Raw genomic sequence first — 288358 nt, 5'->3', positions numbered from 1 at the left:
TTGAGAAGTGGATAATGTTAGCTAACTTTGCTAGGTAGGCCTACGTTGGTTGGAGAAAGAAGTACAGTAGGTCTATTTACCTCTGTTTAGCCTGTAACAAGTTTATACCGGTAGCTTGTAAATATTATCAGCTAACTACATTGGTAAAATGAGCCCTTCTGCTGCTTGACAGGAAGAGCCCACAAAGGACAGGAAATGAACCTAAACCACTCATTCTTGTCGGGTATAGTTTACTTTTATATCACTCAAATATCCAATCAATGGTGGCCAATATTGAGAGAGATCGTCAGGCTACGTATCTGAAATGGCCATGAACAGCATGCAGTTACTGCTGTATAACTGATACAGCAGAATGTGGAAATATCTGACATTTGTATTTCTATGCTCTTCCAGAGGTGACGACACCAAACGCTCTGCACCTTATTGTGACGTTTTACTGATAACCTATTCTAAACATTCTAGCCAGTCCAAGGGTCGTTCCATGAAATGAGTGCCCTATGATTATTTTAAGTAGAAATAGTGTGCAAATATTGAATTTTAAAAGCCTGTTATATTAAATGAAATGCCCTTTAAAACCCACTGGGCACAGACGTCCATTCAATGTCTATTCCACATTAGTAACCCATACATGACTTCTCTATGGAAAGGGGAGACCCTGAAGGTAACCCATACATGACTTCTCTATGGAAGGGGAGACCCTGAAGGTAACCCATACATGACTTCTCTATGGAAGGGGAGACCCTGAAGGTAACCCATACATGACTTCTCTATGGAAGGGGAGACCCTGAAGGTAACCCATACATGACTTCTCTATGGAAAGGGGAGACCCTGAAGGTAACCCATACATGACTTCTCTATGGAAAGGGGAGACCCTGAAGGTAACCCATACATGACTTCTCTATGGAAAGGGGAGACCCTGAAGGTAACCCATACATGACTTCTCTATGGAAGGGGAGACCCTGAAGGTAACCCATACATGACTTCTCTATGGAAGGGGAGACCCTGAAGGTAACCCATACATGACTTCTCTATGGAAGGGGAGACCCTGAAGGTAACCCATACATGACTTCTCTATGGAAGGGGAGACCCTGAAGGTAACCCATACATGACTTCTCTATGGAAGGGGAGACCCTGAAGGTAACCCATACATGACTTCTCTATGGAAGGGGAGACCCTGAAGGTAACCCATACATGACTTCTCTATGGAAAGGGGAGACCCTGAAGGTAACCCATACATGACTTCTCTATGGAAAGGGGAGACCCTGAAGGTAACCCATACATGACTTCTCTATGGAAAGGGGAGACCCTGAAGGTAACCCATACATGACTTCTCTATGGAAAGGGGAGACCCTGAAGGTAACCCATACATGACTTCTCTATGGAAAGGGGAGACCCTGAAGGTAACCCATACATGACTTCTCTATGGAAAGGGGAGACCCTGAAGGTAACCCATACATGACTTCTCTATGGAAGGGGAGACCCTGAAGGTAACCCATACATGACTTCTCTATGGAAAGGGGAGACCCTGAAGGTAACCCATACATGACTTCTCTATGGAAGGGGAGACCCTGAAGGTAACCCATACATGACTTCTCTATGGAAGGGGAGACCCTGAAGGTAACCCATACATGACTTCTCTATGGAAGGGGAGACCCTGAAGGTAACCCATACATGACTTCTCTATGGAAGGGGAGACCCTGAAGGTAACCCATACATGACTTCTCTATGGAAAGGGGAGACCCTGAAGGTAACCCATACATGACTTCTCTATGGAAGGGGAGACCCTGAAGGTAACCCATACATGACTTCTCTATGGAAGGGGAGACCCTGAAGGTAACCCATACATGACTTCTCTATGGAAGGGGAGACTCTAAAGGTAACCCATACAAACCAATGGAAGTATGGAGATAGTTTTGTGCCAACAAAAGTAAGGGGTTAAATATGTCCTGAGCTTTCTTATATCTCCTAGACATGGGACAGACACTTCAAAACCTTATTCCTTATGATTTATTTTTGGACTGTCTTTTTTTCCATTTATGAATGCGTAATTCAATACATTTCTATGGGCTATAGTAGTAAATATTTCATTTCGATACCTAAAGGGGTCCTAAAATTCAAATTGAAATAGCTAAATCATCCATTGTATGAACATCTTAAAACAATTCCATATGTTAGCTTAGTTTTTTTTTCTTTAACCTCTTGAGATGGGTTAATGTGTTTTTATTTTAATTTTTTTATTAACAGAATGTTAATGAATGACAGAATGTTAAAATTAGGTGAAACAATTATTTATTTATTTTACACTTTTCAAAAGGAACCCAATTCGTCGAACGACCCCTAAACTTTCTAAACGTTCTAAATGATCTAAACATCCACTAAAAAACCAAAACACTTTGGAACGGTCTGAATTGTCAGCCAAATATTCAGGAGAGACTTGGTGCTTTTGTTTTTGTCAGATGGGTTACAAGAGCGAGGATCTGTCTTTGATTATTTTCAGTGTGTTTTGAGTTTGGAGAATTACCTGTCAAGTGCATGTGTGTCCTTAAGAGCAGCAGTTTAACATCAGCACTACCCCACACAACTCCTGTAACATCTCACAATATCTCCAGTTTATCTCTGCTCCATGATCACTAGCATGTTATCATTCCAGAAGAGGAGACTTTTTAACTTTGAGCATTTTAGTTTTCTCTGTCACATGGAGTAAATTATAATTCCCCTCTCTAATTAATGTTAATGGAAGCCATGAAGATTCAGGCTGAGTGTCAGGAAGAGCCAGGAGGTGTCCGGACCGTGACAAAGTGATGTTAACAGCCTGCCAGTTTCACTAAACACTCCTGTTATATATCTGTCCTGTATCTTCTATTGTTATCAGACACACTACAGCCTTCCCTGTAGCTCAGTTGGTAGAGCATGGTGTGTGCAACACCAGGGTTGTGGGTTCGATTCCCACGGGGGGCCTGCACACAAAAAAAAAAAAAGAAAAAAAAAAGGATGAAATGTATGTATTCACTACTGTAAGTTGCTCTGGATAAGAGCGTCTGCTAAATGACTAAAATAAACCTCTCCTTTAACTCCTGTTGTATATATCTGTCCTGTATCTTCTATTGTTATCAGACACCTCTCCTTTAACTCCTGTTATATATCTGTCCTGTACCTTCTATTGTTATCAGACACCTCTCCTTTAACTCCTGTTATATATCTGTCCTGTATCTTCTATTGTTATCAGACACCTCTCCTTTAACTCCTGTTATATATCTGTCCTGTATCTTCTATTGTTATCAGACACCTCTCCTTTAACTCCTGTTATATATCTGTCCTGTATCTTCTATTGTTATCAGACACCTCTCCTTTAACTCCTGTTATATATCTGTCCTGTATCTTCTATTGTTATCAGACACCTCTCCTTTAACTCCTGTTATATATCTGTCCTGTATCTTCTATTGTTATCAGACACCTCTCCTTTAACTCCTGTTATATATCTGTCCTGTACCTTCTATTGTTATCAGACACCTCTCCTTTAACTCCTGTTATATATCTGTCCTGTATCTTCTATTGTTATCAGACACCTCTCCTTTAACTCCTGTTATATATCTGTCCTGTACCTTCTATTGTTATCAGACACCTCTCCTTTAACTCCTGTTATATATCTGTCCTGTACCTTCTATTGTTATCAGACACCTCTCCTTTAACTCCTGTTATATATCTGTCCTGTATCTTCTATTGTTATCAGACACCTCTCCTTTAACTCCTGTTATATATCTGTCCTGTACCTTCTATTGTTATCAGACACCTCTCCTTTAACTCCTGTTATATATCTGTCCTGTATCTTCTATTGTTATCAGACACCTCTCCTTTAACTCCTGTTATATATCTGTCCTGTATCTTCTATTGTTATCAGACACCTCTCCTTTAACTCCTGTTATATATCTGTCCTGTACCTTCTATTGTTATCAGACACCTCTCCTTTAACTCCTGTTATATATCTGTCCTGTATCTTCTATTGTTATCAGACACCTCTCCTTTAACTCCTGTTATATATCTGTCCTGTATCTTCTATTGTTATCAGACACCTCTCCTTTAACTCCTGTTATATATCTGTCCTGTACCTTCTATTGTTATCAGACACCTCTCCTTTAACTCCTGTTATATATCTGTCCTGTATCTTCTATTGTTATCAGACACCTCTCCTTTAACTCCTGTTATATATCTGTCCTGTATCTTCTATTGTTATCAGACACCTCTCCTTTAACTCCTGTTATATATCTGTCCTGTATCTTCTATTGTTATCAGACACCTCTCCTTTAACTCCTGTTATATATCTGTCCTGTACCTTCTATTGTTATCAGACACCTCTCCTTTAACTCCTGTTATATATCTGTCCTGTACCTTCTATTGTTATCAGACACCTCTCCTTTAACTCCTGTTATATATCTGTCCTGTATCTTCTATTGTTATCAGACACCTCTCCTTTAACTCCTGTTATATATCTGTCCTGTATCTTCTATTGTTATCAGACACCTCTCCTTTAACTCCTGTTGTTATATACACTACCGTTCAATAGTTTTGGGGTCACTTAGAAATGTCCTTGTTTTTGAAAGAAAAGCAAAAAAATGTGCCCATTAAAATAACATCAAATTGATCAGAAATACAGTGCAGAAATTGTTAATGTCGTAAATGACTATTGTATCTGGAAACGGCAGATTTAAAAAAAAAATGGAATATCTACATAGGCGTACAGAGGCCCATTATCAGCAACCATCACTCCTGTGTTCCAATGGCACGTTGTGTTAGCTAATCCAAGTTTATCATTTTAAAAGGTTAATTGATCATTAGAAAACCCTTTTGCAATTATGTTACAGTAGCACGGCTGAAATCTGTTGTTTTGATTAAAGAAGCAATAAAACTGTCCTTCTTTAGACTAGTTGAGTATCTAGAGCATCAGCATTTGTGGGTTCAATTACAGGCTCAAAATGGCCAGAAACAAAGTCCTTTCTTCTGAAACTCATCAGTCTACTCTTGTTCTGAGAAATGAAGGCGAGAAATTGCCAAGAAACTGAAGATCTCGTACAACGCTGTGTACTACTCCCGTCACAGCACAGCGCAAACTGGCTCTAACCAGAATAGAAAGAGGAGTGGGAGGCCCCGGTGCACAACTGAGCAAGAGGACCAGTACATTAGAGTGTCTAGTTTGAGAAACAGACGCCTCACAAGTCCTCAACTGGCAGCTTCATTAAATAGGACCCGCAGAACACCAGCCTCAACGTCAACAGTGAAGAGGCGACTCCGGGATGCTGGCCTTATGGATTATCTACAGTGAGCTCCAAAAGTATTGGGACAGTGACACGTTTCGTTGTTTTGGCTCTGTACTCCAGCAGTTTGGATTTGAAATGATACAATGACTATGAGGTTAAAGTGCAGACTGTAGAAATTAATGGTAAATAATGTATTGTGTTATTTTGGAGTAACTTTTATTGTAAAGAAGAATAGAATATGTTTCTAAACGCCTACGTTAATGTGGACGATACCATGATAACGAATAATCCTGATAGAATCGTGATTCATGAGGAGTAAGAAAGTTACAGACGTACAAATATCATACCCCCAAGATATGCTAACCTCTCACCATTACAACAACAGGGGAGGTTAGCATTTTATATCATACCCCCAAGACATGCTAACCTCTCACCATTACAATAACAGGGGAGGTTAGCATTTTATATCATACCCCCAAGACATGCTAACCTCTCACCATTACAATAACAGGGGAGGTTAGCATTTTATACCATACCCCCAAGACATGCTAACCTCTCACCATTACAATAACAGGGGAGGTTAGCATTTTATATCATACCCCCCAAGACATGCTAACCTCTCACCATTATAATAACAGGGGAGGTTAGCATTTTATATCATACCCCCAAGACATGCTAACCTCTCACCATTACAATAACAGGGGAGGTTAGCATTTTATATCATACCCCCAAGACATGCTAACCTCTCACCATTACAATAACAGGGGAGGTTAGCATTTTATATCATACCCCCAAGACATGCTAACCTCTCACCATTACAATAACAGGGGAGGTTAGCATTTTTTGTGGGTATTCTTTTTATGCCTCTAACTTTCTCACTCATCATTGCCAAGTGTTTGTCAAGTAAACTGGTCATCTCTGTATACCCGTTGCAAGACCCACTGGTTGATGCTTATTTATAAAACCCTGTTAGGCCTCACTCCCCCCTATCTGAGATGCCTACTACCAGCCCTCATCCTCCACATACAACACCCGTTCTGCCAGTCACATTCTGTTAAAGGTCCCCAAAACACACACATCCCTGGGTCGCACCTCTTTTCAGTTTGCTGCAGCTAGCAACTTTAACGAGCTGCAACAAACACTCAAACTGGACAGTTTTATCTCAATCTCTTCATTCAAAGACTTAATTCAAAGAAACCATGGACCCTCTTACTGACAGTTGTGGCTGCTTCGCGCGATGTATTGTTGTCTCTACCTTCTTGCCCTTTGTGCTGTTGTATGTGTCCAATAGTGTTTGTACCATGTTTTGTGCTGCTACCACGTTGTGCTGCAGCCATGTTGTTTTTCTACCATGTTGTTGTCATGTTGTGTTGCTACCATGCTGTGTTATTTGTTGCTGCCATGCTATGTGGTTGTCTTGGGTTTCTCTTTATGTAGTGTTGTGTTGTTTCTCGTCGTGATGTGTGTTTTGACTATGTACAAAAAGTGCACTAATTGCTAAAAGATTCAACCAATATGGATGACAATAAACTCAAATTAAAGCTGATAGTCTGTACTTTAACATCATAGTCATTGTATCATTTCAAATCCAAAGTCCTGGAGCACAGAGCCAAAACGACATCACTGTCCCAACACTTTTGGAGCTCACTGTATCTGTCCTGTACCTTCTGTTGTTAGCAGGCACCTGTCCAGGTTTCATACAATGGTATAATTTTACCCAAACAGTCAGCATGTTGTATTAAAGTAAGAAATAGGAACAAAAAACTAGCAAATGTTTGCTTGAACTTGAAATTCTCCTAAGAGAATCAAAATTCCCTTTTTTTGAATGCCTTCGAGATGATCGAATATTTAGATATTTAACAAGCCTAGGAAGTGATTTGATGTTAGCATAGTTGTATAGGTCTGCAGGGTGTCATGTGGTAGTGAGAGCCTGTGGTCTACCCCAATACCACACATCTGGACTGTTCTAATTGGCTGGGATTTACTGAGAACACATGGAGGTGATGAGGAGGAGGAACACAGGGGTCGTCATGTGGTCAACCTGAGCTGGTCGTCATAACAGAACCTGAGCTGGTCGTCATAACAGAACCTGAGCTGGTCGTCATAACAGAACCAGGGTTGGTCGTCATAACAGAACCAGGTTTGGTCATACTAACAGAACCAGGGTTGGTCGTCATAACAGAACCTGAGCTGGTCGTCATAACAGAACAAGGTTAGGCATACAAACAGAACCAGGGTTGGTCATACTAACAGAACCAGGGTTGATCATACTAACAGAACTAGGGTTGGTCATACTAACAGAACCAGGGTTGATCATACTAACAGAACTAGGGTTGGTCATACTAACAGAACCAGGAAGGGGATACCTAGTCAGTTGTCCAACTGAATGCATTCAACTGAAATGTGTCTTCCACATTTAACCCTCTGAATCAGAGAGGTGGGGGGGGGGGGCTGCCTTACAATTGACATCCACATCAACGGCGCCCGGGGAACAGTGGGTTAACTGCCTCGCTCAGGGCCCGGGGAACAGTGGGTTAACTGCCTTGCTCAGGGCCCGGGGAACAGTGGGTTAACTGCCTTGCTCAGGGCCCGGGGAACAGTGGGTTAACTGCCTTGCTCAGGGCCCGGGGAACAGTGGGTTAACTGCCTTGCTCAGGGCCCGGGGAACAGTGAGTTAACTGCCTTGCTCAGGGCCCGGGGAACAGTGGGTTAACTGCCTTGCTCAGGGCCCGGGGAACAGTGGGTTAACTGCCTTGCTCTGGTGCAGAACGACAGATTTGTACCTTGTCAGCTCGGGGGTTCGATCTAGCAACCTTTCGGTTACTGGCCCAACGCTCCTACCCCGTTGGTCATATTGTGGTTATTCTAACAGAACCAGGGTTGACCCAAGGTTGACCCAACGTTGAATAAGGGTTCATCATGTTGTGGTCATACTAACAGAATTTTCCACTAGGATTGAACCAAGGTTGGTGGTGATATTGTAACTAGGGCTGGTGGTGATATTGTAACCAGGGCTGGTGGTGATATTGTAACCAGGGTTGGTGGTGATATTGTAACCAGGGTTGGTGATATTGTAACCATGGCTGGTGGTGATATTGTAACCAGGGTGGTGATATTGTAACCAGGGGCTGGTGATATTGTAACCAGGGTTGGTGGTGATATTGTAACCAGGGTGGTGGTGATATTGTAACCAGGGTTGGTGGTGATATTGTAACCAGGGCTGGTGGTGATATTGTAACCAGGGTTGGTGGTGATATTGTAACCAGGGCTGGTGGTGATATTGTAACCAGGGTTGGTGGTGATATTGTAACCAGGGTTGGTGGTGATATTGTAACCAGGGCTGGTGGTGATATTGTAACCAGGGTTGGTGGTGATATTGTAACCAGGGTTGGTGGTGATATTGTAACCAGGGTTGGTGGTGATATTGTAACCAGGGTGGTGATATTGTAACCAGGGTTGGTGGTGATATTGTAACCAGGGTTGGTGGTGATATTGTAACCAGGGTGGTGATATTGTAACCAGGGTTGGTTGTGATATTGTAACCAGGGTGGTGTTATTGTAAGCAGGGCTGGTGGTGATATTGTAACCAGGGCTGGTGGTGATATTGTAACCAGGGTTGGTGATATTGTAACCAGGGTTGGTGGTGATATTGTAACTAGGGCTGGTGGTGATATTGTAACCAGGGTTGGTGGTGATATTGTAACCAGGGTGGTGATATTGTAACCAGGGTTGGTGGTGATATTGTAACCAGGGCTGGTGATATTGTAACCAGGGTTGGTGGTGATATTGTAACCAGGGCTGGTGATATTGTAACCAGGGTGGTGATATTGTAACCAGGGTGGTGATATTGTAACCAGGGCTGGTGGTGATATTGTAACCAGGGCTGGTGATATTGTAACCAGGGTTGGTGGTGATATTGTAACCAGGGTTGGTGGTGATATTGTAACCAGGGCTGGTGGTTATATTGTAACCAGGGTTGGTGGTGATATTGTAACCAGGGTTGGTGGTGATATTGTAACCAGGGTTGGTGGTGATATTGTAACCAGGGATGGTGGTGATATTGTAACCAGGGTTGGTGGTGATATTGTAACCATGGCTGGTGGTGATATTGTAACCAGGGCTGGTGGTGATATTGTAACCAGGGTGGTGATATTGTAACCAGGGTTGGTGGTGATATTGTAACCAGGGTTGGTGGTGATATTGTAACCAGGGTTGGTGGTGATATTGTAACCAGGGCTGGTGGTGATATTGTAACCAGGGTTGGTGGTGATATTGTAACCAGGGCTGGTGGTGATATTGTAACCAGGGTTGGTGGTGATATTGTAACCAGGGTTGGTGGTGATATTGTAACCAGGGTTGGTGGTGATATTGTAACCAGGGCTGGTGATATTGTAACCAGGGCTGGTGGTGATATTGTTACCAGGGTTGGTGGTGATATTGTAACCAGGGTGGTGATATTGTAACCAGGGTGGTGATATTGTAACCAGGGCTGGTGATATTGTAACCAGGGTTGGTGGTGATATTGTAACCAGGGTTGGTGGTGATATTGTAACCAGGGCTGGTGGTGATATTGTAACCAGGGTTGGTGGTGATATTGTAACCAGGGCTGGTGATATTGTAACCAGGGTTGGTGGTGATATTGTAACCAGGGTTGGTGGTGATATTGTAACCAGGGCTGGTGATATTGTAACCAGGGCTGGTGGTGATATTGTAACCAGGGTTGGTGGTGATATTGTAACCAGGGGCTGGTGATATTGTAACCAGGGCTGGTGGTGATATTGTAACCAGGGTGGTGATATTGTAACCAGGGTTGGTGGTGATATTGTAACCAGGGCTGGTGGTGATATTGTAACCAGGGTTGGTGGTGATATTGTAACCAGGGCTGGTGGTGATATTGTAACCAGGGTTGGTGGTGATATTGTAACCAGGGCTGGTGATATTGTAACCAGGGTTGGTGGTGATATTGTAACCAGGGTTGGTGGTGATATTGTAACCAGGGCTGGTGATATTGTAACCAGGGCTGGTGGTGATATTGTAACCAGGGTTGGTGGTGATATTGTAACCAGGGCTGGTGATATTGTAACCAGGGCTGGTGGTGATATTGTAACCAGGGTTGGTGGTGATATTGTAACCAGGGCTGGTGATATTGTAACCAGGGCTGGTGGTGATATTGTAACCAGGGTTGGTGGTGATATTGTAACCAGGGTGGTGATATTGTAACCAGGGGTGGTGATATTGTAACCAGGGTGGTGTTATTGTAACCAGGGTGGTGGTGATATTGTAACCAGGGCTGGTGGTGATATTGTAACCAGGGCTGGTGGTGATATTGTAACCAGGGTTGGTAGTGATATTGTAACCAGGGTGGTGATATTGTAACCAGGGTGGTGATATTGTAACCAGGGTTGGTGATATTGTAACCAGGGTGGTGGTGATATTGTAACCAGGGCTGGTGGTGATATTGTAACCAGGGTGGTGATATTGTAACCAGGGTGGTGATATTATGATCATACTAACTCTAAGGGAGATCCAGGTACGTGCTTACTGACTGGAACAGCCAGTGGAGGAGTAGGGAGTGTCATTATGGTAGTTGTAGTCCGGGGCAGACCTTCAGCCAGTGGAGGAGTAGGGAGTGTCATTATGGTAGTTGTAGTCCGGGCAGACCTTCAGCCAGTGGAGGAGTAGGGAGTGTCATTATGGTAGTTGTAGTCCGGGCAGACCTTCAGCCAGTGGAGGAGTAGGGAGTGTCATTATGGTAGTTGTAGTCCGGGCAGACCTTCAGCCAGTGGAGGAGTAGGGAGTGTCATTATGGTAGTTGTAGTCCGGGCAGACCTTCAGCCAGTGGAGGAGGAGTATGGAGTGTCATTATGGTAGTTGTAGTCCGGGGCAGACCTTCAGCCAGTGGAGGAATAGGGAGTGTCATTATGGTAGTTGTAGTCCGGGGCAGACCTTCAGCCAGTGGAGGAGTAGGGAGTGGCATTATGGTAGTTGTAGTCCGCCAGACCTTCAGCCAGTGGAGGAGTAGGGAGTGTCATTATGGTAGTTGTAGTCCGCCAGACCTTCAGCCAGTGGAGGAGTAGGGAGTGGCATTATGGTAATTGTAGTCCGGGCAGACCTTCTGCCAGTGGAGGAGTATGGAGTGTCATTATGGTAGTTGTAGTCCGGGCAGACCTTCAGCCAGTGGAGGAGGAGTATGGAGTGTCATTATGGTAGTTGTAGTCCGGGGCAGACCTTCAGCCAGTGGAGGAGTAGGGAGTGTCACTATGGTAGTTGTAGTCCGGGCAGACCTTCTGCACCAGTTTGTAGTCCACGCTGTAGAAGGCGATGTAGATGCAGATTACTTTAAAGGGCTTAGAGCAGAGCCAGGAGACGTGACTCTGCGTCTGTTCCTGGTAACACACCTTGGAGGAGTCGAAGCTGCACAGAGCCGTCTTCTTGTTGCGGTCCGTCTTCTCATACTCGATGCGACAGTTGAAAGCTTTAGAGTCTTTGGTCTCCAGTGTGGACTGCTGAGCCATCTCAAACTCCACCACTTTAGACGGCGGCACCAGACTCACCGAAACGTTCCCCAGGCCAGTGGAGTTATGGCGGAAGTAGACACTGAACGTTCCGTTACCGTGGTCCACGATCTTCCCGGTGATCAGCAGGTTGAGTTTGACGGTCTTAATGTTGGAGTGGAAGTCTCCCCAGCCAAACATCTTCTTGAACTTGCCTGTCTTGACGATGGGTCGTCGCTTTGCTCTGACCTGGCTGGCCTGAACATCTGTCTGGTTGGATAACCAATCCCAGAAGTCCTCCATGTTCTCTAGGTATGTCATGTCCCTGATGGGGTTGTGTTTAAGGCTGGGGGGCCCGACGGCTCCAGGAACCCCCCTAGCGAATAGCCTCAGGGGGTTGAGGACTCTGGGACTGGCCCCGGCTCCACTGGGGGAGAATTTCTCCTCATGGTCCCTCTCCTCCCACTCTATCAGCTCTGTCTCTGGGAACTGCAGCTGGACCTTCCTGCACCACACCTACAGAGGAAACGCAGAGAGATACAGGAAGAGAAAGTTAGAGGACATGAACTATACAATGCACTATACCACAACTGTAATATTCAAACAGCAGAGCGACTGGATGCATAAAATAATATAAAACACATTAAAGCCACATTCTGTAATTTCTTCAGTTATTTAAAATAGGGACACAATCTGCATACACCGAAAGGATGCAATTATGTGGATGTTTGTCTATTGTTCCACTACTATTCCACTTTATGACCTACTATATCACCACTTACAAAAAAAATGAACAAAATCCACTATAATATGTCCTCCTATACATGATTGGATTTTAAGTGTTCAGCTGTAAGTATTCGTGGTAATCTAGACACTCTACTCAGCAGTGATCCTCTCTACCTCACAGCCTCTGCTTCAGGAGTGGTTCCTGGGCCAGTCTAGATACAGTTTAATCATAATACATGGTAATAAGCTGTTAGGTGTTAGCGGTAATTAGCTTGCAGGGACCGGAGGCCTGGACTCACTGGCTGGTTACACCAGATGTGAAGCTTTAAAAAAGGCTGTTTCAAATCTAACACGAGCTCTACTGTATTTCAACCTAATTATAACTTCAGCTGTAAGCTTAATTGGAGCATATGTCTTCACAGCGAACAAACTAGACATGTTTGTCTACGACCATTACACAGTGTTAGAATGTTGTCTGGTTATCTTTCAGAAAATAAAATATATACAATGATATTGTACAACGTTTAATATAATATATAGCAGCAGGAGAATATTTATTGTTTTGCCTCTTTTTATTGAACATATTGTACTCTGACTTGAGAGGAAACTAAATGTATTCCGCATGTTCAGTAAGATGCTCAGGTGAGGATTGGACAAGATCCCGCATCATGGAAATGAGAGAAACATCTAAGGCTGATGAACAACTGGGGAAATTGCTGTGACAACAAGGATGGCAAATACAGAGAGAAATGTGAACTTGAAAGCCTGAGTTGACAATCTATCTCCCTCTCCTCTCTCTCTCCCTTCTCTCTCTCCCTCTCCTCGCTCCCTCTCCCTTCTCTCTCTCCCTTCTTTCTCTCCCTTTTCTCTCTCCCTTCTTTCTCTCCCTCTCCTCTCCCTCTCCCTTTTCTCTCTCCCTTCTTTCTCTCCCTCTCCTCACCCTCTCCCTTCTCTCTCTCCCTTCTTTGTCTCCCTTCTTTCTCTCCCTCTCCTCGCTCCCTCCCTCTCCCTTCTTTCTCTCCCTTCTTTCTCTCCCTCTCTCTCTCCCTCTCCTCTCTTTCTCCCCCTTCTCTCCCTCTCCTCACCCTCTCCCTCTCTCTCTCCCTCTCTCTCTCGCTCTCCTCTCTTTCTCCCCCTTCTCTCCCTCTCCTCACCCTCTCCCTTTTCTCTCTCCCTTCTTTCTCTCCCTCTCTCTCTCCCTCTCCTCTCTTTCTCCCCCTTCTCTCCCTCTCCTCACCCTCTCCCTCTCTCTCTCCCACTCTCTCTCGCTCTCCTCTCTTTCTCCCCCTTCTCTCCCTCTCCTCACCCTCTCCCTTCTCTCTCTCCCTTCTTTGTCTCCCTTCTTTCTCTCCCTCTCCTCGCTCCCTCCCTCTCCCTTCTTTCTCTCCCTTCTTTCTCTCCCTCTCCTCGCTCCCTCTCCCTTCTCCCTCTCCCTTCTCTCCCTCTCCTCTCTCTCTCCCTCCTTCTCCCTTCTCTCTCTCTCCCTCTCCTCTCTTTCTCTCCTCCCTCTTTCTCCCTCTCCCTTCGCTCTCTCCCTTATTTCTCTCCCTCCTCTCTCCCTCTCTTTCTCCCCCTTCTCTCTCTCCCTCTCCTCTCTCTCTCCCTTCTCTTGGCGCTGTATGAGACACAACATGCTGCTGTATAATGTGTTGGTGAAGCCCTGAACAGTCACATGAAAAGAAGAGGCAATAATTTAGACTTCAAAACTGAGAAAGAAAAAAAAAACAGCCAGGCAAGGTCTGATGAAGGAGAAACACAAAAGCTTCTTAATTAAGATTGGTTAATCGGAGCTGCTATGCTGATTGGTTAAGCGGAGGAAGTCGCTATGCTCCAGGCATTCCAGGGCGACGTGGCTTAAAACAGACACTATTATCGTAATAAGCCCCGATTTATGAAGTTGAAAACACAAGACCTCATTCCAAGTGTTCAAAGCTCAGAGATTAACTGCCAGGGTTGGGATGTGCCTGTGGAAGAGACCATGGAAACACAAGACCTCATTCCAAGTGTTCAAAGCTATGAGATGAACTGCCAGCGTTGGGAAGTGCATGTGGAAGAGACCATGGAAATGTGACTGACTTTCTTCTCACTTTTCTCTTTATATGTTCCTATAAGTATCTAATGTCACACAACCTACATCACACAATCTATACCACACCATCTATACCACACCATCTATACCACACCACCTATACCACAACATCTACACCAAGCCATCTATACCACACCATCTATACCACACCATATATACCACACCATCTACACCACGCCATCTATACCACACCACCTATACCACACAATCTATACCACACAATCTATACCACACAATCTATACCACACCACCTATACCACACTATCTATACCACACCATCTATACCACACCATCTACACCACACCATCTATATCACACCACCTATAACACACAATCTATACCACACAATCTATACCACACCATCTATACCACACCACCTATACCACACCATCTATACCACACCACCTATACCACACAATCTATACCACACCACCTACACCAGACCACATACACCACACCATCTATACCACACCATCTATACCACACCACCTATACCACACCACCTACACCACACCACATACACCACACCACATACACCACACAATCTATACGACACAATCTATACCACACCACCTATACCACACCATCTATACCACACCATCTATACCACACCATCTATACCACACCACCTATGTAACAAAATCTATACCTCACCATCTATACCACACCACCTACACCACACCACCTATACCACACCACCTATATCACACAATCTATACCACACCACCTATACCAAACCATCTATACCACATCACCTATACCACACCACCTATACCACACCACCTATATTACACAATCTATACCACACCACCTATACCACACATCCTATACCACACCACCTATACCACACCACCTATATTACACCACCTATACCACACCACCTATATAACAAAATCTATACCACACCACCTATATCACACAACCTACACCACACCACCTATACCACACCACCTATACCACACCACCTATATCACACAACCTACACCACACCACCTATACCACACCACCTATTCCACACCACCTATACCACACCACCTATATCACACAACCTACACCACACCACCTATACCACACCACCTATATCACACAATCTATACCACACCATCTATACCACACCACCTATACCACACCATCTATATCACACCATCTATACCACACCATCTATACCACACCATCTATACCACACCATCTATAACACAACATCTATACCACACCATCTATATCACACCATCTACACCACAGCATCTATACCACACCATCTATACCACACCATCTATATCACACCATCTATACCACACCATCTATACCACACCATCTATATCACACCACCTATACCACACTATCTATACCACACCATCTATACCACACCACCTATACCACACAATCTATACCACACCACCTACACCAGACCACATACACCACACCATCTATACCACACCATCTATACCACACCACCTATACCACACCACCTACACCACACCACATACACCACACCACATACACCACACCATCTATACCACACCACCTATACCACACCACCTATACCACACAATCTATACCACACAATCTATACCACACCACCTATACCACACCATCTATACCACACCATCTATACCACACCATCTATACCACACCACCTATATAACAAAATCTATACCACACAACCTACACCACACCATCTATACCACACCACCTATACCACACCATCTATACCACACCATCTATACCACACCACCTATGTAACAAAATCTATACCACACCATCTATACCACACCACCTACACCACACCAGCTATACCACACCACCTATATCACACAATCTATACCACACCAACTATACCAAACCATCTATACCACATCACCTATACCACACCACCTATACCACACCACCTATATTACACAATCTATACCACACCACCTATACCACACATCCTATACCACACCACCTATACCACACCACCTATATTACACCACCTATACCACACCACCTATATAACAAAATCTATACCACACCACCTATATCACACAACCTACACCACACCACCTATACCACACCACCTATACCACACCACCTATATCACACAACCTACACCACACCACCTATACCACACCACCTATTCCACACCACCTATACCACACCACCTATATCACACAACCTACACCACACCACCTATACCACACCACCTATATCACACAATCTATACCACACCATCTATACCACACCACCTATACCACACCATCTATATCACACCATCTATACCACACCATCTATACCACACCATCTATACCACACCATCTATAACACAACATCTATACCACACCATCTATATCACACCATCTACACCACAGCATCTATACCACACCATCTATACCACACCATCTATATCACACCATCTATACCACACCATCTATACCACACCATCTATATCACATCATCTATACCACACCATCTATACCACACCATCTATACCACAACCATCTATACCTCACCATCTATACCACACCATCTATACCACACCATCTATACCACACCATCTACACCACACCATCTATACCTCACCATCTATACCACACCATCTATACCACACCACCTATACCACACAATCTATACCACACAATCTATACCACACAATCTACACCACACCATCTATACCACACCATCTATACCACACCACCTATACCACACCATCTATACCACACAATCTATACCACACAATCTATACCACACCATCTATACCACACCACCTATACCAAACCATCTATACCACACCACCTATACCACACCATCTATACCACACCACCTACACCACACCACATACACCACACCATCTATACCACACCATCTATACCACACCACCTATACCACACCACCTATACCACACAATCTATACCACACCACCTATACCACACCATCTATACCACACCATCTATACCACACCATCTATACCACACCACCTATATAACAAAATCTATACCACACCATCTACACCACACCATCTATACCTCACCATCTATACCACACCATCTATACCACACCATCTATACCACACCACCTATACCACACAATCTATACCACACAATCTACACCACACCATCTATACCACACCATCTATACCACACCACCTATACCACACCACCTATACCACACAATCTATACCACACAATCTATACCACACCACCTATACCACACCATCTATACCACACCATCTATACCACACCATCTATACCACACCACCTATATAACAAAATCTATACCACACCACCTATATCACACAACCTACACCACACCATCTATACCACACCACCTATACCACACCATCTATACCACACCACCTATATAACAAAATCTATACCACACCACCCATACCACACCACCTATACCACACCACCTATACCACACCACCTATACCACACCACCTATATCACACAATCTATACCACACCACCTATACCACACCACCTATACCACACCACCTATATCACACAATCTATACCACACAATCTATACCACACCACGTATATCACACAACCTACACCACACCACCTTTACCACACCATCTATACCACACCACCTATACCACACCACCTCTACCACACCACCTATACCACACCACCTATATTACACCACCTATACCACACCACCTATACCACACCACCTATACCACACCACCTATATCACACCACCTATACCACACCACCTATACCACACCACCTATACCACAACACCTATACCACACCACCTATACCACACCATCTATACCACACCACCTATACCACACAATCTATACCACACAATCTATACCACACAATCTACACCACACCATCTATACCACACCATCTATACCACACCACCTATACCACACCATCTATACCACACAATCTATACCACACCACCTATACCACACCACCTATACCACACCACCTATTCCACACCACCTATACCACACCACCTATATCACACCACCTATATCACACAACCTACACCACACCACCTATACCACACCACCTATATCACACAATCTATACCACACAATCTATACCACACCACTTATACCACACCATCTATATCACACAACCTATACCACACCATCTATACCACACCACCTATACCACACCATCTATACCACACCACCCATATCACACCACCTATACCACACCACCTATACCACACCACTTATACCACACCTTCTATATCACACAACCTATACCCCACAATCTATACCACACAACCTATACCACACTTCCTATACAACACCATCTATACCACACCATCTATACCACACCATCTATACCACAACCATCTATACCTCACCATCTATACCACACCATCTATACCACACCATCTATACCACACCATCTACACCACACCATCTACACCTCACCATCTATACCACACCATCTATACCACACCATCTATACCACACCACCTATACCACACAATCTATACCACACAATCCATAGCACACAATCTACACAACACCATCTATACCACACCATCTATACAACACCACCTATACCACACCATCTATACCACACAATCTATACCACACAATCTATAGCACACTATCTATACCACACTATCTATACCACACCACCTATACCAAACCATCTATACCACACCACCTATACCACACCATCTATACCACACCATCTATACCACACCATCTACACCACACCATCTATACCTCACCATCTATACCACACCATCTATACCACACCATCTATACCACACCACCTATACCACACAATCTATACCACACAATCTATACCACACAATCTACACCACACCATCTATACCACACCATCTATACCACACCACCTATACCACACCATCTATACCACACAATCTATACCACACAATCTATACCTCACTATCTATACCACACTATCTATACCACACCACCTATACCAAACCATCTATACCACACCATCTATACCACACCACATACACCACACCACATACACCACACCATCTATACCACACCATCTATACCACACCACCTATACCACACCACCTACACCACACCACATACACCACACCATCTATACCACACCATCTATACCACACCACCTATACCACACCACCTATACCACACAATCTATACCACACAATCTATAACACACCACCTATACCACACCATCTATACCACACCATCTATACCACACCATCTATACCACACCACCTATACCACACCATCTATACCACACCACCTATATAACAAAATCTATACCACACCACCTATATCACACAACCTACACCACACCATCTATACCACACCACCTATACCACACCATCTATACCACACCATCTATACCACAACACCTATATAACAAAATCTATACCACACCACCCATACCACACCACCTATACCACACCACCTATACCACACCACCTATATCACACAATCTATACCACACCACCTATACCACACCACCTATACCACACCACCTATACCACACCACCTATATCACACAATCTATACCACACAATCTATACCACACCACGTATATCACACAACCTACACCACACCACCTTTACCACACCATCTATACCACACCACCTATACCACACCACCTCTACCACACCACCTATACCACACCACCTATATTACACCACCTATACCACACCACCTATACCACACCACCTATACCACACAACCTATACCACACCACCTATACCACACCACTTATACCACACCATCTATACCACACCATCTATACCACACCACCTATACCACACCACCTATACCACACCACCTATACCACACCACCTATATAACAAAATCTATACCACACCGCCTATATCACACAACCTACACCACACCACCTATACCACACCACCTATATCACACAACCTACACCACACCACCTATACCACACCACCTATACCACACCACCTATACCACACCACCTATATCACACAACCTACACCACACCACCTATACCACACCACCTATATCACACAATCTATACCACACAATCTATACCACACCACTTATACCACACCATCTATATCACACAACCTATACCACACCATCTATACCACACCACCTATACCACACCATCTATACCACACCACCCATACCACACCACCTATACCACACCACCTATACCACACCACCTATACCACACCACTTATACCACACCATCTATATCACACAACCTATACCCCACAATCTATACCACACAATCTATACCACACTTTCTATACCACACCATCTATACCACAACATCTATACCACACAATCTATACCACACCATCTATACCACACAAACTATACCATACCATCTATACCCCACAATCTATACCACACCACCCATACCACACAATCTATACCACACCATCTATACCACACCATCTATACCACACCATCTATACCACACCATCTATACCACACAATCTATACCACACCATCTATACCACACCACCTATACCACACAATCAATACCACACAATCTATACCACACCATCTATACCACACCACCTATACCACACCACCTATACCACACCACCTATATAACAAAATCTATACCACACCAGCTATATCACACAACCTACACCACACCACCTATACCACACCACCTATATCACACAACCTACACCACACCACCTATACCACACCACCTATACCACACCACCTATTCCACACCACCTATACCACACCACCTATATCACACAACCTACACCACACCACCTATACCACACCACCTATATCACACAATCTATACCACACAATCTATACCACACCACTTATACCACACCATCTATATCACACAACCTATACCACACCATCTATACCACTCCACCTATACCACACCATCTATACCACACCACCCATACCACACCACCTATACCACACCACCTATACCACACCACTTATACCACACAATCTATATCACACAACCTATACCCCACAATCTATACCACACAATCTATACCACACTTTCTATACCACACCATCTATACCACAACATCTATACCACACCATCTATACCACACCATCTATACCACACAATCTATACCATACCATCTATACCCCACAATCTATACCACACCACTTATACCACACAATCTATACCACACCATCTATACCACACCATCTATACCACACCATCTATACCACACCATCTATACCACACAATCTATACCACACCATCTATACCACACCACCTATACCACACAATCAATACCACACAATCTATACCACACCATCTATACCACACCAGCTATACCACCCATCTATACCACACAATCTATACCACACCACCTATACCACACCATCTATACCACACCACCTATACCACAACACCTATACCACACCACCTATACCACACCATCTATACCACACCACCTATACCACACCATCTATACCACACCACCTATACCACACCACCTATATAACAAAATCTATACCACACCATCTATACCACACCACCTATATAACAAAATCTATACCACACAACCTACACCACACCATCTATACCACACCACCTATACCACACCATCTATACCACACCATCTATACCACACCACCTATGTAACAAAATCTATACCACACCATCTATACCACACCACCTACACCACACCAGCTATACCACACCACCTATATCACACAATCTATACCACACCAACTATACCAAACCATCTATACCACATCACCTATACCACACCACCTATACCACACCACCTATATTACACAATCTATACCACACCACCTATACCACACATCCTATACCACACCACCTATACCACACCACCTATATTACACCACCTATACCACACCACCTATATAACAAAATCTATACCACACCACCTATATCACACAACCTACACCACACCACCTATACCACACCACCTATACCACACCACCTATATCACACAACCTACACCACACCACCTATACCACACCACCTATTCCACACCACCTATACCACACCACCTATATCACACAACCTACACCACACCACCTATACCACACCACCTATATCACACAATCTATACCACACCACCTATATCACACAACCTACACCACACCATCTATACCACACCACCTATACCACACCATCTATACCACACCATCTATACCACACTACCTATATAACAAAATCTATACCACACCACCCATACCACACCACCTATACCACACCACCTATACCACACCACCTATATCACACAATCTATACCACACCACCTATACCACACCACCTATACCACACCACCTATACCACACCACCTATACCACACCACCTATATCACACCACCTATACCACACCACCTATACCACACCACCTATATCACACCACCTATACCACACCACCTATACCACACCACCTATACCACAACACCTATACCACACCACCTATACCACACCATCTATACCACACCACCTATACCACACCACCTATACCACACAATCTATACCACACCACCTATACCACACCATCTATACCACACCACCTATACCGCAACACCTATACCACACCACCTATACCACACCATCTATACCACACCACCTATACCACACCACCTATATAACAAAATCTATACCACACCGCCTATATCACACAACCTACACCACACCACCTATACCACACCACCTATATCACACAACCTACACCACACCATCTATACCACACCACCTATACCACACCATCTATACCACACCATCTATACCACACTACCTATATAACAAAATCTATACCACACCACCCATACCACACCACCTATACCACACCACCTATACCACACCACCTATATCACACAATCTATACCACACCACCTATACCACACCACCTATACCACACCACCTATACCACACCACCTATATCACACCACCTATACCACACTACCTATATCACACCACCTATACCACAACACCTATACCACACCACCTATACCACAACACCTATACCACACCACCTATACCACACCATCTATACCACACCACCTATACCACACCACCTATACCACACAATCTATACCACACAATCTATACCACACCACCTATACCACACCATCTATACCACACCACCTATACCACAACACCTATACCACACCACCTATACCACACCATCTATACCACACCACCTATACCACACCACCTATATAACAAAATCTATACCACACCGCCTATATCACACAACCTACACCACACCACCTATACCACACCACCTATATCACACAACCTACACCACACCACCTATACCACACCACCTATACCACACCACCTATTCCACACCACCTATACCACACCACCTATATCACACAACCTACACCACACCACCTATACCACATCACCTATATCACACAATCTATACCACACAATCTATACCACACCACTTATACCACACCATCTATATCACACCACCTATACCACACAACCTATACCCCACAATCTATACCACACCACCTATACCACACCATCTATATCACACAACCTATAACCCACAATCTATACCACACCATCTATACCACACCATCTATACCACACAATCTATACCACACCATCTATACCACACCATCTATGCAACACCATCTATACCACACAATCTATACCACACCATCTATACCACACCACCTATACCACACAATCAATACCACACAATCTATACCACACCATCTATACCACACCACCTATACCACCCATCTATACCACACCATCTATACCCCACAATCTATACCACACCACCTACACCACACCACCTATACCACACCACCTATACCACACCACCTATATCACACAACCTATACCACACCACCTATACCACACCATCTATACCACACCATCTATACCACACAATCTATACAACACAATCTATACCACACAACCTATACCACACAATCTAAACCACACCATCTATACCACACCACCTATACCACACCATCTATACCACACTATCTATACCACACCATCTATACCACACTATCTATACCACACCATCTATACCACACCACCTATACCACACCATCTATACCACACCATCTATAACACACAACCTATACCACACCATCTATACCACACCATCTATAACACACCATCTATACCACACCACCTATATCACACCACCTATACCACACCACCTATACCACACAATCTATACCACACCATCTATATCACACCACCTATATAACACAACCTATACCACACCACCTATATCACAAAATCTATACCACACCATCTTTACCACACCTTCTATACCACACCATCTATACCACACAACCTATACCACACCACCTATATCACAAAATCTATACCACACCATCTTTACCACACAATCTATACCTCACCATCTATACCACACCATCTATGCAACACCATCTATACCACACAATCTATACCACACAATCTATACCACACCATCTATACCACACCACCTATACCACACAATCAATACCACACAATCTATACCACACCATCTATACCACACCACCTATACCACCCATCTATACCACACCATCTATACCCCACAATCTATACCACACCACCTACACCACACCACCTATACCACACCACCTATACCACACCACCTATATCACACAACCTATACCACACCACCTATACCACACCACCTATACCACACAATCTATACCACACCACCCATACCACACAATCTATACCACACCATCTATACCACACCATCTATACCACACAATCTATACCACACAATCTATACCACACAACCTATACCACACCATCTAAACCACACCATCTATACCACACCACCTATACCACACCATCTATACCCCACTATCTATACCACACCATCTATACCACACTATCTATACCACACCATCTATACCACACCACCTATACCACACCATCTATACCACACAACCTATACCACACCATCTAAACCACACCATCTATACCACACCACCTATACCACACCATCTATACCACACTATCTATACCACACCATCTATACCACACTATCTATACCACACCATCTATACCACACCACCTATACCACACCATCTATACCACACCATCTATACCACACAACCTATACCACACCATCTATACCACACCATCTATACCACACCATCTATACCACACCACCTGTATCACACCACCTATACCACACCACCTATACCACACAATCTATACCACACCATCTATATCACACCACCTATATAACACAACCTATACCACACCACCTATATCACAAAATCTATACCACACCATCTTTACCACACCATCTATACCACACAACCTATTCCACACCACCTATATCACAAAATCTATACCACACCATCTTTACCACACCATCTATACCACACAATCTATACCACACCATCTATACCACACCATCTATGCAACACCATCTATACCACACAATCTATACCACACCATCTATACCACACCACCTATACCACACAATCAATACCACACAATCTATACCACACCATCTATACCACACCACCTATACCACCCATCTATACCACACCATCTATACCCCACAATCTATACCACACCACCTACACCACACAACCTATACCACACCACCTATACCACACCACCTATATCACACAACCTATACCACACCACCTATACCACACCACCTATACCACACAATCTATACCACACCACCCATACCACACAATCTATACCACACCATCTATACCACACCATCTATACCACACCATCTATACCACACAATCTATACCACACAATCTATACCACACAACCTATACCACACAATCTATACCACACAACCTATACCACACCATCTAAACCACACCATCTATACCACACCACCTATACCACACCATCTATACCCCACTATCTATACCACACCATCTATACCACACTATCTATACCACACCATCTATACCACACCACCTATACCACACCATCTATACCACACAACCTATACCACACCATCTATACCACACCATCTATACCACACCATCTATACCACACCACCTATATCACACCACCTATACCACACCACCTATACCACACAATCTATACCACACCATCTATATCACACCACCTATATAACACAACCTATACCACACCACCTATATCACAAAATCTATACCACACCATCTTTACCACACCTTCTATACCACACCATCTATACCACACCACCTATATCACACAACCTATACCACACCACCTATATCACAAAATCTATACCACACCATCTTTACCACACCATCTTTACCACACAACCTATACCACACCATCTATACCACACCATCTATACCACACCACCTATACCACACAATCTATATCACACAATCTATACCTCACCATCTATACCACACCACCTATACCACACCACCTATACAACACCACCTATACCACAACATCTATACCACACCACCTATACCATACCATCTATACCACACCATCTATACCACACCACCTATACCACACAACCTATATCACACAACCTATACCACACCAGCTATATCACACAACCTATACCACACCACCTATACCACATCATCTATACCACACCACCTATACCACACCACCTATACCACACCATCTATACCACACCATCTATACCACACTACCTATATAACAAAATCTATACCACACCACCCATACCACCCATCTATACCACACCACCTATACCACACCACCTATATCACACAATCTATACCACATCATCTTTACCACACCTTCTATACCACACCATCTATACCACACAACCTATACCACACCACCTATATCACAAAATCTATACCACACCATCTTTACCACACCATCTATACCACACAATCTATACCACACCATCTATACCACACCATATATGCAACACCATCGATACCACACAATCTATACCACACCATCTATACCACACCACCTATACCACACAATCAATACCACACAATCTATACCACACCATCTATACCACACCACCTATACCACCCATCTATACCACACCATCTATACCCCACAATCTATACCACACCACCTACACCACACCACCTATACCACACCACCTATACCACACCACCTATATCACACAACCTATACCACACCACCTATACCACACCACCTATACCACACAATCTATACCACACCACCCATACCACACAATCTATACCACACCATCTATACCACACCATCTATACCACACCATCTATACCACACAACCTATACCACACCATCTATACCACACCATCTATACCACACCATCTATACCACACCACCTATATCACACCACCTATACCACACCACCTATACCACACAATCTATACCACACCATCTATATCACACCACCTATATAACACAACCTATACCACACCACCTATATCACAAAATCTATACCACACCATCTTTACCACACCTTCTATACCACACCATCTATACCACACCACCTATATCACACAACCTATACCACACCACCTATATCACAAAATCTATACCACACCATCTTTACCACACCATCTTTACCACACAACCTATACCACACCATCTATACCACACCATCTATACCACACCACCTATACCACACAATCTATATCACACAATCTATACCTCACCATCTATACCACACCACCTATACCACACCACCTATACAACACCACCTATACCACAACATCTATACCACACCACCTATACCATACCATCTATACCACACCATCTATACCACACCACCTATACCACACAACCTATATCACACAACCTATACCACACCAGCTATATCACACAACCTATACCACACCACCTATACCACATCATCTATACCACACCACCTATACCACACCACCTATACCACACCATCTATACCACACCATCTATACCACACTACCTATATAACAAAATCTATACCACACCACCCATACCACCCATCTATACCACACCACCTATACCACACCACCTATATCACACAATCTATACCACACCACCTATACCACACCACCTATACCACACCACCTATATCACACCACCTATACCACACCACCTATACCACACCACCTATATCACACCACCTATACCACACCACCTATACCACACCACCTATACCACAACACCTATACCACACCACCTATACCACACCATCTATACCACACCACCTATACCACACCACCTATACCACACAATCTATACCACACAATCTATACCACACCACCTATACCACACCATCTATACCACACCACCTATACCACAACACCTATACCACACCATCTATACCACACCATCTATACCACACCACCTATACCACACCACCTATGTAACAAAATCTATACCACACCGCCTATATCACACAACCTACACCACACCACCTATACCACACCACCTATATCACACAACCTACACCACACCACCTATACCACACCACCTATACCACACCACCTATTCCACACCACCTATACCACACCACCTATATCACACAACCTACACCACACCACCTATACCACATCACCTATATCACACAATCTATACCACACAATCTATACCACACCACTTATACCACACCATCTATATCACACCACCTATACCACACAACCTATACCCCACAATCTATACCACACCACCTATACCACACCATCTATATCACACAACCTATACCCCACAATCTATACCACACCATCTATACCACACAATCTATACCACACAATCTATACCACACCACCTATACCACACCATCTATACCACACCACCTATACCACAACACCTATACCACACCACCTATACCACACCATCTATACCACACCACCTATACCACACCACCTATATAACAAAATCTATACCACACCGCCTATATCACACAACCTACACCACACCACCTATACCACACCACCTATATCACACAACCTACACCACACCACCTATACCACACCACCTATACCACACCACCTATTCCACACCACCTATACCACACCACCTATATCACACAACCTACACCACACCACCTATACCACATCACCTATATCACACAATCTATACCACACAATCTATACCACACCACTTATACCACACCATCTATATCACACCACCTATACCACACAACCTATACCCCACAATCTATATCACACCACCTATACCACACCATCTATATCACACAATCTATACCACACAATCTATACCACACCACTTATACCACACCATCTATATCACACCACCTATACCACACAACCTATACCCCCCATCTATATCACACCACCTATACCACACCATCTATATCACACAACCTATAACCCACAATCTATACCACACCATCTATACCACACCATCTATACCACACAATCTATACCACACCATCTATACCACACCATCTATGCAACACCATCTATACCACACAATCTATACCACACCATCTATACCACACCACCTATACCACACAATCAATACCACACAATCTATACCACACCATCTATACCACACCACCTATACCACCCATCTATACCACACCATCTATACCACACCACCTATACCACACCACCTATATCACACAATCTATACCACCCATCTATACCACACCATCTATACCCCACAATCTATACCACACCACCTACACCACACCACCTATACCACACCACCTATACCACACCACCTATATCACACAACCTATACCACACCACCTATATCACACAACCTATACCACACCATCTAAACCACACCATCTATACCACACCACCTATACCACACCATCTATACCACACTATCTATACCACACCATCTATACCACACTATCTATACCACACCATCTATACCACACCACCTATACCACACCATCTATACCACACCATCTATAACACACAACCTATACCACACCATCTATACCACACCATCTATACCACACCATCTATACCACACCACCTATATCACACCACCTATACCACACCACCTATACCAGACAATCTATACCACACCATCTATATCACACCACCTATATAACACAACCTATACCACACCACCTATATCACAAAATCTATACCACACCATCTTTACCACACCTTCTATACCACACCATCTATACCACACAACCTATACCACACCACCTATATCACAAAATCTATACCACACCATCTTTACCACACCATCTATACCACACAATCTATACCACACCATCTATACCACACCATCTATGCAACACCATCTATACCACACAATCTATACCACACCATCTATACCACACCACCTATACCACACAATCAATACCACACAATCTATACCACACCATCTATACCACACCACCTATACCACCCATCTATACCACACCATCTATACCACACCACCTATACCACACCACCTATATCACACAATCTATACCACCCATCTATACCACACCATCTATACCCCACAATCTATACCACACCACCTACACCACACCACCTATACCACACCACCTATACCACACCACCTATATCACACAACCTATACCACACCACCTATATCACACAACCTATACCACACCATCTAAACCACACCATCTATACCACACCACCTATACCACACCATCTATACCACACTATCTATACCACACCATCTATACCACACTATCTATACCACACCATCTATACCACACCACCTATACCACACCATCTATACCACACCATCTATAACACACAACCTATACCACACCATCTATACCACACCATCTATACCACACCATCTATACCACACCACCTATATCACACCACCTATACCACACCACCTATACCAGACAATCTATACCACACCATCTATATCACACCACCTATATAACACAACCTATACCACACCACCTATATCACAAAATCTATACCACACCATCTTTACCACACCTTCTATACCACACCATCTATACCACACAACCTATACCACACCACCTATATCACAAAATCTATACCACACCATCTTTACCACACCATCTATACCACACAATCTATACCACACCATCTATACCACACCATCTATGCAACACCATCTATACCACACAATCTATACCACACCATCTATACCACACCACCTATACCACACAATCAATACCACACAATCTATACCACACCATCTATACCACACCACCTATACCACCCATCTATACCACACCATCTATACCCCACAATCTATACCACACCACCTACACCACACCACCTACACCACACCACCTATACCACACCACCTATACCACACCACCTATATCACACAACCTATACCACACCACCTATACCACACCACCTATACCACACAATCTATACCACACCACCCATACCACACAATCTATACCACACCATCTATACCACACCATCTATACCACACCATCTATACCACACAATCTATACCACACAATCTATACCACACAACCTATACCACACCATCTAAACCACACCATCTATACCACACCACCTATACCACACCATCTATACCCCACTATCTATACCACACCATCTATACCACACTATCTATACCACACCATCTATACCACACCACCTATACCACACCATCTATACCACACAACCTATACCACACCATCTATACCACACCATCTATACCACACCATCTATACCACACCACCTATATCACACCACCTATACCACACCACCTATACCACACAATCTATACCACACCATCTATATCACACCACCTATATAACACAACCTATACCACACCACCTATATCACAAAATCTATACCACACCATCTTTACCACACCTTCTATACCACACCATCTATACCACACCACCTATATCACACAACCTATACCACACCACCTATATCACAAAATCTATACCACACCATCTTTACCACACCATCTTTACCACACAACCTATACCACACCATCTATACCACACCATCTATACCACACCACCTATACCACACAATCTATATCACACAATCTATACCTCACCATCTATACCACACCACCTATACCACACCACCTATACCACACCACCTATACCACAACATCTATACCACACCACCTATACCATACCATCTATACCACACCATCTATACCACACCACCTATACCACACAACCTATATCACACAACCTATACCACACCAGCTATATCACACAACCTATAGCACACCACCTATACCACATCATCTATACCACACCACCTATACCACACCACCTATATAACAAAATCTATACCACACCGCCTATATCACACAACCTACACCACACCACCTATACCACACCACCTATATCACACAACCTACACCACACCACCTATACCACACCATCTATACCCCACAATCTATACCACACCACCTACACCACACCACCTATACCACACCACCTATACCACACCACCTATATCACACAACCTATACCACACCACCTATACCACACCATCTATACCACACCATCTATACCACACAATCTATACAACACAATCTATACCACACAACCTATACCACACCATCTAAACCACACCATCTATACCACACCACCTATACCACACCATCTATACCACACTATCTATACCACACCATCTATACCACACTATCTATACCACACCATCTATACCACACCACCTATACCACACCATCTATACCACACCACCTATACCACACCATCTATACCACACTATCTATACCACACCATCTATACCACACTATCTATACCACACCATCTATACCACACCACCTATACCACACCATCTATACCACACCATCTATAACACACAACCTATACCACACCATCTATACCACACCATCTATACCACACCATCTATACCACACCACCTATATCACACCACCTATACCACACCACCTATACCACACAATCTATACCACACCATCTATATCACACCACCTATATAACACAACCTATACCACACCACCTATATCACAAAATCTATACCACACCATCTTTACCACACCTTCTATACCACACCATCTATACCACACAACCTATACCACACCACCTATATCACAAAATCTATACCACACCATCTTTACCACACCATCTATACCACACAATCTATACCACACCATCTATACCACACCATCTATGCAACACCATCTATACCACACAATCTATACCACACCATCTATACCACACCACCTATACCACACAATCAATACCACACAATCTATACCACACCATCTATACCACACCACCTATACCACCCATCTATACCACACAATCTATACCCGACAATCTATACCACACCACCTACACCACACCACCTATACCACACCACCTATACCACACCACCTATATCACACAACCTATACCACACCACCTATACCACACCACCTATACCACACAATCTATACCACACCACCCATACCACACAATCTATACCACACCATCTATACCACACCATCTATACCACACCATCTATACCACACAATCTATACCACACAATCTATACCACACAACCTATACCACACCATCTAAACGACACCATCTATACCACACCACCTATACCACACCATCTATACCCCACTATCTATACCACACCATCTATACCACACTATCTATACCACACCATCTATACCACACCACCTATACCACACCATCTATACCACACAACCTATACCACACCATCTATACCACACCATCTATACCACACCATCTATACCACACCACCTATATCACACCACCTATACCACACCACCTATACCACACAATCTATACCACACCATCTATATCACACCACCTATATAACACAACCTATACCACACCACCTATATCACAAAATCTATACCACACCATCTTTACCACACCTTCTATACCACACCATCTATACCACACCACCTATATCACACAACCTATACCACACCACCTATATCACAAAATCTATACCACACCATCTTTACCACACCATCTTTACCACACAACCTATACCACACCATCTATACCACACCATCTATACCACACCACCTATACCACACAATCTATATCACACAATCTATACCTCACCATCTATACCACACCACCTATACCACACCACCTATACCACACCACCTATACCACAACATCTATACCACACCACCTATACCACACCATCTATACCACACCATCTATACCACACCACCTATACCACACAACCTATATCACACCACCTATACCACATCATCTATACCACACCACCTATACCACACCACCTATATAACAAAATCTATACCACACCGCCTATATCACACAACCTACACCACACCACCTATACCACACCACCTATATCACACAACCTACACCACACCACCTATACCACACCACCTATACCACACCACCTATTCCACACCACCTATACCACACCACCTATATCACACAACCTACACCACACCACCTATACCACATCACCTATATCACACAATCTATACCACACAATCTATGCCACACCACTTATACCACACCATCTATATCACACCACCTATACCACACAACCTTTACCCCACAATCTATACCACACCACCTATACCACACCATCTATATCACACAACCTATACCACACAATCTATACCACACCACTTATACCACACCATCTATATCACACCACCTATACCACACAACCTTTACCCCACAATCTATACCACACCACCTATACCACACCATCTATATCACACAACCTATACCACACAATCTATACCACACCATCTATACCACACCATCTATACCCCACAATCTATACCACACCACCTACACCACACCACCTATACCACACCACCTATACCACACCACCTATATCACACAACCTATACCACACCACCTATACCACACCATCTATACCACACCATCTATACCACACAATCTATACAACACAATCTATACCACACAACCTATACCACACCATCTAAACCACACCATCTATACCACACCACCTATACCACACCATCTATACCACACTATCTATACCACACCATCTATACCACACTATCTATACCACACCATCTATACCACACCACCTATACCACACCATCTATACCACACCACCTATACCACACTATCTATACCACACCATCTATACCACACTATCTATACCACACCATCTATACCACACCACCTATACCACACCATCTATACCACACCATCTATAACACACAACCTATACCACACCATCTATACCACACCATCTATACCACACCATCTATACCACACCACCTATATCACACCACCTATACCACACCACCTATACCACACAATCTATACCACACCATCTATATCACACCACCTATATAACACAACCTATACCACACCACCTATATCACAAAATCTATACCACACCATCTTTACCACACCTTCTATACCACACCATCTATACCACACAACCTATACCACACCACCTATATCACAAAATCTATACCACACCATCTTTACCACACCATCTATACCACACAATCTATACCACACCATCTATACCACACCATCTATGCAACACCATCTATACCACACAATCTATACCACACCATCTATACCACACCACCTATACCACACAATCAATACCACACAATCTATACCACACCATCTATACCACACCACCTATACCACCCATCTATACCACACCATCTATACCCCACAATCTATACCACACCACCTACACCACACCACCTATACCACACCACCTATACCACACCACCTATATCACACAACCTATACCACACCACCTATACCACACCACCTATACCACACAATCTATACCACACCACCCATACCACACAATCTATACCACACCATCTATACCACACCATCTATACCACACCATCTATACCACACAATCTATACCACACAATCTATACCACACAACCTATACCACACCATCTAAACGACACCATCTATACCACACCACCTATACCACACCATCTATACCCCACTATCTATACCACACCATCTATACCACACTATCTATACCACACCATCTATACCACACCACCTATACCACACCATCTATACCACACAACCTATACCACACCATCTATACCACACCATCTATACCACACCATCTATACCACACCACCTATATCACACCACCTATACCACACCACCTATACCACACAATCTATACCACACCATCTATATCACACCACCTATATAACACAACCTATACCACACCACCTATATCACAAAATCTATACCACACCATCTTTACCACACCTTCTATACCACACCATCTATACCACACCACCTATATCACACAACCTATACCACACCACCTATATCACAAAATCTATACCACACCATCTTTACCACACCATCTTTACCACACAACCTATACCACACCATCTATACCACACCATCTATACCACACCACCTATACCACACAATCTATATCACACAATCTATACCTCACCATCTATACCACACCACCTATACCACACCACCTATACCACACCACCTATACCACAACATCTATACCACACCACCTATACCATACCATCTATACCACACCATCTATACCACACCACCTATACCACACAACCTATATCACACAACCTATACCACACCAGCTATATCACACAACCTATACCACACCACCTATACCACATCATCTATACCACACCACCTATACCACACCACCTATATAACAAAATCTATACCACACCGCCTATATCACACAACCTACACCACACCACCTATACCACACCACCTATATCACACAACCTACACCACACCACCTATACCACACCACCTATACCACACCACCTATTCCACACCACCTATACCACACCACCTATATCACACAACCTACACCACACCACCTATACCACATCACCTATATCACACAATCTATACCACACAATCTATGCCACACCACTTATACCACACCATCTATATCACACCACCTATACCACACAACCTTTACCCCACAATCTATACCACACCACCTATACCACACCATCTATATCACACAACCTATACCCCACAATCTATACCACACCATCTATACCACACCATCTATACCACACCATCTATACCACACAATCTATACCACACCATCTATACCACACCATCTATGCAACACCATCTATACCACACAATCTATACCACACCATCTATACCACACCACCTATACCACACAATCAATACCACACAATCTATACCACACCATCTATACCACACCACCTATACCACCCATCTATACCACACCATCTATACCCCACAATCTATACCACACCACCTACACCACACCACCTATACCACACCACCTATACCACACCACCTATATCACACAACCTATACCACACCACCTATACCACACCATCTATAACACACCATCTATACCACACAATCTATACCACACAATCTATACCACACAACCTATACCCCACCATCTAAACCACACCATCTATACCACACTACCTATACCACACCATCTATACCACACTATCTATACCACACCATCTATACCACACTATCTATACCACACCATCTATACCACACCATCTATACCACACCACCTATACCACACCATCTATACCACACCATCTATACCACACAACCTATACCACACCATCTATACCACACCATCTATACCACACCATCTATACCACACCACCTATATCACACCACCTATACCACACCACCTATACCACACAATCTATACCACACCATCTATATCACACCACCTATATAACACAACCTATACCACACCACCTATATCACAAAATCTATACCACACCATCTTTACCACACCTTCTATACCACACCACCTATACCACCCATCTATACCACACCATCTATACCCCACAATCTATACCACACCACCTACACCACACCACCTATACCACACCACCTATACCACACCACCTATATCACACAACCTATACCACACCACCTATACCACACCACCTATACCACACAATCTATACCACACCACCCATACCACACCATCTATACCACACCATCTATACCACACCATCTATACCACACCATCTATACCACACAATCTATACCACACAATCTATACCACACCATCTATACCACACCATCTATACCACACCACCTTTATCACACAACCTATACCACACCACCTATACCACACAATCTATACCACACCACCCATACCACACAATCTATACCACACCATCTATACCACACCATCTATACCACACCATCTATACCACACCATCTATACCACACAATCTATACCACACAACCTATACCACACCATCTAAACCACACCATCTATACCACACCACCTATACCACACCATCTATACCCCACTATCTATACTACACCATCTATACCACACTATCTATACCACACCATCTATACCACACCACCTATACCACACCATCTATACCACACCATCTATACCACACAACCTATACCACACCATCTATACCACACCATCTATACCACACCATCTATACCACACCACCTATATCACACCACCTATACCACACCACCTATACCACACAATCTATACCACACCATCTATATCACACCACCTATATAACACAACCTATACCACACCACCTATATCACAAAATCTATACCACACCATCTTTACCACACCTTCTATACCACACCATCTATACCACACCACCTATATCACACAACCTATACCACACCACCTATATAACAAAATCTATACCACACCATCTTTACCACACCATCTTTACCACACAACCTATACCACACCATCTATACCACACCATCTATACCACACCACCTATACCACACAATCTATATCACACAATCTATACCTCACCATCTATACCACACCACCTATACCACACCACCTATACCACACCACCTATACCACAACATCTATACCACACCACCTATACCATACCATCTATACCACACCATCTATACCACACCACCTATACCACACAACCTATATCACACAACCTATACCACACCAGCTATATCACACAACCTATACCACACCACCTATACCACATCATCTATACCACACCACCTATACCACACCATCTATACCACACCATCTATACCACAAAATCTATACCACACCACCTATACCACACCACCTATACCACATCATCTATACCACACCACCTATACCACACCACCTATACCACACCACCTATACCACACCATCTATACCACACCACCTATACCACACCACCTATATAACAAAATCTATACCACACCACCTATACCACACCATCTATACCACACCACCTATACCACACCACCTATACCACACCACCTATGTAACAAAATCTATACCACACCACCTATATCACACAACCTACACCACACCACCTATACCACACCACCTATACCACACCACCTATACCACACAATCTATGCCACACCATCTATACCAATACCATCTATACCACACCACCTATACCACACCACCTATACCACACCACCTATATAACAAAATCTATACCACACCACCTATATCACACAACCTACACCACACCACCTATACCACACCACCTATACCACTCCACCTATACCACACAATCTATACCACACCACCTATACCACACAATCTATACCACACCACCTATACCACACCACCTATACCACACAACCTACACCACACCACCTATACCACACCACCTATACCACACCAACTATATCACACCACCTACACCACACCACCTATACCACACCACCTATACCACACCACCTATATCACACAACCTACACCACACCACCTATACCACACCATCTATACCACACCATCTATACCACACAATCTATACCACACCATCTATACCACACCATCTATGCAACACCATCTATACCACACAATCTATACCACACCATCTATACCACACCACCTATACGACACAATCAATACCACACAATCTATACCACACCATCTATACCACACCACCTATACCACCCATCTATACCACACCATCTATACCCCACAATCTATACCACACCACCTACACCACACCACCTATACCACACCACCTATACCACACCACCTATATCACACAACCTATACCACACCACCTATACCACACCATCTATACCACACCATCTATACCACACAATCTATACCACTCAATCTATACCACACAACCTATACCACACCATCTAAACCACACCATCTATACCACACCACCTATACCACACCATCTATACCACACTATCTATACCACACCATCTATACCACACCACCTATACCACACCATCTATACCCCACTATCTATACCACACCATCTATACCACACCACCTATACCACACCATCTATACCACACCATCTATACCACACAACCTATACCACACCATCTATACCACACCATCTATACCACACCATCTATACCACACCACCTATATCACACCACCTATACCACACCACCTATACCACACAATCTATACCACACCATCTATATCACACCACCTATATAACACAACCTATACCACACCACCTATATCACAAAATCTATACCACACCATCTTTACCACACCTTCTATACCACACCATCTATACCACACCACCTATATCACACAACCTATACCACACCACCTATATCACAAAATCTTTACCACACCATCTTTACCACACCATCTTTACCACACAACCTATACCACACCATCTATACCACACCATCTATACCACACCACCTATACCACACAATCTATATCACACAATCTATACCTCACCATCTATACCACACCACCTATACCACACCACCTATACCACACAATCTATACCACACCATCTATATCACACCACCTATATAACACAACCTATACCACACCACCTATATCACAAAATCTATACCACACCATCTTTACCACACCTTCTATACCACACCATCTATACCACACCACCTATATCACACAACCTATACCACACCACCTATATCACAAAATCTATACCACACCATCTTTACCACACCATCTTTACCACACAACCTATACCACACCATCTATACCACACCATCTATACCACACCACCTATACCACACAATCTATATCACACAATCTATACCTCACCATCTATACCACACCACCTATACCATACCACCTATACCACACCACCTATACCACAACATCTATACCACACCACCTATACCATACCATCTATACCACACCATCTATACCACACCACCTATACCACACAACCTATAACACACAACCTATACCACACCAGCTATATCACACAACCTATACCACACCACCTATACCACATCATCTATACCACACCACCTATACCACACCATCTATACCACACCACCTATACCACACCACCTATACCACACCACCTATATAACAAAATCTATACCACACCACCTATATCACACAACCTACACCACACCACCTATACCACACCACCTATACCACACCACCTATACCACACAATCTATACCACACCATCTATACCACACCATCTATACCACACCACCTATACCACACCACCTATACCACACCACCTATACCACACCATCTATACCACACCACCTATACCACACCACCTATACCACACCACCTATATAACAAAATCTATACCACACCACCTATACCACACCATCTATACCACACCACCTATACCACACCACCTATACCACACCACCTATGTAACAAAATCTATACCACACCACCTATATCACACAACCTACACCACACCACCTATACCACACCACCTATACCACACCACCTATACCACACCACCTATACCACACCACCTATATAACAAAATCTATACCACACCACCTATATCACACAACCTACACCACACCACCTATACCACACCACCTATACCACACCACCTATACCACACCACCTATACCACACAATCTATACCACACCACCTATACCACACAATCTATACCACACCACCTATACCACACCACCTATACCACACAACCTACACCACACCACCTATACCACACCACCTATACCACACCAACTATATCACACCAACTATATCACACCACCTACACCACACCACCTATACCACACCACCTATACCACACCACCTATATCACACAACCTACACCACACCACCTATACCACACCACCTATACCACACCACCTATACCACACAATCTATACCACACCACCTATACCACACCACCTATACCACACCACCTATACCACACCACCTATACCACACCACCTATACCACACCACCTATACCACACCACCTATATCACACAATCCATACCACACTATCTATACCACACCATCTATACCACACCATCTATACCACACCATCTATACCACACCATCTATACCACACAACCTATACCACACCACCTATACCACACAATCTATACCACACCATCTATACCACACCATCTATACCACACCATCTATACCACACTATCTATACCACACCATCTATACCACACCACCTATACCACACAATCTATACCACACCATCTATACCACACCACCTATACCACCCATCTATACCACACCATCTATACCCCACAATCTATACCACACCACCTACACCACACCACCTATACCACACCACCTATACCACACCACCTATATCACACAACCTATACCACACCACCTATACCACACCATCTATACCACACCATCTATACCACACAATCTATACCACTCAATCTATACCACACAACCTATACCACACCATCTAAACCACACCATCTATACCACACCACCTATACCACACCATCTATACCACACTATCTATACCACACCATCTATACCACACCACCTATACCACACCATCTATACCCCACTATCTATACCACACCATCTATACCACACCACCTATACCACACCATCTATACCACACCATCTATACCACACAACCTATACCACACCATCTATACCACACCATCTATACCACACCATCTATACCACACCACCTATATCACACCACCTATACCACACCACCTATACCACACAATCTATACCACACCATCTATATCACACCACCTATATAACACAACCTATACCACACCACCTATATCACAAAATCTATACCACACCATCTTTACCACACCTTCTATACCACACCATCTATACCACACCACCTATATCACACAACCTATACCACACCACCTATATCACAAAATCTTTACCACACCATCTTTACCACACCATCTTTACCACACAACCTATACCACACCATCTATACCACACCATCTATACCACACCACCTATACCACACAATCTATATCACACAATCTATACCTCACCATCTATACCACACCACCTATACCACACCACCTATACCACACAATCTATACCACACCATCTATATCACACCACCTATATAACACAACCTATACCACACCACCTATATCACAAAATCTATACCACACCATCTTTACCACACCTTCTATACCACACCATCTATACCACACCACCTATATCACACAACCTATACCACACCACCTATATCACAAAATCTATACCACACCATCTTTACCACACCATCTTTACCACACAACCTATACCACACCATCTATACCACACCATCTATACCACACCACCTATACCACACAATCTATATCACACAATCTATACCTCACCATCTATACCACACCACCTATACCATACCACCTATACCACACCACCTATACCACAACATCTATACCACACCACCTATACCATACCATCTATACCACACCATCTATACCACACCACCTATACCACACAACCTATAACACACAACCTATACCACACCAGCTATATCACACAACCTATACCACACCACCTATACCACATCATCTATACCACACCACCTATACCACACCATCTATACCACACCACCTATACCACACCACCTATACCACACCACCTATATAACAAAATCTATACCACACCACCTATATCACACAACCTACACCACACCACCTATACCACACCACCTATACCACACCACCTATACCACACAATCTATACCACACCATCTATACCACACCATCTATACCACACCACCTATACCACACCACCTATACCACACCACCTATACCACACCACCCCCCCCTATACCACACCACCTATACCACACCACCTATATAACAAAATCTATACCACACCACCTATACCACACCATCTATACCACACCACCTATACCACACCACCTATACCACACCACCTATGTAACAAAATCTATACCACACCACCTATATCACACAACCTACACCACACCACCTATACCACACCACCTATACCACACCACCTATACCACACCACCTATACCACACCACCTATATAACAAAATCTATACCACACCACCTATATCACACAACCTACACCACACCACCTATACCACACCACCTATACCACACCACCTATACCACACCACCTATACCACACAATCTATACCACACCACCTATACCACACAATCTATACCACACCACCTATACCACACCACCTATACCACACAACCTACACCACACCACCTATACCACACCACCTATACCACACCAACTATATCACACCAACTATATCACACCACCTACACCACACCACCTATACCACACCACCTATACCACACCACCTATATCACACAACCTACACCACACCACCTATACCACACCACCTATACCACACCACCTATACCACACAATCTATACCACACCACCTATACCACACCACCTATACCACACCACCTATATCACACAACCTATACCACACCACCTATACCACACCACCTATACCACACCACCTATACCACACCACCTATATCACACAATCCATACCACACTATCTATACCACACCATCTATACCACACCATCTATACCACACCATCTATACCACACCATCTATACCACACAACCTATACCACACCACCTATACCACACAATCTATACCACACCATCTATACCACACCATCTATACCACACCATCTATACCACACTATCTATACCACACCATCTATACCACACCACCTATACCACACTATCTATACCACACCATCTATACCAGAAACTCCCTAAATACAGATGTACCAAGCTTGTAACGTCATACCCAAGAAGACTCGAGGCTGTAAACGCTGTCAAAGCTGCTTCAACAAAGTACTGAGTAAAGGGTCTGAATACTTATGTAAATAAGGTATTATTCTTTTTATTTTTAATACATTTGCAAACAGTTCTAAAAACTTGTTTTTGCTTTGTAATTCTGGGATATTTTGTGTAGATTGATGAGGAAAAAATTATATTTAATCCATTTTAGAATAAGGCTTTAACGTAACAAAATGTGGAAAAAAGGAAACGGTCTGAATACTTTCCGAATGCACTGTATATCACACCACCTAGTCACTGCTAAATACATGGGATCCTAATATCACATGTTTAATAGCAAGGTATATGTCAGTATTTGTTAATATTGACAGAGGGATAGGAGGGGTGTTAATGTTGCCAGATATATGAGGGGTGTTAATGTTGCCATAGAGATGTGAGGGGTGTTAGTGTTGCCAGAGATATGAGGGGTGTTAGTGTTGCCAGAGATATGAGGGGTGTTAGTGTTGCCAGAGAGATATGAGGGGTGTTAGTGTTGCCAGAGATATGAGGGGTGTTAGTGTTGCCAGAGATATGAGGGGTGTTAATGTTGCCATAGAGATATGAGGGGTGTTGTTGTTGCCAGAGTGATATGAGGGGTGTTAGTGTTGCCATAGAGATATGAGGGGTGTTAATGTTGCCATGGAGATATGAGGGGTGTTAGTAAGTGTTGCCAGAGATATGAGGGGTGTTAATGTTGCCATGGAGATATGAGGGGTGTTGTTGTTGCCAGAGATATGAGGGGTGTTAGTGTTGCCAGAGATATGAGGGGTGTTAGTGTTGCCAGAGATATGAGGGGTGTTAGTGTTGCCAGATATATGAGGGGTGTTAATGTTGCCAGAGATATGAGGGGTGTTAATGTTGCCAGAGATATATGAGGGGTGTTAGTGTTGCCAGAGATATGAGGGGTGTTAGTGTTGCCAGAGATATGAGGGGTGTTAATGTTGCCAGAGATATGAGGGGTGTTAGTGTTGCCAGAGATATGAGGGGTGTTAATGTTGCCAGAGATATGAGGGGTGTTAGTGTTGCCAGAGATATGAGGGGTGTTAATGTTGCCAGAGATATGAGGGGTGTTAATGTTGCCAGAGATATGAGGGGTGTTAATGTTGCCAGAGATATGAGGGGTGTTAATGTTGCCAGAGATATGAGGGGTGTTAGTAAGTGTTGCCAGAGTTATGAGGGGTGTTAGTGTTGCCAGAGTTATGAGGGGTGTTGTTGTTGCCAGAGATATGAGGGGTGTTAGTAAGTGTTGCCAGAGATATGAGGGGTGTTAGTGTTGCCATAGAGACATGAGGGGTGTTAGTGTTGCCATAGAGACATGAGGGGTGTTAGTGTTGCCATAGAGACATGAGGGGTGCCTAGACAGTCCTCCCAGTAGCAGCAGGATGAACCAGACGAGACGTTTCCCTGTAATGAGCATTATCTGCTGTGTCCCGTGGGGAGACATATCTTTTACAGGCTGACATAATTGTAATTACCACAGTGACCAGAAGTAGCCTCTAGAAAGTTATTAAGAAGCTGTGAGATCATCTGGCCGCTAGATCATGTGAGAGAAGCAGGGTGGTGAGCGGTGCCACAGCGATGGTCCCCTGCCGCAGGCTGCCCGCTCTCCTGTCAGGATGGAATCGATTTCATTCCATTTTGTTCTCTTTTCTTCAACTCCCTCTCCTCTATTTTCTCTACCTCCGTCCCTCGCTTCTGTCATTTTGTTGGCCTCCCTCCCTCTTTTCACTGACTAATAGTGTTCTAGAGACAGCATGGCACCTGCTTATTGTCCGATTTTTTTAATATATTTTTTCAGACCAGGCTGTGACAGGGTTTGCATCCTTACACACTCTAGCTAACATAAAAGCTGTTGCTGTATTGCCACAGTGTAACACTGTTTCCAGATAGTTGTGTTTCTGTAGATGATTTGTTCAGTAGCTCCAGATCTATTTTCTCTCTACAATATAACGACTAATTAACCTGAGTGTCCGAGCAGCAGAGAGAAGCAGGCTGGCCGGTGGTTCTGGCTCCAGTGAAGCACTGAGCTGTTTCTCATGGTCTTATCTACAGGATGGAAATTGACCTGACTTCTGTGCTGCATGGATGTATCTATAGGATGGAAATTGACCTGACTTCTGTGCTGCATGGATTTATCTACAGGATGGAAATTGACCTGACTTCTGTGCTTCATGGATTTATCTACAGGATGGAAATTGACCTGACTTCTGTGCTGCATGGATTTATCTACAGGATGGAAATTGACCTGACTTCTGTGCTTCATGGATTTATCTACAGGATGGAAATTGACCTGACTTCTGTGCTGCATGGATGTATCTACAGGATGGAAATTGACCTGACTTCTGTGCTTCATGGATTTATCTACAGGATGGAAATTGACCTGACTTCTGTGCTGCATGGATTTATCTACAGGATGGAAATTGACCTGACTTCTGTGCTTCATGGATTTATCTACAGGATGGAAATTGACCTGACTTCTGTGCTGCATGGATTTATCTACAGGATGGAAATTGACCTGACTTCTTTGCTGCAATCCATTTCCCTGCTAAGTCTCTGTGCCTGAATCTTCATTAACTTAATTCCTGTCTTTATAGGGAAACGCTGGGCATAGGAAATGGTGCCGTCCCACCCGCAGTAACTATGTCCTCAGTTCCAGAGTCAGTGAACAGTATAGACCAGACTCGCATAGTCAATGAACAGTGTTGATACTGGACTGGGTCCACAGGTTCTACTGACTCCTGTTTTGAAGAACCCAACATGAGAGGCTAACTACAGTCGTGGCCAAAAGTTTTGAGAATGACACAAATATTCATTTTCACAAAGCCTGCTGCCTCAGTTTTTATGATGGCAATTTGCATATACTCCAGAATGTTATGAAGAGTGATCAGATGAATTGCAATTAATTGCAAAGTCCCTCTTTGCCATGCAAATGAACTGAATCCCCCAAAAAACATTTCCACTGCATTTCAGCCCTGCCACAAAAGGACCAGCTGACATCATGTCAGTGATTCTCTCGTTAACACAGGTGTGAGTGTTGACGAGGACAAGGCTGGAGATCACTCTGTCATGCTGATTGAGTTTGAATAACCGACTGGAAGCTTCAAAAGGAGGGTGGTGCTTGGAATCATTGTTCTTCCTCTGTCATCCATGGTTACCTGCATGGAAACACGTGCCGTCATCATTGCTTTGCACAAAAAGGGCATCACAGGCAAGGATATTGCTGCCAGTAAGATTGCACCTGAATCAACCATTTATCGGATCATCAAGAACTTCAAGGAGAGCTGTTCAATTGTTGTGAAGAAGGCTTCAGGGCGCCCAAGAAAGTCCAGCAAGCGCCAGGACTGTCTCCTAAAGTTGATTCAGCTGCGGGATCGGGGCACCACCAGTACAGAGCTTGCTCAGGAATGGCAGCAGGCAGGTGTGAGTGCATCTGCACGCACCGTGAGACGAAGACTTTTGGAGGATGGGAAGCAAAGAAGCCACTTCTCTCTCTAGGAAAAACAGGGACAGACTGATATTCTGCACAAGTTAGAGGGATTGGACTGCTGAGGACTGGGGTAAAGTCATTTTCTCTGATGAATCCCCTTTCCGATTGTTTGGGGCATCCGGAAAAAAGCTTGTCCGGAGAAGACAAGGTGAGCGCTACCATCAGTCCTGTGTCATGTCGACAGTAAAGCATCCTGAGACCATTCATGTGTGGGGTTGCTTCTCAGCGAAGGGAGTGGGCTCACTCACAATTTTGCCTAAGAACACAGCCATGAATAAAGAATGGTACCAACACATCCTCCGAGAGCAACTTCTCCCGACTATCCAGGAACAGTTTGGTGACGAACAATGCCTTTTCCAGCATGATGGAGCACCTTGCCATAAGGCAAAAGTGATAACTAAGTGGCTCGGGGAACAAAACATCAATATTTTAGGTCCATGGCCAGGAAAGTCCCCAGACCTTAATCCCATTGAGAAGTTGTGGTCAATCCTCAAGAGGCGGGTGGACAAACAAAAACCCACAAATTCGAACAAACTCCAAGCATTGATTATGCAAGAATGGGCTGCTATCAGTCAGGATGTGGCCCAGAAGTTAATTGACAGCATGCCAGGGCGGATTGCAGAGGTCTTGAAAAAGAAGGGTCAACACTGCAAATATTGACTCTTTGCATCAACTTCATGTCATTGTCAATAAAAGCCTTTGACACTTATGAAATGCTTGTAATTATACTTCAGTTTTCCATAGTAACATCTGACAAAAATATCTAAAGACACTGAAGCAGCAAACTTTGTGGAAATTAATATTTGTGTCATTCTCAAAACTTTTGGCCACGACCGTACATGAATCCCCGTTCTCTTCACCCCCACTCTCCCCATCCTCCTCACCCCCACTCTCCCCATCCTCCTCACCCCCCATCCTCCTCACCCCCACTCTCCCCCGTCCTCCTTACCCCCCACTCTCCCCCGTCCTCCTCACCCCCCACTCTCCCCCGTCCTCCTCACCCCCCACTCTCCCCCGTCCTCCTCACCCCCACTCTCCCCATCCTCCTCACCCCCCATCCTCCTCACCCCCACTCTCCCCCGTCCTCCTTACCCCCCACTCTCCCCCGTCCTCCTCACCCCCCACTCTCCCCCGTCCTCCTCACCCCCCACTCTCCCCCGTCCTCCTCACCCCCCACTCTCCCCATCCTCCTCACTCCTCACCCCCCACTCTCCCCCATCCTCCTCACTCCTCACCCCCCACTCTCCCCCATCCTCCTCACTCCTCACCCCCACTCTCCCCCATCCTCCTCACTCCTCACCCCCCACTCTCCCCCATCCTCCTCACCCCCCACTCTCCCCCATCCTCCTCACCCCCCACTCTCCCCCATCCTCCTCACCCCCCACTCTCCCCATCCTCCTCACCCCCCACTCTCCCCATCCTCCTCACTCCTCACCCCCCACTCTCCCCCATCCTCCTCACTCCTCACCCCCCACTCTCCCCCATCCTCCTCACCCCCCACTCTCCCCAATCCTCCTCACCCCCCACTCTCCCCATCCTCCTCACCCCCTACTCTCCCCCATCCTCCTCACTCCTCACCCCCCACTCTCCCCCATCCTCCTCACTCCTCACCCCCCACTCTCCCCCATCCTCCTCACTCCTCACCCCCTACTCTCCCCCATCCTCCTCACCCCCTACTCTCCCCATCCTCCTCACCCCCCACTCTCCCCATCCTCCTCACCCCCCACTCTCCTCACCCCCCACTCTCCCCCATCCTCCTCACCCCCTACTCTCCCCCATCCTCCTCACCCCCCACTCTCCCCATCCTCCTCACCCCCCACTCTCCCCCATCCTCCTCACTCCTCACCCCCTACTCTCCCCCATCCTCCTCACCCCCTACTCTCCCCCATCCTCCTCACCCCCCACTCTCCCCATCCTCCTCACTCCTCACCCCCCACTCTCCCCCATCCCCCATCCTCCTCACTCCTCACCCCCCACTCTCCCCATCCTCCTCACTCCTCACCCCCACTCTCCCCCATCCTCCTCACTCCTCACCCCCCACTCTCCCCCATCCTCCTCACCCCCTACTCTCCCCCATCCTCCTCACCCCCTACTCTCCCCCATCCTCCTCACCCCCCACTCTCCCCATCCTCCTCACTCCTCACCCCCCACTCTCCCCCATCCTCCTCACCCCCCACTCTCCCCATCCTCCTCACCCCCTACTCTCCCCCATCCTCCTCACCCCCCACTCTCCCCATCCTCCTCACCCCCCACTCTCCCCCATCCTCCTCACCCCCTACTCTCCCCCATCCTCCTCACCCCCCACTCTCCCCATCCTCCTCACCCCCCACTCTCCCCCATCCTCCTCACCCCCTACTCTCCCCATCCTCCTTACCCACCACTCCCCTCGGCCATGGAAACCCATTTAATTAAGCTCCCGCCGAAACAGTTCTTATGCTGACGTTGCTTCCAAAGCAAGTTTGGAACTCGGTAGTGAGAACAGACGCACTACGCGCTTCAGCACTCGGCAGTCCCGTTCTGAGAGCTTGTGTGGCCTACCACTTTGCGGCTGAGCAGTTGTTGCTCCTAGACGTTTCCACTTCACAATAACAGCACTTACAGTTGACCGGGGCAGTTGACCGGGGGCAGCTCTACCGGGGCAGCTCTACCACGGCAGCTCTACCGGGGCAGCTCTACCGGGGCAGCTCTAGCAGGGCAGCTCTAGCAGGGCAGCTCTACCGGGGCAGCTCTACCGGGGCTGCTCTACCGGGGCAGCTCTACCGGGGCAGCTCCAGCAGGGCAGCTCTACCGGGGCAGCTCTACCGGGGCAGCTCTACCGGGGCAGCTCTACCGGGGCAGCTCTACCAGGGCAGCTCTACCAGGGCAGCTCTAGCAGGGCAACTCTACCAGGGCAGCTCTACCAGGGCAGCTCTAGCAGGGCAGCTCTACCGGGGCAGCTCTACCAGGGCAGCTCTACCAGGGCAGCTCTACCGGGGCAGCTCTAGCAGGGCAGCTCTACCGGGGCAGCTCTACCAGGGCAGCTCTACCAGGGCAGCTCTACCAGGGCAGAGATTTTACGAACTGACTTGTTGGAAAGCTGGCATGCTATGACGGTGCCACATTGAAAGTCACTGTGCTCTTCAGTAAAACCATTCTACTGCCAATGTTTGTCTATGGAGATTACATGGCGGTGTGCTCAATTTTATACATCTGTCAGCAACGGGTGAGGCTGAAATAGCCAAATCCACTCATTTGAAGGGGTGTCCACATACTGTTGGTGATGTATTGTATCTACCATATAGAGTCTGTTACTTGAACTCTGAAGCATTTATTTGTGCTGCAATTTCTGAGGTTGGTAACTCTAATGAACTGATCCTCTGCAGCAGAGGTAACTCTGGGTCTTCCTTTCCTGTGGCGGTCCTCATGAGGCTGGTAACTCTAATGAACTTATCCTCTGCAGCAGAGGTAACTCTGGGTCTTCCTTTCCTGTGGCGGTCCTCATGAGAGCCAGTTTCATCACAGTTCTTGATGGTTTTTGCGACTGCACATGAAGAAACTTGAAAAGTTCTTGAAACTTTCCGGATTGACTGACCTTCATGTATTAAAGTAACGATGGACTGCTGTTTCTCTTTGCTTATTTGAGCTGTTCTTGCCATAATATGGACTTGGTCTTTTACCAAATAGGGCTATCTTCTGTATACCACCCCTACCTTGTCACAACACAAATAATTGGCTCAAACTCAATAACCCTAACCCTAACCGAAAGGTTGCAAGTTCAAATTCCCGAGCTGACAAGGTAAATCGGTCGTTCTGCCCCTGAACAGGCAGTTAACCCACTGTTCCTAGGCCGTCATTGTAAATAAGAATTTGTTCTTAACTGACTTGCCTAGTTAAATAAATTTAAAAAAAATAATTTAAAAAAATAAATAAACAAGGCACACCTGTTAATTGAAATGCATTCCAGGTGACTACCTCATGAAGCTGGTTGAGAGAATGCCAAGAGTGTGCTAAGCTGTCATCAAGGCAAAGGGTGGATACTTTGGGTGGCTATTTGGGTGGCTATTTGTAGAGGTATTGTGGGCCAGAGGTACTGAGGGCCAGGGTTAGTGAGGGCCAGAGGTCTAGGTTTAGGGCCAGAGGTAATGAGGGCCAGAGGTCTGGGTTTAGGGCCAGAGGTATGGGTTTAGGGCCAGAGGTACTGAGGGCCAGGGTTAGTGAGGGCCAGAGGTCTGGGTTTAGGGCCAGAGGTACTGAGAGCCAGGGTTAGTGAGGGCCAGAGGTCTGGGTTTAGGGCCAGGCATGTGGGTTTAGGGTCAGAGACGTGTGGGTTTAGGGCCAGAGACGTGTGGGCTTAGGGTCAGGCATGTGGGTGTGGGTTTAGGGCCAGAAGTGTGGGTTTAGGGCCAGAGGACTGGGTTTAGGGTCAGGCGTGTTGGATTAAGGTCAGATGTGTGTTTGTTTAGGGCCAGAGAGGTGGGTTTAGGGTCAGAGTTGTGGGTAAAGGGCCAGGGATTTGTGTTTAGGGCAAGAGGTATGGGTTTAGGGTCGGAGGTGTGGGTAAAGGCCCAGAGGTTTGGGTTTAGGGTCGGAGGTGTGGGTAAAGTCCCAGAGGTTTGGGTTTAGGGTCGGAGGTGTGGGTAAAGTCCCAGAGGTTTGGGTTTAGGGTTGGAGGTGTGGGTAAAGGCCCAGAGGTTTGGGTTAAGGGCCAGATATGTGTGTCTAGGGCCAGAGGTGTGGATTTAAGGCCAGAGATGTGTGTTTAGCGTCAGGCGAAGAAATGGTTTAGCTTGTCCGGAAGCAAGACGTTGATGTCAGTGACGTGGCTGGTTTTCCTTTTATAGTGATTGTCTGTAGACCCTGCCACATACGTCTTGTGTCTGAGATGTTTTGCCTGTTTGATTGCCTTACGGAGGCAATAAATACACTGTTAAATACACACGTATAAATACACACGTATTCTGCCATATTCCTAGTCGCCTTGCTATTGTTAAATGCGGTGGTTCGTGCTTTCAGTTTAGCGTGAATTCTAACATCTATCCACGGTTTCTGGTTAGGGTAGGTTTTAATCGTCACAGTGGGTACAACATCTCCTATACACTTCCTGATATCCTCAGTCATCGTATCAATGTGTTCATTTAAAAAAAAAAACATTTTAGTCATTTAGCAGACGCTCTTATCCAGAGCAACTTACAGTAGTGAGTGCATACATTTCATACTTTTTTTCCCCTTCTCTGTATTGGTCCCCCGTGGGAATTGAACCCACAACCCTGGCGTTGCAAACACCATGCTCTACCAACTGAGCCACAGCAGGACATCAATGTTGTTCTCGGAGGCTACCCAGAACATATCCCAGTCTGCGTGATCAAAACAATCTTGAAGCGTGGTTTCCGATTGGTCAGATCAGCGTTGAATAGTCCTTAGCACGGGTAATTCCTGTTTGAGTTTCTGCCTATAGGAAGGGAGGAGCAAAACGTATTCATGATCAGATTTTCCGACTGGAGGGCGGGGGAGGGCATCCAGGAAGTTGGAGTAGCAGTGATTGAGTTTTTTAGCAGCGCGAGTACTACAGTCAATGTGTTGATAGAACTTCAGGTAGCGTTTTCCTCAAATTTGCTTTGTTAAAATCTCCAGCAACAGTAAATGCGGCCTCAGGATATGTGGTTTCCAGTTTGCATAAAGTCCAGCGAAGGTCTTTGAGGGCCGTTGTGCTATCGGCTTAAATACACGGCTGTGACTATAGCTGAAGAGAATTATCTTGGGAGGTAATACGGTCGGCATTTGATTGTGAGGTATTCGAGGTGGGGTGAACAAAAGGACTTGAGTTCCTGTATGTTATCACAATCACACCATGAGTAGTTAATCATGAAACCTACACCCCCGCCCTTCTTCTTCCCGGACAGATATTTATTCCTGTCTGCGCGATGAACTGAGCACCCAACTGGCTGGACGGACTCAGACAGCATATCCTGAGAGAACCATGTTTCCGTGAAACAGAGTATTTTACAGTCCCTGATGTCACTCTGGAAAGAAATCCTCACGTCAACTTTAATATCCAGAAACTGAACATTAGCGAATAATACACTCGGAAGCGGTGGATGGTGTGCCCGCCTCCTGAGTCGGACTAGAAGTCCACTCTGAATACCTCTTCTCCACCTGCGGTGTTTTGGAGCAGCCTCCAGAATCAGTTAAATTGACCTGGGTCGTACGAACAAAGGATCCGATTTCGGAAAGTCGTATTCCTGGTCGTAATGCTGGTGAGTTACCGTCACTCTGATATCTAAAATTCTGGCCTAATAATGTAAGAAATAACACATAAAAAAACAAAATACTGCAAAGTTGCCTAGGGGCTAGAAGCATGGCTGCACGGCTGCCCTCTATTTTTTTCCGCCATTACCCTCCCTTCTCTACACCCCCCTCTACCCTCCCTTCTCTACACCCCCCTCTACCCTCCCTTCTCTACACCCCCCTCTACCCTCCCTTCTCTACACCCCCCTCTACCCTCCCTTCTCTACACCCCCCTCTACCCTCCCTTCTCTACACCCCAGTCTACCCTCCCTTCTCTACACCCTACATTACCCTGAGGACCTCCTCTATACCCTCATTTACATTGCCTTCTCACTCCATCTGAATCCAACTCCATTACGGCTGACTGAGGAGATGATCAAAAAATGATTTAAAAAAATTATCAAACTATAAAAAGATATACTGTATTTGTGAAATTGCTGGAATTTCATAATTTCTTCATTCATGAACACAGAAAAAGTTGCTACAGTATTTGTATTTGTATTTGTATTTATTATCGATCCCCATTAGCTGCTCCAGCAAAATTAAGGCAGTTTATTCAATTTTGAAAACATTACAATACATTCACAGATTTCACAATACACTGTGTTCCCTCAGGCCCCTACTCCACCACTACCACATATCTACAATACACTGTGTTCCCTCAGGCCCCTACTCCACCACTACCACATATCTACAATACACTGTGTTCCCTCAGACCCCTACTCCACTACCACATATCTACAATACACTGTGTTCCCTCAGGCCCCTACTCTACTACCACATATCTACAATACACTGTGTTCCCTCTGGCCCCTACTCCACCACTACCACATATCTACAATACACTGTGTTCCCTCAGGCCCCTACTCCACTACCACATATCTACAATACACTGTGTTCCCTCAGGCCCCTACTCCACCACTACCACATATCTACAATACACTGTGTTCCCTCAGGCCCCTACTCCACCACTACCACATATCTACAATACACTGTGTGTCCTCAGGCCCCTACTCCACCACTACCACATATCTACAATACACTGTGTTCCCTCAGGCCCCTACTCCACCACTACCACATATCTACAATACACTGTGTTCCCTCAGACCCCTACTCCACTACCACATATCTACAATACACTGTGTTCCCTCAGGCCCCTACTCCACCACTACCACATATCTACAATACACTGTGTTCCCTCAGACCCCTACTCTACTACCACATATCTACAATACACTGTGTTCCTTCAGGCCCCTACTCCACCACTACCACATATCTACAATACACTGTGTTCCCTCAGGCCCCTACTCTACTACCACATATCTACAATACACTGTTCCCTCAGGCCCCTACTCTACTACCACATATCTACAATACACTGTGTTCCCTCAGGCCCCTACTCTACTACCATATATCTACAATACACTGTGTTCCCTCAGGCCCCTACTCCACCACTACCACATATCTACAATACACTGTGTTCCCTCAGACCCCTACTCTACTACCACATATCTACAATACACTGTGTTCCTTCAGGCCCCTACTCCACCACTACCACATATCTACAATACACTGTGTTCCCTCAGACCCCTACTCTACTACCACATATCTACAATACACTGTGTTCCCTCAGGCCCCTACTCCACCACTACCACATATCTACAATACACTGTGTTCCCTCAGGCCCCTACTCTACTACCACATATCTACAATACACTGTGTTCCCTCAGACCCCTACTCTACTACCACATATCTACAATACACTGTGTTCCCTCAGGCCCCTACTCTACTACCACATATCTACAATACACTGTGTTCCCTCAGGCCCCTACTCCACCACTACCACATATCTACAATACACTGTGTTCCCTCAGACCCCTACTCCACCACTACCACATATCTACAATACACTGTGTTCCCTCAGGCCCCTACTCCACCATCACCACATATCTACAATACACTGTGTTCCCTCAGGCCCCTACTCTACTACCACATATCTACAGTACACTGTGTGTCCTCAGACCCCTACTCTACTACCACATATCTACAATACACTGTGTTCCCTCAGGCCCCTACTCTACTACCACATATCTACAATACACTGTGTTCCCTCAGGCCCCTACTCTACTACCACATACAGTTGAAGTCGGAAGTTTACATACACCTTGGCCAAATACATTTAAACTCAATTCCTGACATTTAATCCTAGTAAAAATTCCCTGTTTTAGGTCAGTTAGGATCACCACTTTATTTTAAGAATGTGAAATGTCAGAATAATAGTAGAGAGAATGATATATTTCAGCTTTTATTTCTTTCATCACATTCCCACTGGGTCAGAAGTTTACATACACTCAATTAGTATTTGGTAGCATTGCCTTTAAATTGTTTAACTTGGGTCAAACATTTCAGGTAGCCTTCCACAAGCTTCCCACAATAAATTGGGTGAATTTTTGCCCATTCCTCCTGACAGAGCTGGTGTAACTGAGTCAGGTTTGTAGGCCTCCTTGCTCGCACACACTTTTTCAGTTCTGCCCAAACATTTTCTGTACATCATCATGCATGATGGACACATCTCCCTGTATGTGGTAGCAGCTCCACTACACAATACATTTAAAAAAAAGCGGTGTTCAACAGGATTACCAACACTGACTGACGAGCTCAAATAGAGAGAAGCCCTCTATATGGCAGACCAATCTGAAAACCTCTCTCGGAATGTCCAGCCCACTCATCATCTCAGCCAATCACGGCTAGTGTGAAGGTTGCCCCCTCTTTTTCTGTGGCTTAAACAACAAGGCTTGTAATTTAACAATTGTATTCATATTTATAGATTGCAAGTTTGTTATTTAAGGCACATGAATGTTCATATGTTCGAGAAGGCATTTCTGCCCCCCTCAAAAAATGCATTTTGATTTAAAAAAATGTTTTACTTCCAAACGGCTCTCCTGTGAAGTCGTGACTTGCGACATATGCCTGCCTAGTTTCCTGAATCGGGTCGCATATCTACAGTACTAAATACATGTGTATGTGTGTGTATAGTGCGTATGTTATCGTGTGTGTGTATGCATGTGTCTGTGCCAATTTTTGTGTTGCGTCACAGTCCCCGCTGTTCCATGCGGTGTATTTTTATCTGTTTTTTAAATCTGATTCTCCTGCTGCATCAGTTACCTGATGTGGAATAGAGATCCATGTAATCATGGTTCTATTTAGTACTGTGCTCCTCCCATAGTCTGTTCTGGACTTGGGGACTGTGAAGAGACCTCTGGTGGCATGTCTTGTGGGGTATGGATGGGTGTCTGAGCTGTGTGCCAGTAGTTTAAACAGACCTCTGGTGGCATGTCTTGTGGGGTATGGATGGGTGTCTGAGCTGTGTGCCAGTAGTTTAAACAGACCTCTGGTGGCATGTCTTGTAGTGTATGTATGGGTGTCTGAGCTGTGTGCCAGTAGTTTAAACAGACCTCTGGTGGCATGTCTTGTGGGGTATGCATGGGTGTCCGAGCTGTGTGCCAGTAGTTCAAATAGACAGCTCGGTGCATTCAACATGTCAATACCTCTCATAAATACAAGTAGTGAAGAAGTCAATCTCTCCTCCACTTTGAGCCATGAGACATGTACATGCATATTATTAATATTATCTCTCTGTGTACATTTACGGGCCAGCTGTGCTGCCCTGTTCAGAATCAATTGCAATTTTGCTAAGTCCTTTTTTGTGGTACCTGACCACACGACTGAAGAGTAGTCAATGTGCAACAAAACTAGGGCCTGTAGGACCTGCCTTGTTGATAGTGTTGTTAAGAAGGTAGAAACTAGGGCCTGTAGGACCTGCCTTGTTGATAGTGAAGGTAGAGCAGTGCTGTATTATAGACAGACTTCTCCCCATCTTAGCTCTTGTTGTATCAATATGTTTTGACCATGACAGTTTACAATCCAGGGTTACTCCAAGCAGTTTAGTCATCTCAACTTGCTCAATTTACAATTTACACATTGTGTTTAGTGAATGATTTGTCCCAAATACAATGCTTTTAGTTTCAGAAATATTTAGGGCTAACTTATTCCTTGCCACTCACTCTGAAACTAACTGCAACTCTTTGTTAAGTGTTTCAGTCATTTCAGTCGCTGTAGTAGCTGACGTGTATAGTGTTGATCTGCAAACATAGACACTTTAATCAAAGTCAGTGGCATGTCATTAGTAAAGATTGAAAAAAGCAAGGGGCCTAAACAGCTACCCTGGGGAATTCCTGAATCTACCTGGATTATGTTTGAGAGGCTTCCATTAAGTTAGACAAGTAACTCTTTATCCACAATAAAGTCAAAACACATACGTTTTTCCAGCATCAGACTGTGATCGATAATGTCAAAAGCTGCACAGAAGTCTAACAAGACAGCCCCCACAATAATTTTATCATTAAAGGCTACATGTTATTTTCTCTTCTTTTGCAAATCTAAAATTATATTTACTTTTGTTTTTTAGACAAGTATTTCTCACTGCAATTTCAACTGCAATTTAAAGTTATTTTGTTCTTTTCAAAAACCCAGCGTAAACATTTTGCCATATTGAAATGTGGGTGAAATTAGGTTTCCTTGATTCCCTAACCCTGGATGAGCCCAGTCTGACATAACTTATGTTCCTGCTCTTTCAGCTGATAGCACATTGACTCAGACAGGAGAGACAGTTCCTTTGAAGACAGAGACAGAAGAGAGGCACAGCTTCCATTTCTCTCTGCTGTATGGAGACAGGTAGGTACTTCAGAAGAAATATGCAGAGACAGAGAGGAGCTGAAAGCACTTTGTTAGGCTGGGAATGACAAGCTGAAAGAGAACCCTCAAAGAGACCACAGAGAAGAGAAAGATGAAAACAGACAATAATCAGCTGAGATTTATCATTCTTATTCTAAAGCTGCTATCCTGTTATTATAAAGCTGTCTCGTAGAAGAACGCAGTAGTGATGTAATTAAAAAGGTCAATCATTTTACAAAGCTGTGACATGCATTGTGATAGGCTGCCCTTCCCTAACATCAGGTGGTAATTATTACCACAGTCTGGTGAAGGTATGAGACATATGAGCGCTCTGTGAAGAGCCTGGTGGCACTTAGCTAGCACACAGCTAGCACGCACATCGCTAGTACCCTGCTAACACACAGCTAGCACACCGCAAGCACACCGCTAGCACACAGCTAGCACACCACTAGTACCCTGCTAACACACAGCTAGCACACAGCTAGTACCCTACTACCACACAGCTAGCACACAGCTAACACACAGCTAGCACACCGCTAGTACCCTGCTAACACACAGCTAGCACATCACTAGTACCCTGCTAACACACAGATAGCACACAGCTAGCACACCGCTAGTACCCTGCTAACACACAGCTAGCACACAGCTAGTACCCTGCTACCACACAGCTAGCACACAACTAGCACACCGCTAGCAAAGCGCACGCATTCAGCTATGAATACCCAGCTAGCACACAGCTAGCACTGTGAATACCTAGCACATGTACGTTGCTAGCACACATCAATAGATCAGAGGTGTGATTGAAAAGGCTATCAACATGTTTCATCGAATCTCACTGTGGTTGTCACACCCCCCCCCCCAATAGAGCTCACATTGGTAACAATCTCAAGAGAAATATCAAAACCGTCTCACATGTATTGGACTGCATGATCAATAAGCTTTGTGTTATTTGAAATGGGCAGCAAGAGGTTACAAAGAGGAAATAAATGAGAAATGTTGTAGTTTCTTGAGAATGTGACAATTTGCATTGGATGATGATGTGCAGTAATGGCACAATTCAGCCTCAGGAAATGTACGCACTTCTCAGTGGTTGGTATTCAGATGTACCTTCTGCAGGTGCGTAATGGGCTTTACAGGTGTGGTTCCCTTGTGCTTCACTGAAAACCCTCCATTCTAGAAATCATAAATCAACTCGGTAGGTTTGGCACTATACTGTCATTTGCGCATGGCTACAGAAGCCTATAGCTTGGGTCTCCAAATGTTATCCTTGCAAGTTGTAAGACGAGCATTTCATAAACTTTACTGTGGGAAAGGTGATATGTTGATATGCATCAGTTTGCTGCCATGTGACTGGTTTCACATTTGTCTCCAGCGATTATAAGGTCAAATAGATGTAAAACAATTGCCATTTATATTTACAATTCCCTGATCCAAGCGGCTCACTAATTTACCCAGCTCTAATCAATAGCTCTAATCAATGGAGAACGGTCAGGAAAAATAAAGTAGTTGTTGTTCCACTTGGAACCGAAAGGTTGCTCCACCTTATTGAACATTTCATCAAGCGTAAAGGTGGTGGAATAATGAGGGAATTAAGTCAAGGCAGAATAAGGTGTATCTGCAGACACACCTTCATTTCTTTGATATCCAGCCCAAATTAATAGCATGCTATTCTCATGCTTAAATTAATGGTCAGAATATTCATAGAAAAAAAAGTACATAAAAAGAGAATGAATTTCCATTTACCCACGCTTAGTTCGAGTCGATAATCCCCCCAAGACTGTGTTCCCACAGCTGAAGCCTATATCAGGGAAGGAAGACTGTTCCCACAGCTGAAGCCTATATCAGGTATGGAAGACTGTGTTCCCACAGCTGAAGCCTATATCAGGGAAGGAAGACTGTGTTCCCACAGCTGAAGCCTATATCAGGGAAGGAAGACTGTTCCCACAGCTGAAGCCTATATCAGGGAAGGAAGACTGTTCCCACAGCTGAAGCCTATATCAGGGAAGGAAGACTGTTCCCACAGCTGAAGCCTATATCAGGTATGGAAGACTGTGTTCCCACAGCTGAAGCCTATATCAGGTATGGAAGACTGTGTTCCCACAGCTGAAGCCTATATCAGGTATGGAAGACTGTGTTCCCACAGCTGAAGCCTATATCAGGTATGGAAGACTGTTCCCACAGCTGAAGCCTATATCAGGGAAGGAAGACTGTGTTCCCACAGCTGAAGCCTATATCAGGTATGGAAGACTGTGTTCCCACAGCTGAAGCCTATATCAGGTATGGAAGACTGTGTTCCCACAGCTGAAGCCTATATCAGGTATGGAAGACTGTGTTCCCACAGCTGAAGCCTATATCAGGGAAGGAAGACTGTTCCCACAGCTGAAGCCTATATCAGGGAAGGAAGACTGTTCCCACAGCTGAAGCCTATATCAGGGAAGGAAGACTGTGTTCCCACAGCTGAAGCCTATATCAGGGAAGGAAGACTGTGTTCCCACAGCTGAAGCCTATATCAGGGAAGGAAGACTGTTCCCACAGCTGAAGCCTATATCAGGGAAGGAAGACTGTTCCCACAGCTGAAGCCTATATCAGGTATGGAAGGTGTGTTAGTAACAAGAGCCACAATACAGCCCAGTAAAGCTTCAGTATCTGTCCGAAAATTAATGACAATGCTATCCAAACATGAAGCATCAATATCTAAAAACACCCTAGGGTTGTGCCGTGGGGGAGATCTTTGTGGACTATACTCGGGCTTGTCTCAAGATGGTAAGTTGGTGGTTGAAGATATCCCTCTAGTGGTGTGGGGGCTGTGCTTTGGCAAAGTGGGTGGGGTTATATACTGCCTGCCAGTGTCTCCTGACCCCTCCTGTCTCAGCATCCAGAATTTATGCTGCAGTAGTTTATGTGTCGGGGGGCTAGGGTCAGTCAGTTATATCTGGAGTATTTCTCCTGTCTTATCCGGTGTCCTGTGTGAATTTAAGTATGCTCTCTCTAATTCTCTCTCTCAATTTCTCTCTCTTTCTCTCTTTCTTTCTCTTTTTCTATCTTTCTTTCTCTCTCTCGGAGGACCTGAGCCCTAGGACCATGCCTCAGGACTACCAGGCCTGATGACCCCTTGCTGTCCCCAGTCCACCTGGTCGTGTTGCTGCTCCAGTTTCAACTGTTCTGCCTGCGGCTATGGAACACTGACCTGTTCACTATATGTGCTACCTGTCCCAGATCTGCTGTTTTCAACTCTCTTGAGACAGCAGGAGCAGTAGAGATACTCTGAATGATCGGCTATAAAAAGTCAACTGACATTTACTCCTGAGGTGCTGACCTGTTGCACAATCGACAACCACTGTGATTATTATTAGTTGACCCTGCTAGTCATCTATGAACATTGGAACATCTTGGCCATGTTCTGTTATAATCTCCACCCGGCACAACCAGAAGAGGACTGGCCAGCCCTCATAGCCTGGTTCCTCTCTAGGTTTCTTCCTAGGTTCTGGCCTTTCTAGGGAGTTTTTCCTAGCCATCTTGCTTCTTCACCTACATTACTTGCTGTTTGGGGTTTAAGGCTGGGTTTCTGTACAGCACATTGTGACATGAGCTTATGTAAGAAGGGCTTTATAAATAAACTTGATTGATTGATTGATTGACCTACTGTTACACCACTAATATATTACACCACTAATACCTACTGTTACACTACTTTCACTAATACCTACTGTTACATCACTAATATATTACAACACTAATACCTACTGTTACATCACTAATATATTACACCACTAATACCTACTGTTACAACACTAATACCTACTGTTACATCACTAATACCTACTGTTACACCACTAATGCCTACTGTTACATCACTAATACCTACTTTTACATCACTAATACCTACTGTTACACCACTAATACCTACTGTTACATCACTAATACCTACTGTTACACCACTAATACCTACTGTTACACCACTAATATATTATACCACTAATACCTACTGTTACACCACTAATACCTACTGTTACATCACGAATATATTACACCAATAATACCTACTGTTACACCACTAATACCTACTGTTACATCACTAATACCTACTGTTACATCACTAATACCTACTGTTACACCACTAATGCCTACTGTTACATCACTAATACCTACTTTTACATCACTAATACCTACTGTTACACCACTAATACCTACTGTTACATCACTAATACCTACTGTTACACCACTAATACCTACTGTTACATCACTAATACCTACTGTTACATCACTAATACCTACTGTTACACCACTAATACCTACTGTTACACCACTAATATATTATACCACTAATACCTACTGTTACACCACTAATACCTACTGTTACATAACTTATATATTACACCACTAATACCTACTGTTACACCACTAATACCTACTGTTACATCACTAATACCTACTGTTACACCACTAATACCTACTGTTACAACACTAATACCTACTGTTACAACACTAATACCTACTGTTACACCACTAATACCTACTGTTACACCACTAATATATTACACCACTAATACCTACTGTTACATCACTAATATATTACAACACTAATACCTACTGTTACACCACTAATACTGACTGTTACAACACTAATATATTACAACACTAATACCTACTGTTACACAACTAATACTGACTGTTACAACACTAATATATTACAACACTAATACCTACTGTAACATCACTAATACTGACTGTTACATCACTAATATATTACAACACTAATACCTACTGTTACACCACTAATATATTATACCACTAATACCTACTGTTACACCACTAACACCTACTGTTACACCACTAATATATTACACAACTAATACCTACTGTTACACCACTAAAATATTACAACACTAATACCTACTGTTACATCACTAATATATTATACCACTAATACCTACTGTTACACCAAAAATATATTACAACACTAATACCTACTGTTACATCACTAATATATTACAACACTAATACATACTGTTACACCACTAATACCTACTGTTACATCACTAATATATTACACCACTAATACCTACTGTTACACCACTAATACCTACTGTTACATCACTAATATATTATACCACTAATACCTACTGTTACACCACTAATACCAACTGTTACATCACTAATATATTATACCACTAATACCTACTGTTACACGACTAATATATTACACCACTAATACCTACTGTTACACCACTAACACCTACTGTTACACCACTAATACCTACTGTTACACCACTAATATATTACACCACTAATACCTACTGTTACACCACTAATACCTACTGTTACACCACTAATATATTACACCACTAATACCTACTGTTACATCACTAATATATTACACCACTAATACCTACTGTTACTCCACTAATATATTACACCACTAATACCTACTGTTACACCACTAATACCTACTGTTACACCACTAATACCTACTGTTACATCACTAATATATTACACCACTAATACCTACTGTTACACCACTAATATATTACACCACTAATACCTACTGTTACACCACTAATACCTACTGTTACATCACTAATATATTACAACACTAATACCTACTGATACATCACTAATACCTACTGTTACACCACTAATATATTACACCACTAATACCTACTGTTACACCACTAATACCTACTGTTACATCACTAATATATTACAACACTAATACCTACTGTTAAATCACTAATATATTATACCACTAATACCTACTGTTACACCACTAACATATTACACCACTAATACCTACTGTTACATCACTAATATATTATACCACTAATACCTACTGTTACACCACTAATAGATTACACCACTAATACCTACTGTTACACCACTAATATATTATGCCACTAATACCTACTGTTACATCACTAATACCTACTGTTACACCACTAATACATTACACCCTAATATATTACACCACTAATACCTACTGTTACATCACTAATATATTACACCACTAATACCTACTGTTACATCACTAATATATTATACCACTAATACCTACTGTTACATCAATAATATATTACAACACTAATACCTACTGTTACACCACTAATATATTACAAAACTAATACCTACTGTTACACCACTAATACCTACTGTTACTCCACTAATACCTACTGCTACATCACTAATATATTATACCACTAATACCTACTGTTACACCACTAATACCTACTGTTACATCACTAATACCTACTGTTACTCCACTAATACCTACTGCTACATCACTATTATATTATACCACTAATACCTACTGTTACACCACTAATACCTACTGTTACATCACTAATACCTACTGTTACATCCCTAATATATTACAACACTAATACCTACTGTTACACCACTAATATATTATACCACTAGTACCTACTGTTACACCACTAATACCTACTGTTACATCCATAATATATTACAACAATAATACCTACTGTTACACCACTAATATATTATACCACTAATACCTACTGTTACACCACTAATACCTACTCTTACACCACTAATACCTACTGTTACACCACTAATACCTACTGTTACACCACTAATACCTACTGTTACATCCCTAATATATTATACCACTAATACCTACTGTTACACCACTAACACCTACTGTTACATCACTAATACCTACTGTTACACCACTAATACCTACTTTTACACAACTAATATATTACAACACTAATACCTACTGTTACACCACTAATACCTACTGTTACACCACTAATACCTACTGTTACACCACTGATATATTATACCACTAATACCTACTGTTACACCACTAATACCTACTGTTACATCACTAATATATTAAACCACTAATACCTACTGTTACACCACTAATACCTACTGTTACATCACTAATACCTACTGTTACACCACTAATACCTACTGTTACCCCACTAATACCTACTGTTACACCACTAATACCTACTGTTACAACACTAATACCTACTGTTACACCACTAATACCTACTGTTACAACACTAATATATTACACCACTAATACCTACTGTTACATCACTAATATATTACAACACTAATACCTACTGTTACACCACTAATATATTACACCACTAATACCTACTGTTACATCACTAATATATTACACCACTAATACCTACTGTTACACCACTAATACTGACTGTTACAACACTAATATATTACAACACTAATACCTACTGTTACACAACTAATACTGACTGTTAAAACACTAATATATTACAACACTAATACCTACTGTTACATCACTAATACTGACTGTTACATCACTAATATATTACAACACTAATACCTACTGTTACACCATTAATATATTATACCACTAATACCTACTGTTACACCACTAATACCTACTGTTACACCACTAATATATTACACAACTAATACCTACTGTTACACCACTAATATATTACAACACTAATACCTACTGTTACATCACTAATATATTACAACACTAATACATACTGTTACATCACTAATACCTACTGTTACACCACTAATACCTACTGTTACATCACTAATATATTACACCACTAATACCTACTGTTACACCACTAATACCTACTGTTACACCACTAATACCTACAGTTACATCACTAATACCTACTGTTACACCACTAATATATTATACAACTAATACCTACTCTTACATCACTAATATATTACAACTCTAATACCTACTGTTACACTACTTTCACTAATACCTACTGTTACACCACTAATACCTACTGTTACACCACTAATACCTACTGTTACACCACTAATACCTACTGTTACATCACTAATACCTACTGTTACATCACTAATATATTACACCACTAATACCTACTGTTACACCACTAATACCTACTGTTACATCACTAATATATTATACCACTAATACCTACTGTTACATCACTAATATATTATACCACTAATACCTACTGTTACATCACTAATATATTACAACACTAATACCTACTGTTACATCACTAATACCTACTGTTACACCACTAATAACTACTGTTACATCACTAATATATTATATCACTAATACCTACTGTTACATCACTAATATATTACAACACTAATACCTACTGTTACACCACTAATACCTACTGTTACACCACTAATACCTACTGTTACATCACTAATACCTACTGTTACACCACTAATACCTACTGTTACACCACTAATACCTACTGTTACACCACTAATACCTACTGTTACATCACTAATATATTATATCACTAATACCTACTTTTACATCACTAATATATTACAACACTAATATCTACTGTTACATCACTAATATATTATACCACTAATACATACTGTTACAACACTAATACCTACTGTTACACCACTAATACCTACTGTTACACCACTAATATCTACTGTTACACCACTAATACCTACTGTTACATCACTAATATATTATACCACTAATACCTACTGTTACACCACTAATACCTACTGTTACATCACTAATATATTACGCCACTAATACCTACTGTTACATCACTAATATATTACAACACCAATACCTACTGTTACATCACTAATATATTACACCACTAATACCTACTGTTACACCACTAATACCTACTGTTACACCACTAATATATTACACCACTAATACCTACTGTTACACCACTAATACCTACTGTTACATCACTAATATATTACACCACTAATACCTACTGTTAGACCACTAATACCTACTGTTACATCACTAATATATTACAACACTAATACCTACTGTTACATCACTAATATATTACACCACTAATACCTACTGTTACAACACTAATACCTACTGTTACATCACTAATACCTACTGTTACACCACTAATGCCTACTGTTACATCACTAATATATTACACCACTAATACCTACTGATACATCACTAATACCTACTGTTACACCACTAATATATTACACCACTAATACCTACTGTTACACCACTAATACCTACTGTTACATCACTAATATATTACAACACTAATACCTACTGTTAAATCACTAATATATTATACCACTAATACCTACTGTTACACCACTAATATATTACACCACTAATACCTACTGTTACACCACTAATATATTACACCACTAATACCTACTGTTACACCACTAATACCTACTGTTACATCACTAATATATTACACCACTAATACCTACTGTTAGACCACTAATACCTACTGTTACATCACTAATATATTACAACACTAATACCTACTGTTACATCACTAATATATTACACCACTAATACCTACTGTTACAACACTAATACCTACTGTTACATCACTAATACCTACTGTTACACCACTAATGCCTACTGTTACATCACTAATATATTACACCACTAATACCTACTGATACATCACTAATACCTACTGTTACACCACTAATATATTACACCACTAATACCTACTGTTACACCACTAATACCTACTGTTACATCACTAATATATTACAACACTAATACCTACTGTTAAATCACTAATATATTATACCACTAATACCTACTGTTACACCACTAATATATTACACCACTAATACCTACTGTTACATCACTAATACCTACTGTTACACCACTAATACATTACACCCTAATATATTACACCACTAATTCCTACTGTTACATCACTAATATATTACACCACTAATACCTACTGTTACATCACTAATATATTATACCACTAATACCTACTGTTACATCAATAATATATTACAACACTAATACCTACTGTTACACCACTAATATATTACAAAACTAATACCTACTGTTACACCACTAATATCTACTTTTACACAACTAATATATTACAACACTAATACCTACTGTTACACCACTAATACCTACTGTTACTCCACTAATACCTACTGTTACATCACTAATATATTATACCACTAATACCTACTGTTACACCACTATTATATTATACCACTAATACCTACTGTTACATCCCTAATATATTACAACACTAATACCTACTGTTACACCACTAATATATTATACCACTAATACCTACTGTTACACCACTAATACCTACTGTTACACCACTAATACCTACTGTTACACCACTAATACCTACTGTTACATCCCTAATATATTATACCACTAATACCTACTGTTACACCACTAACACCTACTGTTACATCACTAATACCTACTGTTACACCACTAATACCTACTGTTACACCACTAATACCTACTGTTACACCACTAATATATTACACCACTAATACCTACTGTTACACCACTAATACCTACTGTTACATCCCTAATATATTATACCACTAATACCTACTGTTACACCACTAACACCTACTGTTACACCACTAATACCTACTGTTACACCACTAATACCTACTGATACATCACTAATATATTACAACACTAATACCTACTGTTACACCACTACTATATTATACCACTAATATCTACTGTTACAACAAATCAAATCAAATTTTATTTGTCACATACACATGGTTAGCAGGTGTTAATGCGAGTGTAGCGAAATGCTTGTGCTTCTAGTTCCGACCATACAGTAATATCTAACAAGTAATCTAACCTAACAATTTCACAACAACTACCTTATACACACACAAGTATAAAGGAATGAATAAGAACATGTACATAAAAATATATGAATGACCGATGGCCGAACGGCATAGGCAACAAGCCGAATTTCTTTAGCCTCCTGAGGTTGAAGAGGCGCTGCTGCGCCTTCTTCACCACGCTGTCTGTGTGGGTGGACCATTTCAGTTTGTCCGTAATGTGTACACCGAGGAACTTTCCACCTTCTCCACTGCTGTCCCGTCGATGTGGATAGGGGGGGGCTGCTCCCTCTGCTGTTTCCTGAAGTCCACGATCATCTCCTTTGTTTTGTTGATGTTGAGTGTGAGGTTATTTTCAGAACTAATATATTACACCACTAATACCTACTGTTACATCACTAATATATTACACCACTAATACCTACTGTTACATCACTAATATATTACACCACTAATACCTACTGTTACACCACTAATATATTACAACACTAATACCTACTGTTACACCACTCATACCTACTGTTACACCACTAATATATTACACCACTAATATCTACTGTTACACCACTAATATATTACACCACTAATACCTACTGTTACACCACTAATATATTACAACACTAATACCTACTGTTACATCACTAATACCTACTGTTACACCACGAATATATTACACCACTAATACCTACTGTTACACCACTAATATATTACACCACTAATACCTACTGTTATACCACTAATACCTACTGTTACATCACTAATATATTACACCACTAATACCTACTGTTACTTCACTAATACCTACTGTTACACCACTAATATATTATACCACTAATACTTACTGTTACATCACTAATATATTACACCACTAATAGCTACTGTTACACCACTAATATATTACACCACTAATACCGACTGTTACACCACTAATATACTACACCACTAATACCTACTGTTACACCACTAATATATTATACCACTAATACCTACTGTTACATCACTAATATATTACACCACTAATACCTACTGTTACACCACTAATATATTACACCACTAATACCGACTGTTACACCACTAATACCTACTGTTACACCACTAATATATTACACCACTAATACCTACTGTTACATCACTAATATATTACACCACTAATCCCGACTGTTACACCACTAATACCGACTGTTACACCACTAATACCTACTGTTACACCACTAATATATTACACCACTAATACCTACTGTTATACCACTAATACCTACTGTTACATCACTAATATATTACACCACTAATACCTACTGTTACACCACTAATATATTATACCACTAATACCTACTGTTACATCACTAATATATTACACCACTAATAGCTACTGTTACACCACTAATATATTACACCACTAATACCGACTGTTACACCACTAATATATTACACCACTAATACCTACTGTTACACCACTAATATATTATACCACTAATACCTACTGTTACATCACTAATATATTACACCACTAATACCTACTGTTACACCACTAATATATTACACCACTAATACCGACTGTTACACCACTAATACCTACTGTTACACCACTAATATATTACACCACTAATACCTACTGTTACATCACTAATATATTACACCACTAATACCTACTGTTACACCACTAATATATTACACCACTAATCCCGACTGTTACACCACTAATACCGACTGTTACACCACTAATACCTACTGTTACACCACTAATATATTACACCACTAATACCTACTGTTACACCACTTATACCGACTGTTACACCACTAATATATTACAACACTAATACCCCACTACCACACGGAACCCCACTAATCTACAGACGGAAACGCACGATGTGGCTAAAAACAGACCTCCCTCCATCTTCTGCCAGCTTGCTACCTATGGCCCGGCTAGCTGTCTGAATCTCACTGGACTCTTTGATCACTCGGCTAAGCATCCCTCTCCTCAATGTCAATATGCCTTGACCATTGCTGTTCTGGTTAGTGTTTATTGGCTTATTTCACTGTAGAGCCTCTAGCCCCGCTCATTATACCTTATCCAACCTTTCAGTTCCACCTTCCACACATGCTATGACATCTTCTGGTTTCAATGATGTTTCTAGAGACTATATCTCTCTCATCATCACTCAATGCCTAGGTTTACCTCCACTGTATTCACATCCTACCATACCTTTGTCTGTACATTATACCTTGAAGCTATTTTATCGCCCCCAGAAACCTGCTCCTTTTACTCTCTCTTCTGGATGTCATAGACGACCAATTCTCATAGCTTTTAGCCATATCCTTATCCTACTCCTCCTCTGTTCCTCTGGTGATGTAGAGGTTAATCCAGGACCTGCAGTGCCTAGCTCCACTCCTATTCCCCAGGCGCTCTCTTTTGATGACTTCTGTAACCGTAAAAGCCTTGGTTTCATGCATGTTAACATTAGAAGCCTTCTCCCTAAGTTTGTTTTATTCACTGCTTTAGCACACTCTGCCAACCTGGATGTCCTAGCCGTGTCTGAATCCTGGCTTAGGAAGTCCACCAAAAACTCTGAAATCTTCATCCCTATCTACAACATTTTCAGACAAGATAGAATGGCCAAAGGGGGCGGTGTTCCAATCTACTGCAGAGATAGCCTGCAGAGTTCTGTCCTACTATCCAGGTCTGTGCCCAAACAATTTGAACTTCTATTTTTAAAAATCCACCTCTCTAAAAACAAGTCTCTCACCGTTGCCGCCTGCTATAGACCACCCTCTGCCCCCAGCTGTGCTCTGGACACCATATGTGAACTGTTTGCCCCCCATCTATCTTCTGAGCTCGTGCTGCTTGGTGACCTAAACTGGGACATGCTTAACACCCCAGCCATCCTACAATCTAAGCTTGATGCCCTCAATGTCACACAAATTATCAATGAACCTACCAGGTACCACCCCAAAGCCATAAACATGGGCACCCTCATAGATATCATCCTAACCAACTTGCCCTCTAAATACACCTTTGCTGTTTTCAACCAAGATCTCAGCGATCACTGCCTCATTGCCTGCATCCGTAATGGGTCAGCGGTCAAACAACCTCCACTCATCACTGTCAAACGCTCCCTGAAACATTTCAGCGAGCAGGCCTTTCTAATTGACCTGGCCCGGGTATCCTGGAAGGATATTGACCTCATCCCGTCAGTAGAGGATGCCTGGTTATTTTTTTTAAATGCCTTCCTCACCATCTTAAATAAGCATGCCCCATTCAAGAAATTTAGAACCAGGAACAGATATAGCCCTTGGTTCTCTGAAGACCTGACTGCCCTTAACCAACACAAAAACATCCTGTGGCGTTCTGCATTAGCATCGAACTGCCCCCGCGATATGCAGCTTTTCAGGGAAGTTAGAAACCAATATACACAGGCAGTTAGAAAACCAAGGCTAGCTTTTTCAAGCAGAAATTTGCTTCCTGCAACACAAACTCAAAAAAGTTCTGGGACACTGTAAAGTCCATGGAGAAGAAGAACACCTCCTCCCAGCTGCCCACTGCACTGAGGAAAGGAAACTCTGTCACCTCCGATAAATCCACTATAATTGGTTTTCAATAAGCATTTGTCTACAGCTGGCCATGCTTTCCACCTGGCTACCCCTACTGCGGTCAACAGCACTGCACCCCCCACAGCTACTCGCCCAAGCCTTCCCCATTTCTCCTTCTCCCAAATCCAGTCAGCTGATGTTCTGAAAGAGCTGAAAAATCTGGACCCCTACAAATCAGCCGGGCTAGACAATCTGGACCCTTTCTTTCTAAAATGATCTGCCGAAATTATTGCAACCCCTATTACTAGCCTGTTCAACCTCTCCTTCGTGTTGTCTGAGATTCCCAAAGATTGGAAAGCAGCTGCTGTCATCCCCCTCTTCAAAGGAGGGGACACTCTTGACCCAAACTGCTACAGACCTATATCTATCCTACCCTGTCTGTCTAAGGTCTTCGAAAGCCAAGTCAACAAACAGATTACCGACCATTTCGAATCCCACCGCACCTTCTCTGCTATGCAATCTGTTTTCAGAGCTGGTCATGGGTGTACCTCAGCCACGCTGAAGGTCCTAAACGATATCGTAACCGCCATTGATAAGAAACAATACTGTGCTGCCGTATTCATTGACCTGGCCAAGGTTTTTGACTCTGTCAATCACCACATACTCATCGGCAAACTCAATAGCCTTGGTTTCTCAAATGATTGCCTCGCCTGGTTCACCAACTACTTCTCTGATAGAGTTCAATGTGTCAAATCGGATGGCCTGTTGTCCGGGCCTCTGGTAGTCTCTATGTGGGTGCCACAGGGTTCAATTCTTGGGCCAACTCTTTTCTCTGTATTCATCAATGATGTCGCTCTTGCTGCTGGTGAGTCTTTGATCCACCTCTACGCTGACGACACCATTCTGTATACTTCTGGCCCTTCTTTGGACACTGTGTTAACAACCCTCCAGACGAGCTTCAATGCCATACAACTCTCCTTCCGTGGCCTCCAACTGCTCTTAAATACAAGTAAAACTAAATGCATGCTCTTCAACCGATCGCTGCCCGCACCTGCCCGCCTGACTAGCATCACTACTCTGGACGGTTCTGACTTAGAGTATGTGGACAACTACAAATACCTAGGTGTCTGGTTAGACTGTAAACTCTCCTTCCAGACTCACATTAAACATCTCCAATCCAAGGTTAAATCTAGAATCGGCTTCCTATTTTGCAACAAAATATCCTTCACTCATGCTGCCAAACATACCCTCGTAAAACTGACCATCCTACCGATCCTCGACTTCGGCGATGTCATTTACAAAATAGCCTCCAATACCCTACTCAATACCCTACTCAATAAACTGGATGCAGTCTATCACAGTCCCATACGTTTTGTCACCAAAGCCCCATATACTACCCACCACTGCGACCTGTACGCTCTCGTTGGCTGGCCCTTGCTTCATACTCGTTGCCAAACCCACTGGCTCCAGGTCATCTACAAGACCCTGCTAGGTAAAGTCCCCCCTTATCTCAGCTCACTGGTCACCATAGCAGCACCCACCTGTAGCACGCACTCCAGCAGGTATATCTCTCTGGTCACCCCCAAAGCCAATTCCTCCTTTGGCCGTCTCTCCTTCCAGTTCTCTGCTGCCAATGACTGGAATGAACTACAAAAATCTCTGAAACTGGAAACACTTATCTCTCTCACTAGCTTTAAGCACCAGTTGTCAGAGCAGCTCACAGATCACTGCACCTGTACATAGCCCAGCTATAATTTAGCCCAAACAACTACCTCTTCCCCTACTGTATTTATTTATTTTATTTTTATTTTGCTCCTTTGCACCCCATTATTTCTATTTCTTTTTTTTGCCTTTACCTCCCTTATCTCACCTCATTTGCTCACATTGTATATAGACTTATTTTTCTACTGTATTATTGACTGTATGTTTGTTTTACTCCATGTGTAACTCTGTGTTGTTGTATGTGTCGAACTGCTTTGCTTTATCTTGGCCAGATCGCAATTGTAAATGAGAACTTGTTCTCAACTTGCCTACCTGGTTAAATAAAGGTGAAATAAATAAATAAAATGTTCCTGACACCACACTCCGAGGGCCCTCACCTCCTCCCTGTAGGCCGACTCGTCATTGTTGGTAATCAAGCCTACCACTGTAGTGTCGTCTGCAAACTTGATGATTGAGTTGGAGGCGTGCATGGCCACGCAGTCATGGGTGAACAGGGAGTACAGGAGAGGGCTGAGAACGCACCCTTGTGGGGCCCCAGTGTTGAAGATCAGGGGGTGGAGGTATTGTTACCTACCCTCACCACCTGGGGGAGGCCCAACAGGAAGTCCAGGACCCAGTTCCACAGGGCGGGGTCAAGACCCAGGGTCTCGAGCTTAATGACAAGTTTGGAGGGTACTATGTAGGGAATAGCTGCACTGTTTGTATTCGGGCATGTTTCCTGTCACCTTGCCCTGATTAAAAGCAGTGGTTCGCGCTTTCAGTTTTGCGCGAATGCTGCCATCAATCCACGGTTTCTGACTGGGGAATGTTTTGATAGACGCTGAGGGTACAACATCACCGATGCACTTGCTAATAAACTCGCTCACCGAAACAGCATATTCACAAATGTTATTGTCTGACGCTATATGGAACATATCCCAGTCTAAGTGATCGAAGCAATCTTGAAGCGTGGAATCCGATTGTTCGGACCAGCGTTGAACAAACCTGAGCACGGGTGCTTCCTGTTTTAGTTTCTGTCTATAGGCTGGGAGCAACAAAATGGAGTCGTGGTCAGATTTTCCAAAAGGAGGGCGGGGGAGGGATTTATATGCGACGCGGAAGGTAGAATAACAATGATCCAGGGTTTGCCAGCCCGGGTGGTTGTTTCAATATGGTAATAAAATTTAGAGAGCCTTGTTTTCAGATTAGCCTTGTTAAAATCCCCAGCTACAATAAATGCAGCCTCAGGATATACATCAAAAATACCTGCTGCTACACCACTAACACCTACCGATACACCACTAATATATCACTAATACCTACTGTTACACCACTAATACCTACTGTTACATCACTAATACCTACTGTTACACCACTAATACCTACTGTTACACCACTAATACCTACTGTTACATCACTAATACCTACTGTTACCCCACTAATACCTACTGTTACACCACTAATACCTACTGTTACATCACTAATACCTACTGTTACCCCACTAATACCTACTATTACATCACTAATACCTACTCTTAAACCACTAATACCTACTGTTACACCAATAATATATTACAACACTATACTGTTACACCACTAATACCTACTGTTACATCACTAATATATTACAACACTAATACCTACGGTTACAACACTAATATATTACATCACTAATACCTACTGTTACACCACTAATACCTACTGTTACATAACGAATATATTACAATACTAATACCTACTGTTACACCACTAATACCTACTGTTACACCACTAATACCTACTGTTACACCACTAATATATTATACCACTAATACCTACTGTTACACCACTAATACCTACTGTTAATCAATAAAAACTATTGTTACATCACTAATACCTACTGTTACACCACTAATACCTACTGTTACACCACTAAAACCTACTGTTCCCCCTTTCAATATTTAACCACTAATACCTACTGTTATATCAATAATATTATCCCACTAACATCTACTGTTACACAACTAATATATTACCCAACTAATACCTACTGTTATATCACTAATATACTATACCACTAATACCTAATTTTACACTAATAATATATTACAACACTAATACCTACTTTTACACCAGTAATATATTACACCACTAATACCTGCTGTTACATGACTAATAACTACTGTTACAACACTAATACCTACTGTTAATCACTAATACCTACTGTTAATCACTAATGTATTACACCACTAATACCTACTGTTACACCACTAATACCTACTGTTACACCACTAATACCTACTGTTACACCACTAATATATTAGACCACTAATACCTACTGTTACATCACTAATACCTACTGTTACATCACTAATACCTACTGTTACACCACTAATATATTAGACCACTAATACCTACTGTTACACCACTAATACCTACTGTTACATCACTAATACCTACTGTTACACCACTAATACCTACTGTTACACCACTAATACCTACTGTTACATCACTAATACCTACTGTTACCCCACTAATACCTACTGTTACACCACTAATACCTACTGTTACATCACTAATACCTACTGTTACCCCACTAATACCTACTATTACATCACTAATACCTACTGTTAAACCACTAATACCTACTGTTACACCAATAATATATTACAACACTATACTGTTACACCACTAATACCTACTGTTACATCACTAATATATTACAACACTAATACCTACGGTTACAACACTAATATATTACATCACTAATACCTACTGTTACACCACTAATACCTACTGTTACATAACGAATATATTACAATACTAATACCTACTGTTACACCACTAATACCTACTGTTACACCACTAATACCTACTGTTACACCACTAATATATTATACCACTAATACCTACTGTTACACCACTAATACCTACTGTTAATCAATAAAAACTACTGTTACATCACTAATACCTACTGTTACACCACTAATACCTACTGTTACACCACTAAAACCTACTGTTCCCCCTTTCAATATTTAACCACTAATACCTACTGTTATATCAATAATATTATCCCACTAACATCTACTGTTACACAACTAATATATTACCCAACTAATACCTACTGTTATATCACTAATATACTATACCACTAATACCTAATTTTACACTAATAATATATTACAACACTAATACCTACTTTTACACCAGTAATATATTACACCACTAATACCTGCTGTTACATGACTAATAACTACTGTTACAACACTAATACCTACTGTTAATCACTAATACCTACTGTTAATCACTAATGTATTACACCACTAATACCTACTGTTACACCACTAATACCTACTGTTACACCACTAATACCTACTGTTACACCACTAATATATTAGACCACTAATACCTACTGTTACATCACTAATACCTACTGTTACATCACTAATACCTACTGTTACACCACTAATATATTAGACCACTAATACCTACTGTTACACCACTAATACCTACTGTTACATCACTAATACCTACTGTTACACCACTAATATATTAGACCACTAATTCCTACTGTTACATCACTAATACCTACTGTTCCCCCTTTCAATATTTAACCACTAATACCTACAGTTACACAATTCAATATTTAACCACTAATACCTACAGTTACACCACTAATACCTAATTTTACATTAATAATATATTACAACACTAATACCTACTGTTACACCACTAATATAATACACCACTAATACCTACTGTTAATCACTAATATATTACACCACTAATATATTACACCACTAATATATTCGGCTATGAAAAGCCAACTGACATTTATTCCTGAGGTGCTGACCTGTTGCACCCTCCACAACCACTGTGATTGTTATTATTTGACCCTGCTGGTCATTTATGAACATTGGAACATCTTGGCCATGTTCTGTTATAATCTCCACCCGGCACAGCCTGAAGAGGACTGGCCACCCCTCATAGCCTGGTTCCTCTCTAGGTTTCTTCCTAGGTTCTGGCCTTTCTAGGGAGTTTTTCCTAGCCATCTTGCTTCTTCACCTACATTACTTGCTGTTTGGGGTTTTAGGCTGGTTTTCTGTACAGCACTTTGAGATATCAGCTGATGTAAGAAGGGCTTTATAAATACATTTGATTTGATTTGATATATTACACCACTAATACCTATGTTACACCACTAATACCTACTGTTACATCACTAATACCTACTGTTACACCACTAATATATTACAACACTAATCCCTATGTTACACCACTAATACCTACTGTTACATCACTAATACCTACTGTTACATCACTAATATATTAGACCACTAATACCTACTGTTACATCACTAATACCTACTGTTACACCACTAATATATTACAACACTAATACCTACTGTTACACCACTAATATATTACAAAACTAATACCTACTGTTACACCACTAATATATTACACCACTAACACCTACTGTTACATCACTAATACCTACTGTTACATCACTAATACCTACTGTTACACCACTAATACCTACAGTTACATCACTAATACCTACTGTTACATCACTAATACCTACTGTTACTCCACTAATATATTACACCACTAATACCTACTGTTATATCACTAATACCTACTGTTACATCACTAATATATTACACCACTAATACCTACTGTTACACCACTAATATATTACAACACTAATACCTACTGTTACCCCACTAATATATTACACCACTAATACCTACAGTTACGTCACTAATATATTACACCACTAATACCTACTGTTACATCACTAATATATTACAACACTATTACCTGCGTTTACATGGCTAATATATTATACCACTAATACCTACTGTTACAACCACTAAAATATACTGTTACATCACTAATATAATACAACACTAATACCTACTGTTACACCACTAATATATTATACCACTAATACCTACTGTTACACAAGTAATATATTACACCACTAATACCTACTGTTACACCACTAATACCTACTGTTACATCACTAATACCTACTGTTACATCACTAATATAGTATACCACTAATACCTACTGTTACACAAGTAATATATTACACCACTAATACCTACTGTTACACCACTAATACCTACTGTTACATCACTAATACCTACTGTTACACAACTAATATATTACATCACTAATACCTACTGTTACACCACTAATTCCTACTGTTACACCACTAATATATTACAACACTAATACCTACTGTTACACAACTAATATATTACACCACTAATACCTACTGTTACATCACTAATATATTACACCACTAATACCTACTGTTACACCACTAATACCTACTGTTACACCACTAATACCTACTGTTACACCACTAATATATTACACCACTAATACCTACTGTTACACCACTAATACCAACTGTTACACCACTAATACCTACTGTTACACCACTAATACCTACTGTTACATCACGAATATATTACACCACTAATACCTACTGTTACACCACTAATACCTACTGTTACACCACTAATACCTACTGTTACACCACTAATATATTACACCACTAATACCTACTGTTACACCACTAATATATTACACCACTAATACCTACTATTACACCACTAATACCTACTGTTACACCACTAATTTATTACACCACTAATACCTACTGTTACACCACTAATACCAACTGTTACACCACTAATACCTACTGTTACACCACTAATACCTACTGTTACACCACTAATATATTACACCCCTAATACCTACTGTTAAACCACTAATACCTACTGTTACACCACTAATATATTACACCACTAATACCTACTGTTACACCACTAATACCAACTGTTACACCACTAATACCTACTGTTACACCACTAATACCTACTGTTACACCACTAATACCTACTGTTACACCACTAATATGTTACACTACTAATACCTACTGTTACACCACTAATATGTTACACTACTAATACCTACTGTTACACCACTAATATATTATACCACTAATACCTACCGTTACATCACTAATATATAATATCACTAAGACCTACTGTTACACCACTAATATATTACACCACTAATACCTACCGTTACATCACTAATATATAATATCACTAAGACCTACTGTTACATCCCCAATATGTACAACACTGTGACTGTTTATGAGGGGTTTAGTCAGGCTCTCTGGCTCCATCACTGTGACTGTTTATGAGGGGTTTAGTCAGGTCTTCTTGCTAAAACACTTTGACCCCAATATGAGCTCTGATACACATCAACACCTTATAAGCCTCTCGTCTTTACAAACTCACTCAAATCCTAATGTAATCACATACAGAGCCATTCCTGGGTTGCTGGCTTGACCAACTGCCATTTCCTCCAATATATTTCTCTCCCATTTGGCTTGTCGGGCGTTTTGGAGAGGAAAAGTTGCTGTGCCTCAGAAGGCCAGTCCTGGGAGAGGGTGATGTGAAGCCGGGGCTGCCGTCGATGCTACAGCCACTTCACAAGAATATAAACAGTGTTTTGATTGTCCGTGGGGAAGGGACTGAGAAAGAAACCAGCCTTATCACAGCCCAGCAGCTCTGGAATTCACTGCAATGATAAAGTGGCGGAGCGGAAAACCGTACAAGGCTGGCACAATCCAAAGACGGATTAGTTTTTCTGACATAAGCTTCCTGAAAAACGAATCAATCAGTCCATGCAGCATTATTAGAAGCATGAGATTAAAGCTGCAGCTCCTAATCCTCAAGAGTACAGTTATTACACTGACACTGTTAGTTGCCTTTAAATATACAATAAATAAAGAATGAAAGCAGAGCTAATTGTGCCCAGGGAAGGGAAGAGGGCTGAAGAAGAGCATGCCCTGGAGAGACTTTAGTTTAGACACAATGTATGGTTTATTATGAAGACGGGACTCAAACTGGTGTCCTTGACGAACCCCTTCAACTTTCCCTTCCACTCTCTCTGTCTAACACTGGCTTCCATTTTATTGCAACATTTAAGCAACAAAAATATTCTGGTCCATTTTAAGTAAACCATTTGCAGTATACTTTATGACGTAATGGAAAAAATTCTTTACATACACTACAAAACATTAAGAAACACCTGCTCTTTCCATGACATAGACTGACCAGGTGAATCCAGGTGAAAGCTATGATCCCTTATTGATGTCACTTGTTAAATCCACTTCAATCAGTGTAGATTAAGGGGAGGAGACGGGTTAAAGAAGGATTTTTAAGCCTTGAGACAATTAAGTCATGGATTGTGTATGAGTGCCATTCAGAGGGTGAATGGACAAGACAAAAGATTTAAGTGCCTTTTTAACAGGGAATGGTAGTAGGTGCCAGGTGCACCGGTTTGTGTCAAGAACTGCTGGGTTTTTCACACTCAACAGTTTCCTGTGTGTATAAAGAATGGTCCACCACCCAAAGGACATCCAGCCAACTTGACACAAATGTGAGAAGCATTGGAGTCAACATGGGCCAGCATCCCTGTGAAACACATTCAACACCTTGTAGAGTCCATGCCCCAAAGGATTGAGGCTGTTCTGAGGTTAAAAGGGCGTGTGCAACCAGGGGGTGTGCAGCCAGGGCGTGTGCAACCAGGGGGTGTGCAGCCAGGGGGTGTGCAACCAGGGGGTGTGCAGCCAGGGCGTGTGCAACCAGGGGGTGTGCAACCAGGGGGTGTGCAGCCAGGGGGTGTGCAACCAGGGGGTGTGCAGCCAGGGGGTGTGCAACCAGGGGGTGTGCAGCCAGGGGGTGTGCAGCCAGGGCGTGTGCAACCAGGGGGTGTGCAGCCAGGGGGTGTGCAGCCAGGGGGTGTGCAGCCAGGGCGTGTGCAACCAGGGGGTGTGCAGCCAGGGCGTGTGCAACCAGGGGGTGTGCAACCAGGGGGTGTGCAGCCAGGGGGTGTGCAGCCACGGTGAAAGTAAGGCGGTATGGCGTAACGGCAAAATAAATTGTGGGGGTACACCGTACTGGTAAAACATGTCAGAGGCATGACAGAGACATGTCATAGGCATGACAGAGGCATGTCATAGGCATGTCATAGGCATGTCATAGGCATGACAGAGGCATGTCATAGGCATGTCATAGGCATGTCAGAGGCATGACAGAGGCATGACAGAGGCATGTCAGAGGCATGACAGAGCCATGACAGAGGCATGTCATAGGCATGACAGAGGCATGTCAGAGGCATGACAGAGGCATGCCACATTAGCGAATGGACTTTGAAACGGCTGGTATAGCCTACACTCCAAAATGCGATGTGGTTAGACGAGAACAAGGCAGATCAGCCAAATGTCATTACACCTGCACTTTCTGGTGTTTTGTGTAAAAGATGTCTCTTTTCATTCACCACTGTTTGGAGGCTGGAAATATGTTGAGAGTGGATGAGCATAGAGCCTAGTAAAGGAACCCTCACAAGTGATTTCTTTGACAATCAGATGAAAACGCGACAGGTTGAATTTATGCCACAATAAAAGGTAATACATTTTAAAAGTCTAATGAGATCCTATTGAATTAATAAGCATTCTATATGGAATACTACATCTCTTTATAGAATATTATATTACTTTACAGAATACTACATCTCTTTATAGAATACTACATTACTTTACAGAATACTACATCTCTATAGGACATTACATCTCTCTATAGAATACTACATCTCTTTATAGGACATTACATCTCTCTATAGAATACTACATCTCTTTATAGAATACTACATTACTTTACAGAATACTACATCACTTTATAGCAGGCTACATCTCTCTATAGAATACTACATCTCTTTATAGAATACTAGATATCTTTATAGAATACTACATCTCTTTATAGAATACCCTCATCTCTTTACAAAATACTACATCTCTTTATAGAATACTAGATATCTTTATAGAATACTACATCTCTTTATAGAATACTACATCTCTTATAGAATACTACATCTCTTTATAGAATACCCTCATCTCTTTATAGAATACTACATTCCTTTACAGAATACTAGATATCTTTATAGAATACTACATCTCTTTACAGAATACTACATCTCTTTATAGAATACCCTCATCTCTCTATAGAATACTACATCTCTTTATAGAATACTACATCTCTTTACAGAATACTACATCTCTTTATAGAATACTATATCTCTTATAGAATACTACATCTCTTTATAGAATACCCTCATCTCTTTATAGAATACTGCATTTCTTTATAGAATACTACATCTCTTTATAGAATACTACATCTCTTTATAGAATACTACATCTCTTTACAGAACACAGCATCTCTTTATAGAATACCACATCTCTTTATAGCAGAATACTACATCTCTTTATAGAATACTATATCTCTTTATAGAATACTATATCTCTTTATAGAATATTACATCTCTTTATAGAATACTATATCTCTTTATAGAATACTACATCTTTTTATAGAATACTACACCTCTTTATAGAATACTATATCTCTTTATAGAATACTATATCTCTTTATAGAACACTACATCTCTTTATAGAATACTACATCTCTTTATAGAATACGATATCTCTTTATAGAATACTATATCTCCTTATAGAATACTACATCTCTTTATAGAATACTACATTTCTTATAGAATACTACATCTCTTTATTGAATACTACATCTCTCTATAGAATACTACATCTCTCTATAGAATACTACATTTCTTTATAGAATACTATATCGCTTTATAGAATACTACATCTCTTTATAGAATACTATATCTCCTTATAGAATACTACATCTCTTTATAGAATACTACATCTCTTTATAGAATACTACATCTCTTTATAGAATACTACATCTATTTATAGAATACTACATCTCTTTATAGAATACTATATCTCTTTATAGAATACTACATCTCTTTATAGAATACTATATCTCTTTATAGAATACTATATCTCTTTATAGAATACTCCATCTCCAGCAGGGAGTCCATCCCATGAATCTGTGCACACCAGAATGACTCGTAATAGTTTATAGTAGAGACTGTAACATAGCTCAGTTACATGCATCCAGCTGCTTTGTGGATGTTTGGGTTGTGACATAAAGCAACACCGAGCTTCGTAGTGAGATACTCCATTAAGACATGGTGAATGTAGTCATCTTTTCATTAGTAATCCTGAACAGTAAACCTTTTTTTGTCCCAACATTCCATGATACATCATGTACACTATAGGACTAGAACAGTGATACATGATCTACTAATACAGTAAAACATTAGAGAGCAGAGCTCAAGTGGCTCTGTCCTCAGATACATTGTTGTGCTGTCAGATGATCAGGCACTGACTGCAGCAGATGTCACAGAGAGAATGGTTCCTGTGAAGACTCTGACCCCCCTATCTCTCCCTAGGGGACTGCAGCAGATGTCACAGAGAGAATAGTTCCTGTGAAGACTCTGACCCCCCTATCTCTCCCTAGGGGACTGCACAGATGCTGTGGCTACACCGTGTGTGTGGGTGTGGGTGTGGGTGTGTGTGGTGTGGTGTGTGTGTGTGTGTGTGTGTGTGTGTGTGTGTGTGTGTGTGTGTGTGTGTGTGTGTGTGTGTGTGTGTGTGTGTGTGTGTGTGTGTGTGTGTGTGGGTGTGTGTGTGTGTGTGTGTGTGTGGGTGTGTGTGTGTTTGTGTGTGTGTGGTGTGTGTGGCACAGCCAATATGTCCATAGACAGCGAGGGTCCTCAGGGAGGGAGCCAGGGGACAGGAGGCCCACAGGGAGGCTGGTTGGGGCTACGGGGAGGATGGGAAGTGAGAATAGGGCCATAGCCACGCATAGCGCTGCACAGGGCTTCGAAAGCAACTTTAATGCAATTTGAATATTTTTACAGCCCTACACAAGTTTAACCTGTGAATAATTAATTTGATAGCATTGTAAATCAGTCATCTGCTGCAGTCCTCTGCTACAGTCCTCTGCTACCACTACGCTACATTACTATTTTACAACATTACTGCTGCTACTGCTACCACTACACTACATTAATACTTTACAACATTACTACTGCTACCACTACACTACATTAATACTTTACAACATTACTACTGCTACCACTACACTACATTAATACTTTACAACATTACTACTGCTACCACTACACTACATTAATACTTTACAACATTACTACTGCTACCACTACGCTACATTAATACTTTACAACATTACTACTGCTACTGCTACGCTACATTACTATTTTACAACATTACTGCTGCTACTGCTACCACTACACTACATTAATACTTTACAACATTACTACTGCTACCACTACGCTACATTACTACTGCTACCACTACACTACATTAATACTTTACAACATTACTACTGCTACCACTACGCTACATTACTATTTTACAACATTACTACTGCTACCACTACACGACATTACAACATTACTACTGTTACCACTACACTACATTAATACTTTACAACATTACTACTGCTACTGCTACCACTACATTACATTAATACTTTGCAACATTACTACTGCTACTACTACGCTACATTAATACTTTACAACATTACTACTGCTACTGCTACCACTACGTTACATTAATACTTTACAACATTACTACTGCTACCACTACGCTACAATAATACTTTACAACATTACTACTGCTACTGCTACGCCACATTAATACTTTACAACATTACTACTGCTACTGCTACCACTGCGCTACATTAATACTTTACAACATTACTACTGCTACTGCTACCACTACGCTACATTAATACTTTACAACATTACTACTGCTACCACTACGCTACATTAATACTTTACAACATTACTACTGCTACCACTACGCTACATTACTACTTTACAATGTTACTACTGCTACTGTTACCACTACGCTACATTAATACTTTACAACATTACTACTGCTACTGCTACCACTACATTTATACTTTACAATGTTACTACTGCTACTGCTACCACTACGCTACATTACTATTTTACAACATTACTACTGCTACCACTACGCTACAATAATACTTTACAACATTACTACTGCTACTGCTACGCCACATTAATACTTTACAACATTACTTCTGCTACTGCTACCACTACGCTACATTAATACTTTACAATGTTACTACTGCTACCACTACGCTACATTAATACTTTACAACATTACTACTGCTACTGCTACCACTAAATTACATTAATACTTTACAACATTACTACTGCTAATGCTACCACTACATTACATTACTATTTTACAACATTACTACTGCTACTGCTACCACTAAATTACATTAATACTTTACAACATTACTACTGCTACTGCTACCACTACATTAATACTTTACAACATTACTACAATTCTATTTTATAACATTGCTACTGCTACCACTACACTACATTATTAATTTAAAACATTACTACTGCTACCACTATGCTACATTAATACTGCTATTTCTACTTTAAACGACTACTTTACAACATTACTACTGCTACCACTACGCCACATTACTTTTTTACAACATTACTACTTCTACCAATATGCTACGTTTCTACTTTACAACATTACTACTGCTACTGTTACCATTACACATTGCTATTTTACAACATTACTAATGCAACTGCTACAAATATGCTACATTACTACTTTATGACATTACTACTATTACCACTATGCTACATTACTATTTTATAACATTACTACTGCTAGTATTACCACAATGCTACATTACTACTCTACAACATTACCACCGCTACAGTACCATTACGCTACAATACTACCTTACAGCATTACTACTGCTACCACTGCACAACAATGCTTCTTTACAACATTACTAATGCAACTGCTACCAGCACGATACATTACTACTTTACAACATTACTACTGCTACTGTTACCATTACACATTGCTATTTTACAACATTACTAATGCAACTGCTACCACTACGCTACATTACTATTTTACAACATTACTACTGCTACAACAACACTACATTGCTACTTTACTACTGCTACTGCTTCCACTACGCTACATTACTATTTTACAACATTACTAGTGCTACTGCCACCACTATGTTGCATTACTATTTTTCAACATTACTACTGTACTACGGAACATTACTACTTTACAACACTACAACTGCTACCACTATGCTACATTACAATTTTACAACATTACTACTGCAACTGCTATTACAAATCTACATTACTAATTTACAACATTCTACTGCTACTACTACTACACAACATTAATACTGCTACCACTACGCTACATTACTACTTTAGAACATAAGTACTACTACCAATATGCTACATGAATACTTTACATCATTAATACTGCTACCACTACGCTACATTACTACTTTAGAACATTACTACTACTACCAATATGCTACATTAATACTTTACATCATTAATACTGCCTTCACTATGCAACATTACTATTTTACAACATTACTACTGGAACTGATACTGATACTTTACATGACTACTTTGCAACACTACTACCGCTGCCACTATGCTACATAACAATTGTACATTACTACTGCAACTGCTACCAATACGCTACATTACTACTTCAGAACATTACTACTGCTACCACTACGCTACATTAATACTTTACAACATTACTACTGTTACTGCTACCACTACGCTACATTAATACTTTACAACGTTACTACTGCTACTGCTACCACTACACTACATTATTACTTTAAAACATTACTACTGCTACGCTACATTAATACTGCTACTGCTATTCTATATTACTACTTTACAACATTACTACTGCAACTGTAAACATTACTACTTTATGACATTACTACTGCTATTACTACTTACAACATTACTACTCATACAACAACACTACCATCATTTTACAACATTACTACTGCAACCACTATGCCACATTACTACTTTACAACATTTACATTTACATTTACATTTAAGTCATTTAGCAGACGCTCTTATCCAGAGCGACTTACAAATTGGTGCATTCACCTTATAATATCCAGTGGAACAACCACTTTACAATAGTGCATCTAAATCTTTTAAGGGGGGGGTTAGAAGGATTACTTTATCCTATCCCAGGTATTCCTTGAAGAGGTGGGGTTTCAGGTGTCTCCGGAAGGTGGTGATTGACTCCGCTGTCCTGGCGTCGTGAGGGAGCTTGTTCCACCATTGGGGTGCCAGAGCAGCGAACAGTTTTGACTGGGCTGAGCGGGACCTGTGCTTCCTCAGAGGTAGGGAGGCGAGCAGGCCAGAGGTGGATGAACGGAGTGCCCTTGTTTGGGTGTAGGGCCTGATCAGAGCCTGAAGGTACGGAGGTGCCGTTCCCCTCACAGCTCCGTAGGCAAGCACCATGGTCTTGTAGCGGATGCGAGCTTCGACTGGAAGCCAGTGGAGAGAGCGGAGGAGCGGGGTGACGTGAGAGAACTTGGGAAGGTTGAACACCAGACGGGCTGCGGCGTTCTGGATGAGTTGTAGGGGTTTAATGGCACAGGCAGGGAGCCCAGCCAGCAGCGAGTTGCAATAATCCAGACGGGAGATGACAAGTGCCACATTACTACTGCTACCAATACACTACATTGCTACTGCTGCTACAACAACCACCACTATGCTACATTACAACGTTACTACTGCTTGTTCTACCACTACACCTCATTACTACTTTACAACATTACTACTGCTACAGTAGCATTACTACTGCTACCACTACACAACATTACTATTTTACAACCTTACTACTGCAACTGTTACCACTACACCACAATACTATTTTACAACATTACTACTGCTATTACTATGCTACATTACTATTTTATAATCACAGTCAGTTGTGATACAGCCTGGATTCGAACCAGGGTGTCTGTAGTGACACCTCTAGCACTGAGATGCAGTGCCTTAGACCCCTGCGCCACTTGGGAGCCCATTACTACTGCAACTGCTAACAATACAATACATTGCTACATTACTATATCATATACTATATATATATATATTATATGCTACTACTATATATTGCTACATTACTATATCATAAAATTACTACTGCTACCACTACGCTACATTACTACTGCTACCACTACGCTACATTAATACTTTACAACATTACTACTGCTACCACTACGCTACATTACTACTTTACAACATTACTACTGCTACCACTACGCTACATTAATACTTTACAACATTACTACTGTTACTGCTACCACTACTCTACATTAATACTTTACAACGTTACTACTGCTACTGCTACCACTACGCTACATTACTACTTTACAACATTACTACTGTTACCACTACGCTACATTACTACTTTACAACATTACAACATTACTACTGCTACCACTACGCTACATTACTACTTTACAACATTACTACTGTTACCACTACTCTACATTAATACTTTACAACGTTACTACTGCTACTGCTACCACTACGCTACATTACTACTTTACAACATTACTACTGTTACCACTACGCTACATTACCACTTTACAACATTACAACATTACTACTGCTACCACTACGCTACATTACTACTTTACAACATTACTACTGTTACCACTACGCTACATTACTACTTTACAACATTACAACATTACTACTGCTACCACTACACTACATTACTACTTTACAACATTACTACTGCTACCACTATGCTACATTAATACTTTACAACATTACTACTGCTACCACTACGCTACATTAATACTTTACAACATTACTACTTCTACCACTACGCTACATTACTACTTTACAACATTACAACATTACTACTGCTACCACTACGCTACATTAATACTTTACAACATTACTACTGTTACTGCTACCACTACGCTATATTACTATTTTACAACATTACTACTGCACTACACTACATTACTGAGGAGTATTTCTGTCTGTAATAAAGCCCTTTTGTGGGGAAAAACTCATTCTGATTGGCTGGGCCTGGCTCTGCAATGGGTGGGCTGGCTGCCATATGGGGGGGGGGGGGGCTATGCCTTCCAAGGCCCATCCATGGATCCCTGCCCAGTCATGTGAAATCCATCGATTATGGCGTAATTTATTTATTTAATTTGACTGACTTCCTTATATTAACTGTAACTCATTAAAATCTTTGAAATTGTTGCATGTTGCGTATATATTTTTCATCATTATATACAGGGCATTCGGAAATTCAGACCCCTTGACTTTTTCCACATTTTCACTAAACAGAGAACATCCCTGGTCATCCCTACTGCCTCTGATCTGGAGGACTCACTAAACAGAGAACATCCCTGGTCATCCCTACTGCTTCTGATCTGGAGGACTCACTAAACAGAGAACATCCCTGGTCATCCCTACTGCCTCTGATCTGGAGGACTCACTAAACAGAGAACATCCCTGGTCATCCCTACTGCCTCTGATCTGGAGGACTCACTAAACAGAGAACATCCCTGGTCATCCCTACTGCCTCTGATCTGGAGGACTCACTAAACAGAACATCCCAGGTCATCCTTACTGCCTCTGATGTGGAGGACTCACTAAACAGAGAACATCCCTGGTCATCCCTACTGCCTCTGATCTGGAGGACTCACTAAACAGAGAACATCCCTGGTCATCCCTACTGCCTCTGATCTGGAGGACTCACTAAACAGAGAACATCCCTGGTCATCTCTACTGCCTCTGATCTGGAGGACTCACTAAACAGAGAACATCCCTGGTCATCCCTACTGTCTCTGATCTGGAGGACTCACTAAACAGAGAACATCCCTGGTCATCTCTACTGCCTCTGATCTGGAGGACTCACTAAACACAAATGCTTTGTTTGTAAATTGTGTCTGAGCGTTGATCTGTGCCCTGGCTATCCGTAAATTTAAAAAAGAAGAAAATCATGTCGTCTGGTTTAATATAAGACATTATAAATTATATATACTTTTACTTTTGATACTTAAGTACATTTAAAACCAAATACTTTTAATCAAGTAATATTTTACTGGGTGACGAGGTATCTTTACTTTTACTCAAGTATGAAAATTGGTTACTTTTCCCACCACAGTTGACAGTGCATGTCAGAGCAAAAACCAAGCCATGAGGTCGATAGAATTGTCCGTAGGGCTCCGAGACAGGATTGTGTCGAGGCACAGATCTGGGGAAGGGTACTAAAACATTTCTGCAGGATTGAAGGTCCCCAAGAACACAGTGGCCTCCATCATTCTTAAATGGAAGAAGTTTGGAACCACCAAGACTCTTCCTAGAGCTGGCCGCCCGGCCAAACTGAGCAATCGGGTAGAAGGGCCTTAGTCAGGGAGGTGACCAAGAACCCGATGGTCACTCTGACAGAGCTCCAGAGATCCTCTGTGGAGATGTGAGAACCTTCCAGAAGGACAACCATCTCTGCAGCACTCCACCAATCAGGCCTTTATGGTAGAGTGGCCAGACGGAAGCCACTCCTCAGTAAAAGGCACATGACAGCCTGCTTGGAGTTTGCCAAAAGGCACCTGAAGGACTCAGACCATGAGAAACAAGATTCTCTGGTCTGATGAAACCAAGATTGAACTCTTTGGCCTGAATGCCAAGCGTCACATCTGGAGGAAACTTGGAACCATCCCTACGGTGAAGCATGGTGGTGGCAGCATCACACTGTGGGGATTCTTTTCAGCAGCAGGGACTGGGAGACTAGTCAGGATCGAGGGAAAGTTGAACGGAGCAAAGTTCAGAGAGATCCTTGATGAAAACCTACTCCAGAGTGTTCAGGACCTCAGACTGGGGCGAAGGTTCACCTTCCAACAGGACAATGACTCTAAGCACACAGCTAAAACAACGCAGAAGTGGCTTGGGGACAAGTCTCTGAATATCCTTGATTGGCCCAGCCCGAGCCCGGACTTGAACCCGATCGAACATCTCTGGAGAGACCTGAAAATAGCTGTGCAGCGACGCTCCCCATCCAACCTGACAGAGCTTGAGAGAATCTGCAGAGAAGAATGGGAGAAACTCCCCAAATGTTACATTTTTTATTTAACCTTTATTTAACTAGGCAAGCCAGTTAAGAACAAATTCTTATTTTACAATGACAGCCAAACCCTTCCCTAACCCGGACGATGCTGGGCCAATTGTGTGCCGCCCTACGATCACTGCCAGTTGTGATACAGCCCGGGATCGAACCAGGGTCTGTAGTGAAGCCTCTAGCACTGAGATGCAGTGCCTTAGATCGCTGCACCACTCAGGAGCCTCCCAAATACAGGGGTGCCAAGCTTGTAGCGTCATACCCAAGAAGACTCGAGGCTGTAATCGCTGCCAAATGTTCTTCAACAAAGTACTGAGTAAAGGGTCTGAATACTTATGTAAATGTAATGTTTTTTAAAGGGTCGGAAAAAAATCAACAACAAAAAAGTTTTTTCTTTGTCATTACGGGCTATTGTGATGTCATTACGGGCTATTGTGATGTCATGATGGGGTATTGTGATGTCATTACGGGCTATTGTGATGTCATTACGGGCTATTGTGATGTCATTACGGGGTATTGTGATGTCATGATGGGGTATTGTGATGTCATTACGGGCTATTGTGATGTCATGATGGGGTATTGTGATGTCATTATGGGCTATTGTGATGTCATGATGGGGTATTGTGATGTCATGATGGGGTATTGTGATGTCATTACGGGCTATTGTGATGTCATGATGGGGTATTGTGATGTCATTACGGGCTATTGTGATGTCATTACGGGCTATTGTGATGTCATTACGGGGTATTGTGTGTAGATTGATGAGGGGAAAAAACAATTTCATACATTTTAGAATAAGGCTGTGATGTAACAAAATGTGGAAAAAGTCAAGGAGTCTGAATACTTTCCGAATGCCCTGTACTTCCTGTAGGTACAGTACTGCATTGTATACGAACACAGATTCTAAATATTTACTCAGATATTTGAAACCACGGACTGCAGGATTATTTTCCTCCTGCAACGAAACAGGTCAAATTAAAATCCGACATCTGTACTGCTACTGCAAAGGAACATTTAAATACTAACAGTGAATAATGTGGAGTTTTATTTCCTTAAATCTTCTGATCTATCTTTGGAGAGATTAAAGCGTCCTGCAGGGAAAACAACATCGGGTCACAGAGGGCTTTGCCCAGATTAAGATGGTAAATACAGGAATAAATTCCCTGGATTTACACAGATTTATCTTCAAATCATATATTCCAGAAGAGAAGATGAACTGTAAGGTTCAGAAAGCCCTTGTGTTCAGAGATTATTATTGTTTGAGCAGGCTCTGTTGTGTATCAGTGGGTTGTTGTGATGCGTTCATCTGAACGGGCCGATCATTAAGGATTACATCCAAAGGTTAAATCTTGTTCAAATCCATTAAATGAAAATAATTTTATGAATTACTATTTATGTCATCCATGCATGTCTTTAGAAGAGGGTTAACATCCACACTGCATCCTAACTCGTTAGTGTTGCTGGAAGATACGGCCCCAGAATCAACCTGTAAACAACTCACACATGCATCTGAAGTGCAACCCACAAAGAGCTGGTAATTATAACCATAGAATGTTGAAGCATCTAGACCCATTAACACTGAAGCTGTTCTGACCCATTAACACTGAAGCTGTTCTGACCCATTAACACTGAAGCTGTTCTGAGACATGACCCATTAACACTGAAACTGTTCTGACCCATTAACACTGAAGCTGTTCTGAGACATGACCCATTAACACTGAAGCTGTTCTGACCCATTAACACTGAAGCTGTTCTGACCCATTAACACTGAAGCTGTTCTGACCCATTAACACTGAAGCTGTTCTGAGACATGACCCATTAACACTGAAATTGTTCTGACCCATTAACACTGAAGCTGTTCTGACCCATTAACACTGAAGCTGTTCTGACCCATTAACACTGAAACGGTTCTGACCCATTAACACTGAAGCTGTTCTGACCCATTAACACTGAAGCTGTTCTGACCCATTAACACTGAAACTGTTCTGACCCATTAACACTGAAGCTGTTCTGAGACATGACCCATTAACACTGAAACTGTTCTGACCCATTAACACTGAAGCTGTTCTGAGACATGACCCATTAACACTGAAGCTGTTCTGACCCATTAACACTGAAGCTGTTCTGACCCATTAACACTGAAGCTGTTCTGACCCATTAACACTGAAACTGTTCTGACCCATTAACACTGAAGCTGTTCTGAGACATGACCCATTAACACTGAAATTGTTCTGACCCATTAACACTGAAGCTGTTCTGACCCATTAACACTGAAGCTGTTCTGACCCATTAACACTGAAACGGTTCTGACCCATTAACACTGAAGCTGTTCTGACCCATTAACACTGAAGCTGTTCTGAGACATGACCCATTAACACTGAAACTGTTCTGACCCATTAACACTGAAGCTGTTCTGACCCATTAACACTGAAGCTGTTCTGACCCATTAACACTGAAGCTGTTCTGACCCATTAACACTGAAGCTGTTCTGACCCATTAACACTGAAGCTGTTCTGAGACATGACCCATTAACACTGAAGCTGTTCTGACCCATTAACACTGAAGCTGTTCTGAGACATGACCCATTAACACTGAAGCTGTTCTGACCCATTAACACTGAAGCTGTTCTGACCCATTAACACTGAAGCTGTTCTGACCCATTAACACTGAAACTGTTCTGACCCATTAACACTGAAGCTGTTCTGAGACATGACCCATTAACACTGAAATTGTTCTGACCCATTAACACTGAAGCTGTTCTGACCCATTAACACTGAAGCTGTTCTGACCCATTAACACTGAAACGGTTCTGACCCATTAACACTGAAGCTGTTCTGACCCATTAACACTGAAGCTGTTCTGACCCATTAACACTGAAACTGTTCTGACCCATTAACACTGAAGCTGTTCTGAGACATGACCCATTAACACTGAAACTGTTCTGACCCATTAACACTGAAGCTGTTCTGAGACATGACCCATTAACACTGAAGCTGTTCTGACCCATTAACACTGAAGCTGTTCTGACCCATTAACACTGAAGCTGTTCTGACCCATTAACACTGAAACTGTTCTGACCCATTAACACTGAAGCTGTTCTGAGACATGACCCATTAACACTGAAATTGTTCTGACCCATTAACACTGAAGCTGTTCTGACCCATTAACACTGAAGCTGTTCTGACCCATTAACACTGAAACTGTTCTGACCCATTAACACTGAAGCTGTTCTGACCCATTAACACTGAAGCTGTTCTGAGACATGACCCATTAACACTGAAACTGTTCTGACCCATTAACACTGAAGCTGTTCTGACCCATTAACACTGAAGCTGTTCTGACCCATTAACACTGAAGCTGTTCTGACCCATTAACACTGAAGCTGTTCTGACCCATTAACACTGAAGCTGTTCTGAGACATGACCCATTAACACTGAAGCTGTTCTGACCCATTAACACTGAAGCTGTTCTGAGACATGACCCATTAACACTGAAGCTGTTCTGACCCATTAACACTGAAGCTGTTCTGACCCATTAACACTGAAGCTGTTCTGACCCATTAACACTGAAACTGTTCTGACCCATTAACACTGAAGCTGTTCTGAGACATGACCCATTAACACTGAAATTGTTCTGACCCATTAACACTGAAGCTGTTCTGACCCATTAACACTGAAGCTGTTCTGACCCATTAACACTGAAACGGTTCTGACCCATTAACACTGAAGCTGTTCTGACCCATTAACACTGAAGCTGTTCTGACCCATTAACACTGAAACTGTTCTGACCCATTAACACTGAAGCTGTTCTGAGACATGACCCATTAACACTGAAGCTGTTCTGACCCATTAACACTGAAGCTGTTCTGAGACATGACCCATTAACACTGAAGCTGTTCTGACCCATTAACACTGAAACTGTTCTGACCCATTAACACTGAAGCTGTTCTAACCCATTAACACTGAAGCTGTTCTGACCCATTAACACTGAAGCTGTTCTGAGACATTAACACTGAAGCTGTTCTGACCCATTAACACTGAAGCTGTTCTGACCCATTAACACTGAAGCTGTTCTGACCCATTAACACTGAAGCTGTTCTGAGACATGACCCATTAACACTGAAACTGGACTGACCCATTAACACTGAAGCTGTTCTGACCCATTCACACTGAAGCTGTTCTGACCCATTAACACTGAAGCTGTTCTGAGACATGACCCATTAACACTGAAGCTGTTCTGACCCATTAACACTGAAGCTGTTCTGACCCATTAACACTGAAGCTGTTCTGACCCATTAACACTGAAGCTGTTCTGACCCATTAACACTGAAGCTGGACTGAAACATGCCCTATGTAATAGGACTTGACACAATGTGGACTAAAGGAAATCGCTCATATTACGCTACTGGTTTAGACTTTTTATGCTGTCATTAATTCAGCGCTAAAAACAGAACCACTTCATACCTCTAAAGAAACACTGCACATTTAGAAATAAGAAGGAAAACAAACTAGGATTGGATTGTGAATTCTACGGCATACAGTATGAGTAAACGAGAGTAAACGAGAGAACATGTATTACACAGTCATATGATTTATCATGTTGTACTATCACTGTATGTGGAGCGATGCTCTGCACCTTCACTCATCAGCTCTGTGTCTTCTGTAGATTCTGACTATTATCACAGTGTACTGTCAAACTAACATTAATGAACGCTGAATATCATGTGCTAACAAGCACCAGCGTATTGGGATATTAACTCTGTAAATCACATCATATGGACGGGACGCATCACTATGAGTAGCAATAGAGAACTCCACTAGACGGAGAATATAGAGGTTCTAATAGAGAACTCTACTAGACGGAGAATATAGAGGTTCTAATAGAGAACTCTACTAGACGGAGAATATAGAGGTTCTAATAGAGAACTCTACTAGACGGAGAATATAGAGGTTCTAATAGAGAACTCTACTAGAAGGAGAATATAGAGGTTCTAATAGAGACCTCTACTAGACGGAGAATATAGAGGTTCTAATAGAGAACTCTACTAGACGGAGAATATAGAGGTTCTAATAGAGAACTCTACGAGACGGAGAATATAGAGGTTCTAATAGAGAACTCTACTAGACGGAGAATATAGAGGTTCTAATAGAGAACTCTACTAGACGGAGAATATAGAGGTTCTAATAGAGAACTCTACGAGACGGAGAATATAGAGGTTCTAATAGAGAACTCTACTAGACGGAGAATATAGAGGTTCTAATAGAGAACTCTACTAGACAGAGAATATAGAGGTTTACTAGACAGAGAATATAGAGGTTCTAATAGAGAACTAGACGGAGAATATAGAGGTTCTAATAGAGAACTCTACTAGATTAAGAATACAGAGGTTCTAATAGAGAACTCTCCTAGACGGAGAATATAGAGGTTCTCATAGAGAACTCTCTTAGACGGAGAATATAGAGGTTTACTAGACGGAGAATATAGAGGTTCTAATAGAGAACTCTACTAGACGGAGAATATAGAGGTTCTAATAGAGAACTCTTCTAGACGGAGAATATAGAGGTTCTAATAGAGAACTCTACTAGATGGAGAATATAGAGGTTCTAATAGAGAACTATACTAGACGGAGAATATAGAGGTTCTAATAGAGAACTCTACTAGACGGAGAATATAGAGGTTCTAATAGAGAACTCTACTAGACGGAGAATATATGGGTTCTAAAAGAGAACTCTACTAGATGGAGAATATAGAGGTTCTAATAGAGAACTCTACTAGACGGAGAATATAGAGGTTCTAATAGAGAACTCTACTAGACGGAGAATATAGAGGTTCTAATAGAGAACTCTACTAGACGGAGAATATAGAGGTTCTAATAGAGAACTCTACTAGAAGGAGAATATAGAGGTTCTAATAGAGAACTCTACAAGACGGAGAATATAAAAGTTCTAATAGAGAACTCTACTAGACGGAGAATATAGAGGTACTAATAGAGAACTCTACTAGACGGAGAATATAGAGGTTCTAATAGAGAACTCTACTAGACGGAGAATATAGAGGTTCTAATAGAGAACTCTACTAGACAGAGAATATAGAGGTACTAATAGAGAACTCTACTAGACGGAGAATATAGAGGTTCTAATAGAGAACTCTACTAGACAGAGAATATAGAGGTTCTAATAGAGAACTCTACTAGACGGAGAATATAGAGGTTCTAATAGAGAGCTCTACTAGACAGAGAATATAGAGGTTCTAATAGAGAACTCTCCTAGACGGAGAATATAGAGGTTTACTAGACAGAGAATATAGAGGTTCTAATAGAGAACTAGACGGAGAATATAGAGGTTCTAATAGAGAACTCTACTAGACGGAGAATATAGAGGTTCTCATAGAGAACTCTCTTAGACGGAGAATATAGAGGTTTACTAGATGGAGAATATAGAGGTTCTAATAGAGAACTCTACTAGATTAAGAATACAGAGGTTCTAATAGAGAACTCTCCTAGACGGAGAATATAGAGGTTTACTAGACAGAGAATATAGAGGTTCTAATAGAGAACTCTCCTAGACGGAGAATATAGAGGTTCTAATAGAGAACTCTACTAGACGGAGAATATAGAGGTTCTCATAGAGAACTCTCTTAGACGGAGAATATAGAGGTTTACTAGATGGAGAATATAGAGGTTCTAATAGAGAACTCTACTACATGGAGAATACAGAGGTTCTAATAGAGAACTCTCCTAGACTGAGAATATAGAGGTTCTAATAGAGAACTCTACTAGACGGAGAATACAGAGGTTCTAATAGAGAACTCTCCTAGACTGAGAATATAGAGGTTCTAATAGAGAACTCTACTAGACGGAGAATATAGAGGTTCTAATAGAGAACTCTACTAGACGGAGAATATAGAGGTTCTAATAGAGAACTCTACTAGACGGAGAATATAGAGGTTCTAATAGAGAACTCTTCTAGACGGAGAATATAGAGGTTCTAATAGAGAACTCTACTAGACGGAGAATATAAAAGTTCTAATAGAGAACTCTACTAGACGGAGAATATAGAGGTACTAATAGAGAACTCTACTAGACGGAGAATATAGAGGTTCTAATAGAGAACTCTACTAGACGGAGAATATAGAGGTTCTAATAGAGAACTCTACTAGACGGAGAATATAGAGGTACTAATAGAGAACTCTACTAGACGGAGAATATAGAGGTTCTAATAGAGAATTCCACTAGACGGAGAATATAGAGGTTCTAATAGAGAACTCTACTATACGGAGAATATAGAGGTTCTAATAGAGAACTCTACAAGACGGAGAATATATAGTTCTAATAGAGAACTCTACTAGACAGAGAATATAGTGGTTCTAATAGAGAACTCTACTAGACGGAGAATATAGACGTTCTAATAGAGAACTCTACTAGACGGAGAATATAGAGGTTCTAATAGAGAACTCTACTAGACGGAGAATATAGAGGTTCTAATAGAGAACTCTACTAGACAGAGAATATAGAGGTTCTAATAGAGAACTCCACTAGACGGAGAATATAGAGGTTCTAATAGAGAACTCTACTAGACAGAGAATATAGAGGTTCTAATAGAGAACTCTACTAGACAGAGAATATAGAGGTTCTAATAGAGAACTCTACTAGACGGAGAATATAGAGGTTCTAATAGAGAACTCTACTAGACAGAGAATATAGAGGTTCTAATAGAGAATTCCACTAGACGGAGAATATAGAGGTTCTAATAGAGAACTCTACTAGACAGAGAATATAGAGGTTCTAATAGAGAACTCTACTAGACGGAGAATATAGAGGTTCTAATAGAGAACTCTTGTAGACGGAGAATATAGAGGTTCTAATAGAGAACTCTACTAGATGGAGAATATAGAGGTTCTAATAGAGAACTGTACTAGACGGAGAATATAGAGGTTCTAATAGAGAACTCTCCTAGACGGAGAATATAGAGGTTCTAATAGAGAACTCTACTAGACGGAGAATATAGAGGTTCTAATAGAGAACTCTACTAGACGGAGAATATAGAGGTTCTAATAGAGAACTCTACTAGACAGAGAATATAGAGGTTCTAATAGAGAACTCTCCTAGACGGAGAATATAGAGGTTTACTAGACGGAGAATATAGAGGTTCTAATAGAGAACTCTAGTAGATTAAGAATACAGAGGTTCTAATAGAGAACTCTCCTAGACGGAGAATATAGAGGTTTACTAGACAGAGAATATAGAGGTTCTAATAGAGAACTCTCCTAGACGGAGAATATAGAGGTTCTAATAGAGAACTCTACTAGACAGAGAATATAGAGGTTCTAATAGAGAACTCTCCTAGACGGAGAATATAGAGGTTTACTAGACGGAGAATATAGAGGTTCTAATAGAGAACTCTAGTAGATTAAGAATACAGAGGTTCTAATAGAGAACTCTACTAGACGGAGAATATAGAGGTTCTAATAGAGAACTCTACTCGACGGAGAATACAGAGGTTCTAATAGAGAACTCTACAAGACGGAGAATATAGAGTTTATATTATATAATTTCAGCGATTTATAAATAATGACATGGTTATTATAATTAGTTGCATTAAATAGATTTCTCCTGTAAAGCTATAATTATCATTACTGTTATCATTACTATCAACACAGTGACAGGCAGACCAATCTTCAACTAATTTCTGTAAAGTAAAATGTATACATTGAATACAGACTTTTTTGTAGGTGGCTTGCAAATATCAAAGGACAATATTACCACGTTTAACTTGCTGTTAATACAGTAATATTAAACTAAACTCTTATTATCTGACAATCTATGTATATATTTGCCATGATTTACAATGTATATATTAAAGCGCAACCAGATCCTTACTGAGCCTAAATGACCTTGTAATGACATTTTACCATGAATACACTGAATTAACAAAATAATGTCTTTGTGCGCGTTCGACTGTAGGTTATTCCTAACACCTGCAGAGAGAAAATAGTTTACTAAACATGAAATCACTCACCTGATGTAGGAGGAAAATGACCAGGAGTGATCTTGGTGTTGTCATGTTTTGTAACTTTATTTAGGAGGAATGACGATTAAATCCACTCTGGAACGTTTTGGGACAAGAGGACGCACGTGTAGATGTCATTGCGGTGATTGGCTGTGGACGGAATAAAAACACCACCAACATATTATAGCGTAGCTTACTGACATTAATATTTATTTACACACGACACATGTATGAAATGCATCCCCCTGGTACAGCCCGTCACAGGAAGAATAGCAGACAAGCCCAAACCTTCCACTAAAGTTGTTTTTTTCATTCCTTAAAAATACATTTAGAGTAGGCTACATAACCTCACAATACTATGGATGAATAGACTACATGCATTACTAATCACATTCAAATCCACCTGAACTTTTTCCCCCAAAACGCAATACCTTCGTTATTTCGGGATAGACCATGAATCCATGCGATTCAGGAGAGCAGTCCGCCCAGGTTGCAGACCGCTGACGACCTATCAACTGGTTTCACTGTTCCAAAGCAGAAACCTCTTGTTTATTGGGGGAAAAAAAAACCCTGCTAATTCTACCAAAGAATTGTGTTCAAATTCATTTCCAGTGACTGCATTCGGTGTCTTGATTGAGACTTCATCTTCCGGTGAGTCCAGCCTTAAAGCCTATTTCCCATCTGGCTGCTCTTTTATTTTTTTTTACTTTTTCCAGAGCAGAATTTTCATAAAGCGATAAAAACACATTGTCTTGGTTAAATGATGTTTTCTACCAGAGCATGCACTATGTTTGGTCAGCGGACGCTGTAGAGTACAGGCTACTGCTCTAGCGTGCGGAGCAGAGTATCCTCTCAGTAGTTGAGAGTTTGTCTGAATGCGCATTAACAGCCACGCGTTCAAAGAGTCCAATCCTCTGTCTGGGCACACAGAGAGACTTCCCTTTAGAGTCGACCTAGGAGGAACAGGGAGGGGTGAGGAGCTGGGTTAGGGGGTCTACCTAGGAGGAACAGGGAGGGGTGAGGAGCTGGGTTAGGGGGTCTACCTAGGAGGAACAGGGAGGGGTGAGGAGCTGGGTTAGGGGGTCTACCTAGGAGGAACAGGGAGGGGTGAGGAGCTGGGTTAGGGGGTCTACCTAGGAGGAACAGGGAGGGGTGAGGAGCTGGGTTAGGGGGTCTACCTAGGAGGAACAGGGAGGGGTGAGGAGCTGGGTTAGGGGGTCTACCTAGGAGGAACAGGGGGTGAGGAGCTGGGTTAGGGGGTCTACCTAGGAGGAACAGGGGGGGGGTGAGGAGCTGGGTTAGGGGGTCTACCTAGGAGGAACAGGGAGGGGTGAGGAGCTGGGTTAGGGGGTCTACCTAGGAGGAACAGGGAGGGGTGAGGAGCTGGGTTAGGGGGTCTACCTAGGAGGAACAGGGAGGGGTGAGGAGCTGGGTTAGGGGGTCTACCTAGGAGGAACAGGGAGGGGTGAGGAGCTGGGTTAGGGGGTCTACCTAGGAGGAACAGGGAGGGGTGAGGAGCTGGGTTAGGGGGTCTACCTAGGAGGAACAGGGAGGGGTGAGGAGCTGGGTTAGGGGGTCTACCTAGGAGGAACAGGGAGGGGTGAGGAGCTGGGTTAGGGGGTCTACCTAGGAGGAACAGGGAGGGGTGAGGAGCTGGGTTAGGGGGTCTACCTAGGAGGAACAGGGAGGGGTGAGGAGCTGGGTTAGGGGGTCTACCTAGGAGGAACAGGGAGTGGTGAGGAGCTGGGTTAGGGTGAGGAGCTGGGTTAGGGGGTCTACCTAGGAGGAACAGGGAGGGGTGAGGAGCTGGGTTAGGGGGTCTACCTAGGAGGAACAGGGAGTGGTGAGGAGCTGGGTTAGGGTGAGGAGCTGGGTTAGGGGGTCTACCTAGGAGGAACAGGGAGGGGTGAGGAGCTGGGTTAGGGTGAGGAGCTGGGTTAGGGTGAGGAGCTGGGTTAGGTTGAGGAGCTGGGTTAGGGTGAGGAGCTGGGTTAGGGTGAGGAGCTGGGTTAGGGTGAGGAGCTGGGTTAGGGTGAGGAGCTGGGTTAGGGTTAAGCTGGTGTGGAGCTGGGTTAGGGTTAAGCTGGTGAGGAGCTGGTGAGGAGCTGGGTTAGGGTTAAGCTGGTGAGGAGCTGGTGAGGAGCTGGGTTAGGGTTAAGCTGGTGAGGAGCTGGGTTAGGGTTAAGCTGGTGTGGAGCTGGGTTAGGGTTAAGCTGGTGAGGAGCTGGTGAGGAGCTGGGTTAGGGTGAGGAGCTGGGTTAGGGTGAGGAGCTGGGTTAGGGTGAGGAGCTGGGTTAGGGGGTCTACCTAGGAGGAACAGGGAGGGGTGAGGAGCTGGGTTAGGGGGTCTACCTAGGAGGAACAGGGAGGGGTGAGGAGCTGGGTTAGGGGGTCTACCTAGGAGGAACAGGGAGGGGTGAGGAGCTGGGTTAGGGGGTCTACCTAGGAGGAACAGGGAGGGGTGAGGAGCTGGGTTAGGGGGTCTACCTAGGAGGAACAGGGAGGGGTGAGGAGCTGGGTTAGGGGGTCTACCTAGGAGGAACAGGGAGGGGTGAGGAGCTGGGTTAGGGGGTCTACCTAGGAGGAACAGGGGGTGAGGAGCTGGGTTAGGGGGTCTACCTAGGAGGAACAGGGAGGGGTGAGGAGCTGGGTTAGGGGGTCTACCTAGGAGGAACAGGGAGGGGTGAGGAGCTGGGTTAGGGGGTCTACCTAGGAGGAACAGGGAGGGGTGAGGAGCTGGGTTAGGGGGTCTACCTAGGAGGAACAGGGAGGGGTGAGGAGCTGGGTTAGGGGGTCTACCTAGGAGGAACAGGGAGGGGTGAGGAGCTGGGTTAGGGGGTCTACCTAGGAGGAACAGGGAGGGGTGAGGAGCTGGGTTAGGGGGTCTACCTAGGAGGAACAGGGAGGGGTGAGGAGCTGGGTTAGGGGGTCTACCTAGGAGGAACAGGGAGGGGTGAGGAGCTGGGTTAGGGGGTCTACCTAGGAGGAACAGGGAGGGGTGAGGAGCTGGGTTAGAGGGTCTACCTAGGAGGAACAGGGAGGGGTGAGGAGCTGGGTTAGGGGGTCTACCTAGGAGGAACAGGGAGGGGTGAGGAGCTGGGTTAGGGGGTCTACCTAGGAGGAACAGGGAGTGGTGAGGAGCTGGGTTAGGGTGAGGAGCTGGGTTAGGGTGAGGAGCTGGGTTAGGGTGAGGAGCTGGGTTAGGGTTAAGCTGGTGTGGAGCTGGGTTAGGGTTAAGCTGGTGAGGAGCTGGGTTAGGGTTAAGCTGGTGTGGAGCTGGGTTAGGGTTAAGCTGGTGAGGAGCTGGTGAGGAGCTGGGTTAGGGTGAGGAGCTGGGTTAGGGTGAGGAGCTGGGTTAGGGTGAGGAGCTGGGTTAGGTTGAGGAGCTGGGTTAGGTTGAGGAGCTGGGTTAGGGTGAGGAGCTGGGTTAGGTTGAGGAGCTGGGTTAGGTTGAGGAGCTGGGTTAGGGTGAGGAGCTGGGTTAGGGTGAGGAGCTGGGTTAGGGTGAGGAGCTGGGTTAGGTTGAGGAGCTGGGTTAGGTTGAGGAGCTGGGTTAGGTTGAGGAGCTGGGTTAGGGTGAGGAGCTGCGTTAGGTTGAGGAGCTGGGTTAGGTTGAGGAGCTGGGTTAGGGTGAGGAGCTGGGTTAGGGTGAGGAGCTGGGTTAGGGTGAGGAGCTGGGTTAGGGTGAGGAGCTGGGTTAGGGTGAGGAGCTGGGTTAGGGTTAAGATGTCATGGTTCTGAACTTCTGTTTTGGAGCATGTCAACTTATTAACCCATGAAATGCTTGTTTTCTTTTCACTGACTTTCAGTTGCTGCATGTCTGGCTCTTGACTTGTGTTTTCATGTGAAGTGTTTTATCTAACGAAAGACATGTTACTGTTAATAAGGTCGTATGTTAACAGAAAGATCTGAAATGTGTCAGCTGTCATAGTATCCCGATCTGTAACTGCTCTTTAAGCTTCGGGCCGTATTAAGTAGTTAGGATCATATTCTCACATAGACCACTTCTCACGGTTCATTCTGAAATAGTTTTCATATTGATTTGAATTAAATGTCATCATTAAATGTATGGTTTCAACATTGTTACAGTTAGCCTGCCAGCCCACTCACTCCCAGACTTAGACCATTACATTGTAGGTCCAGGATATTTTTTACACAGCAGAGTTGTTGGACCATGGTCAGGCAGTTTATGTTTTACACATTGTCAGATAGAATGACTGTTTTATTTAGGTCTTCGTTCATCTACACTCTGATCTGTAAACCATTGAGATCGAGCTTTGAATAAACTGCATCATCAAACGAGATATGAGTGTATCTTCAGCTCCACCATGTGGTTGAATAAAAACACTTTCTCATATCTTATAATATACCAACATTACACCCCCTCACCACTAGAGGGCGTAGAAAACTCTCATACTGTCTGGTGTTGGAATGTTGGGGATGAGAGATGAAGGGAGAGAAGAGGAGGAATTTATTTACCATCATGACTGGAAAAAGAAGGAAAGTGATAGAAAACTACAGATCTCCTGTAAATATGTCTGGATGGTGTCTGGGACCTGGGTTGTTGAATATGTCTGGATGGTGTCTGGGATCTGGGTTGTTGAATATGTCTGGATGGTGTCTGGGATCTGGGTTGTTGAATATGTCTGGATGGTGTCTGGGACCTGGGTTGTTGAATATGTCTGGATGGTGTCTGGGATCTGGGTTGTTGAATATGTCTGGATGGTGTCTGGGACCTGGGTTGTTGAATATGTCTGGATGGTGTCTGGGACCTGGGTTGTTGAATATGTCTGGATGGTGTCTGGGACCTGGGTTGTTGAATATGTCTGGATGGTGTCTGGGATCTGGGTTGTTGAATATGTCTGGATGGTGTCTGGGATCTGGGTTGTTGAATATGTCTGGATGGTGTCTGGGACCTGGGTTGTTGAATATGTCTGGATGGTGTCTGGGATCTGGGTTGTTGAATATGTCTGGATGGTGTCTGGGACCTGGGTTGTTGAATATGTCTGGATGGTGTCTGGGACCTGGGTTGTTGAATATGTCTGGATGGTGTCTGGGACCTGGGTTGTTGAATATGTCTGGATGGTGTCTGGGATCTGGGTTGTTGAATATGTCTGGATGGTGTCTGGGATCTGGGTTGTTGAATATGTCTGGATGGTGTCTGGGACCTGGGTTGTTGAATATGTCTGGATGGTGTCTGGGATCTGGGTTGTTTAATATGTCTGGATGGTGTCTGGGACCTGGGTTGTTGAATATGTCTGGATGGTGTCTGGGACCTGGGTTGTTGAATATGTCTGGATGGTGTCTGGGACCTGGGTTATGTAATATGTCTGGATGGTGTCTGGGATCTGGGTTGTTGAATATGTCTGGATGGTGTCTGGGACCTGGGTTGTTGAATATGTCTGGATGGTGTCTGGGACCTGGGTTATGTAATATGTCTAAAAAAATTAAATATAGGACAAAACACCCATCATGACAAGAGAGACAACACTACATAAAGTTACCTACAACAACAACATAGCAAGGCAGCAACACATGACAACACAGCATGGTAGCAACACAACATGGCAGCAGCACAAAACATGGTACAAACACTATTGGGCACAGACAACAGCACAAAGGGCAAGAAGGTAGAGACAACAATACATCACGCAAAGCAGCCACAACTGTCAGCAAAAGTGTCCATGATTGAGTCTTTGAATGAAGAGATGGAGATAAAACTGTCCAGTTTGAGTGTTTGTTGCAGCTCGTTCCAGTCGCTAGCTGCAGCGAACTGAAAAGAGGAGCGACCCAGGGATGTGTGTGTCACAAGTCGGTTCCTCTCCTTGTTTGGTCGGCGCTCGGTGGTCGACGTCGCCGGTCTTCTAGCCATCGCCGATCCACTTTTCATTTTCCATTTGTTTTGTCTTTGTTTCCCACACACCTGGTTTACATTTCCCAATTACTGGTCATGTATTTAACCCTCTGTTTCCCCCATGTCTTTGTGTGTGTGTAACGGTTGTCGTCGGATAAAGCGGACCAAGACGCAGCGGGGAAATGTGCACTCATCTTCTTTTTTAATTAGTTGGCGAAGAAGAAGGTGAAACCAAAAATAAACACGTACAAACAACAAAGAAACAACGACGAATAACAGTCCTGTAAGGCTTGGAGCTACACACAGAAACAATCTCCCACCAAAACACTAATACCAACACATACCTATATATAGGACTCTCAATCAGAGACAACTAAAAACACCTGCCTCCAATTGAGAGTCCAACACCCAATTACCTAGACATAGAAATACTAAACTAGAGAGAACATAGAAATACAAAAAAACATAGAACATAACCCAAAACCCGGAAATAATAAATCAAACACCCTTCTAAACAAACCACCACCCCGAACCACATAAAACAAATACCCTCTGCCACGTCCTGACCAAACTACAATAACAAATACCCTCTGCCACGTCCTGACCAAACTACAATAACAAATACCCCTCTGCCACGTCCTGACCAAACTACAATAACAAATACCCCCTCTGCCACGTCCTGACCAAACTACAATAACAAATACCCCTCTGCCACGTCCTGACCAAACTACAATAACAAATACCCCTCTGCCACGTCCTGACCAAACTACAATAACAAATACCCCTCTGCCACGTCCTGACCAAACTACAATAACAAATACCCCTCTGCCACGTCCTGACCAAACTACAATAACAAATAACCCCTCTGCCACGTCCTGACCAAACTACAATAACAAATACCCCTCTGCCACGTCCTGACCAAACTACAATAACAAATACCCCTCTGCCACGTCCTGACCAAACTACAATAACAAATAACCCCTCTGCCACGTCCTGACCAAACTACAATAACAAATACCCTCTGCCACGTCCTGACCAAACTACAATAACAAATAACCCCTATTACTGGTCAGGACGTGACAGTGTGATTGTTTATTGTTTAGGTCGGTACGTTTCCAGCTGTTTTTTTTCCGGGTGCTGTTTTCACCCGTGTTTTGTGGCAATCGTTATTGTTCGCACATTGGTATGTTTACTTTGTGCTATTTCTTAAGTAAAGTGTGTTGTTCACTCATCTCTGCTCTCCTGTGCCTGACTTCATGCACCAGATACACCCACCGCCTGACAGTGTTCGCTTTGGGGACCTTTAACAGAACGTGACTGGCAGAACAGGTGCTGTATGGGGAGGATGAGGGCTGCAGGAGATATCTCAGATAGGGGGGAGTGAACGGGTGTTGTATGTGAAGGATGAGGGCTACAGTAGATATCTCAGATAGGGGGGGAGTGAACGGATGAGGGCTGCAGGAGATATCTCAGATAGGGGGGAGTGAACGGGTGTTGAATGGGGAGGATGAGGGCTGCAGTAGATATCTCAGATAGGGGGGAGTGAACGGGTGCTGTATGTGGAGGATGAGGGCTGCAGTAGATATCTCAGATAGGGGGGAGTGAACGGGTGCTGTATGTGGAGGATGAGGGCTGCAGTAGATATCTCAGATAGGGGGGAGTGAACGGGTGTTGTATGTGGAGGATGAGGGCTGCAGTAGGTATCTCAGATAGGGGGGAGTGAACGGGTGCTGTATGTGGAGGATGAGGGCTGCAGTAGATATCTCAGATAGGGGGGAGTGAACGGGTGCTGTATGTGGAGGATGAGGGCTGCAGTAGATATCTCAGATAGGGGGGAGTGAACGGGTGCTGTATGTGGAGGATGAGGGCTGCAGTAGGTATCTCAGATAGGGGGGGAGGTGAACGGGTGTTGTATGTGGAGGATGAGGGCTGCAGTAGATATCTCAGATAGGGGGGAGTGAACGGGTGCTGTATGGGGAGGATGAGGGCTGCAGTAGATATCTCAGATAGGGGGGAGTGAACGGGTGTTGTATGGGGAGGATGAGGGCTGCAGTAGATATCTCAGATAGGAGGGAGTGAACGGGTGCTGTATGGGGAGGATGAGGGCTGCAGTAGATATCTCAGATAGGGGGGAGTGAACGGGTGTTGTATGGGGAGGATGAGGGCTGCAGTAGATATCTCAGATAGGGGGGAGTGAACGGGTGTTGTATGTGGAGGATGAGGGCTGCAGTAGATATCTCAGATAGGGGGGAGTGAACGGGTGTTGTATGGGGAGGATGAGGGCTGCAGTAGATATCTCAGATAGGGGGGAGTGAACGGGTGTAGTATGTGGAGGATGAGGGCTGCAGTAGGATGAGGGCTGCAGTAGGATGAGGGCTGCAGTAGATATCTCAGATAGGGGGGAGTGAACGGGTGCTGTATGTGGAGGGTGAGGGCTGCAGTAGGTATCTCAGATAGGGGGGAGTGAACGGGTGTAGTATGTGGAGGATGAGGGCTGCAGTAGGATGAGGGCTGCAGTAGATATCTCAGATAGGAGGGAGTGAACGGGTGCTGTATGTGGAGGATGAGGGCTGCAGTAGGATGAGGGCTGCAGTAGGATGAGGGCTGCAGTAGGATGAGGGCTGCAGTAGGATGAGGGCTGCAGTAGGATGAGGGCTGCAGTAGGTATCTCAGATAGGGGGGAGTGAACGGGTGTAGTATGTGGAGGGTGAGGGCTGCAGTAGGATGAGGGCTGCAGTAGATATCTCAGATAGGAGGGAGTGAACGGGTGCTGTATGTGGAGGATGAGGGCTGCAGTAGGATGAGGGCTGCAGTAGGATGAGGGCTGCAGTAGGATGAGGGCTGCAGTAGATATCTCAGATAGGGGGGAGTGAACGGGTGTAGTATGTGGAGGGTGAGGGCTGCAGTAGGATGAGGGCTGCAGTAGGATGAGGGCTGCAGTAGGATGAGGGCTGCAGTAGGATGAGGGCTGCAGTAGATATCTCAGATAGGGGGGAATCTTGTGAGGCCTCCAGATATTGACATTTACTTTTTTTTAAATCAGCCGTCTAATCTTTGTGGCTTAGATGCTTGGTGCCCAGATTACTTCTCATTTTGGAGGGTTTCATGCTCTCATTGGCTAACAGCTCATTGCATAGGACACACAGCGGTCTACACTCACCCTGCCTGTCTTCTATATATGTGAAACCATATTTGATGAAGTCGGGGTGGTATTTTCTCTTCTTGACAGGGACCTTGTTGTCTGCCTTGTTGTTGTCATTGGAAGCAGCAGTAGATGAAGAGGGAGCTGCACGTTTTAAAACGTGTCCATGATTTTACTCTGACAGCTAGACTACATGAGTTAAATGACAGCTAACTATCCACATGCCTGAAGAACACATCTGCATCGTTAGCTGTCAATCAATCAAGCTGTCAGAAGAAGATCTGTATTACCTGATTGGTCATGTCACATTTTACAACAAAACAATGTTGCAGAATTACATTTTTATTGGACCAGTGTGTGTGTGGGGCGAAAAAACTGAGTCTGAACGTAGCTGTGGACGCACTGCATGTGTAAAGTCTGCAACAATAAGAGGTGCAGCGATATCCTTTTAAAATAAAATGTCCTTGGCGACGATTACCTTTCAAAATAATATATATATATATATATATGTATATAAAGGACACCAATAAGAAGAGACGCTGGTAAAAAGGTTGGACACACCAACTCATTCATGGATTTTTCTGTATTTGTACTATTTTCTACATTGTAGAATAATAGTGAAGACATCAAAACTATGAAATAACACATATGGAATCATGTAGTAACCAAAAAAGTTTTAAAGTGCTTTGCTGGTGACATAGTCAGTGATTTATTTATAATTCAAGGCACACTTAACCAGCATGGCTACCACAGCATTCTGCATTCCATTTGGTTTGCGCTTAGAGGGACTATCATTTGTTTTTCAACAGGACAATGACCCAACACACCTCCAGGCTGGTTCATCCTTGGGAGCAATTTCCAAACGCCTGAAGGTACCACATTCATCTGTACAAACAATAGTACGCAAGTATAAACACCATGGGACCGCTCAGCCATCATACCGCTCAGGAAGGAGACGCGTTCTGTCTCCTAGAAATGAACGTACTTTGGTGAAAAAACTGCAAATCAATCAAATAACAACAGCAAAGGACCTTGTGAAGATGCTGGAGGAAACACGTACAAAAGTATCTATATCCACATTAAAACGAGTCCTATATCGACATAACCTGAAAAGCCGCTCAGCAAGGAAGAAGCCACTGCTCCAAAACCCCCATAAAAAAGCCAGACTACGGTTTGCAACTGCACATGGGGACAAAGATCGTACTTTTTGGAGAAATGTCCTCTGGTCTGATGAAACAAAAATAGAACTGTTTGGCCATAATGACCATCGTTATTTTTGGAGGAAAAAGGGGGAGGCTTGCAAGCCGAAGAACACCATCCAAACCGTGAAGCATGGTGGTGGCAGCATCATGTTGTGGGGGTGCTTTGCTGCAGGAGGGGCTGGTGCACTTCACAAAATAGATGGCATCATGAGGGAGGAAAATTGTGTGGATATATTGAAGCAACATCTCAAGACATCAGTGAGGAAGTTAAAGCTTGGTCGCAAATGGGTCTTCCAAATAGACAATGACCCCAAACATACTTCCAAAGTTGTGGCAAAATGGCTTAAGGACAACAAAGTCAAGGTATTAGAGTGGCCATCACAAAGCCCTGACCTCAATCCTATAGAACATTTTTGGGCAGAACTGAAAAAGCGTGTGCGAGCAAAGAGGCCCACAAACCTGACTCAGTTACACCAGCTCTGTCAGGAGGAATGGGCCACAATTCACCCAACTATTGTGGGAAGCTTGTGGAAGGCTACCCGTAACGTTTGACCCAAGTTAAACATTTTAAAGGCAATGCTACCAAATACTAATTGAGTGTATGTAAACTTCTGACCCACTGGGAATGTGATGAAAGAAATAAAATCTGAAATAAATCATTCTCTATACTATTATTCTGACATTTCACATTCTTAAAATAAAGTGGTGATCCTAACTGACCTAAAACAGGGAGCTTTTACTAGGATTAAATGTCAGGAATTGTGAAACTGAGTTTAAATGTATTTGGCTAAGGTGTATGTAAACTTCCGACTTCAAATGTATATAAACTCAGCAAAAAAATAATCGTTCTCTCACTGTCAACTGCATTCATTTAAAGCAAACTTAATATGTGTAAATATTTGTATGAACATAAGATTCAACAACTGAGAAATTATCTAAAAACGTTCCACAGACATGTGACTAACAGAAATGGAATAATGTGTCCCTGAACAAAGGGGGAGGGGGTCAAAATCAAAAGTAACAGTCAGTATCTGGTGTGGCCACCAGCTGCATTAAGTACTGCAGTGCATCTCCTCCTCATGGACTGCACCAGCTTTGCCAGTTGTTGCTGTGAGATGTTACCCCACTCTTCCATCAAGGCACCTGCAAGTTCCCGGACATTTCTGGGGGGAATGGCCCTAGCCCTCACCCTCTGATCCAACAGGTCCCAGACGTGCTCAATAGGATTGAGATCCGGGCTCTTCGCGGCCATGGCAGAACACTGACATTCCTGTCTTGCAGGAAATCACGCACAGAACGAGCAGTATGGCTGGTGTTATTGTCATGCTGGAGGGTCATGTTAGGATGAGCCTGCAGGAAGGGTACGACATGAGGGAGGAGGATGTCTTCCCTGTAACGCACAGCGTTGAGATTACCTGCAATGATAACAAGCTCAGTCCGATGATGCTGTGACACACCGTCCCAGAACCCGACGGACCTTCCACCTCCAAATCGATCCCGCTCCAGAGTACAGGCCTCAGTGTAACGCACTTTTTTCCAGTCCTGTCTGGTCCAGCGACGGTGGGTTTGTGCCCATAGGCGACGTTGTTGCCGGTGATGTCTGGTGAGGACCTGTCTTACAACAGGCCTACAAGCCCTCAGTCCAGCCTCTCTCAGCCTATTGCGGACAGTCTGAGCACTGATGGAGGAATTGTAACTAGTGCAGTTGTTGTTGCCATCCTGTACCTGTCCCGCAGGTGTGATGTTCGGATGTACCGATCCTGTGCAGGTGTTGTTACACCTGGTCTGCCACTGCGAGGACGATCAGCTGTCCGTCCTGTCTCCCTGTAGCGCTGTCTTAGGCATCTCACAGTACGGACATTGCAATTTATTGCCCTGGCCACATCTGCAGTCCTCATGCCTCCTTGCAGCATGCCTAAGGCACGTTCACGCAGATGAGCAGGGACCCTGGGCATCTTTCTTTTCGTGTTTTCAGAGTCAGTAGAAAGGCCTCTTTAGTGTCCTAAGTTTTCATAACTGTGACCTTAATTGCCTACCGTCTGTAAACTGTTAGTGTCTTAACGACCGTTCCACCGGTGCATGTTCATTAATTGTTTATGGTTCATTGAACAAGCATGGGAAACAGTGTTTAAACCCTTTACAGTGAAGATCTGTGAAATTATTTGGATTTTTACAAATAATTTTTGAAAGACAGGGTCCTGAAAAAGGGACGTTTCTTTTTTGCTGAGTTTATATATATATATATATAAAGGACAGTTGTGAAGAGGGCACGACAAAACCTATTCCACCTCAGGAGACTGAAAAGATTTGGCATGGTCCTCAGATCCTCAAAAGGTTCTACAGCTGCACCATCGAGAGCATCTTGACTTGTTGCAATACTGCCTTGTATGGCAACAGCTCGGCCTCCGACCGCAAGGCACTACAGAGGGCCCAGAACGGCCCAGTTCATCACTGGAGCCAAGCTTCCTGCCATCCAGGACCTCTATACCAGGCGGTGTCAGAGGAAGGCCCTAAATATTGTCAAAGACTCCAGCCACCCCAGTCATAGACTGTTCTCTCTGCTACCACATGGCAAGCGGTACCAGAGCTCCAAGTCTAAGTCCAAGAGGCTTCTAAACACCTTCAACCCCCAAGCCATAAGACTCCCGAACAGCTAATAAAATGGCTACCCAGACTATTTGCATTGCCCCCCTCTTTTACACCGCTGCTACTCTCTGTTGTTATCATCTATGCATAGTCACTTTAATAACTCTACCTTCATGTACAAATTACCTCAACTAACCAGTGCTCCCGCACATTGACCCCTGTACCGGTACCCCCTGTATATAGCCTCCACATTGACTCTGTACCGGTACCCCCTGTATATAGCCTTCACATTGACTCTGTACCGGTACCCCCTGTATATAGCCTCCACATTGACTCTGTACCGGTACCCCCTGTATATAGCCTCCACATTGACTCTGTACCGGTACACCCTGTATATAGCCTCCACATTGACTCTGTACCGGTACCCCCTGTATATAGCCTCCACATTGACTCTGTACCGGTACCCCCTGTATATAGCCTCCACATTGACTCTGTACCGTAATACCCTGTATATAGCCTCCACATTGACTCTGTACCGGTACCCCCTGTATATAGTCTCGCTATTGCTATTTTACTCCTGCTCTTTAATTACTTGTTACTTTTATTTCTTATCCGTATTTTTTTTAAACTGCATTGTTGGTTAGGTGCTCGTAAGTAAGCATTTCACTGTAAGGTCTCCACCTGTTGTATTCGGCGTATGTGACTAATAAAGTTTGATTTGAATACTTTTGATTTAAGAAAAGCAGTCCAATAGGATTCTGAGAATCCTCTAGGATTCTATTGAAAAAAAATCACTAATCTTACGAGATATTTTTCGGGCTCCCGAACGGCGCAGCGGTCTAAGGCACTGCATCTCAGTACTTGAGGCATCACTACAGACACCCTGGTTCAATTCCAGTCTGTATCACAACCGGCCATGATTGGGAGTCCCATCGGCAGCGCACAATTGATCCAGCGTTGTCCGGGTTTGGCCGGTGTAGGCCGCCATTGTAAATAACAATTTGTTATTTTATTTAACCTTAACCTTTTATTTAACCTTTTATTTAACTAGGCAAGTCAAATTCTTATTTACAATGATGGCCTACCCAGCCAACCTGACTTGCCTATTTAAATAAAGGTTACATTTAAACAACAAAACATTCTGGATTAACGCTGTCACTACCTCACTCTTCAATCAAGGTGCATGAAATGAGGAGCAAACTTCGTGAAGAGAAAATGTAGGAAATCTTGGAGGACTGTGGAAGTTGCTAAAAGTGCACCCAACAACATTCATCAGGTTCAGGGTTTTACAGACGGAACAATTAAATGTTGGTGCTATACGAGATCCTTGGGCCGTCCCTAACCATAACCCTAACCCTAACCGTTTTATATTATAACTAGGCCTTGGGACGTCCCTAACCGTTTTATATTATAACTAGGCCTTGGGACGTCCCTAACCGTTTTAAATTATAACTAGGCCTTGGGCCGTCCCTAACCGTTTTATATTATAACTAGGCCTTGGGACGTCCCTAACCATAACCCTAACCGTTTTATATTATAACTAGGCCTTGGGCCGTCCCTAACCGTTTTATATTATAACTAGGCCTTGGGACGTCCCTAACCGTTTTATATTATAACTAGGCCTTGGGACGTCCCTAACCGTTTTATATTATAACTAGGCCTTGGGCCGTCCCTAACCGTTTTATATTATAACTAGGCCTTGGGACGTCCCTAACCGTTTTATATTATAACTAGGCCTTGGGACGTCCCAAACCATAACCCTAACCGTTTTATATTATAACTAGGCCTTGGGACGTCCCAAACCGTTTTATATTATAACTAGGCCTTGGGCCGTCCCTAACCGTTTTAAATTATAACTAGGCCTTGGGCCGTCCCTAACCATTTTATATTATAACTAGGCCTTGGGCCGTCCCTAACCATTTTATATTATAACTAGGCCTTGGGCCGTCCCTAACCATAACCCTAACCGTTTTATATTATAACTAGGCCTTGGGCCGTCCCTAACCATTTTATATTATAACTAGGCCTTGGGCCGTCCCTAACCATAACCCTAACCGTTTTATATTATAACTAGGCCTTGGGACGTCCCTAACCGTTTTATATTATAACTAGGCCTTGGGCCGTCCCTAACCGTTTTCTATTATAACTAGGCCTTGGGACGTCCCAAGGAATCCGTTTAGATTTTTAACAATAATAGAGGGTTTTATATATTCGAAATGGCCTCCTATGGGCTCAGGTACCAATCATAATGGGATACGACACAAAACATGTTGTTAAATGAGTTAGTTACAGAAGTCTAACTAATAGGAAGCTATATAGAAATGTATAAAATCCTCTTTCATTTACCAATCTGTAAAACCCTGATGAATCTCCACTGCGCCCAATAGTTGCTGAATTTCCTCTTCACATGTGAGGTGAAAATACACAATGTACCAAATCAAATGTCCAGGTCTCACGGCAAAATGCAAACGAGTGCCCTATCTAGTATTGCTTCAAACTGAATGGTACACATTATAGATGGAAAATAATCTTCAGAATAATTCCCATTAGATTTCTAGGATAGTCTCGTTCTTATTATAGCTCATCGGATAGTCCACACATCCTTTCCGCAATATGTAACTTCACCTATAGCGATGCGCGTCTGGGCTGAGACTGTCCAATAGAAGAGCAGCAGCACAGCGGGGAGGAGAGGTGATTGGACAAGAGGTTGGGGCGTCAGCTAATGTTCAGGGTACACGACAGACACGCAATGATTACATGAAAACTACACACGTCGCTAGCTTCGTTGGCCGAATTAATGTGATATCTGCTGTTAACGCATGACGAATTGGGTAAGTTATATTTCTGTTATCTAGCTACGCACCGCTGACTAACAACGTAGCTAGTTGGATTTCCAACTGGGATTATTGTTTTGTAACGAGGCAGGAGTGAACACCTTTACGGTTTTAACTAGGTAACGTTACGGTAACTAGGAGCCTGTTTTCTACTTTCTCGACCTTGTCGTTGGATGCTAACTTGATGATAAGCTAATTTGACCTTTTTGAATCGGGAGTAACACTCGTCTCTGGATGGTTTTGGCTAGCTAGTATATGCTAACTACCTTTGGGTTGCTGGTTTATCCAAGCTACCGTTGGGTTGCTGGTTTAACCTAGCTACCGTTGGGTTGCTAGTACCCCTAGCTACCGTTGGGTTGCTAGTACCCCTAGCTACCGTTGGGTTGCTAGTACCCCTAGCTACCGTTGGGTTGCTAGTACCCCTAGCTACCGTTGGGTTGCTGGTATATATCCTAGCTACCGTTGGGTTGCTGGTATATATCCTAGCTACCGTTGGGTTGCTGGTATATATCCTAGCTACCGTTGGGTTGCTGGTATATATCCTAGCTACCGTTGGGTTGCTGGTATATATCCTAGCTACCGTTGGGTTGCTGGTATATATCCTAGCTACCGTTGGGTTGCTGGTATATATATCCTAGCTACCGTTGGGTTGCTGGTATATATATCCTAGCTACCGTTGGGTTGCTGGTATATATATCCTAGCTACCGTTGGGTTGCTGGTATATATATCCTAGCTACCGTTGGGTTGCTGGTATATATATCCTAGCTACCGTTGGGTTGCTGGTATATATATCCTAGCTACCGTTGGGTTGCTGGTATATATATCCTAGCTACCGTTGGGTTGCTGGTCCAGCCTAGCTACTGTTGGGTTGCTAGTACCCCTAGCTACCGTTGGGTTGCTGGTCCATCCTAGCTACTGTTGGGTTGCTAGTACCCCTAGCTACCGTTGGGTTGCTGGTGTATATATAGCCTAGCTACCGTTGGGTTGCTGGTCCATCCTAGCTACTGTTGGGTTGCTGGGTTGCTAGTATAGCCTAGCTACCGTTGGGTTGCTGGTGTATATATCCTAGCTACCGTTGGGTTGCTGGCCCGTCCGAGCTACCGTTGGCTTGCTGGTGTTGCCTAGCTACCGTTGGCTTGCTGGTGTTGCCTAGCTACCGTTGGCTTGCTGGTGTTGCCTAGCTACCGTTGGCTTGCTGGTGTTGCCTAGCTACCGTTGGCTTGCTGGTGTTGCCTAGCTACCGTTGGCTTGCTGGTGTTGCCTAGCTACCGTTGGCTTGCTGGTGTTTCCTAGCTACCGTTGGGTTGCTAGTACATCCTAGCTACCGTTGGGTTGCTGGTCCATCCTAGCTACCGTTGGGTTGCTGGTATATACACCAGCTACCGTTGGGTTGCTGGTATATGCTAGCTACCATTGGGTTGCTGGTATATATCCTAGCTACCGTTGGGTTGCTAGTGTATCCCAACTACCGTTGGGTTGCTACTACCCCCTAGCTACCGTTGGGTTGCTAGTGTGTCCTAACTACCGTTGGGTTGCTGGTTTATATATCCTAGCTACCGTTGGGTTGCTAGTGTATCCTAGCTACCGTTGGGTTGCTAGTTTTACCTAGCTACCGTATCCTAGCTACCGTTGGGTTGCTGGTTTATCCTAGCTACCGTATCCTAGCTACCGTTGGGTTGCTAGTGCAACCTAGCTACCGTTGGGTTGCTAGTGCACCCTAGCTACCGTTTGGTTGCTAGTGCACCCTAGCTACCGTTTGGTTGCTAGTGCACCCTAGCTACCGTTTGGTTGCTAGTGCTCCCTAGCTACCGTTGGGTTGCTAGTGTACCCAGCCAGCTACGTGTCAACATTTTGTGACGTTAGCCGGGCATGAAACCAAACAGATTTGCTCGTGTTGTAAAGCTAGACATTATTACTAGCTGCTATATTACACAATTAAACCCTCAGAATATGTTATGTTGTTGAACCGTGACGTTGCCTGTCTGAAAGGGCAATAGTGAAACCTATAAAACATGGAAGTTGGAGCCAACCTTCATCAAGCTAGCTCCAAAAAAACCCAGCACACCCATTACTAACATTAACGTTACCTAACGGCTAGCTAGCTAGCTAGCTAGCTCTCCTCTGAGTCGTCGGTGACATGAGCTAACTAGGTTAACTAGGTAGCTAACTAGGTTGAGCTAACTAGGTTGTTGTATGTTAGCCCAATAATGGACTAAAGGAGGGCTAACGTTTTGTCCTAAAACCTTAACGTTACATGTTCTGTTTAAAGGTGACTTGGTCCTGGAAGCCATCGAGTCTCAATTACGGTAAAGTTTTAGAAACCGAAATCCCTCTAACGTTACTTTCATATCACATCAAAATAATTTAACAAATGTGAAATGGACACATAAACATCATTGGTTAAAAACAGTGTTATAACCCCTGGACTGACAGGGGGCGCTTTATTGAAGCCACTTCGCAGCCATCTTGGTGGTACTCAATTGTAAAAAAAATAAAAATATATTTTGGAATCTATAGAAATGCATTACTGTCTACATTTGTTTTGACACGTTTATTCTATTACAGACACCGTAATGCATACTTTTAAATTATATTATCCAAACATGGCTATTAAAAAGAGAAACAAATATACAAATGTTTTTTTTAAATATTTTGCTGGCCCCACTACAACCAAAAAAAGACTTAAATACATGTAATTTGGTCCTTGAAACATTTTAATTTCAATACTGTAGAATTCCATTCATTCCAATAGAGAACTGTTCCAACTAGGGAGAGCCAATATGGCCGACCAGTGGCTTCAAAGCCCCACAAATTCCAATACATAGCTTCAGTAATCCAGAGTTTATATACTTCATTGATTTTAACAGTTGCAGCAGACAGTATTTTTCAGTGATAACATGTTTGTGGCGTCTGTCTTGTTAACACATCGGTGTTCGGAGACGTAGATGGGTAATAAGCACAGGTAGTCCATGCCGTCTTCTGTCTTTCCTGTAAACAAGCGCTGTAACATGGAAATATGGCCGTAACCCTATAAAGGTGAGCATCAATTTAAGTTATATTTTTTCCTTTTCTCGCTGACATGAAAGATAAGGTCCTTATGCTTCCAAAACCTTACCGCAAGCGATGTGTTAATTTTGTTTATTTACTTTATTTAACCTTTATTTAACTAGGCAAGTCAGTTAAGGACAAATTCTTATTTACAATGACGGCCTACACCGGCCAAACCTGGACGACGCTATTTAACTTGTTTAAAATGTGAATGTATCATGTGAATGAATGTATTGTGCCTTTCGCCTCAATTGCGATAATAATAATGACAATAAGGATGTGTAGTCTGGGTTGTGTGTGTGTGTGTGTGTGTGTGTGTGTGTGTGTGTGTGTGTGTGTGTGTGTGTGTCGCTACACAGAGCAAGGGTTGTGCTTACTGGGTAAATCCAATCACTTTTTCACAGCACCACTTTTGATTTGAACAAATCCTTCCATACATATCTACTCATTGTAGAAGTGCTCAAAGTTTATTTTAATTTTATTTTTAATCTGAACGCCAAAATATTCAACAGTTAAGTGCTCAAAGTTGACCCATTTTGTATACCATACCATGAGACATCAATGTCTTCAGCACTGGAAAGCTTACAAACAGGCTTGTCAAAATAGTTTTTTTGAATTTCTGGGGAAATATATTTTTTTTAACCTTTTAACGTCTATCTAAAAACCGGTAAACCCAAATGTATTATTTTGTAGCTTAGACACTAATTTACGTCATCTAAGGTTTTTGTGTTGTGCCCGCCATCAGTTGAGACACAACATGCTCTTGAATACAGGGCGGGTGTCACGTTTTGCTGATAAATGTACGAAAATGTGAATAACATTTAAATGTTCAAATGTACCACAAAGATGGTTGGAGGTCCACACATCAGGATGTTGATTTGAATGGAAATATGTTTTACATTTTACTGTTAATCCTCCATAGAAAACATATATAATTGTTTTTAAAAAGTGTGTGAAGAACATTGTTTGCATCTATGAGCTAGCTAGACCACTTTACCATTTATCATAGCATACGTGTCGATTAATCGTTGTGACATATGAGACACGAGTGATGTGGTAATAACTACGTAAAAAAAATAATCAACACGTTAAATTATGTGACGTGCAGTCATATTCAGGTCCTGATTGGTCAATATTTGACACGTCAAATAGTGTTTTGTCTTTTTTGTCACGCAAAGACCCAAACGGCATTCCATAGAAATCCTGGTTGAGAGTGAAACGACTGAACGAAACAGCACAGCAAGTGAAAGAAATAGGTTTTGATTTTCTTTGACTGGTAATGGAAACATATGTAAATGCCAACAAAATAACTTTTTGGTCAGGTGTGTGTGTGTGTGTGGTGTGTGTGTGTGTGTGTGTGTGTGTGTGTGTGTGTGTGTGTGTGTGTGTGTGTGTGTGTGTGTAACCATTATTTAGCTAGGCAAGTCGGTTAAGAACAAATTCTTATTTATAATGACGGCCTGGACGATGCTGGGCAAATTGTGCGCCGCCCTGTGGAACTCCTAATCATGTGATACAGCCTGGATTCGAACCAGGGACTGTTAAGCCTCTTGCACTGAGATGCAGTGCCTTAGATTGGTGTGTGTGTGTGTGTGTGTGTGTGTTAAGCATTCTAGTACAGTTAAATACTTAAAAGGCCGCTATAATGTTAAATATAGGTTATCAGCATCGGGTTTTTGGTAAGGAAAATATTGGATGTCGGTATCGGCCAAAAATGTCATATCGGTGCATCACTTATCTATGACGAGGACATCCCGGCCGGCCAAACCCTCCCCTAACCCGGATGCTGCTGGGCCAATTGAATGCCGCCTCATGGGTATCGCGGCTGGCTGCGAGTCTGTAGTGACGCCTCTAGCACTGCGATGCATTGCCTTAGACCGCTGCGCCGCTTGGGGATGCCCGAACCGGATTGACTTGACACAACGGGAAAAGCAATCTGTACAAACTAAACGGAAACAACACAGGAACGTTTTACTTTAAGGGGTTTGAGTCATCCATGTATCCGGGTAAGAGTCTAGCTACATTTTAAAGATTATTATACGTTTCTAATTTTGTCAGTTATTTTCATTGCAAGTTAAAGCGTAGTGTTAGCAGGCTCGCTAGCTAACGATAGGGACTGTTAAGCATCTTGCACTGCGCCTTAGATTGGTGTGTGATCCATTTAGAAAAGTGTCTGGTTAAGCATAATCTAAGAATTATAAAATATTTATACAATTTTTTTATTTTTTTATTTTGATATTGCTACTATGAAAATTTGCAAGTAACCATTTCACTGTTCCTTTTGCACCTTATCTTTCTGTATTTATTAAGGATCCCTTTTAGCGGTTGCCAAGGCAGCAGCTACTCTTCCTGGTGTCCAAACACATTAAGGCACTTGCATATAAAACAATACATCATATAACATTATTACACCACTACATATGTATAATACAACAATATTATGTATGTGTGTAGAGCAAGATTCAAATGTTACCACAAACATGTGGGTACCTTTTCGTTTCTCTTCACAGTGTTCCATAAGGTGTATTTTGATCTGTTTTTTAAAAAAAATCTGATTCTCCTGCTGCATCAGTTACCTGATGTGGAATAGAGATCCATGTAATCATGGTTCTATGTAGTACTGTGGGCCTCCCATAGTCTGTTCTGGACTTGGGGACTGTGAAGAGACCTCTGGTGGCATGTCTTGTGGGGTATGAATGGGTGTCTGAGCTGTGTGCCATGTAGTACTGTTGGGTTGCTGGTATATCCTATCCTCTATGTAGTAGTACTGTTGGGTTGCTGGTATATCCTATCCTCTATGTAGTAGTACTGGGTTGCTGGTATATCCTATCCTCTATGTAGTAGTACTGGGTTGCTGGTATATCCTATCCTCTATGTAGTAGTACTGTTGGGTTGCTGGTATATCCTATCCTCTATGTAGTAGTACTGTTGGGTTGCTGGTATATCCTATCCTCTATGTAGTAGTACTGGGTTGCTGGTATATCCTATCCTCTATGTAGTAGTACTGGGTTGCTGGTATATCCTATCCTCTATGTAGTAGTACTGGGTTGCTGGTATATCCTATCCTCTATGTAGTAGTACTGGGTTGCTGGTATATCCTATCCTCTATGTAGTAGTACTGGGTTGCTGGTATATCCTATCCTCTATGTAGTAGTACTGGGTTGCTGGTATATCCTATCCTCTATGTAGTAGTACTGGGTTGCTGGTATATCCTATCCTCTATGTAGTAGTACTGGGTTGCTGGTATATCCTATCCTCTATGTAGTAGTACTGGGTTGCTGGTATATCCTATCCTCTATGTAGTAGTACTGGGTTGCTGGTATATCCTATCCTCTATGTAGTAGTACTGTTGGGTTGCTGGTATATCCTATCCTCTATGTAGTAGTACTGTTGGGTTGCTGGTATATCCTATCCTCTATGTAGTAGTACTGTTGGGTTGCTGGTATATCCTATCCTCTATGTAGTAGTACTGGGTTGCTGGTATATCCTATCCTCTATGTAGTAGTACTGGGTTGCTGGTATATCCTATCCTCTATGTAGTAGTACTGGGTTGCTGGTATATCCTATCCTCTATGTAGTAGTACTGTTGGGTTGCTGGTATATCCTATCCTCTATGTAGTAGTACTGGGTTGCTGGTATATCCTATCCTCTATGTAGTAGTACTGGGTTGCTGGTATATCCTATCCTCTATGTAGTAGTACTGGGTTGCTGGTATATCCTATCCTCTATGTAGTAGTACTGGGTTGGCATTTGTCTTTTCTGTAGATATTATAACCATGTATTGCTACCACTGTATTATCAAAGTGAGTTTTAGAGACAGTCAGAAGATGAATATCATCTGTTACTAGCAGGTTATTGTCTTCATGGACCTTGTTTCTCAGGCTGCATATGTTAATATGGGATAATTTTAGCACTTTTCTGTGTTGCGTGATTGTTTTGAATGCTTTACTGAGAAGCTTATCAGAAGTAGACATGCTCATGTTATTTACATTGGAGCTGATTGTGCAGCTCACCCTACACTAAGTGGTCTTCCTACTCAGTGCTAACAGTGTAACTCTGGTTCATAGGCACATGATTACTGCATACAATAGCTGTAGGGTCAACAGAGCTATTCAGGGCAGTTAGGAATGAAGACTTCTACAGTAGATGTACCCAAACATTCAAGGGCCATTTTCTCAAAAGTTACACGTTTATCAACTTTCAAATCAGAATTACTTTGTTATTGTTCCTCATCTGTGGAGTATCATATACCAATTTGTAGCTCTGAGTCTCTACTTTTATTCAATGTAAAAAGCACCATTTTGATGTTGCTACATAAGACTAAAAAGAGGTGGTGGGTGACATGAACTGTAACTCAGTAAAATTGTAGAAATTGTTGGATTGTTTTTGTTCACTGACCTGATTTCCACTAGACCACACAGTCAAAACCGATTTCCCGTTTTGACCACAGTTGCCACTCCGGTGGGAGAAATGAATAGGTGAAAATCACAGCCAACGCTGTCATTTCACTATACCTGCAGATAATATTATGGACATTTTTTTGTGAAATTACAATTTCAAAAAATCCTGTGTAGTTCCTTTTAACATTTTAAGTACATTTGTAATGGTCTACCAGCTAAATTGCAGTGGTCTGAAGGGAAAGGTACAGTCTATGATTTCCTGTATTTAAGAGCATGATATCTCAACTGATGAACACGCAACCCTCAGATGTGAAATAGGGTCTAAACTGCAATATTTTTTTTCCAGAAATAATCTCGTTGGACAGCACTGTTTGTGTGTTTTTTTTAAATGATACCAACCTCAACTAGTTATATTTTCCAGTGAAGAAGGGTGTTCAAAATGGATCTACTCAGAGCACCTTTTTATCTCCGGAATGTTTTGGCATTCAAGTAAAAAAGAAAGTCCCTTTCTGACCACTTCTTCCATCGGCCACCATGTATGGGAAGCTGTTTTGGTTTAAATCTAAAGTGATGCTGTCAAAAAGTGATTGAATTCAAATGGATTTACCCTACTGGAGTTATATCCCCCAGGGCTATGCAGAGTCCCAACCATACATCATGCCGTCCACCACCACCTGAGGGATACCTACCCAGGGAATCAGCGCTTTAATTAGCCTGTCATGGGTTACCAGGGCCTCCTCTTTTAGGCCTAGATTGTATCTAAAGATGTTGTGTCATTTAGGATTTAAACTGCAGAAATGGGAGATTCCTAACTGACTGAATCCGTAAGAGGAAGCACTGAACAGGTTAATCACACAAGTCATGTGAAAGGGAACTGAACGAACAGGGCCAGCTGAACATGTGCGTAGCATGCAGACAGAGGGAGCGGAGTCCAGCCTTGCCGAGTCCCACTGATCGAGACGGGCAGGAGGCCTGGCTGTCAGCTCTGTCACATCTGGGTGTTTATAATCTCCCTCCTATGGCGAGGATTGTACCCCTATTGAGACACACTAGGGTTCTCTCTGGATTACACTGTCAAAGCAGCACTGAGGAAGAGCTACATGTCTCCTGATTTATTCTGTTGCATCAATGTTTTTCAGAAGCGTATTACTCACCGGGTCTTTTCTGGATGCATGTGACGCAGTTTGGGAATTGGACTAGTAGCTAGACTGACAGCCTTCTGCGACGCATGTGATTCCCAGGGAAGTGGTTTTGGGATACGTTATGTGGGTTTCAACCTTAGGCCCTTCCCTGGTGAGTATAAGGCTGTTTCCCAAATGGCGCCCCATTCCTTACACAGTGCACTACTTTTGAACCAGGGTCCATGGGGAATAGGGTGCCATTTGGGAAGTTGCTTATTGGCAGTCCTCCATAGGAAATCCTGAAGTATTTGATTTCAATGTAGTTTTGTCCTTAACATGGATTGAAGTCTTTTTAATTTACGTTTAGCTCACATATCATGTAAAAGTATGCATTATTTGTCTGTAATGGAATAAACGTGGCAAAAACCAATGTAGACAATAAATTAGGGATGCACGATATATCAGTAAGCATATCGGAATTGGCCGATATTAGCTAAAAATGCCAACAAAGGCCCGATGTTTAGTTTAACGCCGATGTGCAAAACCGATGTCAAAGCTGATGTCCATACCTCTATAACGGAGGTGGATGAGGTCCATACCTCTATAACGGAGGTAGGTGAGGTCCATACCTCTATAACGGAGGTAGATGAGGTCCATACCTCTATAACGGAGGTAGGTGAGGTCCATACCTCTATAACGGAGGTAGGTGAGGTCCATACCTCTATAACGGAGGTAGGTGAGGTCCATACCTCTATAACGGAGGTAGGTGAGGTCCATACCTCTATAACGGAGGTAGGTGAGGTCCATACCTCTATAACGGAGGTAGGTGAGGTCCATACCTCTATAACGGAGGTAGGTGAGGTCCATACCTCTATAACGGAGGTAGGTGAGGTCCATACCTCTATAACGGAGGTAGGTGAGGTCCATACCTCTATAACGGAGGTAGATGGGGTCCATACCTCTATAACGGAGGTAGATGAGGTCCGTACCTCTATAACGGAGGTAGATGGGGTCCGTACCTCTATAACGGAGGTAGATGGGGTCCATACCTCTATAACGGAGGTAGATGAGGTGCATACCTCTATAACGGAGGTGGGTGAGGTCCATACCTCTATAACGGAGGTGGGTGAGGTCCATGAGGTCCATACCTCTATAACGGAGGTGGATGAGGTCCATACCTCTATAACGGAGGTGGATGAGGTCCATACCTCTATAACGGAGGTGGGTGAGGTCCATACCTCTATAACGGAGGTGGGTGAGGTCCATACCTCTATAACGGAGGTGGATGAGGTCCATGAGGCCACCTCTATAACGGAGGTGGATGAGGTCCATGAGGTCCATACCTCTATAACGGAGGTGGGTGAGGTCCATACCTCTATAACGGAGGTGGGTGAGGTCCATACCTCTAGAACGGAGGTGGGTGAGGTCCATACCTCTAGAACGGAGGTGGGTGAGGTCCATACCTCTAGAACGGAGGTGGGTGAGGTCCATACCTCTAGAACGGAGGTGGGTGAGGTCCATACCTCTAGAACGGAGGTGGGTGAGGTCCATACCTCTAGAACGGAGGTGGGTGAGGTCCATACCTCTAGAACGGAGGTGGGTGAGGTCCATACCTCTAGAACGGAGGTGGGTGAGGTCCATACCTCTAGAACGGAGGTGGGTGAGGTCCATACCTCTAGAACGGAGGTGGGTGAGGTCCATACCTCTAGAACGGAGGTGGGTGAGGTCCATACCTCTAGAACGGAGGTGGGTGAGGTCCATACCTCTAGAACGGAGGTGGGTGAGGTCCATACCTCTAGAACGGAGGTGGGTGAGGTCCATACCTCTAGAACGGAGGTGGGTGAGGTAATGATGCCACAAAAAATATAGCGCTACACGTGCAACACAGCATTCCTAGCCCACAATATCTGCTCTGTGGATTGAGCAGTCAACAGGTCAAAGGTGAAATCCATTAACGCCAAGATAATGGGATTCATTGCCCTTGACAATCAACCGTTCTCTGTCGTGGATGATGTTGGCTTTCGCCGACTGGTCGACAACCTCGAGCCCCGGTACATACTACCAAGTAGTCGCTATTTTTCAGATGTTGCCCTACCGGAGTTACAGAGTATTGTTGAAACGCACATCCATGAGCTACTTGCTATGGGAGTCACTGCTATTAGGTTCACCACTGACATTTTGGACCAGCGATGTCAGTCCCATGAGAATGCAGAGTCTGACAGCACAGCGGGTCGACGAGGAAACTGAGGAAAGCCGTATTGGATGCATTTCAATGGCATTTGACAACATGTTTGAAACATGAACACACTCCTAGTGTCATTCGAACAACTGACTGGAGAAATAAGCTCATCAACTGTGTCTGTAGCAGACGTGACATCCCTCCGTCATGGCATTGAAACGCCTGCTCAGCAAAACTGCCCACACAGACCGTGGGGTTAAACCTTGGAAAAGTACTCTACAAGAGGCTGTGAACAAGGCGATTCGGTGGCATTCTCTCTGAGCCTTTTTGCTGTGTGTGTGTTGTACTAGAATGCTTAAAAGGCCGCAATTTTTATTATAGTTTTTTTTTTTTTTTTTTTGGCAAAGAAAATATCGGGCTTGGCCAAAGATGTCATATTGGTGCATCCCTTACAATACTGCATTTCTATAGCTCTCACACTCACTCACTCTCACAGTGCATTCAGAAAGTATTCAGACCCCTTGTTACATTACAGCCTTGTTCATTATCAATCTATACACTGTACCCCATAATGAAAAAGCAAAAACAGGTTGTTAGAAGTTGTGGCAAATTTATTTAAAAAATGTAAAACAGAAACCCAAGATCAGTGGCATCCATCAACCTGTTTTGGCTGTGTCATGGGGTATTGTGTGTAGATTGTTGAGGGGGATTACATTTTTTTTAATCAATTTTAGAAAAAGGCTTTAACGTAACACATTGTGGAAAAAGTCAATGGGAATCAATCATTTCCGAATGCACTGTATGTCCACTGTGACACAGACCCGTCATGGCGGCTGTACAGTAAGGTACATCACAGTGCCTAACAGTAGGTACCTGAGAGATCCATGTCTCTGTATTTTATGTCTAAACTGAGGCCTGTCCTGTTTACTGTGCCAGTCACGACTCAGAGCCCAGAGTTGAACTGCTGCCAATTAGAAGATGATTCCAGGGGAGTGCTGGATTTGAGGCTTTGGCTGACTGGGTCAAGGCAGTTATGAATGTATTTTATTGTTTTAAAATTGTATAACAGTGTGCCCTCAGGCCCCTACTCCACCACTACCACATATTTACAGTACAAAATCCATGTGTATGTTATTGTATGCCTATACATGTGTATGTGTTGCTTCAGTCCCCGCTGTTCCATAAGGGGGTGTGTGTTTGTGTGTGTGTGTGTGTATATATCTGTTTTCCTTGCTACCCATTCTGAAACTAACTGCAGCTCTTTGTTAAGTGTTTCAGTGGCTGTAGTAGCTGACGTTGAGTCATCCACATACATAGACATTCTTTATGCAAAGCCAGTGGCCTGTCATTAGTAAAGATGATTCTACCTGGATTATGTTGGTGCTGAGAGGGGGCCTGTGTCCCAAATGCAGGGTCCTATTTTTATTTTGTTGCCTGATTCCGTTTTGTTGAGGGTTACAGTTCACACTTTATTTTTATTATTTTTAATTTATTTTAAATATAAAAAAAAATATTTTTTAGCTGTTCTAAATCCACAACAACGCTTCAATTACATCAGGAGGTCTGAGAAAAATCATATAGCTTTTCATTTTTAGATGTAGTTACCCTTTTAATTCAACTGCACACCAGCCAGAGAGAGACCTTTGTTTGGTTAGTGATGTGTCTAGCTCTCATGTGACTGCAGAGTTCGCAAAAGTAATGGCCACTGAATTTATGCAAATAATCATGTCATTCTGCCAGGTAGGCATAGGCTACTTTTGTAGTTAACATTTAATTGATTAGGTTTTCGGGAAATCCTTTCCATCTACCAGAAAACAGTTTTAATTACATGAGCATCATGTACGCACACCGAGATGGGCATTCCTGTTGCCTCTGCAGAAATTAAAATACACTGATGCATTTTGTTTATCTTTGACAATAAAGTTGGGATTCTGTTCGCCTTCTCCACAAAACAGATTCTATATTGCCCTACAAATGGCACCGCTACTATTTTTAACCAGTGCCCATACGGCTAATAGTGCGCTATATAGAGAATAGGGTGCCATTTGGGACAGAGCCAGGCTGTGCTGTACAGCAGGTCTGGGCTCGGCTGGGAATTCATTTCCAACTGAGGATGGAAGCATCAAGGATTTGCTTTAGGTTCCTTAGCAATCATTCCAGAGTTGCTGTTATCATTTCTCTGTAGTCTTGAAGGTGTCAGTCTGACTCACTGCTGTGATGGATGAAGCCAAAATATTTTCCAGTCGGTCTGCGTTTTAATTAATATCCATTTGTTTTATTAGATGGCTGAAACTCAGTCTCGGGGAGGTGTAACTGGCCTCTGTAGTTTGTACCGCAGGCAGGTGAGCTGGCACTGTTTCCCTGGCGATCAGCACATTTTCTTTAGTCCCTGCTGGCATCAGTTGGGGCTACATAGTAACAAGGCCTCCCCCCCATCCCTCGCTCAGCGCCGGCCCGTTATAACGGTGCTGAGGGGTTTGTTATAGCGGTGCTGAGGGGTTTGTTATAACGGTGCTGAGGGGTTTGTTATAACGGTGCTGAGGGGTTTGTTATAACGGTGCTGAGGGGTTTGTTATAACGGTGCTGAGGGGTTTGTTATAACGGTGCTGAGGGGTTTGTTATAACGGTGCTGAGGGGTTTGTTATAGAGCGCCGGCCCGTTGTTATAACGGTGCTGAGGGGTTTGTTATAGAGCGCCGGCCCGTTGTTATAACGGTGCTGAGGGGTTTGTTATAACGGTGCTGAGGGGTTTGTTATAACGGTGCTGAGGGGTTTGTTATAACGGTGCTGAGGGGTTTGTTATAGAGCGCCGGCCCGTTGTTATAACGGTGCTGAGGGGTTTGTTATAACGGTGCTGAGGGGTTTGTTATAACGGTGCTGAGGGGTTTGTTATAGAGCGCCGGCCCGTTGTTATAACGGTGCTGAGGGGTTTGTTATAGAGCGCCGGCCCGTTGTTATAACGGTGCTGAGGGGTTTGTTATAGAGCGCCGGCCCGTTGTTATAACGGTGCTGAGGGGTTTGTTATAGAGCGCCGGCCCGTTGTTATAACGGTGCTGAGGGGTTTGTTATAACGGTGCTGAGGGGTTTGTTATAACGGTGCTGAGGGGTTTGTTATAACGGTGCTGAGGGGTTTGTTATAACGGTGCTGAGGGGTTTGTTATAGAGCGCCGGCCCGTTGTTATAACGGTGCTGAGGGGTTTGTTATAACGGTGCTGAGGGGTTTGTTATAACGGTGCTGAGGGGTTTGTTATAACGGTGCTGAGGGGTTTGTTATAACGGTGCTGAGGGGTTTGTTATAACGGTGCTGAGGGGTTTGTTATAACGGTGCTGAGGGGTTTGTTATAACGGTGCTGAGGGGTTTGTTATAACGGTGCTGAGGGGTTTGTTATAGAGCGCCGGCCCGTTGTTATAACGGTGCTGAGGGGTTTGTTATAGAGCGCCGGCCCGTTGTTATAACGGTGCTGAGGGGTTTGTTATAGAGCGCCGGCCCGTTGTTATAACGGTGCTGAGGGGTTTGTTATAACGGTGCTGAGGGGTTTGTTATAACGGTGCTGAGGGGTTTGTTATAGAGCGCCGGCCCGTTGTTATAACGGTGCTGAGGGGTTTATGCTTATCATCCTTATTGTCAATTTGAATAATTTAGTGGAATTCATTTGGTGTGTTTCGTTAGTTGTCATGCATCTTAGTCACGTGCACAGCATACTGAGCCTAGCTAGAGGAGCTCATCAAAATGCTGGTACTGTAGTGAAACCTGCTTTTGTAAGCCCAGTCGGATAAAGCAAAGCAGTGCGACAAAAACAACCCAGAGTTACACATAAACAAACGTACAGTCAATAAATCTATATTCGTTGTGTGCAAATGTAGTACGATTAGGGAGGTAAGGCAATAAATAGGCCATAGTGGCGAAGTAATTACAATTTAGCATTAACCCTGGAGTGATAGAAGTGCAGATGATGATGTGCAAGTAGAGATACTGGGGTGCAAAAATAAATAACAATTTGGGGGATGAGGTAGTTGGGTGGGCTATTTACAGATGGGCGATGTACAGGTACAGTGATCAGTAAGCTGCTCTGACAGCTGATGGTTAAAGCTAGTGAGGGACATATGAGTCTCCAGCTTCAGTGATTGAAATTTTTAATTTAATTTAATTTTATTATTATTTTTTTTTGTTGCAATTTGTTCCAGTCGTTGGCAGCAGAGAACTGGAAGGAAAGGTGGCCAAAGGAGGTGTTGGCTTTGGGGATGACCAGTGAGATATACCTGCTGGAGCGCGTGCTACAGGTGGGTGTTGCTATGGTGACCAGTGAGCGGAGATAAGGCGGGACTTTACCTAGCAGGGTCTTGTAGATGACCTGGAGCCAGTGGGTTTGGTGACGAATATGTAGCGAGGTCCAGCCGACGAGAGCGTACAGATCGCAGTGGTGGGTGGTATATGGGGCTTTGGTGACAAAACGGATGGCACTGTGATAGACTGCATCCAATTTGCTGAGTAGAGTGTTGCGAGGCTATTTTGTAAATGACATCGCCGAAGTCGAGGATCGGTAGGATGGTCAGTTTAACGAGGGTATGTTTAGCAGCATGAGTGAAGGATGCTTTGTTGTGAAATAGGAAGCCGATTCTAGATTTAATTTTGGATTGGAGATGTTTAATGTGAGGCTGGAAGGAGAGTTTAGTCTAACCAGACACCTAGGTATTTGTAGTTGTCCACATATTCTAGGTCAGAACCGTCCAGAGTAGTGATGCTAGTCGGGCGGGCAGGTGCGGGCAGCGATCAGTTGAAAAGCATGCATTTAGTTTTACTAGCATTTAAGAGCAGTTGGATGCCACGGAAGGAGAGTTGTATGGCATTGAAACTCGTCTGGAGGGTTGTTAACACAGTGTCCTATTATTTTGCAATGGAACATTTTATGGTGCCAGTTTGATAGTTTAAAAAATAAAATATCAGCCAAAATCCAGCTATTATCGGCAAATGGAAACCCTGGTTGGTGTGTTTGGACTGAGACGGAGACCAATGAGAGAACGTTTCCAGGCAGAGATGAGGCCCAGGAGCGTAGCTGTCTGTTCTCCCTGACCCCCAGTGTGTGTTACTCTGCTGCTGCATCCCTCTGCTGCTGCATCCCTCTGCTGCTGCATCCCTCTGCTGCTGCATCCCTCTGCTGCTGCATCCCTCTGCTGCTGCATCCCTCTGCCTCATGGTCTGTTCTCCCTGACCCCCAGTGTGTGTTACTCCTCTCATTCTGCTGCTGCTGCATCCCTCTGCTGCTGCATCCCTCTGCTGCTGCATCCCTCTGCCTCATGGTCTGTTCTCCCTGACCCCCAGTGTGTGTTACTCCTCTCATCCCTCTGCTGCTGCATCCCTCTGCTGCTGCATCCCTCTGCCTCATGGTCTGTTCTCCCTGACCCCCAGTGTGTGTGATACTCTGCTCATTCTGCTGCTGCTGCATCCCTCTGCCTCATGGTCTGTTTCTCTATGAGCCCGGTCCAACATGTCTGTCTGGCCCTGCAGCTGCAGTAGAGCTAAATATAGACGCCGCTGCTGTGTCCCTCTGCCTCACTTCCCTTCCCTGCCTGGTTCCCCTGGCCGGCTGTTCCCCTGGCCGGCTGTTCCCCTGGCCGGCTGTTCCCCTGGCCGGCTGTTCCCCCCCTGGCCGGCTGTTCCCCTGGCCGGCTGTTCCCCCCCTGGCCGGCTGTTCCCCCCCTGGCCGGCTGTTCCCCCCCTGGCCGGCTGTTCCCCCCCTGGCCGGCTGTTCCCCCCCTGGCCGGCTGTTCCCCCCCTGGCCGGCTGTTCCCCCCCTGGCCGGCTGTTCCCCCCCTGGCCGGCTGTTCCCCCCCTGGCCGGCTGTTCCCCCCCTGGCCGGCTGTTCCCCTGGCTGGCTGTTCCCCTGGCCGGCTGTTCCCCCCCCTGGCCGGCTGTTCTGTTCCCCCCCTGGCCGGCTGTTCCCCTGGCTGGCTGTTCCCCTGGCCGGCTGAGGAGAAGAGCGAAGAGGGACTGGTCTCCTTCTCTGTGTGACTGGCACCGTAACCAAATATCCCTGTATTACATCTGTGTGTTAGAAGTGGCCTATGTCTGGCTGACTGTCGGAGTGGAAATAATATATGTGCTCATTGAGTCCCAGTGAATGACGTGGCAAAACGGCAGCATTGTATTCCACTGGAGGGTATTGACAAGGCAGGGACCAGGCCATGGTCAGAGTACTGAGGGGGTTTCTCTATCAGCAGCAAGGTTCTGCCTGGAGCCCGGTGTTGTCCTCTTGCCCTGCCCTCTCCCAGAAGCCATTTAATGAGTGCATAAATGAACCACTCAATTAAAATGTGATTTCACACACGCTTCATTAACAACAGGTGTAGACTAACAGGGAAATGCTGACTTTACAGGCCCTTCGCAACAATGCAGAGCGAAAAATACAAAAACATCCCTCCCTCCTGTCATCCCTCTTCCCCCCTCCCGTCATCCCTCATCCATCCCACTCCCCCCCTCCTCATAACTCCCTCCCTCCCACCCACCCTCTCCCGTCCCTCCCATCATCCCCTCCTCGTCCCTCCTCCCTCCCCTTATCTGTCCCTCAAACCCTCCGTCCCTCCCCTCCCCTCATTCCTCCCATCTCTCCGTCCCCCCCTCATCCCTTCCCCGTCCCTCCTTCCCCTCGTCCCCTCCCTCTCATAACTCCGTCCTCCCCTGTCCCTCCTCCCTCCCTCCCCTTATCTGTCCCTCAGCCCCCTCGTCCCTCCTCTCTCCCCTCGTCCCTCCGTCCCTCCTCCAATCCCTCCTCCCTCCCCTTATCTGTCCCTCCCTCTACCCCCCTCGTCCCTCCTCCTACCCCCCCTCGTCCCTTCCCCCGTCGTCCCTTCCTCCCTTCCCCACTCCCGTCAACCCTCCGTCCCTCCCCTTTCCTAACTCCGTCCCTCCCTCCCTCCCTCCCCTCCTCCCTCCCTCCCTCCCTCCCTCCCTCCCTCCCTCCCTCCCTCCCTCCCTCCCTCCCTCCCTCCCTCCCTCCCCTTATCTGTCCCTCACCCCCTCCTTCCCCACCTCGTCATTACTGCTGTGAGAAAGGACACGTTGTCTCTGTGTCCTAAATTGAAGCAGAAAAATGAGTGAGGAAAGGTTGCTGGATCGAATCCCCGAGCGGACGAGGTAAAACTCTGACGTTCTGCCCCTGAGCAAGGCAGTTAACCCACTGTTCCCCGGGCCCTGAGCAAGGCAGTTAACCCACTGTTCCCCGGGCCCTGAGCAAGGCAGTTAACCCACTGTTCCCCGGGCCCTGAGCAAGGCAGTTAACCCACTGTTCCCCGGGCCCTGAGCAAGGCAGTTAACCCACTGTTCCCCGGGCCCTGAAGATGTGGATGTCGGTTATGGCAGTCCCCCCCCACCTCTCTGATTCAGAGGGTTAAATGTGGAAGACCCATTTCAGTTGAACGCGTTCAGTCTGTTTCTTCTTGTGGGACTCCAGCACATTAAGTCTCTGTTTGGGACTGGTGTATCTCCTAAATCAGATGTGTATGAACTAGGACTGTCCCCAACAATAAAAAATAAATATAAATAAATACATCTGGATCGACCGAAAGTAGTCTGTTCCTCCCCTGATCCAACCGTTCTCCTCCCGCTGTCTTAACCTGACCCAACCATTCTCCTCCCGCTGTCTTAACCTGACCCAACCATTCTCCTCCCGCTGTCTTAACCTGACCCAACCATTCACCTCCCGCTGTCTTAACCTGACCCAACCATTCTCCTCCCGCTGTCTTAACCTGACCCAACCATTCTCCTCCCGCTGCCTTAACCTGACCCAACCATTCTCCTCCCGCTGTCTTAACCTGACCCAACCATTCTCCTCCCGCTGTCTTAACCTGACCCAACCATTCTCCTCCCGCTGTCTTAACCTGACCCAACCATTCTCCTCCCGCTGTCTTAACCTGACCCAACCATTCTCCTCCCGCTGTCTTAACCTGACCCAACCATTCTCCTCCCGCTGTCTTAACCTGACCCAACCATTCTCCTCCCGCTGTCTTAACCTGACCCAACCATTCTCCTCCCGCTGTCTTAACCTGACCCAACCATTCTCCTCCCGCTGTCTTAACCTGACCCAACCATTCTCCTCCCGCTGTCTTAACCTGACCCAACCATTCTCCTCCCGCTGTCTTAACCTGACCCAACCATTCTCCTCCCGCTGTCTTAACCTGACCCAACCATTCTCCTCCCGCTGTCTTAACCTGACCCAACCATTCTCCTCCCGCTGTCTTAACCTGACCCAACCATTCACCTCCCGCTGTCTTAACCTGACCCAACCATTCTCCTCCCGCTGTCTTAACCTGACCCAACCATTCTCCTCCCACTCCTTCTGGCTTTCACAGATTCTGCCATTACTCTCCTGAAGTTGCCGGTAATAGGCTACACGAGGAGTCGGCAACCTTTCTCATGCAGTATACCAGTTTATCTTACCGTTTATACCGATCTGGGTGGCAGTTTACCGTTTATACCGATCTGGGTGCCAGTTTACCGTTTATACCGATCTGGGTGATTCCGATCTGGGTGCCAGTTGACCATTTATTCCGATCTGGGTGCCAGTTATGGTTTTCATATGCACATTTTTGTTGAACAGTTTCATTTCTTTTATAATGTCTTCATTTCTCAAAATCATTGTCATTTGTTAAGTCAAAATGTCTATCTAAATGATACAAACCTAGAAAGTAACTTATATTTCCATAGCCAACAAGTAAAAACATTGCAGCCTGCAGGTAGAAAATATCCAGATTTAAAAAAAAATTATATATATATACATACAATGTTGCTAGTGCACAAGCTTCGGGCTGGACCCAAGTTAATGGGTCCAGCCCGAAGCTTGTGCTAGCGCACTAGCAACATTGTATAAAATATTCTGGGCACTCAGTTTCCCACGCCAGTGAGCACTAGTATGAACCCTTTGTTTCAGACGGGTTAGTGTCTCTGCAGAGTGGCGACGCTGTTAATTAAGCAGCTGGGGAAGATACTGCGAGACACCGTGGCAGCCCTTCATTTTGCAGGGGGTTTTGCCTTCTGGTTCCGTCGTCGTTGGACTGATGCCTGGTGAAGGGGTCTCATTCATTTTGGGAAACTATTTTGCTGGAGGGAAGTTTGAGCCAAATCATGTTGTTTTTGTAAGGAACCCTTAATTAATAAAGGAACCCTTAATTAATAAAGGAACCCTTAATTAATAAAGGAACCCTTAATTAATAAAGGAACCCTTAATTAAAATAAAGGAACCCTTAATTAATAAAGGAACCCTTAATTAATAAAGGAACCCTTAATTAATAAAGGAACCCTTAATTAATAAAGGAACCCTTAATTAATAAAGGAACCCTTAATTAATAAAGGAACCCTTAATTAATAAAGGAACCCTTAATTAAAATAAAGGAACCCTTAATTAATAAAGGAACCCTTAATTAATAAAGGAACCCTTAATTAATAAAGGAACCCTTAATTAATAAAGGAACCCTTAATTAATAAAGGAACCCTTAATTAATAAAGGAACCCTTAATTAATAAAGGAACCCTTAATTAATAAAGGAACCCTTAATTAATAAAGGAACCCTTAATTAATAAAGGAACCCTTAATTAATAAAGGAACCCTTAATTAATAAAGGAACCCTTAATTAATAAAGGAACCCTTAATTAATAAAGGAACCTGATGGGTTATCAGGAAAGTACCCCGAGAGTGTTCCCAGTGTGTGCCGTTACACGTGCCATGTCTAAGAAAGTCGCCGGGAGCAAGTCTAGTGTTGAGGAGGATGTCAGCGATCCCACCATGGTCAATCTGTTTGAGTCATTTGTGGGTGAACCTCCTGTGTTGACCTCTCCTTTGAAAACAAAGGTAAGTGTGTTTGTAGGACCACTGAAGGAAGTGAGGGTCCCTACAGTTGACGCTTTGACGCCTAGAAAGCAGCTGATTGAAGAACGGAGTAAAGATGTTTCCATCTCCCATGATCCCTAGGAGGAGTTTTATGAAGTTGGTGGGGTTTACTTACATTTTACATTTCAGTCATTTAGCAGACGCTCTTATCCAGAGCGACTTACAGTAGTGAATGCATACATTTTTTTTGTACTGGCCCCCCGTTGGAATCGAACCCACAAACCTGGCGTTGCGAACACCATGCTCTACCAACTGAGCCACAAGGAAGGCCTTGGACAGAGGTGGTGTTCTAATGAGGAAATGGCAATCTCGTGCCATTTTTGGGCAAGATAATTAGCCCAGTGGATTTCTAATTGTCGTTACACTTTGACGAGATACTGAGGTTGGCTCACGATGGTAGTATGGCAGGCCATCTTGTGGTCAACAAGACGTATGACTGCATCTTGCGTAACTTCTTCTGGTCTGAAACAAGATGATGTGGCTTACTGTAAATCCTGTTGCATTTGCCAGCGGACGGGTAAACCATTCAAGATGTACCGATTTGCAGGCTATTTCTGCTTTTGATAAACATTTCAGCAGGGTTCTGGTGAACTGTGTTAATCCTTTACCCAAAGCCAAGAGTGGTAAACAAAGCAGTTAGCTCAGACTTCAAAGTCTGATGAAATCTCCTAAGAGCACCTTGGGTGGTAGGCACTAGAGGGGCAATGGGTTACACTCAACTGTTGAAATTCAAACTTTGGTCTGATTGCATTACCTGTGGAAGCCCAAATGTTGAAAATAATTTCACTAGGGCCTTAACAATACTGGGAGCCATTACTTTCCTCAGTGGAATGGCTTCAGGGAATCGAATGGCTTCAGGGAATCGAATGGCTTCAGGGAATCGAATGGCTTCAGGGAATCGAATGGCTTCAGGGAATCGAATGGCAGCACACATGATGGTGAAGAGAAACTGATTGAGAAAGACCCGTTCATTCCAGTCCATCTTGTACCTTTTGCAGCGCGGTAGGTTGTTCAGTTATCTCTGTTAGTCCAAATGAGCTTGTTTGGACATCATGTCACAAGTCCTTTGTGCTTGCTGAGAGGTTGTTGCAGGGCAACACCTTAAAAACAAATATTTTGGGGTACGTTACTGCTTTTCGATACAGATTGCACCACGCCTGTGAGAATCTGTAGAAGGCGCAACCGGAAATGAAAGTTTGGTACGATCGAAAGTCCCGAAACCGTACTTTCGGTGTGGGTGACCAAGTCCTGGTTTGTTGCCCGTTCTGGGGTCACTGTTGCAAGCTCGCTTTTCAGGCCCTTATGCCGTAGTGAAATAAATTGGTAATCTGTATTACATTGCCACACCAGAGCGCAGGGGGAAAAAACTGTCTTGTCAACATGTTGAAACTGTATTTCACCCACTACGATCGGGCGGAGAAGTCAGTGGAAACCGGTAGTGATGTTCTGCCTGTAGCCACTGCTGACGCCGTTGAGCATGAGGAAAGCCCAATATACCGTGTGCCAGCTGAATAACTTAGATTCTAGAAAGCCTTGTTTAAAAAATGAAAAAGGCAACATTCTAAAAGCAGTGAAACAAGATCAGGGTTTATTCATAGATGTGCCAACTCAGACAAATGTACTAGAGCAGGATATTGATGTTGGGGACTCTGCCCCAATTAAACATGTCTATCGAGTGAATCCTGAAACCTAGAGTGTAGCTCCGCAGTGAGGTGGAGTTAATGCTTGAGCACAGCATTGCACAACATGGCAACAGTCCCTGGAGTTCTCCCTGTGTATTAGTACATAAGGCGGCTGGGTCTATGCGGTTTTAACATTTTTGGAAACTCGGTACTGTTACCATGTCGGGCTTGTATCCTATCCATTGTGTGGACCGCGTTGGCGCTGCTAAGTATGTTAGCCAGTTAAGTCTGCTGAAGGGATATTGGCAGGTCCCTCCCACTCAGCCCACCAAATAGTTGTCTGCTTTTGTCACTCCTGACGGTTTGTTTTCCTACCTTCGTCTCCCGGTCGGGTTACGAAATGCAAGAGTCACGTTTCAAAGGCTCATGCACATTGTGCTACGTAGGCTAGAAAGCTCTGCGGCATATTTGTGACCCGATTCAGGAAACCAGGTGTATGTCGCAAGTCACGACTTCACAAGAGAGCTGTTTGAACGTAATTTAAAATAAATAAATTATGAATTTTTTGGCAGAAATGCCTTCTCGATCATGTGCACTTTCATGTGCCTTAATATCAAACTAGTATGCCATCTGTAAATACAAATACATTTTTTAAATTAAGGGCCTAGTTGGTTTAGCCACAGAAAAAGGGAACAACCTTCCCACTAGCCATGATAATGAGTGGGTTGGACATGCCAAGAGATGAGTTTGGATTGGTCTGCCATATAGCATGCGCCTGTCTATTGGAGCTGGTCAGTATGTCTAGGTAATCGTTTCACATACGGCTTTTATTTTTAATTTTTTTGTGTAGTAAAACGGCATAAACCTAATGACAAGTTAGTGTACTGTTAGTTAACGTTAGCTGGCTGCTCTCCACTTTCTGGAGAACCAAGTTTTGAAATCAGTGGCATTCAAGTATGATAGCTAAGGAGATGGAGAACACACCAATCTGGAGTACATCTTCAAACTAAGGGCAACCATGCATGGCACCAGACAGGAGACGCATCCAACCATGATGTATACTGGTAAGAGAGTCTAGCTAGCTACATTTTCAGATATTACACGTTTCTAATTTTGACAAAGTGGTTTCATTTCCAGTGTAGCTAGCTAACGTTGTGTATGATTTTATTTGTATCTGACACATTTGCTTGACTAGTTATAGCCATAGAACGTGGTTGGTTAGCTACCTGCAGATTCATGCAGGGTAGTAACGTCATGAGTTGTGATTATGGTTCATTGTAGCTAGCTAGAAACATGTCTTAACAAAAGACTTGACTCCATTTTTTTTTTTAAGTATTTTCATTTCAAGTTAGTGTACTGTTAGCCAGCTAGCTAGCTAACGTTAGCTGGCTGGCTCGCTAACTAACATTACGTCATGCGTTGGGGTTCATTGTTTACCTAGCTAGCTACATTTCTTAAAAGACTCTTGTATTATTGTGCCAGAGCGCAGAATAACTGATGAATATTTGAACGCTCAACACCCGCTGAATATGTCCGTGTCAGTAAACGTCGTCAACAAAGCGTAATTCAATTGTTGCCAGCAGCACAGTTAGTCACCAACGCTCTGGATAACATGAAAACAGCCTGAGCAGCTCTGCTAGGGGGAGTAAAATGGTTAGAGTGGGGTGTTCTCTCATTATGTGTCTGGAAGTAGCTAGACAATGTTAGCCAGTTAGCTTGGGTGCTTGACTGTCGTTGTGAGGTCAGAGCTTTCGGATCAAACCTACCTATTGGCCAGAACGTCCAGTGTGAGCTCTGAACGCGAAACGCTCTGCATTTACGAACGGACAATCTGACATCACAGTTGCAGTCACCAACGCTCTGGATAACATAACAGCCTAGCCAGCTCTGCTAGGGCGAGTACTGTTCAGTGAGCTGCTCTCTCTCTCTCTCAGATGTCCTGTAGTAGCTCTTCATGCGCATCTATTCCGCATTCAGTTTTTATAAATATAATTTAGCGGGGATCCAGACCCTGATGAGTCTTCTGTTGTTAGATGCAAAGCCAGCGATGTTGATACATTGTATAATTTAATTGCCTTTTGTTACAGACCAGTCTGAGTAGACTTTGCATGTTCACTATGATGCAGCCTCTGAGTGTTAGAGAGGGAAAATGGAGCACCGCTTCGCAACAGGCATTCTTGCAGCTTTACAGCAAAGAAAACATTTTTATCTTGCCTAAACGGTTATAAAATATTACTCATATATTACCAGAGGTCTTTAGCCTAAACAGTTATAAAATATGACCCATATATTACCAGAGGTGCCTTTTTTTCAAATTTTGGGGGGTTTTGCACGAATGTTAAATAATTTTACAAACCATGTCTCGAGCTGTTTTTTTAAAACTAAACCCCGGTCGCTAATTATTGGTTTGATAAGTGTTCAGTCACGTTACCTAGCTAGCTAACAACCTGGTAACTTGATTGGCACAGGAAAAAAGTGTCTGCTACTCATTAGATGTGCTTCAAAGGTAGGATTCATATAGGCCTAATGTAAGCCTAAACTATATCAAAAAGGTCTTTCTGGCGTTGCTTAAATTCCGATGCCAAACTGCAGACAGGCCAAGACCCTGGTGAGCAGCGTATGTGATGAGTTCAAAGAGTTGGTGCAAAAGGTGGTCAATGGAGATAGTCCGGGTAGCTATTTGGATAACTAGTTATCAGACTAATGGTTTGGGGGTAGAAGCTGTTCAGGGTCCTGTTGGTTCCAGAATTGGTGCATTTGTATCGCTTGCTGTGTGGTAGCGGAGAGACTTGTTTATGACTTGGCTGTCTGGAGTGTTTGACAACTTTTAAGGCCTTCCTCTGACACCGCCTGGTGTAGAGGTCCTGGATGGCAGGGAGTTCGGTCCCAGTGAGCGCCTTGCGGTTGGATGCGAAGCAGTTGCCATATCCAATGTTATTGGTCACATGGTTAGCAGGTGTTAATGCGAGTGTAGAGAAATGCTTGTGCTTCTAGTTCTGACCATGCAGTAATATCTAACAAGTAATCTACCAATTTCACAACAACTACCTAATACACACAAGTGCAAAGGAATTAATAAGAATATGTACATATAAATATATAGATGAGCGATGGCCGAATGGCATAGGCAAGATGCAGTAGATGGTATAGAGTACAGTATATACATATGAGATGAGTAATGTAGGGTATGTAAACATTATATAAAGTGGCATTGTTTAAAGTGACTAGTGATACATTTATTACAATTTTTAACTATTAAATTGGCTAGAGATTTGAGTCAGTATGTTGGCAGCAGCCTCTCTGTGCTAGTGATGGCTGTTTAACAGTCTGATGGCCTGGAGATAGAAGCTGTTTTTCAGTCTCTCGGTCCCTGCTTTGATGCACCTGTACTGACCTCGCCTTCTGGATGATAGCGGGGTGAACAGGCAGTGGCTCGGGTGGTTGTTGTCCTTGATGATCTTTTTGGCCTTCCTGTGACATCGGGTGGTGTAGGTGTCCTGGAGGGCAGGTAGTTTGCCCCCGGTGATGCGTTGTGCAGACCTCACTACCCTCTGGAGAGCCCTGCGGTTGTGGGCAGAGCATTTGCCGTATCAGGCGGTGATACAGCCCGACAATATACCAAGCAGTGATGCAGCAAGTAAGATGCTCTCGAAGGTGCAGCTGTAGGACTTTGAGGATCTGAGGGCCCATGCTGAATCTCTTCAGCCTCCTGAAGGGGCGCCATCTACTGTTGCTCCAATTCTGATTTCTGCTCCTGATATCTGTCAAACTGATTTCTGCTCCTGATATCTGTCAAGCTGATTTCTGCTCCTGATATCTGTTAAACTGATTTCTGCTCCTGTAAAAGCCTGGGTTTTCTGCACGTTAACACTAGAAGCTTATTACCTAAAATGTATGAACTGAAAGTGTGGGTTCACAGCTCCAATCCAGATGTGTTGGTCATTACTGAAATGTGGTTAAGAATGAGTGTTTTGAACACTGATGTTAACCAGAAAGGTTATCTTTTTCAGCAAGACAGATCTTTCAAAGGTGGTGGAGTGGCAATCTTTACCAAGGAACACCTTCAGTGCTCGGTTAACTCTACCAAGTCGGTCCCCAAACAATGTGATTTGCTGGTTTTAAGTATTACACTTTCAAATGGCTCTTTGTTGACAGTTGCTGGGTGTTATCGTCCTCCATCAGCACTGGCCTGTACCCTACCTGCCCTAAGCTCTCTCCTGGCCCCTTACACTAAGTCTGAATTTGTCTTGCTAGGTGACCTAAACTGGGACATGCTTAAATCACCTGACCAAGTCCTAAAGCAATGGGACTCCCGAAATCTTTCTCAGATTATTACCATTCCCATAAGGTCTGACTCCAGAACGTAGAAAAGGCTACTCTCCTCGACGTTATCCTCACAAATAATCCTGACAGGTATCAGTCTGATGTTTTCTGTAATGACCTTAGTGATCACTGTTTAACAGCCTGTGTTCATAATGGCTGCTCAGTGAAACGACCTGTCCTGATTTCTCATCACTTTAATGAGCAAGCCTTCCTTCATGACCTGGCCTCTGTACATTGGTATAGAATCAGATTGATCCCCTCTGTCGAAGACGCTTTGACTTTCGTTTTTGATATTTTCAGTGGTATTGTTAACAAACACGCTGATAAGGGTTAAAGGTAATGACTAAACAATTCCACCCTGAAACGTAATTATGACATGATGTAACAGATATAATGAATAATTAGACAAAGGTAACTATTAGTAATCCTTTTATGTAGCATGTATAATGATTAAAGTACTAAACGTAAGTCCAATAAGGTTCAGTAAAGACACGTGCGTGCGTGTGTCTAAGAAAATACGGAGAACAATTCAACTGTGTGTGACCCGACCTGGCTAGAACTCTGAGAAACTTATGATAGGACAGGGAGTCATTTTCAAGGTTCCTCTAATCTCTGGGGAATGGAACTGCCGGCTTGGTGGTGATAAGCAGTGGATACAACTCACCCACTGTTCATGTGTATGTATGTGCGTAGGATATCTACTGTTTGTGGGGAGTGAATTATAAAATGGATGTCTTTGTATTATGGACTTCAGAACGTTCTCTGAATAAACTGTACAGACCTTTTGCAGAAGCTGAGTCTTTGCCTAATTATTATTAAACCCAGGGTCTTACAAACCTCGGGAATTAGTCAAAGCTTAATTGTTAGTTATTATCATTGGGATTCAAAATTCTCGTGACACGCCCCCATAAATAAAATGAGAATTAAAAACAGGTTCAGCCCCTGGTTCGACCGTGATCTGATTGCATTTGGCGACAGGCTCGGCACATGGATTCTCATGCTGACTGGCTCTCACTCAGGCAAATGAGAAATAAGTGGACTCAAGCTATCCAAAGTGAGTTAGTTTACGGAGCAGTTCTCTCTGTGGGTCAAACCGTTAAAAGTTCTGGAAAATGGTTAAAGACCTGGAGAAGAAGCCATCCTCCTCACAGTTGCCAATGTCCCTTAATGTTGATGATGTGGTTGTTACTGACAAGAAGCACATGGCTGAGATCTTTAATCACCACTTCATTAAGTTAGGATTCCTGTTTGACTCAGCCATGCCTCATTGCCTGTCCAAAATATCCTCAACTCCCACCCTTTCTAATGCGACTACCCCTGATGCTCCTCCCTCTTTTTCCCCTGCCCCGTTTCAAAGTTTCTCCCTGCAGTCGGTCACTGAGTCCGAGGTGCTAAAGGAGCTCCTGAAACTTGACCCCCTTCTTTAAGGTTGCTGCCCCTATCATTGCCAAGCCTATCTCCAACCTTTTTAACCTGTCTCTCCTTTCTGGGGAGGTTCCCATTGCTTGGAAGGCAGCCACGGTCCATCCTTTATTTAAAGGAGGAGATCAAGCTGATCCTAACTGTTATAGGCCCATTTCTTTTTATCAAAAGTGTTGAAAAACTTGTCAATAATCAGCTGACTGGCTTTCTTGACGTCTATAGTATTCTCTCTGGTATGCAATCTGGTTTCCGCTCAGGTTATTGATGTGTCACTGCAACCTTAAAGGTCCTCAATGATGTCACCATTGCTCTTGATTCTAAGAAATGTTGTGCTGCTATTTTTATTGACTTGGCCAAAGCTTTTGATACGGTAGACCATTCTATTCTTGTGGGCCGGCTGAGGAGTATTGGTGTCTCTGAGGGGTCTTTGGCCTGGTTTGGTAACTACCTCTCTGAGTGCAGTGCATAAAGTCAGAACATCTGCTGTCTCAGCCACTGCCTGTCACCAAGGTAGTACCCCAAGGCTTGATCCTAGGCCCTACGCTCTTCTCAATTTACATCAACAACATAGCTCAGGCAGTAAGAAGCTCTCTCATCCAATTATATGCAGATGATACAGTTTATACTCAGCTGGCCCCTCACCAGATTTTGTGTTAAATACTCTACAGCAAAGATTTCTTTAGTGTTCAACAAGGTTTCTCTGGTCTTACCCTTGTTCTGAGCACCTCCAAAACAAAGGTCATGTGGTTTGGTAAGAAGAACACCCCTCTCCCAACTGGGGTGATTACTACCTCTGAGGGTTTAGAGCTTGAGTTAGTCACCTCACACAAGTACTTGGGAGTATGGCTTGTCTGTACACTGTCCTTCTCTCAGCACATATCAAAGCTGCAGGCTAAAGTTGAATCTAGACTTGGTTTCCTCTATTGTAATCATTCCTCTTTCACCCCAGCTGCCAAACTAACCCTGATTCAGAAGACCATCCTACCCATGCTAGATTAGAGACATAATTTATAGATCGGCTAGATGTTCTTTACCGTTCGGCCATCAGATTCACCACCAATGGTCCATATAGGACACTTCACTGCACTCTATACTCCTCTGTATTTTGTAAATGACATCGCCGAAGTCAAGGATCGGTAGGATAGTCAGTTTTACGAGGGTATGTTTTGTAGCATGAGTGAAGGAGGCTTTGTTGCAAAATAGGAAGCCGATTCTAGATTTAAGTCTGGAAGGAGACACCTAGGTATTTATAGTTGTCCACATATTCAAAAGAAGGGTCCAAAGAAGGGCCAGAAGTATACAGAATGGTGTCGTCTGTGTATAGGTGGATCACAGAATCACCAGCAGCAAGAGCGACATCATTGATATACAGAGAAAAGAGTCGGCCCGAGAATTGAACCCTGTGGCACCCCCATAGAGACTGCCAGAGGTCCGGACAACAGACCCTCCGATATGACACACTGAACTCTGTCTGAGAAGTAGTTGGTGAACCAGGTGAGGCAGTCATTAGAGAAACCAAGGCTGTTGAGTCTGCCGATAAGAATACAGTGATTGACTGAGTCGAAAGCCTAGGCCAGTTCAATGAAGACCGATGCACAGTACGGTCTTTTATTGATGGCGGTTATGATATCGTTTAGGACCTTGAGCGTGGCTGAGATGACCAGCTCGGAAACCCGATTGCATAGTGGAGAAGGTACGGTGGTAGGTAACAACACAGCTGCAACACTGATCCTCAACACGGGGGGCCCCTCAGGGGTGCGTGCTCCGTCCCCTCCTGTACTCCCTGTTCACTCATGACTGCACGGCCAGGCACGACTCCAACACCATCATTAAGTTCACTGACAACGATGAGACCGCCTATAGGGAGGGGGTCAGAGACCTGGCCGTGTGGTGCCAGGACAACAACCTCTCCCTCAACGTGATCGAGACTAAGGAGATGATTGTGGACTACAGGAAAAAGAGGACTGAGCACGCCCCCATTCTCATCAACGGGGCTGCAGTGGAGCAGGTTGAGAGCTTCAAGTTCCTCGGTGTCCATCACAACAAACTAACATGGTCCAAACACACCAAGACAGTCGTGAAGAGGGCACGACAAAGCCTATTGCCCCTCGGGAGACTGAAAAGATTTGGCATGGGTCCTCAGATCCTCAAAAGATTTTGCAGCTGCACCATCGAGAGCATCATGACTGGTTGCATCACTGCCTGGTATGGCAACAGCTCGGCCTCCGACCGCAAGGCACTACAGAGAGTTGTGCATACGGCCCAGTACATCACCAGCTTCCTGCCATCCAGGACCTCTATACCAGGCGGTGTCAGAGGAAGGCCCTAAAAATTGTCAGACTCCAGCCAACCTAGTCATAGACTGTTCTCTCAGCTACCGCATATTGACTCTGTACCTGTACCCACTGTATATAGCCTCCACATTGACTCTGTACCGGTACCCCCTGTATATAGCCTCCACATTGACTCTGTACCGGTACCCACTGTATATAGCCTCCACATTGACTCTGTACCGGTACCCCCTGTATATAGCCTCCACATTGACTCTGTACCGGTACCCCCTGTATATAGCCTCCACATTGACTCTGTACCGGCAACCCCTGTATATAGCCTCCACATTGACTCTGTACCGTAATACCCTGTGTATAGCCTCCACATTGACTCTGTACCGGTACCCCCTGTATATAGCCTCCACATTGACTCTGTACCGGTACCCCCTGTATATAGCCTCCACATTGACTCTGTACCGTAATACCCTGTGTATAGCCTCCACATTGACTCTGTACCGTAATACCCTGTGTATAGCCTCCACATTGACTCTGTACCGTAATACCCTGTATATAGCCTCCACATTGACTCTGTACCGTAATACCCTGTGTATAGCCTCCACATTGACTCTGTACCGTAATACCCTGTATATAGCCTCCACATTGAATCTGTACCGTAATACCCTGTATATAGCCTCCACATTGAATCTGTACCGTAATACCCTGTATATAGCCTCCACATTGACTCTGTACCGTAATACCCTGTGTATAGCCTCCACATTGACTCTGTACCGTAATACCCTGTGTATAGCCTCCACATTGACTCTGTACCGTAATACCCTGTGTATAGCCTCCACATTGACTCTGTACCGTAATACCCTGTATATAGCCTCCACATTGACTCTGTACCGTAATACCCTGTATATAGCCTCCACATTGACTCTGTACCGTACCCCCTGTATATAGCCCCACTATTGTTATTCACTGATGCTCTTTAATTATGTTTTTCTTCTCTTACTTTTTTCTTAATTATTTTTTTTTAGGTATTTTCTTAACTGCATTGTTTAAGGGCTTGTAAGTAAGCATTTCACTGTGAGGTCTACTACACCTGTTGTATTCAGCATTTCACTGTGAGGTCTACTACACCTGTTGTATTCAGCATTTAACTGTGAGGTCTACTACACCTGTTGTATTCAGCATTTCACTGTGAGGTCTACTACACCTGTTGTATTCAGCATTTCACTGTGAGGTCTACTACACCTGTTGTATTCAGCATTTCACTGTGAGGTCTACTACACCTGTTGTATTCAGCATTTCACTGTGAGGTCTACTACACCTGTTGTATTCAGCATTTCACTGTGAGGTCTACTACACCTGTTGTATTCAGCATTTCACTGTGAGGTCTACTACACCTGTTGTATTCAGCATTTCACTGTGAGGTCTACTACACCTGTTGTATTCAGCATTTCACTGTGAGGTCTACTACACCTGTTGTATTCAGCATTTCACTGTGAGGTCTACTACACCTGTTGTATTCAGCATTTCACTGTGAGGTCTACTACACCTGTTGTATTCAGCATTTCACTGTGAGGTCTACTACACCTGTTGTATTCAGCATTTCACTGTGAGGTCTACTACACCTGTTGTATTCAGCATTTCACTGTGAGGTCTACTACACCTGTTGTATTCAGCATTTCACTGTGAGGTCTACTACACCTGTTGTATTCAGCATTTCACTGTGAGGTCTACTACACCTGTTGTATTCAGCATTTCACTGTGAGGTCTACTACACCTGTTGTATTCAGCATTTCACTGTGAGGTCTACTACACCTGTTGTATTCAGCATTTCACTGTGAGGTCTACTACACCTGTTGTATTCAGCATTTCACTGTGAGGTCTACTACACCTGTTGTATTCAGCATTTCACTGTGAGGTCTACTACACCTGTTGTATTCAGCATTTCACTGTGAGGTCTACTACACCTGTTGTATTCAGCATTTCACTGTGAGGTCTACTACACCTGTTGTATTCAGCATTTCACTGTGAGGTCTACTACACCTGTTGTATTCAGCATTTCACTGTGAGGTCTACTACACCTGTTGTATTCAGCACTTCACTGTGAGGTCTACTACACCTGTTGTATTCAGCACTTCACTGTGAGGTCTACTACACCTGTTGTATTCAGCATTTCACTGTGAGGTCTACTACACCTGTTGTATTCAGCATTTCACTGTGAGGTCTACTACACCTGTTGTATTCAGCATTTCACTGTGAGGTCTACTACACCTGTTGTATTCAGCATTTCACTGTGAGGTCTACTACACCTGTTGTGTTCAGCATTTCACTGTGAGGTCTACTACACCTGTTGTGTTCAGCATTTCACTGTGAGGTCTACTACACCTGTTGTGTTCAGCATTTCACTGTGAGGTCTACTACACCTGTTGTGTTCAGCATTTCACTGTGAGGTCTACTACACCTGTTGTGTTCAGCATTTCACTGTGAGGTCTACTACACCTGTTGTGTTCAGCATTTCACTGTGAGGTCTACTACACCTGTTGTGTTCAGCATTTCACTGTGAGGTCTACTACACCTGTTGTGTTCAGCATTTCACTGTGAGGTCTACTACACCTGTTGTGTTCAGCATTTCACTGTGAGGTCTACTACACCTGTTGTGTTCAGCATTTCACTGTGAGGTCTACTACACCTGTTGTGTTCAGCATTTCACTGTGAGGTCTACTACACCTGTTGTGTTCAGCATTTCACTGTGAGGTCTACTACACCTGTTGTGTTCAGCATTTCACTGTGAGGTCTACTACACCTGTTGTGTTCAGCATTTCACTGTGAGGTCTACTACACCTGTTGTGTTCAGCATTTCACTGTGAGGTCTACTACACCTGTTGTGTTCAGCATTTCACTGTGAGGTCTACTACACCTGTTGTGTTCAGCATTTCACTGTGAGGTCTACTACACCTGTTGTGTTCAGCATTTCACTGTGAGGTCTACTACACCTGTTGTGTTCAGCATTTCACTGTGAGGTCTACTACACCTGTTGTGTTCAGCATTTCACTGTGAGGTCTACTACACCTGTTGTGTTCAGCATTTCACTGTGAGGTCTACTACACCTGTTGTGTTCAGCATTTCACTGTGAGGTCTACTACACCTGTTGTATTCAGCATTTCACTGTGAGGTCTACACAACCACGCTCTCCACCTAGGTGGCTCTTTTCATCAATGATCTGACAGTATGAATCCCTCTATCTCATTCATACTATCTCATATCACTGAAGGCTACTATTTCTGTGCATTTCAACACCTCCAGAAACAATGTAACTTCCTTTTTACTTCAACTCCATTCTGCTTTGTGTGCATATGGAGTCCCTTAGGGGCAAAACTGGTCTATTCATCTCATCTCTAAATTACATTCTCTGCTGCTTAAAATGACTCAGAAACCAATTCCTTCCTGTTCATCATGGAAGGAATATCTGTATGTAGTACTGGTACTGGTTGGACCAGGTTCTGTATGTAGTACTGGTTGGACCAGGTTCTGTGTGTAGTACTGGTTGGACCAGGTTCTGTATGTAGTACTGGTTGGACCGGGTTCTGTATGTAGTACTGGTACTGGTTGGACCAGGTTCTGTATGTAGTACTGGTACTGGTTGGACCAGGTTCTGTATGTAGTACTGGTTGGACCAGGTTCTGTGTGTAGTACTGGTTGGACCAGGTTCTGTATGTAGTACTGGTTGGACCAGGTTCTGTATGTAGTACTGGTTGGACCAGGTTCTGTATGTAGTACTGGCACTGGTTGGACCAGGTTCTGTATGTAGTACTGGTTGGACCAGGTTCTGTATGTAGTACTGGTACTGGTTGGACCAGGTTCTGTATGTAGTACTGGTTGGACCAGGTTCTGTATGTAGTACTGGCACTGGTTGGACCAGGTTCTGTATGTAGTACTGGCACTGGTTGGACCAGGTTCTGTATGTAGTACTGGTTGGACCAGGTTCTGTATGTAGTACTGGCACTGGTTGGACCAGGTTCTGTATGTAGTACTGGTTGGACCAGGTTCTGTATGTAGTACTGGTTGGACCAGGTTCTGTATGTAGTACTGGTACTGGTTGGACCAGGTTCTGTATGTAGTACTGGCACTGGTTGGACCAGGTTCTGTATGTAGTACTGGTTGGACCAGGTTCTGTATGTAGTACTGGTTGGACCAGGTTCTGTGTGTAGTACTGGTTGGACCGGGTTCTGTCTGTAGTACTGGTTGGACCGGGTTCTGTGTGTAGTACTGGTGGAGCAGAGATTGGTTGGCTGCGGTCAAATGTATTTTCATGGAGGAGGGAGACACTTCATCTCCTGTGAGTGATTTACATGTGAGTGATTTTGCATGTCCATGTGAGTGATTTTGTATGTCCATGTGATTGATTTTACATGTCCATGTGAGTGATTTTACATGTCCATGTGAGTGATTTACATGTCCCTGTGAGTGATTTACATGTCCCTGTGAGTGGTAACGAGTTGAAATCCACTTCCTTATTGTTTTGTTGGCACATTAATGTATTCTTATTTTGTGTGTTTTGTAGGCCTGTAGCCAGCCACGGAGTCGGGCACATTGGCTATTTAATGTCCTTTGATTGACGAACGAACAGCTTGTTTACTATTTTACAAAAGGTGTCTAAATAACTTAATAAAGTCTCCTATATCCCTTTGCTATTTACTGTATATATCATATAACATAGATATGTCCATGGCATTGTTCCCTCTAAGCTGCGAGCTGTAGCCCCGAGAATGACCCGTAGAAATATCAGCCCACAGTGAGAAGCATGCGATTGGCCAGCGGTAGGCCTTAATGATGTTCAATGGGATGGCTCAGATGACCGTGTCTGCAGTAACCTAGCGGGCATGAAAAAAAGCTACAGAGAAGTTGATTGGTTTAAAACCATGACTGGGGAGAGATTGTCAGTGAAATACAGCAAAGTGCTGCTGTTTTGTTGAGTGAGTTCATGTTTAAGTTCTTAGTTATTAACACTTTGTATTCTACACTTTTATAAGACATAAAATGCACGTTCTTCCTATTTCCACTCAGCGCTACAACCAGCACTGCAGCAGTAATGTATGAGTAGGCAGTGGTGGAAAAAGTGTACAATTGTCATACTTGAGTAAAAGTCACGATACCTTAATAGAAAATGACTCAAGGGAATGCCATCCAGTAAAACAGTACTTGAGTAAGATTTGGTTTCAAATATACTTAAGTATCAAAAGTATAAATAATTTCAAATGTATTATATTAAATAAACCACAATTTCTTGTTTTTTGTTTGTTTACAGATAGCTCGGGGCACGCTCACACTCAGACATCATTTACAAATGAAGCATTTGTGTTTAGTGAGTCCTCCAGATCAGAGGCAGTAGGGATGACCAGGGATGTTCTCTGTTTAGTGAGTCCTCCAGATCAGAGGCAGTAGGGATGACCAGGGATGTTCTCTGTTTAGTGAGTCCTCCAGATCAGAGGCAGTAGGGATGACCAGGGATGTTCTCTGTTTAGTGAGTCCTCCAGATCAGAGGCAGTAGGGATGACCAGGGATGTTCTCTGTTTAGTGAGTCCTCCAGATCAGAGGCAGTAGGGATGACCAGGGATGTTCTCTGTTTAGTGAGTCCTCCAGATCAGAGGCAGTAGGGATGACCAGGGATGTTCTCTGTTTAGTGAGTCCTCCAGATCAGAGGCAGTAGGGATGACCAGGGATGTTCTCTGTTTAGTGAGTCCTCCAGATCAGAGGCAGTAGGGACGACCAGGGATGTTCTCTGTTTAGTGAGTCCTCCAGATCAGAGGCAGTAGGGATGACCAGGGATGTTCTCTTGATAAGTGTGTTAATTGGACCATTTTCCTGCTAAACATTCAAAATGTAACAAGTACGTCTGGGTGTCTGGATAAATGTATGGAGTAAAAAGTACATTATTTTCTTTAGGAATTTAGTTAAGTAAAGACTGTCCAAAATAATAATCGTAAAGTACAGATATCCCAAAAACTACTTTAGTTTTTAAAGTATTTGTACTTAAGTACTTTACACCACTGTGAGTATTAGTGTTTGAAGTACATTCGGAAAGTATTCAGACCCCATGACTTTTCCCAAATTTTGTTACGTTACGGCCTTATTCTAAAATGGATTAAATTAAAATGTACTATGTGTAATCTGGAGGGAGGGACGGCAGGGGAGGGAGGGAGGGACGGCAGGGGAGGGAGGGAGGGACGGCAGGAGAGGGAGGGAGGGACGGCAGGAGAGGGATGTACCTTGTAGATTGATGAGGGAGATAAACTATTGCCTGCTTTCATAAGCTTCGGTCCCAGGAAAACACAGAATTTATTTAAGGATAAATGTTTAATAATCCCTGGCCTATAGGCTAGCACTTCTACGCCCCCTCACATCTAGCGAATTAGCTTCTCGAGCGTCGAACGACAGTTGGGAGGAGATGTAGACTAAGTTAGCAAAACAACTGCTTATAACTATTAGTAAACGGTCCTGCTATTTAGATCAAGTTGATCTACATGAAAATCATTTTATTAAATTAAAAAGGCCTATTTAAACGGGTTTGATGGTCATTTTATTTTCATCATGGTCATCATCCACCACCTTCACAGCCCTACCTACATGTACAGATTACCTCATTATTCCCCTGCACATGGACTCAGTTCACAGCCCTACCTACATGTACAGATTACCTCATTATTCCCCTGCACATGGACTCAGTTCACAGCCCTACCTACATGTACAGATTACCTCATTATTCCCCTGCACATGGACTCAGTACCGGTACGCTTGTATATAGCCTCGTAATTGTTATACTGTTTCCCCCCGTACTCGGTATTGTTGGGAAAGGGCTCTTTAATTCAGCATTTCTTAGTAAAGTCTACACCTGTTATATTCGGCGCCTGTGACGGTTCGTATTTGATTTAGCATGTTCTCTGTCCGGTAGAACGGGAAAGGACTAGTCTGTCCACATGCTGCTCAAGGCTGAGTGAATCTGTTTGTGACGTCACTGACTGTGAGAGACTTTAGTTTCTGTAGGAGTCTACTCTCTGCAGCGAACAATATATCAGGCCAACAACAAATATATATATATATATATATATATATATATATATATATATATAGCCTATATTTTCAATTGTACTTCCAGCCCACTCCACGCCGCTACATAGACAGTACACTACACACAGCAGTTACAATCACCCTGCTTTCCCCCTCCTGTTATGTCCTGTTATGTCCTGTTATCCTGCCTGTTGCAGCAGAGGGAGTCTGGGTCTGTTGTGACTGAAGGAGGGTTGAGTCCACCTACACTATGTATACAAAGCATGTGGACACACGGAAAAAATGAGTGGCTATTTCAGCCACACCCGTTTGCTGACAGGTGTATGAAATTGAGTACACAGCCAAGCAATCTAGAAAACATTGGCAGTAGAATGGCCTTACTGAAGAGGTCAGTGATTTTTCAACTTGGCACCATCATAGGATGCTACCATTCCAACAAGCCAATTCATCAATTTTCTGCCCTGCTAAAGCTGCCCCGGTCAAATGTAAGTGCTGTTATTGTGAAGTGGAAACGTCTAGGAGCAACAACGGCTCAGCCGCGAAGTGGTAGGCCACACAAGCTCACAGAACTGGACCGCTGAAGCACGTAGTGAGTAAACATCGTCTGTCCTCGGTTGCATCACTCACTACCAAATTACAAACTGCCTCTGGAAGCAACGTCAGCACATGAACTGTTCATCAGGAGCTTCATGAAATGGGTTTCCATGGCCGAGCAGCCGCACACAAGCCTAAGATCACCATGTGCAATGCCAAGCGTCAGCTGGAGTGGTGTAAAGCTCGCCGCCATTGGACTCTGGAGCAGTGGAAATGTGTTCTCTGGGGTGATGAATCACGCTTCACCATCTGGCAGTCCGACAGAATAATCTGGGTTTAGTGGATGCCAGGATAACGTTACCTGCCTGACTGCGTACTGCCAACTGTAAAGTTTGGTGGAGGAATAATGGTCTGGGGATGTTTTTCATGGTTAAGGGCTAGGTCCTTTAGTTCCATTGAAGGGAAACCTTAACGCTACAGCATACATTGACGTTCTAGATGATTCTGTGCTTCCAACTTTGTGGCAACAGTTTGTATTTATTATGGATCCCCATTAGCTGTTGCCAAAGCAGTTTGGGAAAGGCCCTTTCCTGTTTCAGCATGACGATTCCCTCTTTCATACAGAAATGGCTTGAGGTCGGTGAGGAAGAACTTGACTGGCCTGCACAGAGCCCTGGCCTCAACCCCATCAAACACCTTTGGGATGAATTGGAACGCCGACTGTGATCCAGGACTAATCGCCCAACATCAGTACCCGACCTCACTAATGCTCTTGTGGTTGAATGGTAGCAAGTCCCTGCAGCAATGTTCCAACATCTAGTGGAAAGCCTTCCCAGAAGAGTGGAGGCTGTTATAGCAGCAATGTTCTAACATCTAGTGGAAAGCCTTCCCAGAAGAGTGGAGGCTGTTATAGCAGCAATGTTCCAACATCTAGTGGAAAGCCTTCCCAGAAGAGTGGAGGCTGTTATAGCAGCAATGTTCCAACATCTAGTGGAAAGCCTTCCCAGAAGTGTGGAGGCTGTTATAACAGCAAAGGGGTTTGTGGGTATTTTTTATTTAAACAAGGAGTCATATTGAGATTAAAAATCTCTTACAAGAGAGCCCTGTACACATTACAATAACAACATACATGTGTATAAAACAATGTAGTTCAGCACAATAAACAAAAATAAACATATTTAATAAAAGCAATCCCATTCAACTACATAGAGGTCCTCAATCAATAATGTAAACTTCCTGAGTGTCACCAGCACATCTAACTGCAGTGAACTCTGCAGACTGGTCCACAATTTAGGGTAAAAAAAAAAATGCAGATTTTCCCAAATCTGTGGAGACCGAAGGGATCTCTGGTGTGTGGAGGCTATATACAGGGGGTACCGGTACATTGTATACAGACTACAATGATGAGTCCTAAAACAGTCCCCTGTGGTAAAACGTGTTGCTGAGTGGTAGACTTTAATTAATGGGTTTCCGCATGCACGTAAACAATATCACCGCAATCCAATACAGGGAGAAACGTTGTTTGAACAGTCTTTCTCATATTTGTAATACTGAGGCATGATTTATATCGATATATAAAAAAACTATCTTGGATCTTAGCTTCTTAGTCAATGTTCTATATGCATTATGAAGGACGACTTGTCATCAGTCCAGACACCCAGGTACTTACATTGGGAAACAAGTTCAATTTTGGATCCATTTATAGCACAGATATGCAGGTCTTCAGGGTTAACATTTCGTGACCAAGAGAACAGCATGAGCTTGGTTTAACTTGTATTTAACACAAAAGATCTGTAAGTGATTTCTGAACTGAATCAAAGTCATGCTGAAGTTCACGAATGGCCCGCTGCACTGAGGCGGCACAGGAATACAAACCTGTCATCTGCATAGAGATGAATGTTACAAGTATTAACAGTGTTTCCTGTCATTAATATACAAAGTGAACAATAATGGACCCAAAATCGAACCCTGAGGAACACCTTTTTTGAATTTCAAGAAATTCAGATTTAACCCCCATCTGTCAAGGTGGCCTGAGTTCTGTCACTGAGAGAATTCTGAAACCATAAACAGGCTGTTTAACCCAGGCCAACTCTTGATCATTTCTTCAGCAAAACAAAATGATCAATAGTATTGAACGCCTTTGACAGGTCAATGAACAAGGCAGCACAGCTCTTTTTAGCATCCAAGGCATTGACAAGATCATTAACAACTAGCGTGGTTGCTATGGTAGTACTATGCCCAGGCCTAAACCCTGATTGGTTTATATTAAGAATTACAATTATCAGATAAAGGAACAAAGTTGTACATTAACCGAGGATTCAAGAATCTTAGCTAAAGAAGGTAGTCTTGAAATGGGGCGATAGTTGGGAAGTTAATTTGTATCTCCACCCTGATGGAGTGGCAGCACAGATACAGATTTCCATGCTTTTGGAATACTTCCTGTTAACATTGTTAACTAGCTTTACTAGACCAGAACGTTAACTAGCTTTACTAGACCAGAACGTTAACTAGCTTTACTAGACCAGAACGTTAACTAGCTTTACTAGACCATAACTGGCGTCCAGTTACACCATAGATCCTCTCAATACCAACCAACCTGACTGATCGTTCTCTCATTTTCTAGGTGACTGAGCGAGCGACAGATGAGTGACATCACGGACACCCAGCTTTTTCACCCGGTGGACATCTGAACTCTGGAAGAGTGAGGTGAGGTCAGGGGTGAAGGGCCAGCCTGATGTTTTTATCTCACTCCACTCAGTAAAAAAAAAAAAAAACTTTGTCTCAGTCATGTGTCCAATGATCTTTCTCTGGTAGTCTGTTTTGGGGGCCTATGTTGTACTGATTTCTTCACTGTCCCATAGCTTCAGTAGGGGGCGCTAGAGATGTCCTAGAGTGGGCTGTTCTTTCAAATTAATCGATTTGGAAAAAAATACAATGTTTAAAAATTGACCAGACACACCCTGTGTGTTTTAACAAAATCGCCTATATTTTGAGATACGAAGATGTTATTCTAATTTAAATTAAACTGTTATCTATCCCGTCTGCAAAGAACTTGAAACATTTGTATCAACTAGGTCTGGCCAGAAGCTTATGAACTGTTCCGGGCCCCCCGTTTCCAACGGCAGTGAGCTCCGGACAGACTTGTATTTGCGCTAGGGATAAGAAGTAAATCGGTATTTTATGACGGTAACATTGGATCAGAGGATGGCATTTTTCCCTTTTTTATATTGAAGCTCGTGGTTATCGAAAGGGACAGAGCTGAAAATATTTCTCAAATACATTGAGGAACTATTGTCCTTCTCAATGACTTTGTTTACTTTCTGTTTGAGGTGAAGAAAAAAATGACTGAGAAGCTCCACAGCTCATTAAAGAAAACCAGAAAAACTATTGGACATCCCCAGATGTAATTAAAAGAATGTAATAAATGTGCAACCACTCGACTTTAAAAAAAAAAAGTCTGTTGGGTCGACAAATATCGACCAATCAATCGATCGGTGGACTAAATGGGGTCGGAGGTAGGTGGCCCAGAAAGAAGAGAAGGGAGAGCCTCGTTCAGAACCAGGCTTCTCTGACCAAATCAACGTTTATTGGTCACATACACATGGTTAGAAGATGATTTTGCGAGTGTAGTGAAATGCTTGTGCTTCTAGTTCTGACAGTGCAGCAATATCTAACAATTCCACAACCACCTAATACAAACAAATCTAAGTAAAGGAATGGAATAAGAATATATATGGATGAGCAATGACAGAGCAGCATAGGCAAGATGCAATAGTTGGTATTAAAATACAGTATATACATATGAGATGAGTAATACAAGATATGTAAACATTTAAAGTGACTAGTGTTCCATTTATTAAAGTGGCCAATGATTCCGAGTCCATATGTAGGCAGCAGCCTCTCTGTGTTAGTGATGGCTGTTTTAACAGTCTGATGGCCTGGAGATAGAAGCTGTTTTTCAGTCTCTCGGTCCCAGCTTTGATGCACCTGTACTGACCTCTCCTTCTGGATGATAGCGGGGTGAACAGGCAGTGGCTCGGGTGGTTGTTGTCCTTGATGATCTTTTTGGCCTTCCTGTGACATCGGGTGGTGTAGGTGTCCTGGAGGGCAGGTAGTTTGCCCCCGGTGATGCGTTGTGCAGACCTCACTACCCTCTGGAGAGCCCTGCGGTTGCAGGCGGTGCAGTTGTCATACCAGGCGGTGATACAGCCCGACAGGATGCTCTCGATTGTGCATCTGTAAAAGTTTGTTTAGTGTTTTACGTGACAAGCCAAATTTCACCAGCCTCCTGAGGCTGTCTGTGTGGGTGGACCATTTCAGTTTGTCCGTGATGTGTACGCCGAGGAACTTAAAACTTTCCACCTTCTCCACGCCGAGGTGTGAATCCTCGCAACACGTCACACCAATCAAATGCAGAAAGTGTCCTACCTGGTCTGAAAACCGTGATGAACAGCACATAGCTTCTACGGGCGTGTGGGGGGAGGGTTCTTGAAATGTAACATCCAATAAAAATGTAGCTGCTAGAAGCCAGCGGACCCTTCTAGCCGTTTTAGCTAATTCTCCAGATCTCCATGGAGACGTGACGACATCGTGATCTCGAGGTATGGCTACGCAAGACTAATATAGGCCCAATATAGGCTATATCTCAATGCCACATGCAACAATTTCAATGATTTTACTGAGTTACAGTTCATATAAGGAAATCGGTCAATTTAAATAAATTCATTAGGCCCTAATCTATGGATTTCACATGACTGGATAATGCCAGGCCCCATGTCCCAAGGATCTGTACACAATTCCTGGAAGCTGAAAATGTCCCAGTTCTTCCATGGCCTGTATACTCAGACATGTCACCCATTGAGCATGTTTGGGATGCTCTGGATTGATGTGTACGACAGTGAGTTCCAGTTCCCGCCAAAATCCAGGAACTTCACACAGCCATTGAAGTGGGACAACAAATAACAGGCCACAATCAACAGCCTGATCAACTCTATGCGAAGGAGATGTCGCACTGCATGAGGCAAATTGTGGCTTATGGTAGAGAAATTAACATTAAAATCTCTGGCAATAGCCCTCGTGGACATTCCTGCAGTCAGCATGCCAATTGCACACTCCCTCAATTTTCAGACATCTATGGCATTGTGTTATGGGCAGAACTGCACATTTTAGAGTGGCCTTTTATTGTTGCCAGCACAAGGTGCACCTGTGTAATGATCATGCCGTTTAATCAGCTTCTTGATATGCCACACCTGTCAGGTGGATGGATTATCTTGGCAAAGGAGAAATGCTCACTAACAGGATGTAAACTAATTTGTGCACAACATTTTAGAGAAATTAGCTTTTTGTCCACATGGAACATTTCTGGGATCTTTTATTTCAGCTGATGAAACATGGGATCAACACTTTACATGTTGTGTTTATATTTTTGTTAAGTATATTTTGTAATTGCAGGCAATTCTTATTCCTTATTACCTAAAATATTTGTCATTGTATTCCTAAATGTTAAACTTTAATGTAGAGCCCTGAATGGGCGGAGTTACGGAATGTCACCGTAGAGCCCCGAATGGGCGGAGTTACGGAATGTCACCGTAGAGCCCCGAATGGGCGGAGTTACGGAATGTCACCGTAGAGCCCCGAATGGGCGGCGTTACGGAATGTCACCGTAGAGCCCCGAATGGGCGGAGTTACGGAATGTCACCGTAGAGCCCCGAATGGGCGGAGTTACGGAATGTCACCGTAGAGCCCCGAATGGGCGGAGTTACGGAATGTCACCGTAGAGCCCCGAATGGGCGGAGTTACGGAATGTCACCGTAGAGCCCCGAATGGGCGGAGTTACGGAATGTCACCGTAGAGCCCCGAATGGGCGGAGTTACGGAATGTCACCGTAGAGCCCCGAATGGGCGGAGTTACGGAATGTCACCGTAGAGCCCCGAATGGGCGGAGTTACGGAATGTCACCGTAGAGCCCCGAATGGGCGGAGTTACGGAATGTCACCGTAGAGCCCCGAATGGGCGGAGTTAGCGATCACTGCAACTGCTTTAGATGCAGGGTTTATGAAATGAACTACCATTATACTGACTGATCTATAGCCTAGTGCTATGATATATATATGTGCATTAAAACCTCTATTTAATTTCACAATATGGTTTGATGCCATCAGGGGCCAAGTGTCACTCCTGACAGACTGCAGTTGCCATAGTAACAGATTACTGTGGAGAGTTCCTGCTGTCTGGGTGTTTGACACGAGGAGGAGAGGAAATGTGTGAAAGAGACAGAACACTGCTTACAATGGGACGTGAGGAACCAAATATACACAGCCAGTTAGGAAAGCTAAGGCTAGCTTTTTCAAATAGAAATTTGCATCCCGTAGCACAAACTCCAAAAGGTTCTGGGACACTGTAAAGTCCATGGAGAATAAGAGCACCTCCTCCCAGCTGCCCACTGCTCTGAGGCTAGGAAACACTGTCACCACCAATAAATTTGCGATAATTGAGAATTTCAAATAAGCATTTTTCTATGGCTGGCCATGCTTTCCACCTGGCTACCCCTACCCCGGTCAACAGCACTGCACCCCTCACTGCAACTTGCCCAAGCCTCCCCCATTTCTCCTTCTCCCAAATCCAGATAGCTGATGTTCTGAAAGAGCTGCAAAATCTGGACCCCTACAAACAGCCGGGCCAGACAATCTGGACCATCTCTTCCTAAAAGTATCCGCCGAAATTGTTGCAACCCCTGTTACTAGCCTGGTCAACCTCTCTTTCGTATCGTCTGAGATTCCCAAAGATTGGAAGCTGCCGTGGTCATCCCCCTCTTCAAAGGGGAGACACTCTAGACCCAAACTGCTACAGACCTATATCTATCCTAACCTGCCTTTCTAAGGTCTTCGAAAGCCAAGTTAACAAACAGATTACCAACCATTTTGAATCCCACCGTACCTTCTCCGCTATGCAATCTGGTTTCAGAGCTGGTCATGGGTGCATCTCAGCCACGCTCAAGGTCCTAAACGACATCATAACCTCCATCGATAAGAGACATTACTGTGCCGCTGTATTCATCGACCTGGCCAAGGCTTTCGACTCTGTCAATCACCACATTCTTATCGGCAGACTCAACAACCTTGGTTTCTCAAATGACTACCTCACCTGGTTCACCAACTACTTCTCAGACAGAGTTCAGTGTGTGAAATCGGAGGGCATGTTGTCCGGACCTCTGGCAGTCTCTATGGGGGTACCACAGGGTTCAATTCTCAGGCCGACTCTTTTCTCTGTATATCAATGATGTCGCTCTTGCTGCTGGTGATTCTGTGATCCACCTCTACGCAGACGACACCATTCTGTATACATCTGGCCTTTCTTTGGACACTGTGTTAACTACCCTCCAGACGAGCTTCAATGCCATACAACTCTCCTTCCGTGGCATCCAACTGCTCTTAAATGCTAGTAAAACTAAATGCATGCTCTTCAACCGATCGCTGCCCGCACCCGCCCGCCCGACTAGCATCACTACTCTGGACTGTTCTGGCTTGTGGACAACTACAAATACCTAGGTGTCTGGTTAGACTGTAAACTCTCCTTCCAGCCTCACATTAAGCATCTCCAATCCAAAATTAAATCTAGAATCGGCTTCCTATTTCCCAACAAAGCCTCCTTCACTCATGCTGCCAAACATACCCTTGTAAAACTGACTATCCTACCGATCCTTGACTTCGGCGATGTCATTTACAAAATAGCCTCCAACACTCTACTCAGCAAACTGGATGCAGTCTATCACAGTGCCATCCGTTTTGTCACCAAAGCCCCATACACAACCCACCACTGCGACCTGTATGCTCTCGTTGGCTGGCCCTCGCTTCATACTCGTCGCCAAACCCACTGGCTCCAGGTCATTTATAAGTTGTTGCTAGGTAAAGCCCCGCCTTATCTCAGCTCACTGGTCACCATAGCAACACCCACCCATAGCACGCGCTCCAGCAGGTATATGTCACTGGTCACCCCCAAACCAATTCCTCCTTCATCCGCGTTTCCTTCCAGTGTTCTGCTGCCAATGACTGGAACGAACTGCAAAAATCACTGAAGCTGGAGACTCATATCTCCCTCACTAACTATAAGCACCAGCTGTCAGAGCAGCTCACCGATCACTGTACCTGTACATAGCCCATCTGTAAATAGACCATCCAACTTCCTCATCACCATATTGTGATTTGTTTTGCTCCTTTGCACCCCAGTACTGCTACTTGCACACTCATCTTCTCCACATCTTTCACCCCGGTGTTTAATTTGCCATACTGTAATAATTTTGCCACAATGGCCTATTTATTGCCTTACCTCCCTTATCCTACCTCATTTGCACACACTGTATATAGACTTTCTCTATTGTATTATTGACTGTATGTTTATTTATTCCATGTGTAACTCTGTTTGTGTCGCACTGTTTTGCTTTATCTTGGCCAGGTCGCAGTTGTAAATGAGAACTTGTTCTCAACTAGCCTACCTGGTTAAATAAAGGTGAAATAAAAAAAATAATTCAAACCTTACTGCTTACAATTCACATTACAATTCAGTCCTTACTGCTTACAATTCAGTCCTTACTGCTTACAATTCAGTCCTTACTGCTTACAATTCAGTCCTTACTGCTTACAATTCAGTCCTTACTGCTTACAATTCACATTACAATTTGCAGTGCTCCTGTTTCTGACGAAAAGAGAGACAACTTAATACAGATATGGTCTGTAGCAGAAGAGAGGAGAGCAGATTTCTATGCTATGCTCGATTCTTGGCTGGCTCTTTCTCCGTTTTGGGATCAAACCAAAATTCTGTCTGTGTCCCAAATGGCAGCCAATTCCTTACATCAGGGCTCTCCATTCCAACCCTGTTCTTGGAGAGCAACCGTCCTGTAGGTTTTTGATCCAACCCCAATCTAGTGCACCTGATTCTAAGAAGGTGCTAATGAGCCCCAGCTGCCGGGCCGATAATTTGTCCCCAGCTGGTCCCTGGGCGGGTACGTACGTGGAGGATGGATTCTGGGAATCATCACGCCCCTCTGCTCCCTCCGCTGGCCATACGGCTCACTGGGTCAGCAGGTAGAGTGCTCGCCATGTGAGGCGTGAAGGCCGGTTCGAGCCCCGCTCCAGATATATATATATATTTTTTGTTATATAGACACACACACAGTACCAGTCAAAAGTTTGGACACCTACTCATTCAAGGGTTTTTCTTAATTTTTTACTATTTTCTACATTGTAGAATAATAGTGAAGACATCAAAACGATGTAATAACACATAGAATCATGTACTAGCCAAAGAAAGTGTTATAAAATATATTTTTGATTCTTCAAAGTAGCTACCCTTTGCCTTGATGACAGCTTTGCACACGCTTGACATTCTCTCAACCAGCTTCACCTGGAATGCTTTTCCATCAGTCTTGAAGGAGTTCCCACATATGCTGAGCACTTGTTGACTGTTTTTCCTTCACTCTGTGGTCCAACTCATCCCAAACCATCTCAATTGGGTTGAGGTCGGGTGATTGTGGAGGCCAGGTCATCTGATGCAGCACTCCACCACTCTTCGTCTTGGTCAAATAGCCCTTACACTGCCCGGGTCATTGTCCTGTGTGTGTTTGTTTTGTAGGCTAATAGTGTTGAATTAAAAGTGTTTACACTGCTGATTTAACCTCTTACATCTAGACGTTCCGCTAGCGGAACACCTGCTCCAATATCCAATGATAGGCGTGGCGCGAATTACAAATTCCTCAAAAATACAAAAACTTCAATTTTTCAAACATATGACTATTTCACAGCATTTTAAAGATAAGACTCTCCTTTATCTAACCACACTGTCCGATTTCAAAAAGGCTTTACAACGAAAGCAAAACATTAGATTATGTCAGCAGAGTACCCAGCCAGAAATAATCAGACACCCATTTTTCAAGCTAGCATATAATGTCACAAAAACCCAGAAGACAGCTAAATGTAGCACTAACCTTTGATCTTCATCAGATGACACACCTAGGACATTATGTTATACAATACATGCATGTTTTGTTCAATCAAGTTCATATTTCTATCAAAAACCAGCTTTTTACATTAGCATGTGACGTTCAGAACTAGCATACCCCCCGCAAACTTCCGGCGAATTCACTAAGAATTTACTAAATTACTCACGATAAACGTTCACAAAAAGCATAATTATTTTAAGAATTATAGATACAGAACTCCTCTATGCACTCGATAGGTCCGATTTTAAAATAGCTTTTTGGTGAAAGCACATTTTGCAATATTCTAAGTACATAGCCCAGGCATCACGGGCTAGCTATTTAGACACCCGGCAAGTTTAGCACTCACCAATATTAGGTTTACTATTATAAAAGTTTGATTACCTTTTGTTGTCTTCGTCAGAATGCACTCCCAGGCCTGCTACTTCAATAGCAAATGTTGGTTTGGTCCAAAATAATCCATCGTTATATCCGAATAGCGGCGTTTTGTTCGTGCGTCCCAGACACTATCTGAAATGGTAAATCAGGGTCGCGCGCAATTCGTGACAAAAACAATCTAAATATTCCATTACCGTACTTCGAAGCATGTCAACTGCTGTTTAAAATCAATTTTTATGCCATTTTTCTCGTAAAAAAGCGATAATATTCCGACCGGGAATCTCCTTTTAGCTAAACAGAGGAAAGTAAACAAAGCTTTCGGTCGACGCGGGCACGAGCCTGAGTCTCACAGTACTGTAACCAGCCACTACCCAAACGCGCTACTTTTTTTCAGCCAGAGCCTGCAAAGCCACGATTCAGCTTTTTACCGCCTTCTGAGACCCTATGGCAGCCGTAGGAAGTGTCACGGGACAGCTAAGATCCTCACTCTTCAATAAACAGAGACAAGAAGAACGACACCTTGTCAGACAGGCAACTTCCTGCCTGAAACCTTGTCAGGTTTTTGCCTGCCAAATGAGTTCTGTTATACTCACAGACACCATTCAAACAGTTTTAGAAACTTTAGGGTGTTTTCTGTCCATATGTAATAAGTATATGCATATTCTAGTTACTGGGTAGGAGTGGTAACCAGATTAAATCGGGTACGGTTTTTTATCCAGCCGTGAAAATACTGCCCCCTAGCCATAACAGGTTAAAACTTAAACTCACTAATAAAAACAGCAGTTCTTTGCTGTATTCTTTTGATAGTCGCTCTCTGGTTTTTAAAAGTGATGAAATCTCATGTAGGCTAGTATCAAACTTTAGTGGAAGCTGTAGGCATGGTGATTTGAGCTACCCGATTGGCCAGCGCAGTAGGTGCCTTCTCGATTTAGCCAGGTAGGTGGAGTTAGTCTTTTCAGACAAATTAAAAAAAGTTCAAAATGGTAACACTTTCCCGGTGTGCAGCTACCGCCAACAGCACAACACAATTTATTTGTTTTAAATGAGCGCCAGCCGTTATCTCTGGCTTTTCTATGGAAATGTTTGGTGATCAACTAGGAATGCCTTGAAGATCGACCAATCGACCTGTTGGTGACCACTGCTCTACACTATACGTGCTTGTTTTGTCACAAACGATTTGAATTTTAGCAACCAGGAAATGGCAGTGCGGTTTCTGCATAATGCGGCTTTAATTAAATGTTCTTGGAACCTTTTAAAGAATTTAGTCCAGCTGTTCTGTCAACATTCTTACAACATTAAGGGAATGTCCTGTGCAACCTAACTAAACACTGTATGAATGTCATCACAACTGAGTATATTTTGTGTTTTGGGAACCTATCTCTTGTAATGTAACTCCATGACTGTCCTCGAGTCCAAATAGGTATGCAGATATGCAATGAATGACTTCAATCAGAGAGGGGAAGGAAATGACTAGTGGGGATTAACAACTCACGTCCTGTTGTAAATCAAGGAGAAGATCCAGGCCTATGCTCTCCAGATTCACCAAAGGAATGTGCTTTGTGACAACAGACCTTTTTTCCCGCTGAAACCCTAACATGTTCAAAAGCAACTAGTATAACTATATTTCTGACATAGAATGTGGGGAATGGTCAGGCGATCTATAGAACGCGTATTTTTGTTTGGTTATTTTGTGATGTCATTAAAAAATGTTATAAAGGAAATGCTGTAACTTGGAAAGTATACCCACTACATATATGTGACTCACCACCTGGATTCGGTCTTATGTAGCAACATTTGAATTTCTGCTTTTTACATTGGATAAAAGTAGAAACTCAGAGCTACAAAATGGTATAACATATAATGCATTTGAGGAAACAATGAGAAAGTAATTCTGCTTTGAAAGTTGATCAATGTTTTGGTACTAATATTGGAGAGCCCTTCTTTGTCTACACCCATTCAACATTGTTCACACCCTCTTAAGCCTTAGCCCCACCCATCGCTTTAAGTGTTGATCCGAGCGTTCTGTACTAACTTGCCAGATACTTCAGACATCTAAGAGAGAGAGAGCAGCTCACTGAACAGTACTCGCCCTAGCAGAGCTGGCTAGGCTGTTATGTTATCCAGAGTGTTGGTGACTGCAACTGTGCTGTCAGTTTGTCCGTTTGTAAATGCAGAGCGTTTCGCGTTCAGAGCTCACACTGGACGTTCTGGCCAATAAGTAGGTTTGATCCAAAAGCTCTGACCTCACAACGACAGTCAAGCACCCAAGCTAACTGGCTAACGTTGGCTAGCTACTTCCAGACACATAATGAGAGAACACCCCACTCTAACCATTTTACTCCCCCTAGCAGAGCTGGTTATGCTGTTTTCATGTTATCCAGAGCGTTGGTGACTAAGTGCTGCTGGCAACAATTGAATTACGCTTTGTTGACGACGTTTACTGACATGGACATATTCAGCGGGTGTTGAGCATTCAAATATTCATCAGTTATTCTGCGCTCTGGCACAATAAGACAAGAGTCTTTTGTTAAGAAATGTAGCTAGCTAGGTAAACAATGAATCCCAACGCATGACGTAATGTTAGTTAGCGAGCCAGCCAGCTAACGTTAGCTAGCTAGCTAACAGTACACTAACTTCTTACGGATCAAATCCCTTTAGCGGGATCGATTTGACAACAGCCAGTGAAAGTGCAGGGGTCGAAATTCAAAACAGCAAAAATCTCATAATTCAAATTCCTCAAACACACAAGTATTATACACCATTTTAAAGATGATAAGATTCTCATTAATCCAACCACAGTGTCTGATTTCAAAAAGGCTTTATGGCGAAAGCATAGCATTAGATTGTTAGGACAGCACCTAGACAAGAAAAACCACACAGCCATTTTCCAAGCAAGGAGAGGCGTCACAAAAACCAGAAATACAGCTAAAATGAATCACTAACCTTTGATCTTCATCAGATGGCACTCATAGGACTTCATGTTACACAATACATGTATGTTTTGTTCGATAAAGTTCATATTTATATCCAAAAATCTCAGTTTACATTGGCGCGTTATGTTCAGTAATGTTCTTGCCTCCAAAACCTCCGGTGATTTTGCAGAGAGCCACATCAATTTACAGAAATACTTATCATAAACTTTGATAAAATATACAAGTGTTATGCACAGAATTAAAGATACACTTCTCCATAATGCAACCGCTGTGTCAGATTTCAAAAAAGCTTCACGGCGAAAGCACACTTTGCACTAATCTGAGTACAGCGCTCAGAAGCCAAAAGAAGCTATATAGGTACCCGCCATGTTGTGCAGTCAACAGAAGCCTGACAAAGCGTTATAAATATACACTTACCTTTGATGATCTTCATCGGAATGCACTCCCAGGAATCCCAGTTCCACAGTAAATGTTCGTTTTGTTCGATAAAGTTAATCTTTATGTCCAAATGCCTCCATTTTGTTCGCGCGTTAGGTTCACTATTCCAAATGCAAGGCGATCGCTTACAAAGTCCAGACGAAAAGTCATACTACAGTTTGTAGAATCAATCTTTATGATGTTTTTATCATAAATCTTCAATAAAATTCCAACCAGACAATTCCTTTCTCTTTAGGAATGAAGATGAACTCTCACTTCCTGGTTGGATTTTTCTCAGGTTTTTGCCTGCCATATGAGTTCTGTTATACTCACAGACACCATTCAAACAGTTTTAGAAAACACACTGACATTTCTATCCAAATCTACTAATAATATGCATATCCTAGCTTCTGGGCCTGAATAGCAGGCAGTTTACTCAGGGCACGCTTTTCATCCGGACGTGAAAATACTGCCCCCTATCCATGAGGTTTTAACCTTAAATGAAAATGCTTTGTCAAAATTTGAAACGCGTAATATCTCAAAATGCAGCTAGCTAGACTATCTTACCCGTGGTCTGAAATCGGAGTAGATAGCCAGAGCGAATTAACCAGCTAGTATGTCTATCAACGGTTGCAGTGACATTCTATTGAAATGGATACTTGCATAGTGGGGTCTTTTTTGTTAAGACATGTAGTTAGCTAGCTAAACAATGGACCGTAATCACAACTCATGATGTTACTACCCTGCGTGAATCTGCAGGTAGCTAACCAACCAGTTATATGGCTATACCTAGTCAAGCAAATGTGTCTGATATACGAAGAAAAAGATCATACACAATGTTAGCTAGTGACCCAGCCAGCTAACATAAGCTAGCTAACAGTACACTTTAACTTCACATTAGATTTATACAGTTACTACGCGATACATGAATTTAAAAAAAGCTGTGTTCGACACACTGACCAACTCCAATAGACAAGACGCGTGCTATATGGCTGACCAATCCAAACTCATCTCTCGGCATGTCCAGCCCACTCATTATCTCAGCCAATCATGGCTAGCGTGAAGGTTGCTCACTTTTTCTGTGGCTAAACCAACTAGGCTCGTAATTAAAATGTATTTACAGATGGCATACTAGTTTGATATTAAGGCACATGAAAGTTCACACGTTCGAGAAGGTATTTCTGCCAAATTGTATTTTGAGAACTTATTTTTTACGTTGAAACAACTCTCGTGTGAAGTCGTGACTTGCGACATAATAGTTTACTGAATCGAGTCACATATGAAGTTTCCATACTATGCGTTGTGCATGTAATATGAAAAATATGAATATTTTTGTTTAGAGAGGGATGTGATGTGAAAAGCTATGAGAATTGTTTTCCATAACTTTGCACCTTGAGAAGTCACCGCCCCGAAGTGAGGTCAGACAGCGCGTTAGCCTGCAGGAACCGCCCCTTCTGTCCAAAAGGTATAAATTATGGGTTAAGAAGAAAACACATTATACCAGAAAAGCCTGAAACAGCAGCTGCCCGTTTAAAATGGTTTGAATCTCAACACGAGGTGGAGAAGATAGTCACCTCCCGGACTATCACTGGTATGGCTGATTAGCTGTCCTAAGTAAAGTATCTTCGAAAGCAAATTTAAGTAGGCCCATCCTGTTACTCTGCTCAGACCATCGTATTACGCTACTCCCATCAACCCACTGGGGGAACCGTCGACACGACTGGCAAGCCTATCTTCAAAGAAGCATCTTCAAGAGCGAATAACTAACATTGTTTGTTCATATAATTAACTGTCTTCAGATCAATGAAAGTCGAGTCTCGACAGTACTCACACTTTTCCCACAACCTAATTAACTGTTCAGGGAACTTTTTTAAAGAACTCTGAAAGGCTGCCAACATTTTTGCAACATCAAAGGAGTGTTTTGTGTATCCTGATACAAACTGAATGTCAGCACAACTGGACAGTTTTTGTCTTTTTAGGAACCCATCTCCTGTCATATGCCCACAATGTTCCCACAACCTTAAAGGTTTTAGGAACTCTTATAGAACATAACAAATGTGTTCTGGGAACGTTCCTGTAACATCAGGTGAATGTTTTAATAACATGTCGTTTTGTCTCCACAATGTTCCCACCAGACTGTTCCCACAACCCTTTAAAAGAACAGTCAAAATGTGTTTTGGGAATGTTCTTGCAACGTCAGGTGAATGTTTTTATACAAATATTGTATAGATGGGTTGGTTGTTTAGCAACAAAACCGACGCTTGCGCATCTATGGGGCGAAACAGACTGGGTTGGCTTACATTGTTGACAACATGACAACCTATTTTTTCGTCCCCAATGTTTATTGACAACGACATAAATAAGTGTGCACAATCAGCAATTGTCTCTCTCAAAAACATCGTTACAGTTGTTGCTTAGCTAGTGAATTTCTTGTCGTTCTTGCTAGCAGTTTGGCCATCCAGAATCACGACAACACGCTAACTTCTGCCCAGTGGAAGCGTGCACATTTTGTTTTGGTGACGTTGTCAGGTAACCCATCTATAATCATCAGCATGACTGGACAGTTTTTGTCTTGTGAGAACATTTGCCACAACCTCAGTGTTCTGGGATCTTGCACAGAACCGATTTTTGTTTTGCCAGGAAAGCATTACTGGTACATTGTGTTTATTATTCTGATCAAAAATACAAACGCAACAATTTCTACTATTTTGCTGTGTATGAAATCAAAGTTTATTTGTCACGTGCGCTGAATACAACAGGTGTAGTAGACCTCACAGTGAAATGCTGAATACAACAGGTGTAGTAGACCTCACAGTGAAATGCTGAATACAACAGGTGTAGTAGACCTCACAGTGAAATGCTGAATACAACAGGTGTAGTAGACCTCACAGTGAAATGCTGAATACAACAGGTGTAGTAGACCATACAGTGAAATGCTGAATACAACAGGTGTAGTAGACCTCACAGTGAAATGCTGAATACAACAGGTGTAGTAGACCTCACAGTGAAATGCTGAATACAACAGGTGTAGTAGACCTCACAGTGAAATGCTGAATACAACAGGTGTAGTAGACCTCACAGTGAAATGCTGAATACAACAGGTGTAGTAGACCTCACAGTGAAATGCTGAATACAACAGGTGTAGTAGACCTCACAGTGAAATGCTGAATACAACAGGTGTAGTAGACCTCACAGTGAAATGCTGAATACAACAGGTGTAGTAGACCTCACAGTGAAATGCTGAATACAACAGGTGTAGTAGACCTCACAGTGAAATGCTGAATACAACAGGTGTAGTAGACCTCACAGTGAAATGCTTACTTACAGGCTCTAACCAATAGTGCAAAAAAGGTATTAGGTGAACAATAGGTAGGTAAAGAAATAAAACAACAGTAAAAAGACAGGTTATATACAGTAGAGAGGTTATATACAGTAGAGAGGTTATATACAGTAGAGAGGTTATATACAGTAGAGGCACGGGGGTTATATACAGTAGAGAGGTTATATACAGTAGAGGTTATATACAGTAGAGGCTGTATACAGTAGAGAGGCTGTATACAGTAGAGAGGCTATATACAGTAGAGAGGCTATATACAGTAGAGAGGCTATATACAGTAGAGAGGCTATATACAGTAGAGAGGCTATATACAGTAGAGAGGCTATATACAGTAGAGAGGCTATATACAGTAGAGAGGCTATATACAGTAGAGAGAGAGGCTATATACAGTAGAGAGAGAGGCTATATACAGTAGAGAGAGAGGCTATATACAGTAGAGAGAGAGGCTATATACAGTAGAGAGAGAGGCTATATACAGTAGAGAGAGAGGCTATATACAGGAGAGGCTATATACAGGAGAGGCTATATACAGTAGACAGGCTATATACAGTAGCAAGGCTACATACAGACACCGGTTAGTCAGGCTGATTGAGGTAGTATGTACATGAATGTATAGTTAAAGTGACTATGCATATATGATAAACAGAGAGTAGCAGCAGCGTAGAAGAGGGGTTGGGGGGACACAATGCAAATAATCCAGGTAGATATTTGATTACCTGTTCAGGAGTCTTATGGCTTGGGGGTAAAAACTGTTGAGAAGCCTTTTTGTCCTAGACTTGGCACTCCGGTACCGCTTGCCATGTGGTAGTAGAGAGAACAGCCTATGGCTGGGGTGGCTGGGGTCTTAGACAATTTATTTGGGCCTTCCTCTGACACCGCCTGGCGTAGAGGTCCTGGATGGCAAGGCAGCTTAGCCCCAGTAATGTACTGTACGCATCCAAAGGAGGTTTCCACACATCTCCCACTCTTTGCCCTGCATCCACTCCGGATGCACACCACACATCCGCTCTTGCACCCTTCAAACTTCACCTGCTTTCAAATGACTTCCAACTCGGTCCTCGCGCCCTGGTGCCACATTCTTGGCTCCTCTCTTCCTGTCACTGTAGCCATGTCACAAAGTTAATGCACAAGGGCCTGGTCTGTCTGGCCTGGTCTGTCTGGCCTGGTCTGTCTGGCCTGGTCTGTCTGGCCTGGTCTGTCGGGCCTGGTCTGTCGGGCCTGGTCTGTCGGGCCTGGTCTGTCGGGCCTGGTCTGTCTGGCCTGGTCTGGTCTGTCTGTCTGGCCTGGTCTGTCGCGCCTGGTCTGTCTGGCCTGGTCTGTCGGGCCTGGTCTGTCGGGCCTGGTCTGTCGGGCCTGGTCTGTCGGGCCTGGTCTGTCTGGCCTGGTCTGTCTGGCCTGGTCTGTCTGGCCTGGTCTGTCTGGCCTGGTCTGTCGGGCCTGGTCTGTCTGGCCTGGTCTGTCGGGCCTGGTCTGTCGGGCCTGGTCTGTCTGGCCTGGTCTGTCGGGCCTGGTCTGTCTGGCCTGGTCTGTCGGGCCTGGTCTGTCGGGCCTGGTCTGTCTGGCCTGGTCTGTCGGGCCTGGTCTGTCTGTCGGGCCTGGTCTGTCTGTCGGGCCTGGTCTGTCTGTCGGGCCTGGTCTGTCTGTCGGGCCTGGTCTGTCTGTCGGGCCTGGTCTGTCTGTCGGGCCTGGTCTGTCTGTCGGGCCTGGTCTGTCTGTCGGGCCTGGTCTGTCTGTCGGGCCTGGTCTGTCTGTCGGGCCTGGTCTGTCTGTCGGGCCTGGTCTGTCTGTCGGGCCTGGTCTGTCTGTCGGGCCTGGTCTGTCTGTCGGGCCTGGTCTGTCTGTCGGGCCTGGTCTGTCTGTCTGGCCTGTCTGGCCTGGTCTGTCTGGCCTGGTCTGTCTGGCCTGGTCTGTCTGGCCTGGTCTGTCTGGCCTGGTCTGGTCTGTCTGTCTGGCCTGGTCTGTCTGGCCTGGTCTGTCTGGCCTGGTCTGTCTGTCTGGCCTGGTCTGTCTGGCCTGGTCTGTCTGTCGGGCCTGGTCTGTCTGTCGGGCCTGGTCTGTCTGTCTGGTCTGTCTGGCCTGGTCTGTCGGGCCTGGTCTGTCGGGCCTGGTCTGTCTGTCTGGCCTGGTCTGTCTGTCTGGCCTGGTCTGTCTGTCTGGCCTGGTCTGTCTGGTCTGGCCTGGTCTGTCTGGCCTGGTCTGGCCTGGTCTGTCTGGCCTGGTCTGTCTGTCTGGCCTGGTCTGTCTGGCCTGGTCTGTCTGGCCTGGTCTGTCTGGCCTGGTCTGTCTGGCCTGGTCTGGTCTGTCTGGCCTGGTCTGTCTGTCTGGCCTGGTCTGTCTGTCTGGCCTGGTCTGTCTGTCTGGCCTGGTCTGTCTGTCTGGCCTGGTCTGTCTGTCTGGCCTGGTCTGTCGGGCCTGGTCTGTCTGTCGGGCCTGGTCTGTCTGTCTGGTCTGTCGGGCCTGGTCTGTCGGGCCTGGTCTGTCTGTCTGTCTGGCCTGGTCTGTCTGGCCTGGTCTGTCTGTCTGGCCTGGTCTGTCTGGCCTGGTCTGTCTGGCCTGGTCTGTCTGGCCTGGTCTGTCTGGCCTGGTCTGTCGGGCCTGGTCTGTCGGGCCTGGTCTGTCTGTCTGGCCTGGTCTGTCTGGCCTGGTCTGTCTGTCTGGCCTGGTCTGTCTGTCTGGCCTGGTCTGTCTGTCTGGCCTGGTCTGTCGGGCCTGGTCTGTCGGGCCTGGTCTGTCTGGCCTGGTCTGTCTGGCCTGGTCTGTCTGTCTGGCCTGGTCTGTCTGTCTGGCCTGGTCTGTCTGTCTGGCCTGGTCTGTCTGTCTGGCCTGGTCTGTCTGGCCTGGTCTGTCTGTCTGGCCTGGTCTGTCTGGCCGGCCTGGTCTGGCCGGCCTGGTCTGTCTGGCCTGGTCTGTCTGGCCTGGTCTGTCGGGCCTGGTCTGTCGGGCCTGGTCTGTCGGGCCTGGTCTGTCGGGCCTGGTCTGTCGGGCCTGGTCTGTCGGGCCTGGTCTGTCGGGCCTGGTCTGTCTGGCCTGGTCTGTCGGGCCTGGTCTGTCGGGCCTGGTCTGTACTAAGTGGTCAAGATGGTCAACCCCGCACATGTTCTTGTTGTAATCCATTACAAGCTCTTGATTTAAGTTCCTACCACTTTTAAAAACAACTCCAAAACCCCTGCCACTTTAGACCCAGGCTGTGTGGTACAGGGTGAATGGTGGGACTTGGGGCAGACACACTCCACGGAACCGTGTACTCACCTCTCAGGTGTCTTCTTCCCCCTCCCCTCTCCCTCTGCTCCCTCCTCTCCCTCCTCTCCCTCTGCTCCCTCCTCTCCCTCCTCTCCCTCTGCTTCCTCCTCTCCCTCTGCTTCCTCCTCTCCCTCTGCTCCCTCCTCTCCCTCCTCTCCCTCTGCTTCCTCCTCTCCCTCTGCTTCCTCTTCTCCCTCTGCTTCCTCTTCTCCCTCTGCTTCCTCTTCTCCCTCTGCTTCCTCTTCTCTTCTCTTGCCTGACAGACTGTTTGTTACTTTTATTTAACAAGGAAAGGCCCATTGAGACCCAGAGTCTTTTTCAAGGGAGACCTGGCCAAGAAGGCAGCAACACTCAATACATTACAGAATTAAAACATACAATATAACATGATCCAGCCTAAAAAAGCATTTACACTCCTCCGTAACAGAGCCTCCCATCTATATTTTAAATTCATTCAGCGGCACTAACATATCTAGATGAAGCAGGGATTGTAGACTATTCCATGCCTCTGGTGCACAAGAAGAGAAGGCAGTCTTGCCTAATAGTGTGAATGTCCTGGGGACTTTAAGTAGCAACCAGCTAGCAGACCGGGTATGGTAACGTAGCAACCACCTAGCAGACCGGGTATGGTAACGTAGCAACAACCTAGCAGACCGGGTATGGTAACATAGCAACCACCTAGCAGACCGGGTATGGTAACGTAGCAACCACCTAGCAGACCGGGTATGGTGACGTAGCAACCACCTAGCAGACCGGGTATGGTAACGTAGCAACCACCTAGCAGACCGGGTATGGTAACGTAGCAACCACCTAGCAGACCGGGTATGGTGACGTAGCAACCACCTAGCAGACCGGGTATGGTAACGTAGCAACCACATGGCAGACCGGGTATGGTAACGTAGCAACCACATGGCAGACCGGGTATGGTAACGTAGCAACCACATGGCAGACCGGGTATGGTAACGTAGCAACCACCTAGCAGACCGGGTATGGTAACGTAGCAACAACCTAGCAGACCGGGTATGGTAACATAGCAACCACCTAGCAGACCGGGTATGGTAACGTAGCAACCACCTAGCAGACCGGGTATGGTAACGTAGCAACCACATGGCAGACCGGGTATGGTAACGTAGCAACCACATGGCAGACCGGGTATGGTGACGTAGCAACCACCTAGCAGACCGGGTATGGTGACGTAGCAACCACCTAGCAGACCGGGTATGGTGACGTAGCAACCACCTAGCAGACCGGGTATGGTGACGTAGCAACCACCTAGCAGACCGGGTATGGTGACGTAGCAACCACCTAGCAGACCGGGTATGGTAACGTAGCAACCACCTAGCAGACCAGGTATGGTGATGTAGCAACCACCTAGCGGACCGGGTATGGTGATGTAGCAACCACCTAGCGGACCGGGTATGGTGACGTAGCAACCACCTAGCAGACTGGGTATGGTGACGTAGCAACCACCTAGCAGACCGGGTATGGTAACGTAGCAACCACCTAGCAGACCGGGTATGGTGACGTAGCAACCACCTAGCAGACCGGGTATGGTGACGTAGCAACCACCTAGCAGACCGGGTATGGTGACGTAGCAACCACCTAGCAGACTGGGTATGGTGACGTAGCAACCAGACTACAGAGGGAGTTTACCCAAAAGGCCTTTGTAGATGAACACATACACATGTATCTTTCTGCGCATATAAAGTGAGGTCCAACTTATAATTTGGTACAAGGTGCAATGGTGGGTGAGTGACTTGGCATCTGTAATAAAGCACAAGGATGCATGATAAACAGACTGCAATCTCCTATAAGACGGAGGAGGTTGCATGATAAACAGAGTCTTGTCTCTGTAAGATGGAGGAAGCTGCATGCATATCCTGTCTGGGAACCTGGGACGTTTGCGTCCCACCCTAGTCAACAGCCAGTGGAATCGCGTCGCGCGAAATACAAATCCCTCATAAATGCTATAACTTCAATTTCTCAAACATATGACTATTTTACACCATTTTATAGATACACTTCTCCTGAATCGAACCACGTTGTCCGATTTCAAAAAGGCTTTACAGCAAACGCAAAACATTCGATTGTTAGGAGAGTACCCAGCCAAAAATAATCACACTGCCATTTTCAAAGCAACTAGATGCATCACAAATACCCAAAACACAGATAAATGCAGCACTAACCTTTGACAATCTTCATCAGATGACACTCCTAGGACATCATGTTACACAATACATGCATTTTTTGTTCGATAAAGTTCATATTTATATATAAAAACAGCATTTTACATCGGCGCGTGACGTTCAGAAAATGTTTCCCCTCAAATGCTTCTGGTGAACAGCGCTACAATTTACTAAATTACTATTCGAAAACATTTTAAAAATGTAATATTGTCATTCAAAGAATTATAGATTAACATCTCGTGAACGCAACCGCATTGCCAGATTTAAAAATAACTTTACTGGGAAATCGCACTTTGTAATAAACGAGGTGCTATGCCCAGAAAAATAGGCTAGGCGATACAGGTTAGCGCCATCTTGGAACCATCTAAAATCAAATATACTATTGTAAATATTCCCTTACCTTTGATTATCTTCATCAGAAGGCACTTCCAGGAATCCCAGGTCCACAACAAATGTAGTTTTGTTCGAAAAAGTTAATAATTTATGTCCCAATAGCTCCTTCTTGTTAGCGCGTTCCGAAGGCTACTCATAATGTACTGAAGCGCGCCGGACTTGTCGTCACGAATGTGCAAAAAATATATATTTACGTTCGTTCAAACATGTCAAACGTTGTATAACATAAATCTTTAGGGCCTTTTTCAATCAGAGCTTCAATAATATTCAAGGCGGACGATTGCATTGTCTTACTAAACGTTTCGGAATGAAAGGGTACCCATGGGCGCCCGCGTCATAGTAGTAATGGCCCTCCCCCTATGACCAACTTCCCAGGCCTCTCGTTCGGTCAGTTTCTACCTAAATGAATCCTAACTCACGGTGTGTTTCATAGGCAAAGTGTTGAAGGTGATTCCACAAATCAGATTTCCACTTCCTGTATGGAATCTTCTCAGGTTTTGGCCTGCCATATGAGTTCTGTTATACTCACAGACACCATTCAAACAGTTTTAGAAACTTTAGGGTGTTTTCTATCCATATCTACTAATTATATGCATATTCTAGTTACTGGGCAGGAGTAGTAACCAGATTAAATCGGGTACGTTTTTTTATCCGGCCGTGCAAATACTGCCCCCTAGCCCCAACAGGATATACAACAAGTCACCATAATCAATTACAGAGAGAGAAGTGGCCTAAACAAGCTTCTAGCCATAAGCGGGAAGCAAGCCTTATTACGAAAATAAAAACCCAATTTCAATTTAAGCTTCCTCACAAGATTATCCACATGAACTTTTAAAGGACAAGTTGTCATCCAACCATATATCTTGGTATTTGGAGGATGACTCTTTTTCAATGGATAAACCACCAGATGTGACAATGCAAACCTTCTCTGGCAGAGTTCTTGCTCTGGTAAAGGTCATGAATTTAGTTTTTTGTACATTCAAGACCAGTTTGAGACCATAAAGGGAGGCCTGCAGTGACTGAAAAGCAGTCTGGAGCTCTTCAACAGCCTGAACCAGAGAAGGAGCCCATGAATATATGACTGGATCATCTGCATATAGATGTAACTTTATTGGTTGCATCCCATTTCCCAAATCATTAATAAACATTGAGAACAACACAGGAGCTAAAATGGAACCCTGGGGGACACCTCTATTAATCTCTAGAAAGATAGACTTGTGATTGTCAGTGTATACACATTGTGTTCTGTCAGAAAGTAGCTAGCTATAGCAAGCAGCTTTTTAATTTTTAATTTCACCTTTATTTAACCAGGTAGGCAAGTTGAGAACAAGTTCTCATTTACAGCTGCGACCTGGCCAAGATAAAGCAAAGCAGTTCGACAACATACATCAACACAGAGTTACACATGGAATAAAACATAGTCAATAATACAGTAGAAAAATAAGTCTATATACAATGTGTGTAAATGAGGTGAGATAAGGGAGGTAAAGGCAATAAAAAGGTCATGGTGGCAAAGTAAATACAATATAGCAAGTAAAACACTGGAATGGTAGATTTGTAGTGGAAGAAAGTGCAAAGTAGAAATAGAAATAATGGGGTGCAAAGGAGCAAAATAAATACAGTAGGGGAAGAGGTAGTTGTTTGGGCTAAATTATAGATGGGCTATGTACAGGTTGGGCCGTTTCCATATGAATTACATCCGTAGAAACAAGACAGAACAACCAACTAGTTAACTCTATATAGTCAGCTATTTCCGTGAGACCGAGTCATTCAAGCTCCACTGCTGATGTGCTCACCTGTACCAACAAGGACTTGCTGATCCCCACGTTTCACAGCATCAAACATCCACAACACCTGTCTGCTGTTTAGTTATTTCACTCACCTTCAGATCATCTCTTTTCAAAGTGCAAGGCTGTGTCTGTATCACCAGCCAACGTAGAGAAAGCCTCTCACTGTGAAAGGTCATGTCTGTATCCCCAGCCAACGTAGAGAAAGCCTCTCACTGTGAAAGGTCATGTCCGTATCCCCAGCCAACGTAGAGAAAGCCTCTCACTGTGAAAGGTCATGTCCGTATCCCCAGCCAACGTAGAGAAAGCCTCTCACTGTGAAAGGTCATGTCCGTATCCCCAGCCAACGTAGAGAAAGCCTCTCACTGTGAAAGGTCATGTCCGTATCCCCAGCCAACGTAGAGAAAGCCTCTCACTGTGAAAGGTCATGTCTGTATCCCCAGCCAACGTAGAGAAAGCCTCTCACTGTGAAAGGTCATGTCCGTATCCCCAGCCAACGTAGAGAAAGCCTCTCACTGTGAAAGGTCATGTCTGTATCTCAGCCAACGTAGAGAAAGCCTCTCACTGTGAAAGGTCATGTCCGTATCCCCAGCCAACGTAGAGAAAGCCTCTCACTGTGAAAGGTCATGTCCGTATCCCCAGCCAACGTAGAGAAAGCCTCTCACTGTGAAAGGTCATGTCCGTATCCCCAGCCAACGTAGAGAAAGCCTCTCACTGTGAAAGGTCATGTCCGTATCCCCAGCCAACGTAGAGAAAGCCTCTCACTGTGAAAGGTCATGTCCGTATCCCCAGCCAACGTAGAGAAAGCCTCTCACTGTGAAAGGTCATGTCTGTATCCCCAGCCAACGTAGAGAAAGCCTCTCACTGTGAAAGGTCATGTCTGTATCCCCAGCCAACGTAGAGAAAGCCTCTCACTGTGAAAGGTCATGTCTGTATCCCCAGCCAACGTAGAGAAAGCCTCTCACTGTGAAAGGTCATGTCTGTATCCCCAGCCAACGTAGAGAAAGCCTCTCACTGTGAAAGGTCATGTCTGTATCCCCAGCCAACGTAGAGAAAGCCTCTCACTGTGAAAGGTCATGTCTGTATCCCCAGCCAACGTAGAGAAAGCCTCTCACTGTGAAAGGTCATGTCTGTATCCCCAGCCAACGTAGAGAAAGCCTCTCACTGTGAAAGGTCATGTCTGTATCCCCAGCCAACGTAGAGAAAGCCTCTCACTGTGAAAGGTCATGTCTGTATCCCCAGCCAACGTAGAGAAAGCCTCTCACTGTGAAAGGTCATGTCCGTATCCCCAGCCAACGTAGAGAAAGCCTCTCACTGTGAAAGGTCATGTCCGTATCCCCAGCCAACGTAGAGAAAGCCTCTCACTGTGAAAGGTCATGTCCGTATCCCCAGCCAACGTAGAGAAAGCCTCTCACTGTGAAAGGTCATGTCCGTATCCCCAGCCAACGTAGAGAAAGCCTCTCACTGTGAAAGGTCATGTCCGTATCCCCAGCCAACGTAGAGAAAGCCTCTCACTGTGAAAGGTCATGTCCGTATCCCCAGCCAACGTAGAGAAAGCCTCTCACTGTGAAAGGTCATGTCCGTATCCCCAGCCAACGTAGAGAAAGCCTCTCACTGTGAAAGGTCATGTCCGTATCCCCAGCCAACGTAGAGAAAGCCTCTCACTGTGAAAGGTCATGTCCGTATCCCCAGCCAACGTAGAGAAAGCCTCTCACTGTGAAAGGTCATGTCCGTATCCCCAGCCAACGTAGAGAAAGCCTCTCACTGTGAAAGGTCATGTCCGTATCCCCAGCCAACGTAGAGAAAGCCTCTCACTGTGAAAGGTCATGTCCGTATCCCCAGCCAACGTAGAGAAAGCCTCTCACTGTGAAAGGTCATGTCTGTATCCCCAGCCAACGTAGAGAAAGCCTCTCACTGTGAAAGGTCATGTCTGTATCCCCAGCCAACGTAGAGAAAGCCTCTCACTGTGAAAGGTCATGTCTGTATCCCCAGCCAACGTAGAGAAAGCCTCTCACTGTGAAAGGTCATGTCTGTATCCCCAGCCAACGTAGAGAAAGCCTCTCACTGTGAAAGGTCATGTCTGTATCCCCAGCCAACGTAGAGAAAGCCTCTCACTGTGAAAGGTCATGTCTGTATCCCCAGCCAACGTAGAGAAAGCCTCTCACTGTGAAAGGTCATGTCTGTATCCCCAGCCAACGTAGAGAAAGCCTCTCACTGTGAAAGGTCATGTCTGTATCCCCAGCCAACGTAGAGAAAGCCTCTCACTGTGAAAGGTCATGTCTGTATCCCCAGCCAACGTAGAGAAAGCCTCTCACTGTGAAAGGTCATGTCTGTATCCCCAGCCAACGTAGAGAAAGCCTCTCACTGTGAAAGGTCATGTCTGTATCCCCAGCCAACGTAGAGAAAGCCTCTCACTGTGAAAGGTCATGTCTGTATCCCCAGCCAACGTAGAGAAAGCCTCTCACTGTGAAAGGTCATGTCTGTATCCCCAGCCAACGTAGAGAAAGCCTCTCACTGTGAAAGGTCATGTCTGTATCCCCAGCCAACGTAGAGAAAGCCTCTCACTGTGAAAGGTCATGTCTGTATCCCCAGCCAACGTAGAGAAAGCCTCTCACTGTGAAAGGTCATGTCTGTATCCCCAGCCAACGTAGAGAAAGCCTCTCACTGTGAAAGGTCATGTCTGTATCCCCAGCCAACGTAGAGAAAGCCTCTCACTGTGAAAGGTCATGTCTGTATCCCCAGTCAACGTTTAGAAAACCTCTCACTGTGAAAGGTCATGTCCGTATCCCCAGCCAACGTAGAGAAAGCCTCTCACTGTGAAAGGTCATGTCCGTATCCCCAGCCAACGTAGAGAAAGCCTCTCACTGTGAAAGGTCATGTCCGTATCCCCAGCCAACGTAGAGAAAGCCTCTCACTGTGAAAGGTCATGTCCGTATCCCCAGCCAACGTAGAGAAAGCCTCTCACTGTGAAAGGTCATGTCTGTATCCCCAGTCAACGTTTAGAAAGCCTCTCACTGTGAAAGGTCATGTCCGTATCCCCAGCCAACGTAGAGAAAGCCTCTCACTGTGAAAGGTCATGTCCGTATCCCCAGCCAACGTAGAGAAAGCCTCTCACTGTGAAAGGTCATGTCCGTATCCCCAGCCAACGTAGAGAAAGCCTCTCACTGTGAAAGGTCATGTCCGTATCCCCAGCCAACGTAGAGAAAGCCTCTCACTGTGAAAGGTCATGTCCGTATCCCCAGCCAACGTAGAGAAAGCCTCTCACTGTGAAAGGTCATGTCTGTATCCCCAGCCAACGTAGAGAAAGCCTCTCACTGTGAAAGGTCATGTCTGTATCCCCAGCCAACGTAGAGAAAGCCTCTCACTGTGAAAGGTCATGTCTGTATCCCCAGCCAACGTAGAGAAAGCCTCTCACTGTGAAAGGTCATGTCTGTATCCCCAGCCAACGTAGAGAAAGCCTCTCACTGTGAAAGGTCATGTCTGTATCCCCAGCCAACGTAGAGAAAGCCTCTCACTGTGAAAGGTCATGTCTGTATCCCCAGCCAACGTAGAGAAAGCCTCTCACTGTGAAAGGTCATGTCTGTATCCCCAGCCAACGTAGAGAAAGCCTCTCACTGTGAAAGGTCATGTCTGTATCCCCAGCCAACGTAGAGAAAGCCTCTCACTGTGAAAGGTCATGTCTGTATCCCCAGCCAACGTAGAGAAAGCCTCTCACTGTGAAAGGTCATGTCTGTATCCCCAGCCAACGTAGAGAAAGCCTCTCACTGTGAAAGGTCATGTCTGTATCCCCAGCCAACGTAGAGAAAGCCTCTCACTGTGAAAGGTCATGTCTGTATCCCCAGCCAACGTAGAGAAAGCCTCTCACTGTGAAAGGTCATGTCTGTATCCCCAGCCAACGTAGAGAAAGCCTCTCACTGTGAAAGGTCATGTCTGTATCCCCAGCCAACGTAGAGAAAGCCTCTCACTGTGAAAGGTCATGTCTGTATCCCCAGCCAACGTAGAGAAAGCCTCTCACTGTGAAAGGTCATGTCTGTATCCCCAGCCAACGTAGAGAAAGCCTCTCACTGTGAAAGGTCATGTCTGTATCCCCAGTCAACGTTTAGAAAGCCTCTCACTGTGAAAGGTCATGTCCGTATCCCCAGCCAACGTAGAGAAAGCCTCTCACTGTGAAAGGTCATGTCCGTATCCCCAGCCAACGTAGAGAAAGCCTCTCACTGTGAAAGGTCATGTCCGTATCCCCAGCCAACGTAGAGAAAGCCTCTCACTGTGAAAGGTCATGTCCGTATCCCCAGCCAACGTAGAGAAAGCCTCTCACTGTGAAAGGTCATGTCTGTATCCCCAGTCAACGTTTAGAAAGCCTCTCACTGTGAAAGGTCATGTCCGTATCCCCAGCCAACGTAGAGAAAGCCTCTCACTGTGAAAGGTCATGTCCGTATCCCCAGCCAACGTAGAGAAAGCCTCTCACTGTGAAAGGTCATGTCCGTATCCCCAGCCAACGTAGAGAAAGCCTCTCACTGTGAAAGGTCATGTCCGTATCCCCAGCCAACGTAGAGAAAGCCTCTCACTGTGAAAGGTCATGTCCGTATCCCCAGCCAACGTAGAGAAAGCCTCTCACTGTGAAAGGTCATGTCTGTATCCCCAGCCAACGTAGAGAAAGCCTCTCACTGTGAAAGGTCATGTCTGTATCCCCAGCCAACGTAGAGAAAGCCTCTCACTGTGAAAGGTCATGTCTGTATCCCCAGCCAACGTAGAGAAAGCCTCTCACTGTGAAAGGTCATGTCTGTATCCCCAGCCAACGTAGAGAAAGCCTCTCACTGTGAAAGGTCATGTCTGTATCCCCAGCCAACGTAGAGAAAGCCTCTCACTGTGAAAGGTCATGTCTGTATCCCCAGCCAACGTAGAGAAAGCCTCTCACTGTGAAAGGTCATGTCTGTATCCCCAGCCAACGTAGAGAAAGCCTCTCACTGTGAAAGGTCATGTCTGTATCCCCAGCCAACGTAGAGAAAGCCTCTCACTGTGAAAGGTCATGTCTGTATCCCCAGCCAACGTAGAGAAAGCCTCTCACTGTGAAAGGTCATGTCTGTATCCCCAGCCAACGTAGAGAAAGCCTCTCACTGTGAAAGGTCATGTCTGTATCCCCAGCCAACGTAGAGAAAGCCTCTCACTGTGAAAGGTCATGTCCGTATCCCCAGCCAACGTAGAGAAAGCCTCTCACTGTGAAAGGTCATGTCCGTATCCCCAGCCAACGTAGAGAAAGCCTCTCACTGTGAAAGGTCATGTCTGTATCCCCAGCCAACGTAGAGAAAGCCTCTCACTGTGAAAGGTCATGTCTGTATCCCCAGCCAACGTAGAGAAAGCCTCTCACTGTGAAAGGTCATGTCTGTATCCCCAGCCAACGTAGAGAAAGCCTCTCACTGTGAAAGGTCATGTCTGTATCCCCAGCCAACGTAGAGAAAGCCTCTCACTGTGAAAGGTCATGTCTGTATCCCCAGCCAACGTAGAGAAAGCCTCTCACTGTGAAAGGTCATGTCTGTATCCCCAGCCAACGTAGAGAAAGCCTCTCACTGTGAAAGGTCATGTCTGTATCCCCAGTCAACGTTTAGAAAGCCTCTCACTGTGAAAGGTCATGTCCGTATCCCCAGCCAACGTAGAGAAAGCCTCTCACTGTGAAAGGTCATGTCCGTATCCCCAGCCAACGTAGAGAAAGCCTCTCACTGTGAAAGGTCATGTCCGTATCCCCAGCCAACGTAGAGAAAGCCTCTCACTGTGAAAGGTCATGTCCGTATCCCCAGCCAACGTAGAGAAAGCCTCTCACTGTGAAAGGTCATGTCCGTATCCCCAGCCAACGTAGAGAAAGCCTCTCACTGTGAAAGGTCATGTCCGTATCCCCAGCCAACGTAGAGAAAGCCTCTCACTGTGAAAGGTCATGTCTGCCTCGGCGATGTCATTTTGAGTAATGAAGTCAAATGACAGCATACACGCGAACACCACAACAGAACACCACAACAGAACACCACAACAGAACACCACAACAGAACACCACAACAGAACACCACAACAGAACACCACAACACAACAGAACACCACAACACCACACCACAACAGAACACCACAACAGAACACCACAACAGAACACCACACCACAACAGAACACCACACCACAACAGAACACCACACCACAACAGAACACCACACCACAACAGAACACCACACCACAACAGAACACCACACCACAACAGAACACCACAACAGAACACCACAACAGAACACCACACCACAACACCACACCACCACACCACAACACCACACCACAACACCACACCACAACACCACAACATAACAGAACACCAGAACAGAACACCACAACAGAACACCACAACAGAACACCACAACAGAACACCACAACACCACAACAGAATACCACAACAGAATACCACAACAGAATACCACAACACCACAACAGAATACCACAACAGAATACCACAACAGAATACCACAACACCACAACAGAATACCACAACACCACAACAGAATACCACAACAGAATACCACAACACCACAACAGGTTGTAAGCAAGTTGATTATGCGATATTGACACAGATATTGTTAGTAAAACAAGTCTGTTAACAGTTCTAATGAGTTAACATGTTCTCTCTTTCCCCTCTCCCCTCCTCTCTCCCTTCTTCCCTCTCCTATCACTTTCCTCTCTTCCCTCTCTCCCCCCTCTCCTCTCTCCTCTCTCCTCTCTCTCTTTCTCTTCCCTCTCTCTTGCTCTAGGTGTGTGAGGAAGATGCTGGGCTCAGAGCAGGGAGGAGTGGTGGAGGAATGGCTGTCAGAATTCAAGGTGGGTCACAGACCTCTAGTTACATGGAACAATATTTATATACACACAGGCTTCCTCCTGTCTCTCTACTGACCCTTACTGGCCTGGCAGTACAGAGGGTGAAGGCTGCTTCCTGTCTCTCTCTCTCTACTGACCCTTACTGGCCTGGCAGTACAGAGGGTGAAGGCTGCTTCCTGTCTCTCTACTGACCCTTACTGGCCTGGCAGTACAGAGGGTGAAGGCTGCTTCCTGTCTCTCTCTCTCTACTGACCCTTACTGGCCTGGCAGTACAGAGGGTGAAGGCTGCTTCCTGTCTCTCTACTGACCCTTACTGGCCTGGCAGTACAGAGGGTGATGGCTGCTTGCTGTCTCTCTACTGGCCTGGCAGTACAGAGGGTGAAGGCTGCTTCCTGTCTCTCTACTGGCCTGGCAGTACAGAGGGTGAAGGCTGCTTCCTGTCTCTCTACTGGCCTGGCAGTACAGAGGGTGAAGGCTGCTTCCTGTCTCTCTACTGGCCTGGCAGTACAGAGGGTGAAGGCTGCTTCCTGTCTCTCTACTGGCCTGGCAGTACAGAGGGTGAAGGCTGCTTCCTGTCTCTCTCTCTCTACTGACCCTTACTGGCCTGGCAGTACAGAGGGTGAAGGCTGCTTCCTGTCTCTCTACTGACCCTTACTGGCCTGGCAGTACAGAGGGTGATGGCTGCTTGCTGTCTCTCTACTGGCCTGGCAGTACAGAGGGTGAAGGCTGCTTCCTGTCTCTCTACTGGCCTGGCAGTACAGAGGGTGAAGGCTGCTTCCTGTCTCTCTACTGGCCTGGCAGTACAGAGGGTGAAGGCTGCTTCCTGTCTCTCTACTGGCCTGGCAGTACAGAGGGTGAAGGCTGCTTCCTGTCTCTCTACTGGCCTGGCAGTACAGAGGGTGAAGGCTGCTTCCTGTCTCTCTACTGGCCTGGCAGTACAGAGGGTGAAGGCTGCTTCCTGTCTCTCTACTGGCCTGGCAGTACAGAGGGTGAAGGCTGCTTCCTGTCTCTCTACTGGCCTGGCAGTACAGAGGGTGAAGGCTGCTTCCTGTCTCTCTACTGGCCCTTACTGGCCTGGCAGTACAGAGGGTGAAGGCTGCTTCCTGTCTCTCTACTGACCCTTACTGGCCTGGCAGTACAGAGGGTGAAGGCTGCTTCCTGTCTCTCTCTCTCTACTGACCCTTACTGGCCTGGCAGTACAGAGGGTGAAGGCTGCTTCCTGTCTCTCTACTGACCCTTACTGGCCTGGCAGTACAGAGGGTGATGGCTGCTTGCTGTCTCTCTACTGGCCTGGCAGTACAGAGGGTGAAGGCTGCTTCCTGTCTCTCTACTGGCCTGGCAGTACAGAGGGTGAAGGCTGCTTCCTGTCTCTCTACTGGCCTGGCAGTACAGAGGGTGAAGGCTGCTTCCTGTCTCTCTACTGGCCTGGCAGTACAGAGGGTGAAGGCTGCTTCCTGTCTCTCTACTGGCCTGGCAGTACAGAGGGTGAAGGCTGCTTCCTGTCTCTCTACTGGCCTGGCAGTACAGAGGGTGAAGGCTGCTTCCTGTCTCTCTACTGACCCTTACTGGCCTGGCAGTACAGAGGGTGAAGGCTGCTTCCTGTCTCTCTCTCTCTACTGACCCTTACTGGCCTGGCAGTACAGAGGGTGAAGGCTGCTTCCTGTCTCTCTACTGACCCTTACTGGCCTGGCAGTACAGAGGGTGATGGCTGCTTGCTGTCTCTCTACTGGCCTGGCAGTACAGAGGGTGAAGGCTGCTTCCTGTCTCTCTACTGGCCTGGCAGTACAGAGGGTGAAGGCTGCTTCCTGTCTCTCTACTGGCCTGGCAGTACAGAGGGTGAAGGCTGCTTCCTGTCTCTCTACTGGCCTGGCAGTACAGAGGGTGAAGGCTGCTTCCTGTCTCTCTACTGGCCTGGCAGTACAGAGGGTGAAGGCTGCTTCCTGTCTCTCTACTGGCCTGGCAGTACAGAGGGTGAAGGCTGCTTCCTGTCTCTCTACTGGCCTGGCAGTACAGAGGGTGAAGGCTGCTTCCTGTCTCTCTACTGGCCTGGCAGTACAGAGGGTGAAGGCTGCTTCCTGTCTCTCTACTGGCCTGGCAGTACAGAGGGTGAAGGCTGCTTCCTGTCTCTCTACTGGCCTGGCAGTACAGAGGGTGAAGGCTGCTTCCTGTCTCTCTACTGGCCTGGCAGTACAGAGGGTGAAGGCTGCTTCCTGTCTCTCTCTCTACACACCGAACATTCTGATTGACATATGTGTTTTTCTGTTGCTCATTAGGAAAACTAGATTTCAGTCTTGGAGGTGTTTCCTGACCGATTCTCCGTGTGCTTTGATTCTGCTTGTCCCCATGAGCCACAGAATCAATCGAAGATAACTCAAGAAATGTGTCATTAATTATGATGTTTTTGCTGAGGATGTTTTAGTTGAGCAGTTTGACATCTGAGGTGTTTGATGCCGTATTTCTCAAGTTAAAACATGTGTGATGATTTGTTGTCTTACGGAAACAGTTGGAGCTGCTGAACATGTCTGTCTGATATCGGATAGAGAGCAATCACCGCAGCTGTCCATGTTAGTGGGCAAATGGACATTTACCTGTTGTGATACACAGATGTTCCAGTCTCTGTTTTAGACCAGCCTTTATGACCAGAATTATCCTGTTGCTATAGTTACACTCGCGTTGGACACTAGAATAACTTCCTGACTCTTATTGATGACACGGTGGCGTTTTCAAAAAGGATTTGTTGCTTTTTAAAGGCTGTCGCTCTTTCAGCTCGATTACGCTAGGAACTCGTGACAACTGGACTACACTTCTACTGTTTCCATTTCCCCAGACTACCCTAACTATCTGTTTCTATTTCTCCAGACTACCCTAACTATCTGTTTCTATTTCTCCAGACTACCCTAACGATCTGTTTCTATTTTTCCAGACTACCCTAACGATCTGTTTCTATTTTTCCAGACTACCCTAACGATCTGTTTCTATTTCTCCAGACTACCCTAACGATTTGTTTCTATTTCTCCAGACTACCCTAACGATCTGTTTCTATTTCTCCAGACTACCCTAACGATCTGTTTCTATTTCTCCAGACTACCCTAACGATCTGTTTCTATTTCTCCAGACTACCCTAACGATCTGTTTCTATTTCTCCAGACTACCCTAACGATCTGTTTCTATTTCTCCAGACTACCCTAACGATCTGTTTCTATTTCTCCAGACTACCCTAACGATCTGTTTCTATTTCTCCAGACTACCCTAACGATCTGTTTCTATTTCTCCAGACTACCCTAACGATCTGTTTCTATTTCTCCAGACTACCCTAACGATCTGTTTCTATTTCTCCAGACTACCCTAACGATCTGTTTCTATTTCTCCAGACTACCCTAACGATCTGTTTCTATTTCTCCAGACTACCCTAACGATCTGTTTCTATTTCTCCAGACTACCCTAACGATCTGTTTCTATTTCTCCAGACTACCCTAACGATCTGTTTCTATTTCTCCAGACTACCCTAACGATCTGTTTCTATTTCTCCAGACTACCCTAACGATCTGTTTCTATTTCTCCAGACTACCCTAACGATCTGTTTCTATTTCTCCAGACTACCCTAACGATCTGTTTCTATTTCTCCAGACTACCCTAACGATCTGTTTCTATTTCTCCAGACTACCCTAACGATCTGTTTCTATTTCTCCAGACTACCCTAACGATCTGTTTCTATTTCTCCAGACTACCCTAACGATCTGTTTCTATTTCTCCAGACTACCCTAACGATCTGTTTCTATTTCTCCAGACTACCCTAACGATCTGTTTCTATTTCTCCAGACTACCCTAACGATCTGTTTCTATTTCTCCAGACTACCCTAACGATCTGTTTCTATTTCTCCAGACTACCCTAACGATCTGTTTCTATTTCTCCAGACTACCCTAACGATCTGTTTCTATTTCTCCAGACTACCCTAACGATCTGTTTCTATTTCTCCAGACTACCCTAACGATCTGTTTCTATTTCTCCAGACTACCCTAACGATCTGTTTCTATTTCTCCAGACTACCCTAACGATCTGTTTCTATTTCTCCAGACTACCCTAACGATCGGTTTCTATTTCTCCAGACTACCCTAACGATCTGTTTCTATTTCTCCAGACTACCCTAACGATCTGTTTCTATTTCTCCAGACTACCCTAACGATCTGTTTCTATTTCTCCAGACTACCCTAACGATCTGTTTCTATTTCTCCAGACTACCCTAACTATCTGTTTCTATTTCTCCAGACTACCCTAACGATCTGTTTCTATTTCTCCAGACTACCCTAACTATCTGTTTCTATTTCTCCAGACTACCCTAACGATCTGTTTCTATTTCTCCAGACTACCCTAACTATCTGTTTCTATTTCTCCAGACTACCCTAACGATCTGTTTCTATATCTCCAGACTACCCTAACTATCTGTTTCTATATCTCCAGACTACCCTAACTATCTGTTTCTATTTCTCCAGACTACCCTAACTATCTGTTTCCATTTCTCCAGACTACCCTAACTATCTGTTTCTATTTCTCCAGACTACCCTAACGATCTGTTTCTATTTCTCCAGACTACCCTAACTATCTGTTTCTATTTCTCCAGACTACCCTAACTATCTGTTTCTATTTCTCCAGACTACCCTAACGGTCTGTTTCTATTTCTCCAGACTACCCTAACTGTCTGTTTCTATTTCTCCAGACTACCCTAACGGTCTGTTTCTATTTCTCCAGACTACCCTAACGGTCTGTTTCTATTTCTCCAGACTACCCTAACGGTCTGTTTCTATTTCTCCAGACTACCCTAACTGTCTGTTTCTATTTCTCCAGACTACCCTAACTGTCTGTTTCTATTTCTCCAGACTACCCTAACGATCTGTTTCTATTTCTCCAGACTACCCTAACGATCTGTTTCTATTTCTCCAGACTACCCTAACTGTCTGTTTCTATTTCTCCAGACTACCCTAACTATCTGTTTCTATTTCTCCAGACTACCCTAACTGTCTGTTTCTATTTCTCCAGACTACCCTAACTATCTGTTTCTATTTCTCCAGACTACCCTAACGGTCTGTTTCTATTTCTCCAGACTACCCTAACTATCTGTTTCTATTTCTCCAGACTCTACCAGAAACCCACATCTCCACCTATGCAGGCAGCCTTCACCTGAAGAAGTCTCTGGTGCCAGCTCTCTACAGAGTCATCCAGGACACCAGCAGTGAGGTGAGACGGATGCAGACGACAGACTGTTTCCACCCTACCTAGGAAGCAGCGTGGCGTTTCAGGACAGAAAACGACTGACTCAGTCGATTCCCACGGGGGACCAGTACGAAATAGTATGACATAAGAGTGACTGTTATCTGTTGTGACGAGGTGAACGGAGCTGGCAGATCCCCAGCGCTCTGCCAGCGCCTCCCCCCACGCCAGCTGGTCTGCTCTGTCTGTGGAGGACTCAGGACGTAGATTGAAATCCGTGTGGCAGTGCCAGCCTTGTTACCTGGTAACCACCGTGTACCTGTCACTGTCCTGTCATCACCACGCCATGCAGGAGCATCAGGTGGCTAACTAGACACTGGTCCCCTGTGGCTCAGTTGGTAGAGCATGGTGTTTGCAACGCCAGGGTTGTGGGTTCGATTCCCACGGGGGACCAGTACGGAGGGAATTTTTTTTAATGAAATGTATGCATTCACTACTGTAAGTCTCTCTGGATAAGAGCGTCTGCTAAATGACTAAAATGTAAAATGTTGACTACAGGAGACACGGACCGCGTCGACTACGGGAGACACAGACCACGCAAAATCTCCTGAGGGGGAAAAGGTGTGGTCGTGCCCTCTTCCCAGCATGGCTGGTTTTCCCTTCGTAGACCCCGCCACATACGTCTCATGCCTGAGCCGTTGAATTGTGACTCCACTTCGTCTCTGTACTGACGTTTTGCCTGTTTGATTGATTGACTTACGGAGGGCGAACCTGCACTGTTTGTATTCAAGCATATTACCGGTCACCTTACCATAGTTAAATGTGGTGGTTCGCACTTTCAGTTTTGCGCAAATGCTACCATTTATCCACGACTTTTGGTTTGGGTAGGTTTTAATCGTCACAGTGGGAACAACATCGTGTCAGTGTATACTGCAAGAAGGCGCCGAAGAACATGGCTGACGTTTTACATTCTCCAATTGTGCAATTATATTTTTGTTTGCGTTTTGTGTCATTTATTTTTGAACTTATTTCGTACATAATGTTGCTGCTACCGTCTCTTTATGAATGAAAATAACTTCTGGACATCAGAACAGCGATTACTCACCGCGGACTGGAAGAAACTTTTTCCTTTAACGAGTCCGACGAGAAGGATATCCTGCTTTCACTGGAACAGGCCCAGATCCAAGCCTTTTGCGTGAAGAAAAGACGCCAGAAAAGGGGACGCAGAGCGGGGATCCTTCTGAGAATCCGGAGGCGAGCGAGTAAACTCCCAATGCTTTCCATTCTCCTTGCTAACGTGCAATCATTGGAAAATTAAATTGATGACCTACTATTAAGATTATCCTACCAACGGGACATTAAAAACTGCAACATCTTATGTTTCACCGAGACGTGGCTGAACGAAGAAATGGACAATATAGAGTTGGCGGGATTTTCCGTGCACCGGCAGAACAGAGACGCTACCTCTGGTAAGACGAGGGGTGGGGTCGTGTCTTTTTGTCAATAACTGCTGGTGCGCGATGTCTAATATTAAAGAAGTCTCGAGGTATTGCTCGCCTGAGGTAGAATACCTCATGATAAGCTGTAGACCACACTATCTACCAAGAGAGTTCTCATCTATATTATTCGTAGCCTTTATTTACCACCACAAAACGATGCTGGCACTAAGACCGCTCTCAACCAACTCTATAAGGCCAGAAGCAAAGAAGAAAATGCTCACCCAGAAGCGGCGCTCCTAGTGTCCGGGGACTTTAATGCAGGCAAACTTAAATCAGTTTCACCAAATTTTTACCAGCATGTCACATGTGCAACCAGGGGGGGAAAAATCCACACACAGAGATGCATACAAAGCTCTCCCCTGTCCTCCATTTGGCAAAGCTGACCATAATTCTATCCTCCTGATTCCTGCTAACAAGCAAAAACTAAAGCAGGAAGTACCAGTGTCTCGCTCAATACGGAAGTGGTCAGATGACGCGGATGCTAAGCTACAGGACTGTTTTGCTGCACAGACTGGAATATGTTCCGGGATTCATCCAATGGCATTGAGGAATACACCTTCTCAGTCATCGGCTTCATCAATAAGTGATTGATGACGTCTTCCCCATAGTGACTGTATGCACATATCCCAGCCAGAAGCCATGGATTACAGGCAACATCCGCATCGAGCTAAAGGCTAGAGCTGCCGCTTTCAAGGAGCGGGAGACTAATCCGGACGCTTATAAGAAATCCTGCTATGCCTTCAGACGAACCATCAAACAAGCAAAGCGTCAATACAGGATAAAGGTTGAATCCTACTACACCGGCTCTGACGCTCGTCGGATGTGGCAGGGCTTGAAAACTATTACGGACTACAAAGGGAAACCCAGCCGCGAGCTGCCCAGTGACGTGAGCCTACCAGGCGAGGTAAATGCCTTTTTATGCTCGCTTCGAACAGAACACTGAAGCATGCATGAGAGCACCAGCTGTTCTGGATGTCTGTGTGATAACGCTCTTGGTAGCCGATGTGAACACAACCTTTTAAACAGGTCAACATTGCCGCTAGGGCCAGACGGATTACCAGGACGTGTACTCAAAGCCTGCGCGGACCAACGGTCAAGTGTCTTCACTGACATTTTCAACCTCTCCCTGACCGAGTCTGTAATACATACATGTTTCAAGCAGACCACCATAGTCCCTGTGCCCAAGGAAGCGATGGTAACCTGCCTAAATGATTACGGCCCTGTGGCACTCACGTCTGTAGCCATGAAGTGCTTTGAAAAGCTGGTCATGGCTCACATCAACAGCATCCTCCCGGACACCCTAGACCCACTCCAATTCGCATACCGCCCCAACAGATCCACAGATGACCCAATCGCACTCTACACCGCCCTTTCTCACCTGGACAAAAGGAACACCTATGTGAGAATGCTGTTCATTGACTACAGCTCAGCATTTAACACCATAGTGCCCACGAAGCTCATCACTAAGCTAAGGACTCTGGGACTAAACACCTCCCTCTGCAACTGGATCCTGGACTTCCTGATGGGCCACCCCCAGGTGGTAAGAGTAGGCAACAACATGTCTGCCACGCTGATCCTTAATACTGGGGTCCCTCAGGGGTGTGTACTTAGTCCCCTCCTGTTTTCCCTGTCCACCCACGACTGCGTGGCCAAACATGACTCCAACACCATTAACTTCTTGCGTATCAGTGGGACGCTAGCGTTCCATTTCGACATCTTCCGGTGAAATTGCAGAGTGCCAAATTCAAATTAAATTACTATAAATATTGAACTTTCTACAAATCACAAGTGCAATATATCAAAATAAAGCTAAACTTGTTGTTAATCCAGCCGCCGTGTCAGATTTCAAAAAGGCTTTACGGTGAAAGCAAACCATGCGATTATCTGAGGACAGCGCCCAGCACACAAATGCATAACAAATCATTTTCAACCAGGGAGTTGCGACACGAAAGTCAGAAATAGCGATATAATATATGCCTTACCTTTGAAGATCTTCTGTTGGCACTCCAAAAGGTCCCAGTTACATTACAAATGGTCCTTTTGTTCGATAAAGTCCTTCTTTACATCCATAAAAACTCAGTTGAGCTGGCGCGCTTCAGTCAATAATCCACTCGGTTTCCCTCCTTCAAAATGCAAACAACATGAATCCCAAACGTTACCAGTAAAGGTATCCAAACAAGTCAATCAACGTTTATAATCAAACCTTGGGTACCCTAATACGCAAATAAACAATCAAATTTAAGACGGAGAATCGTTGTTATCTTTACCGGAGAAAAATACCAAAGAACGCGCTCTCATTCACACGCTTGGAAACACTACAGCCAAAATGGGAGCCACCCATTTTTCCCAAAATCAGCCTGAAACTCTTTCTAAAGACTGTTAGTGGAAGCCCTAGGAACTGCAATCGGGCACGATTTCGCCCTATTATAAAAGTGCCAGCCAATGAAATCAGTGGTAGGATTACATTTTTTTGGGGGGGGTATGGTTTGTCCGCGGGGTTTCGCCTGCCATTTCAGTTCTGTTATACTCACAGACATTATTTTAACAGTTTTAGAAACTTTAGAGTGTTTTCTATCCAAATCGACCAATTATATGCATATCCTAGCTTCTGGGCCTGAGTAGCAGGCAGTTTACTTTGGGCACGCTTTTCATCCGGATGTCAAAATACCGCCCCCTATCCCAAAGAAGTTAAGTTTGCTGACTACACAACAGTGGTAGGCCTGATCACCGACTTCGATGGGACGGCCTATAGGGGGGAGGTCAGAGAACTGGCAGCGTGGTGCCAGGACAACAACCTCTCCCTCAATGTGATCATGACAAAGGGGCATATCGTGGACTACAGGAAAAGGCGGGCCGAACAGGCCCCCATTTAACATCGTCGGGGCTGTTGTGGAGTGGGTCGAGAGTTTCAAGTTCCTTGGTGTCCACATCACCAACGAACTATCGTGGTCCAACATACCAAGACAGTCGTGAAGAGGGCTCAACAAAACCCTTTTTGGGCCCCCAGATTCTCAAAAGGTTCTACAGCTGCACCATCGAGAGCATCCTGACTGGTTGCATCCCTGCCTAGTATGGCAACTGCTTGTCATCTGACCATAAGGTGCTACAGAGGGTAATGCGAACGGCCCAGTACATCACTGGGGCCAAGCTTCCTGCCATCCAGGACCTATATAATAGGCGGTGTCAGAGGAAAGCCCATAAAATTGTCAGAGACTCCAGTCACCCAAGTTATAGACTGTTTTCTCTGCTACCGCACAGCATGCCAAGCGCCAAGGACAGGACCAAAAGGCTCCTTAACAGCTTCTACCCCCAAGCCATTAGGCTGCTGAACAATTCATAAAAATCACCACCAGACAATTTACATTGACACCCCCCCCCCTGTACAGTGCTGCTACTTGCTGTTTGTTACCTATGCATAGTCGCTTCCTTCGCCCCCACCTACATGTGCAGATTACCTCAGCTAGCCTGTACCCCTGGACACTGACTCGGTACCGGTGCCCCCTGTATATAGCCTCGTTATTGTTATTCTTATTGTGTTACTTTTTATTATTGCCTTTTATTTTAGCCTACTTGGTAAATATTTTCTTCCTGAACTGCACTGTTGGTTAAGGGCTTTTAAGTAAGCATTTCACGGTAAAGTCTACACTTGTTGTATTCGGCGCATGTGGCAAATAAAGTTTTTGATTTGACATTGACGTTATTCTGAGGCAACCCGGAACATAGTTTTGATCACGCAGACTGGGCTATCTTGAAGCATGGATTCCAATTGGTCAGACCACGTTGATTAGCCATTAGCATGGGTACTTCCTTTTATATTTTTTGCTTATAGGAAAGGAGATGCAGAATGGAGTCGTGATCTGATCTGCCGCAGGGAGGCCGAGGGAGAGCCTTGTAGCCATCTCAGAGTATTTAAAGCACGTGTACTACAGTCAATGTGTTAGAACTTCGGTAGCTTTTTCCTGAAATTTGCTTTGTTGAAGTCTCCAACTACAATAAATGTGGCCTCAGGTTATGTGGTTTCCAGTTTGCATAAATTCCAGTGTAGTTCCTTGAGTGCCGTTGTGGTATCGGCTTAAGGGGGAAAATACACTCCTGTGACTATAACCGAAGATAATTCTCTAATACGATCGGCATTTTATTGTGAGATATTCTTGAGTTGAGTTCCTGTACGTTATAACAATCGCACCATGATTGTTAGTATAATCATGAAACATAGACCTCTGCCTGCCTTCTTCCCGGAGAGTTCTTTATTCCTGTTTGCGCGATGTATTGAGAACCCAGCTGGCTGTATGGACGGGGACAGTATACCCGGAGAGAGCTATGATTCCTTGAAACGGAGTATGTTACTGTCCCTGATGTCTCTCTGGAAGGAGATCCTCGCCCTGAGCTCGTCTACTGTATTGTCCTGGGACTGAACATTCTCGAGTAATATACTGAACATTAGATGGTAATACACTCAGAAGCGGTGGATGGTGTGCCCGCCTCCTGAGTCAAACTAGTAGTCCACTCCGAATACCTCTTCTCTGCCGGAGGTGTCTTGGAGCAGCCTCTGGGATAAGTTAAAACGCCTTTGGGGGTACGAACAACAAAAAAAAACAATTCGGGAAAGTCGCATTCCTGGTCAGAATGGTGGTCAGTTACCGCCGCTCTGATATCCAAGTTATTTCCGGCTGTATTTAATAGCACAAAAAAATGTATCTGGAATAATAATGCAAGAAATAACAAAAAAATACGGCAGTTGCTTAGGAGCTAAAAGCAGAGCTGCCATGTCTGTCGGCGCCATCTTCCTGTCCCTCCCTGTTTCAGGTGGTTTTCTTCCATCTGGTTCTCAGTGAATATGACCCAGGAGGTTGCTGCTGTCTCTCTTTGTGACACATTTAGGTGGAGGAGCAAACCCCAGTCTCCTAAAATCTTGGTAGGTTAGTTATTACAGGCTCACAGGCCGGCCATGTCAGGGTAGGGCGTAACACACTGCAGCACTCTTCTGGCCCACATTCCGTCATGTGATCTCCTCATTCATCTCCCTCCATGTTTAGTTCTTTTGTCTCCCTGTAGGCGATGGCAAGGCCAGGCAGTCTGGTGTGTTGACCTCACATTTTCCTGAGTGATAATCCATCTGTCAGACTAAAGCATTAAATTTCAAACACTCTGGTGGGGACAGACAGAGATAATTCCTCCAGGACACCAAGAGAAGCACATGACATGATTACATGTGCCATTTACAACATGACAAGACACCTGGCACACTTGGCATCATTACTGTGACCATGATGTATGTTGCTTTGTCTGTCTAACATAGGTCTGTCTGTCCCCTAGCTGCTTCATGCCACCATTTTGTCCTGTTGTCCCTGTAGCTCTTTGAGTCTAATGGTTGTAGTATATGTTACTCTATCCCTGTAGTCTAATGGTTGTAGTATATGTTACTCTATCCCTGTAGTCTAATGGTTGTAGTATATGTTACTCTATCCCTGGAGTCTAATGGTTGTAGTATATGTTACTCTATCCCTGTATCCCTGGAGTCTAATGGCTGTAGTTATGTTACTCTATCCCTGTATCCCTGTAGTCTAATGGTTGTAGTATATGTTACTCTATCCCTGTAGTCTAATGGTTGTAGTATATGTTACTCTATCCCTGGAGTCTAATGGTTGTAGTATATGTTACTCTATCCCTGTAGTCTAATGGTTGTAGTATATGTTACTCTATCCCTGTAGTCTAATGGTTGTAGTATATGTTACTCTATCCCTGTATCCCTGCAGTCTAATGTTTGTAGTATATGTTACTCTATCCCTGTATCCCTGTAGTCTAATGGTTGTAGTATATGTTACTCTATCCCTGTATCCCTGTAGTCTAATGGTTGTAGTATATGTTACTCTATCCCTGTATCCCTGGAGTCTAATGGTTGTAGTATATGTTACTCTATCCCTGTATCCCGTGAGTCTCCTGGTTGTAGTCTATGTTACTCGGTCCCTGTAGTATATGTTACTCTATCCCTGTAGCCCGGCTAATGGTTGTAGTATATGTTACTCTATCCCTGTATCCCTGGACTCTAATGGTTGTAGTATATGTTACTCTATCCCTGTATCCCTGTAGTCTAATGGTTGTAGTATATGTTACTCTATCCCTGTAGTCTAATGGTTGTAGTATATGTTACTCTATCCCTGGAGTCTAATGGTTGTAGTATATGTTACTCTATCCCTGTACCCGGCTCTAATGGTTGTAGTATATGTTACTCTATCCCTGTACCCGTGCTAATGGTTGTAGTATATGTTACTCTATCCCTGTAGTCTAATGGCTGTAGTATATGTTACTCTATCCCTGTATCCCTGTAGTCTAATGGTTGTAGTATATGTTACTCTATCCCTGTATCCCTGTAGTCTAATGGTTGTAGTATATGTTACTCTATCCCTGTATCCCTGTAGTCTAATGGTTGTAGTATATGTTACTCTATCCCTGTAGTCTAATGGTTGTAGTTATGTTACTCTATCCCTGTATCCCTGGAGTCTAATGGCTGTAGTTATGTTACTCTATCCCTGTATCCCTGGAGTCTAATGGTTGTAGTATATGTTACTCTATCCCTGTATCCCTGGAGCCTAATGGTTGTAGTATATGTTACTCTATCCCTGTATCCCTGGACTCTAATGGTTGTAGTATATGTTACTCTATCCCTGTATCCCTGGAGTCTAATGGTTGTAGTATATGTTACTCTATCCCTGTATCCCTGTAGTCTAATGGTTGTAGTATATGTTACTCTATCCCTGTATCCCTGGAGTCTAATGGTTGTAGTATATGTTACTCTATCCCTGTATCCCTGTAGTCTAATGGTTGTAGTATATGTTACTCTATCCCTGGAGTCTAATGGTTGTAGTATATGTTACTCTATCCCTGTAGTCTAATGGTTGTAGTTATGTTACTCTATCCCTGGAGTCTAATGGCTGTAGTATATGTTACTCTATCCCTGTATCCCTGTAGTCTAATGGTTGTAGTATATGTTACTCTATCACTGTAGTCTAATGGTTGTAGTATATGTTACTCTATCCCTGTATCCCTGTAGTCTAATGGTTGTAGTATATGTTACTCTATCCCTGTATCCCTGTAGTCTAATGGTTGTAGTATATGTTACTCTATCCCTGTAGTCTAATGGCTGTAGTATATGTTACTCTATCCCTGTATCCCTGTAGTCTAATGGCTGTAGTTATGTTACTCTATCCCTGTATCCCTGGAGTCTAATGGCTGTAGTTATGTTACTCTATCCCCTGTATCCCTGTAGTCTAATGGTTGTAGTATATGTTACTCTATCCCTGTAGTCTAATGGCTGTAGTATATGTTACTCTATCCCTGGAGTCTAATGGTTGTAGTATATGTTACTCTATCCCTGTATCCCTGTAGTCTAATGGTTGTAGTATATGTTACTCTATCCCTGTAGTCTAATGGCTGTAGTATGTTACTCTATCCCTGGAGTCTAATGGTTGTAGTATATGTTACTCTATCCCTGTAGTCTAATGGTTGTAGTATATGTTACTCTATCCCTGTATCCCTGTAGTCTAATGGTTGTAGTATATGTTACTCTATCCCTGTAGTCTAATGGTTGTAGTATATGTTACTCTATCCCTGTAGTCTAATGGTTGTAGTATATGTTACTCTATCCCTGTATCCCTGCAGTCTAATGGTTGTAGTATATGTTACTCTATCCCTGGAGTCTAATGGTTGTAGTATATGTTACTCTATCCCTGTAGTCTAATGGTTGTAGTATATGTTACTCTATCCCTGTAGTCTAATGGCTGTAGTTATGTTACTCTATCCCTGTAGTCTAATGGTTGTAGTATATGTTACTCTATCCCTGTAGTCTAATGGTTGTAGTTATGTTACTCTATCCCTGGAGTCTAATGGCTGTAGTATATGTTACTCTATCCCTGTATCCCTGTAGTCTAATGGTTGTAGTATATGTTACTCTATCCCTGTATCCCGTAGTCTAATGGTTGTAGTATATGTTACTCTATCCCTGTATCCCTGGAGTCTAATGGCTGTAGTTATGTTACTCTATCCCTGTATCCCTGGAGTCTAATGGCTGTAGTATATGTTACTCTATCCCTGTAGTCTAATGGCTGTAGTATATGTTACTCTATCCCTGTAGTCTAATGGTTGTAGTATATGTTACTCTATCCCTGTATCCCTGGAGTCTAATGGCTGTAGTTATGTTACTCTATCCCTGTATCCCTGGAGTCTAATGGTTGTAGTATATGTTACTCTATCCCTGTATCCCTGGAGTCTAATGGCTGTAGTTATGTTACTCTATCCCTGTATCCCTGGAGTCTAATGGCTGTAGTATATGTTACTCTATCCCTGTAGTCTAATGGCTGTAGTATATGTTACTCTATCCCTGTAGTCTAATGGCTGTAGTTATGTTACTCTATCCCTGTATCCCTGGAGTCTAATGGCTGTAGTTATGTTACTCTATCCCTGTATCCCTGTAGTCTAATGGTTGTAGTATATGTTACTCTATCCCTGTAGTCTAATGGCTGTAGTATATGTTACTCTATCCCTGGAGTCTAATGGTTGTAGTATATGTTACTCTATCCCTGTATCCCTGTAGTCTAATGGTTGTAGTATATGTTACTCTATCCCTGTATCCCTGTAGTCTAATGGTTGTAGTATATGTTACTCTATCCCTGTATCCCTGTAGTCTAATGGCTGTAGTATATGTTACTCTATCCCTGTAGTCTAATGGCTGTAGTATATGTTACTCTATCCCTGGAGTCTAATGGTTGTAGTATATGTTACTCTATCCCTGTAGCTCCTGGAGCCGGTCTGTCACCAGCTGTTTGAGATGTACCGGAGCTCTGAGGACCGCCTGAGACGCTTCACACTGCAGTTCCTTCCGGAGCTGGTCTGGGTGTACCTCCGCATCACCGCCAGCAGGGACCGCCAGAGCAACGGCTGCATAGAGGCCTTGCTGCTGGGCATATACAACCTGGTAACTACTACTACCTACCTAAACCTACAAAACTAACCTAGTTATAACCCTACACCTCATGCTAGGCATATGTACAGACTGTGAGGGGTTAGGGATAGGGCTTTAGTCTCTGGAAGAGGCTGGATGTTAGGGATGGGATAGGGCTTTAGTCTCTGTGGAAGAGGCTGGATGTTAGGGATAGGGATTTAGTCTCTATGGAAGAGGCGGGATGTTAGGGATGGGATAGGGCTTTAGTCTCTATGGAAGAGGCTGGATGTTAGGGGTGGGATAGGGCTTTAGTCTCTATGGAAGAGGCTGGATGTTAGGGGTGGGATAGGGCTTTAGTCTCTCTGGAAGAGGCTGGGTGTTAGGGATAGGGATTTAGTCTCTCTGGAAGAGGCTGGATGTTAGGGGTGGGATAGGGCTTTAGTCTCTCTGGAAGAGGCTGGATGTTAGGGACAGGGATTTAGTCTCTCTGGAAGAGGCTGGATGTTAGGGATAGGGCTTTAGTCTCTGTGGAAGAGGCTGGATGTTAGGGGTGGGATAGGGCTTTAGTCTCTCTGGAAGAGGCTGGATGTTAGGGGTGGGATAGGGCTTTAGTCTCTATGGAAGAGGCCTGATGTTAGGGGTGGGATAGGGCTTTAGTCTCTATGGAAGAGGCTGGATGTTAGGGATAGGGCTTTAGTCTCTATGGAAGAGGCTGGATGTTAGGGATAGGGCTTTAGTCTCTATGGAAGAGGCCTGATGTTAGGGGTGGGATAGGGCTTTAGTCTCTATGGAAGAGGCTGGATGTTAGGGGTGGGATAGGGCTTTAGTCTCTATGGAAGAGGCTGGATGTTAGGGGTGGGATAGGGATTTAGTCTCTATGGAAGAGGCTGGATGTTAGGGGTGGGATAGGGATTTAGTCTCTCTGGAAGAGGCTTGGAAAGCCGGTGCTGAAGGTCAGATGAAGGTCCTCTGTCGTTACTGGAAGAGGCTTGGAAAGCCGGTGCTGAAGGTCAGATGAAGGTCCTCTGTCGTTACTGGAAGAGGCCACTAAAGCTCCTTCAGGACGTGTGGAAAGGACCCTTGGTCTATCTAGTAACTGCTAGCGATATCGTTGGAGAGGGCTCTGTCTGTGTGTGTGAGAGGATCATAAATGATGCATCAGTCTTCTCTCATCTACCATGGCTGTAGACTACTCTCATCAGTTACACAGCACGGCTCTCTGCAGACAGACATTGGATATACAGAGAGAATCTGGCTCTGGGCAGACAGCCAGGCAGTGAAGGGCTTGGTTAACAATTAGCATAGCAGTCAAGGACATGGTTAGCATGGTAGCAGGGTTAGCATTATCACAGCTGTGAAGGGTATGGTTAGCATGGGTAGCAATATCACAGCAGTGAAGAATATGGTTAGCACGATAAGCAATTTTCATAAGAAATGTTTGTGATAAGCAAATAGCATGGTTAGCAATAGCATGGTTAGCAGTAGCATGGGTAGCACAGTAGTGAATGGCATGGTTAGCGTTAGCAGTGCTGATCTCATGAAGGATTAGTGTCGGGGTACACAGACCCAGTGAGTAACTCTCCCAGAGGACGGACAGAGGATAGGAGGGACTACTAAGGGCATGCAGTCCATTACGACACAGGGTCACTAAGCTTACTCTCAAAGCACACAAACACTGTCCACCAGATTATTAAATTCAACCAACCTGGCCGAAGAAGCTTGTTTCGTTGGCCTCTGTCTGGCCGTCCAGAATCACAACACAAGGCCTTTGGCCCCGTTGAAGGGTGCTCATCGTTTTCCTGATGTGCTCAGCTAACCCGTTTATTCACACACACACACACACACACACACACACTATCAACCAGACTGTTCAAACCAACCAACCCGCCCAAAAAGCTCTCCAACATTACTTTCTCTCTCTGGTTTTTCAGGAGATTGTGGACAAAGATGGGAACAGCAAGCTCCTGTCGTTCACCATCCCCTCCCTGTCCAAGCCCTCTGTGTATCACGAGGTAAGTTACCATCCCTTCCCTGTCCAAGCCCTCTGTGTATCACGAGGTAAGTTACCATCCCCTCCCTGTCCAAGCCCTCTGTGTATCACGAGGTAAGTTACCATCCCTTCCCTGTCCAAGCCCTCTGTGTATCACGAGGTAAGTTACCATCCCTTCCCTGTCCAAGCCCTCTGTGTATCACGAGGTAAGTTACCATCCCCTCCCTGTCCAAGCCCTCTGTGTATCACGAGGTAAGTTACCATCCCCTCCCTGTCCAAGCCCTCTGTGTATCACGAGGTAAGTTACCATCCCCTCCCTGTCCAAGCCCTCTGTGTATCACGAGGTAAGTTACCATCCCTTCCCTGTCCAAGCCCTCTGTGTATCACGAGGTAAGTTACCATCCCTTCCCTGTCCAAGCCCTCTGTGTATCACGAGGTAAGTTACCATCCCTTCCCTGTCCAAGCCCTCTGTGTATCACGAGGTAAGTTACCATCCCCTCCCTGTCCACGCCCTCTGTGTATCACGAGGTAAGTTACCATCCCTTCCCTGTCCAAGCCCTCTGTGTATCACGAGGTAAGTTACCATCCCCTCCCTGTCCAAGCCCTCTGTGTATCACGAGGTAAGTTACCATCCCCTCCCTGTCCACGCCCTCTGTGTATCACGAGGTAAGTTACCATCCCTTCCCTGTCCAAGCCCTCTGTGTATCACGAGGTAAGTTACCATCCCTTCCCTGTCCAAGCCCTCTGTGTATCACGAGGTAAGTTACCATCCCTTCCCTGTCCAAGCCCTCTGTGTATCACGAGGTAAGTTACCATCCCCTCCCTGTCCAAGCCCTCTGTGTATCACGAGGTAAGACTGGTAGCCTAGCGTTTAGTGTTGGGCCAGTAAACGAAAGGTCGCTGGTTCGAATGCCCGAGCCGACAAGGTGAAAAATCTGTCTGTGCCTTTGGGCAATGTGCTTAACCCTTAATATGCGCCAGGGCCGCGGCCTACTAATCCTGACCCTGTAAAACAACACGTTTCACTGCACCTATGAAAATAAAACGCCATTTCTATGTGTTTTTTGTTGCCCTCTGTCCATCCTCTGTGGGTGCATCCCACAGGCTACCGTATAGGGAATATTGTGTCATTTGAGACAGCTGTTAATCGCCTTTACTCATCTCTCTTGGCCGTAAGACAGGCTTATTATCTGACCATCTGGAGGATGAAGAATGGAGGCTCTGGGATGTTATTCTCATTGTTCACCTCTAGGGGTTAACGCTGCTTTATTGTCCTATTTTCCTTTCTGCTCTGCAGTCGGACAACCCTTTAGAGAATCAATGAACTGAGCTCATTAGCCAGGAAGTGTTTACAGGACACACCAATCTGTTAGCTACTATTGAATGGAGAGAGCGATGCTTTCTACCGGGCCAAATGGATGGAGAGAGCGATGCTTTCTACCGGGCCAAATGGATGGAGAGAGCGATGCTTTCTACCCGGCCAAATGGAAGGAGAGAGCGATGCTTTCTACCCGGCCAAATGGAAGGAGAGAGCGATGCTTTCTACCGGGCCAAATGGATGGAGAGAGCGATGCTTTCTACCCGGCCAAATGGATGGAGAGAGCGATGCTTTCTACCCGGCCAAATGGATGGAGAGAGCGATGCTTTCTACCCGGCCAAATGGAAGGAGAGAGCGATGCTTTCTACCGGGCCAAATGGATGGAGAGAGCGATGCTTTCTACCGGGCCAAATGGATGGAGAGAGCGATGCTTTCTACCCGGCCAAATGGATGGAGAGAGCGATGCTTTCTACCCGGCCAAATGGATGGAGAGAGCGATGCTTTCTACCGGGCCAAATGGAAGGAGAGAGCGATGCTTTCTACCGGGCCAAATGGATGGAGAGAGCGATGCTTTCTACCGGGCCAAATGGATGGAGAGAGCGATGCTTTCTACCGGGCCAAATGGATGGAGAGAGCGATGCTTTCTACCGGGCCAAATGGATGGAGAGAGCGATGCTTTCTACCCGGCCAAATGGAAGGAGAGAGCGATGCTTTCTACCGGGCCAAATGGATGGAGAGAGCGATGCTTTCTAGAGCACCTCCCCGTCCCCTCTGTAGAGCACCTCCCTGTCCCCTCTGCAGTGCACCTCCCCGTCCCCTCTGTAGAGCACCTCCCCGTCCCCTCTGTAGAGCACCTCCCTGTCCCCTCTGTAGAGCACCTCCCTGTCCCCTCTGTAGAGCACCTCCCTGTCCCCTCTGTAGAGCACCTCCCTGTCCCCTCTGTAGAGCACCTCCCGGTCCCCTCTGTAGAGCACCTCCCCGTCCCCTCTGTAGAGCACCTCCCCGTCCCCTCTGTAGAGCACCTCCCCGTCCCCTCTGTAGAGCACCTCCCCGTCCCCTCTGTAGAGCACCTCCCCGTCCCCTCTGTAGAGCACCTCCCCGTCCCCTCTGTAGAGCACCTCCCCGTCCCCTCTGTAGAGCACCTCCCCGTCCCCTCTGTAGAGCACCTCCCTGTCCCCTCTGTAGAGCACCTCCCTGTCCCCTCTGTAGAGCACCTCCCCGTCCCCTCTACAGTGCACCTCCCCGTCCCCTCTGTAGAGCACCTCCCCGTCCCCTCTGTAGAGCACCTCCCTGTCCCCTCTGTAGAGCACCTCCCCGTCCCCTCTGTAGAGCACCTCCCCGTCCCCTCTGCAGTGCACCTCCCCGTCCCCTCTGTAGAGCACCTCCCCGTCCCCTCTGTAGAGCACCTCCCCGTCCCCTCTGTAGAGCACCTCCCCGTCCCCTCTACAGAGCACCTCCCCGTTCCCTCTGTAGAGCACCTCCCCGTTCCCTCTGTAGAGCACCTCCCTGTCCCCTTTGCAGAGCACCTCCCCGTCCCCTCTGTAGAGCACCTCCCCGTCCCCTCTGTAGAGCACCTCCCCGTTCCCTCTGCAGAGCACCTCCCCGTCCCCTCTGCGTGCACCTCCCCGTCCCCTCTGCAGAGCACCTCCCCGTCCCCTCTGTAGAGCACCTCCCCGTCCCCTCTGTAGAGCACCTCCCCGTCCCCTCTGTAGAGCACCTCCCCGTCCCCTCTGTAGAGCACCTCCCCGTCCCCTCTGCAGTGCACCTCCCCGTCCCCTCTGTAGAGCACCTCCCCGTCCCCTCTGTAGAGCACCTCCCCGTCCCCTCTGTAGAGCACCTCCCCGTCCCCTCTGTAGAGCACCTCCCCGTCCCCTCTGTAGAGCACCTCCCCGTCCCCTCTGTAGAGCACCTCCCCGTCCCCTCTGTAGAGCACCTCCCCGTCCCCTCTGTAGAGCACCTCCCCGTCCCCTCTGTAGAGCACCTCCCTGTCCCCTCTGTAGAGCACCTCCCTGTCCCCTCTGCAGTGCACCTCCCTGTCCCCTCTGCAGTGCACCTCCCTGTCCCCTCTGTAGAGCACCTCCCTGTCCCCTCTGTAGAGCACCTCCCCGTCCCCTCTGTAGAGCACCTCCCCGTCCCCTCTGTAGAGCACCTCCCTGTCCCCTCTGCAGTGCACCTCCCTGTCCCCTCTGCAGTGCACCTCCCTGTTCCCTCTGTAGAGCACCTCCCTGTTCCCTCTGTAGAGCACCTCCCTGTCCCCTCTGCAGTGCACCTCCCTGTTCCCTCTGTAGAGCACCTCCCTGTTCCCTCTGTAGAGCACCTCCCTGTCCCCTCTGCAGTGCACCTCCCTGTTCCCTCTGTAGAGCACCTCCCTGTCCCCTCTGCAGTGCACCTCCCTGTTCCCTCTGTAGAGCACCTCCCTGTTCCCTCTGTAGAGCACCTCCCTGTTCCCTCCTCCTTTAGGTCAGTTTCAGCATTATGGACATGGGTGTATCTGTCGTCCATTCGGCCTGTCCCACAGCTTCCTTCAGTGATGGGTTGCGAGTGGCTCTGTTGATGAACTTCTGGCCGATGATTGACTGTCTATTGTTGATTGATGTGAGTCCAGATATGCTGTTACCGTAGTGATTGCCGATGTATCTTGGTAGTCTGTAAAGCCATTTTTATTGCCATGTTTTGTATTGTCTGTAGCCGATTCATCTGCTGTGGTGAAGCTGTTATCCAGGCTGGTAGTGCGTATTCGAAGAGAGATCGGATGTAGCTGATGTAGACTTTCAGCGCTGTCTGAGGCGAGGCTCGTCTGGTAGGCTCATGTCACTGGGCAGCTCGCGGCTGGGCTTCCCTTTGCAGTCTAATACTTTTCAAGCCCTGCCACATCCGGCGAGTGTCGGAGCTGATGTAGTACGATTCAATCTTAGTCCTGTATTGAGGCTTTGCCTGTTAGATCAAATCAAATGTATTTATATAGCCCTTCCTGTGAAAGAAGCACGGTGGCTAGGAAAAACTCTGATGGTTTGATGGTTTGTCAGACGGCATAGCAGGATTTTCTATAAGCTTCCGGGTTAGAGTCCCGCTACTTGAAAGCGGCAGCTCTAGCCTTTAGTTCAGTGCGAATGTTGCCTGTAATCCATGGCTTCTGGTTGGGGTATGTACGTACAGTCACTGTGGGGACGTTGTCATCGATGCACTTATTGATGAAGCCAGTGACTGATGTGGTGTACTCCTCAATGCCATCAGAGGAATCCCGGAACATGTTCCAGTCTGTGATAACAAAACAGTCCTGTAGTTTAGCATCTGCTTCATCTGACCACTTAAAAAAAATGTTTAGCTTGTAATCAGGAATCAGGAGGATAGAATTATGGTCAGATTTGCCAAATGGAGGGCGAGGGAGAGCTTTGTATGCGTCTCTGTGTGTGGAGTAAAGGTGGTCTAGAATATTTTTCCCCTCTGGTTGCACATTTAACATGCTGATAGAAATGAGGTTAAACTGATTTGAGTTTCCCTGCATTAAAGTCCCCGGCCACTAGGAGCGCCGCCTCTGGATGAGCGTTTTCCTGTTTGCTTATGGCGGTATACAGCTCATTGAGTGCGGTTTCAGTGCCACCATCGGGCTGTGGTGGAATGTAGACAGGAAATACACAAACTCTCTCTAGGTAGATGGACTATTGTGCCTCTTCGTCACTGCAATTCATTTTAACAACAAATTCCAAATGCTTCATAAGTACAGTGTCTTCAGACAGTGTTCATAACCCTTGGCTTATACCACATGTTGTTACAGACAGAATTCACAATGGATTAAATCAACTTACACGCATCTACACGCATCTACACACATCTACACACATCTACACACGTCTACACGCGTCTACACGCGTCTACACGCGTCTACACGCGTCTACACGCGTCTACACGCGTCTACACGCGTCTACACGCGTCTACACGCGTCTACACACATCTACACACATCTACACGCATCTACACGCGTCTACACGCGTCTACACACATCTACACGCATCTACACGCATCACCCCATAACAACAAAGTGAAAACATGTTTTTAGAATTTTGGGCACATTTCTTGATAATGTGACGCGTAAATATTTAATTTAGATAAGTATTCACACCCCTGAGTCAATCGATGTTAGAATCACCTTTGGCAAGCGACTACGACTGAGTCTCTAAGAGCTTCGCACACCTGATTTGTACAATATTTGCACATTTATTCTTTATAAAATTCTTCAAGCGTTGTGAAGGTTGTTGTTGTTGATCATTGCTAGACCCATGTTGAAGTCTTGCCATAGATTTTCAAGATGATTTCAGTCAAAACTGTAACTAGTTCACTCCGGAACGTTCCATGTGGTCTTGGTAAGCAGTGAATAACTCCAGTATATAATTTGGGTTAGTGTTGTAGGTTATTGTCCTGCTGAAAGGTCAATTCATCTCCAGGGTATATGTGGCATTGTGTTTTAGGTTATTGTCCTGCTGAAAGGTGAATTCATCTCCCAGTGTAGATTTGGCCTTGTGTTGTAGGTTATTGTCCTGCTGAAAGGTGAATTCCTCTCCAGTGTAGATCTGGCCTTGTGTTGTAGGTTATTGTCCTGCTGAAAGGTGAATTCATCTCCCAGTGTCTGGTGGAAAGCAGACTGAACCAAATTTTCCACTTGGATGTTGCCTGTGCTTAGCTCTATAATGTTTATTTTTATGCTAAAAAACTCCCTAGTCCCATTAGCCAATGACGAGCATACCTATTACAAGATGTAGCCACTGCAGAAATTAAATTAGCATAATACAAAATCCCCCCCCAAAATCTGTCAGTTTATGACCGAGACTCGTTGAAGGTCCCCCGGTACCAGTAGAAAAGTGATTGGAAGTATATATGGAGACTGTTAAATCCACTCTTCTGGGAAGGCTTTCCACTAGATGTTGGAACATTGCTGCTATAACAGCCTCCACTCTTCTGGGAAGGCTTTCCACTAGATGTTGGAACATTGCTGCTATAACAGCCTCCACTCTTCTGGGAAGGCTTTCCACTAGATGTTAGAACATTGCTGCTATAACAGCCTCCACTCTTCTGGGAAGGCTTTCCACTAGATGTTGGAACATTGCTGCTATAACAGCCTCCACTCTTCTGGGAAGGCTTTCCACTAGATGTTGGAACATTGCTGCTATAACAGCCTCCACTCTTCTGGGAAGGCTTTCCACTAGATGTTGGAACATTGCTGCTATAACAGCCTCCACTCTTCTGGGAAGGCTTTCCACTAGATGTTGGAACATTGCTGCTATAACAGCCTCCACTCTTCTGGGAAGGCTTTCCACTAGATGTTGGAACATTGCTGCTATAACAGCCTCCACTCTTCTGGGAAGGCTTTCCACTAGATGTTGGTACATTGCTGCTATAACAGCCTCCACTCTTCTGGGAAGGCTTTCCACTAGATGTTGGAACATTGCTGCTATAACAGCCTCCACTCTTCTGGGAAGGCTTTCCACTAGATGTTGGAACATTGCTGCTATAACAGCCTCCACTCTTCTGGGAAGGCTTTCCACTAGATGTTGGAACATTGCTGCTATAACAGCCTCCACTCTTCTGGGAAGGCTTTCCACTAGATGTTGGAACATTGCTGCAGGGACTTACTTCCATTCAGCCACAAGAGCATTAGTGAGGTCGGGCACTGATGTTGGGCAATTAGGCCTGGCTCGCAGTCAGGACTCTATGCAGGCCAGTCAAGTTCTTCCACACCGACCTCGACAAACCATTTCTGTATGGACCTCGCTTTGTGCATGGGGACATTGTCATGCTGAAACAGGAAAGGGCCTTCCCAAAACTGTTGCCACAAAGTTGGAAGCACAGAATCATCTAGAATGTCATTGTGTGCTGAAGAGTTAAGGGGCCCGAACCAAGAAAGACCCAGACCATTTTTCCTATTCCACCAAACTTTACAGTTGGCACTATGCATTGGGGCAGGTAGCGTTCTCCTGGCATCCGCCAAACCCAGATTCATCCGTCGCACTGCCAGATGGTGAAGCGTGATTCATCACTCCAGAGAACGCATTTCCACTGATCCAGAGTCCAATGAGCTTTACACCACTCCAGCCGACGCTTGGCATTGCGCACGGTGATCTAAGGCTTGTGTGATGCTGCTCGGCCATGGAAACCCATTTCATGAAGCTCCTGATGAACAGTTCTTGTGCTGACGCTACTTCCAGGGGCAGTTTGAAACTCTGTAGTGAGTGATGCAACCGAGGACAGACGATTTGGATGCATGCCTCAGAGCTCCGGTATCAAACGGAACATCAGTACGAAATGAGTGACAAAACGTTACAAAACCAAGTCATCAGTCTGAATTCAAAGTCGAGTGCCGAGCCTTAAGGATCCAAGTCATGTGACTGGAGTCCACAACTCTGCTAAATACTGCTGTATCAGACTGTAGTGGTCTCATGTATTCATCAGTTAAATACTGCTGTAGTGCTCTCATGTATTCATCAGTTAAATACAGCTGTATCAGACTGTAGTGGTCTCATGTATTCATCAGTTAAATACTGCTGTAGTGCTCTCATGTATTCATCAGTTAAATACAGCTGTATCAGACTGTAGTGCTCTCATGTATTCATCAGTTAAATACTGCTGTAGTGCTTTCATGTATTCATCAGTTAAATACTGCTGTATCAGACTGGTCTCGTATTCATCAGTTAAATACTGCTGTAGTCTCATGTATTCATCAGTTAAATACTGCTGTATCAGACTGGTCTCATGTATTCATCACTGCTAAATGGTTAGTTGCTGTTAGTTAGTTGCTGTTAGTTAGTTGCTGTTAGGTAGTTAGTTAGTTAGTTGCTGTTAGTTAGTTAGTTGCTGTTAGTTAGTTAGTTAGTTAGTTGCTGTTAGTTAGTTAGTTGCTGTTAGTTAGTTAGTTGCTGTTAGTTAGTTGCTGTTAGTTAGTTGCTGTTAGTTAGTTGCTGTTAGTTAGTTGCTGTTAGTTAGTTGCGAGTTGCTGTTAGTTAGTTGCTGTTAGTTAGTTAGTTAGTTGCTGTTAGTTAGTTGCTGTTAGTTAGTTGGTTAGTTGCTGTTAGTTAGTTGCTGTTAGTTAGTTGGTTAGTTGCTGTTAGTTAGTTGCTGTTAGTTAGTTAGTTGCTGTTAGTTAGTTAGTTGCTGTTAGTTAGTTAGTTGCTGTTAGTTAGTTGGTTAGTTGCTGTTAGTTAGTTGCTGTTAGTTAGTTGCTGTTAGTTGCTGTTAGTTAGTTGCTGTTAGTTAGTTGCTGTTAGTTAGTTGCTGTTAGTTAGTTGCTGTTAGTTAGTTAGTTGCTGTTAGTTAGTTGCTGTTAGTTAGTTGCTGTTAGTTAGTTAGTTGCTGTTAGTTAGTTGTTGCTGTTAGTTAGTTAGTTGCTGTTAGTTAGTTGCTGTTAGTTAGTTCTGTTAGTTAGTTGCTGTTAGTTAGTTGCTGTTAGTTAGTTAGTTAGTTGTTTGTTAGTTAGTTAGTTGCTGTTAGTTAGTTGCTGTTAGTTAGTTAGTTGCTGTTAGTTAGTTAGTTGTTAGTTAGTTAGTTAGTTGCTGTTAGTTAGTTGTTAGTTGCTGTTAGTTAGTTGCTGTTAGTTAGTTGCTGTTAGTTAGTTGGTTAGTGGCTGTTAGTTAGTTGCTGTTAGTTAGTTGCTGTTAGTTAGTTGGTTAGTTGCTGTAGTTAGTTGCTGTTAGTAGTTACTGTTAGTTAGTTACTGTTAGTTAGTTACTGTTAGTTAGTTACTGTTAGTTAGTTGCTGTTAGTTAGTTGCTGTTAGTTAGTTGCTGTTAGTTAGTTGCTGTTAGTTAGTTAGTTGCTGTTAGTTAGTTGCTGTTAGTTAGTTGCTGTTAGTTAGTTGCTGTTAGTTAGTTAGTTGCTGTTAGTTAGTTAGTTGCTGTTAGTTAGTTAGTTGCTGTTAGTTAGTTAGTTGCTGTTAGTTAGTTAGTTGCTGTTAGTTAGTTACTGTTAGTTAGTTACTGTTAGTTAGTTACTGTTAGTTAGTTAGTTGCTGTTAGTTAGTTAGTTGCTGTTAGTTAGTTAGTTGCTGTTAGTTAGTTGCTGTTAGTTAGTTAGTTGCTGTTAGTTAGTTAGTTGCTGTTAGTTAGTTAGTTGCTGTTAGTTAGTGTTAGTTAGTTAGTTGCTGTTAGTTAGTTGCTGTTAGTTAGTGTTAGTTAGTGTTAGTTGCTGTTAGTTGGTTGCTGTTAGTTGTTGATGTGTGTGGCTTTCTTTCCAGCCCTCCAGTCTGGGCTCCATGGGTCTGACAGAGGGAGCTCTGAGTCATCATGACCTCATCAGGGTCGTCTACAGCGGGCTGCATCCTCAGAGAGAAACCTTCACTGCCCAGAACAGGTACTCCTGACCCTTAACCCCCAGGGGTGGCGGTGGGGGACGGGGCGGCGGTGGGGGGGACGGGGTGGCGGTGGGGGGGGACGTGGAGGGGGACGTGGCGCGGTGGGGGACGTGGAGACGGTGGTGGGGGACGGGGGGACGTGGCGCGGTGGGGGACGTGGAGACGGTGGTGGGGGACGGTGTGGGGGGGGACGTGGAGGAGGTGGGGGACGGGGCGGAGGGGGACGTGGAGGAGGTGGGGGGGACGGGGTGGCGGTGGAGGGGGACGTGGCGGCGGTGGGGGACGTGGCGACGGTGGTGGGGGACGGTGTGGGGGGGGACGTGGAGGAGGTGGGGGACGGGGCGGGGGGGGCGACGTGGAGGAGGTGGGGGACGGGGCGGAGGGGGACGTGGAGGAGGACGGGGAGGAGGGGGACGGTGGACGTGGTGGAGGACGGGGAGGAGGGGGACGGTGTGGGGGTGGGGGACGGGGCGGAGAACGTGGAGGAGGGGGACGGGGTGGGGGACGTGGTGGAGGAGGGGGACGGTGTGGGGGTGGGGGACGTGGTGGAGGACGGGGACGGTGTGGGGGTGGGGGACGTGGTGGAGGACGGGGGGGTGGGGGAGGTGGTGGAGGACGGGGAGGAGGGGGATGAGGACGGGGACGGTGTGGGGGTGGGGGAGGGGGCGGCGGTGGGGGACGTGGTGGGGGACGTGGAGGAGGACGGGGTGGAGGAGGACGCGGTGGGGGACGTGGTGGAGTAGGACGGGGTGGGGGACGGGGTGGAGGAGGACGCGGTGGGGGACGTGGTGCGAGTAGGACGGGGTGGGGGCGGATGCGGTGGGGGACGGGGTGGAGGAGGACGCGGTGGGGGACGTGGTGGGGGATGTGGTGGAGGAGGACGGGGTGGGGGATGGGGTGGAGGAGGACGGGGTGGGGGATGGGGTGGAGGAGGACGGGGTGGGGGACGGGGTGGAGGAGGACGTGGTGGAGGATGGGGTGGGGGACGTGGAGGAGGACGGGGTGGAGGAGGATGCGGTGGGGGACGTGGTGGAGGAGGACGGGGTGGGGGACGGGGCGGAGGAGGACGGGGTGGGGGACGTGGCGGAGGAGGACGGGGTGGAGGAGGACGCGGTGGGGGACGTGGTGGAGGAGGACGGGGTGGGGGACGTGGAGGAGGACGGGGTGAGGGACGGGGTGGAGGAGGACGGGGTGGGGGACGGGGTGGAGGAGGACGGGGTGGGGGACGTGGTGGAGGAGGACGGGGTGGGGGACGGGGTGGAGGACGGGGTGGAGGAGGACGGGGTGGAGGAGGATGCGGTGGGGGACGTGGTGGAGGAGGACGGGGTGGGGGACGGGGCGGAGGAGGACGGGGTGGGGGACGTGGCGGAGGAGGACGGGGTGGAGGAGGACGCGGTGGGGGACGTGGTGGAGGAGGACGGGGTGGGGGACGTGGAGGAGGACGGGGTGGAGGAGGACGGGGTGAGGGACGGGGTGGAGGAGGACGGGGTGGAGGAGGACGGGGTGGAGGAGGACGGGGTGGGGGACGTGGTGGAGGAGGACGGGGTGGGGGACGGGGTGGAGGAGGACGGGGTGGGGGACGGGGTGGAGGAGGACGCGGTGGGAGGACGCGGTGGGGGAGTGGGGTGGAGGAGGACGGGGTGGGGGACGTGGTGGGGACGGGGTGGAGGAGTGGGGTGGGGGACGTGGAGGAGGACGGGGTGGAGGAGGATGCGGTGGGGGACGTGGTGGAGGAGGACGGGGTGGGGGACGGGGCGGAGGAGGACGGGGTGGGGGACGGGGCGGAGGAGGACGGGGTGGGGGACGTGGCGGAGGAGGACGGGGTGGAGGAGGACTCGGTGGGGGACGTGGTGGAGGAGGACGCGGTGGGGGACGTGGTGGAGGAGGACGGGGTGGGGGACGTGGAGGAGGACGGGGTGGAGGACGTGGTGGAGGAGGACGGGGTGAGGGACGTGGCGGAGGAGGACGGGGTGGGGGAGGACGTGGCGGAGGAGGACGGGGCGGGGGAGGACGGGGCGGAGGAGGACGGGGTGGGGGACGGGGCGGAGGAGGACGGGGTGGGGGACGGGGCGGAGGAGGACGCGGTGGGGGACGGGGCGGAGGAGGACGGGGTGGGGGACGTGACGGAGGAGGACGGGGGCGGGAGGAGGACGGGGTGGGGGACGGGGCGGAGGAGGACGGGGTGGAGGAGGACGCGGTGGGGGACGTGGTGGAGGAGGACGGGGTGGAGGACGGGGTGGGGGACGTGGAGGAGGACGGGGTGGAGGAGGATGCGGTGGGGGACGTGGAGGAGGACGGGGTGGAGGAGGACGCGGTGGGGGACGTGGTGGAGGAGGACGGGGTGGGGGACGGGGCGGAGGAGGACGGGGTGGGGGACGGGGCGGAGGAGGACGGGGTGGGGGACGTGGCGGAGGAGGACGGGGTGGAGGAGGACGCGGTGGGGGACGTGGTGGAGGAGGACGGGGTGGGGGACGTGGTGGAGGAGGACGGGGTGGAGGAGGACGGGGTGAGGGACGGGGTGGAGGAGGACGGGGTGGGGGACGGGGTGGAGGAGGACGGGGTGGGGGACGTGGTGGAGGAGGACGGGGTGGGGGACGGGGTGGAGGAGGACGGGGTGGGGGATGTGGTGGAGGAGGACGGGGTGGAGGAGGATGCGGTGGGGGATGTGGTGGAGGATGGGGTGGGGGACGTGGAGGAGGACGGGGTGGAGGAGGATGCGGTGGGGGACGTGGCGGAGGAGGACGGGGTGGGGGACGGGGCGGAGGAGGACGGGGTGGGGGACGGGGCGGAGGAGGACGGGGTGGGGGACGGGGCGGAGGAGGACGGGCTGGGGGACGTGGCGGAGGAGGACGTGGTGGAGGAGGACGCGGTGGGGGACGTGGTGGAGGAGGACGGGGTGGGGGACGTGGAGGAGGACGGGGTGGAGGACGTGGTGGAGGAGGACGGGGTGAGGGACGTGGCGGAGGAGGACGGGGTGGGGGAGGACGGGGCGGGGGAGGACGGGGCGGAGGAGGACGGGGTGGGGGACGGGGCGGAGGAGGACGGGGTGGGGGACGGGGCGGAGGAGGACGCGGTGGGGGACGTGGTGGAGGAGGACGGGGTGGAGGACGGGGTGGGGGACGTGGAGGAGGACGGGGTGGAGGAGGATGCGGTGGGGGACGGGGTGGAGGAGGACGCGGTGGAGGAGGACAGGGTGGGGGACGTGGTGGAGGAGGACGGGGTGAGGGACGTGGTGGAGGAGGACGGGGTGGGGGACGTGGTGGAGGAGGACGGGGTGGGGGAGGACGGGGTGGAGGAGGACGGGGTGGAGGAGGACGGGGTGGAGGACGCGGTGGAGGAGGACGGGGTGAGGGACGCGGTGGAGGAGGACGGGGTGGGGGACGTGGTGGAGGAGGACGGGGTGGGGGACGTGGTGGAGGAGGACGGGGTGGGGGACGTGGTGGAGGAGGACGGGGTGGAGGAGGACTGGGTGGAGGAGGACGGGGTGGGGGACGTGGTGGAGGAGGACGTGGTGGGGGACCTGGTGGAGGAGGACGGGGTGGGGGACGTGGTGGAGGAGGACGGGGTGGGGGACGTGGTGGAGGAGGACGGGGTGGAGGAGGACGTGGTGGAGGAGGACGGGGTGGGGGACGTGGTGGAGGAGGACGGGGTGGGGGACGTGGTGGAGGAGGACGGGGTGGGGGACGTGGTGGTGGAGGACGGGGTGGAGGAGGACGTGGTGGAGGAGGACGTGGTGGAGGAGGACGGGGTGGGGGACGTGGTGGAGGAGGACGGGGTGGGGGACGTGGTGGAGGAGGACGGGGTGGGGGACGGGGTGGACGAGGACGGGGTGCCTGATGTCTGATAGTGTTTCTGTGTTTTTGTTTCAGGTTTGAGGTGCTGTGTTTCCTCATGTTGTGCTACAACTCTGCTGTGGTCTACATGCCTCTCTCCTCCTACCAGTCAGTCTGCAGGATGAGTTCACGGTGAGGACTCTGTCTCTCTGTCTCTCTGTCTCTCTGTCGCTCTGTCGCACTGTCTCTGTCTCTGTCTCTCTCTCGCTCTGTCTCTCTCTCGCTCTGTCTCTCTCTCTCGCTCTGTCTCTCTCTCGCTCTGTCTCTCTCTCGCTCTGTCTCTGCTCTCCGCTCTGTCTCTCTCTCGCTCTGCTCTCGCTCTGTCTCTCTCTCGCTCTGTCTCTGTCTCTCTCGCTCTGTCTGTCTCTCTCGCTCTCTCTCTCGCTCTGTCTCTGTCTCTCTCGCTCTGTCTCTCTCGCTCTGTCTCTGTCTCTCTCGCTCTGTCTCTCTCTCTCGCTCTGTCTCTCTCTCTCGCTCTGTCTCTCTCTCTCTGTCTCTGTCTCTCTCGCTCTGTCTCTCTCGCTCTGTCTCTGTCTCTCTGTCTCTGTCTCTCTCTCGCTCTGTCTCTGTCTCGCTCTGTCTCTGTCTCGCTCTGTCTCTGTCTCTCTCGCTCTGTCTCTGTCTCTCTCGCTCTGACTCTGTCTCTCTCGCTCTGACTCTGTCTCTCCTCTCTCCAGGTTGTGTGTATGTGGTTTCCCTCAGCAGCAGCAGAAAGTGTGGAGAGAGCCGTGTAACCGGGTGGTGCTGGACCCAGAGTTCATGGTCCAGATGCTGACCGCCGTGTACCATGCTATGTAAGTAGCATTAACCCCTATGGGCTAGGTGGGACGCTAACCCTGACCCTACTACATCTATTAGTACCATTAACCCTAACCCTACTACATCTATTAGTACCATTAACCCTAACCCTACTACATCTATTAGTACCATTAACCCTACTACATCTATTAGTACCATTAACCCTACTGCATCTATTAGTACCATTAACCCTACTGCATCTATTAGTACCATTAACCCTACTGCATCTATTAGTACCATTAACCCTACTGCATCTATTAGTACCATTAACCCTACTACATCTATTAGTACCATTAACCCTACTGCATCTATTAGTACCATTAACCCTACTGCATCTATTAGTACCATTAACCCTACTGCATCTATTAGTACCATTAACCCTACTGCATCTATTAGTACCATTAACCCTACTACATCTATTAGTACCATTAACCCTACTACATCTATTAGTACCATTAACCCTACTGCATCTATTAGTACCATTAACCCTACTACATCTATTAGTACCATTAACCCTAACCCTACTGCATCTATTAGTACCATTAACCCTACTGCGTCTATTAGTACCATTAACCCTAACCCTACTACATCTATTAGTACCATTAACCCTAACCCTACTGCATCTATTAGTACCTTTAACCCTACTGCGTCTATTAGTACCATTAACCCTAACCCTACTGCATCTATTAGTACCATTAACTCTACTGCGTCTATTAGTACCATTAACCCTAACCCTACTGCATCTATTAGTACCATTAACCCTAACCCTACTACATCTATTAGTAGCATTAACCCTAACCCTACTGCATCTATTAGTACCATTAACCCTAACCCTACTGCATCTATTAGTACCATTAACCCTAACCCTACTGCATCTATTAGTACCATTAACCCTAACCCTACTGCATCTATTAGTACCATTAACCCTACTGCATCTATTAGTACCATTAACTCTAACCCTACTGCATCTATTAGTACCATTAACCCTACTGCATCTGTTAGTACCATTAACCCTACTGCATCTGTTAGTACCATTAACCCTAACCCTACTGCATCTATTAGCACCATTAACCCTAACCCTACTACATCTATTAGTACCATTAACCCTAACCCTACTGCATCTATTAGTACCATTAACCCTACTGCGTCTATTAGTACCATTAACCCTAACCCTACTACATCTATTAGTACCATTAACCCTAACCCTACTGCATCTATTAGTACCATTAACCCTACTGCATCTATTAGTACCATTAACCCTACTACATCTATTAGTACCATTAACCCTCCTGCATCTATTAGTACCATTAACCCTACTGCATCTATTAGTACCATTAACCCTACTGCATCTATTAGTACCATTAACCCTACTGCATCTATTAGTACCATTAACCCTACTGCATCTATTAGTACCATTAACCCTACTGCATCTATTAGTACCATTAACCCTACTGCATCTATTAGTACCATTAACCCTACTGCATCTATTAGTACCATTAACCCTACTGCATCTATTAGTACCATTAACCCTACTGCATCTATTAGTACCATTAACCCTACTGCATCTATTAGTACCATTAACCCTACTGCATCTATTAGTACCATTAACCCTACTGCATCTATTAGTACCATTAACCCTCCTGCATCTATTAGTACCATTAACCCTACTGCATCTATTAGTACCATTAACCCTACTGCATCTATTAGTACCATTAACCCTACTGCATCTATTAGTACCATTAACCCTACTGCAACTATTAGTACCATTAACCCTACTGCAACTATTAGTACCATTAACCCTACTGCGTCTATTAGTACCATTAACCCTACTGCGTCTATTAGTACCATTAACCCTACTGCGTCTATTAGTACCATTAACCCTACTGCGTCTATTAGTACCATTAACCCTACTGCGTCTATTAGTACCATTAACCCTACTGCGTCTATTAGTACCATTAACCCTACTGCGTCTATTAGTACCATTAACCCTACTGCATCTATTAGTACCATTAACCCTACTGCATCTATTAGTACCATTAACCCTACTACATCTATTAGTACCATTAACCCTGCTGCATCTATTAGTACCATTAACCCTACTGCATCTATTAGTACCATTAACCCTACTACGTCTATTAGTACCATTAACCCTACTGCGTCTATTAGTACCATTAACCCTACTGCGTCTATTAGTACCATTAACCCTAACCCTACTGCATCTATTAGTACCATTAACCCTACTACATCTATTAGTACCATTAACCCTACTACATCTATTAGTACCATTAACCCTAACCCTACTACATCTATTAGTACCATTAACCCTAACCCTACTGCATCTATTAGTACCATTAACCCTACTGCGTCTATTAGTACCATTAACCCTAACCCTACTGCATCTATTAGTACCATTAACCCTACTGCGTCTATTAGTACCATTAACCCTAACCCTACTGCATCTATTAGTACCATTAACCCTAACCCTACTACATCTATTAGTAGCATTAACCCTAACCCTACTGCATCTATTAGTACCATTAACCCTAACCCTACTGCATCTATTAGTACCATTAACCCTAACCCTACTGCATCTATTAGTACCATTAACCCTAACCCTACTGCATCTATTAGTACCATTAACCCTACTGCATCTATTAGTACCATTAACTCTAACCCTACTGCATCTATTAGTACCATTAACCCTACTGCATCTGTTAGTACCATTAACCCTAACCCTACTGCATCTATTAGCACCATTAACCCTACTGCATCTATTAGTACCATTAACCCTACTGCATCTATTAGTACCATTAACCCTACTGCATCTATTAGTACCATTAACCCTACTGCATCTATTAGTACCATTAACCCTACTGCATCTATTAGTACCATTAACCCTAACCCTACTACATCTATTAGTACCATTAACCCTACTGCATCTATTAGTACCATTAACCCTACTACATCTATTAGTACCATTAACCCTAACCCTACTGCATCTATTAGTACCATTAACCCTACTGCATCTATTAGTACCATTAACCCTAACCCTACTGCATCTATTAGTACCATTAACCCTACTGCATCTATTAGTACCATTAACCCTACTGCATCTATTAGTACCATTAACCCTACTGCATCTATTAGTACCATTAACCCTACTGCATCTATTAGTACCATTAACCCTACTGCATCTATTAGTACCATTAACCCTACTGCATCTATTAGTACCATTAACCCTACTGCATCTATTAGTACCATTAACCCTACTGCATCTATTAGTACCATTAACCCTACTGCATCTATTAGTACCATTAACCCTACTGCATCTATTAGTACCATTAACCCTACTACATCTATTAGTACCATTAACCCTAACCCTACTGCATCTATTAGTACCATTAACCCTACTGCATCTATTAGTACCATTAACCCTACTGCATCTATTAGTACCATTAACCCTACTGCAACTATTAGTACCATTAACCCTACTGCAACTATTAGTACCATTAACCCTACTGCGTCTATTAGTACCATTAACCCTACTGCGTCTATTAGTACCATTAACCCTACTGCGTCTATTAGTACCATTAACCCTACTGCGTCTATTAGTACCATTAACCCTACTGCGTCTATTAGTACCATTAACCCTACTGCGTCTATTAGTACCATTAACCCTACTGCGTCTATTAGTACCATTAACCCTACTGCGTCTATTAGTACCATTAACCCTACTGCGTCTATTAGTACCATTAACCCTACTGCGTCTATTAGTACCATTAACCCTAACCCTACTGCGTCTATTAGTACCATTAACCCTAACCCTACTACATCTATTAGTACCATTAACCCTGCTGCATCTATTAGTACCATTAACCCTACTGCATCTATTAGTACCATTATCCCTACTGCATCTATTAGTACCATTAACCCTACTGCATCTATTAGTACCATTAACCCTACTGCATCTATTAGTACCATTAACCCTAACCCTACTGCATCTATTAGTACCATTAACCCTAACCCTACTGCATCTATTAGTACCATTAACCCTACTGCATCTATTAGTACCATTAACCCTACTGCGTCTATTAGTACCATTAACCCTACTGCATCTATTAGTACCATTAACCCTACTGCGTCTATTAGTACCATTAACCCTACTGCGTCTATTAGTACCATTAACCCTACTGCGTCTATTAGTACCATTAACCCTACTGCATCTATTAGTACCATTAACCCTGCTGCATCTATTAGTACCATTAACCCTAACCCTACTACATCTATTAGTACCATTATCCCTACTGCATCTATTAGTACCATTAACCCTACTGCATCTATTAGTACCATTAACCCTACTGCATCTATTAGTACCATTAACCCTAACCCTACTGCATCTATTAGTACCATTAACCCTAACCCTACTGCATCTATTAGTACCATTAACCCTACTGCATCTATTAGTACCATTAACCCTACTGCATCTATTAGTACCATTAACCCTACTGCATCTATTAGTACCATTAACCCTACTGCATCTATTAGTACCATTAACCCTACTACATCTATTAGTACCATTAACCCTACTGCGTCTATTAGTACCATTAACCCTACTGCGTCTATTAGTACCAATAACCCTAACCCTACTGCATCTATTAGTACCATTAACCCTACTACATCTATTAGTACCATTAACCCTACTGCGTCTATTAGTACCATTAACCCTAACCCTACTGCATCTATTAGTACCATTAACCCTACTGCGTGTATTAGTACCATTAACCCTAACCCTACTGCATCTATTAGTACCATTAACCCTACTGCGTCTATTAGTACCATTAACCCTAACCCTACTGCGTCTATTAGTACCATTAACCCTAACCCTACTACATCTATTAGTACCATTAACCCTAACCCTACTGCATCTATTAGTACCATTAACCCTACTGCATCTATTAGTACCATTAACCCTACTGCATCTATTAGTACCATTAACCCTACTGCATCTATTAGTACCATTAACCCTACTGCATCTATTAGTACCATTAACCCTACTGCATCTATTAGTACCATTAACCCTACTGCATCTATTAGTACCATTAACCCTCCTGCATCTATTAGTACCATTAACCCTACTGCATCTATTAGTACCATTAACCCTACTGCATCTATTAGTACCATTAACCCTACTGCATCTATTAGTACCATTAACCCTACTGCAACTATTAGTACCATTAACCCTACTGCAACTATTAGTACCATTAACCCTACTGCGTCTATTAGTACCATTAACCCTACTGCGTCTATTAGTACCATTAACCCTACTGCGTCTATTAGTACCATTAACCCTACTGCGTCTATTAGTACCATTAACCCTACTGCGTCTATTAGTACCATTAACCCTACTGCGTCTATTAGTACCATTAACCCTACTGCGTCTATTAGTACCATTAACCCTACTGCGTCTATTAGTACCATTAACCCTACTGCGTCTATTAGTACCATTAACCCTACTGCGTCTATTAGTACCATTAACCCTACTGCATCTATTAGTACCATTAACCCTGCTGCATCTATTAGTACCATTAACCCTACTACATCTATTAGTACCATTAACCCTGCTGCATCTATTAGTACCATTAACCCTACTGCATCTATTAGTACCATTATCCCTACTGCATCTATTAGTACCATTAACCCTACTGCATCTATTAGTACCATTAACCCTACTACATCTATTAGTACCATTAACCCTAACCCTACTGCATCTATTAGTACCATTAACCCTAACCCTACTGCATCTATTAGTACCATTAACCCTACTACATCTATTAGTACCATTAACCCTACTGCATCTATTAGTACCATTAACCCTACTGCATCTATTAGTACCATTAACCCTACTGCATCTATTAGTACCATTAACCCTACTACATCTATTAGTACCATTAACCCTACTGCGTCTATTAGTACCATTAACCCTAACCCTACTGCGTCTATTAGTACCATTAACCCTAACCCTACTACATCTATTAGTACCATTAACCCTAACCCTACTGCATCTATTAGTACCATTAACCCTACTGCGTCTATTAGTACCATTAACCCTAACCCTACTGCGTCTATTAGTACCATTAACCCTAACCCTACTACATCTATTAGTACCATTAACCCTAACCCTACTGCATCTATTAGTACCATTAACCCTACTGCGTCTATTAGTACCATTAACCCTACTGCATCTATTAGTACCATTAACCCTAACCCTACTGCATCTATTAGTACCATTAACCCTAACCCTACTGCATCTATTAGTACCATTAACCCTACTACATCTATTAGTACCATTAACCCTAACCCTACTGCATCTATTAGTCCCATTAACCCTACTACATCTATTAGTACCATTAACCCTACTGCGTCTATTAGTACCATTAACCCTACTGCGTCTATTAGTACCATTAACCCTAACCCTACTGCATCTATTAGTACCATTAACCCTACTACATCTATTAGTACCCTAACCCTACTGCATCTATTAGCACCATTAACCCTAACCCTACTACATCTATTAGTACCATTAACCCTACTACATCTATTAGTACCATTATCCCTACTGCATCTATTAGTACCATTAACCCTACTGCATCTATTAGTACCATTAACCCTACTGCATCTATTAGTACCATTAACCCTACTGCATCTATTAGTACCATTAACCCTACTGCATCTATTAGTACCATTAACCCTACTGCATCTATTAGTACCATTAACCCTACTGCATCTATTAGTACCATTTACCCTACTGCATCTATTAGTACCATTAACCCTAACTTTACTGCATCTATTAGTACCATTAACACTCCTGCATCTATTAGTACCATTAACCCTACTGCATCTATTAGTACCATTAACCCTACTACATCTATTAGTACCATTAACCCTACTACATCTATTAGTACCATTAACCCTACTACATCTATTAGTACCATTAACCCTACTGCATCTATTAGTACCATTAACCCTACTGCATCTATTAGTACCATTAACCCTACTGCATCTATTAGTACCATTAACCCTACTGCATCTATTAGTACCATTAACCCTACTGCATCTATTAGAACCATTAACCCTACTGCATCTATTAGTAGCATTAACCCTAACCCTACTAAATCTATTAGTACCATTAACCCTAACCCTACTGCATCTATTAGTACCATTAACCCTACTGCATCTATTAGTACCATTAACCCTACTGCATCTATTAGTACCATTAACCCTACTGCATCTATTAGTACCATTAACCCTACTGCATCTATTAGTACCATTAACCCTAACCCTACTGCATCTTAGTACCATTAACCCTAACCCTACTGCATCTTAGTACCATTAACCCTAACCCTACTGCATCTATTAGTACCATTAACCCTAACCCTACTACATCTATTAGTACCATTAACCCTACTGCATCTATTAGTACCATTAACCCTACTACATCTATTAGTACCATTAACCCTAACACATCTATTAGTACTATTAACCCTAACACATCTATTAGTACTATTAACCCTAACCCTACTGCATCTATTAGTACCATTAACCCTAACCCTACTGCATCTATTAGTACCATTAACCCTACTACATCTATTAGTACCATTAACCCTACTACATATATTAGTACTATTAACCCTAACCCTACTACATCTATTAGTACCATTAACCCTAACCCTACTACATATATTAGTACCATTAACCCTAACCCTACTGCATCTGTTAGTACCATTAACCCTAACCCTACTGCATCTGTTAGTACCATTAACCCTAACCCTACTGCATCTATTAGTACCATTAACCCTAACCCTACTGCATCTATTAGTACCATTAACCCTAACCCTACTGCATCTATTAGTACCATTAACCCAACTGCATCTATTAGTACCATTAACCCTACTGCATCTATTAGTACCATTAACCCTACTGCATCTATTAGTACCATTAACCCTACTACATCTATTAGTACCATTAACCCTAACCCTACTACATCTATTAGTACCATTAACCCTAACCCTACTGCATCTTAGTACCATTAACCCTAACCCTACTGCATCTTAGTACCATTAACCCTAACCCTACTACATCTATTAGTACCATTAACCATACTGCATCTATTAGTACCATTAACCCTAACCCTACTGCATCTATTAGTACCATTAACCCTAACACTACTGCATCTATTAGTACCATTAACCCTAACACTACTGCATCTATTAGTAGCATTAACCCTAACCCTACTGCATCTATTAGTATCATTAACCCTACTACATCTATTAGTACCATTAACCCTACTGCATCTATTAGTACCATTAACCCTACTGCATCTATTAGTACCATTAACCCTACTGCATCTATTAGTACCATTAACCCTACTGCATCTATTAGTACCATTAACCCTACTGCATCTATTAGTACCATTAACCCTACTGCATCTATTAGTACCATTAACCCTACTGCATCTATTAGTACCATTAACCCTACTGCATCTATTAGTACCATTAACCCTACTACATCTATTAGTACCATTAACCCTACTGCATCTATTAGTACCATTAACCCTACTGCATCTATTAGTACCATTAACCCTACTGCATCTATTAGTACCATTAACCCTACTGCATCTATTAGTACCATTAACCCTACTGCATCTATTAGTACCATTAACCCTACTGCATCTATTAGTACCATTAACCCTACTACATCTATTAGTACCATTAACCCTACTGCATCTATTAGTACCATTAACCCTCCTGCATCTATTAGTACCATTAACCCTACTGCATCTATTAGTACCATTAACCCTACTGCATCTATTAGTACCATTAACCCTACTGCATCTATTAGTACCATTAACCCTACTGCATCTATTAGTAGCATTAACCCTAACCCTACTGCATCTGTTAGTACCATTAACCCTAACCCTACTGCATCTATTAGTACCATTAACCCTAACCCTACTGCATCTATTAGTACCATTAACCCTAACCCTACTGCATCTATTAGTACCATTAACCCAACTGCATCTATTAGTACCATTAACCCTACTGCATCTATTAGTACCATTAACCCTACTGCATCTATTAGTACCATTAACCCTACTACATCTATTAGTACCATTAACCCTAACCCTACTACATCTATTAGTACCATTAACCCTAACCCTACTGCATCTTAGTACCATTAACCCTAACCCTACTGCATCTTAGTACCATTAACCCTAACCCTACTACATCTATTAGTACCATTAACCATACTGCATCTATTAGTACCATTAACCCTAACCCTACTGCATCTATTAGTACCATTAACCCTAACACTACTGCATCTATTAGTACCATTAACCCTAACACTACTGCATCTATTAGTAGCATTAACCCTAACCCTACTGCATCTATTAGTATCATTAACCCTACTACATCTATTAGTACCATTAACCCTACTGCATCTATTAGTACCATTAACCCTACTGCATCTATTAGTACCATTAACCCTACTGCATCTATTAGTACCATTAACCCTACTGCATCTATTAGTACCATTAACCCTACTGCATCTATTAGTACCATTAACCCTACTGCATCTATTAGTACCATTAACCCTACTGCATCTATTAGTACCATTAACCCTACTGCATCTATTAGTACCATTAACCCTACTACATCTATTAGTACCATTAACCCTACTGCATCTATTAGTACCATTAACCCTACTGCATCTATTAGTACCATTAACCCTACTGCATCTATTAGTACCATTAACCCTACTGCATCTATTAGTACCATTAACCCTACTGCATCTATTAGTACCATTAACCCTACTACATCTATTAGTACCATTAACCCTACTGCATCTATTAGTACCATTAACCCTCCTGCATCTATTAGTACCATTAACCCTACTGCATCTATTAGTACCATTAACCCTACTGCATCTATTAGTACCATTAACCCTACTGCATCTATTAGTACCATTAACCCTACTGCATCTATTAGTAGCATTAACCCTAACCCTACTGCATCTATTAGTACCATTAACCCTACTGCATCTATTAGTACCATTAACCCTACTGCATCTATTAGTACCATTAACCCTACTGCATCTATTAGTACCATTAACCCTACTGCATCTATTAGTACCATTAACCCTACTGCATCTATTAGTACCATTAACCCTACTGCATCTTAGTACCATTAACCCTAACCCTACTGCATCTTAGTACCATTAACCCTAACCCTACTACATCTATTAGTACCATTAACCCTAACCCTACTGCATCTATTAGTACCATTAACCCTAACCCTACTGCATCTATTAGTACCATTAACCCTAACACTACTGCATCTATTAGTACCATTAACCCTAACACTACTGCATCTATTAGTAGCATTAACCCTAACCCTACTGCATCTATTAGTACCATTAACCCTACTACATCTATTAGTACCATTAACCCTAACCCTACTACATCTATTAGTACCATTAACCCTACTGCATCTATTAGTACCATTAACCCTACTGCATCTATTAGTACCATTAACCCTACTACATCTATTAGTACCATTAACCCTAACACATCTATTAGTACTATTAACACTAACACATCTATTAGTACTATTAACACTAACACATCTATTAGTACTATTAACCCTATCCCTACTGCATCTATTAGTACCATTAACCCTAACCCTACTGCATCTATTAGTACCATTAACCCTACTACATATATTAGTACTATTAACCCTAACCCTACTACATCTATTAGTACCATTAACCCTACTGCATCTATTAGTACTATTAACCCTAACCCTACTACATCTATTAGTACCATTAACCCTAACCCTACTACATATATTAGTACCATTAACCCTAACCCTACTGCATCTGTTAGTACCATTAACCCTAACCCTACTGCATATATTAGTACCATTAACCCTAACCCTACTGCATCTATTAGTACCATTAACCCTAACCCTACTGCATCTATTAGTACCATTAACCCTACTGCATCTATTAGTACCATTAACCCTACTGCATCTATTAGTACCATTAACCCTACTGCATCTATTAGTACCATTAACCCTACTGCATCTATTAGTACCATTAACCCTACTACATCTATTAGTACCATTAACCCTAACCCTACTACATCTATTAGTACCATTAACCCTAACCCTACTACATCTATTAGTACCATTAACCCTAACCCTACTGCATCTTAGTACCATTAACCCTAACCCTACTGCATCTTAGTACCATTAACCCTAACCCTACTACATCTATTAGTACCATTAACCATACTGCATCTATTAGTACCATTAACCCTAACCCTACTGCATCTATTAGTACCATTAACCCTAACACTACTGCATCTATTAGTACCATTAACCCTAACACTACTGCATCTATTAGTAGCATTAACCCTAACCCTACTGCATCTATTAGTACCATTAACCCTACTACATCTATTAGTACCATTAACCCTAACCCTACTACATCTATTAGTACCATTAACCCTACTGCATCTATTAGTACCATTAACCCTACTGCATCTATTAGTACCATTAACCCTAACACATCTATTAGTACTATTAACCCTAACCCTACTGCATCTATTAGTACCATTAACCCTACTACATCTATTAGTACCATTAACCCTAACCCTACTGCATCTATTAGTACCATTAACCCTACTACATCTATTAGTACCATTAACCCTACTACATATATTAGTACTATTAACCCTAACCCTGCTACATCTATTAGTACCATTAACCCTACTGCATCTATTAGTACTATTAACCCTAACCCTACTACATCTATTAGTACCATAAACCCTACTGCATCTATTAGTACCATTAACCCTAACCCTACTACATATATTAGTACCATTAACCCTAACCCTACTGCATCTGTTAGTACCATTAACCCTAACCCTACTGCATCTATTAGTACCATTAACCCTAACCCTACTGCATCTATTAGTACCATTAACCCTAACCCTACTGCATCTATTAGTACCATTAACCCTAACCCTACTGCATCTATTAGTACCATTAACCCTAACACATCTATTAGTACTATTAACACTAACACATCTATTAGTACTATTAACCCTATCCCTACTGCATCTATTAGTACCATTAACCCTAACCCTACTGCATCTATTAGTACCATTAACCCTACTACATATTAGTACTATTAACCCTAACCCTACTACATCTATTAGTACCATTAACCCTAACCCTACTACATCTATTAGTCCCATTAACCCTAACCCTACTGCATCTATTTGTCCCATTAACCCTACTGCATCTATTAGTACCATTAACCCTACTGCATCTATTAGTACCATTAACCCTACTACATCTATTAGTACCATTAACCCTACTGCATCTATTAGTACCATTAACCCTACTGCATCTATTAGTACCATTAACCCTACTGCATCTATTAGTACCATTAACCCTACTGCATCTATTAGTATCATTAACCCTACTGCATCTATTAGTACCATTAACCCTAACCCTACTACATCTATTAGTACCATTAACCCAACCCTACTGCATCTTAGTACCATTAACCCTAACGCTACTGCATCTATTAGTACCATTAACCCTAACCCTACTGCATCTATTAGTACCATTAACCCTAACACTACTGCATCTATTAGTACCATTAACCCTAACCCTACTGCATCTATTAGTACCATTAACCCTAACCCTACTGCATCTATTAGTACCATTAACCCTACTGCATCTATTAGTACCATTAACCCTACTGCATCTATTAGTACCATTAACCCTACTGCATCTATTAGTACCATTAACCCTACTGCATCTATTAGTACCATTAACCCTATTGCATCTATTAGTACCATTAACCCTACTACATCTATTAGTACCATTAACCCTACTACATCTATTAGTACCATTAACCCTACTACATCTATTAGTACCATTAACCCTACTGCATCTATTAGTACCATTAACCCTACTGCATCTATTAGTACCATTAACCCTACTGCATCTATTAGTACCATCAAACCCTACTGCATCTATTAGTACCATTAACCCTACTGCATCTATTAGTACCATTAACCCTACTGCATCTATTAGTACCATTAACCCTACTGCATCTATTAGTACCATTAACCCTACTGCATCTATTAGTACCATTAACCCTACTGCATCTATTAGTACCATTAACCCTACTGCATCTATTAGTACCATTAACCCTAACCCTACTGCATCTATTAGTACCATTAACCCTACTGCATCTATTAGTACCATTAACCCTACTACATCTATTAGTACCATTAACCCTAACCCTACTGCATCTATTAGTACCATTAACCCTACTGCATCTATTAGGACTATTAACCCTAACCCTACTACATCTATTAGTACCATTAACCCTACTGCATCTATTAGTACCATTAACCCTACTGCATCTATTAGTACCATTAACCCTACTGCATCTATTAGTACCATTAACCCTACTGCATCTATTAGTACCATTAACCCTACTGCATCTATTAGTACCATTAACCCTACTGCATCTATTAGTACCATCTAACCCTACTGCATCTATTAGTACCATTAACCCTACTGCATCTATTAGTACCATTAACCCTACTGCATCTATTAGTACCATTAACCCTACTGCATCTATTAGTACCATTAACCCTACTGCATCTATTAGTACCATTAACCCTACTGCATCTATTAGTACCATTAACCCTACTGCATCTATTAGTACTATTAACCCTAACCCTACTACATCTATTAGTACCATAAACCCTACTGCATCTATTAGTACCATTAACCCTACCCTCACATCTATTAGTACCATTAACCCTAACCCTACTGCATCTATTAGTACCATTAACCCTACTGCATCTATTAGTACCATTAACCCTAACCCTACTGCATCTATTAGTACCATTAACCCTACTGCATCTATTAGTACCATTAACCCTACTGCATCTATTAGTACCATTAACCCTACTGCATCTATTAGTACCATTAACCCTACTGCATCTATTAGTACCATTAACCCTACTGCATCTATTAGTACCATTAACCCTACTGCATCTATTAGTCTGCATCTATTAGTACCATTAACCCTACTGCATCTATTAGTACCATTAACCCTAACCCTACTGCATCTATTAGTACCATGAACCCTAACCCTACTGCATCTATTAGTACCATTAACCCTACTACATCTATTAGTACCATTAACCCTAACCCTACTGCATCTATTAGTACCATTAACCCTAACCCTACTGCATCTATTAGTACCATTAACCCTAATCTATTAGTACCATTAACCCTACTGCATCTATTAGTACCATTACCACCCTACTGCATCTATTAGTACCATTAACCCTAACCCTACTACATCTATTAGTACCATTAACCCTAACCCTACTGCATCTATTAGTACCATTAACCCTAACCCTACTGCATCTATTAGTACCATTAACCCTACTACATCTATTAGTACCATTAACCCTACTGCATCTATTAGTACCATTAACCCTACTACATCTATTAGTACCATTAACCCTACTACATCTATTAGTACCATTAACCCTACTGCATCTATTAGTACCATTAACCCTACTGCATCTATTAGTACCATTAACCTTACTACATCTATTAGTACCATTAACCCTAACCCTACTGCATCTATTAGTACCATTAACCCTACTACATCTATTAGTACCATTAACTCTACTACATATATTAGTACTATTAACCCTAACCCTACTACATCTATTAGTACCATTAACCCTACTGCATCTATTAGTACTATTAACCCTACCCTCGCATCTATTAGTACCATTAACCCTACCCTCGCATCTATTAGTACCATTAACCCTACTGCATCTATTAGTACCATTAACCCTACTGCATCTATTAGTACCATAACCCTACTGCATCTATTAGTACCATTAACCCTACTGCATCTATTAGTACCATTAACCCTAACCCTACTGCATCTATTAGTACCATTAACCCTAACCCTACTGCATCTATTAGTACCATTAACCCTACTGCATCTATTAGTATCATTAACCCTACTACATATATTAGTACCATTAACCCTACTGCATCTATTAGTACCAATAACCCTACTGCATCTATTAGTACCATTAACCCTACTGCATCTATTAGTACTATTAACCCTAACCCTACTACATCTATTAGTACCATTAACCCTAACCCTACTACATCTATTAGTACCATGTCCAACATTACTGCATCTATTAGTACCATGTCCAACATTACTGCATCTATTAGTACCATGTCCAACATTACTGCATCTATTAGTACCATGTCCAACATTACTACAGCTATTAGTACCATGTCCAACATTACTACAGCTATTAGTACCATGTCCAACATTACTACAGCTATTAGTACCATGTCCAACATTACTGCATCTATTAGTACCATGTCCAACATTACTACAGCTATTAGTACCATGTCCAACATTACTGCATCTATTAGTACCATGTCCAACATTACTGCATCTATTAGTACCATGTCCAACATTACTGCATCTATTAGTACCATGTCCAACATTACTACAGCTATTAGTACCATGTCCAACATTACTGCATCTATTAGTACCATGTCCAACATTACTACAGCTATTAGTACCATGTCCAACATTACTACAGGTATCTATCAGGGACCGTATATAGCTTTACTACAGCTATCTATCAGGGACCATGTATTACATTACTACAGCTATCTATCAGGGACCATGTATTACATTACTACAGCTATCTATCAGGGACCATGTATTACATTACTACAGCTATCTATCAGGGACCATGTATTACATTACTACAGCTATCTATCAGGGACCATGTATTACATTACTACAGCTATCTATCAGGGACCATGTATTACATTACTACAGCTATCTATCAGGGACCATGTATTACATTACTACAGCTATCTATCAGGGACCATGTATTACATTACTACAGCTATCTATCAGGGACCATGTATTACATTACTACAGCTATCTATCAGGGACCATGTATTACATTACTACAGCTATCTATCAGGGACCATGTACTACATTACTACAGCTATCTATCAGGGACCATGTATTACATTACTACAGCTATCTATCGGTGTCCAACATGCCATTGCCCCAGATTTAGCTAGATCATTTTCATCTGTAGTCCCTTGGCAGAAAACAATCAACATTAATACAATCTTACAGTATCACACACACACACACACACACATATTTATTTATTTATATTTATTTATTTATATTTATTTATTTATTTATTGGACCAGTCAAAAGTTTGGACCCCTTTCTCATTCAAGGATTTTTCTTTATTTTTACTATTTTTCAAAGTATGAAATAACACACATGGAATTGTATGGTACGCAAAAAAGTGTTAAACAAATCAAAATATATTTTATATTTGAGATTCTTCAAAGTAGCCACCCTTTGCTTTGACAGCTTTGCACACACTTGGTATTCTCTCAACCAGCTTCATGAGGTAGTCACCTGGAATGCATTTCAATTAACAGGTGTGCCGTGTTCAAAGTCAATTTGTGGAATTTCTTTCCTTCTTAATGCGTTTGAGCCAATCAGTTGTGTTGTGACAAGGAAGGGGGGGTATACAGAAGATAGCCCTATTTGGTAAAATACCAAGTCCATATTATGACAAGAACAGCTCAAATAAACAAACAGGAACAACAGTCCATTACTTTAAGACATGAAGGTCAGTCAATACGGAACATTTCAAGAACATTGAAAGTTTCTTCAAGTGCAGTCGCAAAAACCGTCCAACACAATGATGAAACTGGCTCTCATGAGGACCGCCACAGGAAAGGAAGACCCCGAGTTACCTCTGCTGCAGAGGATAAGTTCATTAGAGTTACCAGCCTCAGATTGCAGCCCAAATAAATGCTTCACAGAGTTCAAGTAACAGACACATCTCAACATCAACTGTTCAGAGGAGACTGCGTGAATCAGGCCTTCATGGTCGAACTGCTGCAAAGAAACCACTACTAAAGACACATAAGAAGAGACTTGTTTGGGTCAAGAAACACGAGCATTGGACATTAGACCTGTGGAAATCTGTTCTTTGGTCTGAGTCTATTTCGAGATTTCTGGTTCCAACCACCGTGTCTTTGTGAGATGCAGAGTAGGTGAACGGATAATCTCCGCATGTGTGGTTCCCACTGTGAAGCATGGAGGAGGAGGTGTGATGAAGCTTTTCTGGTGACACTGTGTAATTTATTTAGAATTCAAGGGACACTTAACCAGCATGGCTACCACCGCATTCTGCAGCGATATGCTATCCCATCTGGTTTGCGCTTAGTCCCACTATCATTTGTTTTAATGACCCAACACACTTCCAGGCTGTGTAAGGGCTTTTTGACCAAGAAGGAGAGTGATGGAGTGCTGCATCAGATGACCTGGCCTCCACAATCACCTGACCTCAACCCAATTGAGATGGTTTGGGATGAGTTGGACCGAGGTGAAGGAAAAGCAGCCAACAAGTGCTCAGCATATGTGGTGTCATGTCTTTGGCCGGATTGATATGACATGATATTCTATAAAATCATTTCTCTGTAATTAATATTACCTGATTAAGCTAATCAGGTAGATAATTAACTACATAGTCGGGGCACCACGAAAGAATGTTTATAGAGCTGTTATCTTAAAGACCTGGTAATCTTTTACATTAATAGCAGTCAATATTTAGTCTCATCTGAAAGTTGTAAATTCTTGGTTATCTTCACGAACCCTGGCTAACAAGTTGAATCAGCAATACGTTTGGTTTATTTATTTATTTACTAAATAATCACACAGAATGGATCATACATTGATTACTAATTATGTCGTAAAGAAAACGTCCCTGGTGGACGGAGCTGACATGACGGCTGGTTACACAAAGGAAAGGGGGTTGGGTTTGAGTGAAAGAGCGGGAAGACTGAAGAACAAAGGGAGAAGCTAAGCGAGTTCAAAGTTCATCCCAAGTTGCCATACTTTTAAGCTCGTGCTATATTGTGGCTGGTATAGTCAAAATTCATCCTTCGGGGGTGTAGGTCGTCAACTTCACATTGAAATTCGATGCTAATTTTTTTAGGTTGGCTTAGTTCTGTAGGTGTCTTTGTCCTTTCAACGTGGGGACCTCAAGTCCACACGTCCTTGGAACAGCTTGTTATCTGAGCCCTTTTAACGTAGGACCGTCGCCCTAACGTCCTCGGAACAGAAAGTTACGTTTTCGTCAAGGGCTTTATATAGGAGGGGAGAGAAGGGCGTGTTTCATAGTTTATAACCAATGTCTGTTCACATGGGCGGGGCCACTGAGTTGAGCATAGTTTTACTCTGACAAACCGTTCTCTCACTAAGAAGCTAAATTACATTTAATCTTTTCACAAATAGTTTCATATTTAAACATTTAAATTGCACAACAATTCCATGTGAATCTGATAACTAGAATGTGTAGACTTTCCGACATGCAGTTTATGTCGTCCTGTCATCAGTAATAATGTCCCAGACGCCAACTGATCTGACATCAGATTCATTTAGTACCAACGCATATTTTCAACTGGTTGGATTACCGAAATATGGTTCAGTTCCATCTTTTGATGTCACCAGACTCTCTCTCTCTCTCAATGTTAACAAAGGGGTTTTCAATAGTCACATCGGTAGAGTAGAGAGAGGGAAAAGAGGAAAGGTATTTATGGGGGTCATAAACCTCCCCCGCTCAGGCCAACGTCATGACAGTGGGAACTCCTTCAAGACTGTTGGAAAAGCATTCCAGGGGAAGCTGGTTGAGAGAACGCCAAGAGTGTGCAAGCTGTCAAGGCAAAGGGTGGCTACTTTGAACAATCTCATATATATTATGATTTGTTAACACTATTTTGGTTACCACATGATTCCGTATGTGTTATTTCATAGTTTTAATGTCTTCACTATTATTCTACAATGTAGAAACTAGTAAAAATAAAGAAAAACCCTTCAATTAGTAGGTGTGTCCAAACCTTTGACTGGTAGTGTGTGTGACTCAACAGGTGTAGTAGACGTTAGAGTGAAATGCTGAAGACAACAGGTGTAGTAGACCTTACAGTGAAATGCTGAATACAACAGGTGTAGTAGACCTCACAGTGAAATGCTGAATACAACAGGTGTAGTAGACCTCACAGTGAAATGCTGAATACAACAGGTGTAGTAGACCTCACAGTGAAATGCTGAATACAACAGGTGTAGTAGACCTCACAGTGAAATGCTGAATACAACAGGTGTAGTAGACCTCACAGTGAAATGCTGAATACAACAGGTGTAGTAGACCTCACAGTGAAATGCTGAATACAACAGGTGTAGTAGACCTTACAGTGAAATGCTGAATACAACAGGTGTAGTAGACCTCACAGTGAAATGCTGAATACAACAGGTGTAGTAGACCTCACAGTGAAATGCTGAATACAACAGGTGTAGTAGACCTCACAGTGAAATGCTGAATACAACAGGTGTAGTAGACCTCACAGTGAAATGCTGAATACAACAGGTGTAGTAGACCTCACAGTGAAATGCTGAATACAACAGGTGTAGTAGACCTCACAGTGAAATGCTGAATACAACAGGTGTAGTAGACCTCACAGTGAAATGCTGAATACAACAGGTGTAGTAGACCTCACAGTGAAATGCTGAATACAACAGGTATAGTAGACCTCACAGTGAAATGCTGAATACAACAGGTGTAGTAGACCTTACAATGAAATGCTGAATACAACAGGTGTAGTAGACCTCACAGTGAAATGCTGAATACAACAGGTGTAGTAGACCTCACAGTGAAATGCTGAATGCAACAGGTGTAGTAGACCTCACAGTGAAATGCTGAATACAACAGGTGTAGTAGACCTTACAGTGAAATGCTGAATACAACAGGTGTAGTAGACCTCACAGTGAAATGCTTACTAACAGGCCCTAACCAACAGTACAATTTAAAATGGGTATTAGGTGAACAATGGATAAGTAAAGAATTATTTAAAAAACAGTAAAAAGACAGTGAATAATAGCGAGGCAGTAGGGAGGCTATATACAGTAGAGAGGCTATATACAGTAGAGAGGCTATATACAGTAGACAGGCTATATACAGTAGAGGCTATATACAGTAGAGAGGCTATATACAGTAGCGAGTTAGTCAGGCTGATTGAGGTAGTATGTACATGAAGATATGGTTATAGTGACTACGCATATATGATGAACAGAGAGTAGCAGTAGCGTAAAAGAGGGGTTGGCAGGTGGGTGGTGGGACACAATGCAGATAGCCTGGTTAGCCAATGTGCTGGAGCACTGGTTGGTCGGCTCAATTGAGGTAGTATGTACATGAATGTATAGTTAAAGTGACTATGCATATATGATAAACAGAGAGTAGCAGCAGCGTAGAAGAGGGGTTGGGGGAGGGGGGCACATAATGCAAATAGTCCGGGTAGCCATTTGATTACCTGTTCAGGAGTCTTATGGCTTGGGGGTAAAAACTGTTGAGAAGCCTTTTTGTCCTAGACTTGGCACTCCGGTACCGCTTGCCATGTGGTAGTAGAGAGAACAGTCTATGGGGTCTTAGACAATTTTTAGGGCCTTCCTCTGACACCGCCTGGTATAGAGGTCCTGGATGGCAGGCAGCTTAGCCCCTGTGATGTACTGGGCCGTACGCACTACCCTCTGTAGTGCCTTGCAGTTGGAGGCCGAGCAGTTGCTGGACCAGGCAGTGATGCAACCCGTCAGGATGCTCTCGATGGTGCAGCTGTAGAACCTTTTGAGGATCTTAGGACCCAGGCCAAATCTTTTTAGTTTCCTGAGGCTTTGTCGTGCCCTCTTCACGACTGTCTTGGTGTGTTTGGACCATTCTAGTTTGTTGGTGATGTGGACACCAAGGAACTTGAAGCTCTCAACCTGCTCCACTACAGCCCCATCGGTGAGAATGGGGGCGTGCTCGGTCCTATTTTTTTCTGTCGTCCACAATCATCTCCTTGGTCTTGGTTATGTTGAGGGAGAGGTTGTTATTCTGGCACCACCCGGCCACTGTCTCGTCATTGTCTGTGATCAAACCTACCACTGTTGTGTCGTCTGCAAACTTAATGGTGGTGTTGGAGTCGTACTTGGCCGTGCAGTCATGGGTGAACAGGGAGTACAGGAGGGGACTGAGTATGCACCCCTAGGGGGCTCCAGTGTTGAGAATCAGCGTGGCAGATGTTGCTACCTACCCTCACCACCTGGGGGGCAGACTGTCAGGAAGTCCAGGATCCAGTTGCAGAGGGAGGTGTTTAGCTCCAGGATCCTTAGCTTAGTGATGAGCTTTAACCTCTCTAGGATATGTGGCACCAAATCGTCCCACCTACGTAACAGCCAGTGTAATCCCGTGGCGCGTTATTCAAAAACCTTAGAAATGCAAAAACTTCAATTTTTCAAACATATGACTATTTTACACCATTTTAAAGACAAGACTCTCGTTAATCTAACCACACTGTCCGATTTCAAAAAGGCTTTACAACGAAAGCAAAACATTAGATTATGTCAGCAGAGTACCCAGCCAGAAATAATCAGACACCCATTTTTCAAGCTAGCATATAATGTCACATAAACCCAAACCACAGCTAAATGCAGCACTAACCTTTGATCTTCATCAGATGACAACCCTAGGACATTATGTTATACAATACATGCATGTTTTGTTCAATCAAGTTCATATTTATATCAAAAACCAGCTTTTTACACTAGCATGTGACTAGCATTCCCACCGAACACTGCCGGTGAATTTACTAAATTACTCACGATAAACGTTCACAAAAAAACGTAACAATTATTTTAAGAATTATAGATACAGAACTCCTCTATGCACTCGATATGTCCGATTTTAAAATAGCTTTTCGGTGAAAGCACATTTTGCAATATTCTCAGTAGATAGCCCGGCATCACAGGGCTAGCTATTTAGACACCCAGCAAGTTTAGCACTCACCAAAGTCAGATTTACTATATAAGAAAAATGTTATTACCTTTGCTGTCTTCGTCAGAATGCACTCCCAGGACTTCTACTTCAATAACAAATGTTGGTTTGGTTCAAAATAATCCATAGTTATATCCAAACAGCGGCGTTTTGTTCGTGCGTTCAAGACACTATCCGAAAGGGTAAATAAGGGTGACGAGCATGGCGCAATTCGTGACAATTTTTTTTGAAATATTCCATTATTCCAATTTATTCAATAGTTTAGCTATTTAAAGAGTGTCGCATCCGTCTGAAAGGATGGGCCCGTGGCTGGATCAGTAATGGACACAGGGCACCACTTTGAGTCAGGTGCCAGCAAGGTGAAGGAGGGGTACTGGTATGGGCTGCTATCATTGAGGATGAGGTAGTTGGACCTTTTCGGGTTGAAGATGGACTCAACTCCCAAACCTACTGCCAGTTTCTGGAAGATTCTTTCGTCAGTGGTACAGGAAGAAGTCCTCAGCATTCTAGAAGGCCATGATCTTTATGCAGGACAATGCTCCATCACATGCATCCAAGTACTCCACTGCTTGGCTAGCCAGCAAGGGCCTCAAAGATGCCTGAATAATGACCAGGCCCCCTTCCTCACCTGACTTAAATCCTATTGAGAACTTGTGGGCCCTTCGCAAACGTGAGATTTACAGTGATGGAAGACAATACACCTTTTTGAACAGCATTTGGGAGGCTGTGGTTGCTGCTTCAGTGAAAATTGATCGTGAACAGATCAAGAAACTGACAGACTCCATGGATGGAAGGCTCATGGCAGTTATTGAAAAGAAGGGTGGCTATATGGGTCACTGAATATTTTTAAAAGGCCAAAAATGTTATAATTGTCATTTTGTGTTACTTATCTGTTACACTTACTCTAAAAATTGAGAATAAACGAGTGAGTTGAGAGAAATGTATTTTTGTTATTTAGTTGCCTAATAATTCTGCACACGAATAGTTGCCTAATAATTGTGCACACTTATATATTTCCCTGAGAAAGACAAAACTCACTTTTCCTTTGTTAAACATTCAGGTTTGAGGTTCAATAACATTTTGGATTGACTGAGAGCGTTGTGTTTGTTCAACAATAATATTAATTCAGAGGAATACAATTTGCCTAATAATTGTGCACGCAGTGTATGTTCTGTAATACAGGGCCGACATACAACTTCCTTACTTTTCCCCCTTCTACTTGCCTCTTCCTTTTTTGTGGTAATGCTGCAATTAGTTGGTTGTAATTTTGGGTAGAGCAGACATTTCCATATGTCTGTGTTAGCTGCATGTGTGACATAACTCCACCAGTCCTATTTATGATATCATTCATAAAAATACCTTTTTGAAACTTTTCATCGAAAAATACGTTTTTTTTTTTTCATCAATTGGTCTATTTGAGTTTAACCACTATATTTGTTGTATTATTTGTTCTGTCTTTTCAGGTGGATTAAACTGAAATTGCAACCAACTTTCTAAGACTTGTTTAAAAAATAAAGATATTTTGGAGATTATTTCCTTTTCAAACAACCGAAAGTGAGCAGGTGTAATCTGAACAAAGGGAAAAAGGCCATTCTTGAACATAGGATGAGACATTCCTACCAATTTACTAGAGAACCAGTTTGGATTTAAGTATAACTTTTGTATGACTGATGCCTTTAGTGAGAGGTCTAATGCTTTAATATTTAATCATTTCTGCCCTCCGAATTCATATTCGTTATATAAATAGGCCCTTTTAATTTTGTCTGGCTTGCCGTTCCATATAAAATGTAAAAAATTGTTTCATGTAATTTAAAAAGCAGGTCACTAGGTGTAGGCAAAACCATAAGCAAATAGGTGAACTGTGATTTGACTATAGACTTAATCAGGGTGGTTTTTTCACAAAGAGTTATATTTTCCTTTCCATGGTAGCAAGATCTTATCTATTTTAGTTAGCTTTCTATAAAAATGTATTGTAGTGAGATCATTTCTGTTTTTTGTGATTTGTATACTGAGTATGTCCACATCTCCGTCAGGCCATTTAATTGGTAAACTACACAGTGATGTAAAATTAGCGTTTTTTTTGGTGATCCAATACATTATCATAATTTGGTTTTAATCCAGAGGTTAGCAAAAGTATCTAGATCCTCTGTGAAGCCGTGGAGGGATTGTAATTGTGGTTTTAAAAGAAAAGATGAATCATCAGCGTACAATGACACCTTAGTTTTTAAGCCGCAGATTTCTAATCCCTTAATATTATTGTTGGATCTAATTTTAACAGCTAACATTTCGATGGCAATAATAAATAGATATGCTGATAGTGGACAGCCTTGTCTTACTCCTCTTGACAGTTTAAAACTTATTGAGATGTAGCCATTATTTACTATTTTACACCTAGTGTTACTATACATAACTTTAACCCATTTTATAAGAGATTCCCCAAAATTGAAATATTCTAGGCATTTATATATAAACTCCAGTCGTACTTTATCAAAAGCCTTTTCAAAATCAGCTATGAAAACCAGGCCTGGTGTCCCTGATATTTCATAGTATTCTATTGTTTCCAGTACTTGTCTTATATTATCTCTAATGTATCGTCCATGTAAAACGCCTGTCTGATTAGGATGAGTAATGTCTGACAATACTATGCGCCAAGCATTTATTTTAGGATTTTTGCATCGCAATACTGAAGTATAAGAGGCCTCCAATTGTTTAACCTCTATGGGCTTGCGTCCCACCTACTCTACAGTCAGTTGAATCCTGTGGCGCGTTATTCAAATACCTTAGATATGCTATTACAATTTTTCAAAAATGACTATTTTACACCATTTTAAAGATAAGACTCGTTAATCTAACCACACTGTCCAATTTCAAAAAGGCTTTACAACGAAAGCAAAACATTAGATTATGTCAGCAGAGTACCCAGCCAGAAATAATCAGACACCCATTTTTCAAGCTAGCATATAATGTCACATAAACCCAAACCACAGCTAAATGTAGCACTAACCTTTGATCTTCATCAGATGACAACCCTAGGACATTGTTATACAATACATGCATGTTTTGTTCAATCAAGTTCTTATTTATATCAAAAACCAGCTTTTTACATTAGCATGTGACGTTCAGAACTAGCATACCCACCGCAAACTTCCGGTGAATTTACTAAATTACTCACGATAAACGTTCACAAAAAACATAACAATTATTTGAAGAATTATAGATACAGAACTCCTTTATGCAATCGCGGTGTCCGATTTTAAAATAGCTTTTCGGCGAAAGCACATTTTGCAATATTCTGAGTAGATAGCTCGCCATCACGGGCTAGCTATTTTGACACCCACCAAGTTTGGCACTCACCAAACTCAGATTTACTATAAGAAAAATTGGATTACCTTTGCTGTTCTTCGTCAGAATGCACTCCCAGGACTTCTACTTCATCCACAAATGTTGTTTTGGTTCAAAATAATCCATAGTTATATTCAAATATCCTCTGTTTTGTTCGTGCGTTCAAGACACTATCCGAACGGTGACGCGCGTATCGTGACAAAAAAATTCAAAATATTCCATTACCGTACTTCGAAGCATGTCAACCGCTGTTTAAAATCAATTTTTATGCCATAAAAAGCGATAATATTCCGGTAAACAGACAAAGGAAAAGAAAGCATTCGGTCAAAGCGGGCACGCGCCTAAGCCCATAGTACTCTGAGTGGCCACTTGCCAAAAGCGATAAAGTGTTTCAGCCAGAGCCTGCCTCGATATCGTTCAGCTTTTTCCCGGGCTTTGAGACCCTATGGAAGCCGTAGGAAGTGTCACGTTATTGCACAGATCCGGAGTCTTCAATAAAAAGAGCCAAGATGAAACACTACTTCTCAGACAGGCCACTTCCTGCTTGAAATCTTCTCAGGTTTTGGCCTGCCATATGAGTTCTGTTATACTCACAGACACCATTCAAACAGTTTTAGAAACTTTAGGGTGTTCTATCCAAATCAAACAATTATATGCATATTCTAGTTTCTGGGCAGTAGTAATAACCAGATTAAATCGGGTACGTTTTTTATCCGGATGTGAAAATACTGCCCCCTACCCTAGAGAGGCTAACTGATCATCTTTGCTCTGCAGCATTTGGACTAGAACATTATTGCTTTGAGTAACATTCATCAAAACTGCATGCATGTTATCAATTTGCACGCTACTGTTTGCAGATAACTCGACAGATTTATCTAGTTTGGAGTGGACTACATCGCATTTAGTTTTGGTTAAATCGAGTTGTTCCTGTAGAAAACGATTTTGTTGAAGAGTTTGTGCTCGTTCATCATCATAAGTATTTGCAATTACTTTTTATTGTTCAGTTTTCAAACGCAGTGCCTCGGCTAGCAGAATGTTTTCACTTCATGCTTCCACCTGTCCCTTCATATCAGCCATTTCTTGATCGTGCTTTTTCTGTGCGCTGCGCTACTGGGCCGATGCCAATCTCTGATGTCGATACATCAGGGCTAAACTGGAGAGAACCTTTACAAGGCCTGCGCCCAATGTTTGATTTTGGACAGCGTTTGTCACAATTTGTGCTGTTTTACCCCTAATAGCATAGTTAGGGTTTGTATCGCTGACGAGTTCAGCGATCAATCCTTTTATGGGCGAGGGTTCCTCAATTAGCGTGGGAGTGGGGACCACCCCCTCAGAGCTTGCACATTATCCATTTTTCTTTTTCTTCGAAGTTTGGGTTTTGGGTCGTTGGAAGCTGCAAAACAATTAAAATCTATTTAAAGACGTTAATGAATCATCAATACTGGGTCAGTAATGTGCAGAGGTGGGACCAAGTCATTGTTTTACAAGTCGCAAGTGAGTCTCAAGTCTTAGCACCCAAGTCCCAAGTCAAGACAGGCAAGTCTGAGTCAAGTCTGAAGTCAAAACCGACAAGTATCAAGTCCATAATGTGCTCTTCACCAAATGTAATACCATTTCATATTTTTAACAAGAGTAATAGTTAGTATTACATTTACGCAAATCATGAATGCTTTTAAAAATATATTTATTACTTTCCAAATAAACGTTATATTTCCATTGAAATACATTGATGTCACAGAAATAATTATTACAAAAAAATTACTGACGATTCTTCATCACTGATCGCAGAAAGCTGAAATGAAACGGGAGTCCGAAGGTGGCGGAACTTCCGTTTTCTAAGGCACATTGTGTTGCCTTGTGAACAAAGGGAGAGACAAAATGGCTGCTCTCCCTTTGTTAGCTTTAGCATCTCGTGCAAGCTAATCCTATTTCTACAGAAACCTCACTTTCAAGCACAACAAGGGAACGGTTTTACTAATAACGTCTTACATTCAAACCCTTTCGCCGATATTTTTTGCGACGTTTACAGGAACGCGCAGTAACAAATGTTTTTCTACTCGCGCTACTGAAGCGCGAGAGAGAGAGAGAATTACTCACTTGGTCAAGCTAATATCTACTCAAATTTCAGTTGGCTTGGCCTATGTCCTCGCTCAAAATTAATAATGAATCTACTCGCTCCTGAAACGCGAGAGACAAAAATAGTACTTCGTCTGGCCCAACGAGTCTCTTTCTCAAATTTCTATAAATGGCTGTATCACGTCCTAGCACTAGACATGTAATAACAAACCCACTGTCAGAGAAACAACACGGATGCAACCTCCATATCTTGTCCAAAAGGCAACACACCCAACAATTCCTGTCTACAGCTCCAATGGTGTATAACATAATCTGGGTGTGTTACATAATCTGCTTTTCAATTCCTTATCGACTGAATTCAACATGAAGGCCTCATTCTATCTTAGATTCGTCGCACAAGGCTCCAATATGTTGTCTTTACTACCACAAGGCTCCAATATGTTGTCTTTACTACCACAAGGCTCCAATATGTTGTCTTTACTACCATTAATGTGATGACTGTTATTTTATCAAATCAATGAATTACGTTTAATTATTACGTGATTTAGTTATTCATGTAACAATTAACTCATTAGCAGTCTTGGGGCACCACAGGAACAGTTATTTAAGGAGTTACTATCTCCCGATTTAAACTCTAAAGATATAAATATCTCTTACATCGATAACAATCAATTGTTAATACATCATATCAGTCTTATTGAATGTCGTTGACTTCAAATCTCCACGAACCATAGTCTAAATGATGATTCAGCGATACACACATTTGCTTAATTTGCTTATTATTATTATTATAGGAATGTGAATACTTTGCACATGAACAACCGCTCATTCGAAAATAATTGCAATGTATATATTTACGCTTGTATGTCTTTGTCGTCTCTGTTGAAATCACCCAGTCAATCTATGGGAAGTCGTTTGACAGAAAGTCTCTAATTGTGTAAGTTTCTGGTTGTCCACCAGAGGTCACAATGTCCTCAGTTGTAGTAGTAGGCTTTCTTTGTTCTGGAAGTGTCTGTTAGAATGGATACATCAGAAATGTACCAATGGTCATTTGCTGAGATCGTCCTCGTGTCTTTGGTCGAGTTTCCTTCACTACGTTACATGCAGAGCTGCAGGCGGTGCATGTCTTAGTCTAGTCTTCTTCTCTGTTGAGTTTCAGAGGGTCTTACCATTTCATAACATTTAGCTCACGCTGTCGGTCACGCTGCTCTGTATTTAAATTACAACCATTTCAACGTGTAGCCACCGCTCCACACTTTCTGGTCTTGTAGTTTTAACCATTTGTCAGCTGTGTAGCCACCACTCCACGCTGTCTGGTCTAATGTAAATTTTGTTAGCAGTCCTTTGATGCCCTCACCTTGGAGGGTGGTTCTATCACGTTGCCACAATGTCTGTGCTCACGTGGGCGTGGTTACAACTTGGCAAAAGGCTAAAATCACATTTTATCTTCTCACAAATAGTTTCATATTTAATTAATCATATAAACTCCACAACATTTAGATGTAAATCTGATAACTGGGACGTATACATTTGTAGAGTTACTGTTATTTAATTATACCGTCCTTAATGGTATCACAAAACAACAACTGATTTGACATGATTATTGTTCGGATCCCCACCAACCATTTCACACATTTATGTTAGAAATATTGTTTCGATAACTAATCTTTTGATGTTAAAATACTGCAAAGTCTCTCTGTTGTAACACTCAGACATTCCACTATCCATACTGCAAAGGGCAGTATTTTTCTTTTCAGCATTTTCTTTTAGGTAGATAGGATTCCATCCATCTAATTGTGTTTCCTGATAGGTTTGGGTTGACTGTTTAGATAGCAGCACATTGTGGTTCACTAGTACTTAGTCTTACAGTACTGTCTACCTCTACAGTACTGTCTACCATGCCATGTAAGTACCTCTTAATACATCTACTTTAGGTTAATATTCCTACAGTACCTCGCTGTCTTGGTCCATAGACATACAGTAATGTCGGTGGAACCTTGAATTTCCTGGTTCTGGTATTGGACAACGGGCATATCATCCCAAGGACAAACCTCTGGCATTAGCGACACCAGACAGAGGAATCAACTGTTCAGACACACTGACCCTCCTTACTTCCTGTCTATCTCAGAGTACAACACTCCATGATGAGCTCTGATTATATTGGTAATGCACTGTAGTAGCAGGTAGGGCTGGGCGAAATGGACAGAATATAATCTTATAATAATTTTCATGGTATTTTATGTTTTTGAATAATCAAAGTTCTAAATTTGCTTTATGGATTGTGCATAACCCTTTGGTGGCAACTGATTGTTTCATTGAACAGCATAAAACAATCAGTTGGTTGTAGTTTCATTGAACAGCATAAAACAACCGAAAGTTCATTACTACACTGCCATGTAGGGCAGCACGGTATGGGTAAAAGATCTAGGCTTTATTTTGAACCAAATATTCATCAAAACACTTGGGTGAACTGTTGGAATCATGGAAATAGAATGATTGTTTAAATGATGTATATAGTTCGAATGTAATAGTGGGCACTTTGTATACAGTGTTTGATGGTTCTCACCTGAGATTTTGTAGCTATTCGATGTTTGAAATTTGTTGCAAAGAATTAGTGGCCGTGTCAGTTCCTGGAACCATGGCAACAGAAAGAGGGGCGCGGCCCGTTGCAGACCTATTAGTAATCTAACTCTATGAACGCCTCCCTGGCTTTTTTTTGTTGTCTTGATTAATTCAAAAGATAAGAAATCGCTTCACAAAAACTGTTATACAGTGCATACGGAAAGTATTCCGACCCCTTGACTTTTTCCACATTTTGTTACTTTACAGCCTTATTCTAAAATAAATTCAATCGTTTTTTTCCCCCTCAATCTACACACTACACCAGAATGACAAAGCAAAACCAGTTTTTTAGCAATTTTTGCACAAATATTTATAAAAAAATATGAAATCATATTTACATAAGTATTCAGACCCTTTACTCAGTACTTTGTTGAAGCACCTTTGGCAGCGATTACAGCCTCGAGTTTTCTTGGGTATGACACTACAAGCTTGGCACATCTGTATTTGGGGAGTTTCTCCCATTCTTCTCAGCAGATCCCCTCAAGCTCTGTCAGGTTGGATGGGGAGCGTTGCTACACAGTTATTGTCAGGTCTCTCCAGAGATGTTCGATCGGGTTCGGGCTCTGGCTGGGAACTCAAGGACATTAAGAGTCTTGTCTTGGCTGTGTGCTTAGGGTCGTTGTCCTGTTGGAAGGTGAACCTTTGCCCCAGTCTGAGGTCCTGAGCGCTCTGGAGCAGGTTTTCATCAAGGATCTCTCTGTAATTTCTCTGTTCCATCTTTCCCTCGATCCCGACTAGTCTTCCAGTCCCTGCCACTGAAAAACATCCCCACAGCATGATGCTGCCACCACCATGCTTCACCGTAGGGATAGTGCCAGGTTTCCTCCAGACGTGATGCTTGGCATTCAGGCCAAAGAGTTCAATCTTGGTTTCATCAGACGATAGAATCTTGTTTCTCATGGTCTGAGAGTCCTTTAGATGCCTTTTGGCAAACTCCCAGTGGGCTGTCATGTGCCTTTTAGTGAGGAGTGGCTTCCATCTGGCCACTCTACCATAAAGGCCTGATTGGTGGAGTGCTGCAGAGATGGTTGTCCTTCTGGAAGGTTCTCCCATCTCCACAGAGGAACTCTATAGCTCTGTCAGAGTGACCATCGTGTTCTAAAACTGTCATAATGGGTTATTGTGTTGTAGATCAGAGTAACTCAACATATTCTAACTGGAGGTGGACCTGACATCCTACAGTACATGAAACAGGTGCACACACACACAACCACCACACACACACACACACACACACACACACACACACACACACACACACACACACACACACACACACACACACACACACACACACACACACACACACACACACACACACACATCCCCCTCCACACACTGTAACGGTTTTGACTTGAGGTTATCGTTTATAGGGGTGCCAGGTAGGTTGTGCCTACCAGAGAAAATATTGGTATCTCCTTTTGGTTTGGGAGGGAATGAGTCCCATCTGGTCCGTCAAGTCTACACCAATACAAAGGACTCATGTAAAAGTCAGGATGGAAATACACTTTTCATAAACCCTTAAAACATTGGAAAGAACTTAAAAAACAACGGTATTCTTTTGCGTAGGTTGTATTAACAACATAAATGATCACACACACACAACAATATAACACATAATGAGTTCTGGTTCCTCCAGAAAAGTCCGGTACCTCGGGCCTAAAAAGAGTCCAGCCCGGTAAAGGAGTTCAGGGAACTCAAGTGACCTTAGTCACGCAATGTTTGTCCGTTCATCCCAGTATAGCGTAAACCCAGTATCAATCATACAATCAAAATAAAAAATTTACCACACAACTATAAAGCGTTTCAAATCTTAATAAGTCATTAACTACAACTAACTACCTAAATCATCACGGTATATATCACACCAAAACAAATGAAATACCGTATACAAAAAGGTTGTAGTCAGTCGGTCAGTCAGACAAGCCAATCCGCCGACAGATCTCCAGCGGAGAAAGGCCATGAAGAACAATGGAGAGGTGTCGTCCACGGACGCAAAGAGTGGATCCGGTCCTGGGTAAACTTGCTATTAGGCTACAAAAGCACACTTTTAAATGCAACACAACAAACGGAAGAGAGACGCTTCAGAACTGAGGGTTGAACACATCCTCATTCGCGTCTCCATCACAACCCCACTTTTGCGAAGCTGAGGCTGGCTATTTAATTGGTAATTAAAGGGGAAGCGCCCTATTGGAAGGAGAAGCACTATTTAATTGGTAATTAAAGGGGAAGCGCCCTATTGGAAGGAGAAGCACTATTTAATTGGTAATTAAAGGGGAAGCGCCCTATTGGAAGGAGAAGCACTGAGACGGTTCAGACAAATTCAGGGCCGTCACACCACACACCCACACACACACACACACACACACACACCACACGCAATACACACACACCACACGCAATACACACACCACACGCAATACACACACAATACACACACCACCACACAATACACACACCACCACACACACACACATCCCCCCACACACACACATCCCCCCACACACACCACCACACACACATATCCACCATGCACACACCACCACACACACACCACACCACCACACCCCCCACAACACTCACACACACCACCACGCACACACACCACCACACCCCCCACAACACTCACACACACCACCACGCACACACACCACCACACCCCCCACAACACACACACACACCACCATGCACACACATCCCCCACACACACACCCTCATATTACAGACTGTGGACCTATATTGTCCCTAAATGGCTTTTCATAGAAACGTTTTCTTACAGCACAAAGAGGTCAGGGGAAACATGTTGGAAATAGCATGGTGGAACGGAGGATGATGTGACCTTTGGGTTGCTGTGACAGTTGCCTCTCTCTGACTTGCTGCGGGCTGGAGGGCCCCGACAGATATCACTGCTTCGGGCTGGAGGGCCCCGACAGAGATCACTGCTTCGGGCTGGAGGGCCCCGACAGAGATCACTGCTTCGGGCTGGAGGGCCCCGACAGAGATCACTGCTTCGGGCTGGAGGGCCCCGACAGAGATCACTGCTTCGGGCTGGAGGGCCCCGACAGAGATCACTGCTTCGGGCTGGAGGGCCCCGACAGAGATCACTGCTTCGGGCTGGAGGGCCCCGACAGAGATCACTGCTTCGGGCTGGAGGGCCCCGACAGAGATCACTGCTTCGGGCTAGAGGGCCCCGACAGAGATCACTGCGGTCCAGTCAGCATGTTTCATGCTGCGGGCGGGAGGAGGTAGTCGGACAACTTTGGGATGAGAATATTTGGAAACGGTCCTCTTTCTGCTTTGTATGCATTAGCCTGACCTATTGTATTGAAATAACATCTTACCTATTGTATTCAGTTAATCGTCTTGGACGTTTGCAGCTTCAAGTTAAAGGTTCACCATCTGAGTGATGTTCTATCGATTCACTGGGTCATTGCATGTTTTCCTGTGTATCTGAGTTCAAGCAGGCAGAAATCCGGCTGGCATGACGCATCGCTGTGGTAGTCTCTCTCAATACACTGGAAGTTCATAGGAATATGACTTTTAGATGGTTAAAACGTCTGTCACATTTCAATACTGGACGATGTCATAACTTGGGAGGATGTCTTCTCTAGAATGAGCCATTGATCATGTTTTTGCGATATTCCTACCTGGAGAAATGTGTAAATGAACGGAGGGTCTATCACTTTTTAGTCCAGGGTGCATTGCATGGCAGAGATGTTACAGAAAGAAGAAGGGAGTCCACGGAATGCCCCACCCAGCAGACTGTCGACCAATCACATTCACGTTGTTATGCTGCGTCACGCGGTTGCTAAGCTAATCATCACAAATCACGTGGTCACGTAAAATATTGTTCTCACATATTAGTGTTATTGAAAGGAGGGTCTCTCGGAGGACCTGAGCCCTAGGACCATGCCTCAGGACTACCTGGCTTGATGACTCCTGGCTGTCCCCAGTCCACCTGGTCATGCTGCTGTCCCAGTTTCAACTGTTCTGCCTGCGGCTATGGAACCCTGGCCTGTTCACCGGACGTGCTACCTGTCCCAGATCTGCTGTTTTCAACTCTCTAGAGACAGCAGGAGCGGTAGAGATACTCTGAATGATCGGCTATGAAAAGCCAACTGACATTTACTCCTGAGGTGCTGACCTGTTGCACCCTCTACAACCACTGTGATTATTATTATTTGACCCTGCTGGTCATCTATGAACATTTGAACATCTAGGCCATGTGCTGTTATAATCTCCACCCGGCACAGCCAGAAGAGGACTGGCCACCCCTCATAGCCTGGTTCCTCTCTAGGTTTCTTCCTAGGTTCCTCCCTTTCTAGGGAGTTTTTCCTAGCCACCCCTCATAGCCTGGTTCCTCTCTAGGTTTCTTCCTAGGTTTTGGCTTTTCTAGGGAGTTTTTCCTAGCCACCGTGCTTCTACATCTGCATTTCTTGCTGTTTGGGGGTTTTAGGCTGGGTTTCTGTACAGCACTTTGTGACATCAGCTGATGTAAGAAGGGCTTTATAAATAAATGTGATTATTTAACACTGAATTAATGGTTTTGGGTGGATTTTCCCTTTAAGGAGCCTACCTCCTCTCCTAGTCGGGCGTGCCAGATCAGTGGTCTCCATGAAATAGAGTTGGCTATAGCCTACGCATGGGTAGAGAAGCACGGGACAGCTTTCTTTCCAAGGAAATGCACTTCCTTAATATGATTAGGCTATAGTTTACTACATTACCTGGAAATAAATATTGATCACCCATATTTGTCTCCATCTGAAAATCGTCCCACTCCTAAAAGATAAAATAGCTCAAGAGAAAGTCTCCAACTCTGTTCTCTTCAGCCTGTGTGTTATGTGTTCTGATATAGCCTAGTAATCAAATCAAATGTATTTATAAAGCCCTTCTTACATCAGCTGATATCTCAAAGTGCTGTACAGAAACCCCCAGCCTAAAACCCCAAACAGCAAGCAATGCAGGTGTAGAAGCACGGTGGCTAGGAAAAACTCCCTAGAAAGGCCAGAACCAAGGAAGAAACCTAGAGAGGAACCAGGCTATGAGGGGTGGCCAGTCCTCTTCTGGCTGTGCCGGGTGGAGATTATAACAGCACATGGCCAAGATGTTCCAATGTTCATAGATGACCAGCAGGGTCAAATAATAATAATCATAGTAGTTGTAGAGGGTGCAACAGGTCAGCACCTCAGGAGTAAATGTCAGTTGGCTTTTCATAGCCGATCATTCAGAGTATCTCTACCGCTCCTGCTGGCTCTAGAGAGTTGAAAACAGCAGATCTAGGACAGGTAGCACGTCCGGTGAACAGGTCAGGGTTCCATAGCCGCAGGCAGAAAGGTTGAAACTGGAGCAGCAGCACGGCCAGGTGGACTGGGGACAGCAAGGAGTCATCATACCAGGTAGTCCTGAGGCATGGTCCTAGGGCTCAGGTCCTCCGAGAGAGAGAAAGAAAGAAAGAGAGAATTAGAGAGAGCATACTTAAATTCACACAGGACACTGGATAAGACAGGAGAAATACTCCAGATATATAACAGACTGACCCTAGCCCCCCGACACAAACTACTGCAGCATAAATACTGGAGGCTGAGACAGGAGGGGTCAGGAGACACTGTGGCCCCATCCGATGATACCCCCGGACAGGGCCAAACAGGCAGGATATAACCCCACCCACTTTGCCAAAGCACAGCCCCCACACCACTAGAGGGATACCTTCAACCACCAACTTACTATCCTGAGATAAGGCCGAGTATAGCCCACGAAGTTCTCCCCCACGGCACAACCCAAGGGGGGGGCTCCAACCCAGACAGGAAGATCACGTCAGTGACTCAACCCACTCAAGTGACGCACCCCTCCTAGGGACGGCATGGAAGAACACCAGTAAGCCAGTGACTCAGCTCTGTAGTAGGGTTAGAGGCAGAGAATCCCAGTAATACAGATAGCCTAATATAATGGGCCACCTGAGAATCTCTGGTAATTGAACCTATTTCTGAAGTTATTTTTGCGCATTTTGATATTGCCTATAGGGTGCAAATGGTTGGTAGGCGAGCTGCATCACATGACACCTAAAATAACATTGCATGGCTGTGGTTGGAACCATTTCCTGCAGGTGGAAATAGAACAGAAAGCCAGCGGGAGCGGTATACAAAGCTGCAGGTGTGGCAGAACTCTTACCTTGGACTAGTAATCATAGCCCTGCTCTAAAAAACAGATTTACATTATCTGTGTGAGTGAGGACATCAGGACACCTGGCAGGTCGGCCTGGATGTTGACTTGGACGTCGTCATGGTGATTAGAAGTGATGTTTGACTTTTTATTGTGTTTTATCTCATACAGATATAACGGCGAGTGGGAGATGGGGAAGGAAGCTCTGGAAGACATCCTCTACAGAGCTCAGCTGGAACTCTACTCTCAACCCTTACTGGTAAGACCTAACCCATGGGCCTGTAAACTCAGCCCCTAACCCATGGGCCTGTAAACTCAGCCCCTAACCCATGGGCCTGTAAACTCAGCCCCTAGTGGTAAGAACTAACCCATGGGCCTTTAAACTCAGCCCCTAACCCATGGGCCTGTAAACTCAGCCCCTAACCCATGGGCCTGTAAACTCAGCCCCTAGTGGTAAGAACTAACCCATGGGCCTGTAAACTCAGCCCCTAACCCATGGGCCTGTAAACTCAGCCCCTAACCCATGGGCCTGTAAACTCAGCCCCTAACCCATGGGCCTGTAAACTCAGCCCCTAGTGGTAAGAACTAACCCATGGGCCTGTAAACTCAGCCCCTAACCCATGGGCCTGTAAACTCAGCCCCTAACCCATGGGCCTGTAAACTCAGCCCCTAGTGGTAAGAACTAACCCATGGGCCTGTAAACTCAGCCCCTAACCCATGGGCCTGTAAACTCAGGGTCCCAGTTCCGGAGTCCAGTACCAGGGTCCCAGTTCCGGAGTCCTGTACAGCCATAGAGCTAAGACTGTTCCATCAGAAACTCTATCTATTAGTCTAGTGATCTCAAACCTCTATTCTCCCTGCCAGCTGGGGGGTGCTATGAGCAGTTCCCTGCCAGCTGGGGGATGCTATGAGCAGTTCCCTGCCAGCTGGGGGATGCTATGAGCAGTTCCCTGCCAGCTGGGGGATGCTATGAGCAGTTCCCTGCCAGCTGGGGGATGCTATGAGCAGTTCCCTGCCAGCTGGGGGATGCTATGAGCAGTTCCCTGCCAGACATCGGGTTTGGGGTTAGGGTTAGTTAGGGTTAGCATTAGGGTTTGTTAGGGTTAGCATTAGGGTTTGTTAGGGTTAGCATTAGGGTTAGCATTAGGGTTTGTTAGGGTTAGCATTAGGGTTTGGGCTTAGTTAGGGTTAGCATTAGGGTTTGGGGTTAAGGTTAGCATTAGGGTTAGCATTAGGGTTTGGGCTTAGTTAGGGTTAGCATTAGGGTTTGGGGTTAGCATTAGGGTTAGCATTAGGGTTAGTTAGGGTTAGCATTAGGGTTAGCATTAGGGTTTGGGGTTAGGGTTAGCATTAGGGTTTGGGGTTAGCATTAGGGTTTGGGGTTAGCATTAGGGTTTGGGGTTAGCATTAGGGTTTGGGGTTAGCATTAGGGTTTGGGGTTAGTTAGGGTTAGCATTAGGGTTTGGGGTTAGGGTTAGCATTAGGGTTTGGGGTTAGTTAGGGTTAGCATTAGGGTTTGGGGTTAGCATTAGGGTTTGGGGTTAGTTAGGGTTAGCATTAGGGTTTGGGGTTAGGGTTAGCATTAGGGTTTGGGGTTAGCATTAGGGTTTGGGGTTAGTTAGGGTTAGCATTAGGGTTTGGGGTTAAGGTTAGCAGTAGGGTTAGCTAGGGTTAGCATTAGGGTTTGGGGTTAGCATTAGGGTTAGCATTAGGGTTTGGTTGACCAGTCCATTTGACCTCTGACCTGTGCTCCCTGCTAGCTGGGTAATGCTATGAAGAGTTCCCTGCCAGACAACGCTCCAGACGAGACGCGAGGCAGGAAGGTCCTTCAGGTGGAGGTCACGCCGACCGTCAGTCGCATCTCCCGCTCCGCCATCACCGCCGCATCCATCAGACGACACCGCTGGAAGAGGGAGGGTAAGAGACAGCAACCCTGTGGTCAGATTTCATTTATAACCCACTCGTCACCAGTGGAGTGTACAGTGTGTGGTCAGATTTCATTTCTAACCCACTCGTCACCAGTGGAGTGTACAGTGTGTGGTCAGATTTCGTGGTGGGTTGCCTGACCATGATAAGTGCTGTACCATGTAGACTTCTGATGGGCGTGGCTGTTAAGAGCATCTCATCCTGTGTTGTTACACCCCAGATTGTTTTGACTACACAAACGAAGCAGAGCTCAGTGTCACCATCACGACTAGCCACACTTCCTGGGATCCAGCGGCCAATCGAGAGCGAGGAGGGCGGGGCTACAGCATCATCCCCCCAATCACATTGGAGTGTAGGCAGGAACGGGAGGAGTCGCAGAGCAGTGAGGGTTCCGTCCCATTGGTTACCTCTCCGCCTCCCAAGAGTTCACCAACTCCTCCGGCCCTTGTTCAGATACATTGCTACTACCTCCAACTTCCTGTTGTCCAATCCATCCACCAATCACGTCATTTCTATACTGCCCTACAAAGTGCTGTAACTACGTAAAAAACATTATTGACTTCAGTCTTTTTTTCTGCCTAGACAGCAATTTCTGATTCTTCATGATTTATTCTGAACGACTGGCTTCTGTCAGGAAACGAAATACCACATTAATCAGATAATATACCTTGCCATCACAACAGATCAAACATATTGACCAAATTAATAGTTACTGCACTTTGCCTTTTTTTGGGGGGCAGTATTGTCCTCTGTGCTGTATAGCAGAGAGGAAAGAACACTTCTGGGTTGAAGGATAGGTGGACACGACCATAGCATGGAGCTACAACCTTACCGTGACCCCATGCTTCCTGTTTAGAGCACCGCCTATCGTCAATACTGAGCATGCTCGTCTGTTTCCTTAGGAAAACTTCAGGATGTTTAGAAAAAAACGTCCTGACCTCTGGGGCTTGGTTCTGGTTCTCACCTGGAGCGACTGGAACAGTTGTTATGTCACTGTGGTCTGGTCTCTGCAGCTCCATGTGGTGTCAGTTTCATTCCAGGGAACATTTGGACCAGCTGTACCTGTTCACTGGAAGTGTTCTCCATTCCAGGGAACATTTGGACCAGCAGAACCCAGCTGTACCTGTAAACTGGAAGTGTTCTCCATTCCAGGGAACATTTGGACCAGCAGAACCCAGCTGTACCTGTAAACTGGAAGTGTTCTCCATTCCAGGGAACATTTGGACCAGCAGAACCCAGCTGTACCTGTAAACTGGTGTCCATTTAGTTGTGTAGTGCAGCTGTATAGATGTGCAGAGTTACAGCTGTATTCATGTATCTAAAGTAGCGCAGCTCAGGGAGTGAGAAACTGCCTCCAAGCATGTGCATGACATGGCCTCCACACATACTGCCCTCATCTGAATCATCAACCTTCCAAACAATGCTCAACTTCGGCGCTCCTTACTGCCACAGACAGCTGGCTCCTTGTCTGTTACCACCTCCACATCCTGGAGCTCAGCTGCTTGCTTTTACCCATCTGTCTTAAACATTCATTGCTACATTTGAAGGTCCATTTAGTCTTGTTTGATGTGTCTAGGGTTCAGTCTGGTCAGACTAAGACACTCATCATTCAGAAGCTCTGGGCTGCTGGACTGGATTATCTACTCTTTACCCTCATCCCCTCCATTTACAGACTTCTGTTAACCATATGCCGGTCAGCCACAGAGCCCTCTGTTAACCATATGCCAGCCAGCCACAGAGCCCTCTGTTAACCATATGCCAGTCAGCCACAGAGCCCTCTGTTAACCATACGCCAGCCGGTCAGCCACAGAGCCCTCTGTTAACCATATGCCGGTCAGCCACAGAGCCCTCTGTTAGCCATATGCCGGTCAGCCACAGAGCCCTCTGTAAGCCATACGCCAGCCGGTCAGCCACAGAGCCCTCTGTAAGCCATACGCCAGCCGGTCAGCCACAGAGCCCTCTGTAAGCCATACGCCAGCCAGCCAGCCACAGAGCCCTCTGTAAGCCATACGCCAGCCAGCCAGCCACAGAGCCCTCTGTAAGCCATACGCCAGCCAGCCAGCCACAGAGCCCTCTGTAAGCCATACGCCAGCCAGCCAGCCACAGAGCCCTCTGTAAGCCGTACGCCAGCCAGCCAGCCACAGAGCCCTCTGTAAGCCGTACGCCAGCCAGCCAGCCACAGAGGCCTCTGCAAGCCATACGCCAGCCAGCCACAGAGGCCTCTGTAAGCCATATGGCAGCCAGCCACAGAGCCCTCTGTAAGCCATATGCTTGCCAGCCAGCCACAGAGCTCTCTTTATCCATACGCCAGCCAGCCAGCCAGCCACAGAGCCCTCTAAGCCATATGCCAGACAGCCATTCATAGAGCCCTCTGTAAGCCATATGCCAGCCAGCCAACCACAGAGCCCTCTATAAACCATATGCCAGCCGGCCAGCCACAGAGCCCTCTGTAAGCCATATGCCGGCCAGCCAGCCACAGAGCCCTCTGTTAACCATATGCCGGTCAGCCACAGAGCCCTCTGTAAGCCATATGCCAGCCGGCCAGCCACAGAGCCCTCTGTAAGCCATATGCCAGCCGGCCAGCCACAGAGCCCTCTGTAAGCCATACGCCAGCCACAGAGCCCTCTGTTAGCCATATGCCGGTCAGCCACAGAGCCCTCTGTAAGCCATACGCCAGCCGGTCAGCCACAGAGCCCTCTGTAAGCCATACGCCAGCCGGTCAGCCACAGAGCCCTCTGTAAGCCATACGCCAGCCAGCCAGCCACAGAGCCCTCTGTAAGCCATACGCCAGCCAGCCAGCCACAGAGCCCTCTGTAAGCCATACGCCAGCCAGCCAGCCACAGAGCCCTCTGTAAGCCATACGCCAGCCAGCCAGCCACAGAGCCCTCTGTAAGCCATACGCCAGCCAGCCAGCCACAGAGCCCTCTGTAAGCCGTACGCCAGCCAGCCAGCCACAGAGCCCTCTGTAAGCCGTACGCCAGCCAGCCAGCCACAGAGGCCTCTGCAAGCCATACGCCAGCCAGCCACAGAGGCCTCTGTAAGCCATATGGCAGCCAGCCACAGAGCCCTCTGAAAGCCATATGGCAGCCAGCCACAGAGCCCTCTGTAAGCCATATGCTTGCCAGCCAGCCACAGAGCTCTCTTTATCCATACGCCAGCCAGCCAGCCAGCCACAGAGCCCTCTAAGCCATATGCCAGACAGCCATTCATAGAGCCCTCTGTAAGCCATATGCCAGCCAGCCAACCACAGAGCCCTCTATAAACCATATGCCAGCCAGCCACAAAGCCCTCTGTAAGCTATATACCAGCCACAAAGCCCTCTGTAATCCGTATGCCAGCCAGTCACAGAGCCCTCTGCAAGCCGTATGCCAGCCATCCACAGAGCCCTCTGTAAGCCATATGCCTGCCAGCCAGCCACAGAGCCCTCTATAAACCATATGCCGCCAGCCACAGAGCCCTCTGTAAGCCATATGCCAGCCACAGAGCCAGCCACAGAGCCAAATGCCTGCCTGCCAGCCACAGAGCCCTCTGTAAGCCATTTGCCAGCCACAGAGCCCTCTGTTAGCCATATGCCAGCCGGCCAACCAGCCAGCCAGCCACAGAGCCCTCTGTAAGCCATATGCAAGCCAGCCAGCCAGCCACAGAGGCCTCTGTAAGCCATTTGCCAGCCACAGAGCCCTCTGTAAGCCATATGCCAGCCACAGAGCCCTCTGTAAGCCATATGCCAGCCACAGAGCCTCTGTAAGCCATATGCCAGCCACAGAGCCCTCTGTAAGCCATATGCCAGCCACAGAGCCCTCTGTAAGCCATATGCCAGCCACAGAGCCCTCTGTAAGCCATATGCCAGCCACAGAGCCCTCTGTAAGCCATATGCCAGCCACAGAGCCCTCTGTAAGCCATATGCCAGCCACAGAGCCCTCTGTAAGCCATATGCCAGCCACAGAGCCCTCTGTAAGCCATATGCCAGCCACAGAGCCCTCTGTAAGCCATATGCCAGCCACAGAGGCCTCTGTAAGCCATATGCCAGCCAGCCACAGAGGCCTCTGTAAGCCATATGCCAGCCAGCCACAGAGGCCAATGCAAGCCATATGCCAGCCAGCCACAGAGGCCTATGCAAGCCATATGCCAGCCAGCCACAGAGGCCTCTGCAAGCCATATGCCAGCCAGCCACAGAGGCCTCTGCAAGCCATATGCCAGCCAGCCAACCACTGAGCCCTCTATAAACCATATGCCAGCCAGCCAGCCACAGAGCCCTCTGTAAGCTATATACCAGCCACAGAGCCCTCTGAAAGCCATATGCCAGCCACAGAGCCCTCTGAAAGCCATATGCCAACCAGCCAGCCACAGAATTTTCTGTAAGCCATATGCCAGCCAGCCACAGAGCCCTCTGTAAGCCATATGCCAGCCAGCCACAGAGGCCTCTGCAAGCCATATGCCAGCCAGCCACAGAGGCCTCTGCAAGCCATATGCCAGCCAGCCACAGAGGCCTCTGCAAGCCATATGCCAGCCAGCCACAGAGCCCTCTGTACGCCATATGCCAGTCAGCCATTCATAGAGCCCTCTGTTAGCCATATGCAAGCCACATAGCTCTCTGTAAGCCATATGCCAGTCAGCCTACCACAGAGCCCTCTGCTAGCCATATGCCTGCCAGCCAGCCACAGAGCCCTCTGTAAGCCATATGGCAGTCAGCCAGCCACAGAGCCCTCTATAAACCATATACCAGCCAGCCAGCCACAGAGCCATATGCCTACCAGCCAGCCACAAAGCCCTCTGAAAGCCATATGCCTGCCAGCCAGCCACAAAGCCCTCTGTAAGCCATATGCCTGCCAGCCCGCCACAGAGCCCTCTATGAACCATATGCCAGCCAGCCAGCCACAAAGCCCTCTGTAAGCCGTACGCCAGCCAGCCAGCCACAAAGCCTTCTGTAAGCCATATACCAGCCACAAAGCCCTCTGTAAGCCATATGCCAGCCAGCCACAGAGCCCTCTGCAAGCCGTATGCCAGCCAGCCACAGAGCCCTCTGCAAGCCGTATGCCAGCCAGCCACAGAACCCTCTGCAAGCCGTATGCCAGCCAGCCACAGAACCCTCTGCAAGCCGTATGCCAGCCAGCCACAGAGCCCTCTGTAAGCCGTATGCTAGCCAGCCACAGAGCCCGCTGTAAGCCATGTGCCAGCCAGCCACAGAGCCAAATGCCTGCCAGCCAGCCACAGAGCCCTCTGTAAGCCATATGCCAGCCAGCCACAGAGCCAAATGCCTGCCAGCCAGCCACAGGAGCCCTCTGTAAGCCATATGCCAGCCAGCCACAGAGCCAAATGCCTGCCAGCCAGCCTCAGAGCCCTCTGTAAGCCGTATGCCAGCCAGCCACAGAGCCCTCTGCAAGCCATATGCCAGCCAGCCACAGAGCCCTCTGTAAGCCATATGCCATCCAGCCACAGAGCCCTCTGCTAGCCATATGCCAGCCAGCCACAGAGCCATATGCCAGCCGGTCAGCCACAGAGCCCTCTGTAAGCCATATGCCAGCCAGCCACAGAGCCCTCTGTACGCCATATGCCAGACAGCCATTCATAGAGCCCTCTGTAAGCCATATGCCAGCCACAGAGCTCTCTGTAAGCCATATGCCAGCCAGCCAGCCACAGAACCCTCTTCAAGCCGTATGCCAGCCAGCCACAGAGCCCTCTGTAAGCCATGTGCCAGCCAGCCACAGAGCTCTCTGTAAGCCATATGCCAGCCAGCCAGCCACAGAACCCTCTGAAAGCCATATGCCTGCCAGCCAGCCACAGAGCCCTCTGTAAGCCATATGCCAGCCAGCCAGCCACAGAACCCTCTGAAAGCCATATGCCTGCCGGTCAGCCACAGAGCCCTCTGTAAGCCATACGCCAGCCAGCCAGCCACAGAGCCCTCTGTAAGCCATACGCCAGCCAGCCAGCCACAGAGCCCTCTGTAAGCCATACGCCAGCCAGCCAGCCACAGAGCCCTCTGTAAGCCATACGCCAGCCAGCCAGCCACAGAGCCCTCTGTAAGCCGTACGCCAGCCAGCCAGCCACAGAGCCCTCTGTAAGCCGTACGCCAGCCAGCCAGCCACAGAGGCCTCTGCAAGCCATACGCCAGCCAGCCACAGAGGCCTCTGTAAGCCATATGGCAGCCAGCCACAGAGCCCTCTGTAAGCCATATGCTTGCCAGCCAGCCACAGAGCTCTCTTTATCCATACGCCAGCCAGCCAGCCAGCCACAGAGCCCTCTAAGCCATATGCCAGACAGCCATTCATAGAGCCCTCTGTAAGCCATATGCCAGCCAGCCAACCACAGAGCCCTCTATAAACCATATGCCAGCCGGCCAGCCACAGAGCCCTCTGTAAGCCATATGCCGGCCAGCCAGCCACAGAGCCCTCTGTTAACCATATGCCGGTCAGCCACAGAGCCCTCTGTAAGCCATATGCCAGCCGGCCAGCCACAGAGCCCTCTGTAAGCCATATGCCAGCCGGCCAGCCACAGAGCCCTCTGTAAGCCATACGCCAGCCACAGAGCCCTCTGTTAGCCATATGCCGGTCAGCCACAGAGCCCTCTGTAAGCCATACGCCAGCCGGTCAGCCACAGAGCCCTCTGTAAGCCATACGCCAGCCGGTCAGCCACAGAGCCCTCTGTAAGCCATACGCCAGCCAGCCAGCCACAGAGCCCTCTGTAAGCCATACGCCAGCCAGCCAGCCACAGAGCCCTCTGTAAGCCATACGCCAGCCAGCCAGCCACAGAGCCCTCTGTAAGCCATACGCCAGCCAGCCAGCCACAGAGCCCTCTGTAAGCCATACGCCAGCCAGCCAGCCACAGAGCCCTCTGTAAGCCGTACGCCAGCCAGCCAGCCACAGAGCCCTCTGTAAGCCGTACGCCAGCCAGCCAGCCACAGAGGCCTCTGCAAGCCATACGCCAGCCAGCCACAGAGGCCTCTGTAAGCCATATGGCAGCCAGCCACAGAGCCCTCTGAAAGCCATATGGCAGCCAGCCACAGAGCCCTCTGTAAGCCATATGCTTGCCAGCCAGCCACAGAGCTCTCTTTATCCATACGCCAGCCAGCCAGCCAGCCACAGAGCCCTCTAAGCCATATGCCAGACAGCCATTCATAGAGCCCTCTGTAAGCCATATGCCAGCCAGCCAACCACAGAGCCCTCTATAAACCATATGCCAGCCAGCCACAAAGCCCTCTGTAAGCTATATACCAGCCACAAAGCCCTCTGTAATCCGTATGCCAGCCAGTCACAGAGCCCTCTGCAAGCCGTATGCCAGCCATCCACAGAGCCCTCTGTAAGCCATATGCCTGCCAGCCAGCCACAGAGCCCTCTATAAACCATATGCCGCCAGCCACAGAGCCCTCTGTAAGCCATATGCCAGCCACAGAGCCAGCCACAGAGCCAAATGCCTGCCTGCCAGCCACAGAGCCCTCTGTAAGCCATTTGCCAGCCACAGAGCCCTCTGTTAGCCATATGCCAGCCGGCCAACCAGCCAGCCAGCCACAGAGCCCTCTGTAAGCCATATGCAAGCCAGCCAGCCAGCCACAGAGGCCTCTGTAAGCCATTTGCCAGCCACAGAGCCCTCTGTAAGCCATATGCCAGCCACAGAGCCCTCTGTAAGCCATATGCCAGCCACAGAGCCTCTGTAAGCCATATGCCAGCCACAGAGCCCTCTGTAAGCCATATGCCAGCCACAGAGCCCTCTGTAAGCCATATGCCAGCCACAGAGCCCTCTGTAAGCCATATGCCAGCCACAGAGCCCTCTGTAAGCCATATGCCAGCCACAGAGCCCTCTGTAAGCCATATGCCAGCCACAGAGCCCTCTGTAAGCCATATGCCAGCCACAGAGCCCTCTGTAAGCCATATGCCAGCCACAGAGCCCTCTGTAAGCCATATGCCAGCCACAGAGGCCTCTGTAAGCCATATGCCAGCCAGCCACAGAGGCCTCTGTAAGCCATATGCCAGCCAGCCACAGAGGCCAATGCAAGCCATATGCCAGCCAGCCACAGAGGCCTATGCAAGCCATATGCCAGCCAGCCACAGAGGCCTCTGCAAGCCATATGCCAGCCAGCCACAGAGGCCTCTGCAAGCCATATGCCAGCCAGCCAACCACTGAGCCCTCTATAAACCATATGCCAGCCAGCCAGCCACAGAGCCCTCTGTAAGCTATATACCAGCCACAGAGCCCTCTGAAAGCCATATGCCAGCCACAGAGCCCTCTGAAAGCCATATGCCAACCAGCCAGCCACAGAATTTTCTGTAAGCCATATGCCAGCCAGCCACAGAGCCCTCTGTAAGCCATATGCCAGCCAGCCACAGAGGCCTCTGCAAGCCATATGCCAGCCAGCCAGCCACAGAGCTCTCTTTATCCATACGCCAGCCAGCCAGCCAGCCACAGAGCCCTCTAAGCCATATGCCAGACAGCCATTCATAGAGCCCTCTGTAAGCCATATGCCAGCCAGCCAACCACAGAGCCCTCTATAAACCATATGCCAGCCAGCCACAAAGCCCTCTGTAAGCTATATACCAGCCACAAAGCCCTCTGTAATCCGTATGCCAGCCAGTCACAGAGCCCTCTGCAAGCCGTATGCCAGCCATCCACAGAGCCCTCTGTAAGCCATATGCCTGCCAGCCAGCCACAGAGCCCTCTATAAACCATATGCCGCCAGCCACAGAGCCCTCTGTAAGCCATATGCCAGCCACAGAGCCAGCCACAGAGCCAAATGCCTGCCTGCCAGCCACAGAGCCCTCTGTAAGCCATTTGCCAGCCACAGAGCCCTCTGTTAGCCATATGCCAGCCGGCCAACCAGCCAGCCAGCCACAGAGCCCTCTGTAAGCCATATGCAAGCCAGCCAGCCAGCCACAGAGGCCTCTGTAAGCCATTTGCCAGCCACAGAGCCCTCTGTAAGCCATATGCCAGCCACAGAGCCCTCTGTAAGCCATATGCCAGCCACAGAGCCTCTGTAAGCCATATGCCAGCCACAGAGCCCTCTGTAAGCCATATGCCAGCCACAGAGCCCTCTGTAAGCCATATGCCAGCCACAGAGCCCTCTGTAAGCCATATGCCAGCCACAGAGCCCTCTGTAAGCCATATGCCAGCCACAGAGCCCTCTGTAAGCCATATGCCAGCCACAGAGCCCTCTGTAAGCCATATGCCAGCCACAGAGCCCTCTGTAAGCCATATGCCAGCCACAGAGCCCTCTGTAAGCCATATGCCAGCCACAGAGGCCTCTGTAAGCCATATGCCAGCCAGCCACAGAGGCCTCTGTAAGCCATATGCCAGCCAGCCACAGAGGCCAATGCAAGCCATATGCCAGCCAGCCACAGAGGCCTATGCAAGCCATATGCCAGCCAGCCACAGAGGCCTCTGCAAGCCATATGCCAGCCAGCCACAGAGGCCTCTGCAAGCCATATGCCAGCCAGCCAACCACTGAGCCCTCTATAAACCATATGCCAGCCAGCCAGCCACAGAGCCCTCTGTAAGCTATATACCAGCCACAGAGCCCTCTGAAAGCCATATGCCAGCCACAGAGCCCTCTGAAAGCCATATGCCAACCAGCCAGCCACAGAATTTTCTGTAAGCCATATGCCAGCCAGCCACAGAGCCCTCTGTAAGCCATATGCCAGCCAGCCACAGAGGCCTCTGCAAGCCATATGCCAGCCAGCCACAGAGGCCTCTGCAAGCCATATGCCAGCCAGCCACAGAGGCCTCTGCAAGCCATATGCCAGCCAGCCACAGAGCCCTCTGTACGCCATATGCCAGTCAGCCATTCATAGAGCCCTCTGTTAGCCATATGCAAGCCACATAGCTCTCTGTAAGCCATATGCCAGTCAGCCTACCACAGAGCCCTCTGCAGTCCATATGCCTGCCAGCCAGCCACAGAGCCCTCTGTAAGCCATATGGCAGTCAGCCAGCCACAGAGCCCTCTATAAACCATATACCAGCCAGCCAGCCACAGAGCCATATGCCTACCAGCCAGCCACAAAGCCCTCTGAAAGCCATATGCCTGCCAGCCAGCCACAAAGCCCTCTGTAAGCCATATGCCTGCCAGCCCGCCACAGAGCCCTCTATGAACCATATGCCAGCCAGCCAGCCACAAAGCCCTCTGTAAGCCGTACGCCAGCCAGCCAGCCACAAAGCCTTCTGTAAGCCATATACCAGCCACAAAGCCCTCTGTAAGCCATATGCCAGCCAGCCACAGAGCCCTCTGCAAGCCGTATGCCAGCCAGCCACAGAGCCCTCTGCAAGCCGTATGCCAGCCAGCCACAGAACCCTCTGCAAGCCGTATGCCAGCCAGCCACAGAACCCTCTGCAAGCCGTATGCCAGCCAGCCACAGAGCCCTCTGTAAGCCGTATGCTAGCCAGCCACAGAGCCCGCTGTAAGCCATATGCCAGCCAGCCACAGAGCCAAATGCCTGCCAGCCAGCCACAGAGCCCTCTGTAAGCCATATGCCAGCCAGCCACAGAGCCAAATGCCTGCCAGCCAGCCACAGGAGCCCTCTGTAAGCCATATGCCAGCCAGCCACAGAGCCAAATGCCTGCCAGCCAGCCTCAGAGCCCTCTGTAAGCCGTATGCCAGCCAGCCACAGAGCCCTCTGCAAGCCATATGCCAGCCAGCCACAGAGCCCTCTGTAAGCCATATGCCATCCAGCCACAGAGCCCTCTGCTAGCCATATGCCAGCCAGCCACAGAGCCATATGCCAGCCGGTCAGCCACAGAGCCCTCTGTAAGCCATATGCCAGCCAGCCACAGAGCCCTCTGTACGCCATATGCCAGACAGCCATTCATAGAGCCCTCTGTAAGCCATATGCCAGCCACAGAGCTCTCTGTAAGCCATATGCCAGCCAGCCAGCCACAGAACCCTCTTCAAGCCGTATGCCAGCCAGCCACAGAGCCCTCTGTAAGCCATGTGCCAGCCAGCCACAGAGCTCTCTGTAAGCCATATGCCAGCCAGCCAGCCACAGAACCCTCTGAAAGCCATATGCCTGCCAGCCAGCCACAGAGCCCTCTGTAAGCCATATGCCAGCCAGCCAGCCAGTCATAGAGCCCTCTGTAAGCCATATGCTTGCCAGCCAGCCACAGAGCTCTCTGAAAGCCATATGCCTGCCAGCCAGCCAGTCATAGAGCCCTCTGTAAGCCATATGCCTGCCAGCCAGCCACAGAGCCCTCTGTAAGCCATATGCCTGCCAGCCCGCCACAGAGCCCTCTATAAACCATATGCCGCCAGCCACAAAGCTTTCTGTAAGCCATATACCAGCCACAAAGCACTCTGTAAGCCATATGCCAGCCAGCCAGCCAACCACAGAGCCCTCTATAAACCATATGCTAGCCAGCCAGCCACAAAGCCTTCTGTAATCCATATGCCAGCCACAAAGCCCTCTGTAAGCCATATGCCAGCCACAAAGCCCTCTGTAAGCCGTACGCCAGCCAGCCACAAAGCCCTCTGTAAGCCATATACCAGCCACAAAGCCCTCTGTAAGCCATATGCCAGCCAGCCAGCCACAGAGCCCTCTGCAAGCCGTATGCCAGCCAGCCACAGAGCCCCCTGTAAACCGTATGCTAGCCAGCCACAGAGCCATATGCCAGCCAGCCACAGAGCCCTCTGTAAGCCATATGCCAGCCAGCCACAGAGCCCTCTGTAAGCCGTATGCTAGCCAGCCACAGAGCCATATGCCAGCCAGCCAGCCACAGAGCCCTCTGTAAGCCATATGCCAGCCAGCCACAGAGCCCTCTGTAAGCCATATGCCAGCCAGCCAGCCAGCCACAGAGATTTCTTTATCCGTACGCCAGCCAGCCACAGAGATTTCTTTATCCGTACGCCAGCCAGCCAGCCACAGAGCCCTCTGTAAGCCATATGCTGGACAGCCATTCATAGAGCCCTCTGTAAGCCATATGCCAGTCACAGAGCTCTCTGTAAGCCATATGCCAGCCAGCCAGCCACAGAGCCATCTGTAAACCATTTGCCAGACACAGAGCCATCTGTAAACCATTTGCCAGCCACAGAGCCATCTGTAAACCATTTGCCAGTCACAGAGCTCTCTGTAAGCCATATGCCAGCCAGCCAGCCACAGAGCCATCTGTAAACCATTTGCCAGACACAGAGCCATCTGTAAACCATTTGCCAGCCACAGAGCCATCTGTAAACCATTTGCCAGTCACAGAGCTCTCTGTAAGCCATATGCCAGCCAGCCAGCCACAGAGCCATCTGTAAACCATTTGCCAGACACAGAGCCATCTGTAAACCATTTGCCAGCCACAGAGCCATCTGTAAGACATTTCCCAGCCACAGAGCCCTCTGTAAGACATCCAGTTGTGGTTTGACAGGTCTTTTGTAGGGTTGAAACACGATGTGCAACTGAAGAGCGTGTTGCTCGTGTACTTGTCATGTGCTTGTCCTCCTCTCTTCCTCCTCTCTTCCTCCTCTCTTCCGTCTTCTCTCTTCCGTCTTCTCTCTTCCGTCTTCTCTCTTCTGTTTTCTCTCTTCCACTTCTCTCTTCCTCTTCTCTGTTTGGAGGACAGATTGTATATGGTCTATAGTGTCTCCATTCATCCACCTGTGGCTGATCTGTTTATGTTATTGATGGATAATCCAGATATGCTGTACCTCAATATGGTCAACCTGCATAGACTGTAGTCTCCACTGTGACACCTTAGTGTTTTTCTAGTGGAGACAAAATGTCTGTTTCTAGGGTCGTGAAATTCATGTCACTTTCTCCAAATTCCCTGTTTTTCCAGAAATCCTGGGTTTGAGGATTCCGGGAATATTTTTGCTGGAATTTATGGAAAAACTGGGAATTTTGGGGAAAATTTACTGGAATTTTGCAACCCTGGTCTGTTCCTTCCAGTTCAACCTGTTTCACCGGTCTCTGTCTCTACCGCTTCATTCTCTCCATCCTGTTTTCTGTCTCTACCGCTTCATTCTCTCCATCCTGTTTTCTGTCTCTATCGCTTCATTCTCTCCATCCTGTTTTCTGTCTGTTTTTATCGCTTTATTCTCTCAACCTGTTTTCTGTCTGTTTTTAATCGCTTCATTCTCTCATCCTGTTTTCTGTCTGTCTCTCCAGATGCTGATGGGATGAGTGTAGGTGAGGAGTCATTCAACCTCAACGACCCAGACGAGGGTTTCTCCTCGGGGGCTTCCAACAGCAGCCAGCCCAGCGCCACCAAGCCTGGGGGACCCGGGCCCCGGGGGGGCAGTCAGAAGAGCAGCAGCGTCAAGAAGACAGTCACTGCCAGACTGTCCCGAGAGAGAGAGCGGGAGCTGATGCATAGGGAGAAGGAGATGGAGAAGATGAAAGAGCAGGAGAGAGCGAGGGAGAAGGAGAGAGAGCTGGAGAGATGGAGGGAGAAGGAGAGGCAGAGAGAGAGGGTGGCGGCGAGTCGCAGGGAGCTGTTTTCCGCCGTGGTGGCCACTCCCACAGCAGCGCTGAGACGACGTCAGCAAACACAGACCCCTCCCCCTGCTCCTCCCCCCGTCACCATGGACACCATCGACATCGAGCTCAGCCCAATCAAGAAGCAGCAATCCTTCCCTGACCCCTGCCCCAGCCCTTCCCCCGGCACACTGGTCCGAACAGCCAGCTCCTCCTCATCCAAGTCATTGTATGAAGGTGTGAACATGAACCTGAACGGCAGCATTAGTAGCCTGGGGGGTGCTCTGGGAGGTTCTGGGGGGCTGGAGGGGGCTCTGGGAGGGCTGGGTGCCAGCGTTGGAGGAGGAGGGACCCACCGCTACTCCACCATCAGCCTGCAGGAGGAGGTGCTGGCCCGGCCTGAGGAGAACCAGGAGCTACTCTCCTCGGGAACGCCCCTCACCAAGCAGTCCCGCTCCCCCAGCTTCAACATGCAGATCATATCACAGGTGTAGCCTGGTGGGGGGGCCTGGTGGGGGGGCCTGGTGGGGGGGGCCTGGTGGGGGGGGCCTGGTGGGGGGGCCTGGTGGGGGGGGGTTGGTGGGGGGGCCTGGTGGGGTTGGAGGGGGGCCTGGTGGGGGGTTGGAGGGGGGGCCTGGTGGGGTTGGAGGGGGGGCCTGGTGGGGGGGCCTGGTGGGGGGCTTGGTGGGGTTGGAGGGGGGGCCTGGTGGGGGGGTTGGAGGGGGGGCCTGGTGGGGGGGCCTGGTGGGGTTGGCAGAGGGGCCTGGTGGGGGGCCCTGGTGGGGTTGGAAGGGGGGCCCTGGTGGTGTTGGAGGGGGGTCCTGGTGGTGTTGGAGGGGGGCCCTGGTGGTGTTGGAGGGGGGCCCTGGTGGTGTTGGAGGGGGCCCTGGTGGTGTTGGAGGGGGGCCTGGCGGGGAGGTAGACGCGCACACGTATAGACACACACCTATTACATACATATATATACGTCTCACACCCAGCAGTCTCTGTTTCCTATTGTTCCGACTGGAGCCCCACCTCCTGTACGGCTGAACCCCACCTCCTGTACGGCTGAACCCCACCTCCTGTACGGCTGAACTCCACCTCCTGTACGGCTGAACTCCACCTCCTGTACGGCTGAACCCCACCTCCTGTACGGCTGAGCCCCCATCTCCTGTACGGCTGAACCCCCACTTCCTGTACGGCTGAACCCCCACCTCCTGTACGGCTGAACCCCACCTCCTGTACGGCTGAACCCCACCTCCTGTACGGCTGAGCCCCACCTCCTGTATGGCTGAATGGTCACTAAGCCCAGGGTCTTCTGCCCTGTAGAGAGAGAGAGAGACTAATGTTTTGACAAATAGCAGAGGGCTTTTGTCTTCATGTTGAAATGTGGACATAGTCAGTCTATTTGTAACTTGCTGTCTTTACCAGCAGTAAGCCAGTGGTGGACGTGTGACTGAGAATGGGAGTGTGTAGGCATCTGACCAGACTTCCACTACCTAGAGTTAGGGTTCTGTCCGACTGCTATCCCGGGTCCGTCTCCCTGAAGGAGCACACCGTTCCACCTCTGACAGGCAGAAACACACCATTAGACAGCAGCAGGACAACACACCATTAGACAGCAGCAGGAAACACAACACACCATTAGACAGCAGCAGGACAACACAACACACCATTAGACAGCAGCAGGGCAACACACCATTAGACAGCAGCAGGACACACAACACACCATTAGACAGCAGCAGGAAACACAACACACCATTAGACAGCAGCAGGGCAACACACCATTAGACAGCAGCAGGACACACAACACACCATTAGACAGCAGCAGGACAACACACCATTAGACAGCAGCAGGACAACACACCATTAGACAGCAGCAGGACAACACACCATTAGACAGCAGCAGGACAACACACCATTAGACAGCAGCAGGAAACACAACACACCATTAGACAGCAGCAGGGCAACACAACACACCATTAGACAGCAGCAGGAAACACAACACACCATTAGACAGCAGCAGGGCAACACAACACACCATTAGACAGCAGCAGGAAACACAACACACCATTAGACAGCAGCAGGGCAACACAACACACCATTAGACAGCAGCAGGAAACACAACACACCATTAGACAGCAGCAGGAAACACAACACACCATTAGACAGCAGCAGGAAACACAACACACCATTAGACAGCAGCAGGAAACACAACACACCATTAGACAGCAGCAGGACAACACAACACACCATTAGACAGCAGCAGGGCAACACACCATTAGACAGCAGCAGGAAACACAACACACCATTAGACAGCAGCAGGACAACACACCATTAGACAGCAGCAGGAAACACAACACACCATTAGACAGCAGCAGGAAACACAACACACCATTAGACAGCAGCAGGACAACACACCATTAGACAGCAGCAGGAAACACAACACACCATTAGACAGCAGCAGGAAACACAACACACCATTAGACAGCAGCAGGAAACACAACACACCATTAGACAGCAGCAGGACACACAACACACCATTAGACAGCAGCAGGAAACACAACACACCATTAGACAGCAGCAGGAAACACAACACACCATTAGACAGCAGCAGGAAACACAACACACCATTAGACAGCAGCAGGACAACACACCATTAGACAGCAGCAGGAAACACAACACACCATTAGACAGCAGCAGGAAACACAACACACCATTAGACAGCAGCAGGAAACACAACACACCATTAGACAGCAGCAGGGCAACACAACACACCATTAGACAGCAGCAGGAAACACAACACACCATTAGACAGCAGCAGGACACACAACACACCATTAGACAGCAGCAGGAAACACAACACACCATTAGACAGCAGCAGGAAACACAACACACCATTAGACAGCAGCAGGAAACACAACACACCATTAGACAGCAGCAGGACACACAACACACCATTAGACAGCAGCAGGAAACACAACACACCATTAGACAGCAGCAGGAAACACAACACACCATTAGACAGCAGCAGGAAACACAACACACCATTAGACAGCAGCAGGAAACACAACACACCATTAGACAGCAGCAGGACAACACACCATTAGACAGCAGCAGGAAACACAACACACCATTAGACAGCAGCAGGAAACACAACACACCATTAGACAGCAGCAGGACAACACAACACACCATTAGACAGCAGCAGGGCAACACACCATTAGACAGCAGCAGGACACACAACACACCATTAGACAGCAGCAGGAAACACAACACACCATTAGACAGCAGCAGGGCAACACACCATTAGACAGCAGCAGGACACACAACACACCATTAGACAGCAGCAGGACAACACACCATTAGACAGCAGCAGGACAACACACCATTAGACAGCAGCAGGACAACACACCATTAGACAGCAGCAGGAAACACAACACACCATTAGACAGCAGCAGGGCAACACAACACACCATTAGACAGCAGCAGGAAACACAACACACCATTAGACAGCAGCAGGGCAACACAACACACCATTAGACAGCAGCAGGAAACACAACACACCATTAGACAGCAGCAGGGCAACACAACACACCATTAGACAGCAGCAGGAAACACAACACACCATTAGACAGCAGCAGGAAACACAACACACCATTAGACAGCAGCAGGAAACACAACACACCATTAGACAGCAGCAGGAAACACAACACACCATTAGACAGCAGCAGGACAACACAACACACCATTAGACAGCAGCAGGGCAACACACCATTAGACAGCAGCAGGAAACACAACACACCATTAGACAGCAGCAGGACAACACACCATTAGACAGCAGCAGGAAACACAACACACCATTAGACAGCAGCAGGAAACACAACACACCATTAGACAGCAGCAGGACAACACACCATTAGACAGCAGCAGGAAACACAACACACCATTAGACAGCAGCAGGAAACACAACACACCATTAGACAGCAGCAGGAAACACAACACACCATTAGACAGCAGCAGGACACACAACACACCATTAGACAGCAGCAGGAAACACAACACACCATTAGACAGCAGCAGGAAACACAACACACCATTAGACAGCAGCAGGAAACACAACACACCATTAGACAGCAGCAGGGCAACACAACACACCATTAGACAGCAGCAGGAAACACAACACACCATTAGACAGCAGCAGGACACACAACACACCATTAGACAGCAGCAGGAAACACAACACACCATTAGACAGCAGCAGGAAACACAACACACCATTAGACAGCAGCAGGAAACACAACACACCATTAGACAGCAGCAGGACACACAACACACCATTAGACAGCAGCAGGAAACACAACACACCATTAGACAGCAGCAGGAAACACAACACACCATTAGACAGCAGCAGGAAACACAACACACCATTAGACAGCAGCAGGACAACACACCATTAGACAGCAGCAGGAAACACAACACACCATTAGACAGCAGCAGGGCAACACAACACACCATTAGACAGCAGCAGGAAACACAACACACCATTAGACAGCAGCAGGACACACAACACACAATTAGACAGCAGCAGGAAACACACCATTAGACAGCAGCAGGACAACACACCATTAGACAGCTGCAGGAAACACAACACACCATTAGACAGCAACAGGGCAACACAACATTAGACAGCAGCAGGACAACACACCATTAGACAGCAGCAGGACAACACACCATTAGACAGCAGCAGGGCAACACAACACACCATTAGACAGCAGCAGGGCAACACAACACACCATTAGACAGCAGCAGGGCAACACAACACACCATTAGACAGCAGCAGGAAACACAACACACCATTAGACAGCAGCAGGACAATATACTGTCATTGCTGTAATAGCTTGTGGTCTAATTGAACATTTCAGAGATTAATTTAATGACTGAAGCCGTAGCAGTCCGTGTTGTATTGAATCAGCAATAATAACAGACTAGCTACCATTTGTTGTTGTTCATCTATAGACTGGAACCCTGTAGTCTCTCTCATCTATAGACTGGAACCCTGTAGTCTCTCTCATCTATAGACTGGAACCCTGTAGTCTCTCTCATCTATAGACTGGAACCCTGTAGTCTCTCTCATCTATAGACTGGAACCCTGTAGTCTCTCTCATCTATAGACTGGAACCCTGTAGTCTCTCTCATCTATAGACTGGAACCCTGTAGTCTCTCTCATCTATAGACTGGAACCCTGTAGTCTCTCTCATCTATAGACTGGAACCCTGTAGTCTCTCTCATCTATAGACTGGAACCCTGTAGTCTCTCTCATCTATAGACTGGAACCCTGTAGTCTCTCTCATCTATAGACTGGAACCCTGTAGTCTCTCTCATCTATAGACTGGAACCCTGTAGTCTCTCTCATCTATAGACTGGAACCCTGTAGTCTCTCTCATCTATAGACTGGAACCCTGTAGTCTCTCTCATCTATAGACTGGAACCCTGTAGTCTCTCTCATCTATAGACTGGAACCCTGTAGTCTCTCTCATCTATAGACTGGAACCCTGTAGTCTCTCTCATCTATAGACTGGAACCCTGTAGTCTCTCTCATCTATAGACTGGAACCCTGTAGTCTCTCTCATCTATAGACTGGAACCCTGTAGTCTCTCTCATCTATAGACTGGAACCCTGTAGTCTCTCCAGCCCTGTTCATCTCTTGGTGATGTGCAATCTGTTCTCTACTGATTCTTCAGTTGTCTTTGTTTATATGGAGAACATCTGGGTCTATGGTTGGAGAACATCTGGGTCTATGGTTGGAGAACATCTGGGTCTATGGTTGGAGAATACTGGGTCTATGGTTGGAGAACATCTGGGTCTATGGTTGGAGAACATCTGGGTCTATGGTTGGAGAACATCTGGGTCTATGGTTGGAGAACATCTGGGTCTATGGTTGGAGAACATCTGGGTCTATGGTTGGAGAACATCTGGGTCTATGGTTGGAGAACATCTGGGTCTATGGTTGGAGAATACTGGGTCTATGGTTGGAGAATACTGGGTCTATGGTTGGAGAACATCTGGGTCTATGGTTGGAGAATACTGGGTCTATGGTTGGAGAACATCTGGGTCTATGGTTGGAGAACATCTGGGTCTATGGTTGGAGAACATCTGGGTCTATGGTTGGAGAACATCTGGGTCTATGGTTGGAGAACATCTGGGTCTATGGTTGGAGAACGCTGGGTCTATGGTTGGAGAACATCTGGGTCTATGGTTGGAGAATATTGGGTCTATGGTTGGAGAACATCTGGGTCTATGGTTGGAGAACATCTGGGTCTATGGTTGGAGAACATCTGGGTCTATGGTTGGAGAACATCTGGGTCTATGGTTGGAGAACATCTGGGTCTATGGTTGGAGAACAGCTGGGTCTATGGTTGGAGAACAGCTGGGTCTATGGTTGGAGAACATCTGGGTCTATGGTTGGAGAATACTGGGTCTATGGTTGGAGAATACTGGGTCTATGGTTGGAGAATGCTGGGTCTATGGTTGGAGAACATCTGGGTCTATGGTTGGAGAACATCTGGGTCTATGGTTGGAGAACATCTGGGTCTATGGTTGGAGAACATCTGGGTCTATGGTTGGAGAACATCTGGGTCTATGGTTGGAGAATGCTGGGTGGCTCAGTTGGAAGAGCATGCGCTTGTCACGTCAGAGTTGAGTTTCATTTCCCACGGGGGACCAGTTCAAAAAAAGTATGAAAAATGCATGCACTCATTAGTGCTCTGGATCAGAGAGTCTGCTAAATGACTCACTACTGTAATGGTTCTGGATCAGAGAGTCTGCTAAATGACTCACTACTGTAGTATCTCTGGATCAGAGAGTCTGCTAAATGACTCACTACTGTAATGGCTCTGGATCAGAGAGTCTGCTAAATGACTCACTACTGTAATGGTTCTGGATCAGAGAGTCTGCTAAATGACTCACTACTGTAGTATCTCTGGATCAGAGAGTCTGCTAAATGACTCACTACTGTAGTGGCTCTGGATCAGAGAGTCTGCTAAATGACTCACTACTGTAGTATCTCTGGATCAGAGAGTCTGCTAAATGACTCACTACTGTAATGGATCAGAGAGTCTGCTAAATGACTCACTACTGTAGTGGATCAGAGAGTCTGCTAAATGACTCACTACTGTAATGGATCAGAGAGTCTGCTAAATGACTCACTACTGTAGTGGATCAGAGAGTCTGCTAAATGACTCACTACTGTAGTGGCCCTGGATCAGAGAGTCTGCTAAATGACTCCCTACTGTAATGGATCAGAGAGTCTGCTAAATGACTCACTGCTGTAGTGGATCAGAGAGTCTGCTAAATGACTCTGGATCAGAGAGTCTGCTAAATGACTCACTGCTGTAGTGGATCAGAGAGTCTGCTAAATGACTCTGGATCAGAGAGTCTGCTAAATGACTATCATGGAAATGTGATAATCACAACTCAAAGACTGTCGCTGTGTGAATGTTTTCTTTCTTCAAATACCATGATTTTAGAGTCAAAAAGAAAATCAAACCAAAACGTGATTCTGTAGGTTTTAGTCCATAAACTTGATATGTTTTTATCATTTATACAGAAAATATCTACAGTACAAGTCAAAGTTTTGGACACACCTACTCATTCAAGGGTTTTTATTTCTACTATTTTCTACATTGTAGAATAATAGTGAAGACATCAAAACTATGAAATAACACAAATCATGTATTAACCAAAAAAAAGTGTGAAACAAATCAAAATATATTTTAGATTCTTCAAAGTAGCCACCCTTGATGACAGCTTTGCAGGCTCTTGGTATTCTCTCAACCAGCTTCACCTGGAATGCTTTTTCAACGGTCTTGGAGTTCCCACATATGCTTAGCACTTGTTGGCTGCTTTTCCTTCACTTTGTGGTCCAATCCATCCCAAACCATCTCAATTGGGTTGAGATCTGTAAAACATTTATTTGGGCTGCAATTTCTGAGTCTGGTAACTATAATGAACTTATCCTCTGCAGCAGAGGTAAGTCTGGGTCTTCCTTTCCTGTAGTGGTCCTAATGAGAGCCAGTTTCATCATAGCGATTGATGGTTTTTGCGACTGCACTTGAAAAAACTTTCAAAGATCTTGACATTTCCCGTATTGACTGACCTTCATGTCTTAAAGTAATGATGGACTGTCGTTTCTCTTTGCTTATTTGAGCTGTTCTTGTCATAATATGGACTTGGTATTTTACCAAATAGGGCCATCTTCTGTATACCACCCCTACCATGTCACAACACACCTGATTGGTTCAAACACATTAAGACGGAAAGAAATTCCACAAATTAGCTTTTAACAAGACACACCTGTTAATTGAAATGCATTCCAGGTGACTACCTCATAAAGCTGGTTGAGAGAATGCCAAGAGTGTGCAAAGTTGTCTTCAAGGCAAAGGGTGGCTACTTTGAAGAATCTAAAATATATTTTGATTTGGTTACTACATGATTCCATGTGTTATTTCATAGTTTTGATGTGTTCATTATTATTCTACAATGTAGAAAATAGTAAAAAATAAAGACAAAACCCTTGAATCATGTAGCTGATGTGCAGCTACATGACTGAACTACAGAAAGACTGACGCGCTGGAGGAACAGGACCTCTGGACTGGCCTCACAGGAAACAGAACCTCTTGACTGGCCTCACAGGAAACAGAACCTCTGGACTGGCCTCACAGGAAACAGAACCTCTTGACTGGCCTCACAGGAAACAGAACCTCTTGACTGGCCTCACAGGAAACAGAACCTCTTGACTGGCCTCACAGGAAACAGAACCTCTTGACTGGCCTCACAGGAAACAGAACCTCTTGACTGGCCTCACAGGAAACAGAACCTCTTGACTGGCCTCACAGGAAACAGAACCTCTTGACTGGCCTCACAGGAAACAGAACCTCTTGACTGGCCTCACAGGAAACAGAACCTCTTGACTGGCCTCACAGGAAACAGAACCTCTTGACTGGCCTCACAGGAAACAGAACCTCTTGACTGGCCTCACAGGAAACAGAACCTCTTGACTGGCCTCACAGGAAACAGAACCTCTTGACTGGCCTCACAGGAAACAGGACCTCTGGACTGGCCTCACAGGAAACAGAACCTCTTGACTGGCCTCACAGGAAACAGAACCTCTTGACTGGCCTCACAGGAAACAGAACCTCTTGACTGGCCTCACAGGAAACAGAACCTCTTGACTGGCCTCACAGGAAACAGGACCTCTTGACTGGCCTCACAGGAAACAGAACCTCTTGACTGGCCTCACAGGAAACAGGACCTCTTGACTGGGCTCACAGGAAACAGAACCTCTTGACTGGCCTCACAGGAAACAGGACCTCTTGACTGGCCTCACAGGAAACAGAACCTCTTGACTGGCCTCACAGGAAACAGGACCTCTTGACTGGCCTCACAGGAAACAGAACCTCTTGACTGGCCAACATGCTGTTCTGATCCAACATGCTGTTCTGATCCAACATGCTGTACCCACATGCTGTTCTGATCCAACATGCTGTACCCATATACTGTACTATGGACCTCTTTCATTTTGAATTTTAGCTTCCAGACAACACTGTTTAGAGGTTCCTTGTTATTCCATCAGAACTATTTCTGGAGTTATTCCATCAGAACTATTCCTGGAGTTATTCCATCAGAACTATTTCTGGAGTTATTCCATCAGAACTATTTCTGGAGTTATTCCATCAGAACTATTTCTGGAGTTATTCCATCAGAACTATTTCTGGAGTTATTCCATCAGAACTATTTCTGGAGTTATTCCATCAGAACTATTCCTGGAGTTATTCCATCAGAACTATTTCTGGAGTTATTCCATCAGAACTATTCCTGGAGTTATTCCATCAGAACTATTTCTGGAGTTATTCCATCAGAACTATTCCTGGAGTTATTCCATCAGAACTATTTCTGGAGTTATTCCATCAGAACTATTCCTGGAGTTATTCCATCAGAACTATTCCTGGAGTTATTCCATCAGAACTATTTCTGGAGTTATTCCATCAGAACTATTCCTGGAGTTATTCCATCAGAACTATTCCTGGAGTTATTCCATCAGAACTATTTCTGGAGTTATTCCATCAGAACTATTCCTGGAGTTATTCCATCAGAACTATTTCTGGAGTTATTCCATCAGAACTATTCCTGGAGTTATTCCATCAGAACTATTTCTGGAGTTATTCCATCAGAACTATTCCTGGAGTTATTCCATCAGAACTATTTCTGGAGTTATTCCAGAAAGAACAGTGTTTCTCTGTGAAGCTGTAAATGTGCTGTATTCTCCTGGCTTGTGGTGCGGCCGCAAGAGGTTCTAACGCTCTCTACCTGAACATATCGGCCTCCTCGTTCGTCCTCACTGGTGTCTCAGCGTTGTGGAGGTGAGGCAGACCTGAACCCTGACCCTCTAACCCTGCTAACTCTAACCTTTACAGAGTGGAGACCAGGGTAGGACCCATAGATATGAACCCTGACCCTGTAACCCTGCTAACTCTAACCTTACAGAGTGGAGACCAGGGTAGGACCCATAGATATGAACCCTGACCCTGTAACCCTGCTAACTCTAACCTTACAGAGTGGAGACCAGGGTAGGACCCATAGATATGAACCCTGACCCTCTAACCCTGCTAACTCTAACCTTTACAGAGTGGAGACCAGGGTAGGACCCATAGATATGAACCCTGACCCTCTAACCCTGCTAACTCTAACCTTTACAGAGTGGAGACCAGGGTAGGACCCATAGATATGAACCCTGACCCTCTAACCCTGCTAACTCTAACCTTTACAGAGTGGAGACCAGGGTAGTACCCATAGATATGAACCCTGACCCTCTAACCCTGCTAACTCTAACCTTACAGAGTGGAGACCAGGGTAGGACCCATAGACCTGAACCCTGACCCTGTAACCCTGCTAACTCTAACCTTACAGAGTGGAGACCAGGGTAGTACCCATAGATATGAACCCTGACCCTCTAACCCTGCTAACTCTAACCTTTACAGAGTGGAGACCAGGGTAGTACCCATAGATATGAACCCTGACCCTCTAACCCTGCTAACTCTAACCTTTACAGAGTGGAGACCAGGGTAGTACCCATAGATATGAACCCTGACCCTGTAACCCTGCTAACTCTAACCTTACAGAGTGGAGACCAGGGTAGGACCCATAGATATGAACCCTGACCCTGTAACCCTGCTAACTCTAACCTTACAGAGTGGAGACCAGGGTAGGCCCCATAGACCTGAACCCTGACAGACAGAATGGAACTAGGACCAGCTAACCAGGTGGTGGAGTGGCAGGTGAATATGGAACACGGTGAGGTACAACAGAATGGTAGTGAACAACAGATCCCACAACACTGGGTGATTGCTTCCATAGTGACAGGCGGTATAAGTAGTGCGCTATATAGAGGATCAGGGTTCAGCCCTGCCTCAACTCCACCATGCTGAGACACCAGTGAGGATGAACAAGGTTTCGCTCCAACATGGCTTCGCTCCAACATGGCTTCGCTCCGACATGGTGGTTTCGCTCCGACGTGGCTTCGCTCCAACAAGGCTTCGCTCCGACGTGGCTTCGCTCCAACAAGGCTTCGCTCCGACGTGGCTTCGCTCCGACATGGCTTCGCTCCGACGTGGCTTCGCTCCGACATGGCTTCGCTCCAACAAGGTTTCGCTCCGACGTGGTTTCGTTCCGACGTGGTTTCTCTCCAACATGGTGGTTTCTCTCCAACATGGTGGTTTCTCTCCAACGTGGTGGTTTCGCTCCAACGTGGTGGTTTCGCTCCGACGTGGTAGTTTCGCTCCGACGTGGTGGTTTCGCTCCGACGTGGTGGTTTCGCTCCGACGTGGTGGTTTCGCTCCGACGTGGTGGTTTCGCTCCGACGTGCTTTAGCTCCGATGTGGTGGTTTCGCTCCGACGTGGTGGTTTCGCTCCGACGTGGTGGTTTCGCTCCGACGTGGTGGTTTCGCTCCGACGTGGTGGTTTCGCTCCGACGTGGTGGTTTCGCTCCGACGTGGTGGTTTCGCTCCGACGTGGTGGTTTCGCTCCGACGTGCTTTAGCTCCGACGTGGTGGTTTCGCTCCGACGTGGTGGTTTTGCTCCGACGTGGTGGTTTCGCTCCGACAGACTGACTACAATACAATCACAACACTGTATATCTGGATGTGGCTGATGACTGTTGGCTGCATTGTGTTTTAGTTGGTTTGGAGCTCTGTGTACAGTGCTCTCTTCTGTCTGTCTCAATAGCGTGAGTCTGTCTGTCTGCAGCTTGGTTCTGAGTCTGTGTGTCTGTAGCTTGGTTCTGAGTCTGTGTGTCTGTAGCTTGGTTCTGAGTCTGTCTGTCTGTAGCTTGGTTCTGAGTCTGTGTGTCTGTAGCTTGGTTCTGAGTCTGTGTGTCTGTAGCTTGGTTCTGAGTCTGTCTGTCTGTAGCTTGGTTCTGAGTCTGTCTGTCTGTAGCTTGGTTCCGAGTCTGTCTGTCTGCAGCTTGGTTCTGATTCTTCATGTTGTTGTGACCCTGTAGAGCTGCTCTATGCTCTTAACAGCCAGGAAGACACAAAAGGGTTTGAGTCCCAAATGGCACCCTATTCCCTATATAGTGCACTACTTTTGACCAGGGCCCATAGGGAAGAAGGACACTATGTAGATAATAGGGTGCACTTTGGGATGTTCCCACAGTCTTCCCTGTTAAGGTCAAACTCCTCGTCTCCTTCTTTACCAGACGATTTCCTTATAGAAAATGATACATCTGTCTTCAGTTGATGCTGTATCGGCCTGTTTTCAGTTGATGCTGTATCGGCCTGTTTTCAGTTGATGCTGTATCGGCCTGTCTTCAGTTGATGCTGTATCGGCCTGTTTTCAGTTGATGCTGTATTGGCCTGTCTTCAGTTGAAGCTGTATCGGCCTGTTTTCAGTTGATGCTGTATTGGCCTGTCTTCAGTTGATGCTGTATTGGCCTGTTTTCAGTTGATGCTGTATTGGCCTGTCTTCAGTTGATGCTGTATTGGCCTGTCTTCAGTTGATGCTGTATTGGCCTGTTTTCAGTTGATGCTGTATTGGCCTGTCTTCAGTTGATGCTGTATTGGCCTGTTTTCAGTTGATGCTGTATTGGCCTGTCTTCAGTTGATGCTGTATTGGCCTGTCTTCAGTTGATGCTGTATTGGCCTGTTTTCAGTTGATGCTGTATTGGCCTGTTTTCAGTTGATGCTGTATCGGCCTGTTTTCAGTTGATGCTGTATCGGCCTGTCTTCAGTTGGCTAGTCTTATTTCAAAGATCTTTAAGGACAAAAGGGATATTTTGTTCTGTTCTGCTGTATTACTGCTGTGTGACGTAAGGCCTGTTGCTGTAATGACTCTACCATCATTACCAACCCTCTAGTTCACAGCTCTTGATAAAGATCACCAATTAATGACTGTAGAAAATAAATCCTTCAATACTTTTTTTAGTAGTCCAAAGTTTAGGTATTTGGTTCCATATTCCTAGCACGCAATAACTACATCAAGCTGTGACTCTACAACCTATTTCAGATTATTTGTGCCCAATAGTAATGATTTGGTAAATAATATACTGTCTCATTTTGGAGTCACTTTTATTATAAATAAGAATAGAATATGTTTCTAAACACTTCATGGTGAATAATGATGAGTGACCAAGTTACAGAGGGTCAAAGTTCATAATCCCCAAGACATGCTCAACTCCCCTGTTATTGGTGATGGTGAGAGGTTAGCATGTCTTGGTGATTTGATCATTTACCCTCTAACTTTCTCACTCATCATTATTGTTGCGACATACTCCTACTGTAGACCTGGTCTGATCTCGGTCACCAAGCAGCTACAGTGGGTCAGAAGTTTACATACACTCAATTAGTATTTGGTAGCATTGCCTTTAAATTGTTTACCTTGGGTCAAATATTTCGGGTAGCCTTCCACAAGCTTCCCACAATAAGTTGGGTGAATTTTGGCCCATTCCTCCTGACAGAGCTGGTGTAACTGAGTCAGGTTTGTGGGCCTCCTTGCTCGCACACGCTTTTTCAGTTCTGCCGACAAATTTTCGATAGGATTGAGGTCAGGGCTTTGTGATGGCCACTCTAATACCTTGACTTTGTTGTCCTTAAGCCATTTTGCCACAACTTTGGAAGTATGCTTGGGGTCATTGTCTATTTGGAAGACCCATTTGTGACCAAGCTTTAACTTCCTGACTGATGTCTTGAGATGTTGCTTCAATATATCCACATAATTTTCCTCCCTCATGATGCCATCTATTTTGTGAAGTGCACCAGTCCCTCCTGCAGCAAAGCCCCCCCACAACATGATGCTGCCACCCCCGTGCTTCACGGTTGGGATGGTGTTCTTCGGCTTGCAAGCCTCCCCCTTTTTCCTCCAAACATAACGATGGTCATTATGGCCAAACAGTTCTATTTTTGTTTCATCAGACCAGAGGACATTTCTCCAAAAAGTACGATCTTTGTCCCCATGTGCAGTTGCAAACCGTAGTCTGGCTTTTTTATGGCGGTTTTTGAGCAGTGGCTTCTTTCTTGCTGAGCAGCTTTTCAGGTTATGTCGATATAGGACTCGTTTTACTGTGGATATAGATACTTTTGTACCTGTTTCCTCCAGCATCTTCACAAGTTCCTTTGCTGTTGTTCTGGGATTGATTTCCACTTTTCGCACCGATCAGAAGCTTCTAAAGCCATGACATACATTTCTGGAATTTTCCAAGCTGTTTAAAGGCACAGTCAACTTAGTGTATGTTAACTTCTGACCCACTGGAATTGTGATACAGTGAATTATAAGTGAAATAATCTGTCTGTAAACAATTGGAAAAAATACTTGTGTCATGCACAAAGTAGATGTCCTAACCAACTTGCCAAAACTATAGTTTGTTAACAAGAAATTTGTGGAGTGGTTGAAAAACGAGTTTTAATGACTCCAACCTAATTTTATGTAAACTTCCGACATCAACTGTATTTCACTCCAGTGTAAATTGCTAAGTTGTAATTACTTGCCTTACCTCCGTAAACTTGCGATTTCAACTGTAGCTACTACTCCTGATCTCCATTAACGCGACTACCACTATCCTGAAGAGCCTGGCTACTACCACTATCCTGAAGAGCCTGGCTACTACCACTATCCTGAAGAGCCTGGCTACTACCACTATCCTGAAGAGCCTGGCTACTACCACTATCCTGAAGAGCCTGACTACTACCACTATCCTGAAGAGCCTGGCTACTACCACTATCCTGAAGAGCCTGGCGCATGGCTACTACCACTATCCTGAAGAGCCTGGCTACTACCACTATCCTGAAGAGCCTGGCTACTACCACTATCCTGAAGAGCCTGGCTACTACCACTATCCTGAAGAGCCTGACTACTACCACTATCCTGAAGAGCCTGGCTACTACCACTATCCTGAAGAGCCTGACTACTACCACTATCCTGAAGAGCCTGGCTACTACCACTATCCTGAAGAGCCTGGCTACTACCACTATCCTGAAGAGCCTGGCTACTACCACTATCCTGAAGAGCCTGACTACTACCACTATCCTGAAGAGCCTGGCTACTACCACTATCCTGAAGAGCCTGGCTACTACCACTATCCTGAAGAGCCTGACTACTACCACTATCCTGAAGAGCATGGCTACTACCACTATCCTGAAGAGCCTGGCGCCTGGCGCATGGCTACTACCACTATCCTGAAGAGCCTGGCTACTACCACTATCCTGAAGAGCATGGCTACTACCACTATCCTGAAGAGCCTGGCGACTACCACTATCCTGAAGAGCCTGGCGCATGGCTACTACCACTATCCTGAAGAGCCTGGCGCATGGCTACTACCACTATCCTGAAGAGCCTGGCGCATGGCTACTACCACTATCCTGAAGAGCCTGGCTACTACCACTATCCTGAAGAGCCTGGCTACTACCACTATCCTGAAGAGCCTGGCTACTACCACTATCCTGAAGAGCCTGACTACTACCACTATCCTGAAGAGCCTGACTACTACCACTATCCTGAAGAGCCTGGCTACTACCACTATCCTGAAGAGCCTGGCTACTACCACTATCCTGAAGAGCCTGGCTACTACCACTATCCTGAAGAGCCTGGCTACTACCACTATCCTGAAGAGCCTGGCGCCTGGCGCATGGCTACTACCACTATCCTGAAGAGCCTGGCTACTACCACTATCCTGAAGAGCCTGGCTACTACCACTATCCTGAAGAGCCTGACCGTACTGTGCTGGCTTCCTTGTTGTCTTTTTACATTGTCCTTTCCAGCACGTTTCCAGCAGCTAAGGTTAATCCGTACGCTATGAGCAGAAGTAGGGTTAACTAGGCCTGCCCAGTACAGCTCAGCTTGGCTCAGTAGTGTGAAAACCGAAGGGTCTCTCTGTGATGCTGGAGGTTAGGGTCTCTGATGCTGGAGGTTAGGGTCTCTCTGTGATGCTGGAGGTTAGGGTCTCTGATGCTGGGGGTTAGGGTCTCTGATGCTGGGGGTTAGGGTCTCTGATGCTGGGGGTTAGGGTCTCTGATGCTGGGGGTTAGGGTCTCTGATGCTGGGGGTTAGGGTCTCTGATGCTGGGGGTTAGGGTCTCTGATGCTGGAGGTTAGGGTCTCTGATGCTGGGGGTTAGGGTCTCTGATGCTGGGGGTTAGGGTCTCTGATGCTGGGGGTTAGGGTCTCTGATGCTGGGGGTTAGGGTCTCTGATGCTGGGGGTTAGGGTCTCTGATGCTGGGGGTTAGGGTCTCTGATGCTGGGGGTTAGGGTCTCTGATGCTGGGGGTTAGGGTCTCTGATGCTGGGGGTTAGGGTCTGTCTCTACTGGGGGGGGGTCTGTCTCTGCTGCGGGGGGGGTTAGGGTCTGTCTCTGCTGGAGGGGGGGGGTCTGTCTCTGCTGGAGGGGGGGGTCTGTCTCTGCTGGGGGGGGGGTTAAGGTCTGTCTCTGCTGGAGGGGGGGGGGTCTGTCTCTGCTGGAGGGGGGGGGGGTCTGTCTCTGCTGGAGGGGGGGGTCTGTCTCTGCTGGGGGGGTCTGTCTCTGCTGGAGGGGGGGGGGGGTTGGGGTCTGGGGGTTGAGCGTTGAATCACCACCTGCTGTATTCTGTCTGTCTGTGGTGACTGGCGCCCCCTGCTGTTAAACGGTGTGAAGAACCCAGTCCAGCTCCCGGTATGTTGTTGGTTGTGTCTAATAGCAGAATATCGTCCAGAGTCTTGTAATGTTCCATTGCATGTAGATGACAGTGAGATCTGGGTTAGTTAGTCTC

At 44.9% G+C, this 288358-nt stretch overlaps 2 protein-coding genes and 2 non-coding genes across 5 annotated transcripts; 2 read left to right on the top strand and 2 right to left on the bottom strand.

Annotated features, from left to right (window-relative positions):
• Positions 1 to 10386: 10386 nt before the first annotated feature.
• LOC145850317 (neurexophilin-2) lies at positions 10387 to 12057 on the bottom strand. Its single transcript, XM_082969225.1, has one exon. It carries the CDS (start codon positions 12047 to 12049, stop codon positions 11483 to 11485), a length of 567 nt encoding a protein of 188 aa, XP_082825351.1. The 5' UTR covers positions 12050 to 12057; the 3' UTR covers positions 10387 to 11482.
• A 39-nt stretch (positions 12058 to 12096) lies between these two features.
• On the bottom strand, positions 12097 to 103507 carry LOC106591790 (uncharacterized). Its single transcript, XR_014382674.1, has 3 exons — positions 103050 to 103507; positions 102628 to 102768; positions 12097 to 12262 (listed from the first exon to the last, which is right to left on the bottom strand). It is a non-coding gene; the product is annotated as an uncharacterized LOC106591790 (transcript).
• Positions 103508 to 118139: 14632 nt separating this feature from the next.
• Positions 118140 to 271597, top strand: LOC106586949 (hyccin 2). 2 transcript variants are annotated; one of them, XM_045707906.2, is made up of 12 exons: positions 118140 to 118233; positions 158736 to 158818; positions 187551 to 187617; positions 192746 to 192847; positions 203111 to 203290; positions 205189 to 205269; positions 214787 to 214902; positions 218773 to 218868; positions 219414 to 219530; positions 255959 to 256046; positions 257548 to 257704; positions 270778 to 271597. In XM_045707906.2, the coding sequence occupies exons 3-12, from the start codon at positions 187564 to 187566 to the stop codon at positions 271578 to 271580; spliced, it is 1794 nt and encodes a 597-aa protein (XP_045563862.1). In that variant the 5' UTR covers positions 118140 to 118233; positions 158736 to 158818; positions 187551 to 187563; the 3' UTR covers positions 271581 to 271597. The 2 variants fall into 2 exon arrangements, with proteins under 2 accessions (XP_045563862.1, XP_045563863.1); XM_045707907.2 differs by lacking the exon at positions 158736 to 158818.
• trnaa-ugc (transfer RNA alanine (anticodon UGC)) lies at positions 193199 to 193274 on the top strand. Its single transcript has one exon. It is a non-coding gene; the product is annotated as a tRNA-Ala (tRNA).
• Positions 271598 to 288358: the final 16761 nt, after the last annotated feature.

Source organism: Salmo salar, chromosome 25 (assembly GCF_965601325.2).
Source record: "Salmo salar chromosome 25, fSalSal1, whole genome shotgun sequence".
Lineage (NCBI taxonomy): Eukaryota > Metazoa > Chordata > Actinopteri > Salmoniformes > Salmonidae > Salmo > Salmo salar.
Note: the sequence above shows the minus strand (reverse complement) of the source record. Positions and strands in the feature narration are given on the sequence as shown.

Coding starts and splice junctions, on each gene's coding strand:
- LOC106586949 (XM_045707907.2), top strand. CDS start 187,564: ATGCTGGGCTCAGAGCAGGGAGGAGTGGTGGAGGAATGGCTGTCAGAA. Junction 203,291..205,188: donor TGCTGGGCATATACAACCTG/GTAACTACTACT, acceptor CTGGTTTTTCAG/GAGATTGTGGACAAAGATGG. Junction 218,869..219,413: donor GTCTGCAGGATGAGTTCACG/GTGAGGACTCTG, acceptor TCCTCTCTCCAG/GTTGTGTGTATGTGGTTTCC.
- LOC145850317 (XM_082969225.1), bottom strand. CDS start 12,049: ATGGAGGACTTCTGGGATTGGTTATCCAACCAGACAGATGTTCAGGCC.